This window comes from Cavia porcellus, unplaced genomic scaffold (assembly GCF_034190915.1).
Source record: "Cavia porcellus strain 051 isolate PalLab524CR breed Dunkin Hartley unplaced genomic scaffold, mCavPor4.1 scaffold_28, whole genome shotgun sequence".
NCBI classification, from domain to species: Eukaryota; Metazoa; Chordata; class Mammalia; order Rodentia; family Caviidae; genus Cavia; species Cavia porcellus.
The window spans coordinates 2,685,220-2,973,577 of record NW_026947511.1 but is presented as its reverse complement, the minus strand read 5'-3'; positions in this window follow the sequence as shown (position 1 = coordinate 2,973,577).

The window sequence follows — 288,358 nt, the reverse complement described above, 5'->3', positions numbered from 1 at the left end:
AGGAAGGAGAACACAGGCAATAAGATTGAGGAAACAGAACTCAGGAAGTAGAACACAGGAAGTAGGATTCAGGAAATAGAATTCCGAAAATAGAACACAGGGAGTAGGATTTACCAAATAGTACACAGGAAGGAGAGCAGGGGAGGAAAATTCTGGAAATAGAATTCCAGAAGTAGAGCACAGAAGTAGGTTCAGGAAATAGAATTCATCAAGGAGAACACAGGAAGTAAGATTGAGGAAATAGAACTCAGGAAGGAGAACACAGGAAGTAGGATTGAGGAAATAGAATTCAGGAAGGAGAACTCAGCAAGTAAGATTCAGATAATAGAATTTCTGAAGTAGAACACAGGATGTAGGATTCAGGAAATGGAACTCAGGAAGGAGAACAGAGGCAGTAAGTTTGAGGAAATAGAACTCAGGAAGGAGCACACAGGAAGCTGGATTCAGGAAATAGAATTCCAGTAGAGCACAGGGAGTAGGATTCAGGAAATAGCGTTCCTGAACTAGAACACAGAAAGTAGCCTTCAGAAAATAGAATTCAAGTAGGAGAACACAGGAAGTAGGATTCAGGAAATAGAACTCAGGAAGCATATCAAAGGAAGTAGGATTCAGATAATAGGCCGCATAAAGGAGAATACAGGAAGTTTGACTCAGGAAATAGAACTCAGGAAGGAGAACACAGGAAGTGGGATTCCGGAAATAAAACTCAGGAAGTAGAACACAGGAAGTAGGATTCAGGAAATAGAATTGCAGAAGTAGATCACAGGAATTAGGATTAAGGAAATAGAACTCAAGAAGGAGAACACAAGGATTAAGATTCAGTAAATAGAACTCAGGAAGGAGAATACAGGAAGTAGGATTCAGGAAATAGAATTTCGGAAGTAGAACACAGAAAGTAGGATTGAGGAAATAGAATTCGGGAACAAGTTGACAGGAAGTAGTATTCAGGAAATAGGCTTCATGAGTTGGAACACAGGAAGTAGGATTCAGGGAATAGAATTCTGGAACTAGAACACAGGAAGTAGGACTCAGGAAATAAAACTCAGAAAGGAGAACACAGGAAGTAGGATTCAAGAAATAGAAATCTGGAAGGAGAACACAAGAAGTAGGATTTAGGAAATAGAACTCAGGAAATAGAACACAGGAATTAGGATTCAGGAAATAGAACAGAGGAAGAAGAACACAGGAAGTAAAATTCTGGGAATACAATTCCGGAAGTAGAACACATGAAGTAGGATTCAGGAAATAGAACTCAAGAACAAAACACAGGAACTAAGATTGAGGAAATAGAACTCATTAAGGAGAACACAGGAAGTAGGATTCAGGAAATAGAAATCCGGAAGTAGAACACAGAAGTAGGATTTAGGAAACAGAGTTCCAGAAGTAGAACACAGGAAGGAAGATTCATGAAATGGAATTTTGGAAGTAGAAAACAGGAAGTAGGATTCAGGAAATAGAACTCAGGATGGAGAACACAAGAAGTAAGACTCAGGAAATAGAACTCAGGTAGTATAACCATGGAAGTAGTATTCAGTAAATAGGCCTCATGAAGGAGAGCACAGGAAGTAGGATGCAGGGAATAGAATTCCCGAAGTAGAACACAAGAAGTAGGATTCAGGAAATAGTATTCCAGAAGTACAACCCAGGAAGTAAGATTCAGCAAATAGAACTCAGGAAGAAAGATTCAAAGTAAGAAAGATTCAGGCAATGGAACTCAGGAAGGCGAACACAGGAAGTAGGATTCAAGAAAACCAATTCCAGAAATAGAACAAAGGAAGTAGGATTCACTAAATAGAATCAGGCAGGAGAACAAAGAAGTAAGATTCAGTAGATAGAGCTAAGGAAGGAGAACACAGGAAGTAAGATTCAGGATATGTAATTCCAGAAGTAGAAAACAGGACATAGGATATAGCAAATTTAATTCAGGAAGTAGAACACTAGAATTTGGATTCAAGATATAGAATTCAGGAATGAGAATGAAGGAATTAAGATTCAGGAAATAGCACTCAGAAAGGAGAACAAGGAAATAGGATTCAGGAAACAGACTTCCAGAAGTAGAACACAGGCAGTAGGATTCAGGAAATAGAATTGCAAAAGTAGAACACAGGAAGTAGTATTCAGGAAATAATCCTCATGAAGGAGATCACAGGAAGTAGGATTCAGGGAATAGAATTCCAGAAGTAGAACAGAGGAAGTAGAATTAAGAAAATAGAATTCCTGAAGTACATCACAGGAAGTAAAATTCCGGAAATAGAACTCAGGAAGGAGAACACAGGAAGTAAGATTCTAGAAATAGAACTCAGGAAGGAGAAAACAGGAAGCAGGATTCAGGAAATAGTATTCCGGAAGTAGAACAGAGGAAGTAGGATTTAGGAAATATAATTCAGTAAGTGGAACACAGGAAGTAAGATTCAGGAAATATAATTCCAGAAGTGAAACACAGGACATAGAAATCAGGGAATAGAATTCCTGAAGTAAAACAGAGGAAGCCGAATTCAGGAAATAGAGTTTCAGAATAGAACACAGGAAGTAGGATTCAGGAAATGGAAATCAGGAAGGAGAACACAGACAGTAAGTTTATAGAAATAGAACACAGGAAGTATCACACAGGAAGTAGAAGTCAGGAAATAGAATTCCGGAAGTGAAGACAGGAAGTAGGATTCAGGAAATAGAATTCTAGAAGTAGAACACAGAAAGTAGAATTCAGTAAATAGGACTCTGGAAGAAGAACACAGGAAGTAGGATTCATGAAATAGAACTCAGGAAGTAGATCACAGGAAGTAGGATTCTGAAAATAGATTTCTGGAAGTAGAACATAGTAATTAGGATTTAGGAAATAGAATACTGGAACTAGAACAAAGCCAGTAGGATTCAGGAAATAGAACACAAGAATTGAGATTCAGGAAATAGAACTCAGGAAAGAGAACACAGGAAGTAGGATTCAGGAAATAGAATTCTGGAAGTAGAACACAAGAAGTAGTATTTAGGAAATAGGTCTCATGAAAGAAAACACAGGAAGTAAGATTCATGAATAGATTTCAGGAAGTAGAACACAGGAAGTAGGATTCAGGAAATAGAATTCTGGAAGAACAACACTGGAAGTAAAATTCAGGGAATAGAACTCAGGAAGGAGAACACAGGAAGTAAAATTAAAGAAATAGAACTCAGGAAGGGGAGCACAGGAAGTAGGATTCAGGAAAAAGAATTCTGGCTGTAGAACACAGGAGGTAGGATTCAGGAAATAGAATTCCAGAAGTAGAACACAGGAAGTAGGATTCAGGAAATAGTACTCAGAAAGGAGAACACAGGAAGTCGTATTTAGTAACTAGAACTCAGAAAGTAGAACACAGGAAGTAGGATTCAGGAAATAGAATTCCAGATGTAGAAACAGGAAGTAGAATTTAGGAAATAGAATTCCGGAAGTAGAACACAGGAAGTAGTATTCAAGAAATAGTATTCCAGATGTAGAACACAGGAAGTAAGATTTAGGAAATAGAATTCTGGAGGTAGAAAACAGGAAGTAGGATTCAGGAAATAGAACACAGGAAGGAGAACACTGGAATTGGGATTCAGTTAATAGAACCCTGGAACAAGAACACAGGAAATAGGAATCAGGAAATAGAATTCTGGAAGTAGAACACAGGAAGTAGAATTCCAGAAATGAAATTCCGTAAGTAGGACATAGGAAGTAGGATTCAGGAAACAGAACCCATGAAAGAGAACACAAGAATTAAGATACAGGAAATAGAACTGAGGAAGGAGAACATAGGATGTAGGATTCAGGAAATAGAATTCCGGAGGTAGAACACAGAAAGTAGTGTTCAGGAAATAGGCCACATGTAGGAGAACACAGAAAGCAGGATTCAGCAAATAGAATTCCAGAAGTAGAACACAAGAAATAGGAATCAGGTAATAGCATTCCAGAAGTAGAACACAGGAAGTAGGATTCAGGAAATGAAACTCAGGAAAGAGAACACAGGCAGTAAGTTTGAGGAAATAGGCCTCATGATGGAGAACAAAGGAAGTTTGATTCAGGAAATAGAACCAATAAGTAGAACACTGGAAGTAGGATTCACAAAATAGAATTCTGGAAGTAGAACACAGAAAGTAGGATTTAAGAAATAGAATTCCAGAAGTAGAACACAGGAAGTAGGATTTAGGAAATAGAACTCAGGAAGAGGACACAAGAATTAAGATTCATAAAATACAACGGAGGAACGAGAACACAGGAAATAGGATTCATGAAATAGAATTCCTGAAGTAGAACACAGGCAGTAGGAGTCAGGAAATACAATTCCGGGCATAGAACACAGGAAGTAGGATTCAGGAAATAGAATTCCGGAAGTAGAACACAGGAAGTAGGATTTAAGAAATAGAATTCCAGAAGTAGAACACAGCAAGTAGGATTTAGGAAATAGAACTCAGGAAGAGTACACAAGAATTAAGATTCAGGAAATAGAACTCAGGAAGGAAAACATAGGAAGAAGGATTCAGGATATTGAATTATGGAAGTAGAACACAGGAAGTAGTATTTAAGAAATAGGCCTCAAGAAAGAGAAAACCGGAAGTAGGTTTCCCAAAGAAAATTCCGGAAGTAGAATTCAGGAAGTCGGATTCAGGAAATAGAATTCGTGAAGTACAACACAGGAAGTTAAATTCAGGAAATAGAACCCAGGAAGGAGATCACAGGATGTAAGATTCAGGAAATAGTACTCAGGAAGGAGAACACAGCAAGTAGGATTCAGGAAATAGCAATCCGGCAGTAGAACACAGGAAGTAGGATTCAGGATATAGATTTCCAGAAGTGGAACACAGGAAGTAGGATTCAGGTAATAGAATTCAGGAAGGAGAACACAAGAAGTAGTATTCAGGAACAGAACTCAGGAAATAGAACACAGGAAGTAGGATTCAGGAAATAGGCCTCATGAAGGAGAACATAGGATGTCGATGCAGGAAATAGAAATCACGAAGTAGAACACAGGAAGTAGGATTCAGGTAATAGAATTCCAGAAGTAGAGCACAGGAAGTAGGATTCAGGAAATAGAACTCTTGAAGGAAATCACATGAAGTAAGATTAAGGAAATAGAACAAGGGAAGGAGAACAGAGGATGTAAGATTCCGGAAATAGAACTCAGGAAGGAGATCACAGGAAGTAGTATTCAGGAAATAGAACTCAGGAAGGAGAACACTGGAAATAGGATTCAGAAAATAGAATTCTGGAAGTTGAACACAGGAAGTAGGATTCATAAATAGAATTCTGGAATTAGAACACAGGAAGTAGGATTCAAGGAATAGAATTCCTGAGGTAGAACACAGGAATTAGGATTCAGGAAATAGAATTCCGGAAGTAGAACACAGGAAGTAGGATTCAGGAAATGGAACTCAGGAAAGAAAACACAGGAAGTAGGATTCAGGACGTAGAATTCCACTAGGAGAATACACGAAATAGGATTCAGAAAATAGAATTCTGGACATAGAACACAGGAAGTAGGATTCAGGAAATACAATTCAGGAAGGAGAACACAGTAAGTAATAATCAGGAAATAGAATTCAGGAAGTACAACACAGGAAGTAGGATTCAGAAAATAGAATTCCTGAAGTAGAACACAGGAAGTAGGATTTAGGGTTAGAGCTCAAGAAATCGAACACTTGAATTAAGCTTCAGAAAATAAAATGCAGGAACAAGAACACAGGAAATAGTATTCAGGAAATAGAATTCCGGAAGCAGAACACAGGAAGTTGGATTAAGGATATACTATTCTGGAAGTAGAACACAGGAAGTAGGATTCAGAAAAGACAAATACGGAAGTTCAACACAATAAGCATGATTTAGGAAATAGAATTGTGGAAGTAGAATACAAGAAATAGGATTCAGGAAACAGAACTCAGAAAGGAGAACACAGGAAGTAGGATTCAGGAAATAGAATTTCGGAAGTAGATAACAGGAAAGAGTGTTCAGGAGTAGGCCTCATGAAGTAGAACACAGGAAGTAGGATTCAGGGAATAGAATTCTGGAAGTAAACACAGGAAGTAGGATTCAGGAAATAAAACTCAGGAAGGAGAACACAGGAAGTAGGATTGAGGAAATACAATACCGGAAGTTGAACAATGGAAGTAGGAATCAGGAAATTGTATTCCGAAAGTAGAACACAGGAGGTAGAATTCAGGAAATAGAATTCAGGAAGTAGGATTCTGATAATAGAATTCCTGAAGTGGAACACAGGATGTAGGATTCAGGAAATGGAACTCAAGAAGGAGAACACAGGCAGTAAGTTTGAGGAAATAGAACTCAGGAAGTAGATCAGAGGAAGTAGGATTCAGTAAATAGGCCTCATGAAGGAGAACACAGGAAGTTCCATTCAGGAAATAGAACCCAAGAAGTAGAAAACAGGAAGTAGGATTCAGGAAATACAATATTAGAAGTAGAACAAATGAAGTAGGAATCAGGAAATAGAGTTCTGGAAATAGAACACACGAAGTCAAATTCCAGAAATAGAATTCAGGAAGGAGAACACAGGAAGTAGGATTCAGGAAATAGAATTCCAGCAGTAGAACACAGGAAGTAGGATTCAGGAAATAGAATTCCGGAAGTAGAACACAGAAAGTAGAATACAGGAAATACAACTCAGGAAGGAGAACACAGGCAGAAAGATTGAGGAAATTGAACTCAGAAAGGAGAACAGAGGAAGTAGGATTCAGGAAATAGAATTACGGAAGTAGAACACTGGAAGTAGTATTTAGACATAGGTCTCATTAAAGAGAATTAAGGAAGTAGGTTTCCCAAAGAGAATTTGGGAAGTAGAACTCAGGATGTAGGATTCACGATATAGAATTCAGGAAGTACAACACAGGAAGTAAAATTCAGGAAATAGAACTCAAGAAGGAGATCACAGGATGTAAGATTAAGGACGCAGAACTCAGGAAGGAGAATGCACGAAGTAGGATACAGGAAATAGCAATCCGGCAGTAGAACACAAGCAGTAGGATTCAGGATATAGAATTCCGGAAGTAGAACACAGGAAGTAGGATTCAGGAAATAGAATTCTGGCAGAAGAACACAAGAAGTAGTGTTCAGGAAATGGAACTCAGGAAATAGAACACAGGAAGTAGGATTCAGGAAATAGGCCTCATGAAGGAGAACACAGGAAGGTGGAATCAAGAAATAGGACACAAAGGTAGAACACAGAATATAGTATTCAGGAAATAGAATTCCGAAAGTAGAGCACAGGAAAGTAGGATTTAGGAAATAGAATTCTGGAAGTAGAACACAGAAAGTAGGATTCAGGAAATAGAACGCATGAAGGAGAACACAAGAATTAAGATTCAGGAAATAGAACTAGGGAAGGAGAACAGAGTATGTAAGATTCAGGAAATAGAACTCAGGAAGGAGAACACAGGAAGTAGTATTTAGGAAGTACAACTCAGGAAGTAGAACACAGGAAGTAGGATTGAGGGAATAGAATTCCAGAAGTAGAACAAGTAAGTAGGATTCAGGTAATAGAATTCTGGAAATACAACACAGGAAGTAGGATTCAGGAAATAGAACACATGAAGGAGAACACAGGAAGTAAGAGTGAGGAAATAGAACTCAGGAAGGAGAACACAGGAAGTAGGATTGAGGAAATACAATACCGGAAGTAGAATAACGGAAGGAGCATTCAGCAAATAGAATTCCGGAAGTAGAACATAGGAAGTAAAATTCAGAAAATAGAACTCAGAAAGCAGAAAACAGGAAGTATGATTAAGGAAATAGAACTCAGGAATGAGAACACCGGATGTAGGATTCAGGAAATAGGCTTCATGAAGCAGAACACAGGAAGTGGGATTCAGGAAATATAACTCAGGATGTATAACACATGAAGGAGGATTCAGGAAATAGAATTCCGGAAGTCGAACACAGGAAGTCAGATTCAAGAGATAGAACTCAGAAAGGAGAACACAGTAAGTAGTAATCAGGAAATAGAAATCAGGAAGCAGAACACAGGAGGCACGGTTGTAAAGTAGGCCCGATGAAGGAGAACACACGAAGTGGCAGTCAGGAAATAGAACTCAGGAAGTACAAAACAGGAAGTAAGATTCAGGAAATAGAATTCCGGAAGTAGAACACAGGAAGCAGGATTTATGAAATAGAATTCCAGTGGTAGAACACAGGAAGTAGGATTTAGGAAATAGAACTTAGGAAGTAGAACACAGGAAGTAAGATTCAGAAAATAGAACACAGAAACAAGAACACAGGAAATAGGATTCAGTAAATAGAATTCCGGAAGTAGAACACAGGAAGTAGGATTCAGGAAATAGAATTCCGGAAGTAGAACACAGGAAATAGGAATCAGGAAATAGAATTCCGGAAGTAGAACACAGCAAGGAGGATTCAGGAAACAGAACTCAGGAAGAGAACACAAGAATTAACATTCAGGAAATAGAACTCAGAAAGTAGAACACAGGAAGTAGGATTCAGGAAATAGGCCTCATGAAGTAGAACACAGGAACTAGGATTCAGGGAATAGAATTCCGGAAGTAGAACACAGGAAGTAGGATTCAGGAAATAAAACTCAGGAAGGAGAACACTGGAATTAGGATTCAGGAAATTGAACTCAGGAAGGAGAACACAGGAAGTAGAATTCAGGAAATAGAACTCAGGGAGTAGAACACAGGAAGTAAGATTGAGGAAACACAATACCGGACATAGAACAAAGGAAGGAGGAATCAGGAAATAGAATTCCGGAAGTAGAACACAGGAAGTAGAATTCAAGAAATAGAACTCAGGAAGGAGAACACAGGAAGTAGGATGCAAATAATAAAATTTCTGAAGTAGAACACAGGAAGCAGCATTCAGGAAATAGAATTCCAGAAGTAGATAACAGGGAGTAGGATTCAGGCAATAGAATTCCAGAACTAGAACACAGAAAATAGGATTCAGGAAATAGAATTCAGGAAGGAGAACACAGGAAGTAGGATCCAGTAAATAGGCCTCATGAAGGAGAACACAGGAAGTTTGATTCAGGAAATAGAACCCAAGAAGTAGAACACAGGAAGTAGGATTCAGGAAATACAATTCCGGAATTAGAACAGAGGAAGTAGGATTTAGGAAATAAAAATCCGGAAGTAGAACACAGCAAATCGGATTCAGGAAATAAAACTCAGGAAGGTGTATGGAAGAATTAAGATTCAGTAAATAGAACTCAGGAATAAGAACACAGGAGTAGGATTCAGGAAATCAAATTCTGGAAGAACACAGGAAGTAGTATTTAGGAAATAGGCCACATTAAAGAGAGCACAGGAAGTAGGAATCACAAAAAGAATTCTGCAAGTAGAACCCAGGAATCAGGATTCAGGAAATAGAATTCTGGAAGTAAAACACAGGAAGTAAAATTAAGGAGCTAGAACTCAGGAAGGAGAACACAGGACATAGGATTCAAGATATAGAATACCGGCAGTAGAACACAGGAAGTAGGATTCAGGAAATAGAATGCCAGAACTAGAACTCAGAAAGTAGGATTCAGGAAATACAATTCAGGAAGGAGCACACAGCAAGTAGGATTCAGGAAATAGAACTCAGGAAGTAGATCACAGGAAGTAGGATTCAGTAAATAGGCCTCATTGAGAACACAGGAAGTAAAATTCTGGAAATAGAATTCCAGAAGTAGAACATAGGAAGTAGGATTCAGGAAATAGAACACATGAAGGAGAACACAGGAAGTAAGATTGAGAAAATAGAAATCAGGAAGGAATACACAGGAAGTAGGATTCAGGAAGTAGAACTCAGGAAGTAGAACACAGGAAGTAGGATTCAGGAAATAGAACTCAGAAAGGAGAACACATGAATTAAGGTGCAGCAAATAGAATTCAAGAAAGAGAATACAGGAAGTAGGATTCACGAAAAGAATTCCAAAAGTAAAACACAGGAAGTAGGATACAGGACATAGAACTCAGAGAGGAAAAGACAGGAAGTACTATTCAGGAAATGGAACTCAGGAAGCAGAATACAGAATGTAGGATTCTGGAAATAGGCCTCATGAAGGAGAACACAGGAAGTGGAATTCGGAAACAGAATTCAGAAAGTAGAACACAGGAAGAATTATTCAGGAAATAGAATTCTGGAAGTAGAACACAGGAAGTAGGATTTAGGAAATAGAATTCCCGAAGTTGAACACAGGAAATAGGATTCAGGAAATAGAATTCTGGAAGTGGAACATAGGAGGTAGGATTCAGAAAATAGAATTCCTGAAGTAGAACACAGGAAGTAGGATTCAGGGAATAGAATTCCTGAAATAGAACACAGGAAGTAGGATTGAGGAAACAGAATTCCGGAAGTAGTTCACAGTATGTAGGATTCAGGAAATGGAACTCAGTAAGAAGAAAACAGGCAATAAGATCAAGGAAACAGAACTCAGGACGGAGAACACAGTAAGTAAGATTCAGGAAATAGAATTCCATAAGTAGCACACAGAAAGCAGGATTCAGGAAATAGAATTCAGGAAGGGGAACAGAGGAAGTAGGATTCAAGAAATAGAACTCAGCAAGTGGATCACAGGAAGTTTGATTCAGTAAAAAGGCCTCATGAAGGAGAACACAGGAAGTTGGATTCAGGAAATAGAACCCAAGAAATAGAACACAGGAAGCAAGATTCAGGAAATAGAATTCCTGAAGTAGAATGCAGCAAGTAGGATTCAGGAAATAGAACTCAGGAAGATAACAAAAGAATTAAGATTCGTCAAATAGAACTCAGGAAGGAGAACACAGGAAGTAGGATTCAGGAAACAGAATTCTGGCAGTATAACACAGGAAGTAGCATTTAGGAAATAGGCCTTATGAAATAGAACACAGGAAGTAGGCTTCACAAACAGAATTCCAGATGTGGAACACATGAAGTAGGATTCAGGAAATAGAATTTCAGAAGTACAACACAGGAAATAAAATTCAGGAAATAGAACTCAGGAAGGAGAACACAGTAAGTAACATTAAAGAAATAGAACTCAGGAAGGAGAATACAGGAAGTAGGATTCAGGCAATAGAATTACGGCAGTAGAACACAGGAAGAAGGTATCAGGAAATAGAATTCCGGAAGTAGAACACAGGAAAAAGGCCTCAGAGAATAGAATTCCTAAAGGAGAACACAAAAACTAGGATTCAGGACATAGCATTCAGCAAGGAGAACACAGGAAGTAGGATTCACGAAATATAATTCTGGAAGTAGAACACAGGAAGTAGAATTCAGTAAATAGGCCTCATGAAGGAGAACACAGGAAGATGGATTCATGAAATAGAACCCAAGAAGTAGAACACAGGAAGTAGGATTCAGGAAATAGAATTCCGGAAGTACAACACAGGGATGTAGGATTTAGGAAATTAAATTCCCGAAGTAGAACACAGTATGTAGGATTCAGGAAATAGAACTCAGGAAGGAGAACACAAGAATTAAGATTCAGGAAATAGAACTCAGGAAGGCAAACACAGGAAGTAGGCTCAGGAAATAGAATTCCAGAAGAAGAACATAGGAAGTAGTATTCAGGAAATAAGCCTCATGAAGGAAAACACAGGAAGTAGGATTCAGGGAATAGAATTCCAGAAGTAAAGCACAGGAAGTAGGATTCAGGAAATAGAATTTCGGAAGTACAACACAGGAAGTAACTTTCAGGAAATGGAACTCAGGAATGAGAACACAGGGTGTAAGATTAAGGAAATAGAACTCAGGAAGTAGAACACAGGAAGTAGGATTCAGAAAAAAGAAGGCTGGCAGTAGAACACATTAAGTAGTATTCAGGAAATAGAATGCCGGAAAGAGAACACAGGAATTAGGATTCAGGAAATAGACCTCAAGAAGTAGAACACCAGATGTAGGATTCAGAAAATAGAACTCAGGAAGTAGAACACAAGAAATAGGATCCAGGAAATAGGCCTCATGAAGGAGAACATATGAAGTGGGATTCAGGAAATAGAACTCAGTAAGTAGAATAGAGGAATTAGGATAAAGAAGTAGAATTATGGAAATACAACAAAGGAAGTAGGATTTAGGAAATAGAATTCCGGAAGTAGAACACATAAAGTAGGATTCAGGAAATAGAATTATGGAAGTACAACACAAGAAGTAGGATTTAGGAAATAGAATTCTGGAAATAGCATGCAGGAAGTACGATTCAGGAAATAGAACTCAGGAAGGAGAACACAGGAATTAAGATTCAGGATATAGAACTCACGACATAGAACACAGGATGTAGGATTCAGGAAATAGAATCCAGAAGTAGATAACAGGAAGTAGGATTCAGGAAATAGGCCTCATGAAGTAGAACACAGGAACTAGGATTCAAGGAATAGAATTCTGGAAGTAGAACACAGGAAGTAGGATTCAGAAATAAAACTCAGGAAAGAGAACACTGGAATTAGGATTCAAGAAAATGAACTCAGGAAGGAGAACACAGGAAGTAGGATTCAGGAAATAGAATGCAAAAAGTAGAACACAGAAAGTAGGTTTCAGGAAATAGATCACAGGAAGGAGAGCACAGGAAGAATGATTGAGGAAACACAATACCGGCCATAGAACAAAGGAAGTAGGAATCAGGAAATAGAATTCTGGAAGTAGAACACAGGAAATAGATTTCAGGAAATTGAACTCAGGAAGGAGAACACAGGAAGTAAGTTTGAGGAAATAGAACTCAGGAAGGAGAACACAGGAAGCAGCATTCAGGAAATAGAATTCCAGAAGTAGAACACAGGGAGTAGGATTCAGGAAATAGAATTCCAGAACTAGAACACAGAAAGTAGGATTCAGAAAATCGAATTCCAGAAGGAGAACACAGGAAGTAGTATTTAGGAAATAGGCCACATTAACGAGAACACAGGAAGTAGGATTCAAGATATAGAATACCGGCTGTAGAACACAGGAAGTAGGATTCAGGAAATAGAATGCCAGAACTAGAACACAGAAAATAGGATTCAGGAAATACAATTCAGGAAGGAGAACACAGTAAGTAGGATTCAGGAAATAGAACGCAGGATGTAGATGACAGGAAGTAGGATTCAGTAAATTGGCCTCATGAAGGAGAACACATGAATTTCGATTCAGGAAGTAGAACCCAAGAAGTAGAACACAGGAAATAGGATACAGGAAATACAATTCCAGAAGTAGAACACAAGAAGTAGGATTTAGGAAATAAAACTCCAGTAGTAGAACGCAGCAAGCAGGATTCAGGAAATAGAACTCAGGAAGGAGAACACAAGAATTAAGATGCAGTAAATAGAACTCAAGAAGGAAAACACAGGAAGTAGGATTCACGAAAAGAATTCTGGAAGTAGAACACAGGAAGTAAGATTCAGGAAATGGAATTCCGGAAGTACAACACAGGAAGTAAAATTCAGGAAATAGTACTCAGGAAGGAGAGCACAGGAAGTAAGATTAAGGAAAAAGAACTCAGGATGGAGAACACAGCACATAGGATTCAGGATATAGAATACCATCAGTAGAACACAGGAAGTAGGAATCAGGAAATAGAACTCAGGAAGTAGAACACAATAAGCAGGATTCAGGAAATAGATATCGGGAAGTAGAACACAGAAATACAATTCAGAAAATAGAACTCTGTAAGTAGAACACAGGAAGTAGAATTTAGGAAATAGGAAGGAGAACACAGGAAGTAGGATTCAATAAAATGTATTCCAGAAGTTGAACACAGGAAGTAGGATTCAAGAAATAGAATTCTGGAAGTAGAACACAGGAAGTAGGATTCAGGAAATAGAACTCAAGAAGGAGAACACAGGAAGTAAAATTCTGGAAATAGAATTCCAAAAGTGGAATACAGGTAGTAGGATTTAGGAAATAGAATTTTGGAAGTAGAACACAAAATGTAGGAATCAGGAAATAGAACTCTGGAAGGAGAACACAGGAAGAAAGATTCGAGCAATAGAACTCAGGAAGGAGAACATGTGCATTAGGATTCAGGAAATAGAATTCTGGAAGTAGAACACAGGAAGTAAGATTCAGGAAATAGCATTCCTGAAGTAGAACACAGGAAGTAGATACAGGAAATAGGTATCGTGAAGGAGAACACAGGAAGTAGGATTCAGGGAATAGAAATCCGGAAGGAGAAAACAAGAAGTAGGATTCAGAATATAGAATTCTGGAAGTAGAACACAGGAATTAGGATTTATAAAATAGGCCTCATGTTGGAGAATGCAGGAAGTAGGATTCAGGAATAGAACTCAGGAAGTAGAACACCGGAAGTACGATTCAGGAAATAGGCCTCATAAAGGAGAAATCAGGACGTCAAAATCAGGAAATAGAACTCAGGGAAGAGAACACAAGAAGTAGGATTCAGGAAATAGAATTCTGGAAGAAGAACACAGGAAGTATGATTCAGGAAATAAACCTCATGAAGGAGAACACAGGAAGTAGGATTCAGGAAATAGAACTCAGAAAGTACAACACAGGAATTGATTCAGGAAATAGAACTTTGGAGGTAGAACACAGGAAGTAGGATACAGGAAATAGAACTCAGGAAGGAGAACACAGGAAGGATGATTTGGGAAATAGAACTCAGGAAGTAGAACAGAGAAATTAGGATTCAGTAAATAGTATTCCAGAAGTAGAACACAGCAAGTAGGATTTCCAGAAGTAGAACACAGGAAGTAGGATACAGGAAATAGAATTCAAAAATGAGAACACAGGAAGTAAAATTCTGGAAATAGAATTGGGGAAGTAGAACATAGAAAGTAGGATCAGGAAATAGATATGAGGAAGAACAACACAGGAAGTAAGATTTAGGGAATAGAACTCTGGAAGACGAACACAGGAAGTAGGATACTGGAAATAAAATTCCGGAAGTAGAACACCGGAAGTAGGATTCAGGAAATAGAATTCCGGAAGTAGAATACAGGAAGTAGGATACAGGAAATAGGTATCATGAAGGAGAACACAGGAAGTAGGATTCCGGAAATAGAACTCAGGAAGTAGAACACAGGATGTATGATTCAGGAAATAGGCCTCATGAAGGAGAACACAGGAAGTAGAATTCAGGTGATAGAACTCAGGGAGTATTCAAGAAATAGAATTCTGGAAGTAGAACACAGGATGTAGGATTTAGGAAATAGAGTTCCGGAAGTAGAACACAGGAAATGGTATACAGGAAATAGAATTCCCGAAGCAGAACACAGGAATTAGAATTCAGAAAGGAGAACACAGGAAGTAGGATTCAGGAAATAGAACTCATGTAGGAGAACAAAGAAAGTAAGATTCATGAAATAGAATTCAGGAAGGAGAACAAAGTTAGAAAGGTTCAGGAAATAGAAATCAGGAAGGAGAACGCAGGAAGTAGGCTTCAGGAAATGGAATTCTGGAAGTGGAACAGAGGAAGTAAGATTTAGGAAATAGAATTCCAGTAGTAGAACCCTGGAATTTCAATTCAGGAAATACAACTCAGGAAGGAGAACACAGGAATAAACATTCAGTAATTAGAATTCAAGAAGGAGAACACAGGAAGTAGGATTGATGAAACTGAATTCCGGAAGTAGAACACAGGAAGTAGGTTTCAGGAAATAGAATTCTGGACGTACAACACAGGAAGTTGTATTCAGCAAATAATCCTCATGAAAGAGAACACACAATGTAGGATTCAGCAAGTAGAATTCCGGAAATAGAACACAGGATGTAGGATTCAGGAAATACAACTCCATAAGTACAACACAGGAAGTCAAATTCAGGAAATAGAATTCAGGAAGGAGAAAACAAGAAGTAAGATTCAGGAAATAGAACTCAGGAAAGAGAACACACAATGTAGGATTTAGGAAATAATATTCCGGAAATAAACACAGGAATTAGGATTCCAGAAATAGAATTCTGGAAGTAGAACACAGGAATGAGTATTCAGAAAATAGAATTTTGACAGTAGAATACAGGAAGTAGGATTCAGACAATAGAATTCTGGAAGTAGAACACAGGAAGTAAGATTCAGGAAATAGAACTCAGGTAGGAGAACACAGGAAGTAGGATTCAGGAAATAGAACTCAGGAAGTAGAACACAGGAAGTAGGATTCAGGAAATAGGCCTCAAGCAGGAGAACACAGGAAGTAGGATTCAGGGAATAGAATTCCGGGAGTAGAACACAGGAAGTAGGATTCAGAAAATGGAATTCCAGAAGTAGAACACAGGATGTACGATTTAGGAAATAGAATTCCAGAAGTAGAACACAGCAAATAGGATCCAGGAAATAGAACTCAGGAAGGAGAATACAAGAATTAAGATTCAGGAAATAGAACTCAGGAAGGAGAACACAGGAAGTAAGATTCAGGGAATAGAATTCTGGAAGTAGAAAACAGGAAGTAGTATTTAGGAAATAGACCTGGAGAACACAAGACATAGCATTCGCCAATAGAATTGCGGAAGTAGAACACATGAAGTAGAATTCAGGAAATAGATTCCGGAAGTACAACACAGGAAGTAAAATTCAGGAAATAGAACTCAGGAAGGAGCACACAGGAAGTAGGATTCAGGAAATAGGCCTCATGAAGGAGAACACAGGAAGTGGGATTCATGATATAGAACTCAGGAAGTAGAACACAGGAAATAGGATTCAAGAAATAGAATTCCGGAAGCAGAACACATAAAGTAGCATTCAGAGAATAGAATTCCAGAAGTAGAACATAGGAAGTAGGATTCAGGAAATAGAATTCCACAAGTAGAACACTGGAAGTAGAAATCAGGAAATACAACTCAGGAAGGAGAACACAGGCAGTAAGTTTGAGGAAATAGAACTCAGGAAGGAGAACACAGGGAGTAGGATTAAGGAAATAGAATTCTGTAAGTAGAACACAGGAAGTAGGATTCAAGAAATAGATTTCCAGAAGTAGAACACAGAACGTAGGATTCAGGAAATAGAATTCAGAAAGAAGAAGAGAGGAAGTTAGGGTAGGATTCAGCAAATAGAACACAGGAAGTAGAACACAGGAAGTAGGATTCAGTAAATATACCTCATGAAGGAGAACACAGGAATTTGTATTCAGGAAATAGAACCCAAGTAGTAGAACACAGGAAGTAGGATTCAGGTAATAGAATTCCAGAAGTAGAACACAGGGAAGTAGGATTTAGGTAATATAATTTGGAAGGAGGACACAAGAAGTAGGATTCAGTAAATAGCCCTCATGAAGCAGACCATAGGAAGTTGTATTCATGTAATTGAACCCAAGAGGTACAATACAGGAAGTAGGTTTCAGGAAATAGAATTCCGGAAGTAGAACACAGGATGTAGGATTAAGGAAATAGAATTCCGGAAGTAGTACACAGGTAGTAGTATTCAGGAAATAGGCCTCATGAAGTACAACACAGGAAGTAGGATTCAGGGAATAGAATTCCGGAAGCAGAACACAGGAAGTAGGATTCAGGAAATAGAATTCCAGCAGTAGAATACTGGAAGTAATATTCAGGAAATAGAACTGAGGAAGGAGAAAACAGGCAGTAAGATTGAGGAAATAGAACTCAGGATGGAGAACATAGGAGGTAGGATTCAGGAAATAGAATTCTGGAAGTAGAACACAGTATGTAGGATTCAGGAAAGAGAACTCAGGAGCGAGAACACAAGAATGAAGACTCGCACATTTGAACTCAGGAACGAGAACACAGGAAGTAGGATTCAAAAATAGAATTCCAGAAGTAGAACACAGGAATTAGTATTCAGGAAATAGACCTCATGCAGGAGAACACAGGAAGTAGGATTCTGGGAATAGAATTCCAGAAGTAGAACACAGGAATTAGGATTCAGGAAATAGAATTCTGGGAGTACAACACTGGTAGTAAGATTAAGGAAATAGAACTCAGGAAGGAGAACACATGAAGTAGGATTCAAAAAATAGAATGTCAGGAGTAGAACACAGGAAGTAGGATTCAGGAAATAAGCCTCATGAAGAAGAACACAAGAAGTGGAATTCAGGAAATAGAACTCATTAAGTAGAACACAGAAAGCAGGATATAGGAAATAGAATAATGGAAGTACAATACAAGAAGTAGGATTTAGAAAATAGAATTACGGAAGTAGAACACAAGAGTAGGATTTAGGAAATAGACCTTAGTAATGAGAACAAAGGAAATAAGATTCAGGAAATAGCACTTGGGAAGCAGAACACAGGAAGTAGTATTCAGGAAATAGAATTTCGGAAGTAGAACACAGGAAGTAGGATTCCGGAAATAGAATTCCGGAACAAATCACAGGAAGTAGTATTCAGGAAATAGGCCTCATGAAGTAGAACATAGTAAGTAGGATTCAGGAAATAGAATTCTGGAAGTAGAACACAGGAAGTAGGATTCAGGAAATAACCCAGGATGGACAACACAGGAAGTGGATTCTGGAAATAGAACTCCGGATGGAAAACACAGGAACTAGGATTTAGGAAATAGAACTCAGGAAGTAGAACACAGGAAATAGTATTCAGGAAATAGAACTGAGGAAAGAGAACACAGGAAGTAAAACTGGAAATAGAATTCCGGAAGTAGAATGCAGGAACTGGCATTCAGGAAATAGAACTCATGCAGGAGAACACAGGAAGTAAGATTGAGGAAATAGAACTCAGGAAGAACACAGAAAGTAGGATTCAGGAAATAGAAATCCGGAAGTAGAACACAGAATGTAGAATTCAGGAAATCGAATTCAGGAAGGAGAACACAGGTAGTAGGATTCCGGAAATAGAATTCTGGAAGTAGAACACAGTAAGTAGGATTCAAGAATAGAATTCCTGAAGCAGAACACAGGAAGTAGGATTGAGGAAATAGAATTTCCAAAGTAGAACATAGGAACGAGGATTCAGCAAATGGAATTCAGGAAGGAGAACACAGGCTGTAAGATTGAGGAAATAAATATCAGGAAGGAGAATACAGGAAGTAGGATTCAGGAAATGGAATTCGGGAAGAAGAGCACAGGGAGTAGGATTCAGGAAATAGAATTCTAGAAGTAGAACAGATAAAGTAGGATTCAGGAAATAGTATTCAGGAAGCAGAACACAGTAAGTAGGACTCAGGAAATAGAACTCAGGAAGTAGATCACAGGAAGTAGGATTCAGTAAATAGGCCTCATGAAGGAGAACACAGGAAGTTGGATTCAGGAAATAGAACCCAAGAAGTAGAACACAGGAATTAGGAATTTAGGAAATAGAATTCCAGAAGTAGAACACAGGAAGTAGGATTTAGGAAATAGAGTTCTGGAAGTAGAACACAAGAAGTAGTATTCAGGAAATAGAACTTGGAAATAGAAGAACACAAGAAATAAGATTCGGAAAATAGACCTCAAGAAGGAGAACACAGGAAATAGGATTTAAGAAATAGAATTCCGGAAGTGGAAAACATGAGGTAGTATTTAGGAAATAGGCCTCATGAAAGAGAACATAGGAAGTAGGATTCACGAATATAATTCCAGAAGTAGAACACAGGAAGCAGGATTCAGGAAACAGAATTCCAGAAGTACAACACCGGAAGTAAAATTCAGGAAATGCAACTCAGAGAGGAGAAGACAGGAAGTAAGATTAAGCAAATAAAGCTCAAGAAGGAGGAAACAGGAAGTAGGATTCAGGAAATAGAACTCAGGAAACACAACACAGGAAGTAGGATTCAGGAAATAGGCTTCTTGAAGAAAAACACAGGAAGTGGGATTAAGGAAATAGAACTCAGGAAGTAGAACACAGGAAGTAGGATTCCGGAAATAGAATTCCGGAAGTAGAACACTGGAAGTAGGACTCAGGAAATAAAACTCAGAACGGAGAACACAGGCAGTAAGATTGAGGAAATAGAACTCAGGGTGGAGAACACAGAAAGTAGGATTCAGGAAATGGAATTCTGGAAGTAGAACACAGGAAGAAGTATTCAGGAAATCAAATTCCAGAAGTAGAACACAGAAAGTAGGATTCAGGAAATAGAATAGAAAAAAAAACACAGGAAGTAGGATTCAACAATTAGAACTCATGAAGGAGAACACAGGAAGTTGTATTCTGGAAATAGAACCCAAGTAGTAGAACACAGGAAGTAGGATACCGGAAATAGCATTGCGGAAGTAGAACACAGGGAATTAGGATTTAGGAAATACAATTCAAAAGGAGAACACAGGAAGTAGGACCTCCTAAATAGCCGTGATGGAGGAGAACACAGGAAATAGGCCACATGAAGTAGAACACAGAATGTAGGATTCAGGAAATAGAATACAGGAAGGAGAACACAGGAAGTAAGATTAAGAATATAGAACTCAGGAAGGAGAACACAGGAAGTAGGATTCAGGAAATAGAATTCTGGAAGTAGAGAACAGGAAGTAAGATTAAGGAAATAGAACTAAGGAAGGAGAACTCTGGAAATAGGATTTAGGAAATAGAACTCAGAAAGTAGAACACAAGAAGTAGGATGCAGGAAATAGGCCTCATGAAGGAGAACACAGGAAGTGGGATTCAGGAAACAGAACTCAGGAAGTAGAACATAGGAAGTTAGATTCAGTAAATAGACCTAATGAAGGAGAACACAGGAATTTGTGTTCAGGAAATAGAACCCAAGTAGTAGAACACAGGAAGTAGGATTCAGGAAATTAAATTCCAGAAGTACAACACAGGGAAGGTGGATTTAGGAAATAATTCAGAAGGAGAACACAGGAAGTAGGATTCAGTAATTAGCCCCCATGAAGGAGAACACAGGAAGTTGAATTCAGGAAATAGAACCCAAGAAGTAGAACACAGGAAGTAGGATTCAGGAAATAGAATTCCGGAAGTAGAACACAGGATGTAGGATTAAAGAAGTATAATTCCGGAAGTCGTATTCAGGAAATAGGCCTCATGAAATAGAACACACGAAGTAAGATTCAGGGAATAGAATTCCGGAAGCAGAACACAGGAAGTAGGATTCAGGAAATAGAATTCCAGCAGTAGAACACTGGAAATAGGATTCAGGAAATAGAACTCAAGAAGGAGAAACCAGGCAGTAAGATAGAGGAAATAGAAGTCAGGAAGGAGAACAAAGGAAGTAGATTTCAGGAAATAGAATTCCACAAGGAGAACACAGTATGTAGGTTCAGGAAATAGAACTCAGAGGGAGAACACAAGAATTAAATTCAGGCTATACAACTCAGGAATGAGAACACAGGAAGTAGGATTCAGGAAATAGAATTCCGGAAGTAGAACACAGGAATTAGTATTCAGGAAATAGGCCTCATGCAGGAGAACACAGGAAGTAGAATTCAGAGAATAGAATTCCAGAAAGAACACAGGAATTAGGATTCAGGAAATAGAATTCTGAAATTACAACACAGGAAGTAAATTAAGAAATTGAACTCAGGAAGGAGAACACAGGAAGTAGGATTCAGGAAATAGAACTCATGCAGGAGAACACAGGAAGCAAGATTCAGGAAATAGAACTCAGGAAGGAGAACACAGGAAGTGGGATTCAGTAAATAGAAATTCATGAAGTAGAACACAGGAAGTAGAATTCAGGAAATCGAATTCAGGAAGGAGAACACAGGAAGTAGGGTTCAGGAAATAGAAATGAGAAAGTAGAACATAGGACATAGGACTCAGGAAATAGGCCCCATGAAGGAGAACATAGGAAGTAGAATTCAGGAAATAGAACTCAGGAAGTAGAAAAAGGGAGGTAGGAATCCGGAAATAGAATTCTGGAAGTAGAACACAGGAAGTAGGATTCAGGGAATAGAATTCTTGAACCAGAACACAGGGAGTAGGATTGGGAAATAGAATACCCGAAGTAGAACACAAGAACTAGTGTTCAGCAAATGGAACTCTGGAAGGAGAACACAGGCTGTAAGATTGAGGAAATAGAACTCAGGGTGGAGAACACAGGAAGTAGAATTCAGGAAATCAAATTCCAGAAGTAGAACACAGAAAGTAGGATTCAGTAAATAGAATTCAGAAAGAACACAGAAAGTAGGATTCAGCAAATAGAACTCAGGAAGTAGAACACAGGAAGTAGGATTCAGTAAATAGACCTCATGTAGGAGAACACAGAAAGTTGTATTCTGGAAATAGAACCCAAGAAGTAGAACACAGGAAGTAGGATTCAGGAAGTAGAGTTCCGGAAGTAGATCACAGGATGTAGGATTAAAGAAATAGAATTCCGGAAGTAGTACACAGGAAGTAGCATTCAAGAAACAGGCCTCATGAAGTAGAACACAGGAAGTAGGATTCAGGGAATAGAATTCTTGAAGCAGAATACAGGAATTAGGATTCAGGAAATAGAATGAAAGCAGAACACTGGAAGTAGGATTCAGGAAATAGAACTCAGGAAGGAGAAAACAGGCAGTAAGATTGAGGAAATAGAAGTCAGGAAGGAGAACACAGAAAGTAGGGTTCAGGAAATAGGATTCTGGAAGTAAAACACAGGAAGTAGATTCATGAAATAGAATTCGAGACATAGAACACAGCAAGCAGGTTTCAGGACATAGAACTCAGGATGGAGAACCCAAGAATTAAGATTCAAGAAGTAGAACTCAGGAAGGAGAACACAGGAAGTAGGATTCAGGAAATAGAATTCTGGAAGTAGAACACTAGGAAGTAGTATTTAGGAAATATGCCTCATGAAAGAGAACACATGAAATAGGATTCACAAATAGAATTCTGGATATAGAACACAGGAAGTAGGATTCAGGATATAGAATTCCGGAAGTACAACACCGGAAGTAAAATTCAGGAAATAGAACTCAGGAAGGAGAACACAGGAAGTAAGATTAAAGAAACAGACCTCAGCAAGGAGAACACAGGAAATAGGATTCAGTAAATAGTATTCTGGAAGTGCAACACAGGAAGTAGGATACAGGAAATAGAATTCTGGAAGTAGAACACAGGAAGTAGGAATCAGGGAATAGAATTCCTGAAGAAGAACACAGGAAGTGGGATTCAGGAACTAGAATTCCGGAAGTAGAACACAGGAAGTAAGTTTCACAAAATGGAACTCAGGAAGGAGAACACAGGCAGTAAGACTGATGAAATAGAACTCAGGAAGGAGAACCCAGCAAGTAGGATTCAGGAAATAGAACTCTGGAAGTAGAACACAGGGAGTAGGATTCAGGAAATAGGATTCCAGCAGTAGAACCCTGAAAGGATTCAGGAAATAGAATTTATGAAAGAGAACACAGGAAGTAGGATTCAGGAACTAGAACACAGGAAGTAGATTTCAGGAGGTAGTATTCTGGAAGTAGAACACAGGAAGTAGGCTTTCGGAAATAGAATTCCGGAAGTAGAACACAGCAAGTAGGATTCAGGTAATAGAACTCAGGAAGGAGAACACAGGAATTAGGATTCAGGAAATAGAATTCCGGAAGTGAAACACAGGAAGGAGTATTTAAGAAATAGGCCTCATGAAAGAGAATACCAGAAGTAGAATTCATAAATATAATTCCACAAATAGAACACAGGAATTAGGATTCAGGAAAGAGAATTCCAGAAGTACAACCCTAGAAGTAAAATTCAGGAAATAGAACTCAGAAAGTAGAACACAGGAAATAAGACTAAGGAAATAGAACTCAGGAAGAAGAACACTGGAAGTAGGATTCAGGAAATAGAATTCTGGCAGTAGAACACAGGAAGTAGGATCCCGGAAATAGAATACTGGAAGTAGAACACAGGAAGTAGAGTTCAGAAAATAGTACTCAGGAAGGAGAACACAGGAAGTAGTATTCAGTAAATAGAACTCAGGAAGTAGAACACAGGGAGTAGGATTTAGGAAATAGGCTTCATGAAGGAGAACACAGGAAGTGGGATTCAGGAAATAAAACTCAGGAAGTAGAACACAGCAAGTAGGGTTCAGGAAATAGAATTCCGGAAGTAGAACATATTAAGTATTATTTAGGAAATAGAATTCCAGTAGTAGAACTCAAGCAGTAAGATTCAGGAAATAGAACTCAGGAAGGAGAACAGAGGAAGTAGGATTCAAGAAATAGAATTCTGGAGGAAGAACACAGTAAGTAGGATTCTGGAAATTGAATTGCAGAAGTGAAACCCTGAAAGTTGAATCCAGGAAATAGAATTAAGAAAGGAAAACACAGGAAATAGAATTCAGGAAATAGAACTCAGGAAGTAGAACAAAGGAAGTATGATTCAGTAAATAGGCCTTATGATGGAGAACACCGGAAGATGGAGTCAGGAAATAGGACCCAAGAAATAGAACACAGGAAGTAGTATTCCGGAAATAGGATTCCACAAGTAGAACACAGGGAAGTAGGATTTAGGAAATATAACTCAGGAAGGAGAGCACAAGAATTAAGATTCAGAAAATAGAACTGTGGAAGGAGAACATAGGAAGTAGGATTCAGGAAATAGAATTCTGGAAGTAGAACACAGAAAGTAGTATTCAGGTAATAGAATTCCGGAAGTACAATACAGGATGTAAAATTCTGGAAATAGAACTCAGGAAGGAGAACACAGGAAGTAAGATTAAGGAAATACAACTCAGGAAGGACAACATAGGAATTAGAATTCAAAAAATAGAATGCCTGTAGTACAACACAGCAAGGAGGACTCAGGAAATAAAATTCTGGAAGTAGAACACCGGAATTAGAATTCAGGAAGTAGAACTCAGGAAGGAAAACAGAGGAAGTAGGATTTAGAAAATAGAACTCAGGAATTAGTACACAGGAAGTCGGATTCAGGAAATATTATTACGGAAGTAAAACACTAGAAGTAGGATTTAGGAAACAGAATTCCAGAAGAAGAATACAGGAAGTAAGATTCAGGAAATAGAACTCAGGAAGGAGAATGCAGGAATTAAGATTCAGGAAATAGATATCAGGAAGGAGAACACAGGAAGTAGGATTCAGGAAATAGAATTACGGAAGTAGAACACAGGGAGTAGGATTCAGGAAATAGAATTCCAGAAGTAGAACACAGAAAGCAGGATTCAGGAAATAGAATTCTTGAGGGAGAACACAGGAAGTAGGATTCAAGCAATAGAACTGAGAAAGTAGATCACAGGAAGTAGGATTCAGTAAAACGGCCTCATGAAGGAGAACACAGGAATTTGGATTCAGGAAATAGAACCCAAGAAGTAGAACACAGGAAGCAGGATTCAGGAAATAGAATTCTGGAAGTAGAACACAGGAAGTAGAATATAGGAAATAGAATTCTGGAAGTCGATCACAGCAAGTAGGATTCAGGAAATATAATTCAGGAAATAGAACACAGGATGTAGTATTTCGGAAATAGGCCTTAGGAAAGAGAACACAGGAAGTAGGATTCACGAATAGAATTCCAGAAGTGGAACCCAGGAAGTAGGATTCAGGAAATAGAATTCCGGAAGTACAACACAGGAAGTAAAATTCAGGAAATAGAACTCAGGTAGGAGAACACAGGAATTAAGATTCAGGAAATGAAACTCAGGAAGGAGAACACATGAAGTAGGATTCAGGAAATAGAATTCCGGAAGTAGAATACTGAAAGTAGGATTCAGGAAATAGAATCCCAGAAGTAGAACACGGGAAGTAGTATTTAGGAAATAGGCATCATGAAAGAGAACACAGGAAGTAGTATTCACGAATAGAGTTCAGGAAGCAGAACACAGGAAGTAGGATTCAGTAAATAGAATTCCAGAAGTACAACACCAGAAGTAAAATTGAGGAAATAGATCTCAGGAAGAACAACACAGGAAGTAAGATTAAAGTAATAGAATTCAGGAAGGAGAACACAGGAAGTAGGATTCAAGAAATAGAATTCCACAAGAAGCACAAAGGACGTAGGATTCAGGAAATAGACTCAGGAAGGGGAACACAGGTAGTAGGATTCAGGAAATAGAACTCAGGTAGTAGACCACAGGATGTAGGATTCAGGAAATGGAACTCAGCAAGGAGAACACAGGCAGTAAGTTTGAGGAAATAGAACTCAGGAAGGAGAACAGACGAAGAAGGATTCAGGAAATAGAATTCCGGAAGTAGAGCACAGGGAGTAGGATTCAGGTAATAGAATTCTAGAATTAGAACACAGAAAGTAGCATTCAGCAAATAGAATTCAGGAAGGAGAACACAGGAAGTAGGATTCAGGAAATAGAACTCAAGAAGTAGAACAGAGGAAGTAGGATTCAGTAAATGGGCCTTATGAAGGAGAACAGAGAAAGTTCAATTCAGGAAATAGAACACAAGAAGTAGAATAGCAGAAGTAGGATTCAGGAAATAGAATTAGGGAAGTAGAATACAGGAAGTAGGATTTAGGAAATAAAATTCAGGAGGTAGAACACAGCAAGTAGGATTGAGGAAATAGAACTCAAAAAGAACACAAGAATTAAGATTCAGTAAGTAGAACTCAGGAAGAACACATGAAGTAGGATTCAGGAAATAGAACCCAAGAAGTAGAACAGAGGAAGTAGGATTCAGGAAATAGAATTTCGGAAGTAGAACAAAGGAAGTAGGATTGAGAAAATAGAATTCCTGAACTAGATCACAGGGAGTAGTATTCAGGAAATAGGCTTCATGAAGTATAACACAGGAAGTAGGATTCCAGGAATAGAATTCTGACAGTAGAACACAGGAAGTAGGATTCAGGAAATCAAACTCAGGAAGCCGAACACAGGGAGTAGGATTCAGGAAATAGAAATCTGGAAGGAGAATAAAGGAAGAAGCATTTAGGAAAAAGAACTCAGTAAGTAGAACACAGAAAGTAGGATTCAGGAAACAGAACTGAGCATGAAGAACACAGGAAGTAAAATTCTGGAAATAGTATTCTGGAAGTACAACACAGGAAGTAGAGTTCAGGAAATTGAATTCAGGAAGTTGAACACAGGAAGTAGTATTCAAGAAATGGAACTCAGGAAGTAGAACACAGGATGTAGGATTCAGGAAAAAGGCCTCATATAGGAGAACACAGGAAGTAGAATTCATGAAATAGAATTCCACAAGTAGAACACAGTATGTCATTTGTAGGAAACAGGCCTCATGGCATAGAACACAGGAAGTAGGATTCACGAGTAGAATTTTGGAAGTAGAACACAGGAAGTAGGATTAAGGAAATAGAACTCAGGAAGGAGAATACAGGATTAAGGATTCAGAAAATGGAACACAGGAACGAGAACACAGGAAATAGGATTCAGGAAATAGAATTCCAGAAGTAGAACACAGGAAGTAGGATTCAGGAAATAAAATTCTGGAAGTCAAACCCAGGAAGTAGGATTCAGGAAATAAAATTCCAGATGTACAACACAGGAAGTAAAATTCAGGTAATGGAACTCAGGAATGAGAACACAGGGTGTAAGATTAAGGAAAGAGAACTCAGGAAGGAAAACAGGAAGTAAGTTTCAGAAATTGAACTCAGTAAGTAGAACACAGAAAATAGGATTCAGTAAATAGGCCTCATGAAGGAGAACACAAGAAGTGGGATTCAGGAAATAGAACTCAGGAAGAAGAACACAGGAAGTATGATAAAGAAATAGAAATATGGAAGTACCACACAAGAAGTAGGATTTAGGAAATAGAATTCTGGAAGTAGAGCACAGGAAGTAGGATTTAGGAAATAAAATTCTGGAAGTAGAACACAGTAGGTAGTATTCAGGAAATAGAACTCAGAAAGGAGAACACAAGAATTAAGATTCACTATATAGAACTCAGGAAGGAGAACCCAGGAAGTAGGATTCAGGAAAGAGAACCCAAGAAGTAGAACACAGGAAGCAGAATTCAGGAAATAGAATTCCCAAAGTAGAACACAAGAAATAGAATATAGGAAATAGAATTCCCGAAGTAGAGCACAGCTAGTAGGATTCAGGAAATAGAACTCAGGAAGAGAACACAAGAATTAAGATTCATCAAATAGAACTCATGAAGGAGAACACAGGAAGTAGGATTCAGGAAATAGAATTATGGAAGTAGAACACAGGAAGTTGGATTCAGGAAATAGAATTCCGGCAGTACAACACAGGAAGTAAAATTCCGACAATAGAACCCAGGAAGGAGATTACAGAATGTAAGTTTAGGAAATAGAACTCAGGAATTAGAACACACGAAGTAGGATTCAGGAAATGGAAATCCGGCAATAGAACACAGGAAGTAGGATTCAGGATATAGAATTCTGGAAGTAGAACACAGGAAGTAGGATTCAGGAAATAGAACTCAGGAAGGAGAACACAGGAAGTAGTATTCAGGAAATAGAACTCTGCAAATAGAACACAGGTTGTAGGATTCAGGGAATAGTCCTCATGAAGGAGAATACAGGAAGTGGGATTCAGGAAATAGACTTCAGGAAGTAGAACACAGGAAGTAGGATTTAAGAAATAGAATTCTGGAAGTAGAACACAGGAAGTAGGATCCAGGAAATGGAACTCAGGAAGGAGAACACAGGCTGTAAGTTTGAGGAAATAGAACTCAGGAAGGAGAACAGAGGAAGTAGGATTCAGGAAATAGAATTCTGGAAGTAGAACACAGAAAGTAGGATTCAGGAATAGAATTCAGAAAGGAGAACACAGGAAGTAGGGTTCAGGAAATAGAATTCCGGAAGTAGAACACAGAAAGTAGGATTCAGGAATAGAATTCAGAAAGGAGAACAGAGGAAGTAGGATTCAGGAAATAGAATTCCGGAAGTAGAACACAGAAAGTAGGATTCAGGAATAGAATTCAGAAAGGAGAACACTGGAAATAGGATTCAGGAAATAGAACTAGGATGTTGAACACAGGAAGTAGGATTCAGTAAATAGGACCCATGAAGGAGAACACAGGAAGTGAGATTCAGGAAATAGAAGTCAGGAAGTACAACACAGGAAGTAGGATTCAGGAAATAGAATTCCAGAAGCAGAACACGGGAATTAGGATTCAGGAAATAGAATTCTGGAAGTAGAACACAGGAAGTAGGATTCAGGAAATAGAACTCAGGAAGTAGAACACACGAATTAAGATATCAGAAAATAGAATGCAGGAACGAGAACACAGGCAATAGGATTCAGGAAATAGAATTCTGGAAGTACAACACAGGAAGTAGGATTCAAGAAATACAATTCCGGAAGTAGAACACAGGAAGTAGGATTCAGGAAATAGAATTCTGAAAGTAGAACACATGAAGTAGGATTCAGTGAATAGAATTCTGAAGTAGAACACAGGAAGGAGTATTCAGAAAACAGAATTCAGGAAGTATAACACAGAAAGTAGGATTTAAGAAATGGAACTCAGGAAGCAGAACACAGGATGTATAATTCAGGAAATAGAACCCCAGTGGGGGAACACAGAAAGTAGATTAAGTAAAATACAACTCAGGAAGGAGAACACAGGACGCAGGATCCAGAATATAGAATGCCGGCAGTAGAACACAGGAAGTAGGATTCAGGAAATGGAATTCCGGAAGTAGCACACAGGAAAGAGGATTGAGGAAGGAGAACCCAGTAAGGAGAACACAGGAAGTATGATTCAGGAAATAGAACTCAGGAAGGAGAACACAGGAAGTACAATTGTGGAAATAGAACTCAGGAAGTAGAACACAGGAATTAGAATTAAGGAAATGGAATTCCGGAAGTAGAATACTGGGTGTAGGATATACGAAATAGAATTCCGGAAGTAGAACCCTGGAATTTGGATTCACGAAATAGAACTCAGGAAGGAGAACACAGGAATTAAGATTCAGGAAATAGAACTCAGGAAGGAGAACACACGAAGAAAGATTCCGGAAATAGAACTCAGGAAGGAGAACACAGAAAGTAGGATTCACAAAATAGAATTCTGGAAATGGAGCATGGGGAGTAGGATTCAGGAAATAGAATTTCAGAACTAGAACACAGAAAGTAGGATTCAGGAAATAGAATTCTGGAAGGAGAACACAGGAATGAAGATTCAGGAAGGAGAACTCAGTAAGGAGAACACAGGAAGTAGGGTTCAGAAAATAAAACTCAGGAAGTAGATAACAGGAAATAGTATTCAGGAAATGGGCCTCATGAAGTAGAACACAGGAAGTAGGATTCAGGGAACAGAATTCCGGAAGTAGAACACAGGAAGTAGGATTCAAGAAATAAAACTCAGGAAGGAGAACACAGGAAGTAGGATTCAGGAAATAGAACTCAGGAAGGAGAATACAGGAAGTAGGATTCTGGAAATAGAACTCAGGAAGTAGAACACAGGAACCTGGATTCAGGATATGGAGCTCAGGAAGCAGAACATGGGAAGTAAAATTCTGGAAATAGAATTCTGGAAGTAGAACACAGGAAGTAGGATTCAGGAAATAGATGTCATGAAAGAGAACACAGGAAATAAAATTGAGGAAATAGTACTCAGAAAAGAGAACACAGGATGTAGGATTGAGGAAATACAATATGGGAAGTAGAACAAAGGAAGTAGGAATCAGGAAATAGAATTCCGGAAGTAGAATATAGTAAGTAGGATACAGGATATAGAACTCAGGAAGGAGAACACAGGAAGTAAAATTCTGGAAATAGAATTCCAGAAGTAGAACACAGAAATAGGATTCAGGAAATAGCACTCATGAAGGAGAACACAGGAATTGGGATTCAGGAAACAGAACTCAGGAAGTAGTAAACAGGATGCAGGATCCAGAAAATAGAATGCCGGTAGTAGCACACAGGAAGTAGCATTTAGGAAATAGAATTCTGGAAGTGGAACACAGGAAGTAGGATTCAGGAAATAGAACTCAGGAAGGAGAACACAGCAATTAAGATTGAGGAAATAGAAAGCAGGAATGAGAACATAGGAAATAGGATTCAGGAAATAGAGTTCCAGAAGTAGAACAAAGGATGTAGGATTCAGGAAATGGAACTCAGGAAGAAGAACACAGGCAGTAATTTTGAGGAAATGGAACTCAGGAAGGAGAACACAGGAAGCAGAATTCAGGAAATAGAATTCCAGAAGTAGAACACAGGAAGTAGTATTTAGGAAAGAGGCCTCATGAAAGAGAACATAGGAAGTAGGATTCACAAATAGAATTCTGGAAGTAGAACACAGGAAATAGGATTCAGGAAATAGAACTCAGGAAGGAGAACACAGGAATTAAGATTCAGAAAATAGAACGCAGGAAGGAGAACATAGGAAATAGGATTCAGGAAATAGAATTCCGGAAGTAGAGCACAGGGAGTAGGATTCAGGAAATAGAATTCCAGAACTAGAACACAGAAAGTAGGATTCAGGAAATCGAATTCCGGAAGGAGAACACAGGAAGTAGTATTTAGGAAATAGGCCACATTAACTAGAACACAGGAAGTAGGATTTAAGATATAGAATACTAGCAGTAGAACACAGGAAGTAGGATTCAGGAAATAGAATGCCAGAACTAGAACACAGAAAGTAGGATTCAGGAAATACAATTCAGGAAGGAGAACACAGTAAGTAGGATTCAGGAAATAGAACTCAGGAAGTAGATGACAGGAAGTAGGATTCAGTAAATTGGCCTCATGAAGGAGAACACATGAATTTCGATTCAGGAAGTAGAACACAAGAAGTAGAACACAGGAAGTAGGATTCAGGAAATACAATTCCAGAAGTAGAACACAAGAAGTAGGATTTAGGAAATAAAACTCCAGTAGTAGAACACAGCAAGCAGGATTCAGGAAATAGAACTCAGGAAGGAGAACACAAGAATTAAGATGCAGTAAATAGAACTGAAGAAGGGCAACACAGGAAGTAGAATTCATGAAAAGAATTCTGGAAGTAGAACAGGAAGTAGGATTCAGGAAACAGAATTCCGGAAGTACAACACAGGAAGTAAAATTCAGGAGATAGTACTCAGGAAGGAGAACAAAGGAAGTAAGATTAAGGAAAAAGAACTCAGGACGGAGAACACAGGATGGAGGATTAAGGATATAGAATACCATCAATAGAACACATGAAGTAGGAATCAGGAAATAGAACTCAGGAAGTAGAACACAGTAAGCAGGATTCAGGAAATAGATCTCAGGAAGTAGAACACAGAAATAGGATTCAGAAAATAGAACTCTGTAAGTAGAACACAGGAAGTAGTTCTACTTCCTGTAGAACTGTAGGGTTAGTGTTAGGGTTAGAGTTGAGGGTTAGGGTTAGGGTTAGGGTTAGGGTTAGGTTTAGGTTTAGGGTTAGAGTTTAGGGTTAGGGTTAGAGTTAAGTTTAGGTTTAGGGTTAGAGTTCAGGGTTAGGGTTAGGTTTAGGTTTAGGTTGAGGGTTAGGTTTAGGGTTAGGATTAGAAGTTAGTGTTAGTGTTAGGGTTAGGGTTAGAGTTTTGGTTAGGGTTAGAGTTATGTTTAGGGTTAGGGTTAGGGTTAGGGTCAGGGTTAGTGTTACAGTTAGGGTTAGGGTTATGGTTAGGGTTAGGCTTAGGTTTAGGGTTAGGTTTAGGGCTTAGGTGTTAGGGATAGGATTAGGGTTAGGCTTCGTGTTTCAGTTAGGGTTTGGATTACAATTAGGTTAGGGTTAGGGTAAGGGTTAGGGTTAGGGTTAGGTTTAGGGTTAGTGTTAGGTTTAGTGTTAGAGTTAGGTTTAGGGTTAACGTTTAGGGTTAGGTTTAGGGTTAGTTGCTAGGTGTTAGGGATAGCTTTAGGGTTAGGGTTATGGTTAGGTTTAGGTTTAGGGTTAGCGTTAGTGTTAGGGTTTATGGTTAGGGTTAGGGTTAGGCTTAGAGGGTTAGGGTTACGGATAGGGTTAGGATTAGGGTTATGGTTAGGGTTATGGTTAGAGGTTAGAGTTAGGGTTAGGATGAGGGTTATGGGTAGAGTTAGAGATTTGTGTTAGGGTTAGTGTTAGAGTTTAGGGTTACAGTTAGTGTTACGTTTAGGGTTAGGGTTAGGGTTAGAGGTTATTGTTAGGGTTAGGGTTAGAGTTTAGGGTTAGGGTTAGGGTTAGGGTTAGGGTTATTGTTCGGGTTAGGTTTCCATTTAGGATTAGGGTTAGGGTTAGGTTTAGGGTTAGGATTCGGGTGAGGTTTAGGGTTAGGGTTAGGGTAAGAGGTTAGGGCTAGTGTTATTGTTAGGGTTAGGTTTAGGGTTAGACAGCGTTCAGGTGAGGGTTAGGGTTAGGGTTAGAATTGGGGTTTGGCATTAGGGGTTAGGATCAGTGTTAGGGTTGGGGTTAGGTTTACGGTTAGGGATAGAGGATTAGGGTTAGGGTTAGGGTTAGATGTTAGAGTTAGGGTTAGGGTTAGGGTTATGCTTAGGGTTCGGGTTCAGGTTCGAGTTAGGGTTAAAGGTTAGGCTTATGGTTAGGGTTAGGGTTAGGGTTAGAGTTTAGTGTTAGTGTTAGGGATAGGGTAAGTGTTAGGGTTAGCGTTAGGGTTAGAAGCATGGGTTAGTGTTAGGATTAGAGTTAGTGTTAGGCTTAGGTTTAGGGTTTATGGTTATTGTTAGGGTTAGGGTTAGGGTTATAGGGTTTGGTTTAGGGATAGGGTTAGGCTTAGGGTTAGGGTTAGGGTTAGGGCTAGAGGTTAGGGTTAGGGTTAGGGTTAGTGTGATGGTTAGAGTTAGAGCTTAGTGTTAGGGTTAGTGTTAGAGTTTAGGGTTCAGTTTAGGTTTAGGTTTAGGTTGATGGTTAGGGTTAGTGTTAGGATTAGAAGTTTAGTGTTAGGGTTAGGGTTAGAGGTTAGGGTTAGTGTTAGGGTTCGGGTTAGGGTAAGGGTTAGACAGGGTTCAGGTTCGGGTTAGGGTTAGGGTTAGAATTGGGGTTTGCATTAGGGGTTAGGAACAGTGTTAGGGTTAGGGTTAGGGTTAGGTTTAGGGTTAGGGTTAGGGTTAGAGTTAGAGGTTAGTGTTAGGGTTAGGGTTAGTGTTAGAGTTTAGGGTCAGGGTTAGGTTTAGGGTTAGGTTTAGGCTTAGGGTTAGGGTTTGGGTTATGTTTCGGGTTAGGGTTAGGGTTAGTGTTAGGTTTAGGTTTAGGGTTAGGGTTAGAGGTTAGGGTTAGTGTTAGGTTTAGGGTTAGGGTTGGGGTTAGACAGGGTTTGGGTTAGTTTTGGGTTAGGGTTAGAATTGAGGTTTGGCGTTAGGGGTTAGGATCAGTGTTAGGGTTGGGGTTAGGGTTAGGGTTAGGTTTAGGGTTAGAGGGTTAGGGTTAGTGTTAGAGGGTTAGGGTTAGGTTTAGGGTTAGAGGGTTAGGGCTAGGGTTAGAGAGTTAGGGTTAGTGGTTAGAGTTAGGGTTAGGGTTAGGGTTATGCTTAGGGTTCAGGTTCAGGTTTAGGTTAGGGTTAGAGGTTAGGCTTAAGGCTAGGGTTAGGGTTAGGGTTAGAGTTTAGTGTTAGGGTTAGGGTAAGGGTTAGGGTTATGGTAAGGGTTAGGGTTAGGGTTATGGTTAGAGTTAGAAATATGGGTTAGGGTTAGGATTAGGGTTAGGGTTAGGCTTACGTTTAGGGTTTATGGTTAGGGTTAGGGTTTGGATTAGGTTTAGGTTTAGGGTTAGGGTTAGAGGGTTAGGTTTAGGGATAGGGTTAGGCTTAGGGTTAGGGTTAGGGTTAGGGTTAGAGGTTAGGGATAGGGTTAGGGTTCAGGTTCGTGTTAGGGTTAGAATTAGAGGTTAGTGTTAGGGATAGGGTTAGTGTTAGGGTTAGAGTTTAGGGTTAGGGTTAGTTTTAGTGTTAGAGTTTAGGGTTAGGGTTAGATTTAGCTGTAGGTTGAGGGTTAGGGTTAGGGTTAGTGTTAGGGTTAGAGGTTAGGGTTAGGGTTAGGTTTAAGGTTAGGGTTAGTGTTAGGGTTAGGGTTAGAATTTAGGATTAGTGTTAGGTTTGGATAAGGGTTAGTAGTATGGTTAGGGTTATGGTTAGGGTTTGGTTTAGGGTTAGAGATATGGGTAAGGGTTAGGGTTAGGCATAGTGTTAGGGTTAGGTTTCGGGTTTATGGTTAGGGTTAGGGTTAGGTTTAGGGTTAGTGTTAGAGTTTTAGGGTTATGGATAGGGTTAGGGTTAGGGTTAGGACTGTGTTTAGGGTTAGGGATAGAGTTTAGCGTTAGGGCTAGTGTTAGGGTTAGACTTCGAGGTTAATGTTAAGGTTAGGATTTGTGTTAGGGTTAGAGTTTAGGGTTAGGGTTAGGGTTAGGGTTAGGGTTGGGATTAGGGTTAGGGTTAGGTTTAGACTTAGAGTTTAGGGTTATGTTTAGATTTAGGGTTATGGTTATGGTTATGGTTAAGGTTAGGGTTATGGTTAGGGTTAGAAGTTAGTATTAATGTTAGGGTTAGGATTGTGGTTATGGTTAGATGTTAGCATTAGATTTAGGGTTAGTGTTAGTGCTATGGTTAGGGTTAGGGTTAGGGTTGAAGCTTAGGTTTAGGGTTACGGTTAGGAGTAGGTTTAGTGTTAGGGTTAGGCTTAGGGTTAGAGTTAGGGTTAGTGTTAGGGTTAGGGTTACAGTTAGTGTGAGGGTTAGGGTTAGGTTTAGGTTTAGGTTTAGGGGTTAGGTGGTAGGGATAGTGTTAGGGTTAGGCTTCGCGTTACGGTTAGGGTTAGGGTTACGATTGGGTTAGGGTTAGGGTTAGGGTAACGGCTAAGGGTTAGGGTTAGACAGGGTTCGAGTTAGGGTTAGAGTTAGGTTTAGATTTGGGGTTTGGCGTTAGGCTTTAGGATCAGTGTTATGGTTAGGGTTAGGGTTACAGGGTTAGGGTTTGGGTTAGAGGTTAGAGTTAGGGTTAGGGTTAGGGTTATGCTTAGGGTTTGGGTTTGGGTTAGGGTTTTGGTTAGAGGTTAGGTTAAGGCTAAGGTAGGGTTAGGGTTATGGTTAGACTTTAGTGTTATGGTTAGGGTAAGGGTTAGGGTTATGGTTAGGGTTAGAAGTATGGGTTAGGGTTAGGATTAGGGTTAGAGTTAGGCTTAAGTTTAGGGTTTATGGTTAGGGTTATGGTTAGTTTTAGGGTTAGGGTTAGGATTAGATTCAGGTTTAGTGTTATGGTTAGGGTTAGTTTTATAGTTAGGGTTAGGCTTAGGTTTAGGTTTAGGTTTAGGGCTTAGGTGTTAGGGATAGGATCAGGTTTAGGCTTCGTGTTTCAGCTAGGGTTAGGATTACAATTAGGTTAGTGTTAGGGTAAGGGTTAGGGTTAAGCTTAGGGTTAGGTTTAGGGTTAGTTTTAGGGTTAGTGTTAGGTTTAGAGTTAGAGTTAGGTTTAGGTTTAAGGGTTATGTTTAGGGTTAGGTTTAGGTTTACTTGTTAGGTGTTAGGGATAGGTTTAGGGTTAGGTTTAGCTTTAGGGTTAGGGTTAGGGTTAGCGTTAGGGTTAGGGTTTATGGTTAGAGTTAGGGTTAGGGTTAGGCTTAGAGGGTTAGTGTTAGGGATAGTGTTACGATTAGGGTTATGGTTAGGGTTAGGGTTAGAGTTTAGCGTTAGGGTTAGGGTTATGGTTAGGGTTAGGGTTAGTGTTAGAGGTTAGTGTGAGGGTTAGGGTTACGGTTAGAGTTAGGGTTAGTGTTAGAGGTTAGTGTTAGGGTTAAGGCTAGGGTTAGAGTTTAGGGTTAGGGTTAGGGTTAGGGTTAGTGTTCTGGTTAGGTTTCCGTTTAGGATTTGGGTTAGGGTTAGGTTTAGGGTGAGGTTTATGGTTAGGGTTAGGGTTAGAGTTTAGTGTTAGAATTAGGTTTAGGGTTAGACAGGGTTTGGTTTAGGTTTAGGGTTACGGTTAGAATTGGGGTTTGGCATTAGGTGTTAGGATCAGTGTTAAGGTTAGGGTTAGGTTTAGGGTTAGAGGGTTATTGTTAGGATTAGGGTTAGGGTTAGAGGTTAGAGTTAGGGTTAGGGTTAGGGTTTTGCTTAGGTTTTGGGTTCAGGTTAGGGTTGGGGTTAGAGGTTAGGCTTATGGTTAGGGTTAGGGTTAGGGTTAGGACTAGAGTTTAGCGTTAGTGTTAGGGATAGGGTAAGTGTTAGGGTTAGCGTTAGTGTTAGTGTTAGGGTTAGGGTTAGAAGCATGTGTTAGGGTTACGATTAGGGTTAGTGTTAGGCTTAGGTTTAGGGTTTATGGTTATTGTTAGGGTTATGGTTATGGTTAGGGTTAGGGTTACAGGGTTTGGTTTAGGGATAGGGTTAGGGTTAGGGTTAGGGTTAGGGTTATAAGTTAGGGTTATGGTTATGGTTAGGGTTTGGGTTAGTGTGAGGGTTAGAGTTAGAGGTTAGTGTTAGTGTTAGTGTTAGGGTTAGGGTTAGAGTTTAGGGTTAGGATTAGCATTAAAGTTAGGTTTAGGGTTAGAGTTGAGGTTTAGGGTTAGGTTTAGGTTTAGGTTGAGCGTTAGGGTTAGGGTTAGGATTAGAAGTTAGGGTTAGGGTTAGTGTTAGGATTAGGGTTAGGGTTAGGGTTGTGGTTAGGTTTAGGGTTAAGGGTTAGGGTTTTGCTTAGGTTTCGGGTTCGGGTTAAGGTTGGGGTTAGAGGTTAGGCTTATGGTTAGGGTTAGGGTTAGGGTCGGGGTTAGTGTTACCGTTAGGGCTCGGTTTAGCGTTAGGGTTAGGTTTAGGTCTTAGGTTTAGGGTTAGCATTTATGATTAGGATTAGGGTAGGGCTAGGGTTCTGGTTATGGTTATCGTTAGGGTTAGTGTTAGGTTGAGGTTTAGGTTCAGGGTTAGGTTTAGGGTTAGGAGTTAGGTTTAGTGTTAGGGTTAGGGTTAGGCTTAGGCTTAGTTTTAGGTTTAGGGTTAGAGGTTAGGGTTAGCTTTAGGATTAGGGTTAGGGTTAATGTTCGGGTTAGGGTTCGGGTTCGGGTTAGGGTTCGTGTTAGACAGGGTTAGGATTAGGATTAAGGTTAGGGTTAGGGTTAGGACTGAGTTTAGTGTTAGTGTTATTGTTAGGGTTATGGTTAGGTTTAGGCTTTATGATATGGTTTGGTGTTATTGGTTAGGATTAGTTTTTGGTTAGAGTTAGAGCGTTAGGGATAGGGTTAGTGTTAGGGTTGGAGGTTAGGGTTAGGGTTAGGTTTAAAGTTAGGGTTAGTGTTATGGTTATGGTTAGAGTTTAGGGTTAGTGTTAGGGTTTGGGTAAGGGTTAGTGGTATGGTTTGGGTTATGATTAGGGTTTGGTTTAGGGTTAGAGATATGGGTATGGGTTAGGGTTAGGCATAGGGTTAGGGTTAGGTTAGGGTTAGGGTTAGGGTTAGGGTTAGAGTTTTAGGGTTATGGATAGGGTTAGGATTAGGGTTAGGGCTGTGGTTAGGGTTAGGGAGAGAGTTTAGTGTTAGGGTTAGTGTTAGGGTTAGACTTTGAGGTTAATGTTAGGGTTAGGATTTGTGTTAGGGTTAGAGTTTAGGGTTAGGGTTGGGATTAGGGTTAGGTTTAGGGTTAGGGTTATGGTTAGGCTTAGGGTTAGGGTTGGGGTTAGGGTTAGGGTTAGGTTTAGGGTTAGAGTTTAGGGTTATGGTTATGCTTAGGGTTAGGGTTAATGTTTAGGGTTAGGGTTAGGGTTATGGTTATGGTTAGGGTTATGTTTAGGGTTAGGGTTAGAGTTAGGATTAGGATTGGAAGTAAGGATTAGGGTTAGGGTTAGGGTTAGGGTTAGAGTTAGGGTTAGGGTTAGGGTTAGGGTTAGGGTTACAGGGTTAGGGTTAGGGTTACAGGGTTAGGCTTAGGGTTAGAGGTTAGAGTTAGTGTTAGGGTTAGGGTTATGCTTAGGGTTCGGGTTTGGGTTAGGGTTAGGGTTAGAGGTTATGTTAAGGCTAAGGTAGGGTTAGGGTTATGGTTAGACTTTAGTGTTATGGTTAGGGTAAGTGTTAGGGTTAGGGTTAGGGTTAGGGTTAGGGTTAGGGTTAGAAGTATGGTTTAGGGTTAGGAATAGGGTTAGGATTAGGGTTAGAGTAGGGCTTAAGTTTAGGGTTTATGGTTAATGTTAGGGTTAGGTTTAGGTTTAGGGTTAGGGTTAGGTTCAGGGTTAGTGTTATGATTAGGGTTAGTGTTATGGTTAGGGTTAGGCTTAGGTTTAGGTTTAGGTTTAGGGCTTAGTTGTTAGGGATAGGATCAGGTTTAGGCTTCGTGTTTCAGTTAGGGTTAGGATTACAATTAGGTTAGTGTTTGGGTAAGGGTTAGGGTTAAGGTTAGGGTTAGGTTTAGGGTTAGTTTTAGGGTTAGTGTTAGGTTTAGAGTTAGAGTTTAGTTTAGGTTTAAGGGTTAGTTTTAGGTTTAGGCTTATGGATAGTGTTAGGGTTATGGTTAGGGTTTAGGGTTAGGGTTATGGTTAGGGTTAGATTTTCTTTAGATTTAGGGTTAGTGTTAGGTTTGGGGTTAGAAGATAGGTTTAGGTTTAGGGTTAGGGTTAGGTTTAGGGTTAGGTTTAGGGTTAGAAGTTAGCGTTAGGGTTAGCGTTAGGGTTACATTTCGATTCTAGGGTTAGGGTTAGTGTTAGTGTTAGGGTCAGTGTTAGGGTTAGGGTTAGTTTTAGGATTGGGGTTAGAGTTAGCGTTAGGTTTAGGGTTAGGTTTAGGGTTAGTGTTAGTGTTAGGGGTTAGATTTTAGGAATAGGCTTAGGGTTAGGGTTATGGTTAGGATTAGATTAGGGTTAGGGTTAGGGTTAGGATTAGGGTTTGTCGTTAGCATTAGGGTTAAGGTTAGATTGAGGTTTAGGTTTAGTGTTAGGGTTAGGGTTAGAAGTTAAGATTAGTGTTAGGGTTAGTGTTAGGGTTACAGTTAGAGTTAGAGCTTAGCGTTAGCGTTAGGTTTACGGTTAGGGTTAGAGTTAGGTTAGTGTTAGGGTTAGGTTTAGGATTAGGGTTATAATTAAGTTTAGGGTTAGAGGTTAGTTTTAGGGTTAGGGTTAGGGTTAGGGTTAGCATTAGGGTTAGGGTTAGGGTTAGGGTTAGGGTTAGGGTTAGGGTTATCCTTATTGTTCGGGTTCGGATTAGTGTTAGGGTTAGAGGTTAGGCTTATGGTTAGGGTTAGGTTTAGGCTTTAGGGTTTGTGTTTGTGTTAGGGTTAGGTTAGGTTTAGGGTTAGGGTTAGAGTTAGGTTTGCATAAGGTTTAGGGTTAGGCTTAGGTTTAGGGTTAGATTTAGAGGTTAGTGTAAGGGTTAGGGTTAGGACTAGGGTTAGGGTTAGGTTGGAGCTTATGTTAGGGTTAGGGTTAGTGTTAGGGTTAAGTTTAGGGTTAGGTTTAGGGTTAGGCTTAGGATTATAAGGTTAGGGTTAGGGCTTAGGGTTAGTGTTAGGGTTAGGCTTAGGGTTAGCTTTAGGGCTTAGGCCTTAGGGTTAGGGTTAGGGTTAAGGTTAGGTTTAGGGGTTAGGCTTAGCGTTATGGTTAGGTTTAGGGTTATGGTTAGGTTTTAGTGTTAGGGTTAGGGTTATGGGTAGGGTTAGCATTAGGGTTAGAAGTTAGGTTTAGCGTTAGGGTTAGGATTAGTGTTAGGGTAGGGTTAGGGTTAGGTTTATGGTTAGATATTAGGGTTAGTTTTAGGGTTAGAGTTAGCATTAGGATTAGGATTAGGGTTAGGTTCGGGTTAGGGTTTGGCTTAGAGGTTACCATTAAGATTAGGGTTAAAGCTTAGTTTTAGTGTTAGGTTTAGAAGTTCGGGTTAGGGTTATGTTTAGGGTTAGGATTAGGGTATGGTTACGGTTAGAGTTTACTGTTAGGGTTAGGGTTAATGTTATGGTTAGGGTTAGGTTTAGTGTTAGTGTTAGGGCTAGAGTTAGGGATAGTGTTAGGTTTAGGATTAGGGTTAGAGAATAGGTTTAGTGTTAGGGTTACGGTTATTGTTAGGGTTAGTGTTAGGGTTAGAGGGTAGTGTTAGTGTTAGGTTTAGGGTTAGTTTTACTGTTAGGGTTAGCATTAGGTTTAGAGTTAGGTTTAGGGTTAGGGTTAGGGTCCGTGTTACGATTAGGGTTATTGTTAGGGTTCAGGTTAAGTTTAGGGTTTAGGTGTTGGGGATAGGGTTAGTGTTAGGCTCCTGGTTATGGTTAGGGTTGGGTTATGATTAGGTTAGGGTTAGGGTAACGGTTAATTTTAGGATAAGGGTTAGGGTTAGCGTCAGGTTTAGGGTTATGGTTAGGGTTAGTTTTAGGGGTTAGGTGTTAGGGATAGGGTTAGGGTTAGTGTTAGGTTAGGCTTAGGTTTAGGGTTAAGGTTAGGGTTAGGGTTAGGGCTAGGTTTAGGTTTGAAGTTAGGGTTAGGATTAAGGTTAGGGTTAGAGTTTAGTGTAAGGGTTAGTGTTAGGGTTAGGTTTAGTGTTAGGGTTAAACAGGGTTAGGGTTAGGGTTAGGGTTAGGGTTATGATTGGGGTTGGTGTTAGGGTTATTGTTAGGGTTAGGATTAGGGTTTGGCATTAGGGTTATGGTTAGGGTAAGGTTTAGCGTTAGTGTTACATTTCGGGTTAGGGGTAGTGTTAGGGTTAGGGTTAGGTTTTAGGGTTACCATTATGGTTAGGTTTAGGTTTAGGTTTAGGTTTAGGTTTAGGGTTAGGGTTAGTGTTAGGGTTAGGGAAAGGGTAAGGGTTAGGATTAGGGTTAGAAGGTAATTTAGTGTTAGGGTTATGATTTTGTTAGGGTTAGGTTTAGGGTTAGAGTTTAGTGTTAGTGTTAGTGTTAACATTAGTGTTGGGGTTAGGGTTAGGGTTAGAATTAGGGTTAGGTTAAGGGTTAGGGTTAGGGATAGGGTTAGAAGTGAAGTTTAGGCTTAAGGTTATGTTTAAGGTGAGGATTAGAGGTTAGTGTTAGGGTTAGGGTTATGGTTCATGTTTAGGGTTAGGGTTAGCGTTAGGGTTAGTGTTAGGGTTAGGGTTATTGTTAGGTTAGAAGTTAGCGTTTTGGGGTTAGGTTTAGGTTTAGGTTTAGGGTTAGTGTTAGGCTTAATGGTTAGGGTTAGTGTTAGGCTTAGGGTTGAAGGTTAGTTTTAGGGTTAGGATGAGGATTAGAAGTTACCTTTAGGGTTATGGTTAGTGTTAGGGTTTGGTTGAGGTTTAGGTTTAGGGTTAGGTTGAAGGTTAGATGTTAGTCTTGTGTTAGGGTTAGTGTTAGTCTTAGGGGTAGGGTCAGTGTTAGATGTTAGGGTTATTGTTAGAGTTAAGATTAGGGTTAGGGGTAGGGGAAGGGTTAGGTTTAGGGTTGGAGGATAGGTTTAGGGTTATGGTTACAGTTATTGATAGGATTAGGGTTAGGGTTAGAGTGTAGTGTTAGGGTTAGGGTTAGGGTTATGGTTAGAGTTAGGGATAGGGTTAGGGTTAGGGTTAGTGTTACTGTTAGAGTCAGGGTTAGGGTTAGGGTTAGGTTTAGGTTTAGGTTTAGAGTTTAGGTGTTAGTGAAATGGTAATGGTTAGGCTTCAGATTACAGTTATGGTTAGGGTTAGGAGTAATTTGGGTTATTGTAAGGGTTAGTGTTAGCATTAGTTTTAGGATTAGGGTTAGATTTAGCGTTAGGTTTAGGGATAGGGTTAGGGTTAGGGTTAGGGTTATGGCTAGGTGTTAGGAAAAGGTTTAGGCTTAGGTTTATGGTTAGGGTTAGGTTAGGGTTAGGATTAGGGTTAGGGTTAAATTTAGGGTTAGGATTAGTGTTTGTCCTTAGGGTTAGTGTTCGGGTAAGGATGAGGTTTAGGGTTAGGGTTAGGGTTACAAGTCAAGTTTAGTTTTTGGGTTAGGGATAGGGTTAGCGTTAGGGTTAGGGTTAGAGGTTAGTGTTAGTGTTAGGGTTAGGCTTAGGATTAGGGTTAGATTTAGGGTTAGGGTTAGAATCATGGTTAGGATTAGTGGTTAGTGTTAGGGTTAGTGTTAGTGTTAGTGTTAGGGTTAGGGTTAGACAGGTTTACGGTTAGGGTTTGGGTTAGGGTTAGGTTTAGGATTGGGGTTAGGGTTAGGATTAGAGTTTAGGGGTAGGGTTAGATTTAGGGTTAGGGTTAGAATCATGATTAGGATTAGAGGTTAGTGTTATTGTTAGGGTTAGGGTAGGGGTTAGGATTTGTGTAAGGGTTAGTATTAGGGTTAGGGTTAGTTTTAGAGGTATGGGTTAGGTTTAGTGGTAGGGTTAGTGTTAGTGTTATGTTTAGGGTTTATGGTTTGTGTTAGGGTTAGGGTTAGGTTTAGTGTTAGAAGATTAGTGTTAGCGATATGGTTATGGTTAGGGTTAGGGCTAGGGTTAGGGTTAGGGTTAGTTTAGGGTTATGGTTAGGGTTAGGGCGAGGGTTAGGTTTAGGTTTAGTGTTAGGTTTAGGTTTAGGGTTTGGCTTAGATGTTACCATTATGGTTAGCGTTAAACTTAGTGTTAGGTTTAGAGTTAGGGTTAGGGTTAGGCTTAGTGTTACAGTTAGTTTTAGGGTTAGGGTTAGGGTTAGGTTTAGAGGTTAGGTGTTAGTAACAGGGTTAGGGTTAGGCTTTGGATTACAATTATGGTTAGGGTTACCAGTAGGTTAGGGTCAGTGTAAGGGTTAGGATTAGGGTTAGTTTTAGGATTAGGTATAGAGTTAGCGTTAGGTTTAGGGTTAGGGTTAGAGTTAGGATTTGGCTTAGATGTTACCGTTAGTGTTAGGGTTAAACTTAGTGTTAGGGTTAGGGTTAGGTTTAGAGTAAGGGTTAGGGTTAGTGTTAGTGTTACAGTTAGGTTTAGGTTTAGGGTTAGGGTTAAGTTTAGAGGTTAGGTGCTAGTGACAGGGTTAGTGTTAGGCTTTGGATCACAATTATGGTTAGGGTTACGTGTAGTTTAGGGTTAGTGTAAGGGTTAGGATTAGGGATAGAGTTAGCGTTTTTTAGGGTTAGGGTTAGGGTTAGGTTAGGTGTTAGAGAAAGGGTTAGGTTTAGTGTTATGTTTAGGGTTAGGTTAGAGTTAGGGTTAGGGTTAGGCTTAGGCTTAGGCTTAGGCTTAGGGTTAGGTGTTAGGGAAAGGGTTAGGTTTAGTGTTATGTTTAGGGTTAGATTAGGGTTAGGGTTAGGGTTAGGCTTAGACTTAGGCTCAGGGTTAGGTTGAGGTTTAGGGTTAGGGTTAGAAGCTAAGTTTAGTGTTAGGGATAGGGTTAGGGTTAGGGTTATGCTTATAAGTTAGGGATAGGGTTACGGTTATGTTTAGGATTAGGGTTAGTGTTAGGATTGGGGTTAGGGGTTAGGTTTAGTGTTAGGGTTAGGGTTAGGATTTGCGTTTAGGTTTATTGTTAGGGTAAGGGGTAGGGTTAGTTTTAGGGTTAGGGTTAGGTTTAGGGTTAGAGGTATGGGTAAGGGTTAGGGTTAGGGTTAGGGTTAGGGTTAGGTTTAGGATTAGGTTTAGGTGTTATGGGTTGGATTAGGGTTAGGATTAGTGTTAGCGTTAGTGTTAGAGGTTTAGTGTTAGGGATAGGGTTCGGCTTAGGTTTAGGATTAGGGTTAAGTTTAGGGTTAGAGGTTAGGGTTATGGTTAGGGTTAGGGTCAGGGTTAGGGTTAGCGTTAAGGTTAGGCTTAGGGTTAGGGTTAAGGGTTAGCTGTTAGGGATAGTGTTAGGTTAGGGTTAGGGTTAGGCTTAGGTTTAGGGTTAGGGTTTGTTTTAGGGTTTGTTTTAGGGTTAGGGTTAGGTTTAGGGTTAGGTTTATGTTTAGGGTTAGGGTTAGGGTTAGGGATAGGGTAAGGCTTATGATTAGGGTTAGAGGATAGGTTTAGTGTTTGGGTTAGGGTTATTGTTAGGATTTGGTTTAGGGTTAGGGTTAGAGTTAGGGGTTAGGTGTTAGTAATAGGGTTAGGGTTAGGCATTGGGTTACGGTTAGTTTTAGGGTTACAATTAGGTTAGAGTTAGGGTAAGGGTTAGGATTAGGGTTAGGGTTAGTTTTAGCATAAGGGTTAGTTTTAGTGTTAGGTTAGGGTTAGGGTTAGGGTTAGCATTAGGGGTTAGGTGTTAGTGATAGGGTTAGGGTTAGGGTTAGGGTTAGGCTTAGTGTTAGCCTTAGTGTTAGGGTTTGTATTAGGGTTTGGCGATATGGGTTAGTGTTAGGGCTATGGTTAGGGTTAGGTTTATTGTTACAGTTAGGGTTAGTGATAGTGTTAGGTTTAGGGTTCAGATTTAGGGTTACGGTAAGTGTTAGGGTTAGGGTTAAGTTTCAATTTAGGGTTAGGTTTAGAGTTAGTGTTAGGCTTAGGGATAACGTAAGGGTTAGGATTAGTCTTAGAGGGTAGGTTTAGTGTTAGTGTTAGGGTTATTTTTAGATTTAGGGTTAGGGTTAGAGAATTGTGTTAGGGTTAGGGTTAGTGTTAAGGTTAGTTTTGGGGTTAGGGTTAGGTTAGAGTTAGGGTTAGGTTTAGGGTTAGGGTTAGTGTTATGGTTAGGCTTAGGCTTAGGGTTAGGGTCCATTAAGGTTTAGGTTTAGGGTTACGGTTAGATATTAAGTTTAGGATTAGGGTTAGGTTTACGGTTAGGGTTAGATTTTAGTGTTAGGGTAAGGGTTTGCGTTAGCATTACGGTTTGAGTTTAGATTAAGGTTAGCGTTAGGGTTATGCTTAGGTTTAGGGTTAGGGTTATGGTTAGAGGTTACCGTTAGATTTAGTGTTAGCATTTCAGTTAGGGTTAGAGTTTGGGTTAAGGTTAGGTTTAGGTTTAGGTTTAGTGTTACTGTTAGTGTTAGGGTTAGGTTAAGGGTTAGGTTTAGGATTTGTGTTAGATGTTAAGTTTAGGGTTAGGGTTAGTTTTAGGGTTAGGGTTAGGAGTTAGTGTTCAGGTTAGGATTAGGGTTAGGGTTATGGTTCGAGTTTAGGGTTAGCGTTAGCATTAGCATTAGGGATAGTGTTAGGGTTAGAGTTTTGTTTACAGGATAGCGTTATATTTAGGGTTAGCATTTGGTTAGTGTTAATGTTAGGCTTAGAGGCTAGGGTTTGGTTTAGGGTTAGGGTTGAAGCTTAGGTATAGGCTTAGGGTTAGGGTTAGAAGTTAGCTTTAGGGTTATGGTTAGGGTTCGGGTTAGGTTTAGGGTTAGCTTTAGGTTTAGGGTTAGGATGAGGGTTAGGGATAGTGTTAGGGTTAGAGTTAGTGTTAGGATGAGGGTTAGGTATAATGTTAGGGTTAGTGTTAAGGTTAGGGTTTAGGGTTTTGGTAGGGTTAGGGTTAGGTTTAGGTTTAGGGTTAGGGTTAGGGCTCGGTTTAGGTTTAGGTTTAGCATTCGGGTTCGGGTTAGGGTTAGGTTTAAGGATAGTGTAAGGGTTAGGATTAGGGTTAGAGGATAGGTTTAGGCTTATGGTTAGGGTTAGGGTTAGAGTTTAGTGTTAGGGTTAGGTTTAGGGGTAGGGTTAGTGTTAGTGTTAGGGTTAGGGTTAGAGGTTGGGTTAGGGTTTGGTTTAGGGTTAGGGATAGGATTACGGTTAGGGTTAGTGTTTGTGTTATGGTTAGGGTTATGTTTAGAGGTTAGGTGTGAGGGTTAGGGTTATGGTTAGGGTTAGTGGTTAGGTGTTAGGAATAGGGTTGGGTTAGGGTAAGGTTTAGGATTAGGGTGTGTTGTTATGGTTAGGGTTAAGATTAGGTTGAGGTTTAGGGTTAGGGTTAGGTTTAGGGTTATAAGTTAGGTTTGGGTTAGGGTTGGGGTTAGGGTTAGATGTTAGGGTTAGGGTTAGGGTTTAGGAGAACTGTTAGGGTTAGGGTTATGGTTAAGTTTAAGATTAGGGTTAGGGTTATGCCTAGGGTTTGGTTAGGGTTAGGGTTCGGGATAGGGTAAGCCTTAGGATTAGGGGTAGAGGATAGGTATAGGGTTAAGGTTAGGGTTAGATTTAGGGTTATAGTTTAATTTTAGGATTAGGGTTAGGGTTATTGTTAGTGTTAGGGTTGGGGTTAGGGTTAGAGTTAGTTTTAGGGTTAGGGTTAGGTTTAGGGTTAGGGTTAGTGTTAGGGTTAGGGTTGGGGATAGTTTTAGGGTTAGGCTTAGGGTTCGGGATAGTGTTAGGTTTAGGGTTAGGGTTTAGGGTTACGGTTAGGGTTAGAGTTAGGGTTAGGTTTATGTTTAGGGTTAGGTTTAGGGTTAGTATTAGCATTAGGTTTAGGGTTAGGGATAGGGTAAGGCTTAGGATTAGGGTTAGAGGATAGTTTTAGGTTTAGGTTTAGGGTTAGGTTTAGGATTAGGGTTAGCGTTAGTGTTAGGGTTAGGGTTATGTTACAGTTAGGTTAGGGTTAGGGTTAGGGTTAGTGTTATGGTTAGGGTTAGGTTTAGGGTTAGATGTTAGGGTTTGTGTTAGGGTTAGGGTTAGTGTTAGGGTTAGGGTTAGTGTTAGGGTTATGGTTATGGTTAGTGTTAGTGTTAGGGTTAGGGTTAGAGTCAGAGTTTGTGTTACAGTTAGGGTTAGTGTTATGGTTATGGTTAGGGTTAGGGTTAGATGTTAGGGTTAGGGTAAGGGTTAGGGTTAGGTTTAGGCTTAGGTGTAGGGTTAGGGTTGGGGATAGTGTTAGGGCTGTGGTTAAGGTTTAGGGCTACAGTTAGGGTTAGGGTTAGGGTTAGCTTTATGTTTAGAGTTAGGTTTAGGGATTGGGTTAGGTTTAGGGTTAGGGTTGGGGTTAGGGATAGGGTAAGGTTTAGGATTAGGGTTAGAGGATAGGTTTAGGGTGAGTATTAGGGTTATTGTTAGGGTTTGGGTTAAAGTTTAGTGTTAGGGTTACACTTAGAGTTAGGATTAGTGTTAGGGTTAGGGTTAGGTTTAGGGTTAGAGTTTAGGGTTAGGGTTAAGTTTAGGTTTAGGGTTAGGGTCAGGATTAGGGTTAGGATTAGAAGTTAGGGTTAGGTGTATGCTTAGGTTAGTGTTACGGTTATGGTTAGTCTCAGGGTTTAGGGTTAATGCTAGGGTTAGACAGTGTAGGGATTAGGGTTAGGTTTAGGGTTAGGATTGTGGTTAGGGTTAGGGTGAGTGTTAAGATTAGGGTTAGGGTTAGGGTTAGGGTTACAGTTACGGTTGGGGTTAGGGTTAGGGTAAGGCTTAGGATTAAGGTTAGAGGATAGGTTTAGGTTTAGGGTTAAAGTTTAGTGTTAGGGTTAGGTTTAGAGTTAGTGTTAGGGTTAGTGTTATGATTAGGGTTAGGGTTAGATTGTGTTTAGGGGTGAGGTTTTAGGGATAGGGTTAGCGTTAGGCTTAGGGTTATGGCTAGGGTTAGGGTTACGATTAGCTTAGAGTTACGGTAAGGGTTAGTGTTAGTGTCAGTTTTAGGTTTAGGTTTAAGGTTTAGCATTAGGTTTAGGGCTAGGGTTAGATTTAGGGTTAGAGTTAGGATTAAGGTTTGGCATTAGGGTTAGGTTTAGCTTTAGGGTTAGGTTAAGGTTTAGGTTTCGGATTAGGTTTAGGGTTAGCGTTAGGGTTAGAAGTTAGGTTTAGTGTTTGGGTTAGGGTTAGGTTTAAGGTTAGAGGTTAGGGTTAGGTTTACGATTAAGGTTAGTGTTAGATGTTAGTGTTAGGGTTAGGGTTAGGTTTAAGGTTAGGATTCGGGTTAGTGTTAGTGTTAGGGCTAGGATTAGAGTTTCGTTTAGGGTTTATGGTTAGTGATGGGGTTAGTGTTAGGTTTATGGTTAGGGTTAGAGGGTTAGGGTTAGGTTTAGGGTTAGTGTTAGTGTTAGGGTTAGGGTTAGGGATTAGGTTTATGGTTAGGTGGAGGGTTAGTGTTGGGTTAAGGTTAGGGTTAGGGTTAGGGTTAGTGTTAGTGTTAGGGTTAGGGTTAGAGGTATGGGTTAGGGTTAGCGTTAGGGTTAGGTTTAGAGTTACGTTTAAGGTTTATGGTTAGGTATATTTTTAGCTATAGGGTTAGGGTTAGGGTTAGAGAGTAGGGTTAGGATTAGAGGTTAGTGTTAGGGTGAGGTTTAGACAGGGTTAAGATTAGTGTTAGGGTTCGATTTAGGATTGGGGTTTGGGTTAGTGTTAGTGTTAGGGTTAGGGTTATGGTTAAGATTAGGGTTTGGCGTTATTGGTTTGGGTTAGGGTTAGTGTTAGTGTTAGGGTTAAGGTTAGAGTTTTAAGGTTAGGGTTACGGTTAGAGGTTAGGGTTAGTGTTAAGTTTAGGGTTATGGTTAGTGTTTGGGTTCTGATTAGTGTTAGGGTTAGAGGTTAGGCTTATGCTTAGGGTTAGGGATATGGGTTAGGTTTAGGGTTAGGGTTAGTTATACTGTAAGAGGTTGGATTTGTGTTAGACAATAGGTTTAGTGTTAGGTTTATGGTTATTGTTATGGTTAGGGTAATAAGCCTTACCCTATCCCTAACCCATTAGGGTTAGAGCATAGTTTAGGGTTAGGTTTAGGGTTATTGTTAGGGTTAGGTTTAGGTTTAGGGTTAGGGTTAGGGTTAGGCTTCGGATTAGTTTATGGTTAGGGTTTCAATCAGTTTATGGTTAGTGTAAGGGTTAGGGTTAGGGTTAGTTTTAGGATTAAGGTTAGAGTTAGCGTTAGGTACAGAGTTCGGGTTACGGTTAGGTTTAGGGGTTAGGTGTTAGGGAAATATTTAGGGTTAGGGTTAGGGTTAGGGTTAGGGTTATGGTTAGAGATTAGCGTTAAATTTAGGGTTAGAATTTTAGTTAGGATTAGGGTTAGGCTTAGAGGTTAGGGTAAGTGTTAGGATTAGGGTTGAAGATTAGGGTTAAGCTTAGGGTTAGTGTTAGAAGTTAGCTTTAGGGTTATGGTTATGGATAGGGTTAGATTGAGGTTTAGGGTTAGAGTTAGGGTTAGGGTTAGAAGTTAGGTTTGTGTTAGGGTTAAGGTTATGGTTACGGTTAGTTTTAGGGTTAGGGTTATGGATAGGTTTAAGTTTAGCATTAGGGTTAGGATGAGGCTTAGTGTTAGGGTTAGGTTTAGGTTTAGGGTTAGGGTTAGGCTTAGTGTTAGGGTTAGTATTTGGTTAGGATTAGAGTTTGGCGTTATGGGTTAGGGTTAGGGTTATGGTTAGGGTTAGGGTTCGGAACAGGGTTAGGGTTAGAGTGTTAGGTTTAGGCTTAGGGTTAGGGTTAGAGTTAGGTTTAGGGTTAGATTTAGGGTTACAGTTAGGGTTAGGGATACGGTAAAGGTTATGATTAGGGTTAGAGTGTATGTTTAGTGTTAGGCTTAGGTTTATTTTTAGGGTTAGAGTTTAGTGTTAGGGTTAGGGTTAGTGTTAAGGTTAGTGTTAGTGTTAGGGTTAGGGTTAGAGTTAGGGTTCAGGTTAGGTTTAGGGTTAGGGTTAGTGTTACGGTTAGTGTTAGGGTTAGGTTTAGGTTAAGGGTTAGGTTTGGGTTAGCGTTAGATGTTAAATTTAGGGTTAGGGTTAGAGGTTACTGTTAGAGTTAGGGTTAGGGTTAAGGTTTCGGTTCGAGTTTAGGGTTAGGGTTAGCATTAGGTTTAGGGTTAGGGTTAGGTTTAGGGTTAGGGTTAAGGTTAGAGTTTAGGGCTAGGGTTAGGGTTAGTGTTAGGTTTAGGATTAGGATTAGGATTAGGAATAGTGTTAGTGTTAGTGTTAGGGTTAGGGTTGTTTTGGGTTAGGGTTAGGGTTAGGGTTAGAGTTAGGGTTAGGCTTAGAAGTTGGGTACAGGTTAGGGTTAGGTTTGAAGCTTAGGTTTGCCTTAGGGTTAAGTTTGAAGTTAGCTTTCAGGTCATGGTTAATGTTAGAGTTAGATTGAGGTTTAGGGTTAGAGTTAGGGTTAGGGTTAGAAGATAGGTTTGTGTTAGGCTTAAGGTTATGGTTATGGTTAGGGTTAGGTTTCAGTTTAGGATTAGGTTTAGGGTTCGGGTTCCAGTTATTGTTAGGGTTAGTGTTAGGTATAGGGTAAGGGTTAGGATTAGGGTTAGAGGATAGGTTTAGCCTTAGCGTCAGGGTTATTGTTTGGGTTGGGGTTAGGGTTAGAGTTTAGTGTTAGGGTTATGGTTAGGGTTAGTGTAGGGTTAGGGTAGGGTTTGCTTTATGGTTATGGTTAGGGTTAGGGTTATGTTTAAGGGTTAGGAATTAGGGATTGGGTTAGAGTTAGGCTTCGGGTTACGATTAGGGTTAGGGTTACGATTCGGTTAGTGTTAGGTTCAGGGATAGGGTTAGGGTTAGTTTTAGGATTAGGGTTAGGATTAGGTTTAGGTTTAGGGTTAGGGTTAGGGTTAGCATTAGGGTTGGAATTAGGGTTAGAATTTATGTTTTCGTGTTAGGGTTAGGGTTAGGGTTAGCCTTAGGGTTAGAGGTTAGGATTAGGGTTAGAGTGAAGGTTAGGGTTAGGTTTAGGGTTAGCGTTAGGCTTAGGTTTGGGGATAGATTTAGGGTTAGCCTTAGGATTTAGGGTTACCATTAAGGTTAGGGTTATGCTTAGGTTTATGTTTAGGGTTAGGGTTAGGTTTAGGGATAGGGTAAGGCTTATGATTAGGGTTAGAGGATAGTTTAGGTTTAGGGTTGGGGTTATTGTTAGGGTTATGGTTAGGGTTAGAATTTAGTGTTAGGGTTCGGTTTAGGGTGAGGGTTAGGGTTAGGCTAAGGCTTAGGATTATAGGGTTAGGTTTAGGGTTAGGGTTATGGTTAGGGTTAAAGGTTAGGGTTAGTGTTATGGTTATGGTTAGGGCTTAGGATTAGGGTTAGGGTTAGGGTTAGCTTTAGGGCTTAGGGTTAGGACTAGAGTTACGGTTAGTGTTAGCGTTAGGTTTAGGGTTAGTGTTACGGTTAGGGTTAGTGATAGTGTTAGGTTTGGGTTAGGGTTTAGGGTTATGGTTAGCGTTAGGTTTAGGGTTAGATTTAGGTTTATTCTAAGGTTTAGGGTTAGGCTTAGGGTTAGGGATAGGGCAAGGTTTAGAATTAGAGTTAGAGTGTAGGTTTAGTGTTTTTGTTAGTGTTATGGTTAGGGTTAGGTTTAGAGTTTAGTGTTATGGTTAGGGTTAGGGTTAGACTTAGTGTTAGGGTTATGGTAATGGTTAGTGTTAGGGTTAGGTTAAGGGTTAGAGTTAGGGGTAGGGTTAGGGTTATGGTTAGGGTTAGTATTAGGGTTAGGTTTAGGTTTAGGGTTAGGGTTACGGATAGGGTAAGATTTAGGATTAGGTTTAGAGGATAGCTTTAGGGTTAGGTTTACGATTATTGTTAGGGTTTGGATTAGGGTTAGGGTTAGGGTTAAGGTTAGGGTTAGTGTTAGGGTGAGGGTTAGGGTTAGGGTTAGGGCTAGAGGTATTGGTTAGTGTTAGGGTTAGGATTAGTTTTAAGGATTAGCTTAGAGTAAGGTTGAGGTTTAGGGTTTGGTTAGGGTTAAGGTTAGGGTTAGGTTTAGGGTTAGGGTTGGAGGTATGGGTTAGGGTTAAGGTTAGAGTTACGTTTAGGTTTTATGCTTAGGGAAACGGTTAGCATTAGGGTTAGGGTTAGTGTTAGAGGGTTAGGGCTAGGGGTAGGGTTAGGCTTAGGGTTAGGGTTAGGGTTAGGGTTAGGGTTACGGTTAGAGTTTTGGGTTCGGGTTCGGCTTAGGGTTAGGGTTAGGGTTATTGAATGTTAGGTTTAGGTTTAGGGTTAGGGTTAGAGGTTAGTGTTAGTGTTAGGGTTAGGGTTAGTGTGAATGTTAGGTTTAGGTTTAGGGTTAGGGTTAGAATTAAGGTTAGGTTTAGAGGTTAGTGTTAGTGTTAGGGTTAGGGTTAGGGTTAGGGATGGGGTTGGACAGGGTTATGGTTAGGCTTAGGGTTAGGTTGGGGTTAGGGTTAGGGTTAGGGTTAGGATTAGAGTTTAGGGCTATTGTTAGGGTTAGGGTAAGGGTTAGGTTTATTGTTAGGGTCAGGGTTAAGGTAAGGGTTAGGATTAGTGTTAACCAATAGGTTTAGGGTTTGGTTTACGGTTATTGTTAGGGTTAGGGTTTGGGTTAGAGTTTAGTGTTAGGGTTAGGATTATGGTTAGTCTGAGTGTTAGGGTTAGGGTCAGAGTTAGAGTTAGGGTTAGGGTTAAGTTTAGTTTTAGTGTTACGGTTAGTGTTAGGGTTAGGGTTATGTTTAGGGGTTAGGTGTTAGGGATATGTTAGGGTTATGCTTCGTGTTGTGGTTAGTGTTATGGTTATGATTAGGTTAGGTTTAGTGTAACGGTTAGGATTAGGCTTAGTTTTAGGATAAGTTTTAGTGTTAGCGTTAGGATTAGTGTTAGGGTTAGGGGTTAGGTGTTAAGGATAGGGTTAGCATTAGGTCTAGGGTTAGGGTTAAGGTTAGTGTTAGGGTTAGTGTCACGGTTAGGAATAGGGTTTGGCGTTATGGGTGAGGGTTAGGGTTACAGTTAGGGTTAGTGTTATAGTGTTAGGTTTAGGTTAGTGTTAGGGTTAGTGTTAGGGTTTAGTGTTAGGGTTAGGGTTAGTGTTAAGGTTAGTGTTGGGGTTAGGGTTAGGGTTAGGGTTAAAGTTAGGGTTAGGGTTAGGTTTAGGTTTAGGGTTAGTGTTATGGTTAGTGTTAGGGTTAGGGTTAGGTTAAGGGTTAGGTTTAGGCTTAGGGTTAGATGTTAAGTTTAGGGTTAGGGCTAGAGCTTAGTGTTAGGGTTAGGATTAGCGTTAGGGTTAGTGTTAGGGTTAGGGTTAGGGTTATGGTTAGGCTTCGGATTATGTTTATGGTTAGGGTTTCAATCAGTTTAGGGTTAGTGTAAGGGTTAGGGTTAGGGTTAGTATTAGGATTAAGGTTAGAGTTAGCGTTCGGTACAGAGTTCGGGTTACGGTTAGGTTTAGGGTTTAGGTGTTAAGGAAAGGTTTAAGGTTAAGGTTAGTGTTAGAGTTAGGGTTATGGTTAGAAGTTAGTGTTAGATTTAGGGTTAGCATTTTAGTTAGGATTAGGGTTAGGCTTAGAGGTTAGGGTAAGGGTTAAAGTTTAGGTTTAGGCTTAGGGTTAGTGTTAGAAGTTAGCTTTAGGGTTATGGTTATGGATAGGGTTAGATTGAGGTTTAGGGTTAGAGTTAGGGTTAGGGTTAGAAGTTAGGTTTGTGTTAGGTTTAAGGTTATGGTTACGGTTAGTTTTAGGGTTAGGGTTATGAATAGGGTTAGGTTTAGCATTAGGGTTAGGATGAGGGTTAGGGTTACAGTTAGGCTTAGGTTTGGGTTTAGGGTTAGGGTTAGTGTTAGGGTTAGTGTTCGGTTAGGATTAGGGTTTGGCGTTATGGGTTAGGGTTAGGGTCACGGTTAGGGTTAGGGTCGGAACAGGTTTAGGGTTAGAGTGTTAGATTTAGGGTTAGGGTTAGGGTTAGGGTTAGGTTTAGGGTTAAATTTAGGGTTAGGGTTAGGGTTAGGGATAGGGTAAGGGTTAGCATTAGGTTTAGAGGGTAGGTTTATTGTTAGGCTTAGGGTTATTGTTAGGGTTAGAGTTTAGTGTTAGGGTTAGGGTTAGTGTTAAAGTTAGTGTTAGGGTTAGGATTAGAGTTAGGGTTAGTGTTAGGTTTAGGGTTAGCGTTAGTGTTACGGTCAGTGTTATGGTTATGGGTTAGGTGTATGGTTAGCGTTAGATGTTAAGTTTAGGATGTCCACCTTGTGTTCTTTGATACTGTGATTTGAGGAACTATTTTCAAGAAGATAGTGTGTAATCTACTAGCAGGTGATTTCTTACTGTTATGTTTTTTTGTTTTGTTTTGTTTTGTTTTGTTTTGTAGTTCTGTATTGCGTGTACCCTTACGCCGCTTTGGTTTGTTTTGTGTTTTTCTCTTTTTCCTCTTAAATAAAAAAAAAAAAGATGTTAAGTTTAGGGAAGGGTTAGAGGTTACTTTTAGAGTTAGGGTTAGGGTTAAGGTTATGGTTTGAGTTTAGGGTTAGGGTTAGCGTTAGGTTTAGGGTTAGGGTTAGGGTTAGAGTTTAGGGCTAGAGTTAGGGTTAGGGTTAAGGTTAGGGTTAGGATGAGGATTGGAATAGTGTTAGGGTTAGTGTTAGTGTTAGTGTTAGGGTTAGGGTTAGGGTTAGGGTTAGGATTAGGGTTAGGCTTAGAGTTTGAGTACGGGTTAGGTTTAGGTTTGAAGCTTACGTTTGGCTTAGGGTTAAGTTTGAAGTTAGCTTTAGGGTCATGGTTAGGGTTAGGTTTAGATTTGAGTTTTAGGGTTAGAGTTAGGGTTAGGGTTAGAAGATTGGTTTGTGGTAGGGTTAAGGTTATGGTTACGGTTAGGGTTAGGTTTCAGTTTAGGATTAGGGTTAGGGTTCGGGTTCCAGTTATTGTTAGTGTTAGGGTTAGGGATAGGGTAAGGGTTAGGATTCGGGTTAGAGGATAGGTTTATTCTTAGCATTAGGGATATTGTTTGGGATAGGGTTAGGGTTAGACTTTAGTGTTATGGTTACGGTTAGGGTTAGTGTAGGGTTAGGGTTAGGGTTAGAGTTAGGGTTAGGTTTTGCTTTACGGTTTGGGTTAGGGTTAGGGTTATGTTTAGGTGTTAGGTGTTAGGGATAGGGTTAGGGTTAGGCTTTGGGTTACGGTTAGGGTTATGATTCGGTTAGTGTTAGGGTCAGGGATAGGGTTAGTGTTAGTTTTAGGTTTAGAGTTAAGATTAGGTTTAGGTTTAGGGTTTGTGTTAGGGTTAGGGTTAGGGTTACGGTTAGGATTAGGATTAGGGTGAGAAGTTATGTTTGTTTTAGTGTTAGGTTTAGGGTTAGGGTTAGCCTTAGGGTTAGAGTTTAGGATTAGGGTTATAGTGAGGGTTAGGGTTAGGTTTAGGTTTAGGGTTAGGTTTAGGTTTGGGGATGGATTTAGGGTTAGGGTTAGGGTTTAGGGTTACCGTTAAGGTTAGGGTTATTGTTAGGTTTATGTTTAGGGTTAGGGTTAGTTTTAGGGATAGGGTAAGGCTTATGATTAGGGTTAGAGGATAGTTTAGGTTTAGGGTTAGGGTTATTGTTAGGGTTAGGATTTACGTTACAGTTTAGTGTTAGGGTTAGGTTTAGGGTGAGGGTTAGTGTTAGGCTAAGGCTTAGGATTATAGGGTTAGGTTTAGGGTTAGGGTTATGGTTAGGGTTAGAGGTTAGGGTTAGGGTTAGTGTTATGGTTAGGGTTAGTGCTTCGGGTTAGGGTTAGGGTTAGCGTTTGGGTTAGGGTTAGGGTTAGGTTTAGGGTTAGGGTTAGAGTTTAGGGTTAGGGTTAGTGTTCTGGTTAGGGTTAGTGCTTAGGGTTAGGGTTAGGTTAGGTTTAGGTTTAGGGCTTAGGGTTAGTATTAGAGTTATGGTTAGTGTTAGGGTTAGGTTTAGGCTTAGTGTTACGTTTAGGGTTAGTGATAGTGTTAGGTTTGGGTTAGGGTTTAGGGTTACGTTTAGCATTAGGTTTAGGGTTAGATTTAGGTTTAGGCTTAGTTTTAGGGTTAGCCTTAGGGTTAGGAATAGGGCAAGGTCAGGACTAGGGTTAGAGTGTAGGTTTAGTGTTATTGTTAGTGTTATGGTCAGGGTTAGGTTTAGAGTTTAGTGTTATGGTTAAGGTTAGGGTTAGAGTTAGTGTTAGTGTTAGGGTTAGGGTTAGTGTTAGGGTTAGGTTTAGGATTAGAGTAGGCTTAGGGTTAGGGTTAGTGTTAATGTTAGGGTTAGGGTTAGGTTTTTAGGGTTAGTGTTATGTCTAGGGATAGGGTAAGGGTTAGGATTCGGGTTAGAGGGTAGGTTTACTTTTATGGTTAGGGTTATTGTTAGGGTTAGGGTTAGGTTTAGTGTTTATTTTTAGGGTTAGGGTTAGTGTTAATGTTAGTGTTGGGGTTAGGGCTAGGGTTAGAGTTAGGGTTAGGGTTAGGTTTAAGGTTAGGGTTAGTGTTTCTGTTAGGGGTCGGGTTAGGGTTAGGTTAAGGTTTAGTTTCAGGGTTAGGGTTAGATGTTAAGTTTAGGGTTAGTGTTAGGGTTACAGTTCGAGTTTAGGGTTAGGGTTAGTGTTAGGGTTAGGGTTAGTGTTAGGGTTATGGTTATAGATTAGCATTAGATTTAGGGTTAGCATTTGGGGTAGGGTTAGAGTTAGGGTTAAGTTTAGGTTTAGGGTTAGGTTTACTATTACGGTTAGTGTTAGGGTTAGGTTAAGGGTTATGTTTAGGGTTAAGCTGAGATGTTAAGTTTAGGGTTATTGTTAGGTTTAGGGTTAGGGTTAGAGGTTAGTGTTAGGGTTAGATTTAGGGTTAGGGGTACGATTCGAGTTTAGGGTTAGGGTTATCATTAGGGTTATGGTTATGGTTAGGGTTAAAGGTATGGGTTAGGGTTAGTGTTAGTTTTAGTGTTAGGGTTAGAGATACGTTTAGGGTTTATGCTTAGGGATAGGGTTGGCGTTAGTTTTAGGTTTAGGTTTAGAGAGTTAGGGTTAGGGATAGGGTTAGGCTTATGGTTAGGGTTATGGTCAGAGGTTAGGGTTAGGTTTAGTGTTAGGGTTAGGGTTAGAGTTAGAGGTTAGTATTAGGGTTAGTATTTAAGGTTAGAATTAGGGTTAGTGTTAGGTTTAGAGTTTGAGTTTAGTGTTAGGGTTAGGATTAAGTTGAGGGTTAGAGTTAGGGTTGGATTAGGATTAGATGTTAGGGTTAGTTTAGGGTTAGGGTTAGGGTTAGCTTTATGGTTAGGGCTAGGGTTAGGCTTAGGTTTAGGGTTAGGATTAGGTTTAGGGTTAGGATTGGGTTTAGGCTTAGGGTTAGTGTTAGAGTTAGGTTTAGGGATATTGTTAGGGTCTGGCGTTAAGGGTTAGGGTTAGGGTTAGTGTAAGGTTTAGGGTTAGAGGGTTAGGGTTAGGGTTAGGGTTAGGTTTAGAGTTTAAGGTTAGGGTTAGGGTTAGGGTTATGTTTAGGGTTTGGGTTTGGGTTCGGGTTAGGGTTAGAGGTTACGCTTATGGTTAGGGTTAGGGTTGGGGTTTGGTTTAGGTTAAGGTTAGGGTTAGGGTTAGAGTGTTAGGGTTAGGATTAGGGTTTGTGTTAAGGTTAGAGGTTAGGGTTAGGTTAGGTTTATGGTTAGTGTTCGGATTCTGATTAGTGTTAAGGTTAGATGTTCGTCTTATGGTTAGGGTTAGGGATATCGGTTAGGTTTAGTGTTAGGGGTAGGGTTATGATTAGGGTTCGGATTAAGGTTTTGGTTAGGATTATGTTTAGGTTAGGGTTAGTGTAAGGGTTAGGATTAGATTTATTTTAGGATTAGGTCAAGAGTTAGCATTAGGTATAGGGTTAGGGTTAAGGGTAGGGTTAGTTTTAGGGTTAAGGGTTAGGTGTTAGGGAAAGGTTTAATGTTAAGGTTACAGTTAGGATTAGGATAGAGTTGGGGTTAGGGCTAGGGTTAGTGTTAGGATTAGGGTTTGCGTTAGGGTTAGTGTTAGGGTTAGGGTTAGGGTGAGGGTTAGGGTTAGGGTTAGGGTTAGGGTTAGGGTTAGGGGTTAGGGTTAGGGTTAGGGTTAGGGTTAGGGGTTAGGTGTTAGGGAGAGGTTTAGGGTTAGGCTTCACGTTATGCTTAGGGTTATGGTTACGATTATGTTTAGGGATAGGGTTAGAGGTAGAGTTCATGTTAGGGTTAGTTTTAGGGTTAGGGTTAGGGTTAAGTTTAGGAGTTAGTTCTTAGGGATAGAGTTAGGTTTTGGGTTAGTGTTAGGTTTAGGCTTAGGGATCAGTTCAGGGCTAGGTTTTCGGTTATCGATAGTGTTAGGGTAATGGTTAGTTTTTAAGGGTTAGTGTTAGGTTTCAGGTTAGGGTTAGCTTTATGCTTAGGGTTAGTGTTGGGGTTAGGGTTAGAAGATTGGTTTAGGGTTAGGGTTAGTGTTACGGTTAGTGTTAGGGTTAGGGTTAGGTTTAGGGTTAGCGTTAGATGTTAAGTTTAGGGTTAGGGTTAGAGGTTACTGTTAAAGTTAGCGTTAGGGTTAAGGTTACGGTTCAAGTTTAGGGTTAGGGTTAGCGTTAGGTTTAGGGTTAGTCTTAGGGTTAGGGTTAGGGTTAGGGTTAGGGTTAGGGTTGCTTAGGGTTAGGGTTAGGGTTAGAGTTAGGGTTAGGGTTAGGGTTAGGCTTAGAGGATGGGTAAGGGTTAGGGTTAGGTTTGAAGCTTCGGTTTGGCTTAGCGTTAGGTTTGAAGTTAACTTTAGGTTCATGGTTAGGGTTAAGGTTAGATTGAGGGAGTTAGGGTTAGGGTTAGAGGATAGGTTTGTGTTAGGGTTAAGGTTATGGTTATGGTTAGTTTTAGGTTTCAGTTTAGGATTACGTTTAGGTTTCGGTTTCCAGTTATTGTTAGGGTTAGGGTTAGCGATAGGGTAAGGGTTAGGATTAGGGTTAGAGAACAGGTTTAGTCTTAGCTTTAGGGTTATTGTTTGGGTTAGGGTTAGGGTTAGAGTTTAGTGTTAGTGTTAGGGTTAGGGTTAGTGTAGGGTTAGGGTATAGTTAGAGTTAGGGTTAGGGTTTGCTTTAGGGTTAGGGTTAGGGTTAGGGTTATGTTTAGCATTAGGGTTAGGGTTAGGGTTATGTTTAGGGGTTAGGTGTTAGGGATAGGGTTAGGGTTAGGCTTCGGGTTACAGTTAGGGTTAGCTATAGAGTTTATGGTAAGGGCTAGGGTTATGGTTCAGGTTCGGGTTCGGGTTAGGGTTATTTTTAGGATTAAGGTTAGTGTTAGAGGTTAGTTTTATGGTTATGGTTATGGTTATGGTTAGGGTCACGGTTAGGGTTAGTATTAGGATTGGGGTTAGGTTTAGGGCTAGTGTTAGGTTTAGGGTTAGGTTTAGGGTTATGGTTAGGGTTTGTGTTCGGGTTAGGGTTAGGGTTAGAGGTTAGGCTTAAGGTTAGGGTTAGGCTTAGGGGTATGGTTAGGTTAGGGTTAGGTTAGGTTTAGGGTTAGGGTAAGGGTTAGATTTAGGGTTGGGTTTAGGTTTAGGTTTAGGGTTAGGGTTAGAGTTTAGGGTTAGTGTTAGGGTTAGGGTTAGGTTTAGGGTTAGGGTTAGAGGTATGAGTTAGGGTTAGGTTTAGGGTTAGGTTAGGGTTAGTGATTAGGGTTAGGCTTAGGTTTAGGGTTAGGGTTGTTTTTAGGGAAAGCATTAGGGTTTGGGATAGTGTTAGGGTTAGGGTTTAGTGTTAGGGTTAGGATTAGGATTAGGCTTAGGGTTACGGTTAGGGTTAGGGTTAGGGTAAGGGTTAGGTTTAGATTTAGTGTTAGGGTTAGGGGTTAGGGTTAGGTTTAGGGTTAGTGTTAGTTTTAGGGTTTGGGTTAGGTTTAGGTTTAGGGTTAGAGGTATGAGATAGGATTTGGGTTAGGGTTAGGATTAGGGTTAGGGATTTGGGTTAGGCTTAGGTTGAGGGTTAGGGTTCTTTTTAGGGATAGGATTAGGGTTAAGGATAGTGTTAGGGCTAGGGTTAGGGTTTAGTGTTAGGTTAGGAATAGGATTAGGGTTAGGGTTAGGGTTAGGGTTAGGGTTAGGGTTAAGGTTAGGGTTAGGTTTAGGGTTAGGGTAAGGGATAGGATAAGGATTAGGATTAGGGTTAGAGGATAGGTTTAAGGTTAATGTTACAATTATTTTTAGAGTTGGGGTTAGGGTTAGAGTTTAGTGTTAGGGTTAGTGTTAGGGTTAGGGTTAGTGTTTTGGTTAGGGTTAGGTTTAGGCTTAGGGTTAGGGTTATGGTTATTGTTAGGTTTAGGTTTAGGGTTAGGGTTATGTTTAGAGGTTAGATGTTAGAGATAGGGTTAGAGTTAGGCTTCGGGTTACTTTTAGTGTTAGAGTTACGATTAGGTTAGTGTTAGGTTAAGTGTTATGGTTAGGGCTACTTTTAGGATTAGGGTTAGCGTTAGTTTTAGGATTATGGTTAAGTTTAGGGTTACAGTTAGGGTTAGTAGTTAGGTGTTTGGGATAGGGTTAGGGTTAGGGTTAAGGTTAGGATTAGGTTAGGTTTGGGGTTAGGTTTAGGGTTAGGGTAAGGATTAGGGTTTGGCGTTACGGTTAGTGTTAGGGTTAGGTTGAGATTTAGGGTTAGGTTTAGGGTTAGCGTAAGAGGTTAGGGTAAGGGTTAGGGTTAGTTTTAGTGTTAGGGTTAGGGTTAGTATTAGGTTTAGAGTTACGTTTAGGGTTAGGGATAGGGTTAGAGTTAGGCTTATGGTTTAGGGTTTCATTTAGTGTTAGGGTTAGGGTTAGCGTTAGGATTAGGTTTAGGTTTAGGTTTAGGGTTATGTTTAAGGGTTAGGTGTTAGGGATAGGATCAGGGTTAGGCTTCGGGTTACGGTTAGGGTTATGGATACGTTTAGGTTAGGGTTAGGGTAATGGTTAGTGTTAGGTTTATTTTTAGGTTTAGGGTTAGCGTTAGGTTTAGCATAGGGTTAGGGTTAGGTTCATGGTTTGTGGTTAGTTGTTAGGGATAGGGTTAGGGTTAGGGTTAGGGTTAGAGTTTAGGGTTAGGGCTAGGGTTAGTGTTAGGTTTAGGTTTATGGTTAGGTTTAGGGTTAGGGTTAGGTTTTGGTTTAAGTTTAGGGTTAGAGTTAGTGTTCAGGTTAGGGATAGGGTATGGCTTAGGATTAGGTTTAGAGGATAGCTTTAGGGTGAGGTTTAGGGTTATTGTTAGGGTTAGGGTTAAGGTTAGAATTTAGTGTTAGGGTTAGGGTTATAGTTAGAGTTAGGGTTAGATTTAGGGTTAGGGTTAGGTTTAGGTTTAGGGTTAGGGTTAGTGTTAGGGTTAGAGGTATGGGTTAGATTTAGGTTTAGTCTTAGGGTTAGGGTTAGGGTTTGGGTTAAGTTTAGGGTTAGAGTTAGTGTTAGGGTTAGGGATAGAGTAAGGCTTAGGAGTAGGTTTAGAGGATAGGTTTAGGGTTAGGTTTAGGGTTATTGTTAGGGTTAAGGTTAGGGTTAGAATTTAGTGTTAGCATTAGGGTTATGGTTAGGGTTAGGGTTATGGTTAGAGTTAGGGTTAGAGTTAGGGTTAGCTTTAGGTTTAGGGTTAGCTTTAGAGTTAGGGTTAGATGTAAGGGTTAGATTTAGTTTTAGGTTTAGGGTTAGGGTTAGGGTTAGGGTTAGGTTTAGATTTATGGGTTAGTGTTAGGGTTAGGGATAGGATTAGGGTAATGGATTATGGTTAGGTTTAGGTTTAGGGTTAGGGTTGGGTTAGGTTTAGGGTTATGTTTAGGATTAGGGTTAGGGTTATTGTTAAGGTTAGGTTAGGGTTAGAGTTTAGTGTTAGATTTAGGGTTAGGATTAGGGTTAGGGTTAGAGTTAGGGTTAGATTTAGGTTTAGAGTCATGGTTTAGAGTTAGGTTTAGGGTTAGGGTTGGGTTAGAGTTAGCTGTAGAGGTATGGTTTAGGATTAGTTTTAGGGTTAGGATTAGGGTTATGGATCATGTTTAGTGTTAGGGTTGGGTTAGGTTTAGGGTTATGTTTAGGCTTAGGTTTAGTGTTAGGGTTAGGTTTAGGCGTAGAAGGTTGGGTTAGGGATCACGTTAGGCTTATTGTTAGGGTAAGGGTAAGGGTTAGGGTTAGGGTTAGGGTTAGGTTTAGATATTAGGTTTGGGCTTAGGGTTGGTGTTATGTTTAGGGTTAGAGTTTGAGGTTAGTGTTACTGTTAGGGTTAGGGTTAGGGTTAGAGTTTAGGGGTAGCATTAGGGTTAGGGTTAGGGTTAGGGTTAGTGTTAGAGTTTAGGGTTATGGTTAAGTTTAGGGTTAGGGTTAGGGTTAAGGTTATGATTAGAAGTCAGTTTTAGGGGTAGGCTTAGGTTTAGGGTTATGGTTTGGGTTAGGGTTAGGGTTAGAGTTAGGGTTAGAGTTAGGTGTTAAGTTTTAGGGAAAGGGTTAGGTTTAGGCTTAGGGTTATGGTTAGGGTTAGTGTTGAGATTAGGTTTAGGGTTAGTGTTAGGGTTAGAGTTAGTGTTAAGATTAGTTTTAGCTTTAGGGTTTAGGGTTAGGGTTAGGGTTAAGGTTAGGGTTAGGTTTTGGATTAGGGTTAGGATTATATTTAGGTTTAGAGTTACGTTTAGGGTTAGGGTTATGGATTGTATTAGGGTTAGGCTTAGGGTTTAGGGTTACGTTTAGGGTTAGGATTAGGGTTATGTTAGGGGTTAGGTGTTAGGGATAGGGTTATTGAAAGGCTTCGGGTTATGGTTAGTGTTATGTTAGGGTTAGGATTATGGTTTGGCATTATGGTTAGTGTTAGTTTTAGTTTGAGGTTTAGGGTTAGGTTTAAGTTTAGGGTTAGGCTTAGTTTTAGGTTTTGGTTGAAGTTTAGTGTTAGGCTTAGGGTTAGGGTTAGAGATTAGGGTTAGGCCTAGGGTTAGTGTTAGGGTTAGCATTAGGTTTAGAGTTAGGGTTAGGTGTAGGGGTTAGGTGTTAGGGAGAGAGTTATGTTTAGGTTTAGGGTTACAGTTAGGGTTATAGTTATGATTAGGTTTAGGGTTTGTGTTAGGGTTAGAGTTAGTGTTAGGGTTAGTTTTAGGGTTAGTGTTTAGGGTTAGGGTTAGAGTGAGGGTTAGTTTTAGGTTTAGGGTTAGGGTTAGGGTTAGCGTTAGCGTTAGGATTAGGGTTAGGGTTAGGGTTAGGGTTATGTTTAGGGGTTAGGTGTTAGGGATAGTGTTAAGGTTAGGCTTCTGGTTACCTTTAGGGTTATGGTTACGATTAGGTTAGGGTTAGTGTAATGGTTAGTGTTAGGGTTAGTTTTAGGATTAGGGTTAGCGTTCGGTTTAGTGTTAGAGTTAGGGTTAGGGTTAGGATTAGGGTTAGGTTTAGTGGGTAGGTGTTAGTGATAGGGTGAGGGTTAGGGTTAGTGTTAGGGTTAGTGTTAGGTTAGGGTTAGGGTTAGGGTTAGTGTTAGTGTTATGGTTAGGATTACGTTTAGGCATTAGGGTTAGTGTTAGGGTTAGGTTGAGTTTTAGGGTTAGGTTTAAGTTAAGATTAGGGTTAGTGTTAGGGTTAGGTTGAGGTTTAGCGTTAGGGTTAGTGTTAGTGTTAGAGGTTAGGGTTATTGCTAGGGTTAGTGTTAGGGTTAGTTTTAGGGTTTGGTTTAGGGTTAGGGTTAAGTTTAGGGTTAGATTTAGTGGTAGGGTTAGGGAAAGTGTAAGGCTTAGGAATAGGGTTAGAGGATACGTTTAGGGTTAGTGTTAGAGTTTAGTGTTAGTGTTAGGGTTAGGGTTAGGGTTAAGGTTAGGGTTGGGATTAAGGTTAGGTTTAGAGTTAGGGTTAGGGTTAGGGTTAGGGTTAGTGTTAGGGTTAGGGTTAGGTTTAGGTTTAGTGTTAGAGTTTAGGGTTAGATTTAAGTTTACGATTAGAGTTAGGGTTAGGTTTAAGTTTAAGATTAGAAGTTAGGCTTAGGTGTAGGCTTAGGTTTAGGGTTACCGTTAGGGTTAGTGTTAGGGTTAGAGTTAGGGTTAGGGTTAGGTGTTAGGTGTTAGGGAGAGAGTTAGGGTTAGACTTCAGGTTACTGTTAGTGTTATGGTTATGATTAGGTTAGGGTTAGGGTAATGGTTATTGTTAGGTTAATTTTTAGGATTAGGGTTAGCATTAGATTTAGGGTTAGGGTTAGGATTAGGGTTAGGGTTAGTGGTTAGCTGTTAGGGATAGAGTTAGGGTTATGGTTATGGTTAGGGTTAGAGTTAGGGTTAGGGTTAAGGTTAGGGTTAGTGTTAGGGTTAGGATTACATTTTGGCATTAGTGTTAGGTTTAGTGTTATTTTGAGATTTAGTGTTAGATTAAAGTTTAGGTTTAGGGTTAGTTTTAGGCTTAGGTTGAAGTGTAGGTTTAAGGTTAGTGTTAGGGATAGAAGATAGGTTTGTGTTAGAGTTAGGGTTGGGGTTAGGATTAGGGTTAGTGTTAGAGGTTAGGGTTAGGGTTAGGGTTAGTTTTAGGGTTAGGTTTAGAGTTAGGTTTAGGGTTAGTGTTAGAGTTGGGGTTTGGGTTGTGGAGTGTAGCAGTTGGGATAGTGTTAGGTTTAGGGTTAGGGTTTAGGGTATGGTTAGGGTTAGTGTTAGGGCTAGGGTTTGGTTAGTTTTAGGTTTAGTGTTAGGTTTAAGGTTAGGGTTAGGGTTAGGGTTGGGGACAGTGTTAGGTTTAGGGTGACAGTTAGGGTTAGGGTTACATTTATGTTTAGTGTTAGGGTTAGTGTTAGAGTTAGTGTTAGGGTAAGGGATACTGTAAGGCTTAGGATTAAGGTTAGAGGATAGTTTTAGGGTTAGGTTTTGGGTTATTGTTAGGGTTAGAGTTAGGGTTAGTGTTAGGTTTAGGGTGAGGGTTATTGTTACGGTTAGGGTTAGGGTTATCATTAGGTTTAGTGTTAGGTTTAGGGGTTAGCTGGTAGAGATAGGGTTAAGGTTAGGCTTCCGGTTACGGTTAGGGTTAGGGTTATGTTTAGGTTAGGGTTACAGTAAGAGTTAAGGTTAGTGTTAGTTTTAGGATTAAGCTTAGGGTTAGCATTAGGTTTAGGGGTAGGGTTAGGATTAGGGTTAGGGGGATTAGGGTTTGGTGTTGATAGGGTTAGGGTTAAGTTTAGGATTAGGTTTAGGTTTAGGATTAGTGTTAGAAGCTAGGTTTAGGGTTAGGGATATGCTTAAGGTTACATTTAGTGTTAGGGTTATGGTTATGTGTTAGGGTTAGTTTTAGGGTTAGGGTGAGGTTTAGGGTTAGGTTTAGAGGTTAGGGGTAGGGTTAGGGTTAGAGTTAGTGTTAGTGTTAGGGTTAGGGTTTAGGTTTATGGTTAGCGTTAGGTTTAGGGTTAGTTTTATGTTTAGGGTTAGGTTTAGGGTTAGGCTTAGTGTTAGGGATAGGGTAAGGGTTCGGATAAGGGTTCGAGGGTAGGTTTAGTGTTAGGCTTAGTGTTATTGTTAGGGTTAGGTTTAGGGTTAGAATTTAGTGTTACAGTTAGGGTTATGGTTAGGGTTAGGCTTAGAGGTTAGGGTTAGTGTAGGGTTAGGGGTAAAGCTTAGGTGTAGTGTTAGGATTAGGATTATGGATAGGGTTAGGGTTAGCATTAGGGTTAGAGGGTAGCTTTAGTGTTAGGGTCAGGGTTATGGTTAAGGACATCACGGGGTGGTGCGAACTGGGAGTGTCTCTAACAGGCCATTAACATGTAGGAGTGAGAGAAACATCACAGGGTGGTGTGAAGTGGGAGGGTCTGAATTAGGCAGTGGAAATGTAGGATTGAGAAAAGCACCACAGGGTGGTTCGAACGTGGAGGTCCGGACACATGCAGTGGAAATGTAGGTTTCTAAAAAACATCACAGTGTGATGCGCATAGTGAAGTCTGATTCAGATTGAGAGGAGTAAGGAGTTAGAGGAGTGAGGAGTGTAGCAGTCAGAAAAATACCACTGTGTGGTGCGCATCTGGATGTTGTGAACCAGGCAGAGAAAATGTACGAGTGAAATAAACACCACAGGGTGGTGCAATATGTGACCTGTGACATATGTTACACATGTTACATGTCACACACGTTACATGTGTGACACATGACACAGGCCCCATGTCACACATGTATGACACGTAATAGAAGGGGCTGAAAGCAGGCAGTGGAAATGTAGGATTGTGCAAAGTATCAGGGGTGGTGCGCATTGGGAGGGTCTCTAAAAGGCCATTAACATGTACAAGTGAGAGAAACATCACAGGGTGGTGTGAATTGGGAGGGTCTGAATTAGGTAGTGGAAATGTAGGATTGAGAAAAGCACCACAGGGTGGTTCGCATGAGGAGGTTCCAAAACATGCAGTGGAAATGTAGGTTTCTAAAAAACATCACGGGGTGGTGCACATAGTGATATTTGAACCAGATTGGGAGGATTGAGGAGTGAGAGGGGTGAGGAGTAAAGCAATGAGAAAAGTACCGCTGGGTGGTGCACATCTGGATGTTGTGAACCAGACAGAGAATATGTACGAGTGAGATAAACACCATGGGGTCGTGCAATATGTGACCTGTGACATGTGTGACACATGTCACATGTCACACACACGTGTTACATGTTTCACACACGACCCAGGTCCCATGTCACACATCTGTGAAACGTATAAGAAGGTGCTGAAAGCAGAAAGTGGAAATGTAGAATTGTGCAAACATCACAGGGTGGTGCACATTGAGAGGGTCTCTAACAGGCCATTCACATGTAGGAGTGAGAGAAACATCACGGGGTGGTGTGAATCGGGAGGGTCTGAATTAGGCAGTGGAAATGTAGGATTCAGAAAAGCACCATGGGTTGGTTCACATGGGGAGGTTCCGAAACATGCAGTGGAAATGTAGGTTTCTAAAAAACATCATGGGTGGTGTGCACAGCGAAGTCTGAACCAGATTGGGAGGAGTGAGGAGTGAGAAGAGTGAGAAGTGTAGCAGTGAGAAAAATGCCACGGGATGGTATGCATCTGAATGCTGTGAACCAGTCAGAGAAAACGTATGAGTGAGATAAACACCATAGGGTGGTGCAATATGTGACCTGTGACATGTGTGACACATGTCACATATCACACACACGTGTTACATGTGTCACACATGACACAGGTACCATGTCACACATGTGTGACACATATAAGAAGGGGCTGAAAGCAGGCAGTGGAAATGTAGGATTGTGCAAAACATCACGGGATGGTTTGCATTGGGAGGGTCTCTAACAGGCCATTCACATGTAGTAGTGAGAGAAACATCACAGGGTGCTGTGAATCGGGAGGGTCTGAATTAGGCAGGGGACATGTAGGATTGAGAAAAGCACTACGGGGAGGTTCACATGGGGAGTTCCTGAAACATGCAGTGGAAACGTAGGATTCTAAAAAACATCACAGGCTAGTGTGCACAGTGAAGTCTGAACCAGATTGGGAGGAGTGAGGAGTGCAAGGAGTGAAGAGTGTAGCGAGAAAAATACCACTGGGTGGTGTGCATCTGGATGTTGTGAACCAGGCAGAGAAAACGTACCAGTGAGAGAAACAACACGGGGTGGTGCAATATGTGACATGTGACACACAGGTGTTACACGTGTCACACATGACACAGGTCCCATGTCACTCATGTGTGACAAGTATAAAAAGGGGCTGAAAGCTGGCAGTGGAAACGTAGGATTGTGCAAAACATCACAGGGTGCTGCACATTGGGAGGGTCTCTAACAGGCCATTCACATGTAGGAATGAGAGAAAAATCACGGGATGGTGTGAATCGAGAGGGTCTGAATTAGACAGTGGAAATGTAGGATTGAGAAAAGCACCATGAGGTGGTGAGCATGGGGAGGTCTCGAAACATGCAGTGGCAATGTAGGATAGGTTTCTAAAAAAACATCACGGAGAGGTGCGCATAGCGAAGTCTGAACCAGATTGGGAGAAGTGAGGAGTGCGAGGAATGAGGAGTATAACAGTCAGAAAAATACCACTGGGTGGTGCGCATCTGGATGTTGTGAACCAGGCAGAGAAAATGTACGAGTGACATAAACACCACGTGGTGGTGCAATACGTGACCTATGACATGTGTGACACATGTCACAAGTCACATATCACACACACGTGTTACATTTGTCACACATGGTACAGGTCCAATGTCACAAATGTGTGATATGTATAAGAAGGTGCTGAAACCAGGCAGTGGAAATGTAGCATTGTGCAAAACATCATGGGGTGGTGTGCATTTGGAGGGTCTAATACAGGCCATTCACATGTAGGAGTGAGAGAAATATAATGGGCTGGCGTGAATAGGGAGGGTCTGCATTAGGTAGCAGAAATGTAGGATTGAGAAAAGCACCAAGGGGTGGTGAGCATGGGGAGGTCCTGAAACATGCAGTGGCAATGTAGGCTAGGTTTGTAAAAAACATCCCGGGGTGGGGCGCATTTGGAGGGTCTATAACAGGCCATTAACATGTAGGACTGAGAGAAACATGGGGTGGTGTGATTTGGGAGGGTCTACGTTAGGGCCTGAAAATGTAGGATTGATATAAGCACCACTGGGTGTTTCACATGGGGAGGTCCCGACACATGCGGGGGAAATGTAGATTTCTAAAAAATGTCACAGGGTGGTGCGCAGAGCGAAGTCTGAACCAGATTGGGAGGAGTGAGGAGTGAGAGAAGTGAGGAGTGTAGCACTGAGAAAAATACCACTGGGTGATGTGCATCTGGATGTTTTGAACTAGGCAGAGAACACGTATGAGTGAGATAAACACCATAGGGTGGTGCAATATGTGAACTGTGACATGTGTGACACATGTCACATGTCACACACACGTGTTACATGTGTCACACATGACACAGGTCCCATGTCACACATGTGTGACATGTACAAGAAAGGGCTGAAAGCAGGCAGTGGAAAGGTAGGATTGTGCAAAACATTACGGGGTGGTGCGCATTGGGAGGGTCTCTAACAGGCCATTAACATATAGGAGTGAGAGAAACATCATGGGGTGGTGTGAATCGGGAGGGTCTGAAATAGCATACGCAATGAGTGGCAATGTACGATGGAAAAAAGCACCACGGAGTGGTGAGCATGGGGAGGTCCCGAAACATGCAGGGGCAATGTAGGAGAGGTTTCTGAAAAAATCACAGGGTGGTACGCATGGGAATGGTCTCTAACAGGCCATTCAAATGTAGGAGTGAGAGAAACATCACAGGGTGGTGTGAATCGGAAAGGTCTGAATTAGGATAGGCAGAGGCAATGTAGGATGGAGAAAAGCATGAGGGGATGATGCACATGGGGAGATCCCAAAACATGCAGTGGCAATGTAGGATAGGTTTCTAAAAAAAATCATGGGGTGGTGCGCATTGGGATGGTCTCTAACAGGCCATTCACATGTAGGAATGAGAGAAACAACACGGGGTGGTATGAATCAGGAGGGTCTGAATTATGATAGGCAGTGACAATATAGGATGGAGAAAATCACCACAGGGTGGTGAGCACGGGAAGGCACAGAAACATGCAGTGGCAATGTAGGGTAGGTTTCTAAAAAACATCACGGAGTGGTGTGCATTTCAAGGGTCTCTAACAGGCCATTCACATGTAGGACTGAGAGAAACATCACGGGATGGTGTGAATGGAGAGGGTCTGAATTAGGATAGGCAGTGAGTGGCAATGTAGGATGGCGAAAAGCACCAGGGGGTGGTGGCATGGGGAGGTACCGAAACATGCAGTGGCAATGTAGGATAGGTTTGTCAAAAACATCACTGGGTGGTGTGCATTGGGAGGGTCTCTAACAGGCCATTCACATGTAAGAGTGAGAGAAACTTCACGGGGTGGTATGAATCGGCAGGGTCTGAATAAGGATAGGCAGTGAGTGGCAATGTAGGAAGGAGAAAAGCACCATGGGGTGGTGAGCATGGGGAGGTCCCGAAACGTGCAGTGGCAATGTAGGATAGGTTTCTGAAAAACATCACTGGGTGGTGTGCTTTGGGAGGGTCTCTAACAGGCCATTCACATGTAGGAGGGAGAGAAACATCATGTTGTGGTATGAATCGGGAGAGTCTGAATTAGGATAGGCAGTGGCAATGAAGGATGGAGAAATTCACCACGGGGTGGTGAGCATGGGAAGGCACAGAAACATGTAGTGGCAATGTAGGATAGGTTTCTAAAAAACATCACAGAGAAGTGCGCATTTCGAGGGTCTCTAACAGGCCATTCACATGTAGGAGTGAGAGAAACATCACGGGGTGGTGTGAATCGGCAGGGTCTGAATTAGGATAGGCAGTGAGTGGCAATGTAGGATGGAGAAAAGCACCACGGGTTGGTGAGTATGGGGAGGTCCCGAAACATGCAGTGGCAATGTAGGATAGGTTTCTCAAAAACATCACGGGGTGGTGTGAATTGGGAGGGTCTGAATTAGGATAGGCAGTGAGTGGCAATGTAGGATGGAGAAAAGCACCACGCGGTGGTGAGCATGGGGAGGTACTGAAAAATGCAGTGGCAATGTAGGATAGCCTTCTGAAAAACATCACGGGCTGGTGCGCATTTGAAGGCATCTAACAGGCCATTCACATGGAGGAGTGAGAGAAACATCATGGGGTGGTGTGAATGGGGATGGTCTGAATTAAGATACGCAGTGAGTGGCAAGGTAGGATGGAGAAAATAACCAAAGGGCGGGGAGCATGGGAAGGCACAGAAACATGTAGTGGAAATGTAGGATGGGTTTCTAAAAAACATCACAGAGTGGTGCGCATTTCGAGGGTCTCTAACAGGCCATTCACGTGTAAGCATGAGAGAAACATCCCGGGGTGGTGTGAATGGGGGGGTCTGAATTAGGATGGGCAGTGAGTGGCAATGTAGGATAGAGAAAAGCACCACGGGGTGCTGTGCATGGGAAGGTCCCGAAACATGCAGTGGCAAGGTCGGATAGGTTTCTGAAAAACATCATGGGGTGGTGCCCATTGGGAGGGTCTCTAACGGGCCATTCACATGTAGAAGTGAGAGAATCATCACGGGTTGGTGTGATTCGGGAGGGTCTGAATTAGGATAGGCTGTGAGTGGAAATGTAGGATGGAGAAAAGCACCTCGAGCTTTTGAGCATGGGGAGGTCCGGAAACATGCAGTGGCAATGAAGGATACGTTTCTGAAGAATATCACGGGGTGGTGCGCATTGGGAGGTTCTCTAACAGGCCATTCACATGTAGGAGTGAGAGAAACATAACATAAGTGTGGTGTGAATCTGGAGGGTATGAATTAGGATAAGCAGTGAGTGGCAATGTAGGATGGAGAAAAGCCTCACGGGGTTGTGAGTATCTGGTGGTCCCAAAACCTGCAGTGGCAATGTAGGATAGGTTTCTGAAAAACATCACGGGGTGATTCGCATTGAGAGGGTGTCTAACAGGCCATTCACATGAAGGAGTGAGAGAAACATCATGGGGTGGTGTGAATCGGGTGAGTCTGAATTAGGATAGGCAGCTAGTGGCCATGTAGGATGGAAAAAAGCACCATGGGATGGTGAGCATGGGTACGTCCCAAAACATGCCGTGCCAATGTAGGATAGGTTTCTGAAAACATCACGGGTTTGTGCGCATTGGGAGGGTCTCTCACAGGCCATTCACATGTAGGAATGAGAGAAACATAACGGGGTGGTATGAATCGGAAGGGTCTGAATTAGAATAGGCAGGGAGTGGCAGTGAAGATGGAGAAAAGCACCAAGGGTTGGTGAGCATCGGGAGTTCAGGAAACAAGCAGTGGCAATGTAGGATAAGTTTCTGAAAAACATCACGGGGTGGTACGCGTTCAGAGCGTCTCTAACAGGCCATTCACATGTAGAAGTGAGAGAAACATCTCGGGGTGGTGTGAATCGGGAGGGTCTGAATAAGGATAGGCAGTGAATGGCAATGTAGGATGGAAAAAAGCACCACGGGGTGGTGAGCATGGGGAAGTCCCGAAACATGCAGTGGCAATGTAGGATAGGTGTGTGAAAAACATCATGGGTTGGTGCATGTTCGAGGGTCTCTAACAGGGCATTCACATGTAGCAGTGAGAGAAACATCACTGGGTCGTATGAATCTGGTAGGTCTGAATTAGGATAGGCAGTGAGTGGCAATAAAGGATGGAGAAAAGCACCACGGGTGGTGAGCATGCGGAGGTGACGAAACATGCAGTGGCAATGTTGGATAGGTTTCTGAAAAACATCACGGGTTGGTGCGCCTTGGGAGGGTCTCTAAGAGGCTATTCAAATGTAGGAGTGAGAGAAACATCATGGGGTGGTGTGAATCGGGAGGGTGTGAGTTAGGATAGGCAGTGAGTTGAAATGTAGGCTGGAGAAAAGCACCATGGGGTGGTGAACATTGGGAGGTCCCGAAACATGCTGTGCAATGTAGGATAGGTTTCTGAAAAATGTCACGGGGTGATTCGCATTGGGATGGTCTCTAAGAGGCCATTCACATGTAGCAGTGAGAGAAACATCACGGGGTTGTTTGAATCAGGAGGATCTGAATTAGGATAGGCAGTGAGTGGCTATGTAGGATGGAGAAAAGCACCACGGGGTGGTGAGCATGGGCGGTGCCAAAACATGGAGGGGCAATGTAGGATAGGTTTGTGAAAAACATCAAGGGTGGTGCGCATTGGAAAGGTCTCTAACAGGCCATTCACATATAGGAGTTAGAGAAAGTTCACAGGGTGGTGTGAATAGGGATCGTGTGAATTAGCATAGGCAGTGAATGGCAATGTATGATGGAAAAAAGCACCACAGTGTGGTTAGCATGGCGAGGTCCGGAAACATGCAGTGCCAATGTACGATAGGTTTCTGAAAAACATCACGGGGTGGTGCGCATTGGGAGAGTCTCTAACAGGACATTCACATGTAGGACTGAGAGAAACATCACGGGGTGGTGTGAATCGGAAGCGTCTGAATCGGGATAGGCAGTGAGGGGCAATGTAGAATGGAGAACAGCACCAGGGGGTGCTGAGCATGGGGAGGTCCCGAAACATGCAGTTGCAATCTAGGATAGATTTCTGAAAATCATCACGGGTTGGTGCACATTGGGAGGGTCTCTAACAGGCCATTCACATGCAGGAGGGAGAGAAACATCACGGGGTGGTGTGTATCGGGAGGGTCTGAATTAGGATATGTAGTGAGTGGCAATATAGGTTGGAGAAAAGCACCATGGGGTTGTGAGCATGGGGAGGTCGCTAAACATGCAGTGACAATGTAGGATAAGTTTCTGAAAAACATCACGGGGTGGTGCATATTGGGAGGGTCTCTAAGAGGCTTTTCAAATGTGTTAGTGAGAGAAACTTCACGGGGTCCTGTGAATCGGGAGGGCCTAGATTAGGATAGGCAGTGAGTGGCAATGTAGGATGGAGAAAAGAACCATGGGGTGGTGAGCATGAGGAGGTCCCTAAACATGCAGTGGCAATGTAGGATAAGTTTCTGAAAAACAAAACGGGATGGTGCATATTGGGAGGGTATCTAAGAGGCTATTCAAATGTAGGAGTGAGAGCATCTTCACGGGGGCCTGTGAATCGGGAAGGTCTGGATTAGGATATGCATCGAGTGGCAATGTAGGATGGAGAAAAGAACCATGGGATGGTGAGCATGGGGAGGTCCCGAAACATGCAGTGGCAATGTTGGATAGTTTTCTGAAAAACATCCCGGAGTGATTCGCATTGGGAGGGTGTCTAACAGGCCATTCACATGTAGGAGTGAGAGAAACATCACAGGGTGGTGTGAATCGGGAGGGTCTAAATTAGGATAGGTAGTGATTGGCAATGTAGAATGGAAAAAAGCACCATGGGGTCATGAGCATTGGGACGTCATGAAACATGCAGTGGCAAAGTACGATACGTTTCTGAAAAACATCACGGTGTGGTGCGTATTCGGAGGGTCTCTAACAGGACATTCACATGTAGGAGTGAGAGTCACATCGTAGGGTGGTGTGAATCGGGAGCATCTGAATCAGGATAGGCAGTGAGGGGCAATGTAGAATGGAGAACAGCACCAGGGGGTGCTGAGCATGGGGAGGTCCCGAAACATGCAGTTGCAATCTAGGATAGATTTCTGAAAATCATCACGGGTTGGTGCACATTGGGAGGGTCTCTAACAGGCCATTCACATGTAGGAGTGAGAGAAACATCACGGGGTCGTGTGAATCAGGTGGGTCTGAAGTAGGATAGGCAGTGAGTGGCAATAAAGGATGGAGAAAAGCACCACGGGGTGGTGAGCATGTGGAGGTCCCGAAACATGCAGTGGCAATGTTGGATAGGTTTCTGAAAAGCATCACGGGTTGGTGCGCCTTGGGAGGCTCTCTAAGAGGCTATTCAAATGTAGTGAGAGAAACCTCACCGGGTCATGTGAATCGGGAGGGTCTGAATTAGGATAGGCATTGCGTGGAAATTTAGGCTCGAGAAAGGCACCACGGGGTGGTGAACATGGGGAGGTCCCAAAATATGCAGGGCAATGTCGGATAGGTTTCTGAAAAACGTCACGGTGTGATTCGCATTGGGACGGTCTCTAAGAGGCCATTCACATGTAGGTGTGAGAGAAACATCACAGGGTGGTGTGAATAGGGATTCTGTGAATTAGTATAGGCAGTGAGTGGCAATGTAGGATGGAGAAAAGCACCATGGGGTTGTGAGCATGGGGATGTCCCGAAACTTGCAGTGGCAATGTTGGATAGGTTTCTGAAAAAATTCACGGGGTGATTCGCATTGGGAGGGTCTCTAAGAGGCCATTCACATGTAAGAGTGAGAGAAACATCACGGGGTGGTGTGAATTGGGAGGGTCTGAATTAGGATAGGTAGTGAGTGCAATGTAGGATGGAAAAAAGCACCATGGTGTAGTGAACATGGGGAAATACTGAAACATGCAGTGGCAATGTAGGATAGGTTTCTGAAAAACAGCAGTGGGTGTTGCGCATTGGGAGGGTTTCTAATAGGCCATTCACATGTAGGAGTGAGAGAAACAAACGGGATGGTGTGAATCGGAGGGTCTGAATTAGTATAGGCAGTTAGTGGCAATGTAGGATGGAGAAAAGCACCTCAGGTGGTGAACATGGGGAGGTCCCGAAACATGTCTAGCAATGTAGGAACGGTTTCTGAAAAACGTCATGGGGTGATTCGCATCAGGAGGTTCTCTAAGAGGCCATTCACATCTAGGAGTGAGAGAAACATCACGGGGTGGTGTGAATCGGGAGGGTCTGATTAGGATAGGCAGTGAGTGTCTATGTAGGATGGAGAAAAGCACCACGGGGTGGTGAGCATGGGGAGGTGCCAAAACATGCAGGGGCAATGTAGGATAGGTTTGTGAAAAACATCACGGGGTGGTGCGCATTGGGAGGGACTCTAACAGGCCATTAACCTGTACGAGTGAGAGAAACATCACAGGGTGGTGTGAATAGGGATCGTGTGAATTAGGATACGCAGTGAATGGCAATGTAGGATGGAAAAAAGCACCACGGTGTGGTGAGCATGGGGAGGTCCCAAAACATGCAGTGCTAATGTACGATAGGTTTCGGAAATACATCATGGGGTGGTGCCCATTGGGAGGGTCTCTAACAGGACATTCACATGTAGGAGTGAAAGAAACATCACAGGGTGGTGTGAATCGAAAGTGTCTGAATTAGGATAGGCAGTGAGTGGCAATGTAGCATAGAGAAAAGCACCACGGGGTGGTGAGCATGGGGAGGGCCTGATACATGCCTTGGCAATGTAGGATAGGTTTCTGAAAAACATTACTGGGTGGTGCGCATTGGGAGGGTCTCTAACAGGCCATTCACATGGAATAATGAGAGAAACATCAAAGGATGGTGTGCATTGGGAGGGTCTGAATTAGGATAGGCAGTGAGTGGCATCGTAGGATGGAGAAAAGCACTATGGGGTGGTGAGCATTGGGAGGTCCCGAGACATGCAGTTGCAATCTAGGATAGATTTCTGAAATCACCACGGGGTGGTGCACATTGGGAGAGTCTCTCACAGGCCATTCACATGTAGGAGTGAGAGAAACGTCTTGGGGTGGTGTGTATCGGGAGGGTCTGAATTAGGATAGATAGTGAGTGGCAATGTAGGATGGAGAAAAGCCCCAGGTGGTTGTGAGTATCTGGTGGTCCCAAAACCTGCAGTGGCAATGTAGGATAGGTTTCTGAAAAACATCACGGGGTGGTGGGCATTGGGAGGGTCTCTAACAGGCAATTCACATGTAGGAGCGAGAGAAACATCACAAGGTGGTGTGAATCAGGAGGGTCAGAATTAGTATAGGCAGGGAGTGCCAATGTAGAATAGAGAAAAACGCCATGGGGTGTTGAGCATGGGGAAGCCCCAAAACACGCAGTGCCAATGTAGGATAGGTTTTTGAAAAATATCACGGGGTGGTGTGCATTGGGAAGGTCTCTAATACGTCACTCACATGTCGGAGTAAGAGACACAACATGGGGTTGTGTGAATCAGGAGGGTCTGAATTAGGATAGGCAGTGAGTGGCAATGTAGGATGTAAAAAAGCACCACGGGGTGGTGAGCAAGGGGAGGTCCCGAAACATGCAGTGGCAATGTAGGATAGGTTTCTGAAAAACATCACGGGTTTGTGCGCATTGGGCAGGTCTCTCACAGGTTATTCTCATGTAGGAATGAGAGAAACATAACAGGGTGGTGTAAATTGGAAGGGTCTGAATTAGGATAGGCAGGGAGTGGCAATGAAGATGGAGAAAAGCACCACGGGGTGGTGAGCATCAGGAGGTCAGGAAACAAGCAGTGGCAATGTAGGATAAGTTTCTGAAAACATCACGGGGTGGTACGCGTTCAGAGGGTCTCTAACAGGCCATTCACATGTAGAAGTGAGAGAAATATCTCGGGGGGGGGTGTGAATCGGGAGGGTCTGAATTAGGATAGGCAGTGAGTGGCAATGTAGGATGGAAAAAAGCACTACGGGGTGGTGAGCATGGGGACATCCCGAAACATGCAGTGGCAATGTAGGATAGGTGAGTGAAAAACATCATGGGTTGGTGCGTGTTGGGAGGGTCTCTAACAGGCCATTCACAGGTAGGAGTGAGAGCAACATCAAGGGGTCATGTGAATCGGGTGCGTCTGAATTCAGATAGGCAGTGAGTGGCAATAAAGGATGGAGAAAAGCACCACAGGGTGGTGAGCATGCGGAGGTGACAAAACATGCAGTGGCAATGTTGGATAGGTTTCTGAAAAACATCACGGGTTGGTGCGCCTTGGGAGGGTCTCTAACAGGCCATTCACAGGTAGGAGTGAGAGAAACCTCACCGGGTCATGTGAATCAGGAGGGTCTGAATTATAATAGGCAGTGAGTGGAAATGTAGGCTGGAGAAAAGCACCACGGGGTGGTGAACAAGGGAGGTCACGAAACATGCCGTGCAATGTAGGATAGGTTTCGGAAAAACGTCACGGGGTGATTCGCATTGGGACGGTCTGTAAGAGGCTATTCAAATACAGGAGTGAGAGAAACATCACGGGGTTGTTTGAATTGGGAGGTTCTGAATTAGGATAGGCAGTGAGTGGCTATGTAGGATGGAGAAAAGCACCATGGGGTGGTGAGCATGGGCGGTGCCAAAACATGGAGGGGCAATGTAGGATAGGTTTTTGAAAAACATCAACGGTGGTGCACATTGGAAAGGTCTCTAACAGGCCATTCACATATAGGAGTGAGAGAAACTTCACAGGGTGGTGCGAATAGGGATCGTGTAAATTAGCATAGGCAGTGAATGGCAATGTAGGATGGAGAAAAGCACCATGGGGTAGTGAGCATGGGGATGTCCTGAAACATGCAGTGACAATGTAGGATTGGTTTCTGAAAAACATCACGGGTTGGTGTGCATTGGAAGGGTCTCAAACAGGCCATTCACATGTATGAGTGAGAGAAACATCACGGGGTGGTGTGAATCGGGATGGTCTGAATTAGCATAGGCAGTGGGTGGAAATGCAGGATGGAGAAAAGCACCACGGGGTGGTGAGCATTTGGAGGGGCCGAAACATGCAGTGTCAACATAGGATAGCTTTGTGAAAAACATCAAGTGTGGTGCACATTGGGAGGGTATCTAACAGGCCGTTCACATGTAGGAGTGAGAGAAACATCACAGGGTGGTGTGAATCGGGAGGCTCTGAATTAGGATAGGCAGTGAGTGGCAATGTAGGATGGAGAAAAGCACCACAAGGTGGTGAGCATTGGGAGGTCCCGAAACATGCAGTGGCAATGTAGCATAGCTTTCTGAAAAACATCACGGGGTGGTGCATATTGGGAGCGTCTCTAAGAGGATATTCAAATGTAGGAGTGAGAGAAACTTGACAGGGTCCTGTGAATCGGGAGGGTCTGAATTAGGATAGGCATTTAGTGGCAATGTAGGATGGAGAAAAGCACCACGGGGTGGTGAGCATTGGGAGGTCCCGAAACATGCAGTTGCAATGTGGGATAGGTTTCTGAAAAACATCACGGGGTGGTGGGCATTGGGAGAGTCTCTAAGAGGCCATTCACATGTAGGAGTGAGAGAAACATCACGGGATGGTGTGAATCGGGAGGGTCTGAATTATGATAGGCAGTAATTGCAAGGTAGGATGGAGAAAAGCACCACGGGGTGGTGAGCATGGAGAGGTCCGAAAACATGCAGTGGCAAGGTAGGATAGGTTTCTGAAATACATCAGGGGGGTGATGCGCATTGGGAAGGTCTCTAACAGGCCATTCACATGTAGGAGTGAGAGAAACATCACAGGGTGGTGTGAATCGGGAGGGTCTGAATTAGGATAGGCATTGAATGAAAATGTAGAATGGAGAAAAGCACCAAGGGGTGGTGAGCATAGGGAGGGCCTGATACATGCCTTGGCAATGTAGGATAGGTTTCTGAAAAACATCACGGGGTGATTCGCAATGGGAGCATCTCTAAGAGGCCATTCACATGTAGGAATGAGAGAAACATCACGGGGTGGTGTGAATCGGGAGGCTCTGAATTAGGATAGGCAGTGAGTGGCAATGTAGGATGGAGAAACCCACCACAGGGTGGTGAGCATGGGGCGGTCCCAAAACATGCAGTGGCAATGTAGGATAGGTTTCTGAAAAACCTCATGGGTTGTTGCGCGTTGGGAGGGTCTCTAACAGGCTATTCACATGTAGAATTGAGAGAAACATCCAGGGTTCTGTGAATCGGGAGGGTCTGAGTTAGTATAGGCAGTGAGTGGCAAGGTAGAATTTAGAAAAACACCACTGGGTGATGAGCATTGGGAGGTCCTGAAACATGCAGTGGCAATGTAGGATAGGTTTCTGAAGAGCATCACATGGTGGTGCATATTGGGAGGGTCTCTAAGAGCCTATTAAAATGGAGAAGTGAGAGAAAATTCTCGGGGTCCTGTGAATCGGGACGGTCTGAATTAGGATAGGCAGTGAGTGGCAATGTAGGATGGAGAAAAGCACCACGGGGTCGTCAGCATGTGAAGGTCAGGAAACATGCTGTGGCAATGTAGGATAGGTGTCTGAAAAACATCGCGGGGTTGTGCGCATTGTAAGGATTTCTAACAGGCCATTCACTAGTAGGAGTGAGAAAAACATCACGCGGTGGTGTGATTACGAGAGTCTGAAATAGGATAGGCAGGGAGTGGCCATGTAGGATGGAGAAAAGCCCAATGGTGTGGTCAGCATGGGGAGGTCAGGAAACATGCAGTGGCAATGTAGGATAGGTTTCTGAAAAGGATCGCGGGTTGCTGCACATTGTAAGGGTTTCTAACGGGCCATTCACTAGTAGGAGTGAGAAAAGCATCACAGGGTCGTGTGATCCGAGGGTCTAAATTAGGACAGGCAGTGAGTGGCAATGTGGGATGGAGAAAAGCCACACGGGGTCCTCAGCATGGGGAGGTCAGGAAACATGCAGTGGCAATGCAGGATAAGTTTCTGAAAAACATTGCAGGGTGGTGCGCATTGTAAGGGTTTCTAACAAGCTATTCACTAGTAGGAGTGAGAAAAGTATCACGGGTTGGTGTGAATCGGAGGGTCTAAAGTAGGATAGGCAGCGAGTGGCAATGTAGGATGGAGAAAAGCACCACGGGTTGGTCAGCATGGTGAGGTCAAGAAACATTCAGTGGCAATGTAGGATAGGTTTCTGAAAAGCAATCCGGGTGGTGGGCATTGTAAAGGTTTTTAACAGGCCATTCACTAGTAAGAGTGAGAAAAACATCACGGGGTGGTATGATTCGGAGAGTCTGAAATAGGATAGGCAGTGAGTGGCAATGTAGTATGGAGAAAAGCCCCATGGGGTGGTCAGCATGGGGAGGTCAGGAAAGATGCAGTGGCAATGCAGTATACGTTTCTGAAAACTATCGCGGGGTTGTGCGCATTTCTAACAGGCCATTGCCTAGTAGGAGTGAGAAAAACATCACGGGGTGGTCTGTTTCGGAGAGTATGAAATAGGATAGGCAGTGAGTCACAAAGTAGGATGGAGAAAAGCCCCACGGGGTGCTAGGCATGGGGAGGTCAGGAAACATGCAATGGCAATGCAGGGTACTTTCTTAAAAACATCCTGGGTTGGTGAACATTTCTAACAGGCCATTCACTAGCAGGAGTGAGAAAAACATAACGGGTTCGTGCGCATTTCTAATAGGCCAATCACGAGTAGGAGTGAGAAAAACATCACAAGGTCCTGTGATTCGGAGGGTCTGAATTAGGATAGGCAGTGAGAGGCAATGTAGGATGGAGAAAAGCACCATGGTGTGATCAGCATGGGGAGGTCAGGAAACCTGCAGTGGTAATTCAGGATAGGTTTCTGCAAAAACATCCCGGGTAGTGCAACTTGTAAGTGTTTCTAACAGGCCATTCAAGTAGGAGTGAGAAAAACATCACGGGGTGATGTGATTCGGAGAGTCTGAAATAGGATAGCCAGTGAGAGGCAATGTAGCATGGAGAAAAGCCCCACGGGGTGGTCAGCATGGGGAGGTCAGGAAACATGCAGTGGCAATGTAGGATAGGTTTCTGAAAAGGATCGCGGGTTGCTGCACATTGCAAGGGTTTCTAACGGGAAATTCACTAGTAGGAGTGAGAAAAGCATCACAGGGTCGTGTGATCCGAGGGTCTAAATTAGGACAGGCAGTGAGTGGCAATGTGGGATGGAGAAAAGCCACACGGGGTCCTCAGCATGGGGAGGTCAGGAAACATGCAGTGGCAATGCAGGATAAGTTTCTGAAAAACATTGCGGGGTGGTGCGCATTGTAAGGGTTTCTAACAAGCTATTCACTAGTAGGAGTGAGAAAAGTATCACGGGTTGGTGTGAATCGGAGGGTCTAAAGTAGGATAGGCAGTGAGTGGCAATGTAGGATGGAGAAAAGCACCACGGGTTGGTCAGCATGGTGAGGTCAAGAAACATTCAGTGGCAATGTAGGATACGTTTCTGAAGAGCAATCCGGGTGGTGCGCATTGTAAGGGTTTTTAACAGGCCATTCACTAGTAAGAGTGAGAAAAACATCACGGGGTGGTATGATTCGGAGAGTCTGAAATAGGATAGGCAGTGAGTGGCAATGTAGTATGGAGAAAAGCCCCATGGGGTGGTCAGCATGGGGAGGTCAGGAAAGATGCAGTGGCAATGCAGGATACGTTTCTGAAAAACATCGCGGGGTTGTGCGCATTTCTAACAGGCCATTGCCTAGTAGGAGTGAGAAAAACATCACGGAGTGGTCTGATTCGGAGAGTATGAAATAGGATAGGCAGTGAGTCACAATGTAGGATGGAGAAAAGCCCCACGGGGTGCTAGGCATGGGGAGGTCAGGAAACATTCAATGACAATGCAGGATACTTTCTTAAAAACATCCTGGGTTGGTGCACATTTCTAACAGGCCATTCACTAGCAGGAGTGAGAAAAACATAACGGGTTCGTGCGCATTTCTAATAGGCCAATCACGAGTAGGAGTGAGAAAAACATCACGAGGTCCTGTGATTCGGAGGGTCTGAATTAGGATAGGCAGTGAGCGGCAATGTAGGATGGAGAAAAGCACCATGGTGTGATCAGCATGGGGAGGTCAGGAAACCTGCAGTGGTAATTCAGGATAGGTTTCTGCAAACACACCCCGGGTAGTGCAACTTGTAAGTGTTTCTAACTGGCCATTCAAGTAGGAGTGAGAAAAACATCACGGGGTGATGTGATTCGGAGAGTCTGAAATAGGATAGCCAGTGAGTGGCAATGTAGCATGGAGAAAAGCCCCACGGGGAGGTCAGCATGTTGAGGTCAGGAAACATGCATTCGCAATGAAGGATGCATTTCTGAAAAGCATCGCGGGGTGGTACGCTTTTCTAACAGGCCATTCACTAGTAGGAGTGAGAATAACATCACATGGTGGTGTGATTTGGAGAGTATGAAATAGGATAGGCAGTGAGTCACAATGTAGGATAGAGAACAGACCCATGGGGTGGTAGGCATGGGGAGGTCAGGAAACATGCAATAACAATGCAGGATACGTTTCTGAAAAACATTGCGGGGTGGTGCGCATTTTTAACAGGCCATTCAGTAGTACGAATGAGAAAAACATCACGGGGTGGTTTGATTCGGAGGGTCTAAATTAGGTTAGGCAGTGAGTGGCAATGTAGCATGGAGAAAAGCACCATGGGGTGGTTAGCATGGGGAGGTCAGGAAACGTGCAGTGGCAATGTAGGATAGGTTTCTGAAAAACATCGCGGGGTGGTGCGCATTGTATGGGTGTGTAACATTACATTCACTAGTAGGAGTGAGGAAAACATCACAGGGTGGTGTGAATCATAGGGTCTGAATTAGGATAGGCAGTGAGTGGCAAAGTAGAATGGAGAAAAGCACCCTGGGGTGGTTAGCATGGGAAGTTCAGGAAACATGCAATGGCAATGCAGGATACGTTTCTGAAAAACATCGCGGGGTGCTGCCCATTTCTAACAGGCCATTCACTAGCAGGAGTGAGAAAAACATAACGGGCTTGTGCGCATTTCTAATAGGCCATTCACGAGTAGGAGCGAGAAAATTATCACGAGGTCCTGTGATTTGAATGGTCTGAATTAGGATAGGCAGTGAGTGGCAATGTAGGATGCAGAAAAGCCCCACGGGGTGGTCAGCATGGTGAGGTCAGGAAACATGCAATGGCAATGCAGGCTAAGTTTCTGGAAAACAACGCAGGGTGGTGCGCATTTCTAACAGGCCATTCAATAGTGGGAGTAAGAAAAACATCACGGGATGGTGTGATTCGGAGGTTCTGAATTAGGATAGGCAGTGAGTGGCAATGTAGGATGCAGAAAAGCCCCACGGGGTGTTCAGCATGTTGAGGTCAGGAAACATGCAGTCGCAATGCAGGATGCGTTTCCGAAAAACATCACGGGTTGGTGTGCATTTCTAAAAGGCCATTCACTAGTATGAGTGAGAAAAACATCAAGTGGTGGTTTGATTCTGAGGGACTAAATTAGGTTAGGCAGTGAGTGGCAATGTAGGATGGAGAAAAGACCCACGGGGTGGTCAGCATGGGGAGGTCAGGAAACGTGCAGTGGCAATGTAGGATAGGTTTCTGAAAAGCGTCGCCAGGTGGAGTGCATTGTAAGGATTTCTAGCAGGCCATTCACTAGTAGGAGTGAGAAATACATCACGGGGTGGTGTGATTCGGAGAGTCTGAAATAGTATAGGCAGGGCGTGGGAATGTAGGATGGAGAAAAGCCCCACGGGGTCATCAGCGTGGGGAAGTCAGGAAACATGCAGTGGAAATGTAGGATACCTTTTTGAAAAACATCGCGGGTTGGTGCGCATTTCTAACAGGCCATTCACTAGTAGGTGTGAGCTAAACATCACGGGGTGGTGTGATTCGGAGAGTCTGAAATAGGATAGGCAATGAGTGGAAATGTAGGATGGAGAAAAGCACCATGGGGTGGTCAGCATGGGGAGGTCAGGAAACATGCAGTGGCAATGTAGGATATGTTTCCGAAAAGTATTGCGGGGTGGTGCACATTGTAAGTGTTTCTAACAGGCCATTCACTAGTAGGAGTGAGAAAAACGTCACAGGGTGGTGTGATTCGGAGAGTCTGAAATAGGATAGGCAGTGAGTGGCAATGTAGGATGGAGAAAAGCCCCACGGGGTCGTCAGCATGGGGAGGTTAGGAAACATGCAGTGGCAATGCAGCATACTTTTCTGTAAACCATGGCAGGGTGCTGGGCCTTGTATGGGTTTCTATTAGGCCTTTCACTAGTAGGAAGGAGAAAAACATCACTGGGTGGTGTGAATTGGTGGGTACAAATTAGGATAGGCAGTGAGTGGCAATGTAGGATGGAGAAAAGCCCCACGGGGTGGTCCGCATGGGGAGGTCAGGAAACATTCAGTGGTAATGTATGATAGGTTTCTGTAAAGCCTCGCGGGGTGGTGCGCATTGGAAGTGTTTCTCACAGGCTCTTCACTAGTAGGAATGAGTAAAACATCACATGGTTGTGAAATTGGAGGTTGTAAATTAAGATAGACAATGAGTGGCAATGTAAGATGCAGAAAATCCCTACGGGGTGGTCAGCATGGGGAGGTCAGGAAACATGCTGTGGCAATGTAGGATAGGTTTCTGAAAAACAACGCGGGGTGGTGCGCATTGTTAGGGTTTCTAACAGGCCATTCACTAGTAGGAGTGAGAAAAACATCACGGGTTGTGTGATTCGGAGAGTCTGAAATATTATAGGCAGCGAGTCGCAATGTAGGATGAAGAAAAGCCCCACGGGGTGGTCAGCATGGGGAGGTAAGGAAACATGCACTGGCAATGCAAGATACGTTTCTGAAAAGCATCGCGGGGTGGTGTGATTCGGAGAGTCTGAAATATGATAGGCAGTGAGTGGCAATGCAGGATGGAGAAAAGCCCCATCGGGTGGTCAGCATGGGGAGGTAAGGAAACATGCAGTGGCAATGCAGGATACGTTTCTGAAAAGCATCGCGGGGTGGTGCGCATTGTAAGGGTTTCTAACAAGCTATTTACTAGTAGGAGTGAGAAAAATATCACGGGTTGGTGTGAATTGGAGGGTCTAAAGTAGGATAGGCAGTGAGTGCATCGTAGGATGGAGAAACGCACCACGGGGTTGTCAGCATGGGGAGGTCAGGAAACATGCTGGGCAATGTAGGATAGGTTTCTGAAAAGCATCGTGGGGTGGTGCGCATTGTAAGGGTTTCTAACAGGCCATTCACTACTAGGAGTGAGAAAAACATCACGGGGTTGTGTGAATCGGAGAGTCTCAATTAGGATAGGCAGTGAGTGGCAATGTAGGATGGAGAAATGCCCCAAGGGGTGGTCAGCATGGCGAGGTCAGGAAAAATGCAATGGCAATGCAGGCTACGTTTCTGGAAAACATCGCAGGGTGGTGCGCATTTCTAACAGGGCATTCACTAGTTGGAGTGAGAAAAACATCACGGGGTGGTGTGATTCAGAGGGTCTGAATTAGGATAGGCAGTGAGTGGCAATGTAGGATGGAGAAAAGCCCCACGGGGTGGTCAGCATGTTGAGGTCAGGAAACATGCAGTCGCAATGCAGGATGCGTTTCCAAAAACCATTGCGGGTTGGTGCGCATTTTTAACAGGCCATTCAGTAGTAGGAGTGAGAAAAACATCACGGGGTCGTTTGATTTGGAGGGACTAAATTAGGTGAGGCAGTGAGTGGCAATGTAGGATGGAGAAAAGCACCACGGGGTGGTCAGCATGGGGAGGTCATCAAACAAGGAGTTGCAATCTAGGAAAAGTTTCTGAAAAGCATCGCGTGGTGATGCACATTGTAAGGGTTTCTAAAAAGCTATTCACTAGTAGGAGTGAGAAAAATATCACGGGTTGGTGTGAATCGGAGGGTCTAAAGTAGGATAGGCAGTGAGTGGCAATGTAGGATGGAGAAAAGCACCACGGGGTGGTCAGCATGGGGAGGTCAGGAAACATGCAGTGGCAATGTAGGATAGGTTTCTGAAAAGGATCGCAGGTTGGTGGGCATTGTAAGGGTTTCTAACAGCCCATTCACTAGTAGGAATGAGAAAAACATCACAGGGTCGTGTGATCTGAGGCTCTAAATTAGGATAGGCAGTGAGTGGCAATGTAGTATGGAGAAAAGCCCCATGGGGAGGTCAGCATGGGGAGGTCAGGAAAGATGCAGTGGCAATGCAGGATACGTTTCTGAAAAACATCGCGGGGTTGTGCGCATTTCTAACAGGCCATTGCCTAGTAGGAGTGAGAAAAACATCACGGGGTTGTCTGTTTCGGAGAGTATGAAATAGGATAGTCAGTGAGTCACAATGTAGGATGGAGAAAAGCCCCACGGGGTGCTAGGCAAGCGGAGGTCAGGAAACATTCAATGGCAATGCAGGATACTTTCTTAAAAACATCCTGGGGTGCTGCACATTTCTAACAGGCCATTCACTAGCAGGAGTGAGAAAAACATAACGGGTTCGTGTGCATTTCTAATAGGCCAATCACGAGTAGCAGTGAGAAAAACATCACGAGTTCCTGTGATTCAGAGGGTCTGAATTAGGATAGGCAGTGAGTGGCAATGTAGGATGGAGAAAAGCACCATGGTGTGATCAGCATGGGGAGGTCAGGAAACCTGCAGTGGTAATTCAGGATAGGTTTCTGCCAAAACATCCCGGGTAGTGCAACTTGTAAGGGTTTCTAACAGGCCATTCAAGTAGGAGTGAGAAAAACATCACGGGGTGATGTGATTCGGAGAGTCTGAAATAGGATAGCCAGTGAGTGGCAATGTAGCATGGAGAAAAGCCCCACGGGGTGGTCAGCATGTTGAGGTCAGGAAACATGCATTCGCAATGAAGGATGCATTTCTGAAAAGCATTGCGGGGTGGTACGCTTTTCTAACAGGCCATTTACTAGTAGGAGTGAGAATAACATCACATGGTGGTGTGATTTGGAGAGTCTGAAATAGGATAGGCAGTGAGTCACAACGTAGGATAGAGAACAGACCCATGGGGTGGTAGGCATGGGGAGGTCAGGAAACATGCAATAACAATGCAGGATACGTTTCTGAAAAACATTGCGGGGTGGTGCGCATTTTTAACAGGCCATTCACTAGTACGAATGAGAAAAACATCACGGGGTGGTTTGATTCGGAGGGTCTAAATTAGGTTAGGCAGTGAGTGGCAATGTAGCATGGAGAAAAGCACCATGGGGTGGTCAGCATGGGGAGGTCAGGAAACGTGCAGTGGCAATGTAGTATAGGTTTCTGAAAAACATCGCGGGGTGGTGCGCATTGTATGGGTGTGTAACATTACATTCACTAGTAGGAGTGAGGAAAACATCACGGGGTGGTGTGAATCATAGGGTCTGAATTAGGATAGGCAGTGAGTGGCAAAGTTGGATGGAGAAAAGCACCATGGGGTGGTTAGCATGGAAAGGTCAGGAAACATGCAATGGCAATGCAGGATACGTTTGTGAAAAACATCGCGGGGTGCTGCCCATTTCTAACAGGCCATTCACTAGCAGGAGTGAGAAAAACATAACGGGCTCGTGCGCATTTCTAATAGGCCATTCACTAGCAGGAGTGAGAAAAACATAACGGGCTCGTGCGCATTTCTAATAGGCCATTCACGAGTAGGAGTGAGAAAAACATCATGAAGTCCTGTGATTCGAATGGTCTGAATTAGGATAGGCAGTGAGTGGCAATGTAGGATGCAGAAAAGCCCCACGGGGTGGTCAGCATGGTGAGGTCAGGAAACATGCAATGGCAATGCAGGCTACATTTCTGGAAAGCATCGCAGGGTGGTGCACATTTCTAACAGGCCATTCAATAGTGGGAGTAAGAAAAACATCACGGGGTTGTGTGATTCGAATGGTCTGAATTAGGATAGGCAGTGAGTGGCAATGTAGGATGCAGAAAAGCCCCACGGGGTGGTCAGCATGGTGAGGTCAGGAAACATGCAATGGCAATACCGGCTACGTTTCCGCAAAACATCACGGGTTGGTGCGCATTTCTAACAGGCCATTCACTAGTATGAGTGAGAAAAACATCACGTGGTGGTTTGATTCGGAGGGACTAAATTAGGTTAGGCAGTGAGTGGCAATGTAGGATGAAGAAAAGCACCACGGGGTGGTCAGCATGGGGAGGTCAGGAAACATGCTGTGGCAATGTAGGATAGGTTTCTGAAAAACATCGCGGGGTTGTGTGCATCGTAAGGGTTTCTAACAGGCATTCAATAGTAGGAGTGAGAAAAACATCACGGGGTGGTGTGCTTCGGAGGGACTCAATGAGGATAGGCAGTGAGTGGCAATGTAGGATGGAGAAAAGCCCCACAGGGTGGTCAGCATGGGGAGCTCAGGAAACATGCAGTGGCAATGTAGGATAGGTTACTGGAAAGGATCGCGGGTCAGTGGGCATTGTAAGGGTTTCTAACAGGCCATTCACTAGTAGGAGTGAAAAACCATCACAGGATCGTGTGATCCGAGGCTCTAAATTAGGACAGGCAGTGAGTGGCAATGTAGGATGGAGAAAAGCCCCACAGGGTGGTCAGCATGGGGAGGTCAGAAAACATGCAGTGGTAATGCAGGATACGTTCCTGAAAAACATTGTGGGCGGGTGGGCATTTTTAACAGGCCATTCACTAGTAGGAGTGAGAATAACATCACATGGTAGTGTGATTTGGATAGTCTGAAATAGGATAGGCAGTGAGTCACAATGTAGGATAGAAAACAGACCCACAGGGTGGTAGGCATGGGGAGGTCAGGAAACATGCAATAACAATGCAGGATACATTTCTGAAAAACATTGCGGGGTGGTGCGCATTTTTACCAGGCCATTCACTAGTAGGAGTGAGAAATGCATCACGGGGTGGTGTGATTCGGAGAGTCTGAAATAGTATAGGCAGTGCGTGGCAATGTAGGATGGAGAAAAGCACCACCGGGTGGTCAGCATGTTGACGTTAGAAATCATGCATTCGCAATGCAGGATGTGTTTCTGAAAACCATCGCGGGGTGGTGCACATTGTAAGGGTTTCTAACAGGCCATTCACTAGTAGGAGTGAGAAAAATATCACAGGGTGGTTTGCTTCAGATGGTCTCAATTAGGAGAGGCAGTGATTGGCAATGTAGGATGGAGAAAAGCACCACACGGTGGTCAGCATGGGGAGGTCAGGAAACATGCAGTGGCAATGTAGGATAGGTTTCTGAAAAGCATCACGGGATGGTGCACATTGTAAGGATTTCTAACAGGCTATTCTCTAGTAGGAGTGAGAAACACATCACGGGGTGGGGTGATTCGGAGATTCTGAAATAGGATAGGCAGTGAATGGCAATGTAGGATGGAGAAAAGCCCCACTGGGTGGTCAGCATATGGGAGGTCAGGAAACATGCAGTGGTAATGCAGGATACGTTTCTGAAAAACATTGGGGGCGGGTGGGCATTTTTAACAGGCCATTCACTAGTAGGAGTGAGAAAAACGTTACGGGGTGGTGTGATTCAGAGTGTCTGAATTAGGATAGGCTGTGAGTGGCAATGTAGGATGGAGAAAAGCACAACGGGGTAAAGCAGGATGGGGATTTCAGGAAACATGCAGTGGTAATTCAGGATAGGTTTCTGCAAAAACATCGCGGGGTGGTGCGCCTTGTAAGGGATTCTTACAGGCCATTCACTAGTAAGAGTGAGAAAAACATCACGGGGTGGTGTGAATCGGAGGGTCTAAATTAGGATAGGCAGTGAGTGGCAATGTAGGATGTATTAAAGCCCCCCGGGGTGGTCAGCCTGGGGAGGTAGGGAAACATGCAGTGACAATATCGGATAGGTTTCTGAAAAACATCGCAGGGGTGGTGCGCTTTATAAGGGTATCTAACTGGCCATTCATTAGTAGGAGTGAGAAAAACATCAGGGGGTTTTGTGATTCGGGAGTCTGAAATAGTATAGGCAGTGAGTGGCAATGTAGGATGGAGAAAAGCCCCACAGGGTCCTCAGCATGGGGAGGTCAGGAAACATGCAGTGGCAATGTAGGCTAGGTTTCTGAAAAGCATCGCGGGGTGGTGGGCATTGCAAGGGTTTCTAACAGGCCATTCACTAGTAGGAGTGCGAAAAACATCACAGGGTGGTGTGAATCGGAGAGTCTGAAATAGCATAGACAGTGAGTGGCAATGTAGGATGGAGAAAAGGCCCACGGGGTCGTCAGCGTGGGGAAGTCAGGAAACATGCAGTGGAAATGTAGGATACCTTTTTGAAAAACATCGCGGGTTGGTGCGCATTTCTAACAGGCCATTCACTAGTAGGTGTGAGCTAAACATCACGGGGTGGTGTGATTCGGAGAGTCCGAAATAGGATAGGCAATGAGTGGAAATGTAGGATGGAGAAAAGCACCACGGGGTGGTCAGCATGGGGAGGTCAGGAAACATGCAGTGGCAATGTAGGATATGTTCCGAAAAGTATTGCGGGGTGGTGCAAATTGTAAGTGTTTCTAACAGGCCATTCACAAGTAGGAGTGAGAAAAACGTCACGGGGTGGTGTGATTCAGAGAGTCTGAAATAGGATAGGCAGTGAGTGGCAATGTAGGATGGAGAAAAGCCCCACGGGGTCGTCAGCATGGGGAGGTTAGGAAACATGCAGTGGCAATGCAGGATACTTTTCTGAAAACCATGGCAGGGTGCTGGGCCTTGTAAGGGTTTCTATTAGGCCTTTCACTAATAGGAAGGAGAAAAACATCACTGGGTGATGTGAATTGGTGGGTACAAATTAGGATAGGCAGTGAGTGGCAATGTAGGATGGAGAAAAGCCTCATGGGGTGGTCAGGATGGGGAGGTCAGGAAACATTCAGTGGTAATGTATGATAGGTTTCTGAAAAGCATCGCGGGGTGGTGCGCATTGGAAGTGTTTCTCACAGGCTCTTCACTAGTAGGAATGAGTAAAACATCACAGGGTTGTGAAATTGGAGGTTGTAAATAAAGATAGACAATGAGTGGCAATGTAGGATGCAGAAAATCCCCACAGGGTGGTCAGCATGGGGAGGTCAGGAAACATGCTGTGGCAATGTAGGATAGGTTTCTGAAAAACAACGCGGGGTGGTGCGCATTGTTAGGGTTTCTAACAGGCCATTCACTAGTAGGAGTGAGAAAAACATCACGGGTTGTGTGATTCGGAGAGTCTGAAATATTATAGGCAGTGAGTCGCAATGTAGGATGAAGAAAAGCCCCATGGGGTGGTCAGCATGGGGAGGTAAGGAAACATGCACTGGCAATGCAAGATACGTTTCTGAAAAGCATCGCGGGGTGGTGTGATTCGGAGAGTCTGAAATATGATAGGCAGTGAGTGGCAATGTAGGATGGAGAAAAGCCCCATCGGGTGGTCAGCATGGGGAGGTCAGGAAACATGCAGTGGCAATGCAGGATACGTTTCTGAAAAGCATCGCGGGGTGGTGCGCATTGTAAGGCTTTCTAACAAGCTATTTACTAGTAGGAGTGAGAAAAATATCACGGGTTGGTGTGAATCGGAGGGTCTAAAGTAGGATAGGCAGTGAGTGACAACGTAGGATGGAGAAACGCACCACGGGGTTGTCAGCATGGGGAGGTCAGGAAACATGCTGTGGCAATGTAGGATAGGTTTCTGAAAAGCATCGCGGGGTGGTGCGCATTGTAAGGGTTTCTAACAGGCCATTCACTACTAGGAGTGAGAAAAACATCACGGGGTTGTGTGAATCGGAGAGTCTCAATTAGGATAGGCAGTGAGTGGCAATGTAGGATGGAGAAATGCCCCAAGGGGTGGTCAGCATGCCGAGGTCAGGAAAAATGTAATGCCAATGCAGGCTACGTTTCTGGATAACATCGCAGGGTGGTGCGCATTTCTAACAGGGCATTCACTAGTTGGAGTGAGAAAAACATCACGGGGTGGTGTGATTCAGAGGGTCTGAATTAGGATAGGCAGTGAGTGGCAATGTAGGATGGAGAGAAGCTCCACGGGGTGGTCAGCATGTTGAGGTCAGGAAACATACAGTCGCAATGCAGGATGCGTTTCCAAAAACCATCGCGGGTTGGTGCGCATTTTTAACAGGCCATTCAGTAGTAGGAGTGAGAAAAACATCACGGGGTCGTTTGATTCGAAAGGGACTAAATTAGGTGAGGCAGTGAGTGGCAATGTAGGATGGAGAAAAGCACCACGGGATGGTCAGCATGGAGAGGTCATCAAACAAGCAGTTGCAATCTAGGAAAGGTTTCTGAAAAGCATCGCGTGGTGATGCACATTGTAAGGGTTTCTAACAAGCTATTCACTAGTAGGAGTGAGAAAAATATCACGGGTTGGTGTGAATCGGAGGGTCTAAAGTAGGATAGGCAGTGAGTGGCAATGTAGGATGGAGAAAAGGCCCACAGGATGGTCAACATGTTGAGGTTAGGAAACATGCAGTCGCATTGCATGATGCGTTTCTGAAAAACATTGCGGGGTGGTGCGCCTTTCTAACAGGCCATTGACTAGTAGGAGTGAGAAAAACAACACGGGGTGTTGTTATTCGGAGAGTCTGAAATAGGATAGGCAGTGAGTCGCAATGTAGGATGGAGAAAAGCCCCACGGGGTGGTAGGCATGGGGAGGTCAGGAAACATGCAATGGCAATGCAGGATACGTTTGTGAAAAACATCGCGGGGTGGTGGGCATTTCTAACAGGCCATTCACTAGTAGGAGTCAGAAAAACATCACGTGGTGTTGTGATTTGGAGGGTATAAATTAGGTTAGGCAGTGAGTGGCAATGTAGAATGGAGAAAAGCACCACACCGTGGTCAGCATGGGGAGGTCAGGAATCCTGCTGTTTCAATGTAGGATATGTTTCTGAAAAGCATCACGGGCTGCTGCGCATTGTAAGGGTTTCTAACAAGCTATTCACTAGTAGGAGTGAGAAAAATATCACGGGTTGGTGTGAATCGGAGGGTCTAAAGTAGGATAGGCAGTGAGTGGCAATGTAGGATGGAGAAAAGGCCCACAGGATGGTCAACATGTTGAGGTTAGGAAACATGCAGTCGCATTGCATGATGCGTTTCTGAAAAACATTGCGGGGTGGTGCGCCTTTCTAACAGGCCATTGACTAGTAGGAGTGAGAAAAACAACACGGGGTGGTGTTATTCGGAGAGTCTGAAATAGGATAGGCAGTGAGTCGCAATGTAGGATGGAGAAAAGCCCCACGGGGTGGTAGGCATGGGGAGGTCAGGAAACATGCAATGGCAATGCAGGATATGTTTGTGAAAAACATCGCGGGGTGGTGGGCATTTCTAACAGGCCATTCACTAGTAGGAGTCAGAAAAACATCACGTGGTGTTGTGATTTGGAGGGTCTAAATTAGGTTAGGCAGTGAGTGGCAATGTAGAATGGAGAAAAGCACCACACCGTGGTCAGCATGGGGAGGTCAGGAATCCTGCTGTGGCAATGTAGGATATGTTTCTGAAAAGCATCACGGGCTGCTGTGCATTGTAAGGGTTTCTAACAAGCCATTCACTAGTAGGAGTGAGAAAAACATCACGGGGTGGTGTGTTTCGGAGTTTCTGAATTAGGATAGGCAATGAGTGGCAATTTAGGATGGAGAAAAGCACAACGGGTTAAAGCAGCATGGGGAGGTCAGGAAACATGCAGTGGCAATGTAGGATAGGTTTCTGAAAAGCGACGCTGCGTGGTGCGCATTGTAAGTGTTTCTAGCAGGCCATTCACTAGTAGGAGTGAGAAACCCATCACGGGGTAGTGTGATTCGGAGAGTCTGAAATAGGTTAGGCAGTGAGTGGCAATGTAGCATGGAGAAAAGTACCACAGCGTGGTCAGCATGGGGAGGTCAGGAAACATGCAGTTGTAATTCAGGATAGGTTTCTGCAAAAACATCGCAAGGTGTTGCGCCTTGTAAGGGTTTCTAACAGGCCATTCAAATAAGAGTGAGAAAAACATCACGGGGTGGTGTGATTCGGAGAGTCTGAAATAGGATAAGCAGTGAGTGGCAATGTAGCATGGAGAAAAGCCCCACGGGGTGGTCAGCATGGGAGGTCAGGAAACATCAGTGGCAATGCAGGATACATTTCTGAAAATCCTCGTGGGGTGCTGTGCATTTCTTACAGGCCATTCACTAGTAGGAGTGAGAAAAACATCATGGAGTGGTGCGATTCGGAGAGTTGAATTAGGATAGGCAGTGAGTGGCAATGTAGGATGGAGAAAAGCACCACAAGGTGGTCAGCATGGGGAGGTCAGGAAACATGCAGTGGCAATGTAGGATAGGTTTCTGAAAAGCATCGCCAGGTGGTGCGCATTGTAAGGATTTCTAGCAGGCCATTCAGTAGTAGGAGCGAGAAAAACATCACGGGGTGGTGTGATTAGGAGATTCTGAAATAGTATAGGCAGTAAGTGGCAATGTAGGATGGAGAAAAGCCCCACGGGGTGGTCAACATGGGGAGATCAGGAAACATGCAGTGGCAATGCAGGATACGTTTCTGAAAACATCGCGGGTAGGTGGGCATTTCTAACAGGCCATTCACTAGTAGGAGTGAGAAAAACGTCATGGGGTGGTGTGATTCCAAAGGTCTGAATTTTGATAGGCAGTGAGTGGCAATGTAGGATAGAGAAAAGCACCACGGGGTTGTCAGCATGGGGAGGTCAGGAAACAAGCAGTGGCAATGTAGGACAGGTTTCTGAAACGCATCGCGGGGTGGTGAGCATTGTAGGGGTTTCTAACACGCCATTGACTAGTAGGAGTGAGAAAAACATCACAGGGTGGTGTGATTGGGAGAGTCTGAAATAGTATAGGCATGAGTGGCAATGTAAGACGGAGAAAAGACCCACGGGGTCCTCAGCATAGGGAGGTCAGGAAACATGCAGGGGCAATTCAGGATACGTTTCTGAAAAACATCGCGGGGAGGTCCGCATTTCTAACAGACCATTCACTAGTAGGAGTGAGAAAAATGCCACGGGGCGGTGTGATTCAGAGGGTCTGAATAAGGATAAGCAGTAAGTGGCAATGTAGGGTGGAGAAAAGCACCACGGGTAGGGCAGCATGGTGAGGTCAAGAAACATGCAGTGGCAATGTAGGATAGGTTTCTGAAAAGCGTTGCAGGGTGGTGCGCATTGTAAGGGTTTCTAACAGGCCATTCCTAGTAATATTGAGAAAAACATCAGGGGGTGGTGTGAATCGGAGGGTCTAAATAGGGATAGGCTGTGAGTGGCAATGTAGGATGGACAAAAGCACCACAGGGTGGTCAGCATGGGGAGGTCAGGAAACATGCAGGGCAATGTAGGATAGGTTTCTGAAAAGCGTCGCTGGGTGGTGCATATTGTAAGGGTTTCTAACAGGCCATTCACTAGTAGGAGAGAGAAAAACATAATGGGGTGGTGTGAATCAGAGGGTCTAAATTAGGATAGGCAGTGAGTGGCAATGTAGGATGGAGAAAAGCACCACAAGTTGGTCAGCATGGGGAGGTCAGGAAACATGCAGTGGCAATGTAGGATAGGTTTCTGAAAAGCATTGCAGGGTGGTGCGCATCGTAAGGGTTTCTAACAGGCCATTCACTAGTAATATTGAGAAAAACATCAGGGGGTGGTGTGAATCGGAGGGTCTAAATAGGGATAGGCAGTGAGTGGCAATGTAGGATGGACAAAAGCACCACAGGGTGGTCAGCATGGGGAGGTCAGGAAACATGCAGTGGCAATGTAGGATGGGTTTCTGAAAAGCGTCGCTGGGTGGTGCACATTGTAAGGGTTTCTAACAGGCCATTGACTAGTAGGAGTGAGAAAAACATCCCGGGGTGGTGTGAATGATAGGGTCTGAATTAGGATAGGCAGTGAGTGGCAATGTAGGATGGAGAAAAGCACCACGAGGTGGTCAGCATGGGGAGGTCAGGAAACATGCAGTGGCAATGTAGGATAGGTTTCTAAAAAACATCGCGGGGTGGTGCGCTCTGTAAGGGTTTCTAACAGGCCATTCACTAGTAGGAGTGAGAAAAACATCACAGGGTGGTGTGATTCGGAGGGTCTGAAATAGGATAGGCAGTGAGTGGCAATGTAGAGTGGAGAAAAGACCCATGGGGTGGTCAGCATGGGGAGGTCAGGAAACATGCAGGGCAATGCAGGATACGTTTCTGAAAAACATTGGGGGGTTGTGCGCATTTCTAACAGGTCATTCCCTAGTAGGAGTGAGAAAAACATCACGGGTTGGTGTGTTTCGGAGAGTATGAAATACGATAGGCAGTGAGTGGCAATATATGATGGAGAAAAGCCCCACGGGGTGGTCAGCATGGGGAGGTCAGGAAACATGCTGTTGTAATTCAGGATAGGTTTCTGCAAAAACATCGCGGGGTAGTGCGCCTAGTAATGGTTTCTAACAGGCCATTCAAATAAGAGTGAGAAAAACATCTCGGGGTGGTGTGATTCGGAAGGTCTGAGTTTTGATAGGCAGTGAGTGGCAATGTAGGATAGAGAAAAGCACCACGGGGTTGTCAGCATGGGGAGGTCAGGAAACAAGCAGTGGCAATGTAGGATAGGTTTCTGAAAAGCATCGCGGGGTGGTGCGCATTGTAGGGGTGTCTAACAGGCCATTCACTTGTAGGAGTGAGAAAAACATCACGGGGTGGTGTGAATCGGAAGGTCTAAAGTAGGATAGGCAGTGAGTGGCAATGTAGGCTGGAGAAAAGCCCCACGTGGTTGTGAGTATCTGGTGGTCCCAAAACCTGCAGTGGCAATGTAGGAAAGTTTTCTGAAAAACATCACAGGCTGGTGAGCATTGGGAGGGTCTCTAACAGGCAATTCACATGTAGGAGTGAGAGAAACATCACAAGGTGGTGTGAATTAGGAGCGTCAGAATTAGGATAGGCAGGGAGTGGCAAGGTAGGATGTAGAAAAGCTCCATGGGGTGGTGAGCATGGGGAGGTCCTCAAACATGCAGTGGCAATGTAGGATAGGTTTCTGAAGAACATCACTGGCTGGTGCGCATTGGGAGGGTCTCTAACAGGCCATTCACATGTAGGATTGAGAGAAATATCATGGGGTGGTGTGAAGTGGGATAGTTTGAATTAGCATAGGCAGTGAGTGCCAATGTAGAATGGAGGAAAGCAACACAGGTTGGTGATCATGGGGAGGTCACGTAACATGCAGTGGTAATCTAGGATAGGTGTCTGAAAAACATTACGGGGTGTTGCAAATATGGAGGTTCTCTGACAGGCCATTTACATGTATGAGTGAGAGAAACATCACGGGGTGGTGTGAATCAGGAGGGTCTGAATTAGGATAGGCAGTGAGTGGCAATGTAGGATGGAAAAAAGCACCATGGTGTAGTGAACATGGGGACATCCTAAAACATCAGTGGCAATGTAGGATAGCTTTCTGAAAAACAGCACAGTGGTGTGCATTGGGAGGTTCTCTAACAGGCCATTCACATGTAGGAGTGAAAGAAACATCACAGGGTGGTGTGAATAGGGATCCTGTGAATTAGTATAGGCAGTGTGTGGCAATGTACGATGAAGAAACGCACCACGGTGTGGTGAGCATGGGGAGGTCCTGAAACATGCAGTGTCAATGTACGATACATTTCTGAAAAACATCATGGGGTGGTGCACATTGGGAGGGTCTCTAACAGGACATTCACATGTAGGAGTGAGAGTCACATCATAGGGTTTTTGTGAATCGGGAGTGTCTGAATCAGGATAGGCAGTGAGTGGCAATGTAGAATGGAGAAGAGCACCACGGGGTGGTGAGCATGGGGAGGTCCGGAAACATGCAGTTGCAGTCTAGGATAGATTTCTGAAAAACATCACGGGTTGGTTCTCATTGGGAGGGTCTCTAACAGGCCATTCACCTGTAGGAGTGAGAGAAACATCACGGTGTGGTGTGAATCTGGAGGGTCTGAATTAGGATAGGCAGGGAGTGGAAATGTAGGCTGGAGAAAAGCACCACGGGGTGGTGAACATGGAGAGGTCCCGAAACATGCCATGCAATGTAGGAGAGGTTTCTGAAAAACGTCACGGGGTGATTCGCATTGGGATAGTCTCTAAGAGGCCATTCACATGTAGGAGTGAGAGAAACATCACGGGGTTGTGTGAATCGGGAGGTTCTGAATTAGCATAGGCAGTGAGTGGCTATGTAGCATGGAGCAAATCATCACGGGGTGGTGAGCATGGGGCGGTGCCAAAACATGCAGGGGCTATGTAAGATAGATTTGTGAAAAAACATCACGGGGTGGTGTGCATTGGAAAGGTCTCTAACAGGCCATTCACATGTAGGAGTGAGAGAAACATCAAGGGGTGGTGTGAATCGGGAGCGACTGAGTCACGTTAGGCAGTGATTGGCAATGTAGAATGGAGAACAGCACCATGGGGTGGTGGGCATGGGGAGGTCCCGAAACAAGCAGCAGCAATCTAGGATAGATTTCTGAAAAACATCATGGGTTGGTGAACATTGTGAGGGTCTCTCACAGGCCATTCACATGTAGGAGTGAGAGAAACATGACGGGGTGCTGTGAATCAGGAGGGTCTGAATTAGGATAGGCAGTGAGTGGCAATGTAGAATAGAGGAAAGAAACACAGGGTGGTGAGCATGGGAAGGTCACGAAACATGCAGTGGTAATGTAGGATAGGCTTCTGAAAAACATCACGGGGTGTTGCAAATATGGAGGGTGTCAAACAGGCCATTCAAATGTAGGAGTGAGAGAAAAATCATGGAGTGGTGTGAATCAGGAGGCTGTGAATTAGGATAGGCAGTGAGTGGCAATGTAGGATGGAGATAAACACCATGGGGTTGTGATCATGGGGGGGTGCCGAACATGCAGTGGCAATGTAGGATAGGTTTCTGGCAAACGGTACCATGTGGTGCGCATTGGGAAGGTCTCTAAGAGGCCATTCCCATGTAGGAGTGAGAGAAACATCACGGGGTGGTGTGAATCGGGAGGCTCTGAATTAGGATAGACAGTGAGTGGCAATGTAGAATGGAGAAAAGCACCATGGGGTAGTGAGCATGGGGATGTCCTGAAACATACAGTGACAATGTAGGATTGGTTTCTGAAAAACATCACGGGTTGCTGCGCATTGGGAGGGTCTCAAACAGGCCATTCACATGTATGAGTGAGAGAAACATCACGGGGTGGTGTGAATCGGGATGGTCTGAATTAGCATAGGCAGTGGGTGGAAATGCAGGAAGGAGAAAAGCACCACAGGGTGGTGAGCATTTGGAGGGGCTGAAACATGCAGTGTCAACGTAGGATAGGTTTGTGAAAAACATCAAGGGTGGTGCACATTGGGAGGGTATCTAACAGGCCGTTCACATGTAGGAGTGAGAGAAACATCACGGGGTGGTGTGATTCGGGAGGGTCTGAGTTAGGATAGGCAGTGAGTGGCAATGTAGGATGGAGAAAAGCACCACGGGGTGGTGAACATGTGGAGGTCCAAAAACATGCAGTGGCAATGTTGGATAGGTTTCTGAAAAACATCACGGGGTGGTGCGCTTTGGGAGGGTCTCTAACAGGCCATTCACATGTAGGAGTGAAAGAAACATCACGGGGCGGTGTAAATCGGAAGTGTCTGAATTAGGATAGGCAGTGAGTGACAATGTAGGATGGAGAAAAGCACTACGGGATGGTGAGCATGGGGAGGTGCTGAAACATATAGCGGCAATCTAGGATAGATTTCTAAAAAACATCATGGGGTGGTGCATATTGGGAGGGTCTCTCACAGGCCTTTCACATGTAGGAGTGAGAGAAACATCACGGGGTGGTGTGAATTTGGAGGCTCTGAATAAGGATGAGCAGTGAGTGGCAATGTAGGATGGAGAAAAGCACCACGGGGTGGTGAGAATGGGTAGGTCCTGAAACAAGCAGTGGGAATTTAGGATAGGTTTCTGAAAAACATCACAGGGTGGTGCGCATTGGGAGATTCTCTAACAGGCCATTCACATGTGGAAGTGAGAGAAACATCACGGGGTGGTGTGAATCGGGAGGGTCTGAATTAGGATAGGCAGTGAGTGGCAACATAGGATTGACAAAAGAACCACGGGGTGGTGAGCATGGGAAGGTCCCCAAACAGGAAGTGCCAGTGTAGGACAGGTTTCTGAAAAACATGATGGGGTGGTGCGCGTTGGATGGGTCTCTAAAAGGCCATTCACATGTAGGAGTCAGAGAATCATCACAGGAGAGTGTGAATCAGGAGCATCTGAATTAGCATAGGCAGTGAGTGTCAATGTAGGATGGAGAAAAGCACCACGGGGTGGTGACCATGGGGAAGTCCCGAAACATGCAGTGGCATGTAGGATAGGTTTCTGAAAAACATCATAGGGTCGTGCGCATTGGGAGGGTCTCTAACAGGCCATTCACATGTAGAAGTTAGAGAAACATCACGGGTGGTGTGAATAGGGAGGGTCTGAGTTAGGATAGGCAGTGAGTGGCAATGTAGAATTGAGAAAAGCACCACAGGGTGGTGAGCATGTGGAGGTCCCGAAACATGCAGTGGCAATGTAGGATAGGTTTCTGAAAAACATCTCGGGGTGATTCGCATTGGAAGGTTGTCTAAGAGGCTATTCAAATGTAGGAGTGAGAGAAACATCTCTGGATCATGTGAATTGGGAGGGTCTGAATTAGGATAGACAGTGAGTGGAAATGTAGGATGGAGAAAAGCACCACAGGGTGGTGAGTATTGGGAGGTCCCGAAACATGCAGTGGCAGTGTAGGATATGTTTCTGAAAAACATAACGGGGTTGAGCATATTGGGAAGGTCTCTAGGAGGCTATTCAAATGTAGGAGTGAGAGAAACATCACTGGGCCATGTGAATCGGGAGGGTCTGAATTAGGATAGGCAGTGAGCGGAAATGTAGGATGGAGAAAAGCACCACAGTGTGGTGAACATGGCGAGGTCCCGACACATGCCGTGCAATGTAGGATAGGTTTCTGAAAAACGTCACAGGCTGATTCGCATTGGGAGTGTCTCTAAGAGGCCTTTGACATGTAGGAGTGAGAGAAACATCATGGGGTGGTGTGAATCGGGAGTGTTTGAATTAGGATAGGCAGTGAGTGGCAATGTAGGATGGAGAAAAGCACCACGCGGTGGTAAGCATGGGGAGGTCCGAAACATGCAGTGGTAATGTAGGATAGATTTCTGAAAAACGTCACGTGGTGGTTCGAATATGGAGGGTCTTTAATTGGCCATTCACATGTAGGAGTGAGAGAAACATCATGGGTGATGTGAATCGGCAGGGTCTGAGTTAGGATAGGCAGTGAGTGGCAATGTAGAATTGAGAAAAGCACGACAGGGTGGTGAGCATGTGGAGGTCCCGAAACATGCAGTGGCAATGTAGCATAGCTTTCTGAAAAACATCACGGGGTGGTGCATATTGGGAGCGTCTCTAAGGGGCTATTCAAATGTAGGAGTGAGAGAAACTTGACAGGGTCCTGTGAATCGGGAGGGTCTGAATTAGGATAGTCATTTAGTGGCAATGTAGGATGGAGAAAAGCACCACGGGGTGGTGAGCATTGGGAGGTCCCAAAACATGCAGTTGCAATGTAGAATAGGTTTCTGAAAAACATCACGGGGTGGTGCGCATTGGGAAGGTCTCTAAGAGGCCATTCACATGTAGGAGTGAGAGAAACATCACGGGATGGTGTGAATCGGGAGGGTCTGAATTAGGATAGGCAGTGAGTGGCAATGTACGATGGAGAAAAGCACCACGGGGTGGTGAGCATGGAGAGGTCCGAAAACATGCAGTGGCAAGGTAGGATAGGTTTCTGAAATACATCAGGGGCTTGATGCGCATTGGGAATGTCTCTAACAGGCCATTCACATGGAGGAGTGAGAGAAACATCACAGGGTGGTGTGAATCGGGAGGGTCTGAATTAGTATAGGCATTGAATGAAAATGTAGAATGGAGAAAAGCACCAAGGGGTGGTGAACATGGGGATGTCCCGAAACATGCAGTGGCAATGTAGGATAGGTTTGTGAAAAACATCACGGGGTGGGCTGCATTGGGAGGGTCTCTAACAGGCCAGTCACATGCAGGAGTGAGAGAAACATCAAGGGGTGGTGTGAATCAGGAGGGTCTGAATAAGGGTAGGCATGAGTAGCAATGTATTATTGGGAAAAGCACCATGGGCTGGTGAACATGGAGAGGACCCGAAACATGCAGTGGCAATGTAGGATAGGTTTCTGAAAAGCATCACAGGGTGCTGCAAATTGCGAGGGACTCTAAAAGGCCATTCTCAGGTAGGAGTCAGAAGAACATCACGGGGTGGTGTGAATCGGGAGGGTCTGAATTAGGATAGGCAGTGAGTTGCAATGTAGGTTGGAGAAAAGCACCAATGGGTGGTGAGCATGGGGAGGGCCAGAAACATGCAGTGTCAATGTTGGACAGGTTTGTTAAAAACATCACAAGGTGGTGCACATTGGGAGGGTATCTAACAGGCGGTTCACATGTAGGAGTGAGAGAATCATCACAGGGTGGTGTGAATCCGGAGCGTGTGAATTAGGATAGGCAGTGAGTCGCAATGTAGCCTAGAGAAAAGCAACATGGGGTGGTGATCATGGGGAGGGCCTGATACATGCCTTGGCAATGTAGGATAGGTTTCTGAAAAACATCATGGGGTGATTCGCATTGGGAGCATCTCTAAGAGGCCATTCACATGTAGGAATGAGAGAAATATCACGGGGTGGTGTGAATCGGGAGGCTCTGAATTAGGATAGGCAGTGAGTGGCAATGTAGGATGGAGAAAAGCCCCACGGGTTGGTCAGCATAGGGAGGTCAGGAAAGATGTAGAGGCAAAGTAGGACAGGTTTCTGAAAAACATCGCGGGGTTGTGCGCATTGTAAGGGTTTCTAAAAGGCCATTCACAAGCAGGAGTGAGACAAACATCACCGGGTGGTGTGCATCAGAGGGTCTGAACTAGGTTAGGCAGTGATTGGCAATATAGGATGGGGAAAAGCACCACGGGGTGGTCAGCATGGAGAGGTCAGGAACCATGCAGTGGCAATGTAGGATAGGTTTCTTAAAAAATAACCCACGGTGGTGCGCATTGTAAGGGTTTCTAAAAGGCCATTCACAAGTAGGAGTGAGAAAAACATCACGGGGTGTTGTGAACTGGAGGGTTTGAATTAGGATAGGCAGTGAGGAGCAATGTAGAATGGAGAAAAGCCCCACGGTTGGTCAGCATAGGGAGGTCAGGAAACATGTAGAGGCAATGTAGGATAGGTTTCTGAAAAACATCGTGGGGTTGTGCGCATTGTAAGGATTTCTAACAGGCCATTCACTAATAGGAGTGAGAATAACAACACGGGGTACTGTGATTCGGAGAGTCTGAAATAGGTTAGGCAGTGAGTGGCAAAGTAGGATGGAGAAAAGCCCCACGGGGTGGTCAGCATGGGGAGGTCAGGAAACATGCAGTGGCAATGCAGGATCCATTTCTGAAAAACATCGCGGTGTGGTGCGCACTTCTAATAGGACATTCACTAGTAGGAGTGAGAAAATCATCACAGGGTGGTGTGATTCAGAGAGTCTGAATTAGGATAGGCAGTGAGTGGCAATGTAGGATGGAGAAAAGCCCCACGGGGTCGTCAGCATGGGAAGGTAAGGAAACATGCAGTGGCAATGCAGGATACATTTCTGAAAAACATCGCGGGGTGGTGCGCATTGCTAACACGCCAATCACTAGTAGGAGTGAGAAAAACATCAAGGGTGGTGTGATTCGGAGGGTCTGAATTAGGATAGGCAGTGAGTGGCAATGTAGGATGGAGACATGGCCCATGGGGTGGTCATATGGGGAGGTCAGGAAACATGCAGTGGTAATTAAGGATAGGTTTTGAAAAGCATCGCAGGGTGGTGCGCATTGTAAGGGTTTCTAACAGGCCATTCACTAGGAGGAGTGAGAAAAACAACACGGGGTAGTGTGATTCAGAGAGTCTGAAATAGGATAGGCAGCGAGTGCCACTATAGCATGTAGAAAAGCCCCACAGGGTGTTCAGCATGGGGAGGTCAGGAAACATGCAGTGGCAATGTAGGGTAGGTTTGTGAAAAGCATCGCGGGGTGGTGCGCATTGCAACGGTTTCTAACACGCCATTAACTAGTAGGAGTTGGAAAGAAATCACGGGGTGCTGTGATTCGCAGGGTGTGAATTAGGATAGGCAGTGAGTGGCAATGTAGGATGGAGCAAAGCACCACGAGGTGGTCAGCATGGGGATGTCAGGAAACATGCAGTGGCAATGTTGGATAGGTTTCTGAAAAACATCGAGGGGTGGTGCGCATTGAAAGGTTTTCTAACAGGCTATTACTAGTAGGAGTGAGAAAAACATCACGGGGTTGTGTGAATCAGAGAGTCTGAAATAGCATGCACAGTGAGCGGCAATGTACGATGGAGAAAAGCCCCACGGGGTGGTCAGCCTGGGGAGGTCAGGAAACATGCAGTGGCAATGCAGGATATATTTCTGTAAAACATCACAGGGTGGTGCGCATTTCTAACAGGCCATTCACTAGTAGGAGTGAGAAAAACATCACGGGGTGGTGTGATTCGGAGAGTCTGAATTAGGATATGCAGTGAGTGGCAATGTAGGATTGAGAAAAGCAGTACTTGTTGGTCAGCATGGTGAGATCAAGAAACATGCAGTGGCAATGTAGGATAGGTTTCTGAATAGCATTGCGGGGTGGTGCGAATTCTAATGGTTTCTAACAGGCCATTCACTAGTAAGCGTGAGATAAACATCACGGGGTGGTCTGAATTGGAGGATCTAAATTAGGATAGGCACTGAGTGGCAATGTAGGATGGAGAAAGGCACCACGTGGTTGTCAGCATGGGGAGGTCAGGAAACATGCAGTGGCAATGTAGGATAGGTTTCTGAAAAGCATCGCGGGGTGGTGCGCATGTCACGTGTTACTAACAGGTCATTCAAGTAGGAGTGAGATAAACATTACAGGGTGGTGTGATTCGGAGAGTCTGAAATAGGATAGGCAGTGAGGGGCAATGTAGCATGGAGAAAAGCCCCACAGGGTGGTCAGCATGGGGAAGTGAGGAAACATGCAGTGGCAATGCAGGACAGATTTCTGAAAAACATCGCGGGGTGGTGTGCATTGTGAGGGTTTCTAACAGGCCATTCACTAGTAGGAGTGAGTAAAACATCATGGGGTGGTGTGAATCTGAGGTTCTCATTTAGGAGAGTCAGTGCGTGGCAATGTAGGATGGATAAAAGCGCCTCGGGGTGGTCAGCATGTTTAGGTCAGGAAACATGCAGTCGCAATGCAGGATGCGTTTCTGAAAAACATCACGGGTTCGTGCACATTTCTAACAGGCTATTCATTAGTAGGAGTGAGCAAAACATCACGGGGTGGTGTGATTCGGAGAGTCTGAAATAGTATAGACAGTGAGTCGCAATGTAGGATGGAGAAAAGCACTACGGGTTGGTCAGCATGGTGAGGTCAAGAAACATGCAGTGGCAATTCAGGATACGTTTCTGAAAAACATCCCTGTGTAGTGCGCATTTCTAACAGGCCATTCATGAGTAGGAGTGAGAAAAACATCATGAGGTGCTGTGATTCGGAGGGTGTGAATTAGGATAGACAGTGAGTGCAATGTAGGATGGAGAAAAGCACCATGGGGTGGTCAGCATGGGGAGGTCAGGAAACATCAGTGTCCATGTAGGATAGGTTACTGAAAAACATCGCGCGGTCGTTTCCATTGTAAGGGTTTTTAACAGGCCTTTCACTAGTAGGAGTGAGAAAAACATCACGGGGTGGTGTGATTCGGAGAGTCTCAATTAGGATAGGCAGTGAATGGCAATGTAGGATATAGAAAAGCACCACACGGTGGTCAGCATGGGAAAGTCAGGAAACATGCAGTGGCAATGCAGGATACGTTTCTAAAAAACATCGCGGGGTGGGGGGTATATCTAACAGGCCATTCACTAGTAGGACTGAGATAAACATCACGGGCTGGTGTGATTCGGAGGGCCTAAATTAGGATAGGCAGTGAGTGGCAATGTAGAATGGAGAAAAGCCCCACTGGGTGGTCAGCATGGGGAGGTCAGGAAACATGCAGTGGCAAAGTAGGATAGGTTTCTGAAAAGCTTCTCGGTCTGGTGCGCAATTTAAGGGTTTCTAACAGGCCATTCACTAGTAGGAGTGAGAAAAACATCACGGGGTGGGGTGAACCAGAGGGCCTAAGTTAGGATAGGCAGTGAGTGGCAATGTAGGATGGAGAAAAGAACGATGGGGTGGTCAGCATCGGGAGGTCAGGAAACATGCAGTGGCAATGCAGCATACGTTTCTCAAAAACATCGCGGGGTGGTGCTCATTGTACTGGTTTCTAACAGGGCATTCACTAGAAGCAGTGAGAAAAACATCACGGGGTGGTGTGAATCTGAGGGTCTATTTTAGGATAGGCAGTGATTGGCATTGTAGGATGGAGAAAAGCCCCACGGGGTGGTCTGCATGGGGAGGTCAGGAAACATGCAGTGGCAGTACAGGATAGGTTTCTGAAAATCATCGCGTGTTGGTGCGCATTGTGAGGGTTTCTAACAGGCCACTCACTAGTAGGAGTTAGAAAAACATCACGTGGTGCTGTGAATCTGAGGGTCTCAACTGGGATAGGCAGTGAGTGGCAATGTAAGATTGAGATAAGTCCCACGGAGTGGTCAGCATGGGGAGGTCAGGAAACATGTAGTAACAATACAGGATAGGTTTCTGAAAAACATTGCGGGGTGGTGCACATTGTACGGGTTTCTAAGAGGCCATTCACTAGTAGGAGTGAGAAAAACATCCCGGGGTGGTGTGAATCATAGGGTCTGAATTAGGATAGGCAGTGAGTTGCAATGTATGACGGAGAAAAGCACCACAGGATGGTCAGCATGGGGAGGTCAGGAAACATGCAGTGGCAATAAATGATAGGTTTCTGAAAAACATCAGTGGGTGGTGCGCATTGTAAGGGTTTCTAACAGGCCATTCACTAGTAGGAGTGAGAAAAACATCACGTGGTGGTGTGAATCGGAGGGCCTGAATTAGTATAGGCAGTGAGTGGCAATGTAATATGGAGAAACGCACCATGGGGTGGTCAGCATGGGGAGGACAGGAAACATGCAGTGGCAATATAGGATTGGTTTCTGAAAAACATCGCGCGGTGGTGCGCATTGTAAGGGTTTCTAACAGGCCATTCACTAGTAGAAGTGAAAAAACATCATGGGGTGGTGTGTATGTGAGTGCCTGAATTAGGATAGGCAGTGAGTGGCAATGTAGGATGGAGAAAAGCACCACGCGTTGGTCAGCATGCGAGGTCAGGAAACATGGAGTGGCAAAGTAGGAGAGGTTTCTGAAAAACATTGCACGGTGGTGGGCATTGTAAGGGTTTCTAATAGGCCTTTCACTGCTAGGAGTGAGAAAAGCATCACGGGGTGGTGTGAATCTGAGGGCCTGAATTAGAATAGGCAGTGAGGGGCAATGTAGGATGGAGAAAAGCACCACGGGATGGTCAGCATCGGGAGGTCAGGAAACATGCAGTGGCAATGTAGTATAGGTTTCTGAAAAACATCGTGGGGTGGTGCACCTTGTAAGGGTTTCTAACAGTCCATTCACTTGTAGGAGTGAGAAAAACATCATGGGGTGGAGTGAATCAGAGTGTCTGAAATAGTATAGGCAGTGAGTGGCCATGTAGGATGGAGAAAAGCCCAACGGTGTGGTCAGCATTCGGAGGTCAAGAAACATGCAGTGGCAAGGCAGGATATGTTTCTGAAAAACATTGCGGGGTAGTGTGCTTTTCTAACAGGCCATTCAGGAGTAGGAGTGAGAAAAACATCATGTGGTGGTGTGATTCGGAAGGTCTGAATCAGGATTGGCAGTGAGTGTCAATGTAGGTTGGAGAAAAGCACCACGAGGTGGTCAGCATGGGAAGGTCAGGAAACATGCAGTGGCACTGTGGGATAGGTTTCTGAAAAAAATCGCTGTGTGGTGCCCATTGTAAGGGTTTCTAACAGGGCATTCACTAGTAGGAGTGAGAAAAACATCACGGGGTGGTGTGATTCTGAGAGTCTGAAATAGGATAGGCAGTGATTGGCAATGTACGATGGAGAAAAGCCCCACGGGATGGTCAGCATGTTGAGGTCGGGAAACATGCAATGGCAATGCAGGATTCATTTCTGAAAAACATCGCGGTGTGATGCGCATTTCTAACAGGCCATTCACTAGTAGGAGTGAGAAAAACATCAAGGGGTGGTGTCATTCGGAGAGTCTGAAATAGGATAGGCAGTGAGTTGCAATGTAGGATGGCGAAAAGCCCCACGGGGTGGTAGTCATGGTGAGGTCAGGAAACATGGAATGACAATGCAGGATATGTTTCTGAAAAACACCGTGGGGTGGTGTGCAACTCTAACAGGCCATTCACTAGTAGGAGTGAGAAAAACATCATGGGGTGGTTTGATTCGGAGGGTCAAAATTAGGTTATGCAGTGAGTGGCAATGTAGGATGTAGAAAAGCACCACGGGATGGTCAGCATGGGCAGGTCAGGAAAATTGCTGTGGCAATGTAGGATAGTTTTCCTAAAAGTATCGTGGGGTGTTGCGCATTGTAAGGGTTTCTAACAGGCCATGCACTAGGAGGAGTGAGGAAAACATCACAGGGTGGTGTGATTCGGAGGGTCTCAATTAGGAGAGGCAGTGAGTGGCAATGTAGGATGGAGAAAAGCACTACACTGTGGTCAGCATGGTGAGGTCAGGAAACATGCATTGGCATTGTAGGATAGGTTTCTGAAAAGCATCGCAGGGTGGTGCGCATTGCCAGGGTTTCTAACAGACCATTCAATAGTAGGAGTGATAAAAACATCACGGTGTGGTGTGATTTCGAGAGTCTGAAATAGGTTAGGCAGTGAATGTTAATGTAGGATGGAGAAAAGCCCCAAGGGGTGGTCAGCATGGGGAGGTCAGGAAACATCCAGTGGCAATGCAGCATACATTTCTGAAAAACATCAAGGGGTGGTGCACATTTCAAACAGGCCATTCACTAGTAGGAGTGAGAAAAACATCACGGGGTGGTGTGATTCTGAGGGTCTAATTAGCATAAGCTTTGAGTGGCAATGTAGGATGGTGAAAAGCACCCCGGGGTGGTCAGCATGGGGAGGTCAGGAAACATGCAGTGACAATGTAGGATAGGTTTCTGAAAAGCATCGCGGGGTGGTGCGCATTGTAAGTTTTTCTAAAAGGCCATTCACTAGTAGGAGTGTGAAATACATCACGGGGTGGTGTGAATCTGAGGGTATATTGTAGGACAGCAGTGAGTGGCAATGTAGGATGGAGAAATGAACGATGGGGTGGTCAGCATGGGGAGATCAGGAAACATGCAGTGGCAATGTAGGATAGGTTTCTGAAAAACATGGTGGGGTGGTGCTCATTGTACTGGTTTCTAACAGGCCATTCACTAGTAGGAGTGAGAAAAACATCACGTGGTGGTGTGATTCGGAGAGTCTGAAATAGGATAGGCAGCGAGCGGCAATGTAGCATGGACAAAAGCCCCACGGGGTGGTCAGCATTGGGAGGTCAGGAAACATGCAGTGGCAATGCAGGATACGATTCTGAACAAATATAGCGGCGGGGTGTGCATTTCTAACAGGCCATTCACTAGTAGGACTGAGAAAAACATTATGGGGTGGTGTGATTCGGAGGGTCTGAATTAGTATAGGAAGTGAGTGGCAATGTAGGATGGAGATAATGCCCACGGCATGGTCAGCATGGTTAGGACAGGATACATTGAGTGGCAATGTAAGATAGGTTTCGGAAAAGCATCACGGGCTGTTGCGCGTTGTAAGGGTTTGTAACAGGCCATTCACTAGTAGGAGTGAGATAAACATCATGGGGTGGTGTGAATCGGAGGGTCTGAATTAGGATAGGCAGTGATTGGCAATGTAAGATGGAGAAAAGTCCCACGGGGTGGTCAGCCTGCGGAGGTCAGGAAACATGCAGTGGCAATGTAGGATAGGTTTCTGAAAAGCATAGCGGGCTGGTGCGCATTGTAAGGGTTTGTAACAGGCCATTCACTAGTAGGAGTGAGATAAACATCACGGGGTGGTGAGAATCAGAGGGTCTGAATTAAGACAGGCAGTGAGTGCCAATGTAGGATGGATAAAAGCTCCACGGGGTGGTCAGCATGGGGAGGTCAGGAAACATGCAGTGGCAATGTGGGATAGTTTTCTGAAAAAGATCACAGGGTGGTGCGCATTGAAATGGTTTCTAAGAGGCCATTCACTAGTAGGAGTGAGAAAATCATCACGCGGTGGTGTGAATCAGAGTGTCTGAATAAGGATAGGCAGTGAGTGGCAATGTAGGATGGAGAAAAGCACCACATGGTGGTCAGAATCGGGAGGTTAAGAAACATGCAGTGGCAATGTAGGATAGGTTTCTGCAAAGCATCCCAGGTTTGTGCGTATTGAAATGGTTTCTAAGAGGCCATTCCCTAGTAGGAGTGAGAAAAATATCAGGGGGGGGTTGTGACTCGGAGAGTGTGACATAGAATTGACAGTGAGTGGCAATATAGGATGGAGAAAAGCCTCTCGGGGTGGTCAGCATGGGGAGGTCAGGAAACATGCACTGGCAAAGCAGGATGCATTTCTAAAAAACATCGCGGGGTGTTGCGCATTTCTAACAGGACATTCACTAGTAGGGGTGAGGAAAATATCACGGGGTGGTGTGATTCATAGGGTCTGAATTAGGTTAGGCAGTGAGTGGCAATGTAGGATGGAGAAAAGCCCCACGGGGTGTTCAGCATGGCGAGGTCAGGAAACATGCAGTGGCAACGTAGGATAGTTTTCTGAAAAATATCACAGGGTGGTGCGCCTTGAAATGGTTTCTAAGAGGCCATTCACTAGTAGGAGTGAGAAAAACACTATGGGGTGGTGTGAATCGGAGGGTCAGAAAGAGGATAGGCAGTGAGTGGCAATGTAGGATGCAGATAAGCACCTCGGGGTGGTCAGCCTGGGGAGGTCAGGAAATATGCAGGGGTAATGCAGGATAGGTTTCTGAAAATCATCGTGGGGTGGTGCGCATTTCTAACAGGCCATTCACTAGTAGCAGTGAGAAAAACATCATGGGGTGGTGTGATTCAAAGGGTCTGAATTAGGATAGGCAGTGAGTGAGAATGCAGGATGGAGAAAAGCACCACGGGATGGTCAGCATGGGGAGGTCAGGAAACATGCAGTGGCAGTGTAGGATAGGTTTCTGAAAAGCATTGCGGGGTGGTGTGCATTGTAAGGGTTTCTAAGAGGCGATTCACTAGTAAGAGTGAGAAAAACATCAGGGGGTGGTGTGATTCAGAGAGTCTGAAATAGGATAGGCAGCGAGTGGCAAAGTAGCATGGAGAAAAGCCCAACGGCGTGGTCAGCATGGGGAGGTCAGGACACATGCAGTGGCAATGCAGAATAGGTTTCTGAAAAACATTGCGGGTTGGTGCTCATTGTACAATTTCTAACAGGCCATTCACTAGTACGAGTGAGAAAAACATCACGGGGTGGTGTGATTCAGAGAGCCTGAAATAGGATAGGCCGCGAGTGGCAAAGTAGCATGAAGAAAAGCCCAACGGCATGGTCAGCATGGGGAGGTCAGGACACATGCAGTGGCAATGCAGGATACTTTCTGAAATACATTGCGGCTAGTGCGCATTTCTAACAGGCCATTCACTAGTAGGACTGAGAAAAACATCAGGGGGTGGTCTGATTCAGAGGGTCTGAATTAGGATAGGAAGTGAGTGGCAATGTAGGATGGAGATAAGGACCACGGCGTGGTCAGCATGATTAGGTCAGGAAACATGCAGTGGCAATGTAGGATAGGTTTCTGAAAAGCATCTCGGGCTGGTGCACATTGTAAGGGTTTCTAACAGGCCATTCACTAGTAGGAGTGAGAGAAACATCGCGGGGTGGTGCGAATCGGAGGGTCTGAATTAGGATAGGCAGTGAGTGCCAATGTAGGATGGAGAAAAGCTCCACGGGGTGGTCAGCATGGGGAGGTCAGGAAACATACAGTGGCAATGTAGGATAGTTTTCAGAAAAACATCACAGGGTGGTGCGCATTGAAATGGTTTCTTTTTGGAGCCATTCACTAGTAGGAGTGAGAAAATCATCACGGGGTGGTGTGAATCAGAGTGACTGAATAAGGATAGGCAGTGAGTGGCAATGTAGGATGGAGAAAAGCACCACATGGTGGTCAGAATCGGGACGTTAAGAAACATGCAGTGGCAAGGTAGGATAGGTTTCTGCAAAGCATCCCAGGTTGGTGCATATTGAAATGGTTTCTAAGAGGCCATTCCCTAGTAGGAGTGAGAAAAATATCAGGGGGGGGGTGTGACTCAGAGAGTGTCACATAGGATTGACAGTGAGTTGCAATATAGGATGGAGAAAAGTCCCTCGGGGTGGTCAGCATGGGGAGGTCAGGAAACATGCAGGGGCAATGCAGGATACGTTTCTGAAAATCATTGTGGGGTGGTGCGCATTTTTAACAGGCTATTCACTAGTGGCAGTGAGAAAAACATAAAGGGGTGGTGTGATTCGGAGGGTCTGAATTAGGATAGGCAGTGAGTGGCAATGTAGGATGGAGATAAGCCCCACGGGGTGGTCAGCATGGGGAGGTTAGGAAACATGCAGTGATAATATAGCATAGGTTTTTGAAAAACATCGTGGGGTGGTGTGCATTGTAAGGGTTTGTAACAGGCCACTCACTAGTAGGAGTGAGAAAAACATCATGGGTTGGTGTGAATTGGAGAATCTAAATTAGGATAGGCATTGAGTGGCAATGCAGGATGGAGAAAACCACCACGGGGTGGTCAGCAAGGGAAGGTCAGGAAACATGGAGTGGCAATGCAGGATGCGTTTCTGAAAAACATTGCGGGGTGTTGCGCATTTCTAACAGGACATTCACTAGTAGGAGTGAGAAAAACATCACGGGGGGGGTGTAAATGGGTGGGGCTAAATTAGGATAGGCAGTGAGTGGCAGTGTAGGATGGAGAAAAGCCCCACGGAGTGGTCAGCATGGGGAGGTCAGGAAACATGCAGTGGCAATGTAGGATAGGTTTCTGAAAAACATTGCGGTGTGGTGGGCATGGTACGGGTTTCTAACAGGCCATTCACCAGTAGGAGTGAGAAGAACATCAGAGGGTGGTGTGATTCTGAGTGTCTGAAATAGGATAAGCAGGCAGTGGCAATGTAGCATGGGGAAAAGCCCCACGGGGTGGTCAGCATGGGAGGTCAGGAAACATCAGTGGCAATGCAGGATACATTTCTGAAAATCCTCGTGGGGTGCTGTGCATTTCTTACAGGCCATTCACTAGTAGGAGTGAGAAAAACATCATGGAGTGGTGCGATTCGGAGAGTTGAATTAGGATAGGCAGTGAGTGGCAATGTAGGATGGAGAAAAGCACCACAAGGTGGTCAGCATGGGGAGGTCAGGAAACATGCAGTGGCAATGTAGGATAGGTTTCTGAAAAGCATCGCCAGGTGGTGCGCATTGTAAGGATTTCTAGCAGGCCATTCAGTAGTAGGAGCGAGAAAAACATCACGGGGTGGTGTGATTAGGAGATTCTGAAATAGTATAGGCAGTAAGTGGCAATGTAGGATGGAGAAAAGCCCCACGGGGTGGTCAACATGGGGAGATCAGGAAACATGCAGTGGCAATGCAGGATACGTTTCTGAAAACATCGCGGGTTGGTGTGCATTTCTAACAGGCCATTCACTAGTGGGAGTGAGAAAAACGTCATGGGGTGGTGTGATTCCGAAGGTCTGAATTTTGATAGGCAGTGAGTGGCAATGTAGGATAGAGAAAAGCACCACGGGGTTGTCAGCATGGGGAGGTCAGGAAACAAGCAGTGGCAATGTAGGACAGGTTTCTGAAACGCATCGCGGGGTGGTGAGCATTGTAGGGGTTTCTAACACGCCATTGACTAGTAGGAGTGAGAAAAACATCACAGGGTGGTGTGATTGGGAGAGTCTGAAATAGTATAGGCATGAGTGGCAATGTAAGACGGAGAAAAGACCCACGGGGTCCTCAGCATAGGGAGGTCAGGAAACATGCAGGGGCAATTCAGGATACGTTTCTGAAAAACATCGCGGGGAGGTCCGCATTTCTAACAGACCATTCACTAGTAGGAGTGAGAAAAACATCACGGGGTCGTTTGATTCGAAAGGGACTAAATTAGGTGAGGCAGTGAGTGGCAATGTAGGATGGAGAAAAGCACCACGGGATGGTCAGCATGGGGAGGTCATCAAACAAGCAGTTGCAATCTAGGAAAGGTTTCTGAAAAGCATCGCGGGGTGATGCACATTGTAAGGGTTTCTAACAAGCTATTCACTAGTAGGAGTGAGAAAAATATCACGGGTTGGTGTGAATCGGAGGGTCTAAAGTAGGATAGGCAGTGAGTGGCAATGTAGGATGGAGAAAAGGCCCACAGGATGGTCAACATGTTGAGGTTAGGAAACATGCAGTCGCATTGCATGATGCGTTTCTGAAAAACATTGCGGGGTGGTGCGCCTTTCTAACAGGCCATTGACTAGTAGGAGTGAGAAAAACAACACGGGGTGGTGTTATTCGGAGAGTCTGAAATAGGATAGGCAGTGAGTCGCAATGTAGGATGGAGAAAAGCCCAACGGGGTGGTAGGCATGGGGAGGTCAGGAAACATGCAATGGCAATGCAGGATATGTTTGTGAAAAACATCGCGGGGTGGTGGGCATTTCTAACAGGCCATTCACTAGTAGGAGTCAGAAAAACATCACGTGGTGTTGTGATTTGGAGGGTCTAAATTAGGTTAGGCAGTGAGTGGCAATGTAGAATGGAGAAAAGCACCACACCGTGGTCAGCATGGGGAGGTCAGGAATCCTGCTGTGGCAATGTAGGATATGTTTCTGAAAAGCATCGCGGGCTGCTGTGCATTGTAAGGGTTTCTAACAAGCCATTCACTAGTAGGAGTGAGAAAAACATCACGGGGTGGTGTGTTTCGGAGTTTCTGAATTAGGATAGGCAATGAGTGGCAATTTAGGATGGAGAAAAGCACAACGGGTTAAAGCAGCATGGGGAGGTCAGGAAACATGCAGTGGCAATGTAGGATAGGTTTCTGAAAAGCGACGCTGCGTGGTGCGCATTGTAAGTGTTTCTAGCAGGCCATTCACTAGTAGGAGTGAGAAACCCATCACGGGGTAGTGTGATTCGGAGAGTCTGAAATAGGTTAGGCAGTGAGTGGCAATGTAGCATGGAGAAAAGTACCACAGCGTGGTCAGCATGGGGAGGTCAGGAAACATGCAGTTGTAATTCAGGATAGGTTTCTGCAAAAACATCGCAAGGTGTTGCGCCTTGTAAGGGTTTCTAACAGGCCATTCAAATAAGAGTGAGAAAAACATCACGGGGTGGTGTGATTCGGAGAGTCTGAAATAGGATAAGCAGTGAGTGGCAATGTAGCATGGAGAAAAGCCCCACGGGGTGGTCAGCATGGGAGGTCAGGAAACATCAGTGGCAATGCAGGATACATTTCTGAAAATCCTCGTGGGGTGCTGTGCATTTCTTACAGGCCATTCACTAGTAGGAGTGAGAAAAACATCATGGAGTGGTGCGATTCGGAGAGTTGAATTAGGATAGGCAGTGAGTGGCAATGTAGGATGGAGAAAAGCACCACAAGGTGGTCAGCATGGGGAGGTCAGGAAACATGCAGTGGCAATGTAGGATAGGTTTCTGAAAAGCATCGCCAGGTGGTGCGCATTGTAAGGATTTCTAGCAGGCCATTCAGTAGTAGGAGCGAGAAAAACATCACGGGGTGGTGTGATTAGGAGATTCTGAAATAGTATAGGCAGTAAGTGGCAATGTAGGATGGAGAAAAGCCCCACGGGGTGGTCAACATGGGGAGATCAGGAAACATGCAGTGGCAATGCAGGATACGTTTCTGAAAACATCGCGGGTTGGTGTGCATTTCTAACAGGCCATTCACTAGTAGGAGTGAGAAAAACGTCATGGGGTGGTGTGATTCCGAAGGTCTGAATTTTGATAGGCAGTGAGTGGCAATGTAGGATAGAGAAAAGCACCACGGGGTTGTCAGCATGGGGAGGTCAGGAAACAAGCAGTGGCAATGTAGGACAGGTTTCTGAAACGCATCGCGGGGTGGTGAGCATTGTAGGGGTTTCTAACACGCCATTGACTAGTAGGAGTGAGAAAAACATCACAGGGTGGTGTGATTGGGAGAGTCTGAAATAGTATAGGCATGAGTGGCAATGTAAGACGGAGAAAAGACCCACGGGGTCCTCAGCATAGGGAGGTCAGGAAACATGCAGGGGCAATTCAGGATACGTTTCTGAAAAACATCGCGGGGAGGTCCGCATTTCTAACAGACCATTCACTAGTAGGAGTGAGAAAAATGCCACGGGGCGGTGTGATTCAGAGGGTCTGAATAAGGATAAGCAGTAAGTGGCAATGTAGGGTGGAGAAAAGCACCACGGGTAGGGCAGCATGGTGAGGTCAAGAAACATGCAGTGGCAATGTAGGATAGGTTTCTGAAAAGCGTTGCAGGGTGGTGCGCATTGTAAGGGTTTCTAACAGGCCATTCCTAGTAATATTGAGAAAAACATCAGGGGGTGGTGTGAATCGGAGGGTCTAAATAGGGATAGGCTGTGAGTGGCAATGTAGGATGGACAAAAGCACCACAGGGTGGTCAGCATGGGGAGGTCAGGAAACATGCAGGGCAATGTAGGATAGGTTTCTGAAAAGCGTCGCTGGGTGGTGCATATTGTAAGGGTTTCTAACAGGCCATTCACTAGTAGGAGAGAGAAAAACATAATGGGGTGGTGTGAATCAGAGGGTCTAAATTAGGATAGGCAGTGAGTGGCAATGTAGGATGGAGAAAAGCACCACAAGTCGGTCAGCATGGGGAGGTCAGGAAACATGCAGTGGCAATGTAGGATAGGTTTCTGAAAAGCATTGCAGGGTGGTGCGCATCGTAAGGGTTTCTAACAGGCCATTCACTAGTAATATTGAGAAAAACATCAGGGGGTGGTGTGAATCGGAGGGTCTAAATAGGGATAGGCAGTGAGTGGCAATGTAGGATGGACAAAAGCACCACAGGGTGGTCAGCATGGGGAGGTCAGGAAACATGCAGTGGCAATGTAGGATAGGTTTCTAAAAAACATCGCGGGGTGGTGCGCTCTGTAAGGGTTTCTAACAGGCCATTCACTAGTAGGAGTGAGAAAAACATCACAGGCTGGTGTGATTCGGAGAGTCTGAAATAGAACAGGCAGTGAGTGGCAATGTAGGATGAGAAAAGCACCACGGGGTGGTCAGCATGGGGAGGTCAGGAAACATGCAGTGGCAATGTAGGATAGGTTTCTGAAAAGCATCGTGGTTTGGTGCGCATTTCTAACAGGACATTCACTAGGAGGAGTGAGAAAAACATCATAGGGTGGTGTGAATTTTAAGGTGTAAATTACGATAGGCAGTGAGTGACAATGTAGGTTGGAGAAAATCACCACGGAGTGGTCAGCATGGGGAGGTCAAGAAACATGCAGTGGCAATGTAGGATACATTTCCGAAAAATGTTGCGGTGTGGTGCGCATTTCTAACAGGCCATTCACTAGTAGGAGTGAGAAAAATATCATGAAGTGGTGTGATTTGGAGGGTGTGAATTAGGATAGGCAGTGAGTGGCAATGCAGGATGGATAAAAGCACCATGGGTGGTCAGCATGGCAGGTCAAGAAACATGCAGTGGCAATGTTGTATAGGTTTCTGAAAAACATTGCGGGGTGGTGAGCATTAAAAGGGTTTCTAACAGGCCATTCTTGAGTAGGAGTGAGAAAAACATAACCGGGTGGTGTGATTCGGAGAGTCTGAAATAGGATAGGCAGTGAGTGGCAATGTAGGATGGAGAAAAGCCACACGCGGTGTTCAGCATGGAGAGGTCAGGAAACATGCAGTGGCAATGCAAGATACGTTTCTGAAAACCATCGCGGGGTGGTGCGCATTTCTAACATGCCATTCACAAGTAGGAGTGAGAAAAACATCACAGGGTGGTGTGATTCGGAGAGTCTGAAATAGGATAGGCAGTGAGTGGCAATGTAGAGTGGAGAAAAGACCCATGGGGTGGTCAGCATGGGGAGGTCAGGAAACATGCAGGGCAATGCAGGATACGTTTCTGAAAAACATTGGGGGGTTGTGCGCATTTCTAACAGGTCATTCCCTAGTAGGAGTGAGAAAAACATCACGGGTTGGTGTGTTTCGGAGAGTATGAAATACGATAGGCAGTGAGTGGCAATGTATGATGGAGAAAAGCCCCACGGGGTGGTCAGCATGGGGAGGTCAGGAAACATGCTGTTGTAATTCAGGATAGGTTTCTGCAAAAACATCGCGGGGTAGTGCGCCTAATAATGGTTTCTAACAGGCCATTCAAATAAGAGTGAGAAAAACATCTCGGGGTGGTGTGATTCGGAAGGTCTGAGTTTTGATAGGCAGTGAGTGGCAATGTAGGATAGAGAAAAGCACCACGGGGTTGTCAGCATGGGGAGGTCAGGAAACAAGCAGTGGCAATGTAGGATAGGTTTCTGAAAAGCATCGCGGGGTGGTGCGCATTGTAGGGGTGTCTAACAGGCCATTCACTTGTAGGAGTGAGAAAAACATCACGGGGTGGTGTGAATCGGAAGGTCTAAAGTAGGATAGGCAGTGAGTGGCAATGTAGGCTGGAGAAAAGCCCCACGTGGTTGTGAGTATCTGGTGGTCCCAAAACCTGCAGTGGCAATGTAGGAAAGTTTTCTGAAAAACATCACGGGCTGGTGAGCATTGGGAGGGTCTCTAACAGGCAATTCACATGTAGGAGTGAGAGAAACATCACAAGGTGGTGTGAATTAGGAGCGTCAGAATTAGGATAGGCAGGGAGTGGCAAGGTAGGATGTAGAAAAGCTCCATGGGGTGGTGAGCATGGGGAGGTCCTCAAACATGCAGTGGCAATGTAGGATAGGTTTCTGAAGAACATCACTGGCTGGTGCGCATTGGGAGGGTCTCTAACAGGCCATTCACATGTAGGATTGAGAGAAATATCACGGGGTGGTGTGAAGTGGGATAGTTTGAATTAGCATAGGCAGTGAGTGCCAATGTAGAATGGAGGAAAGCAACACAGGTTGGTGATCATGGGGAGGTCACGTAACATGCAGTGGTAATCTAGGATAGGTGTCTGAAAAACATTACGGGGTGTTGCAAATATGGAGGTTCTCTGACAGGCCATTTACATGTATGAGTGAGAGAAACATCACGGGGTGGTGTGATTCGGAGGGTCTGAATTAGGCTAGGCAGTGAGTGGCAATGTAGGATGCAGAAAAGCACCACGGGGTGGTCAGCATGGGGAGGTCAGGAAACATGCAGTGGCAATGTAGGATAGGTTTCTGTAAAGCATCTTGGGGTGGTGCACATTGTAAGGGTTTCTCACATGCAATTCACTAGTAAGAGTGAGAAAAACATCACGGGGCCGTGTGAATTGGAGGGTCTTAATAAGGATAGGCAGTGAGTGGCAATGTAGGTTGGAGAAAAGCAACATGGTGTGGTCAGCATTGGAAGGTCAGGAAACATGCAGTGACAATGTAGGATAGGTTTATGAAAAACATTGTGGTGTGCTGCGCATTGTTTGGGTTTCTACAGGCCATTCACTAGTTGGAGTGAGAAAAACATCACAGGGTGGTGTGATTCGGAGAGTTTGAAATAGGATAGGCAGTGAGTGGCAATGTAGGATGGAGAAAAGCCCCACGGGGGGGTCAGCATGGAGAGGTCAGGAAACATGCAGTGGCAATGCAGGATACGTTTGTGAAAAGCCTCGCGGGGTGGTGCGCATTTCTAACAGGCCATTCTCTAGTAGGAGTGAGAAAAATGTCACGGGGTGGTGTGAACCGTAGGGTCTAAATTAAGATACGCAGAGAGTGGGAATGTAGGTTGGAGAAAAGCAGCACACGGTGGTCAGCATGGGGAGGTCAGGAAACATGCAGTGGAAAGGGAGGATAGGTTTCTTAAAAACATCGCTCCGTGGTGCGCCTTTTAAGGGTATCTAACAGGCCATTCACTAGTAGGAGTGAGAAAAACACCACGGGGTGTTGTGAGTGGGAAGGTCTAAATTAGGATAGGCAGTGAGTGGCAATGTAGAATGGAGAAACGCCCCACGGAGTGGTCAGCATGGTGAGGTCAGGAAACATCCAATGGCAATGTAGGATAGGTTTCTGAAAAACATCGCGGGGTGGTGGGCATGATACGGGTATCTAACAGGCCCTTCACTAGTAGGAGTGAGAAAAACATCACGGGGTGGTGTGATTCTGAGTGTCTGAAATAAGATAAGCAGCGAGTGGCAATGTAGCATGGAGAAAAGCCTCACGGGGTGGTCAGCATGGGGAGGTTAGGAAACATGCAGTGGCAATGCAGGATACGTTTCTGAAAAACATCGTGGGGTGGTGCGCATTTCTAACAGGCCATTCACTCGTAGAACTGAGAAAAACATCACGGCTTGGTGTGATTCAGAGGGTCTGAATTAGGACAGGCAGTGAGTGGCAATGTAGGATGGAGATAAGCCCCACAGCGTGGTCAGTATGGGGAGGTCATGAAACATGCAATGACAATATAGGATAGGTTTCTGAAAAACATTGTGGGGTGGTTCGCATTGTAAGGGTATCTAACAGGCAATTCACTATTAGGAGTGAAAAAAATATCACAGGGTGGTGTGAACCGGAGTGTCTGAATTAGGATACGCAGTGAGTGTCCATGTAGGATGGAGAAAAGCACCACAGGGTGGTCAGCATGGGGAGGTCAGGAAACATGCAGTCGCAATGTAGGATAGGTTACTGAAAAGCATCGCGGGGTGGTCTGCATTGTAAGGGTTTCTAAAAGGCCATTGACTAGTAGGAGTGAGAAACACATCACGGAGTGGTGTGACTCGGAGAGTCTATTTTAGGATAGGCAGTGAGTGACAATGTAGGATGGCGAAGAGCCCCACGGGGTGGTCAGCATGGGGAGGTCAGGAAACATGCAGTGGAATTGCAGGATACGTTTCTGAAAAACATCGCAGGGTGGTGGGCATATCTGACAGGCCATTCACTAATAGGAGGGAGAAAAACATCAAGGGGTGGTGTGATTCGGAGGGTCTAAATTAGGATAGGCAGTGAGAGGCAATGTAGAATGGAGAAAAGCCCCATGGCGTGGTCAGCATGGGGAGGTCAAGAAACATGCAGTGGCAATGCACGATACGTTTCTGAAAAAATATTGCGGGGTGGTACTCATTGTACTGGTTTCTAACAGGCCATTCACGCATAGGAGTTTGAAAAACATCATGGGGTGGTGTGATTCGGAGAGTCTGAAATAGGATAGGCAGCGAGCGCAATGTAGCATGGAGAAATTCCCCAAGGCGTGGTGAGCATGGGGAGGTGAAGAAACATGCAGTGGCAATGCAGGATACGTTTCTGAAAAAATATTGTGGGGTGGTGTGAATTTATAACAGGCCATTCACTAGTAGGACTGAGAAAAAGAGTTCGGGGTGGTGTGATTTGGAGGGTCTGAATTAGGATAAGCAGTGAGTGGCAATGTAGGATGGAGATAAGGCCCACGGCAGTGTCAGCATGGTTAGGTCAGGAAACATGCAGTGGCAATGTAGGATAGGTTTCTGAAAAGCATCGTGGGCTGGTGCGCATTGTAAGGGTTTCTAAGAGGCCATTCACTAGTAGGAGTGAGAGAAACATCAAGAGGTGGTGTAAATCAGAGGGTCTGAATTAGGATAGGCAGTGAGAAGCAATGTAAGATGGACAAAAGCACCACGGGGTGGTCAGCATGGGGAGGTCAGGAAACAAACAGTGGCAATGTAGGATAGTTTTCTGAAAAACATCACAGGGTGGTGCACATTGAAATGGTTTCTAAGAGGCCATTCACTAGTAGGAGTGAGAAAAACATTACAGGGTGGTGTGAGTCAGAGAATCTCAATTAGCATAGGCAGTGAGTGGCAATGTAGGATGGAGAAAAGCACCACAGGGTGGTCAGCATCGGGACGTTAAGAAACATGCAGTGGCAACGTAGGATAGGTTTCTGAAAAGCATCGCGGGTTGGTGAATATTGAAATGGTTTCTAAGAGGCCGTTCACTAGTAGGAGTGAAAAAAACATCACGGGGTGGTGTGAATTGGAGAGTCTGAAATAGAATAGGCAGCGAGTGGCAATATAGGATGGAGAAAAACCCCAATGGGGGGTCAGCATGCGGAGGTCAGGAAACATGCAGTGGGAATGCAGGATAAGTTTGTGAAAAGCCTCGCGGGGTGGTGCGCATTTCTAACAGGCCATTCACTAGTAGCAGTGAGAAAAACATCACGGGGTGGTGTGATTCGGAGAGTCTGAATTAGGATAGGCAGTGAGTGGCAATGTAGGATGCAAAAAAGCACCACGGGGTGGTCAGCATGGGGAGGTCAGGAAACATGCAGTGGCAATGTAGGATACGTTTCTGAAACACATGGCGGGGTGATGCGCATTGTAAAGGTTTCTAACAGGCCATTCACTAGTAGGAGTGAGAAAAACATCACGGGGTGGTGTGAATTTGAGGCCCTGAATTAGGATAGGCAGTGAGTGGCAATGTAGGATGGAGAAAAGCACCACGGGGTGGTCAGCATGGGGAGGTCAGGAAACATGCAGTGGCAATGTAGGATAGGTTTCTGAAAAACATTGCGGGGTGGTGCACATTGTAAGGTTTTCTATCACGTAATTCACTAGTTGAAGTGAGGAAAACATCATGGGGTGTTTTGTATTTAAGTGCCTGAATTAGGATAGGCAATGAGTGGCAATGTAATATGGAGAAAAGCACCATGGGGTGGTCAGCATGGGGAGGTCAGGAAACATGAACTGGCAATGTCCTTTTGGTTTCTGAAAAACATCGCGGGGTGGTGCACATTGTAAGGGTTTCTAACAGGCCATTCACTTGTAGGAGTGAGAAAAACATCACGGGGTGGTGTGAATCTGAGGGCCTGAATTAGGATAGGCAGTGAGTGGTAATGTAGGATGGAGAAAAGCCCCACGGTGTGGTCAGCATGGGGAGGTCAGGAAACATGCAGTGGCAATGTAGGATAGGTTTCTGAAAAACATCGCGGGGTGGTGCGCATTGTAAGGGTTTCTAACTAGCCATTCACTAGTAGAAGTGAGAAAAAGATCATGGGGTGGTGTGAATCGGAGGGCCTGAATTAGGATAGGCTGTGAGTGGCAATGTAGGATGGGGAAAACCACCTCCGGGTGGTCAGCATGTGGAGGGAAGGAAACATGCACTGGCAATGTAGGATAAGTTTCTGAAAAACATTGCGGGATGTTGCGCATTGTCAGTGTTTTTAACAGGCCTTTCACTAGTAGGAGTGAGAAAAACATCACAGGGTGGTTTGAATCGGAAGGCCTGAAATAGGATGGCAGTGAGTGGCAATGTAGGATGGAGAAAAGCAACATGGGGTGTTCAGCATGGGGAGGTCAGGAAACATGCACTGTCAATGTAGGATAGGTTTCTGAAAAACATTGCGGGGCGGTGCGCATTGTAAGGGTTTCTAACAGGCCATTCACTAGTAGAAGTGAGAATAACATCACGGCGTGGTGTGAATCTGAGGGCCTGAATTAGGATAGACAGTGAGTGGCAATGTAGGATGGAGAAAAGCACCTCGGGGTGGTCAGCATGGGGAGGGCAGGCAACATGCAGCGGCAAAGTAGGATAGGTTTCTGAAAAACGTCGTGGGGTGTTCCACAGTGTAAGGGTTTCTAGCAGGCCTTTCACTAGTAGGAGTGAGAAAAACATCATGGGGTGGTGTGTATTGGAGGCCCTGAATTAGGATAGGCAGTGAGTGGCAATGTAGGATGGAGAAAAGCACCACGGGCTGGTCAGCATGGGGAGGTCAGGAAACATGACGTGGCAATGTACGATAGGTTTCAGAAAAAATCGCGGGGTGGTGCGCATTGTAAGGGTTTCTAACAGGCCTTTCACTAGTAGGAGTGATAAAAACATCATGGGGTGGTGTGAATCGGGGGGCCTGAATTAGGATAGGCAGTGAGTGGCAATGTAGGATGGAGAAAAGCATCACGGGGTGGTCAGCGTGGGGACGCCAGGAAACATGCCGTGGCAATGTAGGATTGGTTTCTGAAAAACATCGCATGGTGGTGTGCATTGTAAGGATTTTAAGGCCTTTCATTGTAAGGCCTTTCAGTAGTAGGAGTGAGAAAAACATCATGGGGTGGTGTGAATCAGAGGGCCTGAATTAGGATAGGCAGTGAGTGGCAGTGTAGAATGGAGAAAAGCATCACGGGGTGGTCAGCATGGGAAAGTCAGGAAACATGCAGTGGCAATGTAGATTAAGTTGATGAAAAAAATCGAAGGGTGGTGCGCATTATAAGGTTTTCTAACACGCCATTCACTAGTAGGATTGAGAAAAACATCACGTGGTGGTGTGAATCGGAGGGCCTGAAATAGGATAGGCAGTGAGTGGCAATGTAGGATGGATGAAAGCACCATGGGGTGGTCAGCATGGGGAGGTCAGAAAACATGCTGTGGCAAGGTAGGATAGGTTTCTGAAAAACATCGCGTAGGTGGTGCGCATTGTAAGGGTTTCTAACACGCCATTCACTAGTAGAGTTGAGAAAATCATCACGGGGTATGTGAATCTGAGGGCCTGAATTAGGATAGGCAGTGAGGGGCAATGTAGGATGGAGAAAAGCACAACGGGGTGGTCAGCATGGGGAGGTCAGAAGACATGCAGTTTCAATGTAGGATAGGTTTCTGAAAAACATTGCGGGGTGGTGCGCACTGTAAGGGTTTCTAACAGTCCATTTACTAGTAGGAGTGAGAAAAATATCACGGGGTGGTGTGAATCGGAGGGCCTGAATTAGGAAAGGCAGTGAGTAGCAATGTAGGATCAGAAAAGCTACAGGAGTGGTCAGCATGGGAAAGTCATGAAACATGCACTGGCAATGTAGATTTGGTTGATGAAAAACATCGCCGGGTGGTGCACATTGTAAGGTTTTCTAACACGCCATTCACTAGTAGGAGTGAGAAAAACATCACGTGGTGGTGTGATTCTGAGAATTTGAATTAGGATAGGCAGTGAGTAGCAATGTAGGATGGAGAAAAGCACCAAGGGGTGGTCAGCATCGGGAGGTCAGGAAACATGCAGTGGCAATGTAGGATAGGTTTCTGAAAAATATCGCAGGGTGGTGCACCTTGTAAGGGTTTCTAACAGTCCATTTACTAGTAGGAGTGAGAAAAATATCATGGGGTGGTGTGAATCGGAGGGTCTGAATTAGGATAGGCAGTGAGTGGTAATGTAGGATGGAGAAAAGCACCACGGGGTGGTCAGCATGGGGAGCTCAGGAAACATGCAGTGGCCATGTAGGATAGGTTTCTGAAAAACATCGCGGTTTGGTGCGCATCGTAAGGGTTTCTAATAGGCCTTTCACTGGTAGGAGTGAGAAAAAGAACACGGGGTGGTGTGAATCAGAGGGCCTGAATCAGGATAGGCAGTGAGTGGCAATGTAGGATGGAGAAAAGCATCACGGGGTGGTCAGCATGGGGAGCTCAGGAAACATGCAGTGGCAATGAAGGATAGGTTTCTCAAAAACATCGCGGGATGGTGCGCATTGTAAGGGTTTCTAATAGGCACTTCACTGGTAGGAGTGAGAAAAACATCACGGGGTGTTGTGAATCTGAGGGCCTGAATTAGGATAGGCAGTGAGTGGCAATGTAGGATGGAGAAAAGCACCACGGGGTTGTCAGCATGGGGAGGTCAGGAAACATGCAGTGGCAATGAATGATAGGTTTCTGAAAAACAGCAGTGGGTGGTGCGCATTGTAAGGGTTTCTAACAGGCCATTCACTAGTAGGAGTGAGAAAAACATCACGTGGTGGTGTGAATCGGAGGGCCTGAATTAGGATAGGCAGTGAGTGGCAATGTAATATGGAGAAACGCACCACGGGGTGGTCAGCATGGGGAGGACAGGAAACATGCAGTGGCAATACAGGATTGGTTTCTGAAAAACATCGCACGGTGGTGCGCATTGTAAGGGTTTCTAACAGGCCATTCACTAGTAGGAGTGAGAAAAATATCATGGAGTGGTGTGATTTGGAGGGTGTGAATTAGGATAGGCAGTGAGTGGCAATGCAGGATGGATAAAAGCACCATGGGTGGTCAGCATGGCAGGTCAAGAAACATGCGTGGCAATGTTGTATAGGTTTCTGAAAAACATTGCGGGGTGGTGAGCATTAAAAGGGTTTCTAACAGGCCATTCTTGAGTAGGAGTGAGAAAAACATAACCGGGTGGTGTGATTCGGAGAGTCTGAAATAGGATAGGCAGTGAGTGGCAATGTAGGATGGAGAAAAGCCACACGCGGTGTTCAGCATGGAGAGGTCAGGAAACATGCAGTGGCAATGCAAGATACGTTTCTGAAAACCATCGCGGGGTGGTGCGCATTTCTAACATGCCATTCACAAGTAGGAGTGAGAAAAACATCACAGGGTGGTGTGATTCGGAGAGTCTGAAATAGGATAGGCAGTGAGTGGCAATGTAGAGTGGAGAAAAGACCCATGGGGTGGTCAGCATGGGGAGGTCAGGAAACATGCAGGGCAATGCAGGATACGTTTCTGAAAAACATTGGGGGGTTGTGCGCATTTCTAACAGGTCATTCCCTAGTAGGAGTGAGAAAAACATCACGGGTTGGTGTGTTTCGGAGAGTATGAAATACGATAGGCAGTGAGTGGCAATGTATGATGGAGAAAAGCCCCACGGGGTGGTCAGCATGGGGAGGTCAGGAAACATGCTGTTGTAATTCAGGATAGGTTTCTGCAAAAACATCGCGGGGTAGTGCGCCTAGTAATGGTTTCTAACAGGCCATTCAAATAAGAGTGAGAAAAACATCTCGGGGTGGTGTGATTCGGAAGGTCTGAGTTTTGATAGGCAGTGAGTGGCAATGTAGGATAGAGAAAAGCACCACGGGGTTGTCAGCATGGGGAGGTCAGGAAACAAGCAGTGGCAATGTAGGATAGGTTTCTGAAAAGCATCGCGGGGTGGTGCGCATTGTAGGGGTGTCTAACAGGCCATTCACTTGTAGGAGTGAGAAAAACATCACGGGGTGGTGTGAATCGGAAGGTCTAAAGTAGGATAGGCAGTGAGTGGCAATGTAGGATGGAGAAAAGCCCCACGTGGTTGTGAGTATCTGGTGGTCCCAAAACCTGCAGTGGCAATGTAGGAAAGTTTTCTGAAAAACATCACGGGCTGGTGAGCATTGGGAGGGTCTCTAACAGGCAATTCACATGTAGGAGTGAGAGAAACATCACAAGGTGGTGTGAATTAGGAGCGTCAGAATTAGGATAGGCAGGGAGTGGCAAGGTAGGATGTAGAAAAGCTCCATGGGGTGGTGAGCATGGGGAGGTCCTCAAACATGCAGTGGCAATGTAGGATAGGTTTCTGAAGAACATCACTGGCTGGTGCGCATTGGGAGGGTCTCTAACAGGCCATTCACATGTAGGATTGAGAGAAATATCACGGGGTGGTGTGAAGTGGGATAGTTTGAATTAGCATAGGCAGTGAGTGCCAATGTAGAATGGAGGAAAGCAACACAGGTTGGTGATCATGGGGAGGTCACGTAACATGCAGTGGTAATCTAGGATAGGTGTCTGAAAAACATTACGGGGTGTTGCAAATATGGAGGTTCTCTGACAGGCCATTTACATGTATGAGTGAGAGAAACATCACGGGGTGGTGTGATTCGGAGGGTCTGAATTAGGCTAGGCAGTGAGTGGCAATGTAGGATGCAGAAAAGCACCACGGGGTGGTCAGCATGGGGAGGTCAGGAAACATGCAGTGGCAATGTAGGATAGGTTTCTGTAAAGCATCTTGGGGTGGTGCACATTGTAAGGGTTTCTCACATGCAATTCACTAGTAAGAGTGAGAAAAACATCACGGGGCCGTGTGAATTGGAGGGTCTTAATAAGGATAGGCAGTGAGTGGCAATGTAGGTTGGAGAAAAGCAACATGGTGTGGTCAGCATTGGAAGGTCAGGAAACATGCAGTGACAATGTAGGATAGGTTTATGAAAAACATTGTGGTGTGCTGCGCATTGTTTGGGTTTCTACAGGCCATTCACTAGTTGGAGTGAGAAAAACATCACAGGGTGGTGTGATTCGGAGAGTTTGAAATAGGATAGGCAGTGAGTGGCAATGTAGGATGGAGAAAAGCCCCACGGGGGGGTCAGCATGGAGAGGTCAGGAAACATGCAGTGGCAATGCAGGATACGTTTGTGAAAAGCCTCGCGGGGTGGTGCGCATTTCTAACAGGCCATTCTCTAGTAGGAGTGAGAAAAATGTCACGGGGTGGTGTGAACCGTAGGGTCTAAATTAGGATACGCAGAGAGTGGGAATGTAGGTTGGAGAAAAGCAGCACACGGTGGTCAGCATGGGGAGGTCAGGAAACATGCAGTGGAAAGGGAGGATAGGTTTCTTAAAAACATCGCTCCGTGGTGCGCCTTTTAAGGGTATCTAACAGGCCATTCACTAGTAGGAGTGAGAAAAACACCACGGGGTGTTGTGAGTGGGAAGGTCTAAATTAGGATAGGCAGTGAGTGGCAATGTAGAATGGAGAAACGCCCCACGGAGTGGTCAGCATGGTGAGGTCAGGAAACATCCAATGGCAATGTAGGATAGGTTTCTGAAAAACATCGCGGGGTGGTGGGCATGATACGGGTATCTAACAGGCCCTTCACTAGTAGGAGTGAGAAAAACATCACGGGGTGGTGTGATTCTGAGTGTCTGAAATAAGATAAGCAGCGAGTGGCAATGTAGCATGGAGAAAAGCCTCACGGGGTGGTCAGCATGGGGAGGTTAGGAAACATGCAGTGGCAATGCAGGATACGTTTCTGAAAAACATCGCGGGGTGGTGCGCATTTCTAACAGGCCATTCACTCGTAGAACTGAGAAAAACATCACGGCTTGGTGTGATTCAGAGGGTCTGAATTAGGACAGGCAGTGAGTGGCAATGTAGGATGGAGATAAGCCCCACAGCGTGGTCAGTATGGGGAGGTCATGAAACATGCAATGACAATATAGGATAGGTTTCTGAAAAACATTGTGGGGTGGTTCGCATTGTAAGGGTATCTAACAGGCAATTCACTATTAGGAGTGAAAAAAATATCACAGGGTGGTGTGAACCGGAGTGTCTGAATTAGGATACGCAGTGAGTGTCCATGTAGGATGGAGAAAAGCACCACAGGGTGGTCAGCATGGGGAGGTCAGGAAACATGCAGTCGCAATGTAGGATAGGTTACTGAAAAGCATCGCGGGGTGGTCTGCATTGTAAGGGTTTCTAAAAGGCCATTGACTAGTAGGAGTGAGAAACACATCACGGAGTGGTGTGACTCGGAGAGTCTATTTTAGGATAGGCAGTGAGTGACAATGTAGGATGGCGAAGAGCCCCACGGGGTGGTCAGCATGGGGAGGTCAGGAAACATGCAGTGGAATTGCAGGATACGTTTCTGAAAAACATCGCAGGGTGGTGGGCATATCTGACAGGCCATTCACTAATAGGAGGGAGAAAAACATCAAGGGGTGGTGTGATTCGGAGGGTCTAAATTAGGATAGGCAGTGAGAGGCAATGTAGAATGGAGAAAAGCCCCATGGCGTGGTCAGCATGGGGAGGTCAAGAAACATGCAGTGGCAATGCACGATACGTTTCTGAAAAAATATTGCGGGGTGGTACTCATTGTACTGGTTTCTAACAGGCCATTCACGCATAGGAGTTTGAAAAACATCATGGGGTGGTGTGATTCGGAGAGTCTGAAATAGGATAGGCAGCGAGCGCAATGTAGCATGGAGAAATTCCCCAAGGCGTGGTGAGCATGGGGAGGTGAAGAAACATGCAGTGGCAATGCAGGATACGTTTCTGAAAAAATATTGTGGGGTGGTGTGAATTTATAACAGGCCATTCACTAGTAGGACTGAGAAAAAGAGTTCGGGGTGGTGTGATTTGGAGGGTCTGAATTAGGATAAGCAGTGAGTGGCAATGTAGGATGGAGATAAGGCCCACGGCAGTGTCAGCATGGTTAGGTCAGGAAACATGCAGTGGCAATGTAGGATAGGTTTCTGAAAAGCATCGTGGGCTGGTGCGCATTGTAAGGGTTTCTAAGAGGCCATTCACTAGTAGGAGTGAGAGAAACATCAAGAGGTGGTGTAAATCAGAGGGTCTGAATTAGGATAGGCAGTGAGAAGCAATGTAAGATGGACAAAAGCACCACGGGGTGGTCAGCATGGGGAGGTCAGGAAACAAACAGTGGCAATGTAGGATAGTTTTCTGAAAAACATCACAGGGTGGTGCACATTGAAATGGTTTCTAAGAGGCCATTCACTAGTAGGAGTGAGAAAAACATTACAGGGTGGTGTGAGTCAGAGAATCTCAATTAGCATAGGCAGTGAGTGGCAATGTAGGATGGAGAAAAGCACCACAGGGTGGTCAGCATCGGGACGTTAAGAAACATGCAGTGGCAACGTAGGATAGGTTTCTGAAAAGCATCGCGGGTTGGTGAATATTGAAATGGTTTCTAAGAGGCCGTTCACTAGTAGGAGTGAAAAAAACATCACGGGGTGGTGTGAATTGGAGAGTCTGAAATAGAATAGGCAGCGAGTGGCAATATAGGATGGAGAAAAACCCCAATGGGGGGTCAGCATGCGGAGGTCAGGAAACATGCAGTGGGAATGCAGGATAAGTTTGTGAAAAGCCTCGCGGGGTGGTGCGCATTTCTAACAGGCCATTCACTAGTAGCAGTGAGAAAAACATCACGGGGTGGTGTGATTCGGAGAGTCTGAATTAGGATAGGCAGTGAGTGGCAATGTAGGATGCAAAAAAGCACCACGGGGTGGTCAGCATGGGGAGGTCAGGAAACATGCAGTGGCAATGTAGGATACGTTTCTGAAACACATGGCGGGGTGATGCGCATTGTAAAGGTTTCTAACAGGCCATTCACTAGTAGGAGTGAGAAAAACATCACGGGGTGGTGTGAATTTGAGGCCCTGAATTAGGATAGGCAGTGAGTGGCAATGTAGGATGGAGAAAAGCACCACGGGGTGGTCAGCATGGGGAGGTCAGGAAACATGCAGTGGCAATGTAGGATAGGTTTCTGAAAAACATTGCGGGGTGGTGCACATTGTAAGGTTTTCTATCACGTAATTCACTAGTTGAAGTGAGGAAAACATCATGGGGTGTTTTGTATTTAAGTGCCTGAATTAGGATAGGCAATGAGTGGCAATGTAATATGGAGAAAAGCACCATGGGGTGGTCAGCATGGGGAGGTCAGGAAACATGAACTGGCAATGTCCTTTTGGTTTCTGAAAAACATCGCGGGGTGGTGCACATTGTAAGGGTTTCTAACAGGCCATTCACTTGTAGGAGTGAGAAAAACATCACGGGGTGGTGTGAATCTGAGGGCCTGAATTAGGATAGGCAGTGAGTGGTAATGTAGGATGGAGAAAAGCCCCACGGTGTGGTCAGCATGGGGAGGTCAGGAAACATGCAGTGGCAATGTAGGATAGGTTTCTGAAAAACATCGCGGGGTGGTGCGCATTGTAAGGGTTTCTAACTAGCCATTCACTAGTAGAAGTGAGAAAAAGATCATGGGGTGGTGTGAATCGGAGGGCCTGAATTAGGATAGGCTGTGAGTGGCAATGTAGGATGGGGAAAACCACCTCCGGGTGGTCAGCATGTGGAGGGAAGGAAACATGCACTGGCAATGTAGGATAAGTTTCTGAAAAACATTGCGGGATGTTGCGCATTGTCAGTGTTTTTAACAGGCCTTTCACTAGTAGGAGTGAGAAAAACATCACAGGGTGGTTTGAATCGGAAGGCCTGAAATAGGATGGCAGTGAGTGGCAATGTAGGATGGAGAAAAGCAACACGGGGTGTTCAGCATGGGGAGGTCAGGAAACATGCACTGTCAATGTAGGATAGGTTTCTGAAAAACATTGCGGGGCGGTGCGCATTGTAAGGGTTTCTAACAGGCCATTCACTAGTAGAAGTGAGAATAACATCACGGCGTGGTGTGAATCTGAGGGCCTGAATTAGGATAGACAGTGAGTGGCAATGTAGGATGGAGAAAAGCACCTCGGGGTGGTCAGCATGGGGAGGGCAGGCAACATGCAGGGGCAAAGTAGGATAGGTTTCTGAAAAACGTCGTGGGGTGTTCCACAGTGTAAGGGTTTCTAGCAGGCCTTTCACTAGTAGGAGTGAGAAAAACATCATGGGGTGGTGTGTATTGGAGGCCCTGAATTAGGATAGGCAGTGAGTGGCAATGTAGGATGGAGAAAAGCACCACGGGCTGGTCAGCATGGGGAGGTCAGGAAACATGCCGTGACAATGTACAATAGGTTTCAGAAAAAATCGCGGGGTGGTGCGCATTGTAAGGGTTTCTAACAGGCCTTTCACTAGTAGGAGTGATAAAAACATCATGGGGTGGTGTGAATCGGGGGGCCTGAATTAGGATAGGCAGTGAGTGGCAATGTAGGATGGAGAAAAGCATCACGGGGTGGTCAGCGTGGGGACGCCAGGAAACATGCCGTGGCAATGTAGGATTGGTTTCTGAAAAACATCGCATGGTGGTGTGCATTGTAAGGATTTTAAGGCCTTTCATTGTAAGGCCTTTCAGTAGTAGGAGTGAAAAAAACATCACGGGGTGGTGTGAATCAGAGGGCCTGAATTAGGATAGGCAGTGAGTGGCAGTGTAGAATGGAGAAAAGCATCACGGGGTGGTCAGCATGGGAAAGTCAGGAAACATGCAGTGGCAATGTAGATTAAGTTGATGAAAAAAATCGAAGGGTGGTGCGCATTATAAGGTTTTCTAACACGCCATTCACTAGTAGGATTGAGAAAAACATCACGTGGTGGTGTGAATCGGAGGGCCTGAAATAGGATAGGCAGTGAGTGGCAATGTAGGATGGATGAAAGCACCATGGGGTGGTCAGCATGGGGAGGTCAGAAAACATGCTGTGGCAAGGTAGGATAGGTTTCTGAAAAACATCGCGTAGGTGGTGCGCATTGTAAGGGTTTCTAACACGCCATTCACTAGTAGAGTTGAGAAAATCATCACGGGGTATGTGAATCTGAGGGCCTGAATTAGGATAGGCAGTGAGGGGCAATGTAGGATGGAGAAAAGCACAACGGGGTGGTCAGCATGGGGAGGTCAGAAGACATGCAGTTTCAATGTAGGATAGGTTTCTGAAAAACATTGCGGGGTGGTGCGCACTGTAAGGGTTTCTAACAGTCCATTTACTAGTAGGAGTGAGAAAAATATCACGGGGTGGTGTGAATCGGAGGGCCTGAATTAGGAAAGGCAGTGAGTAGCAATGTAGGATCAGAAAAGCTACAGGAGTGGTCAGCATGGGAAAGTCATGAAACATGCACTGGCAATGTAGATTTGGTTGATGAAAAACATCGCCGGGTGGTGCACATTGTAAGGTTTTCTAACACGCCATTCACTAGTAGGAGTGAGAAAAACATCACGTGGTGGTGTGATTCTGAGAATTTGAATTAGGATAGGCAGTGAGTAGCAATGTAGGATGGAGAAAAGCACCAAGGGGTGGTCAGCATCGGGAGGTCAGGAAACATGCAGTGGCAATGTAGGATAGGTTTCTGAAAAATATCGCAGGGTGGTGCACCTTGTAAGGGTTTCTAACAGTCCATTTACTAGTAGGAGTGAGAAAAATATCATGGGGTGGTGTGAATCGGAGGGTCTGAATTAGGATAGGCAGTGAGTGGTAATGTAGGATGGAGAAAAGCACCACGGGGTGGTCAGCATGGGGAGCTCAGGAAACATGCAGTGGCAATGAAGGATAGGTTTCTGAAAAACATCGCGGGATGGTGCGCATTGTAAGGGTTTCTAATAGGCATTTCACTGGTAGGAGTGAGAAAAACATCACGGGGTGTTGTGAATCTGAGGGCCTGAATTAGGATAGGCAGTGAGTGGCAATGTAGGATGGAGAAAAGCACCACGGGGTTGTCAGCATGGGGAGGTCAGGAAACATGCAGTGGCAATGAATGATAGGTTTCTGAAAAACAGCAGTGGGTGGTGCGCATTGTAAGGGTTTCTAACAGGCCATTCACTAGTAGGAGTGAGAAAAACATCACGTGGTGGTGTGAATCGGAGGGCCTGAATTAGGATAGGCAGTGAGTGGCAATGTAATATGGAGAAACGCACCACGGGGTGGTCAGCATGGGGAGGACAGGAAACATGCAGTGGCAATACAGGATTGGTTTCTGAAAAACATCGCACGGTGGTGCGCATTGTAAGGGTTTCTAACAGGCCATTCACTAGTAGGAGTGAGAAAAATATCATGGAGTGGTGTGATTTGGAGGGTGTGAATTAGGATAGGCAGTGAGTGGCAATGCAGGATGGATAAAAGCACCATGGGTGGTCAGCATGGCAGGTCAAGAAACATGCGTGGCAATGTTGTATAGGTTTCTGAAAAACATTGCGGGGTGGTGAGCATTAAAAGGGTTTCTAACAGGCCATTCTTGAGTAGAAGTGAGAAAAACATAACCGGGTGGTGTGATTCGGAGAGTCTGAAATAGGATAGGCAGTGAGTGGCAATGTAGGATGGAGAAAAGCCACACGCGGTGTTCAGCATGGAGAGGTCAGGAAACATGCAGTGGCAATGCAAGATACGTTTCTGAAAACCATCGCGGGGTGGTGCGCATTTCTAACATGCCATTCACAAGTAGGAGTGAGAAAAACATCACAGGGTGGTGTGATTCGGAGAGTCTGAAATAGGATAGGCAGTGAGTGGCAATGTAGAGTGGAGAAAAGACCCATGGGGTGGTCAGCATGGGGAGGTCAGGAAACATGCAGGGCAATGCAGGATACGTTTCTGAAAAACATTGGGGGGTTGTGCGCATTTCTAACAGGTCATTCCCTAGTAGGAGTGAGAAAAACATCACGGGTTGGTGTGTTTCGGAGAGTATGAAATACGATAGGCAGTGAGTGGCAATGTATGATGGAGAAAAGCCCCACGGGGTGGTCAGCATGGGGAGGTCAGGAAACATGCTGTTGTAATTCAGGATAGGTTTCTGCAAAAACATCGCGGGGTAGTGCGCCTAGTAATGGTTTCTAACAGGCCATTCAAATAAGAGTGAGAAAAACATCTCGGGGTGGTGTGATTCGGAAGGTCTGAGTTTTGATAGGCAGTGAGTGGCAATGTAGGATGGAGAAAAGCATCACGGGGTGGTCAGCATGGGGAGCTCAGGAAACATGCAGTGGCAATGAAGGATAGGTTTCTGAAAAACATCGCGGGATGGTGCGCATTGTAAGGGTTTCTAATAGGCATTTCACTGGTAGGAGTGAGAAAAACATCACGGGGTGTTGTGAATCTGAGGGCCTGAATTAGGATAGGCAGTGAGTGGCAATGTAGGACGGAGAAAAGCGCCGCAGGGTGGTCAGCATGGGGAGGTCAGTAAACATGTAGTGGCAATGAATGATAGGTTTCTGAAAAACATCAGTGGGTGGTGCGCATTGTAAGGGTTTCTCACAGGCCATTCACTAGTAGGAGTGAGAAAAACATCACGTGGTGGTGTGAATTGGAGGGCCTGAATTAGTATAGGCAGTGAGCGGCAATGTAATATGGAGAAACGCACCATGGGGTGGTCAGCATAGGGAGGACAGGAAACATGCAGTGGCAATATAGGATTTTTTTTCTGAAAAACATCGCGCGGTGTTGCACATTGTAAGGGTTTCTAACAGGCCATTCACTAGTAGGAGTGAAAAATCATCATGGGGTGGTGTGTATGTGAGTGCCTGAATTAGGATAGGTAGTGAGTTATCCTACATTGGATACATTGGATACATTGGATGCATAGGATACCTGGTCAGCATGCGAGGTCAGGAAACATGGAGTGGCAAAGTAGGATAGGTTTCTGAAAAACATTGCACGGTGGTGCGCATTGTAAGGGTTTCTAATAGGCCTTTCAATGCTAGGAGTGAGAAAAGCTTCACGGGGTGGTGTGAATCTGAGGGCCTGAATTAGAATAGGCAGTGAGGGGCAATGTAGGATCGAGAAAAGCACCAAGGGGTGGTCAGCATCGGGAGGTCAGGAAACATGCAGGGGCAATGTAGGATAGGTTTCTGAAAAACATCGTGGGGTGGTGTACCTTGTAAGGGTTTCTAACAGTCCATTCACTAGTAGGAGTGAGAAAAACATCATGGGGTGGTGTGAATCGGAGGGTCTGAATTAGGATAGGCAGTGAGTGGTAATGTAGGATGGAGAAAAGCACCACGGGGTGGTCAGCATGGGGAAGTCATGAAACATGCAGAGGCAATGTCATTTAGGTTTCTGAAAAACATCACGGGGTGGTGGGCATTATAAGGGTTTCTAACAAGCCATTCAGTAGTAGGAGTGACAAAAACATCATGGGGTGGTGTGAATCGGAGGGCCTGGTTTAGGATAGGCAGTGAGTGGCAATGTAGGATGGAGAAGAGCACCACGGGGTGGTCAGCATGGGGAGGTCAAGAAACATGCAGTGGCAATGTAGGATAGGTTTCGGAAAAACATCGCAGGGTTGTGCACATTGTAAGGGTTTCTAAGAGGCCTTTCACTAGTAGGAGTGAGAAAAACATCATGTGGTGGTGTGAGCCTGAGGGCCGGAATTAGGATAGGCAGTGAGTGGCAATGTAGGATGGAGAAATGCTCCAAGGGTTGGTCAGCATGCGAAAGTCAGGAAACATGCCGTGGCAATGTAGATTAGGTTGATGAAAAATATCGAGGGGTGGTGAGCATTGTAAGGTTTTCTAACATGCCATTCACTAGAAGGAGTGAGAAAAACATCATGAGGTGGTGTGAATCTGAGGGCCTGAATTAGGATAGGCAGTGAGTGGCATTGTAGAATGGAGAAAAGCACCACCGGTTGATCAGCTTGGGGAGGTCAGGAAACATGCAGAGGCAATGTCGTTTAGGTTTCTGAAAAACATCACAGGGTGGTGGGCATTATAAGGGTTTCTAACAGGCCATTCAGTAGTAGGAGTGAGAAAAACATCATGGGGTGGTGTGAATCGGAGGGCCTGGATTAGGATAGGCAGTGAGTGGCAATGTATGGTGGAGAAAAGCACCACGGGGTGGTCAGCATGGGGAGGTCAAGAAACATGCAGTGGCAATGTAGGATACTTTTGTGAAAAATATCTAGGGGTGGTGTGCATTGTCAGTGTTTCTAACAGGCCTTTCACTAGTAGGAGTGAGAAAAACATCATGGGGTGGTGTGAATCGGAAGGCCTGAATTAGGATAGGCAGTGAGTGGCAATGTAGGATGGAGAAAAGCATCTCGGGGTGCTCAGCATGGGGAGGGAAGGAAACATGCACTGGCAATGTAGGATAAGTTTCTGAAAAACATCGCGGGCTGTTGCGCATTGTCAGGTTTCTAACAGTCCTTTCACTAGTAGGAGTGAGAAAATCATCACAGGGTGGTTTGAATCAGAGCGGGGTGTTGCACATTGTAAGGTTTCTAACAGGCCTTTCACTAATAGGAGTGAGCAAAACATCATGGCGTGGTGTGAATCAGAAGGACTGAATTAGGATAGGCAGTGAGTGGCAATGTAGGATGTAGAAATGCAACACTGGGTGGTCAGCATGTGGAGGTCAGGAAACATGCAGTGGCAATGTAGGATAGGTCTCTTAAAAACATCGCGGGATGGTGCGCATTGTAAGGGTTTCTAACATGCCATTCACTAGTAGGAGTGAGAAAAACATCACGGGGTGGTGTGAATCTGAGGGCCTGAATTAGTATAGACAGTGAGTGGCAATGTAGGATGGAGAAAAGCACCACGTGGTGGTCAGCATGGGGAGGTCAGGAAACATGCCATGGCAATATAGGATAGGTTTCAGAAAAAATCGCGGGGTGGTGCGCATTATAAGCGTTTCTAACAGGCCTTTCACTAATAGGAGTGAGAAAAACATCATGGCGTGGTGTGAATCAGAGCACCTGAATTAGGATAGACCGTGAGTGGCAATGTAGGTTGGAGAAAAGCACCAAGGTGTTGTCAGCATGGGCAGGGCAGGCAACATACAGTGGCAATGTAGGAGAGGTTTCTGAAAAACATTGCGGGGTGTTGACATTATAAGTGTTTCTAACAGGCCTTTTACTAGTAGGAGTGAGAAAAACATCATGGGGTGGTGTGAATCTGAGGGCCTGAATTAGGATAGGCAGTGAGTGGCAATGTAGGATGAAGAAAAGCTCCACGGGTTGGTCAGCATGGGAAAGTCAGGAAACATGCCGTGGCAATGTAGATTAAGTTGATGAAAAACATCGATGGGTGGTACACATTATAAACTTTTCTAATACGCCATTCACGAGTAGGAGTGAGAAAAATATCACGGGGTGGTGTGAATCTGAAGGCCTGAATTAGGATAGGCAGTGAGTGGCAATGTAGGATGGAGAAAAGCACCAGGGGGTGGTCCGCATGGGGAGTTCCGCAAAAAGGCAGTCGCAATGTAGTATAAGTTTCTGAAAAACATCGCGTTGGTGGTGCGCATTGTAAGGGTTTCTAACACGCCATTCACTAGTAGAGTTGAGAAAAACATCACGGGGTAGTGTGAATCTGAAGGCCTGAATTAGAATAGGCAGTGAGTGGCAATGTAGGAAGGAGAAAAGCACCACCGGGTGGTGAGCATGGGGAGGTCAGAATACATGCAGTGGCAATGTAGGATAGGTTTCTGAAAAACATCGCGGGGTTGTGCGCATTGTAAGTGTTTCTAACATGGCATTCACTAGTAGAGTTGAGAAAAATATCACGGGGTAGTGTGAATCTGAGGGCCTGAATTAGTATAGGCTATGAGTGGCAATGTAGGATGGAGAAAAGCACCACGGGGTGATGAGCATGGGGAGGTCAGAAAACATGCAGTGGCAATGTAGGGTAGGTTTCTGAAAAACATCGCGGGGTAGTGTGCATTGTAAGGGTTTCTAACATGCCATTCACTAGTAGAAATGAGAAAAACAACACGGGGTTGTGTGAATCTGAGGGACTGAATTAGGATAGGCAGTGAGTGGCAATGTAGAATGGAGAAAAGCTTCACGGGTGGTCAGCATGGGAAAGCCATGAAACATGCAGTGGCAATGTAGATTAGGTTCATGAAAATCATCGCTGGGTGGTGCACATTGTAAGGTTTTCTAACACGCCATTCACTAGTAGGAGTGAGAAAAACATCACGGGGTTGTGTGAATCTGAGGCCTTGCATTAGGATAGGCAGTGAGTGGCAATGTAGGATGGAGAAAAGCAACGCGGGGTGGTCAGCATGGGGAGATCAGGAAACATGCAGTGGCAATGTAGGATAGGTTTCTTAAAAACATGGCGGGGTGGTGCGCATTGTAAGGGTTTCTAATAGGCCTTTCACTAGTAGGAGTGAGGAAAACATCACGGGGTGGTGTGAATCTGAGGGACTGTATTAGGATAGGCAGTGAGTGGCAATGTAGGATGGAGAAAAGCACCATGGGGTGGTCAGCATCGGGAGGTGAGGAAACATGCAGTGGCAATGTAGGATAGGTTTCTGAAAAACTTCGCGGGGTGGTGAACATTGTAAGGGTTTCTAATAGGCCATTCACTAGTAGGAGTGAGAAAAACTTCACGGGGTGGTCTGAATCTGAGGCCCTGAATTAGGTTAGGCCGTGAGTGGCAATGTAGGATGGAGAAAAGCAACATGGGGTGGTCAGCATAGGGAGGTCAGGAAACATGCAGTGGCAATGTAGGATAGGTTTCTTTAAAACATTGTGGGGGGGTGCTCATTGTAAGGGTTTCTAATAGGCCGTTCACTAGTAGGAGTGAGAAAAACATCACGGGGTGGTGTGAATCTGAGGGCCTGAATTAGGATAGGCAGTGAGTGGCAATGTAGGAAGGAGCAAAGCAACAGGGAGTGGTCAGTATGTGGAGATCAGGAAAAATGCCCTGGCAATGTAGGATAGGTTTCTGAAAAACATCCCAGGATGGTGCGCAATGTAAGGGTTTCTAACAGGCTTTTCACTAGTAGGAGTGAGAAAAACATCATGGGGTGGAGTGAATCAGAGGCCTGAGTTAGGATAGGCAGTGTGTGGCAATGTAGGATGGAGAAAAGCACAAAGGGGTGGTCAGCATGGGGAGGTCAGGAAACATGCAGTGGCAATGTAGGATAGGTTTCTGAAAAACATTGCGGGGTGGTGCGCATTTTAAGTGTTTCTAACAGGCCACTCACTTGTAGAAGTGAGAAAAACATCACGGGGTGGTGTGAATCTGTGGGCCTGAATTAGGATAGGAAGTGAGTGGCAATGAAGGATGGAGAAAAGCACCATGGGGTTGTCAGGATGGGGAGGTCAAAAAATATGCCGTGGCAATGTAGGATAGGTTTCTGAAAAACATTGCGGGGTGGTGCGCATGGTAATGGTTTCTAATAGGCCTTTCACTGGTAGGAGTGAGAAAAACATCACGGGGTGGTGTGAATCTGAGGGCCTGAAATAGGGTAGGCAGTGAGTTTCAATGTAGGATGGAGAAAAGCATCACTGGGTGGTCAGCATGTGGAGCTCTGGAAACATGCAGTGGCAATGTAGGATAGGTTTCTGAAAACATCACGGGGTGGTGCACATTGTAAAGTTTTCTAACATGTCATTCACTAGTAGAAGTGAGAAAAACATCATGGCGTCATGTGAATCTGAGGGCCTGAATTAGGAAAGGCAGTGAGTGGCAATGTAGGATGGAGAATAGCTGCAGGGGTGGTCAGCATGGGAAAGTCATGAAACATGCAGTGGCAATGTAGATTAGGTTGATGAAAAACATCGCCGGGTTGTGCACATTGTAAGGTTTTCTAAAATGCCATTCACTAGTAGTAGTGAGACAAACATCACGGGGTGGTGTGAATCTGAGGGACTGAATTAGGATAGGCAGTGAGTGGCAATGTAGGATGGAGAAAAGCACCACGGGGTGGTCAGCATCGGGAGGTCATTAAACATGCAGTGGCAATGTAGGAAAGGTTTCTGAAAAACATCATGGGGTGGTGTACATTGTAAGGGCTTGTAACAGGCCATTCACTAGTAGGAGTTAGAAAAACATCACGGGGTGGTGTGAATCTGAGGCCCTGAATTAGGATAGGCAGTGATTGGCAATGTAGGATGGAGAAAAGCAACACGGGGTGGTCAGCATGGGGAGGTCAAGAAACATGCAGTGGCAATGTAGGATAGGTTTCGGAAAAACATCGCGGGGTCGTGCACATTGTAAGGGTTTCTAACAGGCCATTCACTAGTAGGAGTGAGAACAACATCACGGCGGGGTGTGAATCAGAGGGCCAAAATTAGGATAGGCAGTGAGTGGCAATGTAGGATGGAGAAAAGCACCACGGGGTGGTCAGCATGGGGAGTTCAGGAAACATGCAGTGGCAATGTAGGATAGGTTTCTAAAAAACATCGCGGAGTGGTGCACATTGTATGGGTGAGTAACATTACATTTACTAGTAGGAGTGAGAAAAACATCACGGGCTGGTGTGAATCATAGGATCTGAATTAGGATAGGCAGTGTGTGGCAATGTAGGATGTAGAAAAGCACCACGGTGTGGTCAGCATGGGGAAGTCAGGAAACATGCAGTGGAAATGTAGGATAGGTTTCTGAAAAACATAGCGGGGTGTTGCGCCTTGTAAGGGTTTCTAACAGGCCATTCATGAGTAGGAGTGCGAAAAACATCACCGGGTGGTGTGAATCGGAGGGCCTGAATTAGGATAGGCAGTGAGTGGCATTGTAGAATGGAGCAAAGCACCACCGGGTGGTCAGCTTGGGGAGGTCAGGAAACATGCAGAGGCAATGTCGTTTAGGTTTCTGAAAAACATCACGGGGTGGTGGGCATTATAAGGGTTTCTAACAGGCCATTCAGTAGTAGGAGTGAGAAAAACATCATGGGGTGATGTGAATCGGAGGGCCTGGATTAGGATAGGCAGTGAGTGGCAATGTAGGATGGAGAAAAGCACCACGGGGTGGTCAGCATGGGGAGGTCAAGAAACATGCAGTGGCAATGTAGGATAGGTTTCTGAAAAACATCGCGGGGTGGTGTGCATTGTCAGTGTTTCTAACAGGCCTTTCACTAGTAGGAGTGAGAAAAACATCATGGGGTGGTGTGAATCGGAAGGCCTGAATTAGGATAGGCAGTGAGTGGCAATGTAGGATGGAGAAAAGCACCTCGGGGTGGTCAGCATGGGGAGGGCAGGAAACATGCACTGGCAATGTAGGATAAGTTTCTGAAAAACATCGCGGGATCTTGCGCATTGTCAGGTTTCTAATAGTCATTTCACTAGTAAGAGTGAGAAAAACATCACAGGGTGGTTTGAATCAGAGGGCCTGAATTAGGATAGGTTGTGAGTGGCAGGGTAGGATGGAGAAAAGCTAAACAGGGTAGTCAGCATGTGGAGGGCAGGCATCATGCAGAGGCTATGTAGGATAGGTTTATGAAAAACATCGCGGGGTGTTGCACATTGTAAGGTTTCTAACAGGCCTTTCACTAATAGGAGTGAGAAAAGCATCATGGCGTGGTGTGAATCAGAGGGCCTGAAATAGGATAGGCAGTGAGTGGCAATGTAGGATGGAGAAAAGCAACACTGGGTGGTCAGCATGGGGAAGTCAGGAAACATGCAGTGGCAATGTAGGGTAGGTTTCTGAAAAACATGACGGGGTGGTGCGCATTGTAAGGGTTTCTTACAGGCCATTCACTAGTAGAAGTGAGAATAACATCACGGCGTGGTGTGAATCTGAGGGCCTGAATTAGGATAGACAGTGAGTGGCAATGTAGGATGGAGAAAAGCACCATGGGGTGGTCAGCATGGGGAGGTCAGGAAACATGCCATGGCAATGTAGGATAGGTTTCAAGAAAAATCGCTGAGTGGTGCGCATTATAAGCGTTTCTAACAGGCCTTTCACTAATAGGAGTGAGAAAAACATCATGGCATGGTGTGAATCAGAGGGCCTGAATTAGGAAAGACAGTGAGTGGCAATGTAGGCTGGAGAAAAGCACCAAGGCGTTGTCAGCATGGGCAGGGCAGGCAACATACAGTGGCAATGTAAGAGAGGTTTCTGAAAAACATTGCGGGGTGTTGAACATTGTAAGTGTTTCTAACAGGCCTTTTACTAGTAGGAGTGAGAAAAACATCATGGGGTGGTGTGAATCTGAAGGCCTCAATTAAGATAGGCAGTGAGTGGCAATGTAGGATGGAGAAATGCTCCATGGGTTGGTCAGCATGGGAAAGTCAGGAAACATGCCGTGGCAATGTAGATTAAGTTGATGAAAAATATCGATGGGTGGTACGCATTATAAAGTTTTCTAACACGCCATTCACGAGTAGGAGTGAGAAAAATATCACGGGGTGGTGTGAATCTGAAGGCCTGAATTAGGATAGGCAGTGAGTGGCAATGTAGGATGGAGAAAAGCACCATGGGGTGGTCAGCATGGGGAGTTCCGCAAAAAGGCAGTGGCAATGTATGATAGGTTTCTGAAAAACATCGCGTTGGTGGTGCGCATTGTAAGGGTTTCTAACACGCCATTCACTAGTAGAGTTGAGAAAAACATCACGGGGTAGTGTGAATCTGAAGGCCTGAATTAGGATAGGCAGTGAGTGGCAATGTAGAATGGAGAAAAGCACCACCGGGTTGTGAGCATGGGGAGGTCAGAAAACATGCAGTGGCAATGTAGGATAGGTTTCTGAAAAACATCGCGGGGTGGTGCGCATTGTAAGGGTTTCTAACATGTCATTCACTAGTAGAGTTGAGAAAAACATCACGGGGTAGTGTGAATCTGAGGGCCTGAATTAGGATAGGCAGTGAGTGGCAATGTAGGATGGAGAAAAGCACCACGGGGTGGTGAGCATGGGGAGGTCAGAAAACATGCAGTGGCAATGTAGGATAGGTTTCTGAAAAACATCGTGGGGTGGTGAGCATTGTAAGGGTTTCTACCATGCCATTCACAAGAAGAAATGAGAAAAACAACACGGGGAGGTGTGAATCTGAGGGCCTGAATTAGAAAAGGCAGTGAGTGGCAATGTAGAATGGAGAAAAGCTTCACGGGTGGTCAGCATGGGAAAGCCATGAAACATGCAGTGGCAATGTAGATTAGGTTGATGAAAAACATCGAGGGGTGGTGCACAATGTAAGGTTTTCTAACACGCCATTCACTAGTAGGAGTGAGAAAAACATCACGGGGTGGTGTGAATTTGAGGGCCTGAATTAGGATAGGCAGTGAGTGGCAATGTAGGATGGAGAAAAGCACCACGGGGTGGTCAGCATCAGGAGGTCAGGAAACATGCAGTGGCAAGGTAGGATAGGTTTCTGAAAAACATCGCACGGTGGTGCGCATTGTAAGGGTTTCTAACACGCCACTCACTAGTAGAAGTGAGAAAAACATCACGGGTTGGTGTGAATCTGAAGGCCTCAATTAGGATATGCAGTGAGTGGCAATGTAAAATGGAGTATGCACCACGTGGTGGTCAGCATGGGGAGGTCAGGAAACATGCAGTGGCAATGTAGGATAGGTTGCGGAAAAACATCGCGGTTTGGTGCACATTGTAAGGGTTTATAACAGGCCATTCACTAGTAGGAGTGAGAACAAGATCACGGCGGGGTGGGAATCAGAGGGCCTCAATTAGGATAGGCAGTGAGTGGCAATGTAGGATGGAGAAAAGCACCACGGGGTGGTCAGCATTGGGAGGTCAGGAAACATGCAGTGGCAATGTAGGATAGGTTTCTGAAAAATATCGCCGGGTGGTGCACATTGTATGGGTGTGTAACATTACATTCACTAGTAGGAGTGAGAAAAACATCACGGGCTGGTGTGAATCATATTATCTGAATTAGGATAGGCAGTGCGTGGCAATGTAGGATGTAGAAAAGCACCACGGTGTGGTCAGCATGGGGAAGTCAGGAAACATGCAGTGGAAATGTAGGATAGGTTTCTGAAAAACATAGCGGGGTGTTGCGCCTTGTAAGGGTTTCTAACAGGCCATTCATGAGTAGGAGTGCGAAAAACATCACCGGGTGGTGTGAATCGGAGGGCCTGAATTAGGATAGGCAGTGAGTGGCATTGTAGAATGGAGCAAAGCACCACCGGGTGGTCAGCTTGGGGAGGTCAGGAAACATGCAGAGGCAATGTCGTTTAGGTTTCTGAAAAACATCACGGGGTGGTGGGCATTATAAGGGTTTCTAACAGGCCATTCAGTAGTAGGAGTGAGAAAAACATCATGGGGTGATGTGAATCGGAGGGCCTGGATTAGGATAGGCAGTGAGTGGCAATGTAGGATGGAGAAAAGCACCACGGGGTGGTCAGCATGGGGAGGTCAAGAAACATGCAGTGGCAATGTAGGATAGGTTTCTGAAAAACATCGCGGGGTGGTGTGCATTGTCAGTGTTTCCAACAGGCCTTTCACTAGTAGGAGTGAGAAAAACATCAAGGAGTGGTGTGAATCGGAAGGCCTGAATTAGGATAGGCAGTGAGTGGCAATGTAGGATGGAGAAAAGCACCTCGGGGTGGTCAGCATGGGGAGGGCAGGAAACATGCACTGGCAAGGTAGGATAAGTTTCTGAAAAACATCGCGGTATCTTGCGCATTGTCAGGTTTCTAATAGTCCTTTCACTAGTAAGAGTGAGAAAAACATCACAGGGTGGTTTGAATCAGAGGGCCTGAATTAGGATAGGCTGTGCCTGGCAGGGTAGGATGGAGAAAAGATAAACAGGGTAGTCAGCATGTGGAGGGCAGGCATCATGCAGTAGCAATGTAGGATAGGTTTCTGAAAAACATCGCGTGGTATTGCACATTGTAAGGTTTCTAACAGGCGTTTCACTAATAGGAGTGAGAAAAACATCATGGCGTGGTGCGCATTTTAAGGGTTTCAAACAGGCCATTCACTTATAGGAGTGAGAAAAACATCATAGGGTAGTGTGAATCGGAGGGCCTGAATTAGAATAGGCAGTGAGTGGCAATGTGGGATGGAGAAAAACACCACGGGGTGGTCAGCATGGGGAGGTCAAGAAAAATGCAGTGGTAATGTAGGATAGGTTTCTGAAAAACATCGCGGGGTGGTGCACATTGTAAGGGTTTCTAACAGGCCATTCACTAGTAGAAGTGAGAAAAACATCACGGGGTGGTGTGAATCTGAGGCCCTGAATTAGGATAGGCAGTGAGTGGCAATGTAGGATAGAGAAAAGCACCACGGCGTGGTCAGCATGGGGAGGTCAGGAAACATGCAGTGGCAATGTAGGATAGGTTTCTTAAAAACATCGCGAGGTGCTGTGCATTGTAAGGGTTTCTAATAGTCCTTTCAGTAGTAGGAGTGAGAAAAACATCACCCAGTGGTGTGAATCGGAGGGACTGATTTAGGATAGGCAGTGAGTGGCATTGTAGAATAGAGCAAAGCACCACAGGGTGGTCAGCTTGGGGAGGTCAGGAAACATGCAGAGGCAATGTCGTTTAGGTTTCTGAAAAACATCAAGGGGTGGTGGGCATTATAAGGTTTTCTAACAGGCCATTCAGTAGTAGGAGTGAGAAAAACATCATGGGGTGGTGTGAATCGGAGGGCCTGGATTAGGATAGGCAGTGAGTTTCAATATAGGATGGAGAAAAGCACCACGGGGTGGTCAGCATGGGGAGGTCAAGAAACATGCAGTGGCAATGTAGGATAGGTTTCTGAAAAACATCGCGGGGTGGTGTGCATTGTCAGTGTTTCCAACAGGCATATCACTAGTAGGAGTGAGAAAAACATCAAGGAGTGGTGTGAATCGGAAGGCCTGAATTAGGATAGGCAGTGAGTGGCAATGTAGGATGGAGAAAAGCACCTCGGGGTGGTCAGCATGGGGAGGGCAGGAAACATGCACTGGCAATGTAGGATAAGTTTCTGAAAAACATCGCGGGATCTTGCGCATTGTCAGGTTTCTAATAGTCCTTTCACTAGTAAGAGTGAGAAAAACATCACAGGGTGGTTTGAATCAGAGGGCCTGAATTAGGATAGGCTGTGACTGGCAGGGTAGGATGGAGAAAAGATAAACAGGGTAGTCAGCATGTGGAGGGCAGGCATCATGCAGTAGCAATGTAGGATAGGTTTCTGAAAAACATCGCGTGGTGTTGCACATTGTAAGGTATCTAACAGGCCTTTCACTAATAGGAGTGAGAAAAACATCATGGCGTGGTGCGCATTTTAAGGGTTTCAAACAGGCCATTCACTTATAGGAGTGAGAAAAACATCATAGGGTAGTGTGAATCGGAGGGCCTGAATTAGAATAGGCAGTGAGTGGCAATGTAGGATGGAGAAAAACACCACGGGGTGGTCAGCATGGGGAGTTCAAGAAAAATGCAGTGGTAATGTAGGATAGGTTTCTGAAAAACATCGCGGGGTGCTGTGCATTGTAAGGGTTTCTAATAGTCCTTTCAGTAGTAGGAGTGAGAAAAACATCACGGGGTCGGGTGAATCTTAGGGCCTAAATTAGGATAGGCAGTGAGTGGCAATGTAGGATGGAGAAAAGCACCACAGGGTGGTCAGCATGTGGAGGTCAGGAAACATGCAGTGGCAATGTAGATTAGGTTGATGAAAAACATCGAAGGGTGGTGCGCATTGTAAGGTTTTCTAACATGCCATTCACTAGAAGGAGTGAGAAAAACATCACAGGGTGGTGTGAATCTGAGAGCCTGAATTAGGATAGGCAGTGAGTGGCAATGTAAGATGGAGGAAAGCACCACGGGGTGGTCAGCATGGGGAGGTCAGGAAACATGCAGTGGCAAGGTAGGATAGGTTTCTGAAAAACATCGCGGGGTGGTGCGCAGTGTAAGGTTTTCTTACACGCCATTCACTAGTAGAAGTGAGAAAAACATCACAGGGTGGTGTGAATCTCAGGGCCCGAATTAGGATAGGCAGTGAGTGGCAATGTAGGATGGAGAAAAGCAGCAAGGGGTGGTCAGCTTGGGGAGGTCAGGAAACATGCAGTGGCAATGTAGGATAGAATTCTAAAAAACATCGCGGGGTGGTGGGCATTTTCAGGGTTTCAAACAAGCCTTTCACTAGTAGGAGTGAGAAAAACATCATGGGGTGGTGTGAATGGGAGGGCCTGAATTTTGATAGGCAGTGAGTGGCAATATAGGATGGAAAAAAGCACCACGGTATGCTCAGCATGGGGAAGCCAGGAAACATGCAGTGGCAATGAAGGAGAGGTTTCTGAAAAACATCGCAGGGTGGTGCGTATTGTAAGGGTTTCTAACATGCCGTTCACTAGTAGAAGTGAGAAAAACATCACGGGGTGGTGTGAATCAGAGGGCCTGAATTAGGATAGGCAGTGAGTGGCAATGTAGGATGGAGAGAAGCTCCACAGCGTGGTCAGCATGGGAAAGTCAGGAAACATGCAATGGCATTGTACATTAAGTTGTTGAAAAACATCGCCTAGTCGTGTGCATTGTAAGGTTTTCTAACACGCCATTCACTAGTAGGAGTGAGAAAAACATCACGGGGTGTTGTGAATCTGAGGGCCTGAATTAGGATAGGCAGTGAGCTGCAATATAGGATGGAGAAAAGCACCACGCGGTGGTCAGCATGGGGAAGTCAAGAAACATGCAATGGCAATGTAGGATAGGTTTCTGAAAAACATCGCGGGGTGGTGCGCATTGTAAGGGTTTCTAACAGACCATTCACTAGTAGGAGTGAGAAAAACATCATGGGGTGGTGTGAATCAGAGGGCCTGAATTAGGATAGGCAGTGAGAGGCAATGTAGGATGGAGAAAAGCACCACGGGGTGGTCAGCACGGGGAGGTCAGGAAACATGCTTTGGCAATGTAGGATAGGTTTCTGAAAAACATGGCGGGGTGGGGTGCATTGTAAGGGTTTCTAAAAGGCCGTTCACTAGTAGGAGTGAGAAAAAGATCAAGGGGTGGTGTGAATCTGAGGGCCGTAAATAGAATAGCTAGTGAGTGGCAATGTATAATGGAGAAAAGCACCACGGGGTGGTCAGCATGGGGAGGTCAGGAAACATGCAGTGGTAATGTAGGATAGGGTATTAAAAATTTCGCGGGGTGGTGCGCATTTTAAGGGTTTCTAATAGGCCATTTACTAGTAGGAGTGACAAAAACATCACGGGGTGGAGTGAATCAGGGGCCTGAATTAGGATAGGCAGTGAGTGGCAATGTAGGATGGAGAAAAGCACCACGGGGTGGTCAGCATGGGGAGGTCAGGAAACATGCAGTGAAAATGTCCTTTACGTTTCTGTAAAACATCGTGGTTTGGTGCGCATTGTAATGGTTTCTCACCCGCCATTCACTAGTAGGAGTGAGAAAAACATCACGGGTTGGTGTGTATCTGAGTGCCTGAATTAGGACAGGCAGTGAGTGGCAATGTAACATGGACAAAAGCACCACGGGGTGGACAGCATGGGGAGGTAGGAAAAATGCCTTGGCAATGTAGGGTAGGTTTCTGATATACATCTCGAGGTGGTGCGCATTGTAAGGGTATCTAACAGGACTTTCACTAGTAGGAGTGAGAAAAACATCACGGAGTGGTGTGTATCTGAGTGCCTAAATTAAGATAGGCAGTGAGTGGCAATGTAATATGGACAAAAGCACCACAGGGTGGTCAGCATGGGGAGGACAGGAAACATGCAGTGGCAATGAATGATAGGTTTCTGAAAAACATTGCTGGGTGGTGTGCATTGTAAGGGTTTCTAACAGGCCATAGACTAGTAGGAGTGAGAAAAACATCACGGGATGGTGTGAATCGGAGGGCCTGAATTAGGATAGGCAGTAATTGGCAATGTAACATGGAGAAACGCACCACGGGGTGGTCAGCATGGGGAGGACAGGAAATATGCAGTGGCAATATAGGATAGGTTTCTGAAAAACATCGCTCGGTGGTCCGCTTTGTAAGGGTTTCTAACAGGCCATTCACTAGTAGGAGTGAAAAAACATCATGGGGTGGTGTGTATCTGAGTGCCTGAATGAGGATAGGCAGTGAGTGGCAATGTAGGATGGAGAAAAGCACCACGCGTTGGTCAGCATGCGAGGTCCGGAAACATGGAGTGGCAAAGTAGGATAGGTTTCTGAAAAACATTGTGCGGTTGTGCGCATTGGAAGGGATTCTAATAGGCCTTTCACTGATAGGAGTGAGAAAAGCATCACGGGGTGGTGTGAATCTGAGGACCTGAATTAGTATAGGGAGAGAGTGGCAATGTAGGATGGACAAAAGCACCACGGGGTGGTCAGCATGGGGAGTTCAGAAAACATGCAGTGACAATGTAGGATTGGTTTATAAAAAACATCGCGGGGTTGTGCACATTGTAAGGTTTTCTAACACGCAATTCACTGGTAGGAGTGGGGAAAACATCACGGGCTGGTGTGTATCTGAGGTGCTGAATTAGGATAGGCAGTGAGTTTCATTGTAATATGGAGAAAAGCACCACGGAGTGGTAAGCATGGCGAGGTCAGGAAACATGCAGTGGCAATGTAGGATAAGTTTCTGAAAAGCATCGCGGAGTGCTGCGCATTGTAAGGGTTTCTAACAGGCCTTTCACTAGTAGGAGTGAGAAAAACATCACGGGGTTGTGTGAATCTGAAGGCCTGAATTAGGATAGGCAGTGAGTGGCAATGTAGGATGGAGAAAAGCACCATGGGGTGGTCAGCATGGGGAGTTCTGCAAAAAGGCAGTGGCAATGTAGGATAGGTTTCTGAAAAACATCGCGTTGGTGGTGCGCATTGTAAGGGTTTCTAACACGCCATTCACTAGTAGAGTTGAGAAAAACATCACGGGGTAGTGTGAATCTGAAGGCCTGAATTAGGATAGGCAGTGAGTGGCAATGTAGGATGGAGAAATGCACCATGGGGTGGTCAGCATGGGGAGTTCCGCAAAAAGGCAGTAGCAATGTAGGATAGGTTTCTGAAAAACATCGCGGGGTGGTGCGCATTGTAAGGGTTTCTAACCGGCCATTCACTAGTAGAGTTGAGAAAAACATCACGGGGTAGTGTGAATCTGAGGGCCTGAATTCGGATAGGCAGTGAGTGGCAATGTAGGATGGAGAAAAGCACCACGGGGTGGTGAGCATGGGGAGGTCAGAAAACATGCAGTGGCAATGTAGGATAGGTTTCTGAAAAACATCGCGGGGTGGTGCGCATTGTAAGGGTTTCTAACATGCCATTCACTAGTAGAAATGAGAAAAACAACACGGGGTGGTGTGAATCTGAGGGCCTGAATTAAGAAAGGCTGTGAGTGGCAATGGAGAATGGAGAAAAGTTTCACGGGTGGTCAGCATGGGAAAGCCATGAAACATGCAGTGGCAATGTAGATTAGGTTGATGAAAAACATTACCAGGTGGTGCACATTGTAAGGTTTTCTAACACGCCATTCACTAGTAGGATTGAGAAAAACATCACGGGGTTGTGTGAATCTGAGGCCCTGCATTAGGACAGGCAGTGAGTGGCAATGTAGGATGGAGAAAAGCAACACGGGGTGGTCAGCATGGGGAGATCAGGAAACATGCAGTGGCAATGTAGGATAGGTTTCTTAAAAACATCGCGGGGTGGTGCGCATTGTAAGGGTTTCTAATAGGCCTTTCACTAGTAGGAGTGAGAAAAACATCACGTGGGGGGTGTGAATCTGAGGGCCTGAATTAGGATAGGCAGTGAGTGGCAATGTAGGATGGAGAAAAGCACCTCGGGGTGGTCAGCATGGGGAGGTCAGGAAACATGCAGTGAAAATGTCCTTTAAGTTTCTGTAAAACATCGCGGTTTGGTGCGCATTGTAAGGGTTTCTCACCCGCCATTCACTAGTAGGAGTGAGAAAAACATCACGGGTTGGTGTATATCTCAGTGCCTGAATTAGGACACGCAGTGAGTGGCCATGTAACATGGACAAAAGCACCATGGGGTGGACAGCATGGGGAGGTAGGAAAAATGCCTTGGAACTGTAGGGTAGGTTTCTGATATACATCGCGAGGTGGTGCGCATTGTAAGGGTATCTAACAGGACTTTCACTACTAGGAGTGAGAAAAACATCACGGAGTGGTGTGTATCTGAGTGCCTGAATTAAGATAGGCAGTGAGTGGCAATGTAATATGGACAAAAGCACCACAGGGTGATCAGCATGGGGAGGACAGGAAACATGCAGTGGTAATGAATGATAGGTTTCTGAAAAACATCGCTGGGTGGTGCGCATTGTAAGGGTTTCTAACAGGCCATAGACTAGTAGGAGTGGGAAAAACATCACGGGGTGGTGTGAATCAGAGGGCCTGAATTAGGATAGGCAGTGAGTGGCAATGTAGGATGGAGAAAAGCACCACGGGGTGGTCAGCACAGGGGGGTCAGGAAACATGCAGCGGCAATGCAGGATACGTTTCTGAAAAACATCGCGGGGTGGTACACATTTCTAACAGGCCATTCACTAGTAGGAGTGAGAAAAACATCACGGGGTGGTGTGATTCGGAGGGTCTGAATTAGTATAGGCAGTGAGTGGAAATGGAGAATGGAGAAAAGCACGACGGGGTTGTAGCATGGGGAGGTCAGGAAACATGCAGTGCCAATGTACCATAGGTTTCTGAAAAGCATCGCGGGATGGTGCGCATATTAAGGGTTTCTGACAGGCGATTCACTGTAGCAGTGAGAAAAACATCACCGGGGGTGTGATTCGGAGAGTCTGAAATAGTATGGGCAGTGAGTGGCAATGAAGGATGGAGAAAAGCCCCACGGGGAGGTCAGCATGGGGAGGTCAGAAAACATGCAGTGGCAATGCAGGATAGGGTTCTGAAAAATATCGCGGGGGGGGTGCGCATTTCTAACAGGCCATAGACTAGTAGAAGTGAGGAAAACATCACGGGGTGGTGTGTATCTGAGTGCATGAATTAGGATACGCAGTGAGTGGCAATGTAGTATGGAGAAAAGCATCACGGGGTGGTCAGCATGGGGAGGTCAGGAAACATGAAGTGGCAATGTAGCATAGCTTTCTGTAAAACATCGCGGGGTGGTGCGCATAGTAAGGGTTTCTAACAGGCCATTCACTAGTAGGAGTGAGAAAAGCATTATGGGGTGGTGTGAATCTGAGGGCCAGAATTAGGATAGGCAGTGAGTGGCAATGTAGAATGGAGAAAAGCAACACGGGGTGGTCAGCATGGTGAGGTCAGGAAACATGCAGTGGCAATGTCCTTTAGGTTTCTGAAAAACATCGCGGTGTGGTGCGCATTGTAAGGGTTTCTAACAGGCCATTCACCAGTAGGAGTTAGAGAAACATCATGGGATAGTGTGAATCAGAGGGCCTGAAGTAGGATAGCAGTGAGTGGCAATGTAGGATGGAGAAAAGCACCACGGGGAGGTCAGATGGGGAAGTCAGGAATCATGCAGTGGCAATGTAAGATAGGTTTCTGAAAAACATGGAGGGGGTTGCGCATGGTAAAGGTTTCTAACAGGCCATTCACTAGTAGGTGTGAGAAAAAGATCGTGGGGTGGTGTGAATTGGAGGACCTGAATTAGGATAGGCAGTGAGAGGCAATGTAGGATGGAGAAAAGCACCACGGGGTGGTCAGCATGGGGAACTCAGGAAACATGCAGTTGCAATGTAGGGTAGGTTTCTGAAAAACATAGCCGGTTTCTGCGCATTGTAATGTTTTCTAACAGGCCATTCACTATTAAGAGTGAGAAACATATCGCGGGGTGGTGTGAATCATAGGGTCTGAATTAGGATAGGCAGTGAGTGGCAATGTAGGACGGAGAAAAGCAGCACGGGGTGGTCAGCATGGGGAGGTCAGGAAACATGCAGTGGCAATGTAGGATAGGTTTCTGAAAAACATCCCCTGGTGGTGCGCATTGTATGAGTGTGTAACATTACATTCACTAGTAGGAGTGAGAAAAACATCCCGGGGTGTTGTGAATCGTAGGGTCTGAATTAGTATAGGCAGTGAGTGGCAATGTAGGATGGAGAACAGCACCATGGGGTGCTCAGCATGGAGAGGTCAGGAAACATGCTGTGGCAATGTAGGATAGGTTTCTGAAAAGCATTGCGGGGTGGTGCGCATTGTATGGGTTTTTAACATTACATTGACTAGTAGGAGTGAGAAAAACATCACGGGGTGGTGTGAATCATAGGGTCTGAATTAGGATATTCAGTGAGTGGCAAAGTAGGATGGAGAAAACCACCACGGGGTGGTCAGCATTGGGAGGTCAGGAAAAATGCAGTGGCAATATAGGATAGGATTCTGAAAAATATCGCGGGTTGGTGCGCATTGTATGGGTGTGAAACATTACATTCACTACTAGGAGTGAGAAAAACATCCCGGGGTGGTGTGAATGATAGGGTCTGAATTAGGATAGGCAGTGAGTGGCAATGTAGGATGGAGAAAAGCACCACGGGGTGGTGAGCATGGGGAGGTCAGGAAACATACAGTGGCAATGTAGGATAGTTTTCTCAAAAACATCGCTGGGTGGTGTGCATTGTATGGGTGTGTAACATTATATTCCCTAGTAGGAGTGAGAAAACCATCTCGGGGTGGTGTGAATCGTAGGGTCTGAATGAGGATAGGCAGTGAGTGGCAATGTAGGATGGAGAAAAGCACCACGGGGTGGTCAGCATGGGGAGGTCAGGGAATATGCAGTGGCAATGTAGGATAGGTTTCTGAAAAACATCGTGGGGTGGTGTACATTGTAGGGGTGTGTAACATTACATTTACTAGTAGGAGTGAAAAAAACATCACGGGGTGATGTGAATCATAGGGTCTGAATTAGGAAATTCAGTGAGTGGCTATGTAGGGTGGAGAAAAGCACAACGGGGTGGTCAGCATTGGGAGGTCAGGAAACATGCAGTGGCAATGTAGGATAGGTTTCTGAAAAACATCGCGGGGTGGTGCGCATTGTATGGGTGTGTAACATTACATTCACTAGTAGGAGTGAGAAAAACATCCCAGGGTGGTGTGAATGATAGGGTCTGAATTAGGATAGGCAGTGAGTGGCAATGTAGGATGGAGAAAAGCACCACGGGGTGGTGAGCATGGGGAGGTCAGGAAACATGCAGTGGCCATGTAGGATAGGTTTCTGAACAACATCACGGGGTGGTGCCCATTGTATAGGTGTGTAACATTACATTCACTAGTAGGTGTGAGAAAAACATCACGGGGTGGTGTGAATCGTAGGGTTTGAATTAGGATAGGCAGTGATTGGCAATATAGGATGAAGAAAAGCACCACGCGGTGGTCAGCATGGGGAAGTCAAGAAACATGAAATGGCAATGTAGGATAGGTTTCTGAAAAACATCGCGGGGTGGTGCACATTGGAAGGGTTTCTAACAGACCATTCACTAGTAGGAGTGAGAAAAACATCATGGGGTGGTGTGAATCAGAGGGCCTGAATTAGGATAGGCAGTGAGAGGCAATGTAGAATGGAGAAAAGCACCACGGGCTGGTCAGCACGGGGAGGTCAGGAAACATGCTGTGGCAATGTAGGATAGGTTTCTGAAAAACATGGCGGGGTGGGGTGCATTTTAAGGGTTTCTAACAGGCCATTCAGTAGTAGGAGTGAAAAAACATCATGGGGTGGTGTGTATCTGAGTGCCTGAATGAGGATAGGCAGTGAGTGGCAATGTAGGATGGAGAAAAGCACCACGCGTGGTCAGCATGCGAGGTCAGGAAACATGGAGTGGCAAAGTAGGATAGGTTTCTGAAAAACATTGCGCGGTTGTGCGCATTGAAAGGGATTCTAATAGGCCTTTCACTGATAGGAGTGAGAAAAGCATCACGGGGTGGTGTGAATCTGAGGACCTGAATTAGTATAGGGAGAGAGTGGCAATGTAGGATGGACAAAAGCACCACGTGGTGGTCAGCATGGGGAGTTCAGAAAACATGCAGTGACAATGTAGGATTGGTTTATAAAAAACATCGTGGGGTAGTGCACATTGTAAGGTTTTCTAACACGCAATTCACTGGTAGGAGTGGGGAAAACATCACGGGCTGGTGTGTATCTGAGGTGCTGAATTAGGATAGGCAGTGAGTTTCATTGTAATATGGAGAAAAGCACCACGGAGTGGTAAGCATGGCGAGGTCAGGAAACATGCAGTGGCAATGTAGGATAAGTTTCTGAAAAGCATCACGGAGTGGTGCGCATTGTAAGGGTTTCTAACAGGCCTTTCATTAGTAGGAGTGAGAAAAACATCACGGGGTGTTGTGAATCTGAAGGCCTGAATTAGGATAGTCAGTGAGTGGCAATGTAGGATGGAGAAAAGCACCATGGGGTGGTCAGCATGGGGAGTTCCGCAAAAAGGAAGTGGCAATGTAGGATAGGTTTCTGAAAAACATCGCGTTGGTGGTGCGCATTGTAAGGGTTTCTAACACGCCATTCACTAGTAGAGTTGAGAAAAACATCACGGGGTTGTGTGAATCTAAAGGCCTGAATTAGGATAGGCAGTGAGTGGCAATGGAGGATGGAGAAATGCACCACCGGGTGGTGAGCATGGGGAGGTCAGAAAACATGCAGTGGCAATGTAGGATAGGTTTCTGAAAAACATCGCGGGGTGGTGCGCATTTTAAGGGTTTCTAACATGCCATTCACTAGTAGAGTTTAGAAAAACATCACGGGGTAGTGTGAATCTGAGGGCCTGAATTCGGATAGGCAGTGAGTGGCAATGTAGGATGGAGAAAAGCACCACGGGGTGGTGAGCATGGGGAGGTCAGAAAATATGCACTGGCAATTTAGGATATGGTCTGAAAAACATCGCGGGTGGTGCGCATTGTAAGGGTTTCTAACATGCCATTCACTAGTAGAAATGAGAAAAACAACACGGGGAGGTGTGAATCTGAGGGCCTGAATTAGGAAAGGCAGTGAGTGGCAATGGAGAATGGAGAAAAGCTTCACGGGTGGTCAGCATGGGAAAGCCATGAAACATGCAGTGGCAATGTAGATTAGGTTGATGAAAAACATCACCAGGTGGTGCACATTGTAAGGTTTTCTAACACGCCATTCAGTAGTAGGAGTGAGAAAAACATCACGGGGTTGTGTGAATCAGAGGCCCTGCATTAGGACAGGCAGTGAGTGGCAATGTAGGATGGAGAAAAGCAACATGGGGTGGTCAGCATGGGGAGATCAGGAAACATGAAGTGGCAATGTAGGATAGGTTTCTTAAAAACATAGCGGGGTGGTGCGCCTTGTAAGGGTTTCTAATAGGCCTTTCACTAGTAGGAGTGAGAAAAACATCACGGGGTGGTGTGAATCTGAGGGCCTGAATTAGGATAGGCAGTGAGTGGCAATGCAGGATGGAGAAAAGCACCACGGGGTGGTCAGCATGGGGAGGTCAGGAAACATGCAGTGAAAATGTCCTTTAAGTTTCTGTAAAACATCGCGGTTTGGTGAGCATTGTAAGAGTTTCTCACACGCCATTCACTAGTAGGAGTGAGAAAAACATCACGGGTTGGTGTGTATCTGAGTGCCTGAATTAGGACAGGCAGTGAGTGGCAATGTAACATGGACAAAAGCACCATGTGGTGGTCAGCATGGGGAGGTCACGGAACATGAAGTGGCAATATACGATAGGGTTCTAAAAAACATCGCGGGGTGGTGCGCATTGTATGGGTGTGTAACATTAGATTCACTAGTAGGAGTGTGAAAAACATCACGGGGGCTGTGAATCATAGGGTCTGAATTAGGATAGGCAGTGAGGGCAATGTAGGATGGAGACAAGCACCACGGAGTGGTCAGCGTGGGGAGGTCAGGGAACATGCAGTGGCAAAGTAGGGTAGGTTTCTGAAAAACATCGCGGGGTGGTGCGCATTGTATGGGTGTGTAACATTACATTCAGTAGTAGGAGTGAGAAAAACATCACGGGGTGGTGTGAATCATAGGGTCTGATTTAGGATAGGCAGTGAGTGGCAATGTAGGATGGACAAAAGCACCACGGGGTGGTCAGCATGGGGAGGTCAGGGAACATGCAGTGGCAATGTAGGATAGGTTTCTGGAAAACATTGCGGGGTGGTGCGCATTGTATGGGATGTAACATTACATTCACTAGTAGGAGTGAGAAAAACATCACGGGGTGGTGTGAAACATAGGGTGTGAATTAGGATAGGCAGTGAGTGGCAATGTAGGATGGAGAAAAGCACCACGGGGTGGTCAGCATGGGGAAGTCAGGAACATGCAGTGGCAATGTAGGATAGGTTTCTGAAATACATTGCGGGGTGGTGCGCATTGTATGGTTGTGTAACATTACGTTCACTAGTAGGAGTGAGAAAAACATCACGGGGTGGGGTGAATCGTAGGGTGTGAATTAGGATAGGCAGTGAGTGGCAATATAGGATGAAGAAAAGCACCAAGGGGTGATCAGCATGGGGAGGTCAGGGTACATGCTGTGGCAATGTAGGATAGCTTTCTGAAAAGCATCGTGGGGTGGTGCGCATTGTATGGGTGTGTAATATAACATTCGCTAGTAGGAGTGAGAAAAACATCACAGGGTGGTGTGAATCATAGGGTCTGAATTAGGATAGGCAGTGAGTGGCAATGTAGGATGGAGAAAAGCACCACGGGGTGGTCAGCATGGGGAGGTCAGGGAACATGCAGTTGCAAAGTAGGGTAGGTTTCAGAAAAACATCGCGGGGTGGTGCGCATTGTATGGGTGTGTACCATTACATTCACAAGTAGGAGTGAGAAAAACATCACGTGGTGGTGTGAATCATAGGGTGTGAATTAGGATAGCCAGTGAGTGGCAATGTAGGATGGAGAAAAGCACCACGGGTGGTCAGCATGGGGAGGTCAGGGAACATGCAGTGGCAATGTAGGATAGGTTTCTGAAAAACATCGCGGGGTGGTTCGCATTGTATGGGTGTGTAACATTACATTCACTAGTAGGAGTGAGAAAAACATCACGTGGTGGTGTGAATCAGAGGGTCTGAATTAGGATAGGCAGTGAGTGGCAATATAGGATGGAGAAAAGCACCATGGAGTGGTCAGCATGGGGAGGTCAGGAAACATGCAGTGGCAATGTAGGATAGGTTTCTGAAAAACATCATGGGGTGGTGCGCATTGTATGGGTGTGTAACATTACGTTCACTAGTAGGAGTGAGAAAAACATCACGGGGTGGTGTGAATAATAGGGTGTGAATTAGGATAGGCAGTGAGTGGCAATGTAGCATGGAGAAAAGCACCACGGGGTGGTCAGCATCAAGGAAGTCAGGAAACATGCAGTGGCAATGTAGGATAGGTTTATGAAATACATCGCGGGGTGGTGCGCATTGTATGGGTGTGTAACATTATATTCACTAGTAGGAGTGAGAAAAACATCACGGGGTGGTGTGAATCGTAGGGTCTGAATTAGGATACGCAGTGAGTGGCAATGTAGGATGAAGAAAAGCACCACGGGGTGGTCAGCATGGGGAGGTCAGGGAACATGCAGTGGCAATGTAGGATAGGTTTCTGAAAAACATCGCGGGGTGGTTCGCATTGTATGGGTGTGTAACATTACATTCACTAGTAGGAGTGAGAAAAACATCACGGGGTGGTGTGAATCATAGGGTCTGAATTAGGATAGGAAGTGAGTGGCAATGTAGGATGGAGAAAAGCACCACGGGGTGGTCAGCATGGGGAGGGCTGGGAAAATGCAGTGGCAATGTAGGATAGGCTTCTGAAAAACATCGCGGGGTGGTGCGCATTGTATGGGTGTGTAACATTACATTCACTAGTAGGAGTGAGAAAAACATCACGGGTTGGTGTGAATCATAGGGTCTGAATTAGGATAGGCAATGAGTGGCAATATTGGATGGAGAAAAGGACCACGGGGTGGTCAGCATGGGGAGGACAGGGAACATGCAGTGGCAATGTACGGTAGGTTTCTGAAAAGCATCAACGGGTGGTGCGCATTGTATGGGTGTGTAACATTACATTCACTAGTAAGAGTGAGAAAAACATCATGGGTGGTGTGAATCATAGGGTTTGAATTAGGATAGGCAGTGACTGGCAATGTAGGATCGAGAAAAGCAACACGGGGTGGTCAGCATGGGGAGGTCAGGGAACATGCAGTGGCAATGTAGCATAGCTTTCTGAAAAACATCGTGGGGTGGTGCCCATTGTATGGGTGTGTAATATTACATTCGCTAGGAGTGAGAAAAACATCACGGGGTGGTGTGAATCATATGGTCTGAATTAGGATAGGCAGTGAGTGGCAATGTAGGATGGAGAAAAGCACCACGGGGTGGTGAGCATGGGGAGGTCAGTGAACATGCAGTGGCAATGTAGGATATGTTTCTGAAAAACATCGCGGGGTGGTGCGCATTGTATGGGTGTGTAACATTACATTCACTAGTAGGACTGAGAAAAACATCACGGGGTGGTGTGAATCATAGGGTCTGAATTAGGATAGGCAGTGAGTGTCAAGGTAGGATCGAGAAAATCACCACGGGGTGGTCAGCATGGGGAGGTCAGGGAACATGCAGTGGCAATGTAGGATAGGTTTCTGGAAAACATCGCGGGGTGGTGCGCATTGTATGGGATGTAACATTACATTCACTAGTAGGAGTGAGAAAAACATCACGGGGTGGTGTGAATCATAGGGTGTGAATTAGGATAGGCAGTGAGTGGCAATGTAGGATGGAGAAAAGCACCACGGGGTGGTCAGCATGGGGAAGTCAGGAACATGCAGTGGCAATGTAGGATAGGTTTCTGAAATACATTGCGGGGTGGTGCGCATTGTATGGTTGTGTAACATTACGTTCACTAGTAGGAGTGAGAAAAACATCACGGGGTGGGGTGAATCGTAGGGTGTGAATTAGGATAGGCAGTGAGTGGCAATATAGGATGAAGAAAAGCACCAAGGGGTGATCAGCATGGGGAGGTCAGGGTACATGCTGTGGCAATGTAGGATAGCTTTCTGAAAAGCATCGTGGGGTGGTGTGCATTGTATGGGTGTGTAATATAACATTCGTTAGTAGGAGTGAGAAAAACATCACAGGGTGGTGTGAATCATAGGGTCTGAATTAGGATAGGCAGTGAGTGGCAATGTAGGATGGAGAAAAGCACCACGGGGTGGTCAGCATGGGGTGGTCAGGGAACATGCAGTTGCAAAGTAGGGTAGGTTTCAGAAAAACATCGCGGGGTGGTGCGCATTGTATGGGTGTGTACCATTACATTCACAAGTAGGAGTGAGAAAAACATCACGTGGTGGTGTGAATCATAGGGTGTGAATTAGGATAGCCAGTGAGTGGCAATGTAGGATGGAGAAAAGCACCACGGGTGGTCAGCATGGGGAGGTCAGGGAACATGCAGTGGCAATGTAGGATAGGTTTCTGAAAAACATCGCGGGGTGGTTCGCATTGTATGGGTGTGTAACATTACATTCACTAGTAGGAGTGAGAAAAACATCACGTGGTGGTGTGAATCAGAGGGTCTGAATTAGGATAGGCAGTGAGTGGCAATATAGGATGGAGAAAAGCACCATGGAGTGGTCAGCATGGGGAGGTCAGGAAACATGCAGTGGCAATGTAGGATAGGTTTCTGAAAAACATCATGGGGTGGTGCGCATTGTATGGGTGTGTAACATTACGTTCACTAGTAGGAGTGAGAAAAACATCACGGGGTGGTGTGAATAATAGGGTGTGAATTAGGATAGGCAGTGAGTGGCAATGTAGCATGGAGAAAAGCACCACGGGGTGGTCAGCATCAATTAAGTCAGGAAACATGCAGTGGCAATGTAGGATAGGTTTATGAAATACATCGCGGGGTGGTGCGCATTGTATGGGTGTGTAACATTATATTCACTAGTAGGAGTGAGAAAAACATCACGGGGTGGTGTGAATCGTAGGGTCTGAATTAGGATACGCAGTGAGTGGCAATGTAGGATGAAGAAAAGCACCACGGGGTGGTCAGCATGGGGAGGTCAGGGAACATGCAGTGGCAATGTAGGATAGGTTTCTGAAAAACATCGCGGGGTGGTTCGCATTGTATGGGTGTGTAACATTACATTCACTAGTAGGAGTGAGAAAAACATCACGGGGTGGTGTGAATCATAGGGTCTGAATTAGGATAGGAAGTGAGTGGCAATGTAGGATGGAGAAAAGCACCACGGGGTGGTCAGCATGGGGAGGGCTGGGAAAATGCAGTGGCAATGTAGGATAGGCTTCTGAAAAACATCGCGGGGTGGTGCGCATTGTATGGGTGTGTAACATTACATTCACTAGTAGGAGTGAGAAAAACATCACGGGTTGGTGTGAATCATAGGGTCTGAATTAGGATAGGCAATGAGTGGCAATATTGGATGGAGAAAAGGACCACGGGGTGGTCAGCATGGGGAGGACAGGGAACATGCAGTGGCAATGTACGGTAGGTTTCTGAAAAGCATCAACGGGTGGTGCGCATTGTATGGGTGTGTAACATTACATTCACTAGTAAGAGTGAGAAAAACATCATGGGTGGTGTGAATCATAGGGTTTGAATTAGGATAGGCAGTGACTGGCAATGTAGGATCGAGAAAAGCAACACGGGGTGGTCAGCATGGGGAGGTCAGGGAACATGCAGTGGCAATGTAGCATAGCTTTCTGAAAAACATCGTGGGGTGGTGCCCATTGTATGGGTGTGTAATATTACATTCGCTAGGAGTGAGAAAAACATCACGGGGTGGTGTGAATCATATGGTCTGAATTAGGATAGGCAGTGAGTGGCAATGTAGGATGGAGAAAAGCACCACGGGGTGGTGAGCATGGGGAGGTCAGTGAACATGCAGTGGCAATGTAGGATATGTTTCTGAAAAACATCGCGGGGTGGTGCGCATTGTATGGGTGTGTAACATTACATTCACTAGTAGGACTGAGAAAAACATCACGGGGTGGTGTGAATCATAGGGTCTGAATTAGGATAGGCAGTGAGTGTCAAGGTAGGATCGAGAAAATCACCACGGGGTGGTCAGCATGGGGAGGTCAGGGAACATGCAGTGGCAATGTAGGATAGGTTTCTGGAAAACATCGCGGGGTGGTGCGCATTGTATGGGATGTAACATTACATTCACTAGTAGGAGTGAGAAAAACATCACGGGGTGGTGTGAATCATAGGGTGTGAATTAGGATAGGCAGTGAGTGGCAATGTAGGATGGAGAAAAGCACCACGGGGTGGTCAGCATGGGGAAGTCAGGAACATGCAGTGGCAATGTAGGATAGGTTTCTGAAATACATTGCGGGGTGGTGCGCATTGTATGGTTGTGTAACATTACGTTCACTAGTAGGAGTGAGAAAAACATCACGGGGTGGGGTGAATCGTAGGGTGTGAATTAGGATAGGCAGTGAGTGGCAATATAGGATGAAGAAAAGCACCAAGGGGTGATCAGCATGGGGAGGTCAGGGTACATGCTGTGGCAATGTAGGATAGCTTTCTGAAAAGCATCGTGGGGTGGTGTGCATTGTATGGGTGTGTAATATAACATTCGTTAGTAGGAGTGAGAAAAACATCACAGGGTGGTGTGAATCATAGGGTCTGAATTAGGATAGGCAGTGAGTGGCAATGTAGGATGGAGAAAAGCACCACGGGGTGGTCAGCATGGGGTGGTCAGGGAACATGCAGTTGCAAAGTAGGGTAGGTTTCAGAAAAACATCGCGGGGTGGTGCGCATTGTATGGGTGTGTACCATTACATTCACAAGTAGGAGTGAGAAAAACATCACGTGGTGGTGTGAATCATAGGGTGTGAATTAGGATAGCCAGTGAGTGGCAATGTAGGATGGAGAAAAGCACCACGGGTGGTCAGCATGGGGAGGTCAGGGAACATGCAGTGGCAATGTAGGATAGGTTTCTGAAAAACATCGCGGGGTGGTTCGCATTGTATGGGTGTGTAACATTACATTCACTAGTAGGAGTGAGAAAAACATCACGTGGTGGTGTGAATCAGAGGGTCTGAATTAGGATAGGCAGTGAGTGGCAATATAGGATGGAGAAAAGCACCATGGAGTGGTCAGCATGGGGAGGTCAGGAAACATGCAGTGGCAATGTAGGATAGGTTTCTGAAAAACATCATGGGGTGGTGCGCATTGTATGGGTGTGTAACATTACGTTCACTAGTAGGAGTGAGAAAAACATCACGGGGTGGTGTGAATAATAGGGTGTGAATTAGGATAGGCAGTGAGTGGCAATGTAGCATGGAGAAAAGCACCACGGGGTGGTCAGCATCAATTAAGTCAGGAAACATGCAGTGGCAATGTAGGATAGGTTTATGAAATACATCGCGGGGTGGTGCGCATTGTATGGGTGTGTAACATTATATTCACTAGTAGGAGTGAGAAAAACATCACGGGGTGGTGTGAATCGTAGGGTCTGAATTAGGATACGCAGTGAGTGGCAATGTAGGATGAAGAAAAGCACCACGGGGTGGTCAGCATGGGGAGGTCAGGGAACATGCAGTGGCAATGTAGGATAGGTTTCTGAAAAACATCGCGGGGTGGTTCGCATTGTATGGGTGTGTAACATTACATTCACTAGTAGGAGTGAGAAAAACATCACGGGGTGGTGTGAATCATAGGGTCTGAATTAGGATAGGAAGTGAGTGGCAATGTAGGATGGAGAAAAGCACCACGGGGTGGTCAGCATGGGGAGGGCTGGGAAAATGCAGTGGCAATGTAGGATAGGCTTCTGAAAAACATCGCGGGGTGGTGCGCATTGTATGGGTGTGTAACATTACATTCACTAGTAGGAGTGAGAAAAACATCACGGGTTGGTGTGAATCATAGGGTCTGAATTAGGATAGGCAATGAGTGGCAATATTGGATGGAGAAAAGGACCACGGGGTGGTCAGCATGGGGAGGACAGGGAACATGCAGTGGCAATGTACGGTAGGTTTCTGAAAAGCATCAACGGGTGGTGCGCATTGTATGGGTGTGTAACATTACATTCACTAGTAAGAGTGAGAAAAACATCATGGGTGGTGTGAATCATAGGGTTTGAATTAGGATAGGCAGTGACTGGCAATGTAGGATCGAGAAAAGCAACACGGGGTGGTCAGCATGGGGAGGTCAGGGAACATGCAGTGGCAATGTAGCATAGCTTTCTGAAAAACATCGTGGGGTGGTGCCCATTGTATGGGTGTGTAATATTACATTCGCTAGGAGTGAGAAAAACATCACGGGGTGGTGTGAATCATATGGTCTGAATTAGGATAGGCAGTGAGTGGCAATGTAGGATGGAGAAAAGCACCACGGGGTGGTGAGCATGGGGAGGTCAGTGAACATGCAGTGGCAATGTAGGATATGTTTCTGAAAAACATCGCGGGGTGGTGCGCATTGTATGGGTGTGTAACATTACATTCAGTAGTAGGACTGAGAAAAACATCACGGGGTGGTGTGAATCATAGGGTCTGAATTAGGATAGGCAGTGAGTGGCAAGGTAGGATCGAGAAAATCACCACGGGGTGGTCAGCATGGGGAGGTCAGGGAACATGCAGTGGCAATGTAGGATACGTTTCTGAAAAGCATCGCCGGGTGGTGCGCATTGCATGGGTGTGTAACATTACATTCACTAGTAGGAGTGAGAAATACATCACGGGTGGAGTGAATCATAGGGTCTGAATTAGTATAGGCAGTGAGTGGCAATGTAGAATGGAGAAAGCCACCACGGGGTGGTCAGCATGGGGAGGTCAGGGAACATGCAGTGGCAATGTAGAATAGGTTTCTGAAAAACATCGCGGGGTGGTGCGCATTGTATGGGTGTGTAGCATTACATTTACTAGTAGGAGTGAGAAAAACATCAAGGGGTGGTGTGAATCATAGGGTCTGAATTAGTATAGGCAGTGAGTGGTAATGTAGGATGGAGAAAAGCACCATGTGGTGGTCAGCATGGGGAGGTCAGTTAACATGCAGTGGCAATGTACGATAGGGTTCTGAAAAACATCGCGGGGTGGTGCGCGTTGTATGGGTGTGTAACATTACATTCACTAGTAGGAGTGAGAAAACCATCACGAGGTGGTGTGAATCATAGGGTCCGAATTAGGATAGGCAGTGACTGGCAATGTAGGATGGAGAAAAGCACCACGGGGTGGTCAGCATGGGGAGGTCAGGGAACATGCAGTGGCAATGTAGGATAGGTTTCTGAAAAACATCGCGGGGTGGTGCGCATTGTATGGGTGTGTAACATTACGTTCACTAGTAGGAGTGAGAAAACCATCACGGGGTGGTGTGAATCATAGGGTCTGAATTAGGATAGGCAGTGAGTCGAAATGTATGATGGAGAAAAGCACCACGGGGTGGTCAGCATGGGGAGGTCAGGGAACATGCAGTGACAATGTAGGATAGGTTTCTGAAAAACATCGCGGGGTGGTGCGCATTGTATGGGTGTGTAACATTACATTCACTAGTAGGAGTGAGAAAAACATCATGGGGTGGTGTGAATCGTAGTGTCTGAATTAGGATAGGCAGTGAGTAGCAATGTAGGATGAAGAAAAGCACCACGGGGTGGTCAGCATGGGGAGGTCAGGGAACATGCAGTGGCAATGTAGGATAGGTTTCTGAAATACATCGCGGGGTGGTGCGCATTGCATGGGTGTGTAATATTACATTCACTAATAGGAGTGAGGAAAACATCATGGGGTGGTGTGAACCATAGGGTGTGAAGTAGGATAGGCAGTGAGTGGCAATGTAAGATGGAGAAAAGCACCACGGGGTGGTCACCATGGGGAGGTCAGGGAACATGCAGTGGCAATGTAGGATAGGCTTCTGAAAAACATCGTGGTGTGGTGCACATTGTATGGGTGTGTAAGATTACATTCACTAGTAGGAGTGAGAAATTCATCACGGGGTGGTGTGAATCATAGGGTCTGAATTAGGATAGGCAGTGAGGGGCAATGTAGGATGGAAAAAAGCACCACGGGGTGGTCAGCATGGGGAGGTCAGGGAACATGCAGTGGCAATGTAGGATAGGTTTCTGAAAAGCATCGCCGGGTAGTGCGCATTGTATGGGTGTGTAACATTACATTCACTAGTAGGAGTGAGAAAAACATCACGGGTGGAGTGAATCATAGGGTCTGAATTAGTATAGGCAGTGAGTGGCAATGTAGAATGGAGAAAGGCACCACGGGGTGGTCAGCATGTGGAGGTCAGGGAACATGCAGTGGCAATGTAGGATAGGTTTCTGAAAAACATCGCAGGGTGGTGCGCATTGTATGGGTGTGTAACATTATATTCACTAGTAGGAGTGAGAAAAACATCAAGGGGTGGTGTGAATCATCGGGGCAGAATTAGGATAGGCAGTGAGTGGTAATGTAGGATGGAGAAAAGCAACATGTGGTGATCAGCATGGGGAGGTCAGGGAACATGCAGTGGCAATGTACGATAGGGTTCTGAAAAACATCGCGGGGTGGTGCGCATTGTATGGGTGTGTAACATTACATTCACTAGTAGGAGTGTGAAAAACATCATGGGTGGTGTGAATCATAGGGTCTGAATTAGGATAGGCAGTGAGGGCAATGTAGGATGGAGACAAGCACCACGGAGTGGTCAGCATGGGGAGGTCAGGGAACATGCAGTGGCAAAGTAGGGTAGGTTTCTGATAACCATCGGGGGGTGGTGCGCATTGTATGGGTGTGTAACCTTACGTTCACTAGTAGGAGTGAGAAAAACATCACGGGGTGGTGTTAATCATAGGGCCTGAATAAGGATAGGCAGTGAGTGGCAATGTAGGATGGAGAAAAGCACCATGGGGTGGTCAGCATGCGGAGGTCAGGGAACATGCAGTGGCAATGTAGGATAGGTTTCTGAAAAACATCGCGGGGTGGTGCGCATTGTATGGGATGTAACATTACATTCACTAGTAGGTGTGAGAAAAACATCACGGGGTGGTGTGAATCATAGGGTCTGAATTAGGATAGGCAGTGAGTCGAAATGTAGGATGGAGAAAAGCACCACGGGGTGGTCAGCATGGGGAGGTCAGGGAACATGCAGTGACAATGTAGGATAGGTTTCTGAAAAACATCAAGGGGTGGTGCGCATTGTATGGGTGTGTAACATTACATTCACTAGTAGGAGTAAGAAAAACATCACGGGGTGGTGTGAATCGTAGGGTCTGAATTAGGATAGGCAGTGAGTGGCAATGTAGGATGAGGAAAAGCACCACGGGGTGGTCAGCATGGGGAGGTCAGGGAACATGCAGTGGCAATGTAGGATAGGTTTCTGAAAAACATCGCGGGGTGGTGCGCATTGCATGGGTGTGTAACATTACATTCACTAGTAGGAGTGAGGAAAACATCATGGGGTGGTGTGAATCATAGAGTGTGAATTAGGATAGGCAGTGAGTGGCAATGTAAGATGGAGAAAAGCACCACGGGGTGGTCACCATGGGGAGGTCAGGGAACATGCAGTGGCAATGTAGGATAGGCTTCTGAAAAACATCGCGGTGTGGTGCACATTGTATGGGTGTGTAAGATTACATTCTCTAGTAGGAGTGAGAAAAACATCACGGGGTGGTGTGAATCATAGGGTCTGAATTAGGATAGGCAGTGAGTGGCAATGTAGAATGGAGAAAGGCACCACGGGGTGGTCAGCATGGGGAGGTCAGGGAACATACAGTGGCAATGTAGGATAGGTTTCTGAAAAGCATCGCCGGGTAGTGCGCATTGTATGGGTGTGTAACATTACATTCACTAGTAGGAGTGAGAAAAACATCACGGGTGGAGTGAATCATAGGGTCTTAATTAGTATAGGCAGTGAGTGGCAATGTAGAATGGAAAAGGCACCACGGGGTGGTCAGCATGTGGAGGTCAGGGAACATGCAGTGGCAATGTAGGATAGGTTTCTGTAAAACATCGCGGGGTGGTGCGCATTGTATGGGTGTGTAACATTACATTCACTAGTATGAGTGAGAAAAACATCAAGGGGTGGTGTGAATCATAGGGTCAGAATTAGGATAGGCAGTGAGTGGTAATGTAGGATGGAGAAAAGCAACATGTGGTGGTCAGCATGGGGAGGTCAGGGAACATGCAGTGGCAATGTACGATAGGGTTCTGAAAAACATCACGGGGTGGTGCGCATTGTATGGGTGTGTAACATTACATTCACTAGTAGGAGTGAGAAAAACATCACGGGGTTTTGTGAATCATAGGGTCTGAATTAGGATAGGCAGTGAGTGGCAATGTAGGATGGAGAAAAGCACCACGGGGTGGTCAGCATGGCGAGGTCAGGGAACATGCAGTGGCAATGTAGGATAGGTGTCTGAAAAGCATCGCCGGGTGATCCGCATTGCATGGGTGTGTAACATTACATTCACTAGTAGGAGTGAGAAAAACATCACGGGTGGTGTGAATCATAGGGTCTGAATTAGGATAGGCAGTGAGTGGCAATGTAGGATGGAGAAAAACAACACGGGGTGGTCAGCATGGGGAGGACAGGGAACATGCAGTGGCAATGTAGGATAGCTTTCTGAAAAACATCGTGGGGTGGTGCGCATTGTATGGGTGTGTAATATTACATTCGCTAGTAGGAGTGAGAAAAACATCACGCGGTGGTGTAAATCATAGGGTATGAATTAGGATAGGCAGTGAATGGCAATGTAGGATAGAGAAAATCACCACGGGGTAGTCAGCATGGGGAGGTCAGGGAACATGCAGTGGCAAAGTAGGGTAGGTTTCTGAAAAAACATCGCGGGGTGGTGCGCATTGTAAGGATGTGTACCATTACATTCACAAGTAGGAGTGAGAAAAACATCACGTGGTGCTGTGAATCATAGGGTGTTAATTAGGATAGGCAGTGAGTGGCAATGTAGGATGGAGAAAATCACCACGGGGTGGTCAGCATGGGGAGGTCAGGGAACATGCAGTGGCAATGTAGGATAGGTTTCTGAAAAACATCGCGGGGTGGTGCGCATTGTATGGGATGTAACATTACATTCACTAGTAGGAGTGAGAAAAACATCACGTGGTGGTGTGAATCATAGGGTGTGAATTAGGATAGGCAGTGAGTGGCAATGTAGGATGGAGAAAAGCACCACGGGGTGGTCACCATGCGGAGGTCAGGGAACATGCAGTGGCAATGTAGGATAGGCTTCTGAAAAACATCGCGGTGTGGTGCACATTGTATGGGTGTGTAAGATTACATTCTCTAGTAGGAGTGAGAAAAACATCACGGGGTGGTGTGAATCATAGGGTCTGAATTAGGATAGGCAGTGAGTGGCAATGTGGGATGGAGACAAGCACCACGGAGTGGTCAGCATGGGGAGGTCAGGGAACATGCAGTGGCAAAGTAGGGTAGGTTTCTGATAAACATCGCGGGGTGGTGCGCATTGTATGGGTGTGTAACATTACGTTCACTAGTAGGAGTGAGAAAAACATCACGGGGTGGTGTTAATCATAGGGCCTGAATAAGGATAGGCAGTGAGTGGCAATGTAGGATGGAGAAAAGCACCATGGGGTGGTCAGCATGCGGAGGTCAGGGAACATGCAGTGGCAATGTAGGATAGGTTTCTGAAAAACATCGCGGGGTGCTGCGCCTTGTATGGGATGTACCATTACATTCACTAGTAGGAGTGAGAAAAACATCACGTGGTGGTGTGAATCATAGGGTCTGAATTACGATAGGCAGTGAGTGGCAATGTAGGATGGAGAAAAGCACCACGGGGTGGTCAGCATGGGGAGGTATTGAAACATGCAGTGACAATGTAGGATAGGTTTCTGAAAAACACCGCGGGGTGGTGCGCATTGTATGGGTGTGTAACATTACGTTCACTAGTAGGAGGGAGAAAAACATCACGGGGTGGTGTGAATCATAGGGTCTGAATTAGGATAGGCAGTGAGTGGTAATGTAGGATGGAGAAATGCACCATGGGGTGGTCAGCATGGGGAGGTCAGGGAACATGCAGTGGCAATGTAGGATAGGTTTCTGAAAAATATCGCGGGGTGGTGCGCATTGTATGGGTGTGTAACATTACATTCACTAGTTGGAGGTAGAAAAACATCACGGGGTGGTGTGAATCATAGGGTCTGAATTAGGATAGGCAGTGAGTGGCAATGTAGGATGGAGAAAAGCACCACGGGGTGGTCAGCATGGGGAAGTCAGGAACATGCAGTGGCAATGTAGGATAGGTTTCTGAAATACATTGCGGGGTGGTGCGCATTGTATGAGTGTGTAACATTACGTTCACTAGTAGGAGTGAGAAAAACATCACGGGGTGGTCAGCATGGGGAGGTCAGGGAACATGCAGTGGCAATGTAGGATAGGTTTCTGGAAAACATCGCGGGGTGGTGCGCATTGTATGGGATGTAACATTACATTCCCTAGTAGGAGTGAGAAAAACATCACGGGGTGGTGTGAATCATAGGGGTTGAATTAGGATAGGCAGTGAGTGGCAATGTAGGATGGAGAAAAGCACCATGGGGTAGTCAGCATGGGGAGGTCAGGGAACATGCAGTGGCAATGTAGGATAGGTTTCTGAAAAACATCGCGGGGTGGTGCGCATTGTATGGGTGTGTAACATTACGTTCACTAGTAGGAGTGAGAAAAACATCACGGGGTGGTGTGAATCATAGGGTCTGAATTAGGATAGGCAGTGAGTGGCAATGTAGGATGGAGAAAAGCACCACGGGGTGGTCAGCATGGGGAAGTCAGGAACATGCAGTGGCAATGTAGGATAAGTTTCTGAAATACATTTCGGGGTGGTGCGCATTGTATGAGTGTGTAACCTTACGTTCACTAGTAGGAGTGAGAAAAACATCACGGGGTGGGGTGAATCGTAGGGTGTGAATTAGGATAGGCAGTGAGTGGCAATGTAGGATGAAGAAAAGGACCAAGGGGTGGTCAGCATGGGGAGGTCAGGGTACATGCAGTGGCAATGTAGGATAGGTATCTGAAAAACATCGCGGGGTGGTGCGCATTGTATGTGTGTGTAACATTACATTCACTAGTAGGAGTGAGAAAAACATCACGGGGTTGTGTGAATCATAGGGTCTGAATTAGGATAGGCAGTGAGTGGCAATGTAGGATGGAGAAAAGCACCACAGGGTAGTCACCATATGGAGGTCAGGGAACATGCAGTGGCAATGTAGGATAGGTTTCTGAAAAGCATCGTCGGGTGATGCGCATTGCATGGGTGTGTAACATTACATTCACTAGTAGGAGTGAGAAAAACATCACGGATGGTGTGAATCAGAGGGTCTGAATTAGGATAGGCAGTGAGTGGCAATGTAGGATGGAGAAAAGCAACACGGGGTGGTCAGCCTGGGGCGGACAGGGAACATGCAGTGGCAATGTAGGATAGCTTTCTGAAAAACATCGTGGGGTGGTGCGCATTGTATGGGTGTGTAACATTACATTCACTAGTAGGAGTGAGAAAAACATCACGGGGTTTTGTAAATCATAGGGTCTGAATTAGGATAGGCAGTGAGTGGCAATGTAGGATGGAGAAAAGCACCACGGGGTGGTCAGCATGGGGAGGTCAGGGAACATGTAGTGGCAATGTAGGATAGCTTTCTGAAAAACATCGTGGGGTGGTGCGCATTGTATGGGTGTGTAATATTACATTCGCTAGTAGGAGTGAGAAAAGCATCACGGGGTGGTGTGAATCATAGGGTCTGAATTAGGATAGGCAGTGAATGGCAATGTAGGATAGAGTAAAGCACCACGGGGTGGTCAGCATGGGGAGGTCAGGGAACATGCAGTGGCAAAGTAGGGTAGGTTTCTGAAAAAACATCGCGGAGTGGTGCGCATTGTAAGGATGTGTACCATTACATTCACAAGTAGGAGTGAGAAAAACATCACGTGGTGGTGTGAATCATAGGGTGTGAATTAGTATAGGCAGTGAGTGGCAATGTAGGATGGAGAAAAGCACCACGGGGTGGTCAGCATGGGGAGGTCAGGGAACATGCAGTGGCAATGTAGGATAGGTTTCTGAAAAATATCGCGGGGTGGTGCGCATTGTATGGGATGTAACATTACATTCACTAGTAGGAGTGAGAAAAACATCACGTGGTGGTGTGAATCATAGGGTGTGAATTAGGATAGGCAGTGAGTGGCAATGTAGGATGGAGAAAAGCACCACGGGGTGGTCACCATGGGGAGGTCAGGGAACATGCAGTGGCAATGTAGGATAGGCTTCTGAAAAACATCGCGGTGTGGTGCACATTGTATGGGTGTGTAAGATTACATTCTCTAGTAGGAGTGAGAAAAACATCACGGGGTGGTGTGAATCATAGGGTCTGAATTAGGATAGGCAGTGAGTGGCAATGTAGGATGGAGAAAAGCACCACGGGGAGGTCAGCATGGGGAGGTCAGGGAACATACAGTGGCAATGTAGGATAGGTTTCTGAAATGCATCGCCGGGTAGTGCGCATTGTATGGGTGTGTAACATTACATTCACTAGTAGGAGTGAGAAAAACAAAACGGGTGGAGTGAATCATAGGGTCTTAATTAGTATAGGCAGTGAGTGGCAATGTAGAATGGAGAAAGGCACCACGGGGTGGTCAGCATGTGGAGGTCAGGGAAAATGCAGTGGCAAAGTAGGGTAGGTTTCTGATAAACATCGCGGGGTGGTGCGCATTGTATGGGTGTGTAACATTACGTTCACTAGTAGGAGTGAGAAAAACATCACGGGGTGGTGTTAATCATAGGGCCTGAATAAGGATAGGCAGTGAGTGGCAATGTAGGATGGAGAAAAGCACCATGGGGTGGTCAGCATGCGGAGGTCAGGGAACATGCAGTGGCAATGTAGGATAGGTTTCTGAAAAACATCGCGGGGTGCTGCGCCTTGTATGAGATGTACCATTACATTCACTAGTAGGAGTGAGAAAAACATCACGTGGTGGTGTGAATCATAGCGTATGAATTACGATAGGCAGTGAGTGGCAATGTAGGATGGAGAAAAGCACCACGGGGTGGTCAGCATGGGGAGGTATTGAAACATGCAGTGACAATGTAGGATAGGTTTCTGAAAAACACCGCGGGGTGGTGCACATTGTATGGGTGTGTAACATTACGTTCACTAGTAGGAGTGAGAAAAACATCACGGGGTGGTGTGAAACATAGGGGTTGAATTAGTATAGGCAGTGAGTGGCAATGTAGGATGGAGAAAAGCACCATGGGGTGGTCAGGATGGGGAGGTCAGGGAACATGCAGTGGCAATGTAGGATAGGTTTCTGAAAAACATCGCGGGGTGGTGCGCATTGTATGGGTGTGTAACATTACGTTCACTAGTAGGAGTGAGAAAAACATCACGGGGTGGTGTGAATCATAGGCCTGAATTAGGATAGGCAGTGAGTGGCAATGTAGGATGGAGAAAAGCACCAAGGGGTGGTCAGCATGGGGAAGTCAGGAACATGCAGTGGCAATGTAGGATAGGTTTCTGAAATACATTGCGGGGTGGTGCGCATTGTATGAGTGTGTAACATTACGTTCACTAGTAGGAGTGAGAAAAACATCACGGGGTGGGGTGAATCGTAGGGTGTGAATTAGGATAGGCAGTGAGTGGCAATGTAGGATGAAGAAAAGCACCAAGGGGTGGTCAGCATGGGGAGGTCAGGGTACATGCAGTGGCAATGTAGGATAGGTATCTGAAAAACATCGCGGGGTGGTGCGCATTGTATGTGTGTGTAACATTACATTCACTAGTAGGAGTGAGAAAAACATCACGGGGTGGTGTGAATCATAGGGTCTGAATTAGGATAGGCAGTGAGTGGCAATGTAGGATGGAGAAAAGCACCACAGGGTAGTCACAATATGGAGGTCAGGGAACATGCAGGGGCAATGTAGGATAGGTTTCTGAAAAGCATCGCCGGGTGATGCGCATTGCATGGGTGTGTAACATTACATTCACTAGTAGGAGTGAGAAAAACATCACGGATGGTGTGAATCATAGGGTCTGAATTAGGATAGGCAGTGTGTGGCAATGTAGGATGGAGAAAAGCAACACGGGGTGGTCAGCATGGGGAGGACAGGGAACATGCAGTGGCAATGTAGGATAGCTTTCTGAAAAACATCGTGGGGTGGTGCGCATTGTATGGGTGTGTAACATTACATTCACTAGTAGGAGTGAGAAAAACATCACGGGGTTTTGTGAATCATAGGGTCTGAATTAGGATAGGCAGTGAGTGGCAATCTAGGATGGAGAAAAGCACCACGGGGTGGTCAGCATGGGGAGGTCAGGGAACATGCAGTGGCAATGTAGGATAGGTTTCTGAAAAGCATCGCCGGGTGATGCGCATTGCATGGGTGTGTAACATTACATTCACTAGTAGGAGTGAGAAAAACATCACGGGTGGTGTGAATCATAGGGTCTGAATTAGGATAGGCAGTGAGTGGCAACGTAGGATGGAGAAAAACAACACGGGGTGGTCAGCATGGGGAGGACAGGGAACATGCAGTGGCAATGTAGGATAGCTTTCTGAAAAACATCGTGGGGTGGTGCGCATTGTATGGGTGTGTAATATTACATTCGCTAGTAGGAGTGAGAAAAACATCACGGGGTGGTGTGAATCATAGGGTCTGAATTAGGATAGGCAGTGAATGGCAATGTAGGATAGAGAAAAGCACCACGGGGTGGTCAGCATAGGGAGGTCAGGGAACATGCAGTGACAAAGTAGGGTAGGATTCTGAAAAAACATCGCGGGGTGGTGCGCATTGTAAGGATGTGTACCATTACATTCACAAGTAGGAGTGAGAAAAACATCACGTGGTGGTGTGAATCATAGGGTGTGAATTAGGATAGGCAGTGAGTGGCAATGTAGGATGGAGAAAAGCACCACGGGGTGGTCACCATGGGGAGGTCAGGGAACCTGCAGGGGCAATGTAGGATAGGCTTCTGAAAAACATCGCGGTGTGGTGCACATTGTATGGGTGTGTAAGATTACATTCTCTAGTAGGAGTGAGAAAAACATCACGGGGTGGTGTGAATCATAGGGTCTGAATTAGGATAGGCAGTGAGTGGCAATGTAGGATGGAGAAAAGCACCACGGGGTGGTCAGCATGGGGAGGTCAGGGAACATGCAGTGGCAATGTAGGATAGGTTTCTGAAAAATATCGCGGGGTGGTGCGCATTGTATGGGATGTAACCTTTCATTCACTAGCAGGAGTGAGAAAAACATCACGTGGTGGTGTGAATCATAGGGTGTGAATTAGGATAGGCAGTGAGTGGCAATGTAGGATGGAGAAAAGCACCACGGGGTGGTCACCATGGGGAGGTCAGGGAACATGCAGTGGCAATGTAGGATAGGCTTCTGAAAAACATCGCGGTGTGGTGCACATTGTATGGGTGTGTAAGATTACATTCTCTAGTAGGAGTGAGAAAAACATCACGGGGTGGTGTGAATCATAGGGTCTGAATTAGTATAGGCAGTGAGTGGCAATGTAGGATGGAGAAAAGCACCACGGGGTGGTCAGCATGGGGAAGTCAGGGAACATACAGTGGCAATGTAGGATAGGTTTCTGAAATGCATCGCCGGGTAGTGCGCATTGTATGGGTGTGTAACATTACATTCACTAGTAGGAGTGAGAAAAACATCACAGGTGGAGTGAATCATAGGGTCTTAATTAGTATAGGCAGTGAGTGGCAATGTAGAATGGAGAAAGGCACCACGGGGTGGTCAGCATGTGGAGGTCAGGGAAAATGCAGTGGCAAAGTAGGGTAGGTTTCTGAAAAACATCGCGGGGTGGTGCGCATTGTATGGGTGTGTAACATTACGTTCACTAGTAGGAGGGAGAAAAACATCACGGGGTGGTGTTAATCATAGGGCCTGAATAAGGATAGGCAGTGAGTGGCAATGTAGGATGGAGAAAAGCACCATGGGGTGGTCAGCATGCGGAGGTCAGGGAACATGCAGTGGCAATGTAGGATAGGTTTCTGAAAAACATCGCGGGGTGCTGCGCCTTGTATGGGATGTACCATTGCATTCACTAGTAGGAGTGAGAAAAACATCACGTGGTGGTGTGAATCATAGCGTATGAATTACGATAGGCAGTGAGTGGCAATGTAGGCTGGAGAAAAGCACCACGGGGTGGTCAGCATGGGGAGGTATTGAAACATGCAGTGACAATGTAGGATAGGTTTCTGAAAAACACCGCGGGGTGGTGTACATTGTATGGGTGTGTAACATTACGTTCACTAGTAGGAGTGAGAAAAACATCACGGGGTGGTGTGAAACATAGGGGTTGAATTAGTATAGGCAGTGAGTGGCAATGTAGGATGGAGAAAAGCACCATGGGGTGGTCAGCATGGGGAGGTCAGGGAACATGCAGTGGCAATGTAGGATAGGTTTCTGAAAAACATCGCGGGGTGGTGCGCATTGTATGGGTGTGTAACATTACGTTCACTAGTAGGAGTGAGAAAAACATCACGGGGTGGTGTGAATCATAGGGTCTGAATTAGGATAGGCAGTGAGTGGCAATGTAGGATGGAGAAAAGCACCACGGGGTGGTCAGCATGGGGAAGTCAGGAACATGCAGTGGCAATGTAGGATAGGTTTCTGAAATACATTGCGGGGTGGTGCGCATTGTATGAGTGTGTAACATTACGTTCACTAGTAGGAGTGAGAAAAACATCACGGGGTGGGGTGAATCGTAGGGTGTGAATTAGGATAGGCAGTGAGTGGCAATGTAGGATGAAGAAAAGCACCAAGGGGTGGTCAGCATGGGGAGGTCAGGGTACATGCAGTGGCAATGTAGGATAGGTATCTGAAAAACATCGCGGGGTGGTGCGCATTGTATGTGTGTGTAACATTACATTCACTAGTAGGAGTGAGAAAAACATCACGGGGTGGTGTGAATCATAGGGTCTGAATTAGGATAGCCAGTGAGTGGCAATGTAGGATGGAGAAAAGCACCACACGGTAGTCACCATATGGAGGTCAGGGAACATGCAGTGGCAATGTAGGATAGGTTTCTGAAAAGCATCGCCGGGTGATGCGCATTGCATGGGTGTGTAACATTACATTCACTAGTAGGAGTGAGAAAAACACCACGGATGGTGTGAATCATAGGGTGTGAATTAGGATAGGCAGTGAGTGGCAATGTAGGATGGAGAAAAGCCACACGGGGTGGTCAGCATGGGGAGGACAGGGAACATGCAGTGGCAATGGAGGATAGCTTTCTGAAAAACATCGTGGGGTGGTGCGCATTGTATGGGTGTGTAACATTACATTCACTAGTAGGAGTGAGAAAAACATCACGGGGTTTTGTGAATCATAGGGTGTGAATTAGGATAGGCAGTGAGTGGCAATGTAGGATGGAGAAAAGCACCACGGGGTAGTCACCATGGGGAGGTCAGGGAACCTGCAGTGGCAATGTAGGATAGGCTTCTGAAAAACATCGCGGTGTGGTGCACATTGTATGGGTGTGTAAGATTACATTCTCTAGTAGGAGTGAGTAAAACATCACGGGGTGGTGTGAATCATAGGGTCTGAATTATGATAGGCAGTGAGTGGCAATGTAGGATGGAGAAAAGCACCACGGGGTGGTCAGCATGGGGAGGTCAGGGAACATACAGTGGCAATGTAGGATAGGTTTCTGAAAAGCATCGCCGGGTAGTGCGTATTGTATAGGTGTGTAACATTACATTCACTAGTAGGAGTGAGAAAAACATCACGGGTGGAGTGAATCATAGGGTCTTAATTAGTATAGGCAGTGAGTGGCAATGTAGAATGGAGAAAGGCACCAAGGGGTGGTCAGCATGTGGAGGTCAGGGAACATGCAGTGGCAAAGTAGGGTAGGTTTCTGATAAACATCGCGGGGTGGTGCGCATTGTATGGGTGTGTAACATTACGTTCACTAGTAGGAGTGAGAAAAACATCACGGGGTGGTGTTAATCATAGGGCCAGAATAAGGATAGGCAGTGAGTGGCAATGTAGGATGGAGAAAAGCACCATGGGGTGGTGAGCATGCGGAGGTCAGGGAACATGCAGTGGCAATGTAGGATAGGTTTCTGAAAAACATCGCGGGGTGCTGCGCCTTGTATGGGATGTACCATTACATTCACTAGTAGGAGTGAGAAAAACATCACGGGTGGAGTGAATCATAGGGTCTTAATTAGTATAGGCAGTGAGTGGCAATGTAGAATGGAGAAAGGCACCAAGGGGTGGTCAGCATGTGGAGGTCAGGGAACATGCAGTGGCAAAGTAGGGTAGGTTTCTGATAAACATCGCGGGGTGGTGCGCATTGTATGGGTGTGTAACATTACGTTCACTAGTAGGAGTGAGAAAAACATCACGGGGTGGTGTTAATCATAGGGCCAGAATAAGGATAGGCAGTGAGTGGCAATGTAGGATGGAGAAAAGCACCACGGGGTGGTCAGCATGGGGAGGTATTGAAACATGCAGTGACAATGTAGGATAGGTTTCTGAAAAACACCGCGGGGTGGTGCGCATTGTATGGGTGTGTAACATTACGTTCACTAGTAGGAGCGAGAAAAACATCACGGGGTGGTGTGAATCATAGGGTCTGAATTAGGATAGGCAGTGAGTGGCAATGTAGGATGGAGAAATGCACCATGGGGTGGTCTGCATGGGGAGGTCAGGGAACATGCAGTGGCAATGTAGGATAGGTTTCTGAAAAATATCGCGGGGTGGTGCGCATTGTATGGGTGTGTAACATTACATTCACTAGTTGGAGGTAGAAAAACATCACGGGGTGGTGTGAATCATAGGGTCTGAATTAGGATAGGCAGTGAGTGGCAATGTAGGATGGAGAAAAGCACCACGGGGTGGTCAGCATGGGGAAGTCAGGAACATGAAGTGGCAATGTAGGATAGGTTTCTGAAATACATTGCGGGGTGGTGCGCATTGTATGAGTGTGTAACATTACGTTCACTAGTAGGAGTGAGAAAAACATCACGGGGTGGTCAGCATGGGGAGGTCAGGGAACATGCAGTGGCATGTAGGATAGGTTGCTGAAAAACATCGCGGGGTGGTGCGCATTGTATGAGTGTGTAACATTACGTTCACTAGTAGGAGTGAGAAAAACATCACGGGGTGGGGTGAATCGTAGGGTGTGAATTAGGATAGGCAGTGAGTGGCAATGTAGGATGAAGAAAAGCACCAAGGGGTGGTCAGCATGGGGAGGTCAGGGTACATGCAGTGGCAATGTAGGATAGGTATCTGAAAAACATCGCGGGGTGGTGCGCATTGTATGGGTGTGTAACATTACATTCACTAGTAGGAGTGAGAAAAACATCACGGGGTGGTGTGAATCATAGGGTCTGAATTAGGATAGGCAGTGAGTGGCAATGTAGGATGGAGAAATGCACCACAGGGTAGTCACCATATGGAGGTCAGGGAACATGCAGTGGCAATGTAGGATAGGTTTCTGAAAAGCATCGCCGGGTGGTGCGCATTGTATGGGTGTGTAACATTACATTCACTAGTAGGAGTGAGAAAAACATCACGGGTGGAGTGAATCATAGGGTCTGAATTAGTATAGGCAGTGAGTGGCAACGTAGAATGGAGAAAGGCACCACGGGGTGGTCAGCATGGGGAGGTCAGGGAACATGCAGTGGCAATGTAGGATAGGTTTCTGAAAATCATCGCGGGGTGGTGCGCATTGTATGGGTGTGTAACATTATATTCACTAGTAGGAGTGAGAAAAACATCACGGGGTGGTGTGATTCATAGGGTCTGAATTAGGATAGGCAGTGAGTGGCAATGTAGAATGGAGAAAGGCACCACGGGGTGGTCAGCATGTGGAGGTCAGGGAACATGCAGTGGCAATGTAGGATAGGTTTCTGAAAAACATCGCGGGGTGGTGCGCATTGTATGGGTGTGTATCATTACATTCACTAGTAGGAGTGAGAAAAACATCAAGGGGTGGTGTGAATCATAGGGTCAGAATTAGGATAGGCAGTGAGTGGTAATGTAGGATGGAGAAAAGCAACATGTGGTGGTCAGCATGGGGAGGTCAGGGAACATGCAGTGGCAATATACGATAGGGTTCTGAAAAACATCGCGGGGTGGTGCGCATTGTATGGGTGTGTAACATTACATTCACTAGTAGGAGTGTGAAAAACATCACGGGGGGTGTGAATCATAGGGTCTGAATTAGGATAGGCAGTGAGGGCAATGTAGGATGGAGACAAGCACCACGGAGTGGTCAGCATGGGGAGGTCAGGGAACATGCAGTGGCAAAGTAGGGTAGGTTTCTGATAAACATCGCGGGGTGGTGCGCATTGTATGGGTGTGTAACATTACGTTCACTAGTAGGAGTGAGAAAAACATCACGGGGTGGTGTTAATCATAGGGCCTGAATAAGGATAGGCAGTGAGTGGCAATGTAGGATGGAGAAAAGCACCATGGGGTGGTCAGCATGCGGAGGTCAGGGAACATGCAGTGGCAATGTAGGATAGGTTTCTGAAAAGCATCGCGGGGTGGTGCGCATTGTATGGGATGTAACATTACATTCACTAGTAGGAGTGAGAAAAACATCACGGGGTGGTGTGAATCATAGGGTCTGAATTAGGATAGGCAGTGAGTCGAACTGTAGGATGGAGAAAAGCACCACGGGGTGGTAAGCATGGGGAGGTCAGGGAACATGCAGTGACAATGTAGGATAGGTTTCTGAAAAACATCGCGGGGTGGTGCGCATTGTATGGGTGTGTAACATTACATTCACTAGGAGGAGTAAGAAAAACATCACGGGGTGGGGTGAATCGTAGGGTCTCAATTAGGATAGGCAGTGAGTGGCAATGTAGGATGAAGAAAAGCACCACGGGGTGGTCAGCATGGGGAGGTAAGGGAACATGCAGTGGCAATGTAGGATAGGTTTCTGAAAAACATCGCGGGGTGTTGCGCCTTGTATGGGATGTACCATTACATTCACTAGTAGGAGTGAGAAAAACATCACGTGGTGGTGTGAATCATAGCGTATGAATTACGATAGGCAGTGAGTGGCAATGTAGGATGGAGAAAAGCACCACGGGGTGGTCAGCATGGGGAGGTATTGAAACATGCAGTGACAATGTAGGATAGGTTTCTGAAAAACACCGCGGGGTGGTGCGCATTGTATGGGTGTGTAACATTACGTTCACTAGTAGGAGTGAGAAAAACATCACGGGGTGGTGTGAATCATAGGGTCTGAATTAGGATAGGCAGTGAGTGGCAATGTAGGATGGAGAAATGCACCATGGGGTGGTCAGCATGCAGAGGTCAGGGAACATGCAGTGGCAATGTAGGATAGGTTTCTGAAAAATATCGCGGGGTGGTGCGCATTGTATGGGTGTGTAACATTACATTCACTAGTTGGAGGTAGAAAAACATCACGGGGTGGTGTGAATCATAGGGTCTGAATTACGATAGGCAGTGAGTGGCAATGTAGGATGGAGAAAAGCACCACGGAGTGGTCACTATGGGGAGGTCAGGGAACATGCAGTGGCAATGTAGGATAGGTTTCTGGAAAACATCGCGGGGTGGTGCGCATTGTATGGCATGTAACATTACATTCACTAGTAGGAGTGAGAAAAACATCACGGGGTGGTGTGAATCATAGGGTGTGAATTAGGATAGGCAGTGAGTGGCAATGTAGGATGGAGAAAAGCACCATGGGGTGGTCAGCATGGGGAGGTCAGGGAACATGCAGTGGCAATGTAGGATAGGTTTCTGAAAAACATCGCGGGGTGGTGCGCATTGTATGGGTGTGTAACATTTCGTTCACTAGTAGGAGTGAGAAAAACATCACGGGGTGGTGTGAATCATAGGTTCTGAATTAGGATAGGCAGTGAGTGGCAATGCAGGATGGAGAAAAACAACACGGGGTGGTCAGCATGGGGAGGACAGGGAACATGCAGTGGCAATGTAGGATAGCTTTCTGAAAAACATCGTGGGGTGGTTCGCATTGAATGGGTGTGTAATATTACATTCGCTAGTAGGAGTGAGAAAAACATCACGTGGTGGTGTGAATCATAGGGTCTGAATTAGGATAGGCAGTGAGTGGCAATGTAGGATGGAGAAAAGCACCACGGGGTGGTCAGCATGGGGAGGTCTGGGAACATGCAGTGGCAATGTAGGATAGGCTTCTGAAAAACATCGCGGGGTGGTGCGCATTGTATGGGTGTGTAACATTACATTCACTAGTAGGAGTGAGAAAAACATCACGGGTTGGTGTGAATCATAGGGTTTGAATTAGGATAGGCAGTGAGTGGCAATGTAGGATCGAGAAAAGCAACATGGGGTGGTAGCATGAGGAGGTCCGGGAACATGCAGTGGCAATGTAGGATAGCTTTCTGAAATACATCGTGGGGTGGTGCGCATTCTATGGGTGTGTAACATTGCATTCACTAGTAGCAGTGAGAAAAACATCACGGAGTGGTGTGAATCATAGGGTCTGAATTAGGATAGGCAGTGAGTGGCAATGTAGGATCGAGAAAAGCAACATGGGGTGGTAGCATGAGGAGGTCCGGGAACATGCAGTGGCAATGTAGGATAGCTTTCTGAAATACATCGTGGGGTGGTGCGCATTGTACGGGTGTGTAACATTGCATTCACTAGTAGCAGTGAGAAAAACATCACGGGGTGGTGTGAATCATAGGGTCTGAATTAGGATAGGCAGTAAGTGGCAATGTAGGATGGAGAAAAGCACCACGGGGTGGTGAGCATGGGGAGGTCAGTGAACATGCAGGGGCAATGTGGGATAGGTTTCTGAAAAACATCGTGGGGTGCTGCGCATTGTATTGGTGTGTAACATTACATTCACTAGTAGGAGTGAGAAAAACATCACGGGGTGGTGTGAATCATAGGGTCTGAATTAGGATAGGCAGTGAGTGGCAATGTAGGATGGAGAAAATCACCACGGGGTGGTCAGCATGGGGAGGTCAGGGAACATGCAGTGGCAACGTAGGATAGGTTTCTGAAAAGCATCGCCGGGTGGTGCGCATTGTATGGGTGTGTAACATTACATTCACTAGTAGGAGTGAGAAAAACATCACGGGTGGAGTGAATCATAGGGTCTGAATTAGTATAGGTAGTGAGAGGCAACGTAGAATTGAGAAAGGCACCACGGGGTCGTCAGCATGGGGAGGTCAGGGAACATGCAGTGGCAATGTAGGATAGGTTTCTGAAAATCATCGCAGGGTGGTGCGCATTGTATGGGTGTGTAACATTCCATTCACTAGTAGGAGTGAGAAAAACATCAAGGGGTGGTGTGAATCATAGGGTCTGAATTAGGATAGGCAGTGAGTGGCAATGTAGGATGGAGAAAAGCACCATGTGGTGGTCAGCATGCGGAGGTCAGGGAACATGCAGTGGCAATGTAGGATAGGTTTCTGAAAAACATCGCGGGGTGCTGCGCATTGTATGGGATGTAACATTACATTCACTAGTAGGAGTGAGAAAAACATCACGTGGTGGTGTGAATCATAGGTTATGAATTACGATAGGCAGTGAGTGGCAATGTAGGATGGAGCAAAGAACCACGGTGTGGTCAGCATGGGGAGGTCAGGAAACATGCCGTGACAATGTAGGATAGGTTTCTGTAATACACCGCGGGGTGGTGCGCATTGTATGGGTGTGTAACATTACGTTCACTAGTAGGAGTGAGAAAAACCTCACGGGGTGGTGTGAATCATATGGTCTGAATTAGGATAGGCAGTGAGTGGCAATGTAGGATGGAGAAATGCACCATGGGGTGGTCAGCATGGGGAGGTCAGGGAACATGCAGTGGCAATGTAGGATAGGTTTCTGAAAAACATCACGGGGTGGTGCGCATTGTATGGGTGTGTAACATTACATTCACTAGTAGGAGTGAGAAAAACATCACGGGGTGGTGTGAATCATAGGGTCTGAATTAGGATAGGAAGTGAGTGGCAATGTAGGATGGAGAAAAGCACCACGGGGTGGTCAGCATGGGGAGGTCAGGGAACATGCAGTGGCAAAGTAGGATAGGTTTCTGGAAAACATCGCGGGGTGGTGCGCATTGCATGGGATATAACATTACATTCACTAGTAGGAGTGAGAAAAGCATCACGTGGTGGTGTGAATCATAGGGTCTGAATTAGGATAGGCAGTGAGTGGCAATGTAGGATGGAGAAAAGCACCACGGGGTGGTCAGCATGCGGAGGTCAGGGAACATGCAGTGGCAATGTAGGATAGGTTTCTGAAAAATATCGCGGGGTGGTGCGCATTGTATGGGTGTGTAACATTACGTTCAGTAGTAGGAGTGAGAAAAACATCACGGGGTGGGGTGAATCGTAGGGTGTGAATTAGGATAGGCATTGAGTGGCAATGTAGGATGGAGAAAAGCACCACGGGGTCGTCAGCATGGGGAGGTCAGGGAACATGCAGTTGCAATGTAGGATATGTTTCTGAAAAACATCGCGGGGTGGTGCGCATTGTATGGGATGTAACATTACATTCACTAGTAGGAGTGAGAAAAACATCACGGGTGGTGTGAATCATAGGGTCTGAATTAGGATAGGCAGTGAGTGGCAATGTAGGATGGAGAAAAGCAACACAGGGTGGTCAGCATGGGGAGGTCTGGGAACATGCAGTGGCAATGTAGGATAGCTTTCTGAAAAACATCGTGGGGTGGTGCGCATTGTATGGGTGTGTCATATTACATTCGCTAGTAGGAGTGAGAAAAACATCACGGGGTGGTGTGAATCATAGGGTCTGAATTAGGATAGGCAGTGAGTGGCAATGTAGGGTGGAGAAAAGCACCACGGGGTGATCAGCATGCGGAGGTCAGGGAACATGCAGTGGCAAAGTAGGGTAGGTTTCTGAAAAACATCGCGGGGTGGTGTGCATTGTATGGGTGTGTAACATTACATTCACTAGTAGGAGTGAGAAAAACATCACGTGGTGGTGTGAATCATAGGGTGTGAATTAGGATAGGCATTGAGTGGCAATGTAGGATGGAGAAAAGCACCACGGGGTCGTCAGCATGGGGAGGTCAGGGAACATGCAGTTGCAATGTAGGATAGGTTTCTGAAAAACATCGCGGGGTGGTGCGCATTGTATGGGATGTAACATTACATTCACTAGTAGGAGTGAGAAAAACATCACGTGGTGGTGTGAATCATAGGGTCTGAATTAGGATAGGCAGTGATTGGCAATGTAGGATGGAGAAAAGCACCAAGGGGTGGTCAGCATGGGGAGGTCAGGAAACACGCAGTGGCAATGTAGGATAGGTTTCTGAAAAACATCGCGGGGTGGTGCGCATTTATGGGTGTGTAAGATTACGTTCACTAGTAGGAGTGAGAAAAACATCACGGGGTGGTGTGAATAATAGGGTGTGAATTAGGATAGGCAGTGAGTGGCAATGTAGGATGGAGAAAAGCACCATGGGGTGGTCAGCATGGGGAGGTCAGGGAACATGCAGTGGCAATGTAGGATAGGTTTCTGAAAAACATCGCGGGGTGGTGCGCATTGTATGGGTGTGTAACATTTCGTTCACTAGTAGGAGTGAGAAAAACATCACAGGGTGGTGTGAATCATAGGTTCTGAATTAGGATAGGCAGTGAGTGGCAATGCAGGATGGAGAAAAACAACACGGGGTGGTCAGCATGGGGAGGACAGGGAACATGCAGTGGCAATGTAGGATAGCTTTGTGAAAAACATCGTGGGGTGGTTCGCATTGAATGGGTGTGTAATATTACATTCGCTAGTAGGAGTGAGAAAAACATCACGTGGTGGTGTGAATCATAGGGTCTGAATTAGGATAGGCAGTGAGTGGCAATGTAGGATGGAGAAAAGCACCACGGGGTGGTCAGCATGGGGAGGTCTGGGAACATGCAGTGGCAATGTAGGATAGGCTTCTGAAAAACATCGCGGGGTGGTGCGCATTGTATGGGTGTGTAACATTACATTCACTAGTAGGAGTGAGAAAAACATCACGGGTTGGTGTGAATCATAGGGTGTGAATTAGGATAGGCAATGAGTGGCAATGTAGGATGGAGAAAAGCACCACGGGGTGGTCAGCATGGGGAGGACAGGGAACATGCAGTGGCAATGTACGATAGGTTTCTGAAAAGTATCGCCGGGTGGTGCGCATTGTATGGGATGTAACATTACATTCACAAGTAGGAGTGAGAAAAGCATCATGGGGTGGTGTGAATCATAGGTTCTGAATTAGGATAGGCAGTGAGTGGCAATGTAGGATCGAGAAAAACAACACGGGGTGGTCAGCATGGGGAGGACAGGGAACATGCAGTGGCAATGTAGGATAGCTTTCTGAAAAACATCGTGGGGTGGTTCGCATTGAATGGTTGTGTAATATTACATTCGCTAGTAGGAGTGAGAAAAACATCACGTGGTGGTGTGAATCATAGGGTCTGAATTAGGATAGGCAGTGAGTGGCAATGTAGGATGGAGAAAAGCACCACGGGGTGGTCAGCATGGGGAGGTCTGGGAACATGCAGTGGCAATGTAGGATAGGCTTCTGAAAAACATCGCGGGGTGGTGCGCATTGTATGGGTGTGTAACATTACATTCACTAGTAGGAGTGAGAAAAACATCACGGGTTGGTGTGAATCATAGGGTGTGAATTAGGATAGGCAATGAGTGGCAATGTAGGATGGAGAAAAGCACCACGGGGTGGTCAGCATGGGGAGGACAGGGAGCATGCAGTGGCAATGTACGATAGGTTTCTGAAAAGTATCGCCGGGTGGTGCGCATTGTATGGGTGTGTAACATTACATTCACTAGTAGGAGTGAGAAAAACATCATGGGTGGTGTTAATCATAGGGTTTGAATTAGGATAGGCAGTGAGTGGCAATGTAGGATCGAGAAAAGCAACATGGGGTGGTAGCATGAGGAGGTCCGGGAACATGCAGTGGCAATGTAGGATAGCTTTCTGAAATACATCGTGGGGTGGTGCGCATTCTATGGGTGTGTAACATTGCATTCACTAGTAGCAGTGAGAAAAACATCACGGAGTGGTGTGAATCATAGGGTCTGAATTAGGATAGGCAGTGAGTGGCAATGTAGGATCGAGAAAAGCAACATGGGGTGGTAGCATGAGGAGGTCCGGGAACATGCAGTGGCAATGTAGGATAGCTTTCTGAAATACATCGTGGGGTGGTGCGCATTGTACGGGTGTGTAACATTGCATTCACTAGTAGCAGTGAGAAAAACATCACGGGGTGGTGTGAATCATAGGGTCTGAATTAGGATAGGCAGTAAGTGGCAATGTAGGATGGAGAAAAGCACCACGGGGTGGTGAGCATGGGGAGGTCAGTGAACATGCAGGGGCAATGTAGGATAGGTTTCTGAAAAACATCGTGGGGTGCTGCGCATTGTATTGGTGTGTAACATTACATTCACTAGTAGGAGTGAGAAAAACATCACGGGGTGGTGTGAATCATAGGGTCTGAATTAGGATAGGCAGTGAGTGGCAATGTAGGATGGAGAAAATCACCACGGGGTGGTCAGCATGGGGAGGTCAGGGAACATGCAGTGGCAACGTAGGATAGGTTTCTGAAAAGCATCGCCGGGTGGTGCGCATTGTATGGGTGTGTAACATTACATTCACTAGTAGGAGTGAGAAAAACATCACGGGTGGAGTGAATCATAGGGTCTGAATTAGTATAGGCAGTGAGAGGCAACGTAGAATTGAGAAAGGCACCACGGGGTCGTCAGCATGGGGAGGTCAGGGAACATGCAGTGGCAATGTAGGATAGGTTTCTGAAAATCATCGCAGGGTGGTGCGCATTGTATGGGTGTGTAACATTCCATTCACTAGTAGGAGTGAGAAAAACATCAAGGGGTGGTGTGAATCATAGGGTCTGAATTAGGATAGGCAGTGAGTGGCAATGTAGGATGGAGAAAAGCACCATGTGGTGGTCAGCATGCGGAGGTCAGGGAACATGCAGTGGCAATGTAGGATAGGTTTCTGAAAAACATCGCGGGGTGCTGCGCATTGTATGGGATGTAACATTACATTCACTAGTAGGAGTGAGAAAAACATCACGTGGTGGTGTGAATCATAGGTTATGAATTACGATAGGCAGTGAGTGGCAATGTAGGATGGAGCAAAGAACCACGGCGTGGTCAGCATGGGGAGGTCAGGAAACATGCCGTGACAATGTAGGATAGGTTTCTGTAATACACCGCGGGGTGGTGCGCATTGTATGGGTGTGTAACATTACGTTCACTAGTAGGAGTGAGAAAAACATCACGGGGTGGTGTGAATCATAGGGTCTGAATTAGGATAGGAAGTGAGTGGCAATGTAGGATGGAGAAAAGCACCACGGGGTGGTCAGCATGGGGAGGTCAGGGAACATGCAGTGGCAAAGTAGGATAGGTTTCTGGAAAACATCGCGGGGTGGTGCGCATTGTATGGGATATAACATTACATTCACTAGTAGGAGTGAGAAAAGCATCACGTGGTGGTGTGAATCATAGGGTCTGAATTAGGATAGGCAGTGAGTGGCAATGTAGGATGGAGAAAAGCACCACGGGGTGGTCAGCATGCGGAGGTCAGGGAACATGCAGTGGCAATGTAGGATAGGTTTCTGAAAAATATCGCGGGGTGGTGCGCATTGTATGGGTGTGTAACATTACGTTCAGTAGTAGGAGTGAGAAAAACATTACGGGGTGGGGTGAATCGTAGGGTGTGAATTAGGATAGGCAGTGAGTGGCAATGTAGGATGAAGAAAAGCACCAAGGGGTGGTCAGCATGGGGAGGTCAGGGTACATGCAGTGGCAATGTAGGATAGGTTTCTGAAAAACATCGCGGGGTGGTGCGCACTGTATGGGTGTGTAACATTACATTCACTAGTAGGAGTGAGAAAAACATCACGGGGTGGTGTGAATCATAGGGTCTGAATTAGGATAGGCAGTGAGTGGCAATGTAGGATGGAGAAAAGCACCACGGGGCGGTCAGCATGTGGAGGTCAGGGAACATGCAGTGGCAATGTAGGATAGGTTTCGGAAAAGCATCGCCGGGTGATGCGCATTGTATGGGTGTGTAACATTACATTCACTAGTAGGAGTGAGAAAAACATCACGGGTGGTGTGAATCATAGGGTCTGAATTAGGATAGGCAGTGAGTGGCAATGTAGGATGGAGAAAAGCAACACAGGGTGGTCAGCATGGGGAGGTCTGGGAACATGCAGTGGCAATGTAGGATAGCTTTCTAAAAAACATCGTGGGGTGGTGCGCATTGTATGGGTGTGTCATATTACATTCGCTAGTAGGAGTGAGAAAAACATCACGGGGTGGTGTGAATCATAGGGTCTGAATTAGGATAGGCAGTGAGTGGCAATGTAGGGTGGAGAAAAGCACCACGGGGTGATCAGCATGGGGAGGTCAGGGAATATGCAGTGGCAAAGTAGGGTAGGTTTCTGAAAAACATCGCGGGGTGGTGTGCATTGTATGGGTGTGTAACATTACATTCACTAGTAGGAGTGAGAAAAACATCACGTGGTGGTGTGAATCATAGGGTGTGAATTAGGATAGGCATTGAGTGGCAATGTAGGATGGAGAAAAGCACCACGGGGTCGTCAGCATGGGGAGGTCAGGGAACATGCAGTTGCAATGTAGGATAGGTTTCTGAAAAACATCGCGGGGTGGTGCGCATTGTATGGGATGTAACATTACATTCACTAGTAGGAGTGAGAAAAACATCACGTGGTGGTGTGAATCATAGGGTCTGAATTAGGATAGGCAGTGATTGGCAATGTAGGATGGAGAAAAGCACCAAGGGGTGGTCAGCATGGGGAGGTCAGGAAACACGCAGTGGCAATGTAGGATAGGTTTCTGAAAAACATCGCGGGGTGGTGCGCATTTATGGGTGTGTAAGATTACATTCACTAGTAGGAGTGAGAAAAACATCACGGGGTGGTGTGAATAACAGGGTGTGAATTAGGATAGGCAGTGAGTGGCAATGTAGCATGGAGGAAAGCACCACGGGGTGGTCAGCATCAAGGAAGTCAGGAAACATGCAGTGGCAATGTAGGATAGGTTTCTGAAATTCATCGCGGGTGGTGCGCAAGGTATGGGTGTGTAACATTACATTCACTAGTAGGAGTGAGAAAAACATCACGGGGTGGTGTGAATAATAGGGTGTGAATTAGGATAGGCAGTGAGTGGCAATGTAGGATGGAGAAAAGCACCATGGGGTGGTCAGCATGGGGAGGTCAGGGAACATGCAGTGGCAATGTAGGATAGGTTTCTGAAAAACATCGCGGGGTGGTGCGCATTGTATGGGTGTGTAACATTTCGTTCACTAGTAGGAGTGAGAAAAACATCACGGGGTGGTGTGAATCATAGGTTCTGAATTAGGATAGGCAGGGAGTGGCAATGCAGGATGGAGAAAAACAACACGGGGTGGTCAGCATGGGGAGGACAGGGAACATGCAGTGGCAATGTAGGATAGCTTTCTGAAAAACATCGTGGGGTGGTTCGCATTGAATGGGTGTGTAATATTACATTCGCTAGTAGGAGTGAGAAAAACATCACGTGGTGGTGTGAATCATAGGGTCTGAATTAGGATAGGCAGTGAGTGGCAATGTAGGATGGAGAAAAGCACCACGGGGTGGTCAGCATGGGGAGGTCTGGGAACATGCAGTGGCAATGTAGGATAGGCTTCTGAAAAACATCGCGGGGTGGTGCGCATTGTATGGGTGTGTAACATTACATTCACTAGTAGGAGTGAGAAAAACATCACGGGTTGGTGTGAATCATAGGGTGTGAATTAGGATAGGCAATGAGTGGCAATGTAGGATGGAGAAAAGCACCACGGGGTGGTCAGCATGGGGAGGACAGGGAACATGCAGTGGCAATGTACGATAGGTTTCTGAAAAGTATCGACGGGTGGTGCGCATTGTATGGGATGTAACATTACATTCACTAGTAGGAGTGAGAAAAGCATCATGGCGTGGTGTGAATCATAGGTTCTGAATTAGGATAGGCAGTGAGTGGCAATGTAGGATCGAGAAAAACAACACGGGGTGGTCAGCATGGGGAGGACAGGGAACATGCAGTGGCAATGTAGGATAGCTTTCTGAAAAACATCGTGGGGTGGTTCGCATTGAATGGGTGTGTAATATTACATTCGCTAGTAGGAGTGAGAAAAACATCACGTGGTGGTGTGAATCATAGGGTCTGAATTAGGATAGGCAGTGAGTGGCAATGTAGGATGGAGAAAAGCACCACGGGGTGGTCAGCATGGGGAGGTCTGGGAACATGCAGTGGCAATGTAGGATAGGCTTCTGAAAAACATCGCTGGGTGGTGCGCATTGTATGGGTGTGTAACATTACATTCACTAGTAGGAGTGAGAAAAACATCACGGGTTGGTGTGAATCATAGGGTGTGAATTAGGATAGGCAATGAGTGGCAATGTAGGATGGAGAAAAGCACCACGGGGTGGTCAGCATGGGGAGGACAGGGAGCATGCAGTGGCAATGTACGATAGGTTTCTGAAAAGTATCGCCGGGTGGTGCGCATTGTATGGGTGTGTAACATTACATTCACTAGTAGGAGTGAGAAAAACATCATGGGTGGTGTTAATCATAGGGTTTGAATTAGGATAGGCAGTGAGTGGCAATGTAGGATCGAGAAAAGCAACATGGGGTGGTAGCATGAGGAGGTCCGGGAACATGCAGTGGCAATGTAGGATAGCTTTCTGAAATACATCGTGGGGTGGTGCGCATTCTATGGGTGTGTAACATTGCATTCACTAGTAGCAGTGAGAAAAACATCACGGAGTGGTGTGAATCATAGGGTCTGAATTAGGATAGGCAGTGAGTGGCAATGTAGGATCGAGAAAAGCAACATGGGGTGGTAGCATGAGGAGGTCCGGGAACATGCAGTGGCAATGTAGGATAGCTTTCTGAAATACATCGTGGGGTGGTGCGCATTGTACGGGTGTGTAACATTGCATTCACTAGTAGCAGTGAGAAAAACATCACGGGGTGGTGTGAATCATAGGGTCTGAATTAGGATAGGCAGTAAGTGGCAATGTAGGATGGAGAAAAGCACCACGGGGTGGTGAGCATGGGGAGGTCAGTGAACATGCAGGGGCAATGTAGGATAGGTTTCTGAAAAACATCGTGGGGTGCTGCGCATTGTATTGGTGTGTAACATTACATTCACTAGTAGGAGTGAGAAAAACATCACGGGGTGGTGTGAATCATAGGGTCTGAATTAGGATAGGCAGTGAGTGGCAATGTAGGATGGAGAAAATCACCACGGGGTGGTCAGCATGGGGAGGTCAGGGAACATGCAGTGGCAACGTAGGATAGGTTTCTGAAAAGCATCGCCGGGTGGTGCGCATTGTATGGGTGTGTAACATTACATTCACTAGTAGGAGTGAGAAAAACATCACGGGTGGAGTGAATCATAGGGTCTGAATTAGTATAGGCAGTGAGAGGCAACGTAGAATTGAGAAAGGCACCACGGGGTCGTCAGCATGGGGAGGTCAGGGAACATGCAGTGGCAATGTAGGATAGGTTTCTGAAAATCATCGCAGGGTGGTGCGCATTGTATGGGTGTGTAACATTCCATTCACTAGTAGGAGTGAGAAAAACATCAAGGGGTGGTGTGAATCATAGGGTCTGAATTAGGATAGGCAGTGAGTGGCAATGTAGGATGGAGAAAAGCACCATGTGGTGGTCAGCATGCGGAGGTCAGGGAACATGCAGTGGCAATGTAGGATAGGTTTCTGAAAAACATCGCGGGGTGCTGCGCATTGTATGGGATGTAACATTACATTCACTAGTAGGAGTGAGAAAAACATCACGTGGTGGTGTGAATCATAGGTTATGAATTACGATAGGCAGTGAGTGGCAATGTAGGATGGAGCAAAGAACCACGGCGTGGTCAGCATGGGGAGGTCAGGAAACATGCCGTGACAATGTAGGATAGGTTTCTGTAATACACCGCGGGGTGGTGCGCATTGTATGGGTGTGTAACATTACGTTCACTAGTAGGAGTGAGAAAAACCTCACGGGGTGGTGTGAATCATATGGTCTGAATTAGGATAGGCAGTGAGTGGCAATGTAGGATGGAGAAATGCACCATGGGGTGGTCAGCATGGGGAGGTCAGGGAACATGCAGTGGCAATGTAGGATAGGTTTCTGAAAAACATCACGGGGTGGTGCGCATTGTATGGGTGTGTAACATTACATTCACTAGTAGGAGTGAGAAAAACATCACGGGGTGGTGTGAATCATAGGGTCTGAATAAGGATAGGAAGTGAGTGGCAATGTAGGATGGAGAAAAGCACCACGGGGTGGTCAGCATGGGGAGGTCAGGGAACATGCAGTGGCAAAGTAGGATAGGTTTCTGGAAAACATCGCGGGGTGGTGCGCATTGTATGGGATATAATATTACATTCACTAGTAGGAGTGAGAAAAGCATCACGTGGTGGTGTGAATCATAGGGTCTGAATTAGGATAGGCAGTGAGTGGCAATGTAGGATGGAGAAAAGCACCACGGGGTGGTCAGCATGCGGAGGTCAGGGAACATGCTGTGGCAATGTAGGATAGGTTTCTGAAAAATATCGCGGGGTGGTGCGCATTGTATGGGTGTGTAACATTACGTTCAGTAGTAGGAGTGAGAAAAACATCACGGGGTGGGGTGAATCGTAGGGTGTGAATTAGGATAGGCAGTGAGTGGCAATGTAGGATGAAGAAAAGCACCAAGGGGTGGTCAGCATGGGGAAGTCAGGGTACATGCAGTGGCAATGTAGGATAGGTTTCTGAAAAACATCGCGGGGTGGTGCGCACTGTATGGGTGTGTAACCTTACATTCACTAGTAGGAGTGAGAAAAACATCACGGGGTGGGGTGAATCGTAGGGTGTGAATTAGGATAGGCAGTGAGTGGCAATGTAGGATGGAGAAAAGCAACACAGGGTGGTCAGCATGGGGAGGTCTGGGAACATGCAGTGGCAATGTAGGATAGTTTTCTGAAAAACATCGTGGGGTGGTGCGCATTGTATGGGTGTGTCATATTACATTCGCTAGTAGGAGTGAGAAAAACATCACGGGGTGGTGTGAATCATAGGGTCTGAATTAGGATAGGCAGTGAGTGGCAATGTAGGGTGGAGAAAAGCACCACGGGGTGATCAGCATGGGGAGGTCAGGGAACATGCAGTGGCAAAGTAGGGTAGGTTTCTGAAAAACATCGCGGGGTGGTGTGCATTGTATGGGTGTGTAACATTACATTCACTAGTAGGAGTGAGAAAAACATCACGTGGTGGTGTGAATCATAGGGTGTGAATTAGGATAGGCATTGAGTGGCAATGTAGGATGGAGAAAAGCACCACGGGGTCGTCAGCATGGGGAGGTCAGGGAACATGCAGTTGCAATGTAGGATAGGTTTCTGAAAAACATCGCGGGGTGGTGCGCATTGTATGGGATGTAACATTACATTCACTAGTAGGAGTGAGAAAAACATCACGTGGTGGTGTGAATCATAGGGTCTGAATTAGGATAGGCAGTGATTGGCAATGTAGGATGGAGAAAAGCACCAAGGGGTGGTCAGCATGGGGAGGTCAGGAAACACGCAGTGGCAATGTAGGATAGGTTTCTGAAAAACATCGCGGGGTGGTGCGCATTTATGGGTGTGTAAGATTACGTTCACTAGTAGGAGTGAGAAAAACATCACGGGGTGGTGTGAATAATAGGGTGTGAATTAGGATAGGCAGTGAGTGGCAATGTAGCATGGAGGAAAGCACCACGGGGTGGTCAGCATCAAGGAAGTCAGGAAACATGCAGTGGCAATGTAGGATAGGTTTCTGAAATTCATCGCGGGTGGTGCGCACTGTATGGGTGTGTAACATTACATTCACTAGTAGGAGTGAGAAAAACATCACGGGTGGAGTGAATCATAGGGTCTGAATTAGTATAGGCAGTGAGTGGCAATATAGAATGGAGAAAGGCACCACGGTGTGGTCAGCATGGGGAGGTCAGGGAACATGCAGTGGCAATGTAGGATACGTTTCTGAAAAGCATCGCCGGGTGGTGCGCATTGTATGGGTGTGTAACATTACATTCACTAGTAGGAGTGTAAAAAACATCATGGGGAGTGTGAATCATAGGGTCTGAATTAGGATAGGCAGTGAGTGGCAATGTAGGATGGATACAAGCACCACGGAGTGGTCAGCATGGGGAGGTCAGTGAACATGCAGTGGCAAAGTAGGGTAGGTTTCTGAAAAACATCGCGGGGTGGTGCGCATTGTATGGGTGTGTAACATTACATTCACTAGTAGGAGTGAGAAAAACATCACGTGGTGGTGTGAATCATAGGGTGTGAATTAGGATAGGCAGTGAGTGGCAATGTAGGATGGAGAAAAGCACCATGGGGTGGTCAGCATGCGGAGGTCAGGGAACATGCAGTGGCAATGTAGGATAGGTTTTTGAAAAACATCGCGGCGTGCTGCGCATTGTATGGGATGTAACAATACATTTACTAATAGGAGTGAGAAAAACATCACGTGGTGGTGTGAATCATAGGGTATGAATTACGATAGGCAGTGAGTGGCAATGTAGGATGGAGAAAATCACCACGGGGTGGTCAGCATGGGGAAGTCAGGGAACATGCAGTGGCAATGTAGGATAGGTTTCTGAAATACATTGCGGGGTGGTGCGCATTGTATGGGTGTGTAACATTTCATTCACTAGTAGGAGTGAGAAAAACATCACGGGGTGGAGTGAATCGTAGGGTGTGAATTAGGATAGGCAGTGAGTGGCAATGTAGGATGAAGAAAAGCACCAAGGGGTGGTCAGCATGGGGAGGTCAGGGTACATGCAGTGGCAATGTAGGATAGGTTTCTGAATGACATCGAGTGTGGTGTGCGTTGTATGGGTGTGTAACATTACATTGGCTAGTAGGAGTGAGAAAAACATCATGGGGTGGTGTGAATCATAGGGTCTGAATTAGGATAGGCAGTGAGTGGCAATGTAGGATGGAGAAAATCACCATAGCGTAGTTACCATGGGGACGTCAGGGAACATGCAGTGGCAATGTAGGATAGGCTTCTGAAAAACATCGCGGGGTGGTGCGCATTGTATGGGTGTGTAACATTACATTCACTAGTAGGAGTGAGAAAAACATCACGGGGTGGTGTGAATCATAGGGTCTGAATTAGGATAGGCAGTGACTGGCAATATAGGATGGAGAAAAGCACCACGGGGTGGTCAGCATGGGGAGGTCAGGGAACATGCAATGGCAATGTAGGATAGGTTTCTGAAAAGCATCGCCGGGTGATGCGTATTGTATGGGTGTGTAACATTACATTCACTAGTAGCAGTGAGAAAAACATCACGGGTGGTGTGAATCATAGGGTCTGAATTAGGATAGGCAGTGAGTTGCAATGTAGGATGGAGAAAAGCAACATCGGGTGGTCAGCATGGGGAGGTCAGGGAACATGCAGTGGCAATGTAGGATAGCTTTCTGAAAAACATCGTGGGGTGGTGCGCATTGTATGGGTGTGTAATACTACATTCACTAGTAGGAGTTAGAAAAACATCACGGGGTGGTGTGAATCATAGGGTCTGAATTAGGATAGGCAGTGAGTGGCAATATAGGATGGAGAAAAGCACCACGGGGTGGTCAGCATGGGGAGGTCAGGGAACATGAAGTGGCAATGTCGGATAGGTTTCTGAAAAACATCGCGGGGTGGTGCGCATTGTATGGGATGTAACATTACATTCACTAGTAGGAGTGAGAAAAACATCACGTGGTGGTCTGAATCATAGGGTCTGAATTATTAGAGGCAGTGAGTGGCAATGTAGGATGGAGAAAAGCACCAAGGGGTGGTCAGCATGGGGAGGTCAGGAAACATGCAGTGGCAATGTAGGATAGGTCTCTGCAAAACATCGCGGCGTGGTGCGCATTGTATGGGTGTGTAACATTACGTTCACTAGTAGGAGTGAGAAAAATATCACGGGTTGGTGTGAATAATAGGGTGTGAATTAGGATAGGCAGTGAGTGGCAATGTAGGATGGAGAAAAGCACCACGGGGTGGTCAGCATCAAGGAAGTCAGGAAACATGCAGTGGCAATGTAGGATAGGTTTCTGAAATACATCGCGGGGTGTTGCGCATTGTATGGGTGTGTAACATTATATTCACTAGTAGGAGTGAGAAAAACATCGCGGGGTGGTGCGCACTGTATGGGTGTGTAACATTACATTCACTAGTAGGAGTGAGAAAAACATCACGGGTGGAGTGAATCATAGGGTCTGAATTAGTATAGGCAGTGAGTGGCAATATAGAATGGAGAAAGGCACCACGGTGTCGTCAGCATGGGGAGGTCAGGGAACATGCAGTGGCAATGTAGGATACGTTTCTGAAAAGCATCGCCGGGTGGTGCGCATTGTATGGGTGTGTAACATTACATTCACTAGTAGGAGTGTAAAAAACATCATGGGGAGTGTGAATCATAGGGTCTGAATTAGGATAAGCAGTGAGTGGCAATGTAGGATGGATACAAGCACCACGGAGTGGTCAGCATGGGGAGGTCAGTGAACATGCAGTGGCAAAGTAGGGTAGGTTTCTGTAAAACATCGCGGGGTGGTGCGCATTGTATGGGTGTGTAACATTACATTCACTAGTAGGAGTGAGAAAAACATCACGTGGTGGTGTGAATCATAGGGTGTGAATTAGGATAGGCAGTGAGTGGCAATGTAGGATGGAGAAAAGCACCATGGGGTGGTCAGCATGCGGAGGTCAGGGAACATGCAGTGGCAATGTAGGATAGGTTTCTGAAAAACATCGCGGGGTGCTGCGCATTGTATGGGATGTAACAATACATTTACTAGTAGGAGTGAAAAAAACATCACGTGGTGGTGTGAATCATAGGGTATGAATTACGATAGGCAGTGAGTGGCAATGTAGGATGGACAAAAGCACCACGGGGTGGTCAGCATGGGGAAGTCAGGGAACATGCAGTGGCAATGTAGGATAGGTTTCTGAAATACATTGCGGGGTGGTGCGCATTGTATGGGTGTGTAACATTTCATTCACTAGTAGGAGTGAGAAAAACATCACGGGGTGGAGTGAATCGTAGGGTGTGAATTAGGATAGGCAGTGAGTTGCAATGTAGGTTGGAGAAAAGCAACATCGGGTGGTCAGCATGGGGAGGTCAGGGAACATGCAGTGGGAATGTAGGATAGCTTTCTGAAAAACATCGTGGGGTGGTGCGCATTGTATGGGTGTGTAATACTACATTCACTAGTAGGAGTTAGAAAAACATCACGGGGTGGTGTGAATCATAGGGTCTGAATTAGGATAGGCAGTGAGTGGCAATGTAATATGGAGAAAAGCACCACGGGGTGGTCAGCATGGGGAGGTCAGGGAACATGCAGTGGCAAAGTAGGGTAGGTTTCTGAAAAACATCGCGGGGTGGTGCGCATTGTATGGGTGTGTAACATTAAATTCACTAGTAGGAGTGAGAAAAACATCACGTGGTGGTGTGAATCATAGGGTGTGAATTAAGATAGGCAGTGAGTGGCAATGTAGGATGGAGAAAAGCACCACGGGGTGGTCAGCATGGGGAGGTCAGGGAACATGAAGTGGCAATGTAGGATAGGTTTCTGAAAAACATCGCGGGGTGGTGCGCATTGTATGGGATGTAACATTACATTCACTAGTAGGAGTGAGAAAAACATCACGTGGTGGTCTGAATCATAGGGTCTGAATTATTAGAGGCAGTGAGTGGCAATGTAGGATGGAGAAAAGCACCAAGGGGTGGTCAGCATGGGGAGGTCAGGAAACATGCAGTGGCAATGTAGGATAGGTCTCTGCAAAACATCGCGGCGTGGTGCGCATTGTATGGGTGTGTAACATTACGTTCACTAGTAGGAGTGAGAAAAATATCACGGGTTGGTGTGAATAATAGGGTGTGAATTAGGATAGGCAGTGAGTGGCAATGTAGGATGGAGAAAAGCACCACGGGGTGGTCAGCATCAAGGAAGTCAGGAAACATGCAGTGGCAATGTAGGATAGGTTTCTGAAATACATCGATGGGTGTTGCGCATTGTATGGGTGTGTAACATTATATTCACTAGTAGGAGTGAGAAAAACATCGCGGGGTGGTGTGCATTGTATGGGTGTGTAACATTACGTTCACTAGTAGGAGTGAGAAAAACATCACGGGGTGGTGTGAATCATAGTGTCTGAATTAGGATAGGCAGTGAGTGGCAATGTAGGATGGAGAAAAGCACCACGGGGTGGTCAGCATGGGGAAGTCAGGGAACATGCAGTCGCAATGTAGGATAGGCTTCTGAAATACATTGCGGGGTGGTGCGCATTGTACGGGTGTGTAACATTTCATTCACTAGTAGGAGTGAGAAAAACATCACGGGGTGGGGTGAATCGTAGGCTGTGAATTAGGATAGGCAGTGAGTGGCAATGTAGGATGAAGAAAAGCACCAAGGGGTGGTCAGCATGGGGAGGTCAGGGTACATGCATTGGCAATGTAGGATAGGTTTCTGAAAAACATCACGGGGTGTTGCGCATTGTATGGGTGTGTAACATTACATTCACTAGCAGGAGTGAGAAAAACATCACGGGGTCGTGTGAATCATAGGGTCTGAATTAGGATAGGCAGTGAGGGGCAATGTAGGATGGAGAAAAGCACCACAGGGTAGTCACCATGGGGAGGTCAGGGAACATGCAGTGGCAATGTAGGATAGGCTTCTGAAAAAAATCGCGGGGTGGTGCGCATTGTATGGGTGTGTAAGATTAAATTCTCTAGTAGGAGGGAGAAAAACATCACGGGGTGGTGTGAATCATAGGGTCTGAATTAGGATAGGCAGTGAGTGGCAATGTAGGATGGAGAATAGCACCACAGGGTAGTCACCATGGGGAGGTCAGGGAACATGCAGTGGCAATGTAGGATAGGCTTCTGAAAAACATCACGGGGTGGTGCGCATTGTATGGGTGTGTAACATTACATTCACTAGTAGGAGTGAGAAAAACATCACGGGTGGTGTGAATCATAGGGTCTGAATTAGGATAGGCAGTGAGTGGCAACGTAGGATCGAGAAAAGCAACACGGGGTGGTCAGCATGGGGAGGTCAGGGAACATGCAGTGGCAATGTAGGATAGGTTTCTGAAAAGCATCGCCGGGTGATGCGCATTGTATGGGTGTGTAACATTACATTCACTAGTAGGAGTGAGAAAAACATCACGGGTGGTGTGAATCATAGGGTCTGAATTAGGATAGGCAGTGAGTGGTAATGTAGGATCGAGAAAAGCAACACGGGGTGGTCAGCATGGGGAGGGCAGGGAACATGCAGTGGCAATGTAGGATAGCTTTCTGAAAAACATCGTGGGGTGGTGCGCATTGTATGGGTGTGTAATATTATATTCGCTAGTAGGAGTGAGAAAAACATCACGGGGTGGTGTGAATCATAGGGTCTGAATTAGGCTAGGCAGTGAGTGGCAATGTAGGATGGAGAAAAGCACCATGGGGTGGTGAGCATGGGGAGGTCAGTGAACATGCGGTGGCAATGTAGGATAGGTTTCTGAAAAACATCGCGGGGTGGTGCGCATTGTATGGGTGTTAAACATTACATTCACTAGTAGGAGTGAGAAAAACATCACGGGGTGGTGTGAATCATAGGGTCTGAATTAGGATAGGCAGTGAGTGGCAATGTAGGACGGAGAAAATCACCACGGTGTGGTCAGCATGGGGATGTCAGGGAACATGCAGTGGCAATGTAGGATACGTTTCTGAAAAGCATCGCCGGGTGGTGCGCATTGTATGGGTGTGTAACATTACATTCACTAGTAGGAGTGTAAAAAACATCATGGGGAGTGTGAATCATAGGGTCTGAATTAGGATAGGCAGTGAGTGGCAATGTAGGATGGATACAAGCACCACGGAGTGGTCAGCATGGGGAGGTCAGTGAACATGCAGTGGCAAAGTAGGGTAGGTTTCTGAAAAACATCGCGGGGTGGTGCGCATTGTATGGGTGTGTAACATTACATTCACTAGTAGGAGTGAGAAAAACATCACGTGGTGGTGTGAATCATAGGGTGTGAATTAGGATAGGCAGTGAGTGGCAATGTAGGATGGAGAAAAGCACCATGGGGTGGGCAGCATGCGGAGGTCAGGGAACATGCAGTGGCCATGTAGGATAGGTTTCTGAAATACATTGCGGGGTGGTGCGCATTGTATGGGTGTGTAACATTTCATTCACTAGTAGGAGTGAGAAAAACATCACGGGGTGGAGTGAATCGTAGGGTGTGAATTAGGATAGGCAGTGAGTGGCAATGTGGGATGAAGAAAAGCACCAAGGGGTGGTCAGCATGGGGAGGTCAGGGTACATGCAGTGGCAATGTAGGATAGGTTTCTGAAAAACAACGCGGCATGGTGCGCATTGTATTGGTGTGTAACAATACATTCAATCCTAGGAGTTAGAAAAACATCACTTGGTGGTGTGAATCATAGGGTCTGAATTAGGATAGGCAGTGAGTGGCAATGTAGGATGGAGAAAAGCACCACGGGTTGGTCAGCATGTGGAGGTCAGGGAATATGCAGTCGCAATGTAGGATAGGTTTCTGAAAAACATCGTGGGGTGGTGCGCATTGTGTGGGTGTGTAACATTACATTTAGTAGTAGGAGTGAGAAAAACATCACGGGTTGGTGTGAATCATAGGTTCTCAATTAGGATAGGCAGTGAGTGGCAATGTAGGTGGAGAAAAGCACCACGGGGTGGTCAGCATGGGGAGGTCAGGGAACATGCAGTGGCAATGTAGGATAGGTTTCTGAAAAACATCGCGGGGTGGTGCGCATTGTATGTGTGTGTAACATTACATTCACTAGTAGGAGTGAGAAAAACATCACGGGGTGGTGTGAATCATAGGGTCTGAATTAGGATCGGCAGTGAGTGGCAATGTATTAAGGAGAAAAGCACGACGGGGTGGTCAGCATGGGGAGGTCAGGGAATATGCAGTAGCAATGTAGGATAGGTTTTTGAAAAACATCGCGGGGTGGTGCGCATTGTATGGGTGTGTAACATTACATTCACTAGTAGGAGTGAGAAAAACATCACGGGGTATGTGAATCATAGGGTCTGAATTAGGATAGGCTGTGAGTGGCAATGTAGGATGGAGAAAAGCACCACGGGGTGGTCAGCATGGAGAGGTCAGGGAACATGCAGTGGCAATGTAGGATAGGTTTCTGAAAAACATCGCGGGGTCGTGCGCATTGTATTGGTGTGTAACATTAGGTTCACTAGTAGGAGTGAGAAAAACTTCACGGGGTGGTGTGAATCATAGGGTCTGAATTAGGATAGGCAGTGAGTGGCAATGTAGGATGGAGAAAAGCACCACGGGGTGGTCAGCATGGGGAGGTCAGGAAACATGCAGTGGCAATGTAGGATAGGTTTCTGAAAAACATCGCGGGGTGCTGCCCATTGTATTGGTGTGTAACATTTCATTCACTAGTAGGAGTGAGAAAAACATCACGGGGTAGTGTGAATCATAGGGTCTGAATTAGGATAGGCAGTGAGTGGCAATGTAGGATGGAGAAAAGCAGCACGCGGTTGTCAGCTTGGGGAGGTTAGGGAACATGCAGTGGCAATGTAGCATAGGGTACTGAAAAACATCGCGGGGTGGTGTGCATTGTATGGGTGTGTAACATTACATTCACTAGTAGGAGTGAGAAAAACATCACGGGGTGGTGTGAATCATAGGGTCTGAATTAGGATAGGCAGTGATTGGCAATGTAGGATGGAGAAAAGCACCACGGGGTGGTCAGCATGGGGAGGTCAGGGAACATGCTGTGGCAATGTAGGATACGTTTCTGAAAAACATCGCGGGGTGCTGCGCATTGTATTGGTGTGTAACATTTCATTCACTAGTAGGAGTGAGAAAAACATCACTTGGTGGTGTGATTCATAGGGTCTGAATTAGGATAGGCAGTGAGTGGCAATGTAGGATGGAGAAAAGCACCACGGGTTGTTCAACATGGGGAGGTCAGGGAAAATGCAGTGGCAATGTAGGATAGTTTTCTGAAAAACATCGCGGGGTGGTGCGCATTGTATGGGTGTGTAACATTACATTCACTACTAGGAGTGAGAAAAACATCACGGGGTGGTGTGAATCATAGGGTCTGAATTAGCATAGGCAGTGAGTGGCAATGTAGGGTGGAGAAAAGCACCACGGGTTGGTCAGCATGGGGAGGTCAGGGAACATGCAGTGGCAATGTAGGATAGGTTTCTGAAAAACATCGCGGGGTGGTGCGCATTGTATGGGTGTGTAACATTACATTCACTAGTAGGAGTGAGAAAAACATCACGGGGTGGTGTGAAGCATAGGGCCTGAATTAGGATAGGCAGTGAGTGGCAATGTAGGATGGAGAAAAGCACAACGGTGTGGTCAGCAAGGGGAGGTCAGGAAAAAAGGAGTCGCAATGTAGGATAGTTTTCTGAAAAAATCGCGGGGTGGTGCGCATTGTATGGGGTGTAACATTACATTCACTAGTAGGAGTGAGAAAAACATCACAGGGTGGTGTGAATCATAGGGTCTGAATTAGGATAGGCAGTGAGTGGCAATGTAGGATGGAGAAAAGCACCACTGGGTGGTCAGCATGGGGAGGTCAGGAAACATTCAGTGCAATGTAGGATAGGTTTCTGAAAAACATCCCGGGGTGGTGCGCTTTGTATGGGTGTGTAACATTACATTCACTAGTAGGAGTGAGAAAAACATCACGGGGTAGTGTGAATCATAGGGTCTGAATTAGGATAGGCAGTGAGTGGCAATGTAGGATGGAGAAAAGCACCACGTGGTGGGCAACATGGGGAGGTCAGGGAACATGCAGTGGCAATGTAGGATAGGGTACTGAAAAACATCGCGGGGTGGTGCGCACTGTATGGGTGTGTAACATTACATTCACTAGTAGGAGTGAGAAAAACATCACGGGGTGGTGTGAATCATAGTGTCTGAATTAGGATAGGCAGTGATTGGCAAGGTAGGATGGAGAAAAGCACCACGGGGTGGTCAGCATGGAGAGTTCAGGGAACATGCAGTGGCAAAGTAAGATAGGTTTCTGAAAAACATCACAGGGTGGTGCGCATTGTATCGGTGTGTAACATTACATTCACTAGTAGGAGTGAGAAAAACATCACGGGGTGGTGTGAATCATAGGGTGTGAATTATTATAGGCAGTGAGTGACAATGTAGGATGGAGAAAAGCACCACGGGGTGGTCAGCATGGGGAGTCCAGGGAACATGCAGTGGCAATGTAGGATAGGTTTCTGAAAAACATCGCGGGGTGGTGCGCATTGTATTGGTGTGTAACATTACTTTCACTAGTAGGAGTGAGAAAAACATCACTTGGTGGTGTGAATCATATGGTCTGAATTAGGATAGGCAGTGAGTGGCAATGTAGGATGGGTAAAAGCACTACGGGTTGTTCACCATGGGGAGGTCAGGGAACATGCAGTGGCAATGTAGGATAGGTTTCTGAAAAACATCGTGGGGTGGTGCGCATTGTATGGGTGTGTAACATTAACATCACTAGTAGGAGTGAGAAAAACATCACGGGGTGGTGTGAAGCACGGGTGTGAATTAGGATAGGCAGTGGTTGACAATGCAGGATGGAGAAAAGCACCACGGGGTGGTCAGCATGGAGAGGTCAGGGAACATGCAGTGGCAAAGTAGGATAGGTTTCTGAAAAACATCGCGGGGTGGTGCGCATTGTATGGGTGTGTAACATTACATTCACTAGTAGGAGTGAGAAAAACATCACGGGGTGGTGTGAATCATAGGGTGTGAATTAGAATAGGCAGTGAGTGGCAATGTAGGATGGAGAAAAGCACCACGGGGTGGTCATCATGGGGAGGTCAGGGAACATGCAGTGGCAATGTAGGATACGTTTCTTAAAAACATCGCGGGTTGGTGCGCATTGTATTGGTGTGTAACATTACATTCACTAGTAGGAGTGAGAAAAACATCACTTGGTGGTGTGAATCATAAGGTCTGAATTAGGATAGGCAGTGAGTGGCAATGTAGGATGGAGAAAAGCACCACGGGTTGTTCAGCATGGGGAGGTCAGGGAACATGCAGTGGCAATGTAGGATAGGTTTCTCAAAAACATCGTGGGGTGTTGCGCATTGTATGGGTGTGTAACATTAAATTCACTAGTAGGAGTGAGAAAAACGTCACGGGGTGGTGTGAATCATAGGGTCTGAATTAGGATAGGCAGTGATTGGCAATGTAGGATGGAGAAAAGCAGCACGGGGTGGTCAGCATGGGGAGGTCAGGGAACATGCAGTGGCAAAGTAGGATAGGTTTCTGGAAAACATCTTAGTGTGGTGCGCATTGTATGGGTGTGTAACATTACATTCACTAGTAGGAGTGAGAAAAACATCACGGGGTGGTGTGAATCATAGGCTGTGAATTAGAATAGGCAGTGAGTGCCAATGTAGGATGGAGAAAAGCACCACGGGGTGGTCAGCATGGGGAGGTCAGGAAACATGCAGTGGCAATGTAGGATAGGATTCTGAAATACATCGCGGGGTGGTGCGCATTGTATGGGTGTGTAATATTACATTCACTAGTAGGAGTGAGAAAAACATCACGGGGTGGTGTGTATCATAGGGTCTGAATTAGGATAGGCAGTGGGTGGCAATGTAGGATGGAGAAAAGCACCACGGGGTGGTCAGCATGGGGAGGTCCCGGAACATCCAGGTGCAATGTAGGATAGGTTTCTGAAAAACATCGCGGGGTCGTGCGCATTGTATTCGTGTGTAAAATTACATTCACTAGTAAGAGTGAGAAAAACATCACGGGGTGGTGTGATTCATAGGGTCTGAATTAGCATAGGCAGTGAGTGGCAATGTAGGATGGAGAAAAGCACCACGGGGTGGTCAGCATGGGGAGGTCAGGGAACACGCAGTGGCAATGTATAATAGGGTTCTGAAAAACATCGCGGGGTGGTGCGCATTGTATGGGTGTGTAACATTACATTCACTAGTAGGAGTGAGAAAAACATCACCGGGTGGTGTGAATCATAGGGTCTGAATTAGGATAGGCAGTGAGTGGCAATGTAGGATGGAGAAAAGCACCACGGGGTGGTCAGCATGGGGAGGTCAGGGAACATTTACTTGCGATGTAGGATAGGTTTCTGAAAAACATCGCGGGGTGGTTCGCATTGTATTGGTGTGTAACATTAAGTTCACTAGTAGGAGTGAGAAAAACATCACGGGGTGGTGTGAATCATAATGTCTGAATTAGGATAGGCAGTTAGTGGCAATGTAGGATGGAGAAAAGCACCACGGGGTGGTCAGCATGGGGAGGTCCGGAAACATTCAGTGGCAATGTAGAATAGGTTTCTGAAAAAATCGACGGGTGGTGCGCATTGTATGGGTGTGTAACATTACATTCACTAGTAGGAGTGAGAAAAACATCGCAGGGTGGTGTAAATCATAGGGTCTGAATTAGGATAGGCAGTGAGTGGCAATGTAGGATGGAGAAAAGCACCACGGTGTGGTCAGCATGGGGAGGTCAGGAAATATGCAGTTGCAATGTAGGATAGGTTTCTGAAAAAATCGCGGGGTGGTGCGCATTGTGTGGGGTGTAACATTACATTCACTAGTAGGAGTGAGAAAAACATCACAGGGTGGTGTGAATCATAGGGTCTGAATTAGGATAGGCAGTGAGTGGCAATGTAGGATGGAGAAAAGCACCACGCGGTGGGCAACATGGGGAGGTCAGGGAACATGCAGTGGCAATGTAGGATAGGGTACTGAAAAACATCGCGGGGTGGTGCACACTGTATGGGTGTGTAACATTACATTCACTTGTAGGAGTGAGAAAAACATCACGGGGTGGTGTGAATCATGGGGTCTGAATTAGGATATGCAGTGATTGGTAATGTAGGATGGAGAAAAGCACCACGGGGTGGTCAGCATGGGGAGGTCAGGGAACATGCAGTGGCAAAGTAAGATAGGTTTCTGAAAAACATCGCAGGGTGTTGCGCATTGTATGGGTGTGTAACATTACATTCACTAGTAGGAGTGAGAAAAACATCACGGGGTGGTGTGAATCATACGGTGTAAATTAGAATAGGCAGTGAGTGGCAATGTAGGATGGAGAAAAGCACCACGGGGTGGTGAGCATGGGGAGTTCAGGGGACATGCAGTGGCAATGTAGGATAGGTTTCTGAAAAACATTGCGGTGTGGTGCGCATTGTATTGGTGTGTAACGTTACATTCACTAGTAGGAGTGAGAAAAACATCACTTGGTAGTGTGAATCATAGGGTCTGAATTAGGATAGACAGTGAGTGGCAATGTAGGATGGAGAAAAGCACCACGGGTTGTTCAGCATGGGGAGGTCAGTGAACATGCAGTGGCAATGTAGGATAGGTTTCTGAAAAACATCGTGGGGTGTTGCGCATTGTATGGGTGTGTAACATTACATTCACTAGTAGGAGTGACAAAAACATCACGGGGTGGTGTGAATCATAGGGTCTGAATTAGGATAGGCAGTGATTGGCAATGTAGGATGGAGAAAAGCAGCACGGGGTGGTCAGCATGGGGAGGTCAGGGAACATGCAGTGGCAAAGTAGGATAGGTTTCTGAAAAACATCTTAGTGTGGTGCGCATTGTATGGGTGTGTAACATTACATTCACTAGTAGGAGTGAGAAAAACATCACGGGGTGGTGTGAATCATAGGGTGTGAATTAGAATAGGCAGTGAGTGCCAATGTAGGATGGAGAAAAGCACCACGGGGTGGTCAGCATGGGGAGGTCAGGAAACATGCATTGGCAATGTAGGATAGGTTTCTGAAAAACATCGCGGGGTGGTGCGCATTCTATGGGTGTGTAATATTACATTCACTAGTAGGAGTGAGAAAAACATCACGGGGTGGTGTGTATCATAGGGTCTGAATTAGGATAGGCAGTGGGTGGCAATGTAGGATGGAGAAAAGCACCACGGGGTGGTCAGCATGGGGAGGTCCCGGAACATCCAGGTGCAATGTAGGATAGGTTTCTGAAAAACATCGCGGGGTGGTGCGCATTGTATGCGTGTGTAAAATTACATTCACTAGTAAGAGTGAGAAAAACATCACGGGGTGGTGTGATTCATAGGGTCTGAATTAGGATAGGCAGTGAGTGGCAATGTAGGATGGAGAAAAGCACCACGGGGTGGTCAGCATGGGGAGGTCAGGGAACACGCAGTGGCAATGTATAATAGGGTTCTGAAAAACATCGCGGGGTTGTGCGCATTGTATGGGTGTGTAACATTACATTCACTAGTAGGAGTGAGAAAAACATCACCGGGTGGTGTGAATCATAGGGTCTGAATTAGGATAGGCAGTGAGTGGCAATGTAGGATGGAGAAAAGCACCACTGGGTGTCAGCATGGGGAGGTCAGGAAACATGCAGTACCAATGTAGCCTATGGTTCTGAAAAACATCGCGGGGTGGTGCGCATTGTATGGGTGTGTAACATTACATTCACTAGTAAGAGTGAGAAAAACATCACGGGGTGGTGTGAATCATAGGGTCTGAATTAGGATAGGCAGTGAGTGGCAATATAGGATGGAGAAAAGCACCCCGGAGTGGTCAGCATGGGGAGGTCAGGGAACATGCAGTGGCAATGTAGGATAGGTTTCTGAAAAACATCGCGGGGTGGTGTGCATTGTATGGGTGTGTAACGTTACATTCACTAGTAGGAGTGAGAAAAACATCACGGGGTATGTGAATCATGGGGTCTGAATTAGGATAGGCAGTGAGTGGCAATGTAGCATGGAGAAAAGCACCACGGGGTGGTCAGCATGGGGAGGTCAGGGAACATTTACTGCTGATGTAGGATAGGTTTCTGAAAAACATCGCGGGGTGGTGCGCATTGTATTGGTGTGTAACATTAAGTTCACTAGTAGGAGTGAGAAAAACATCACGGGGTGGTGTGAATCATAATGTCTGAATTAGGATAGGCAGTTAGTGGGAATGTAGGATGGAGAAAAGCACCACGGGGTGGTCAGCATGGGGAGGTCCGGAAACATGCAGTGGCAATGTAGAATAGGTTTCTGAAAAAATCGCGGGGTGGTGCGCATTGTATGGGTGTGTAACATTACATTCACTAATAGGAGTGAGAAAAACATCACAGGGTGGTGTAATTCATAGGGTCTGAATTAGGATAGGCAGGGAGTGGCAATGTAGGATGGAGAAAAGCACCACGGGGTGGTCAGCATGGGGAGGTCAGGAAACATGCAGTGGCAATGTAGGATAGGTTTCTGAAAAACATCGCGGTGTGGTGCGCATTGTATGGGTGTGTAACATTATATTCACTAGTAGGAGTGAGAAAAACATCACGGGGTGGTGTGAATCATAGGGTCTGAATTAGGATAGGCAGTGAGTGGCAATGTAGGATGGAGAAAAGCACCACGCGGTTGTCAGCATGGGGAAGTCAGGGAACATGCAATGGCAATGTAGGATAGGGTACTGAAAACATGGCGGGTGGTGCGCATTGTATGGGTGTGTAACATTATATTCACTAGTAGGAGTGAGAAAAATATCACGGGGTGGTGTGAATCATAGGGCGTGAATTAGAATAGGCAGTGAGTGGCAATGTAGGATGGAGAAAAGCACCACGGGGTGGTCAGCATGGGGAGTTCAGGGGACATGCAGTGGCAATGTAGGATAGGTTTCTGAAAAACATTGCGTTGTGGTGCGCATTGTATTTGTGTGTAACATTACATTCACTAGTAGGAGTGAGAAAAACATCACTTGGTCGTGTGAATCATATGGTCTGAATTAGGATAGGCAGTGAGTGGCAATGTAGGATGGAGAAAAGCACCATGGGTTGTTCAGCATGGGGAGGTCAGGGAACATGCAGTGGCAATGTAGGATAGGTTTCTGAAAAACATCGCGGGGTGGTGCGCATTGTATCGGTGTGTAACATTACATTCACTAGTAGGAGTGAGAAAAACATCACCGGGTGCTGTGAACCATAGGGTCTGAATTAGGATAGGCAGTGAGTGGCAATGTAGGATGGAGAAAAGCACCACTGGGTGGTCAGCATGGGGAGGTCAGGAAACATGCAGTAGCAATGTAGCCTAGGGTTCTGAAAAACATCGCGGGGTGTTGCGCATTGTATGGGTGTGTAACATTACATTCACTAGTAAGAGTGAGAAAAACATCACGGGGTGGTGTGAATCATAGGGTCTGAATTAGGATAGGCAGTGAGTGGCAATATAGGATGGAGAAAAGCACCCCGGAGTGGTCAGCATGGGGATGTCAGGGAACATGCAGTGGCAATGTAGGATAGGTTTCTGAAAAACATCGCGGGGTGGTGTGCATTGTATGGGTGTGTAACGTTACATTCACTAGTAGGAGTGAGAAAAACATCACGGGGTATGTGAATCATGGCGTCTGAATTAGGATAGGCAATGAGTGGCAATGTAGGATGGAGAAAAGCACCAAGGGGTGGTCAGCATGGGGAGGTCAGGGAACATTTACTGGCGATGTAGGATAGGTTTCTGAAAAACATCGCGGGGTGGTGCGCATTGTATTGGTGTGTAACATTACGTTCACTAGTAGGAGTGAGAAAAACATCACGGGGTGGTGTGAATCATAATGTCTGAATTAGGATAGGCAGTTAGTGGCAATGTAGGATGGAGAAAAGCACCACGGTGTGGTCAGCATGGGGAGGTCAGGAAACATGCAGTGGCAATGTAGGATAGGTTTCTGAAAAAATCGCGGGGTGGTGCGCATTGTTTGGGTGTGTAACATTACATTCACTAGTAGGAGTGAGAAAAACATCACAGGGTGGTGTAAATCATAGGGTCTGAATTAGGATAGGCAGTGAGTGGCAATGTAGGATGGAGAAAAGCACCACGGGGTTGTCAGCATGGGGAGGTCAGGGAACATGCAGCGGCAATGTAGGATAGGGTACTGAAAACATGGCGGGGTGGTGCGCATTGTATGGGTGTGTAACATCACATTGAATAGTAGGAGTGAGAAAAACATCACGGGGTGGTGTGAATCATAGGGTCTGAATTAGGATAGGCAGTGATTGGCAATGTAGGATGGAGAAAAGCACCACGGGATGGTCAGCATGGGGAGGTCAGGGAACATGCAGTGGCAATGTAGGATCGGTTTCTGAAAAACATCGCAGGGTGGTGCGCATCGTATGGGTGTGTAACATTACATTCACTAGTAGGAGTGAGAAAAACATCACGGGGTGGTGTGAATCATAGGGTGTGAATTAGAATAGGCAGTGAGTGGCATCGTAGGATGGAGAAAAGCACCACGGGGTGGTCAGCATGGGGAGGTCAGGGAACATGCTGTGGCAATGTAGGATACGTTTCTGAAAAACATCGCGGGGTGCTGCGCACTGTATTGGTGTGTAACATTTCATTCACTACTAGGAGTGAGAAAAACATCAAGGGGTGGTGTGAATCATAGGGTCTGAATTAGGATAGGCAGTGAGTGGCAATGTAGGATGGAGAAAAGCACCACGGGTTGTTCAGCATGGGGAGGTCAGGGAATATGCAGTGGCAATGTAGGATAGGTTTCTGAAAAACATCGTGGGGTGGTGCGCATTGTATGGGTGAGTAACATTACATTGACTAGTAGGAGTGAGAAAAACATCACGGGGTGGTGTGAATCATAGGGTCTGAATTAGGATAGGCAGTGAGTGGCAATATAGGATGGAGAAAAGCACCAAGGGGTGGTCAGCATGGGGAGGTCAGGGAACATGCAGTGGCAATGTAGGATAGGTTTTTGAAAAACATCGCGGGGTGGTGCGCATTGCATGGGTGTGTAACCTTACATTCACTAGTAGGAGTGACAAAAACATCACGGGGTGGTGTGAAGCATAGGGTCTGAATTAGGATAGGCAGTGAGTGGCAATGTAGGATGGAGAAAAGCACCACGGTGTGGTCAGCATGGGGAGGTCAGGAAATATGCAGTTGCAATGTAGGATAGGTTTCTGAAAAAATCGCGGGGTGGTGCGCATTGTGTGGGGTGTAACATTACATTCACTAGTAGGAGTGAGAAAAACATCACAGGGTGGTGTGAATCATAGGGTCTGAATTAGGATAGGCAGTGAGTGGCAATGTAGGATGGAGAAAAGCACCACGCGGTGGGCAACATGGGGAGGTCAGGGAACATGCAGTGGCAATGTAGGATAGGGTACTGAAAAACATCGCGGGGTGGTGCACACTGTATGGGTGTGTAACATTACATTCACTTGTAGGAGTGAGAAAAACATCACGGGGTGGTGTGAATCATGGGGTCTGAATTAGGATATGCAGTGATTGGTAATGTAGGATGGAGAAAAGCACCACGGGGTGGTCAGCATGGGGAGGTCAGGGAACATGCAGTGGCAAAGTAAGATAGGTTTCTGAAAAACATCGCAGGGTGTTGCGCATTGTATCGGTGTGTAACATTACATTCACTAGTTGGAGTGAGAAAAACATCACGGGGTGGTGTGAATCATACGGTGTAAATTAGAATAGGCAGTGAGTGGCAATGTAGGATGGAGAAAAGCACCACGGGGTGGTGAGCATGGGGAGTTCAGGGGACATGCAGTGGCAATGTAGGATAGGTTTCTGAAAAACATTGCGGTGTGGTGCGCATTGTATTGGTGTGTAACGTTACATTCACTAGTAGGAGTGAGAAAAACATCACTTGGTCGTGTGAATCATATGGACTGAATTAGTATAGGCAGTGAGTGGCAATGTAGGATGGAGAAAAGCACCACGGGTTGTTCAGCATGGGGAGGTCAGGGAACATGCAGTGGCAATATAGGATAGGTTTCTGAAAAACATCGTGGGGTGGTGCGCATTGTATGGGTATGTAACATTACTTTCACTAGTACGAGTGAGAAAAACATCATGGGGTGGTGTGAATCATAGTGTCTGTATTAGGATAGGCAGTAAGTGGCAATGTAGGATGGAGAAAAGCACCACGGGGTGGTCAGCATGGGGAGGCCAGGGAACATGCAGTGGCAATGTAGGATAGGTTTCTGAAAAACATCGCCGGGTGGTGCGCATTGTATGGGTGTGTAACATTACATTCACTAGTAGGAGTGAGAAAAACATCACGGGGTGGTGTGAATCATAGGGTCTGAATTAGGATAGGCAGTGAGTGGCAATGTAGGATGGAGAAAAGCACCACGGGGTGGTCAGCATGGGGAGGTCAGGAAACATGCAGTGGCAATGTAGGATAAATTTGTAAAAAACATCGCGGGGTGGTGCGCATTGTATGGGTGTGTAACATTAACTTCACTAGTAGGAGTGAGAAAAACATCACGGGGTGGTGTGAATCATAGGGTCTGAATTAGGATAGGCAGTGAGTGGCAATGTAGGATGGAGAAAAGCACCACGCGGTTGTCAGCATGGGGAGGTCAGGGAACATGCAGTGGCAATGTAGGATAGGGTACTGAAAAACATGACGGGGTGGTGCGCATTGTATGGGTGTGTAACATTACATTCATTAGTAGGAGTGAGAAAAACATCACGGGGTAGTGTGAAGCATAGGCCCTGAATTAGGGTAGGCAGTGAGTGGCAATGTAGGATGGAGAAAAGCACCACGGTGTGGTCAGCATGGGGAGGTCAGGAAACATGCAGTCGCAATGTAGGATAGGTTTCTGAAAAAAACGCGGGGTGGTGCGCATTGTATGGGTGTGTAACATTACATTCACTAGTAGGAGTGAGAAAAACATCACAGGGTGGTGTGAATCATAGGGTCTGAATTAGGATAGGCAGTGAGCGGCAATGTAGGATGGAAAAAAGCACCACTGGGTGGTCAGCATGGGGAGGTCAGGAAACATGCAGTGGCAATGTAGGATAGTTTTCTGAAAAACATCGCGGGGTGGTGCGCATTGTATGGGTGTGTAACATTACATTCACTATTAGGAGTGAGAAAAACATCACGGGGTAGTGTGAATCATAGGGTCTGAATTAGGTTAGGCAGTGAGTGGCAATGTAGGATGGAGAAAAGCACCACGGGGTTGTCAGCATGGGGAGTTCAGGGAACATTTACTGGCAATGTAGGATAGGTTTCTGAAAAACATCGCGGGGTGGTGCGCATTGTATTGGTGTGTAACATTACGTTCACTAGTAGGAGTGAGAAAAACATCACGGGGTGGTGTGAATCATAGTGTCTGAATTAGGATAGGCAGTTAGTGGCAATGTAGGATGGAGAAAAGCACCACGGTGTGGTCAGCATGGGGAGGTCAGGAAACATGCAGTGGCAATGTAGGATAGGTTTCTGAAAAAATCGCGGGGTGGTGCGCATTGTATGGGTGTGTAACATAACATTCACTAGTAGGAGTGAGAAAAACATCACAGGGTGGTGTAAATCATAGGGTCTGAATTAGGATAGGCAGTGAGTGGCAATGTAGGATGGAGAAAAGCACCACGGGCTGGTCAGCATGGGGAGGTCAGGAAACATGCAGTGCCAATGTAGGATAGGTTTCTGAAAAACATCGCGGGGTGGTGCGCATTGTATGGGTGTGTAACATTACATTCACTAGTAGGAGTGAGAAAAACATCACGTGGTAGAGTGAATCATAGGGTCTGAATTAGGATAGGCAGTGAGTGGCAATGTAGGATGGAGAAGAGCACCACGGGGTTGTCAGCATGGGGAGTTCAGGGGACATGCAGTGGCAGTGTAGGATAGCTTTCTGAAAAACATCGCGGTGTGGTGCGCATTGTATTGGTGTGTAACATTACATTCACTAGTAGGAGTGAGAAAAACATCACTTGGTGGTGTGAATCATATGGTCTGAATTAGGATAGACAGTGAGTGGCAATGTAGGATGGAGAAAAGCACCACGGGTTGTTCAGCATGTGTAGGTCAGGGAACATGCAGTGGCAATGTAGGATAGTTTTCTGAAAAACATCGTGGGGTGGTGCGCATTGTATGGGTGTGTAACATTACTTTCACTAGTAGGAGAGAGAAAAACATCACGGGGCGGTGTGAATCATAGTGTCTGTATTAGGATAGGCAGTGAGTGGCAATGTAGGATGGAGAAAAGCACCACGGGGAGGTCCGCATGGGGAGGTCAGAAAAATGCAGTGGCAATGTAGGATAGGTTTCTGAAAAAATCGCGGGGTGGTGCGCATTGTCTGGGTGTGTAACATTACATTCACTAGTAACAGTGAGGAAAACATCACAGGGTGGTGTGAATCATAAGGTCTGAATTAGGATAGGCAGTAAGTGGCAATGTAGGATGGACAAAAGCACCACTGGCTGGTCAGCATGGGGAGGTCAGGAAACATGCAGTGGTAATGTAGGATAGGTTTCTGAGAAACATCGCGGGGTGGTGCGCATTGTTGGGTGTGTAACATTACATTCACTAGTAGGAGTGAGAAAAACATCACGGGGTGGTGTGAATCATAGGGTCTGAATTAGGATAGGCAGTGATTGGCAATGTAGGATGGAGAAAAGCACCACGGGGTGGTCAGCATGGGGAGGTCAGGGAACATGCAGTGGCAAAGTAGGATAGGTTTCTGAAAAACATCGCAGGGTGGTGCGCATTGTATGGGTGTGTAACATTACATTCACTAGTAGGAGTGAGAAAAACATCACGGGGTGGTGTGAATCATAGGCTGTGAATTAGAATAGGCAGTGAGTGGCAATGTAGGATGGAGAAAAGCACCACGGGGTGGTCAGCATGGGGAGGTCAGGAAACATGCAGTGGCAATGTAGGATAGGTTTCTGAAATACATCGCGGGGTGGTGCGCATTGTATGGGTGTGTAATATTACATTCACTAGTAGGAGTGAGAAAAACATCACGGGGTGGTGTGTATCATAGGGTCTGAATTAGGATAGGCAGTGGGTGGCAATGTAGGATGGAGAAAAGCACCACAGGGTGGTGAGCATGGGGAGGTCAGGGAACATGCAGTGGCAAAGTAGGATAGGTTTCTGAAAAACATCTTAGTGTGGTGCGCATTGTATGGGTGTGTAACATTACATTCACTAGTAGGAGTGAGAAAAACATCACGGGGTGGTGTGAATCATAGGCTGTGAATTAGAATAGGCAGTGAGTGCCAATGTAGGATGGAGAAAAGCACCACGGGGTGGTCAGCATGGGGAGGTCAGGAAACATGCAGTGGCAATGTAGGATAGGTTTCTGAAATACATCGCGGGGTGGTGCGCATTGTATGGGTGTGTAATATTACATTCACTAGTAGGAGTGAGAAAAACATCACGGGGTGGTGTGTATCATAGGGTCTGAATTAGGATAGGCAGTGGGTGGCAATGTAGGATGGAGAAAAGCACCACGGGGTGGTCAGCATGGGGAGGTCCCGGAACATCCAGGTGCAATGTAGGATAGGTTTCTGAAAAACATCGCGGGGTGGTGCGCATTGTATTCGTGTGTAAAATTACATTCACTAGTAAGAGTGAGAAAAACATCACGGGGTGGTGTGATTCATAGGGTCTGAATTAGGATAGGCAGTGAGTGGCAATGTAGGATGGAGAAAAGCACCACGGGGTGGTCAGCATGGGGAGGTCAGGGAACACGCAGTGGCAATGTATAATAGGGTTCTGAAAAACATCGCGGGGTGGTGCGCATTGTATGGGTGTGTAACATTACATTCACTAGTAGGAGTGAGAAAAACATCACCGGGTGGTGTGAATCATAGGGTCTGAATTAGGATAGGCAGTGAGTGGCAATGTAGGATGGAGAAAAGCACCACTGGGTGTCAGCATGGGGAGGTCAGGAAACATGCAGTAGCAATGTAGCCTATGGTTCTGAAAAACATCGCGGGGTGGTGCGCATTGTATGGGTGTGTAACATTACATTCACTAGTAAGAGTGAGAAAAACATCACGGGGTGCTGTGAATCATAGGGTCTGAATTAGGATAGGCAGTGAGTGGCAATATAGGATGGAGAAAAGCACCCCGGAGTGGTCAGCATGGGGAGGTCAGGGAACATGCAGTGGCAATGTAGGATAGGTTTCTGAAAAACATCGCGGGGTGGTGTGCATTGTATGGGTGTGTAACGTTACATTCACTAGTAGGAGTGAGAAAAACATCACGGGGTATGTGAATCATGGGGTCTGAATTAGGATAGGCAGTGAGTGGCAATGTAGGATGGAGAAAAGCACCACGGGGTGGTCAGCATGGGGAGGTCAGGGAACATTTACTTGCGATGTAGGATAGGTTTCTGAAAAACATCGCGGGGTGGTTCGCATTGTATTGGTGTGTAACATTAAGTTCACTAGTAGGAGTGAGAAAAACATCACGGGGTGGTGTGAATCATAATGTCTGAATTAGGATAGGCAGTTAGTGGCAATGTAGGATGGAGAAAAGCACCTCGGGGTGGTCAGCATGGGGAGGTCCGGAAACATGCAGTGGCAATGTAGAATAGGTTTCTGAAAAAATCGACGGGTTGTGCGCATTGTATGGGTGTGTAACATTACATTCACTAGTAGGAGTGAGAAAAACATCACAGGGTGGTGTAAATCATAGGGTCTGAATTAGGATAGGCAGTGAGTGGCAATGTAGGATGGAGAAAAGCACCACGGGGTGGTCAGCATGGGGAGGTCAGGAAACATGCAGTGGCAATGTAGGATAGGTTTCTGAAAAACATCGCGGGGTGGTGCGCATTGTATGGGTGTGTAACATTACATTCACTAGTAGGAGTGAGAAAAACATCACGGGGTAGTGTGAATCATAGGGTCTGAATTAGGATAGGCAGTGAGTGGCAATGTAGGATGGAGAAAAGCACCACGCGGTTGTCAGCATGGGGAAGTCAGGGAACATGCAGTGGCAATGTAGGATAGGGTACTGAAAACATGGCGGGGTGGTGCGCATTGTATGGGTGTGTAACATTACATTGACTAGTAGGAGTGAGAAAAACATCACGGGGTGGTGTGAATCATAGGGTCTGAATTAGGATAGGCAGTGATTGGCAATGTAGGATGGAGAAAAGCACCACGGGGTGGTCAGCATGGGGAGGTCAGGGAACATGCAGTGGCAATGTAGGATAGGTTTCTGAAAAACATCGCTGGGTGGTGTGCATTGTATGGGTGTGTAACATTACATTCACTAGTAGGAGTGAGAAAAACATCACGGGGTGGTGTGAATCATAGGGTGTGAATTAGAATAGGCAGTGAGTGGCAATGTAGGATGGAGAAAAGCACCACGGGTGGTCATCATGGGGAGGTCAGGGAACATGCAGTGGCAATGTAGGATACGTTTCTGAAAAACATCGCTGGTTGGTGCACATTGTATTGGTGTGTAACATTACATTCACTAGTAGGAGTGAGAAAAACATCACTTGGTAGTGTGAATCATAGGGTCTGAATTAGGATAGGCAGTGAGTGGCAATGTAGGATGGAGAAAAGCACCACGGGTTGTTCAGCATGGGGAGGTCAGTGAACATGCAGTGGCAATGTAGGATAGGTTTCTGAAAAACATCGTGGGGTGTTGCGCATTGTATGGGTGTGTAACATTACATTCACTAGTAGGAGTGACAAAAACATCACGGGGTGGTGTGAGTCATAGGGTCTGAATTAGGATAGGCAGTGATTGGCAATGTAGGATGGAGAAAAGCAGCACGGGGTGGTCAGCATGAGGAGGTCAGGGAACATGCAGTGGCAAAGTAGGATAGGTTTCTGAAAAACATCTTAGTGTGGTGCGCATTGTATGGGTGTGTAACATTACATTCACTAGTAGGAGTGAGAAAAACATCACGGGGTGGTGTGAATCATAGGGTGTGAATTAGAATAGGCAGTGAGTGCCAATGTAGGATGGAGAAAAGCACCACGGGGTGGTCAGCATGGGGAGGTCAGGAAACATGCAGTGGCAATGTAGGATAGGTTTCTGAAAAACATCGCGGGGTGGTGCGCATTCTATGGGTGTGTAATATTACATTCACTAGTAGGAGTGAGAAAAACATCACGGGGTGGTGTGTATCATAGGGTCTGAATTAGGATAGGCAGTGGGTGGCAATGTAGGATGGAGAAAAGCACCACGGGGTGGTCAGCATGGGGAGGTCCCGGAACATCCAGGTGCAATGTAGGATAGGTTTCTGAAAAACATCGCGGGGTGGTGCGCATTGTATGCGTGTGTAAAATTACATTCACTAGTAAGAGTGAGAAAAACATCACGGGGTGGTGTGATTCATAGGGTCTGAATTAGGATAGGCAGTGAGTGGCAATGTAGGATGGAGAAAAGCACCACGGGGTGGTCAGCATGGGGAGGTCAGGGAACACGCAGTGGCAATGTATAATAGGGTTCTGAAAAACATCGCGGGGTTGTGCGCATTGTATGGGTGTGTAACATTACATTCACTAGTAGGAGTGAAAAAAACATCACCGGGTGGTGTGAATCATAGGGTCTGAATTAGGATAGGCAGTGAGTGGCAATGTAGGATGGAGAAAAGCACCACTGGGTGTCAGCATGGGGAGGTCAGGAAACATGCAGTACCAATGTAGCCTATGGTTCTGAAAAACATCGCGGGGTGGTGCGCATTGTATGGGTGTGTAACATTACATTCACTAGTAAGAGTGAGAAAAACATCACGGGGTGGTGTGAATCATAGGGTCTGAATTAGGATAGGCAGTGAGTGGCAATATAGGATGGAGAAAAGCACCCCGGAGTGGTCAGCATGGGGAGGTCAGGGAACATGCAGTGGCAATGTAGGATAGGTTTCTGAAAAACATCGCGGGGTGGTGTGCATTGTATGGGTGTGTAACGTTACATTCACTAGTAGGAGTGAGAAAAACATCACGGGGTATGTGAATCATGGGGTCTGAATTAGGATAGGCAGTGAGTGGCAATGTAGAATGGAGAAAAGCACCACGGGGTGGTCAGCATGGGGAGGTCAGGGAACATTTACTGCTGATGTAGGATAGGTTTCTGAAAAACATCGCGGGGTGGTGCGCATTGTATTGGTGTGTAACATTAAGTTCACTAGTAGGAGTGAGAAAAACATCACGGGGTGGTGTGAATCATAATGTCTGAATTAGGATAGGCAGTTAGTGGGAATGTAGGATGGAGAAAAGCACCACTGGGTGGTCAGCATGGGGAGGTCCTGAAACATGCAGTGGCAATGTAGAATAGGTTTCTGAAAAAATCGCGGGGTGGTGCGCATTGTATGGGTGTGTAACATTACATTCACTAATAGGAGTGAGAAAAACATCACAGGGTGGTGTAATTCATAGGGTCTGAATTAGGATAGGCAGGGAGTGGCAATGTAGGATGGAGAAAAGCACCACGGGGTGGTCAGCATGGGGAGGTCAGGAAACATGCAGTGGCAATGTAGGATAGGTTTCTGAAAAACATCGCGGTGTGGTGCGCATTGTATGGGTGTGTAACATTATATTCACTAGTAGGAGTGAGAAAAACATCACGGGGTGGTGTGAATCATAGGGTCTGAATTAGGATAGGCAGTGAGTGGCAATGTAGGATGGAGAAAAGCACCACGCGGTTGTCAGCATGGGGAAGTCAGGGAACATGCAGTGGCAATGTAGGATAGGGTACTGAAAACATGGTGGGTGGTGCGCATTGTATGGGTGTGTAACATTATATTCACTAGTAGGAGTGAGAAAAATATCACGGGGTGGTGTGAATCATAGGGTGTGAATTAGAATAGGCAGTGAGTGGCAATGTAGGATGGAGAAAAGCACCACGGGGTGGTCAGCATGGGGAGTTCAGGGGACATGCAGTGGCAATGTAGGATAGGTTTCTGAAAAACATTGCGTTGTGGTGCGCATTGTATTTGTGTGTAACATTACATTCACTAGTAGGAGTGAGAAAAACATCACTTGGTCGTGTGAATCATATGGTCTGAATTAGGATAGGCAGTGAGTGGCAATGTAGGATGGAGAAAAGCACCATGGGTTGTTCAGCATGGGGAGGTCAGGGAACATGCAGTGGCAATGTAGGATAGGTTTCTGAAAAACATCGCGGGGTGGTGCGCATTGTATGGGTGTGTGTTACATTACATTCACTAGTAACAGTGAGGAAAACATCACAGGGTGGTGTGAATCATAAGGTCTGAATTAGGATAGGCAGTAAGTGGCAATGTAGGATGGACAAAAGCACCACTGGCTGGTCAGCATGGGGAGGTCAGGAAACATGCAGTGGTAATGTAGGATAGGTTTCTGAGAAACATCGCGGGGTGGTGCGCATTGTTGGGTGTGTAACATTACATTCACTAGTAGGAGTGAGAAAAACATCACGGGGTGGTGTGAATCATAGGGTCTGAATTAGGATAGGCAGTGATTGGCAATGTAGGATGGAGAAAAGCACCACGGGGTGGTCAGCATGGGGAGGTCAGGGAACATGCAGTGGCAAAGTAGGATAGGTTTCTGAAAAACATCGCAGGGTGGTGCGCATTGTATGGGTGTGTAACATTACATTCACTAGTAGGAGTGAGAAAAACATCACGGGGTGGTGTGAATCATAGGCTGTGAATTAGAATAGGCAGTGAGTGCCAATGTAGGATGGAGAAAAGCACCACGGGGTGGTCAGCATGGGGAGGTCAGGAAACATGCAGTGGCAATGTAGGATAGGTTTCTGAAATACATCGCGGGGTGGTGCGCATTGTATGGGTGTGTAATATTACATTCACTAGTAGGAGTGAGAAAAACATCACGGGGTGGTGTGTATCATAGGGTCTGAATTAGGATAGGCAGTGGGTGGCAATGTAGGATGGAGAAAAGCACCACGGGGTGGTGAGCATGGGGAGGTCAGGGAACATGCAGTGGCAAAGTAGGATAGGTTTCTGAAAAACATCTTAGTGTGGTGCGCATTGTATGGGTGTGTAACATTACATTCACTAGTAGGAGTGAGAAAAACATCACGGGGTGGTGTGAATCATAGGCTGTGAATTAGAATAGGCAGTGAGTGCCAATGTAGGATGGAGAAAAGCACCACGGGGTGGTCAGCATGGGGAGGTCAGGAAACATGCAGTGGCAATGTAGGATAGGTTTCTGAAATACATCGCGGGGTGGTGCGCATTGTATGGGTGTGTAATATTACATTCACTAGTAGGAGTGAGAAAAACATCACGGGGTGGTGTGTATCATAGGGTCTGAATTAGGATAGGCAGTGGGTGGCAATGTAGGATGGAGAAAAGCACCACGGGGTGGTCAGCATGGGGAGGTCCCGGAACATCCAGGTTCAATGTAGGATAGGTTTCTGAAAAACATCGCGGGGTGGTGCGCATTGTATTCGTGTGTAAAATTACATTCACTAGTAAGAGTGAGAAAAACATCACGGGGTGGTGTGATTCATAGGGTCTGAATTAGGATAGGCAGTGAGTGGCAATGTAGGATGGAGAAAAGCACCACGGGGTGGTCAGCATGGGGAGGTCAGGGAACACGCAGTGGCAATGTATAATAGGGTTCTGAAAAACATCGCGGGGTTGTGCGCATTGTATGGGTGTGTAACATTACATTCACTAGTAGGAGTGAGAAAAACATCACCGGGTGGTGTGAATCATAGGGTCTGAATTAGGATAGGCAGTGAGTGGCAATGTAGGATGGAGAAAAGCACCACTGGGTGTCAGCATGGGGAGGTCAGGAAACATGCAGTAGCAATGTAGCCTATGGTTCTGAAAAACATCGCGGGGTGGTGCGCATTGTATGGGTGTGTAACATTACATTCACTAGTAAGAGTGAGAAAAACATCACGGGGTGCTGTGAATCATAGGGTCTGAATTAGGATAGGCAGTGAGTGGCAATATAGGATGGAGAAAAGCACCCCGGAGTGGTCAGCATGGGGAGGTCAGGGAACATGCAGTGGCAATGTAGGATAGGTTTCTGAAAAACATCGCGGGGTGGTGTGCATTGTATGGGTGTGTAACGTTACATTCACTAGTAGGAGTGAGAAAAACATCACGGGGTATGTGAATCATGGGGTCTGAATTAGGATAGGCAGTGAGTGGCAATGTAGCATGGAGAAAAGCACCACGGGGTGGTCAGCATGGGGAGGTCAGGGAACATTTACTTGCGATGTAGGATAGGTTTCTGAAAAACATCGCGGGGTGGTTCGCATTGTATTGGTGTGTAACATTAAGTTCACTAGTAGGAGTGAGAAAAACATCACGGGGTGGTGTGAATCATAATGTCTGAATTAGGATAGGCAGTTAGTGGCAATGTAGGATGGAGAAAAGCACCACGGGGTGGTCAGCATGGGGAGGTCCGGAAACATGCAGTGGCAATGTAGAATAGGTTTCTGAAAAAATCGACGGGTGGTGCGCATTGTATGGGTGTGTAACATTACATTCACTAGTAGGAGTGAGAAAAACATCACAGGGTGGTGTAAATCATAGGGTCTGAATTAGGATAGGCAGTGAGTGGCAATGTAGGATGGAGAAAAGCACCACGGGGTGGTCAGCATGGGGAGGTCAGGAAACATGCAGTGGCAATGTAGGATAGGTTTCTGAAAAACATCGCGGGGTGGTGCGCATTGTATGGGTGTGTAACATTACATTCACTAGTAGGAGTGAGAAAAACATCACGGGGTAGTGTGAATCATAGGGTCTGAATTAGGATAGGCAGTGAGTGGCAATGTAGGATGGAGAAAAGCACCACGCGGTTGTCAGCATGGGGAAGTCAGGGAACATGCAGTGGCAATGTAGGATAGGGTACTGAAAACATGGCGGGGTGGTGCGCATTGTATGGGTGTGTAACATTACATTGACTAGTAGGAGTGAGAAAAACATCACGGGGTGGTGTGAATCATAGGGTCTGAATTAGGATAGGCAGTGATTGGCAATGTAGGATGGAGAAAAGCACCACGGGGTGGTCAGCATGGGGAGGTCAGGGAACATGCAGTGGCAATGTAGGATAGGTTTCTGAAAAACATCGCTGGGTGGTGTGCATTGTATGGGTGTGTAACATTACATTCACTAGTAGGAGTGAGAAAAACATCACGGGGTGGTGTGAATCATAGGGTGTGAATTAGAATAGGCAGTGAGTGGCAATGTAGGATGGAGAAAAGCACCACGGGTGGTCATCATGGGGAGGTCAGGGAACATGCAGTGGCAATGTAGGATACGTTTCTGAAAAACATCGCTGGTTGGTGCACATTGTATTGGTGTGTAACATTACATTCACTAGTAGGAGTGAGAAAAACATCACTTGGTAGTGTGAATCATAGGGTCTGAATTAGGATAGGCAGTGAGTGGCAATGTAGGATGGAGAAAAGCACCACGGGTTGTTCAGCATGGGGAGGTCAGTGAACATGCAGTGGCAATGTAGGATAGGTTTCTGAAAGACATCGTGGGGTGTTGCGCATTGTATGGGTGTGTAACATTACATTCACTAGTAGGAGTGACAAAAACATCACGGGGTGGTGTGAATCATAGGGTCTGAATTAGGATAGGCAGTGATTGGCAATGTAGGATGGAGAAAAGCAGCACGGGGTGGTCAGCATGGGGAGGTCAGGAAACATGCAGTGGCAAAGTAGGATAGGTTTCTGAAAAACATCTTAGTGTGGTGCGCATTGTATGGGTGTGTAACATTACATTCACTAGTAGGAGTGAGAAAAACATCACGGGGTGGTGTGAATCATAGGGTGTGAATTAGAATAGGAAGTGAGTGCCAATGTAGGATGGAGAAAAGCACCACGGGGTGGTCAGCATGGGGAGGTCAGGAAACAATCAGTGGCAATGTAGGATAGGTTTCTGAAAAACATCGCGGGGTGGTGCGCATTCTATGGGTGTGTAATATTACATTCACTAGTAGGAGTGAGAAAAACATCACGGGGTGGTGTGTATCATAGGGTCTGAATTAGGATAGGCAGTGGGTGGCAATGTAGGATGGAGAAAAGCACCACGGGGTGGTCAGCATGGGGAGGTCCCGGAACATCCAGGTGCAATGTAGGATAGGTTTCTGAAAAACATCGCGGGGTGGTGCGCATTGTATGCGTGTGTAAAATTACATTCACTAGTAAGAGTGAGAAAAACATCACGGGGTGGTGTGATTCATAGGGTCTGAATTAGGATAGGCAGTGAGTGGCAATGTAGGATGGAGAAAAGCACCACGGGGTGGTCAGCATGGGGAGGTCAGGGAACACGCAGTGGCAATGTATAATAGGGTTCTGAAAAACATCGCGGGGTTGTGCGCATTGTATGGGTGGGTAACATTACATTCACTAGTAGGAGTGAGAAAAACATCACCGGGTGGTGTGAATCATAGGGTCTGAATTAGGATAGGCAGTGAGTGGCAATGTAGGATGGAGAAAAGCACCACTGGGTGTCAGCATGGGGAGGTCAGGAAACATGCAGTACCAATGTAGCCTATGGTTCTGAAAAACATCGCGGGGTGGTGCGCATTGTATGGGTGTGTAACATTACATTCACTAGTAAGAGTGAGAAAAACATCACGGGGTGGTGTGAATCATAGGGTCTGAATTAGGATAGGCAGTGAGTGGCAATATAGGATGGAGAAAAGCACCCCGGAGTGGTCAGCATGGGGAGGTCAGGGAACATGCAGTGGCAATGTAGGATAGGTTTCTGAAAAACATCGCGGGGTGGTGTGCATTGTATGGGTGTGTAACGTTACATTCACTAGTAGGAGTGAGAAAAACATCACGGGGTATGTGAATCATGGGGTCTGAATTAGGATAGGCAGTGAGTGGCAATGTAGAATGGAGAAAAGCACCACGGGGTGGTCAGCATGGGGAGGTCAGGGAACATTTACTGCTGATGTAGGATAGGTTTCTGAAAAACATCGCGGGGTGGTGCGCATTGTATTGGTGTGTAACATTAAGTTCACTAGTAGGAGTGAGAAAAACATCACGGGGTGGTGTGAATCATAATGTCTGAATTAGGATAGGCAGTTAGTGGGAATGTAGGATGGAGAAAAGCACCACGGGGTGGTCAGCATGGGGAGGTCCTGAAACATGCAGTGGCAATGTAGAATAGGTTTCTGAAAAAATCGCGGGGTGGTGCGCATTGTATGGGTGTGTAACATTACATTCACTAATAGGAGTGAGAAAAACATCACAGGGTGGTGTAATTCATAGGGTCTGAATTAGGATAGGCAGGGAGTGGCAATGTAGGATGGAGAAAAGCACCACGGGGTGGTCAGCATGGGGAGGTCAGGAAACATGCAGAGGCAATGTAGGATAGGTTTCTGAAAAACATCGCGGTGTGGTGCGCATTGTATGGGTGTGTAACATTATATTCACTAGTAGGAGTGAGAAAAACATCACGGGGTGGTGTGAATCATAGGGTCTGAATTAGGATAGGCAGTGAGTGGCAATGTAGGATGGAGAAAAGCACCACGCGGTTGTCAGCATGGGGAAGTCAGGGAACATGCAGTGGCAATGTAGGATAGGGTACTGAAAACATGGTGGGTGGTGCGCATTGTATGGGTGTGTAACATTATATTCACTAGTAGGAGTGAGAAAAATATCACGGGGTGGTGTGAATCATAGGGTGTGAATTAGAATAGGCAGTGAGTGGCAATGTAGGATGGAGAAAAGCACCACGGGGTGGTCAGCATGGGGAGTTCAGGGGACATGCAGTGGCAATGTAGGATAGGTTTCTGAAAAACATTGCGTTGTGGTGCGCATTGTATTTGTGTGTAACATTACATTCACTAGTAGGAGTGAGAAAAACATCACTTGGTCGTGTGAATCATATGGTCTGAATTAGGATAGGCAGTGAGTGGCAATGTAGGATGGAGAAAAGCACCATGGGTTGTTCAGCATGGGGAGGTCAGGGAACATGCAGTGGCAATGTAGGATAGGTTTCTGAAAAACATCGCGGGGTGGTGCGCATTGTATCGGTGTGTAACATTACATTCACTAGTAGGAGTGAGAAAAACATCACCGGGTGCTGTGAACCATAGGGTCTGAATTAGGATAGGCAGTGAGTGGCAATGTAGGATGGAGAAAAGCACCACTGGGTGGTCAGCATGGGGAGGTCAGGAAACATGCAGTAGCAATGTAGCCTAGGGTTCTGAAAAACATCGCGGGGTGTTGCGCATTGTATGGGTGTGTAACATTACATTCACTAGTAAGAGTGAGAAAAACATCACGGGGTGGTGTGAATCATAGGGTCTGAATTAGGATAGGCAGTGAGTGGCAATATAGGATGGAGAAAAGCACCCCGGAGTGGTCAGCATGGGGATGTCAGGGAACATGCAGTGGCAATGTAGGATAGGTTTCTGAAAAACATCGCGGGGTGGTGTGCATTGTATGGGTGTGTAACGTTACATTCACTAGTAGGAGTGAGAAAAACATCACGGGGTATGTGAATCATGGCGTCTGAATTAGGATAGGCAATGAGTGGCAATGTAGGATGGAGAAAAGCACCAAGGGGTGGTCAGCATGGGGAGGTCAGGGAACATTTACTGGCGATGTAGGATAGGTTTCTGAAAAACATCGCGGGGTGGTGCGCATTGTATTGGTGTGTAACATTACGTTCACTAGTAGGAGTGAGAAAAACATCACGGGGTGGTGTGAATCATAATGTCTGAATTAGGATAGGCAGTTAGTGGCAATGTAGGATGGAGAAAAGCACCACGGTGTGGTCAGCATGGGGAGGTCAGGAAACATGCAGTGGCAATGTAGGATAGGTTTCTGAAAAAATCGCGGGGTGGTGCGCATTGTTTGGGTGTGTAACATTACATTCACTAGTAGGAGTGAGAAAAACATCACAGGGTGGTGTAAATCATAGGGTCTGAATTAGGATAGGCAGTGAGTGGCAATGTAGGATGGAGAAAAGCACCACGGGGTTGTCAGCATGGGGAGGTCAGGGAACATGCAGCGGCAATGTAGGATAGGGTACTGAAAACATGGCGGGGTGGTGCGCATTGTATGGGTGTGTAACATCACATTGAATAGTAGGAGTGAGAAAAACATCACGGGGTGGTGTGAATCATAGGGTCTGAATTAGGATAGGCAGTGATTGGCAATGTAGGATGGAGAAAAGCACCACGGGATGGTCAGCATGGGGAGGTCAGGGAACATGCAGTGGCAATGTAGGATCGGTTTCTGAAAAACATCGCAGGGTGGTGCGCATCGTATGGGTGTGTAACATTACATTCACTAGTAGGAGTGAGAAAAACATCACGGGGTGGTGTGAATCATAGGGTGTGAATTAGAATAGGCAGTGAGTGGCATCGTAGGATGGAGAAAAGCACCACGGGGTGGTCAGCATGGGGAGGTCAGGGAACATGCTGTGGCAATGTAGGATACGTTTCTGAAAAACATCGCGGGGTGCTGCGCACTGTATTGGTGTGTAACATTTCATTCACTACTAGGTGTGAGAAAAACATCAAGGGGTGGTGTGAATCATAGGGTCTGAATTAGGATAGGCAGTGAGTGGCAATGTAGGATGGAGAAAAGCACCACGGGTTGTTCAGCATGGGGAGGTCAGGGAATATGCAGTGGCAATGTAGGATAGGTTTCTGAAAAACATCGTGGGGTGGTGCGCATTGTATGGGTTTGTAACATTACATTGACTAGTAGGAGTGAGAAAAACATCACGGGGTGGTGTGAATCATAGGGTCTGAATTAGGATAGGCAGTGAGTGGCAATGTAGGATGGAGAAAAGCACCAAGGGGTGGTCAGCATGGGGAGGTCAGGGAACATGCAGTGGCAATGTAGGATAGGTTTTTGAAAAACATCGCGGGGTGGTGCGCATTGCATGGGTGTGTAACCTTACATTCACTAGTAGGAGTGACAAAAACATCACGGGGTGGTGTGAAGCATAGGGCCTGAATTAGGATAGGCAGTGAGTGGCAATGTAGGATGGAGAAAAGCACCACGGTGTGGTCAGCATGGGGAGGTCAGGAAATATGCAGTTGCAATGTAGGATAGGTTTCTGAAAAAATCGCGGGGTGGTGCGCATTGTGTGGGGTGTAACATTACATTCACTAGTAGGAGTGAGAAAAACATCACAGGGTGGTGTGAATCATAGGGTCTGAATTAGGATAGGCAGTGAGTGGCAATGTAGGATGGAGAAAAGCACCACGCGGTGGGCAACATGGGGAGGTCAGGGAACATGCAGTGGCAATGTAGGATAGGGTACTGAAAAACATCGCGGGGTGGTGCACACTGTATGGGTGTGTAACATTACATTCACTTGTAGGAGTGAGAAAAACATCACGGGGTGGTGTGAATCATGGGGTCTGAATTAGGATATGCAGTGATTGGTAATGTAGGATGGAGAAAAGCACCACGGGGTGGTCAGCATGGGGAGGTCAGGGAACATGCAGTGGCAAAGTAAGATAGGTTTCTGAAAAACATCGCAGGGTGTTGCGCATTGTATCGGTGTGTAACATTACATTCACTAGTAGGAGTGAGAAAAACATCACGGGGTGGTGTGAATCATACGGTGTAAATTAGAATAGGCAGTGAGTGGCAATGTAGGATGGAGAAAAGCACCACGGGGTGGTGAGCATGGGGAGTTCAGGGGACATGCAGTGGCAATGTAGGATAGGTTTCTGAAAAACATTGCGGTGTGGTGCGCATTGTATTGGTGTGTAACGTTACATTCACTAGTAGGAGTGAGAAAAACATCACTTGGTCGTGTGAATCATATGGACTGAATTAGGATAGGCAGTGAGTGGCAATGTAGGATGGAGAAAAGCACCACGGGTTGTTCAGCATGGGGAGGTCAGGGAACATGCAGTGGCAATATAGGATAGGTTTCTGAAAAACATCGTGGGGTGGTGCGCATTGTATAGGTATGTAACATTACTTTCACTAGTACGAGTGAGAAAAACATCATGGGGTGGTGTGAATCATAGTGTCTGTATTAGGATAGGCAGTGAGTGGTAATGTAGGATGGAGAAAAGCACCACGGGGTGGTCAGCATGGGGAGGCCAGGGAACATGCAGTGGCAATGTAGGATAGGTTTCTGAAAAACATCGCCGGGTGGTGCGCATTGTATGGGTGTGTAACATTACATTCACTAGTAGGAGTGAGAAAAACATCACGGGGTGGTGTGAATCATAGGGTCTGAATTAGGATAGGCAGTGAGTGGCAATGTAGGATGGAGAAAAGCACCACGGGGTGGTCAGCATGGGGAGGTCAGGAAACATGCAGTGGCAATGTAGGATAAGTTTGTAAAAAACATCGCGGGGTGGTGCGCATTGTATGGGTGTGTAACATTAACTTCACTAGTAGGAGTGAGAAAAACATCACGGGGTGGTGTGAATCATAGGGTCTGAATTAGGATAGGCAGTGAGTGGCAATGTAGGATGGAGAAAAGCACCACGCGGTTGTCAGCATGGGGAGGTCAGGGAACATGCAGTGGCAATGTAGGATAGGGTACTGAAAAACATGTCGGGGTGGTGCGCATTGTATGGGTGTGTAACATTACATTCATTAGTAGGAGTGAGAAAAACATCACGGGGTGATGTGAAGCATAGGCCCTGAATTAGGGTAGGCAGTGAGTGGCAATGTAGGATGGAGAAAAGCACCACGGTGTGGTCAGCATGGGGAGGTCAGGAAACATGCAGTCGCAATGTAGGATAGGTTTCTGAAAAAAACGCGGGGTGGTGCGCATTGTATGGGTGTGTAACATTACATTCACTAGTAGGAGTGAGAAAAACATCACAGGGTGGTGTGAATCATAGGGTCTGAATTAGGATAGGCAGTGAGCGGCAATGTAGGATGGAAAAAAGCACCACTGGGTGGTCAGCATGGGGAGGTCAGGAAACATGCAGTGGCAATGTAGGATAGTTTTCTGAAAAACATCGCGGGGTGGTGCGCATTGTATGGGTGTGTAACATTACATTCACTAGTAGGAGTGAGAAAAACATCACGGGGTAGTGTGAATCATAGGGTCTGAATTAGGTTAGGCAGTGAGTGGCAATGTAGGATGGAGAACAGCACCACGCGGTGGTCAGCATGGGGAGGTCAGGGAACATGCAGTGGCAATGTAGGATAGGGTACTGAAAAATATCGCGGGGTGGTGCGCATTGTATGGGTGTGTAACATTACATTCACTAGTAGGAGTGAGAAAAACATCACGGGGTGGTGTGAATCATAGGGTCTGAACTAGGATAGGCAGTGATTGGCAATGTAGGATGGAGAAAAGCACCACGGGGTGGTCAGCATGGGGAGGTCAGGGAACATTTACTGGCAATGTAGGATAGGTTTCTGAAAAACATCGCGGGGTGGTGCGCATTGTATTGGTGTGTAACATTACGTTCACTAGTAGGAGTGAGAAAAACATCACGGGGTGGTGTGAATCATAGTGTCTGAATTAGGATAGGCAGTTAGAGGCAATGTAGGATGGAGAAAAGCACCACGGTGTGGTCAGCATGGGGAGGTCAGGAAACATGCAGTGGCAATGTAGGATAGGTTTCTGAAAAAATCGCGGGGTGGTGCGCATTGTATGGGTGTGTAACATAACATTCACTAGTAGGAGTGAGAAAAACATCACAGGGTGGTGTAAATCATAGGGTCTGAATTAGGATAGGCAGTGAGTGGCAATGTAGGATGGAGAAAAGCACCACGGGCTGGTCAGCATGGGGAGGTCAGGAAACATGCAGTGCCAATGTAGGATAGGTTTCTGAAAAACATCGCGGGGTGGTGCGCATTGTATGGGTGTGTAACATTACATTCACTAGTAGGAGTGAGAAAAACATCACGTGGTAGAGTGAATCATAGGGTCTGAATTAGGATAGGCAGTGAGTGGCAATGTAGGATGGAGAAAAGCACCACGGGGTTGTCAGCATGGGGAGTTCAGGGGACATGCAGTGGCAGTGTAGGATAGCTTTCTGAAAAACATCGCGGTGTGGTGCGCATTGTATTGGTGTGTAACATTACATTCACTAGTAGGAGTGAGAAAAACATCACTTGGTGGTGTGAATCATATGGTCTGAATTAGGATAGACAGTGAGTGGCAATGTAGGATGGAGAAAAGCACCACGGGTTGTTCAGCATGTGTAGGTCAGGGAACATGCAGTGGCAATGTAGGATAGTTTTCTGAAAAACATCGTGGGGTGGTGCGCATTGTATGGGTGTGTAACATTACTTTCACTAGTAGGAGAGAGAAAAACATCACGGGGCGGTGTGAATCATAGTGTCTGTATTAGGATAGGCAGTGAGTGGCAATGTAGGATGGAGAAAAGCACCACGGGGAGGTCCGCATGGGGAGGTCAGAAAAATGCAGTGGCAATGTAGGATAGGTTTCTGAAAAAATCGCGGGGTGGTGCGCATTGTCTGGGTGTGTAACATTACATTCACTAGTAACAGTGAGGAAAACATCACAGGGTGGTGTGAATCATAAGGTCTGAATTAGGATAGGCAGTAAGTGGCAATGTAGGATGGACAAAAGCACCACTGGCTGGTCAGCATGGGGAGGTCAGGAAACATGCAGTGGTAATGTAGGATAGGTTTCTGAGAAACATCGCGGGGTGGTGCGCATTGTTGGGTGTGTAACATTACATTCACTAGTAGGAGTGAGAAAAACATCACGGGGTGGTGTGAATCATAGGGTCTGAATTAGGATAGGCAGTGATTGGCAATGTAGGATGGAGAAAAGCACCACGGGGTGGTCAGCATGGGGAGGTCAGGGAACATGCAGTGGCAAAGTAGGATAGGTTTCTGAAAAACATCGCAGGGTGGTGCGCATTGTATGGGTGTGTAACATTACATTCACTAGTAGGAGTGAGAAAAACATCACGGGGTGGTGTGAATCATAGGGTGTGAATTAGAATAGGCAGTGAGTGGCAATGTAGGATGGAGAAAAGCACGACGGGGTTGTCATCATGGGTAGGTCAGGGAACATGCAGTGGCAATGTAGGATACGTTTCTGAAAAACATCGCGGGGTGCTGCGCATTGTACTGGTGTGTAACATTACATTCACTAGTAGGAGTGAGAAAAATATCACTTGGTGGTGTGAATCATAGGGTCTGAATTAGGATCGGCAGTGAGTGGCAATGTAGAATGGAGAGAAGCACCAAGGGCTGGTCAGCATGGGGAGGTCAGGAAACATGCAGTGGCAATGTAGGATAGGTTTCTAAAAAGCATCGCGGGGTGGTGCGCATTGTATGGGTGTGTAACATTACATTCACTAGTAGGAGTGAGAAAAACATCATGGGGTGGTGTGAATCGTAGGGTCTGAATCAGGATAGGCAGTGAGTGGCAATGTAGATGGAGAAAAGCACCACGGTGTGGTCAGCATGGGGAGGTCAGGGAACATGCAGTGGCAATGTAGGATAGGGTACTGAAAAACATGGCAGGGTGGTGCGCATTGTATGGGTGTGTAACATTACATTGACTAGTAGGAGTGAGAAAAACATCACGGGTGGTGTGAATCATAGGGTCTGAATTAGGATGGCCAGTGATTGGCAATGTAGGATGGAGAAAAGCACCACGGGGTGGTCAGCATGGGGAGGTCAGGGAACATGCAGTGGCAATGTAGGATAGGTTTCTGAAAAACATCGCAGGGTAGTGCGCATTGTATGGGTGTGTAACATTACATTCACTAGTAGGAGTGAGAAAAACATCACGGGGTAGTGTGAATCATAGGGTCTGAATTAGGATAGGCAGTGAGTGGCAATGTAGGATGGAGAAAAGCACCACGGGGTGGTCAGCATGGGGAGGTCAGGAAACATGCAGTGGCAATGTAGGATAGGTTTCTGAAAAACATCGCGGGGTGGTGCGCATTGTATGGGTGTTTAACATTACATTCACTAGTAGGAGTGACAAAAACATCACGTGGTGGTGTGAAGCATAGTGTCTGAATTTAGATAGGCAGTGAGTGGCAATGTAGGATGGAGAAAAGCACCACGGGGTGGTCAGCATGGGGAGGTCAGGAAACATGCAGTGGCAATGTAGGATAGGTTTCTGAAAAACATCGCGGGGTGGGGCAAATTGTATGGGTGTGTAACATTACATTCACTAGTAGGAGTGAGAAAAACATCACAGGGTGGTGTGAATCATAGGGTCTGAATTAGGATAGGCAGTGAGTGGCAATGTAGGATGGAGAAAAGCACCACGCGGTGGGCAACATGGGGAGGTCAGGGAACATGCAGTGGCAATGTAGGATAGGGTACTGAAAAACATCGCGGGGTGGTGCACACTGTATGGGTGTGTAACATTACATTCACTAGTAGGAGTGAGAAAAACATCACGGGGTGGTGTGAATCATAGGGTCTGAATTAGGATAGGCAGTGATTGGCAATGAAGGATGGAGAAAAGCACCACGGAGTGGTCAGCGTGGGGAGGTCAGGGAACATGCAGTGGCAAAGTAAGATATGTTTCTGAAAAACATCGCAGGGTGGTGCGCATTGTATCGGTGTGTAACATTACATTCACTAGTAGGAGTGAGAAAAACATCACGGGGTGGTGTGAATCATAGGGTGTGAATTAGAATAGGCAGTGAGTGGCAATGTAGGATGGAGAAAAGCACCACGGGGTTGTCAGCATGGGGAGTGCAGGGGACATGCAATGGCAATGTAGGATAGGTTTCTGAAAAACATCGCGGTGTGGTGCGCATTGTATTGGTGTGTAACATTACTTTCACTAGTAGCAGTGAGAAAAACATCACTTGGTGGTGTGAATCATAGGGTCTGAATTAGGATAGGCAGTGAGTGGCAATGTAGGATGGAGAAAAGCACCACGGGTTGTTCAGCATGGGTAGGTTAGGGAACATGCAGTGGCAATGTAGGATAGGTTTCTGAAAAACATCGTGGGGTGGTGCGCATTGTATGGGTGTGTAACATTACTTTCACTAGTAGGAGAGAGAAAAACATCACGGGGTGGTGTGAATCATAGTGTCTGTATTAGGATAGGCAGTGAGTGGCAATGTAGGATGGAGAAAAGCACCACGGGGTGGTCAGCATGGGGAGGTCAGGGAACATGCAGTGGCAATGTAGGATAGGTTTCTGAAAAACATCGCCGGGTGGTGCGCATTGTATGGCTGTGTAACATTACATTCACTAGTAGGAGTGAGAAAAACATCACGGGGTGGTGTGAATCATAGGTTCTGAATTAGGATAGGCAGTGAGTGGCAATGTAGGATGGAGAAAAGCACCACGGGGTGGTCAGAATGGGGAGGTCAGGAAACATGCAGTGGCAATGTAGTTTAAGTTTCTAAAAAACATCGCGGGGTGGTGCGCATTGTATGGGTGTGTAACATTAACATCACTAGTAGGAGTGAGAAAAACATCACGGGGTGGTGTGAATCATAAGGTCTGAATTAGGATAGGCAGTGAGTGGCAATGTACGATGGAGAAAAGCACCACGGGGTGGTCAGCATGGGGAGGTTAGGAAACATGCAGTGGCAATGTAGGATAGGTTTCTGAAAAACATCGCGGGGTGGTGCGCATTGTATGGGCGTATAATATTACATTCACTAGTAGGAGTGAGAAAAACATCACGGGGTGGTGTGAAGCATAGGGTCTGAAGTAGTGTAGGCAGTGAGTGGCAATGTAGGATGGAGAAAAGCACCACGGGGTGGTCAGCATGGTGAGGTAAGGAATCATGTAGTGGCAATGAAGGACAGGTTTCTGAAAAACATCTCGTGGTGGTGCGCATTGTATCGGTGTGTAACATTACATTCCCTAGTAGGAGTGAGAAAAACATCACGGGGTGGTGTGAATCATATGGTCTGAATAAGGATAGGTAGATAGTGGCAATGTAGATGGAGAAAAGCACCACGGTGTGGTCAGCATGGGGAGGTCAGGAACATGCAGTGGCAATGAAGATTAGGTTTCTGAAAAAATCGCGGGATGGTGCGCATTGTATGGGTGTGTAACATTACATTCAGTAGTAGGAGTGAGAAAAACATCACAGGGTGGTGTGAAGCATAGGGTCTGAATTAGAATAGGCAGTGAGTGGCAATGTAGGATGGAGAAAAGCACCACGGGGTGGTCAGCATGGGGAGGTCAGGGAACATGCAGTGGCAAAGTAGGATAGGTTTCGGAAAAACATCGCAGGATGGTACGCATTGTATGGGTGTGTAACATTACATTCACTAGTAGGAGTGAGAAAAACATCACGGGGTGGTGTGAATCATAGAGTTTGAATTAGAATAGTCAGTGAGTGGCAATGTAGGATGGAGAAAAGCACCACGGGGTGGTCAGCATGGGGAGGTCAGGAAACATGCAGTGGCAAAGTAGGATAGGTTTCTGAAAAACATCGCAGGATGGTGCGCATTGTATGGGTGTGTAACATTACATTCACTAGTAGGCGTGAGAAAAACATCACGGGGTGGTGTGAATCATAGGGTGTGAATTAGAATAGTCAGTGAGTGGCAATGTAGGATGGAGAAAATCACCACGGTGTGGTCAGCATGGGGAGGTCAGGAAACATGCAGTGGCAATGTAGGATAGGTTTCTGAAAATCATCGCGGGGTGGTCCGCATTGTATGGGTGTGTAACATTACATTCAGTAGTAGGAGTGAGAAAAACATCACGTGGTGGTGTGAATCATAGGGTCTGAATTAGGATAGGCAGTGAGTGGCAATATAGATTGGAGAAAAGCACCACGGGGTGGTCAGCATGGGGAGGTCAGGAAACATGCAGTGGCAACGTAGGATAGGTTTCTGAAAAACAACGTGGGGTGGTTCGCATTTTATGGGTGTGTAACATTACGTTCACTAGTAGGAGTGAGAAAAACATCACGGGGTGTTGTGAATCATAGGGTCTGAATTAGGTTAGGCAGTGAGTGGCAATGTAGGATGGAGAAAAGCACCACGGGGTGGTCAGCATGGGGAGGTCAGGGAACATGCAGTGGCAATGTAGGATAGGATTCTGAAAAACATCTTGGGGTGGTGCGCATTGTATGGGTGTGTAACATTACATTCACTAGTAGTAGTGAGAAAAACATCACGGGATATGTGAATCATAGGGTCTGAATTAAGATAGGGAGTGAGTGGCAATGTAGGATGGAGAAAAGCACCACGGGGTGGTCAGCATGGGGAGGTCAGTGAACATGCAAAGGCAATGTAGGATAGGTTTCTGAAAAACATCGCCGGGTGGTGCGCATTGTATGGGTTTGTAACATTACATTCACTAGTAGGAGTGAGAAAAACATCACGGGGTGGCGTGAAGCATAGGGTCTGAGTTAGGTTAGGCATTGAGTGGCAATGTAGGATGGAGAAAAGCACCACGGGGTGTTCAGCATGGGGATGTCAGGAAACATGCAATGGCAATGTAGGATAGGTTTCTGAAAAACTTCGCGGTATGGTGTGCATTGTATGGGTGTGTAACATTACATTCACTAGTAGGAGTGAGAAAAACATCACGGGATGGTGTGAATCATAGGGTCTGAATTAGGATAGGCAGTGAGTGGCAATGTAGGATGGAGAAAAGCACCACGGGGTGGTCAGCATGGGGAGGTCAGGGAACATGCAGTAGCAACGTAGGATAGGTTTCTGAAAAACATCGCAGGCTGGTGCGCATTATATTGGTGTGTAACATTACGTTCAATAGTAGGAGTGAGAAACACATCACGGGGTGGTTTGAATTATAGGGTCTGAATTAGGATAGGCAGTGAGTGGCAATGTAGGATGGACAAAAGCACCACGGGGTGGTCAGCATGGGGATGTCAGGGAACATGCAGTGGCAATGTAGGATAGGTTTCTGAAAAACATCGCGGGGTGGTGCGCATTGTATGGGTGTGTAACATTACATTCACTAGTAGGAGTGAGAAAAACATCACGGGGTGGTGTGAATCATAGGGTCTGAATTAGGATAGGCAGTGAGTGGCAATGTAGGATGGAGAAAAGCACCACGGGGTGGTCAGCATTGAGAGGTCAGGGAACATGCAGTGTCAACGTAGGATAGGTTTCTGAAAAACATCTTGGGGTGGTGGGCATTGTATCGGTGTGTAACATTACATTCACTAGTAGGAGTGAGAAAAACATCACGGGGTGGTGTGAATCATAGGGTCTGAATTAGGATAGGCAGTGAGTGGCAATGTAGGATGGAGAAAAGCACCACGGGGTGGTCAGCATGGGGAGGTCAGGAAACATGCAGTGGCAATGTAGGATAGGTTTCTGAAAAACATCGCGGGGTGGTGCGAATTGTATGGGTGTGTAACATTACATTCACTAGTAGGAGTGAGAAAAACATCACGGGGTGGTGTGAATCATAGGGTGTGAATTAGAATAGTCAGTGAGTGGCAATGTAGGATGGAGAAAAGCACCACGGGGTGGTCAGCATGGGGAGGTCAGGAAACATGCAGTGGCAATGTAGGATAGGTTTCTGAAAAACATCGCGGGGTCGTTCGCATTGTATGGGTGTGTAACATTACATTCAGTAGTAGGAGTGAGAAAAACATCACTTGGTGGTGTGAATCATAGGGTCTGAATTAGGATAGGCAGTGAGTGGCAATGTAGGATGGAGAAAAGCACCACGGGGTGTTCAGCATGGGGAGGTCAGGAAACCTGCAGTGGCAATGTAGGATAGGTTTCTGAAAAACAACGCGGGGTGGTTCGCATTTTATGGGTGTGTTACATTACGTTCACTAGTAGGAGTGAGAAAAACATCACGGGGTGGTGTGAATCATAGGGTCAGAATTAGGATAGGCAGTGAGTGGCAATGTAGGATGGAGAAAGCACCACGGAGTGTTCAGCATGGGGAGTTCAGGGAACATGCAGTGGCAATGTAGGATAGGTTTCTGAAAAACATCGCGGGGTGGTGCGCATTGTATGGGTGTGTAACATTACATTCACTAGTAGGAGTGAGAAAAACATCACGGGGTGGTGTGAATCATTGGGTCTGAATTAGGATAGGCAGTGAGTGGCAATGTAGGATGGAGAAAAGCACCACGGGGTGGTCAGCATGGGGAGGTCAGGGAACATGCAGTGGCAATGTAGGATAGGTTTGTGAAAAACATCGCGGGGTGGTGCGCATTGTATGGGTGTGTAACATTACATTCACTAGTAGTAGTGAGAAAAACATCACGGGATATGTGAATCATAGGGTCTGAATTAAGGTTGGGAGTGAGTGGCAATGTAGGATGGAGAAAAGCACCACGGTGTGGTCAGCATGGGGAGGTCAGCGAACATGCAAAGGCAATGTAGGATAGGGTACTGAAAAACATCGCAGGCTGGTGCGCATTGTATGGGTTTGTAAAATTACATTCTCTAGTAGGAGTGAGAAAAACATCACGGGGTGGCGTGAAGCATAGGGTCTGAGTTAGGTTAGGCAGTGATTGGCAATGTAGGATGGAGAAAAGCACCACGGGGTGTTCAGCATGGGGATGTCAGGAAACATGCACTGGCAATGTAGGATAGGTTTCTGAAAAACTTCGCGGGGTGGTGCGCATTGTATGGGGGTGTAACATTACATTCACTAGTAGGAGTGAGAAAAACATCACGGGGTGGTGTGAATCATAGGATCTGAATTAGGATAGGCAGTGAGTGGCAATGTAGGATGGAGAAAAGCACCACGGGGTGGTCAGCATGTGGAGGTCAGGGAACATGCAGTGGCAACGTAGGATAGGTTTCTGAAAAACATCGCAGGCTGGTGCGCATTATATTGGTGTGTAACATTACGTTCACTAGTAGGAGTGAGAAAAACATCACGGGGTGGTTTGAATTATAGGGTCTGAATTAGGATAGGCAGTGAGTGGCAATGTAGGATGGAGAAAAGCACCACGGGGTGGTCAGCATGGGGAGGTCAGGGAACATGCAGTGGCAATGTAGGATAGGTTTCTGAAAAACATCGCGGGGTGGTGCGAATTGTATGGGTGTGTAACATTACATTCACTAGGAGGAGTGAGAAAAACATCACGGGGTAGTGTGAATCATAGGGTCTGAATTAGGATAGGCAGTGAGTAGCAATGTAGGATGGAGAAAAGCACCACGGGGTGGTCAGCATGGGGAGGTCAGGGAACATGCAGTGGCAATGTAGGATAGGTTTCTGAAAAACATCGCGGGGTGGTGCGCATTGTATGGGTGTGTAACATTACATTCACTAGTAGGAGTGAGAAAAACATCACGTGGTGGTGTGAAGCATAGTGTCTGAATTTAGATAGGCAGTGAGTGGCAATGTAGGATGGAGAAAAGCACCACGGGGTGGTCAGCATGGGGAGGTCAGGAAACATGCAGTGGCAATGTAGGATAGGTTTCTGAAAAACAACGCGGGGTGGTTCGCATTTTATGGGTGTGTAACATTACGTTCACTAGTAGGAGTGAGAAAAACATCACGGGGTGGTGTGAATCATAGGGTCTGAATTAGGATAGGCAGTGAGTGGCAATGTAGGATGGAGAAAGCACCACGGAGTGGTCAGCATGGGGAGTTCAGGGAACATGCAGGGGCAATGTAGGATAGGTTTCTGAAAAACATCGCGGGGTGGTGCACATTGTATGGGTGTGTAACATTACATTCACTAGTAGGAGTGAGAAAAACATCACGGGGTGGTGTGAATCATTGGGTCTGAATTAGGATAGGCAGTTAGTGGCAATGTAGGATGGAGAAAAGCACCACGGGGTGGTCAGCATGGGGAGGTCAGGGAACATGCAGTGGCAATGTAGGATAGGTTTGTGAAAAACATCGCGGGGTGGTGCGCATTGTATGGGTGTGTAACATTACGTTCACTAGTAGGAGTGAGAAAAACATCACGGGGTGGTGTGAATCATAGTGTCTGAATTAGGATAGGCAGTGAGTGGCAATGTAGGATGGACAAAAGCACCACGGGGTGGTCAGCATGGGGATGTCAGGGAACATGCAGTGGCAATGTAGGATAGGTTTCTGAAAAACATCGCGGGGTGGTGCGCATTGTTTGGGTGTGTAACATTACATTCACTAGTAGGAGTGAGAAAAACATCACGGGGTGGTGTGAATCATAGGGTCTGAATTAGGATAGGCAGTGAGTGGCAATGTAGGATGGAGAAAAGCACCACGGGGTGGTCAGCATTGAGAGGTCAGGGAACATGCAGTGTCAACGTAGGATAGGTTTCTGAAAAACATCTTGGGGTGGTGGGCATTGTATCGGTGTGTAACATTACATTCACTAGTAGGAGTGAGAAAAACATCACGGGGTGGTGTGAATCATAGGGTCTGAATTAGGATAGGCAGTGAGTGGCAATGTAGGATGGAGAAAAGCACCACGGGGTGGTCAGCATGGGGAGGTCAGGAAACATGCAGTGGCAATGTAGGATAGGTTTCTGAAAAACATCGCGGGGTGGTGCGAATTGTATGGGTGTGTAACATTACATTCACTAGTAGGAGTGAGAAAAACATCACGGGGTGGTGTGAATCATAGGGTGTGAATTAGAATAGTCAGTGAGTGGCAATGTAGGATGGAGAAAAGCACCACGGGGTGGTCAGCATGGGGAGGTCAGGAAACATGCAGTGGCAATGTAGGATAGGTTTCTGAAAAACATCGCGGGGTCGTTCGCATTGTATGGGTGTGTAACATTACATTCAGTAGTAGGAGTGAGAAAAACATCACTTGGTGGTGTGAATCATAGGGTCTGAATTAGGATAGGCAGTGAGTGGCAATGTAGGATGGAGAAAAGCACCACGGGGTGTTCAGCATGGGGAGGTCAGGAAACCTGCAGTGGCAATGTAGGATAGGTTTCTGAAAAACAACGCGGGGTGGTTCGCATTTTATGGGTGTGTTACATTACGTTCACTAGTAGGAGTGAGAAAAACATCACGGGGTGGTGTGAATCATAGGGTCAGAATTAGGATAGGCAGTGAGTGGCAATGTAGGATGGAGAAAGCACCACGGAGTGTTCAGCATGGGGAGTTCAGGGAACATGCAGTGGCAATGTAGGATAGGTTTCTGAAAAACATCGCGGGGTGGTGCGCATTGTATGGGTGTGTAACATTACATTCACTAGTAGGAGTGAGAAAAACATCACGGGGTGGTGTGAATCATTGGGTCTGAATTAGGATAGGCAGTGAGTGGCAATGTAGGATGGAGAAAAGCACCACGGGGTGGTCAGCATGGGGAGGTCAGGGAACATGCAGTGGCAATGTAGGATAGGTTTGTGAAAAACATCGCGGGGTGGTGCGCATTGTATGGGTGTGTAACATTACATTCACTAGTAGTAGTGAGAAAAACATCACGGGATATGTGAATCATAGGGTCTGAATTAAGGTTGGGAGTGAGTGGCAATGTAGGATGGAGAAAAGCACCACGGTGTGGTCAGCATGGGGAGGTCAGCGAACATGCAAAGGCAATGTAGGATAGGGTACTGAAAAACATCGCAGGCTGGTGCGCATTGTATGGGTTTGTAAAATTACATTCTCTAGTAGGAGTGAGAAAAACATCACGGGGTGGCGTGAAGCATAGGGTCTGAGTTAGGTTAGGCAGTGATTGGCAATGTAGGATGGAGAAAAGCACCACGGGGTGTTCAGCATGGGGATGTCAGGAAACATGCACTGGCAATGTAGGATAGGTTTCTGAAAAACTTCGCGGGGTGGTGCGCATTGTATGGGGGTGTAACATTACATTCACTAGTAGGAGTGAGAAAAACATCACGGGGTGGTGTGAATCATAGGATCTGAATTAGGATAGGCAGTGAGTGGCAATGTAGGATGGAGAAAAGCACCACGGGGTGGTCAGCATGTGGAGGTCAGGGAACATGCAGTGGCAACGTAGGATAGGTTTCTGAAAAACATCGCAGGCTGGTGCGCATTATATTGGTGTGTAACATTACGTTCACTAGTAGGAGTGAGAAAAACATCACGGGGTGGTTTGAATTATAGGGTCTGAATTAGGATAGGCAGTGAGTGGCAATGTAGGATGGAGAAAAGCACCACGGGGTGGTCAGCATGGGGAGGTCAGGGAACATGCAGTGGCAATGTAGGATAGGTTTCTGAAAAACATCGCGGGGTGGTGCGAATTGTATGGGTGTGTAACATTACATTCACTAGGAGGAGTGAGAAAAACATCACGGGGTAGTGTGAATCATAGGGTCTGAATTAGGATAGGCAGTGAGTAGCAATGTAGGATGGAGAAAAGCACCACGGGGTGGTCAGCATGGGGAGGTCAGGGAACATGCAGTGGCAATGTAGGATAGGTTTCTGAAAAACATCGCGGGGTGGTGCGCATTGTATGGGTGTGTAACATTACATTCACTAGTAGGAGTGAGAAAAACATCACGTGGTGGTGTGAAGCATAGTGTCTGAATTTAGATAGGCAGTGAGTGGCAATGTAGGATGGAGAAAAGCACCACGGGGTGGTCAGCATGGGGAGGTCAGGAAACATGCAGTGGCAATGTAGGATAGGTTTCTGAAAAACAACGCGGGGTGGTTCGCATTTTATGGGTGTGTAACATTACGTTCACTAGTAGGAGTGAGAAAAACATCACGGGGTGGTGTGAATCATAGGGTCTGAATTAGGATAGGCAGTGAGTGGCAATGTAGGATGGAGAAAGCACCACGGAGTGGTCAGCATGGGGAGTTCAGGGAACATGCAGGGGCAATGTAGGATAGGTTTCTGAAAAACATCGCGGGGTGGTGCACATTGTATGGGTGTGTAACATTACATTCACTAGTAGGAGTGAGAAAAACATCACGGGGTGGTGTGAATCATTGGGTCTGAATTAGGATAGGCAGTTAGTGGCAATGTAGGATGGAGAAAAGCACCACGGGGTGGTCAGCATGGGGAGGTCAGGGAACATGCAGTGGCAATGTAGGATAGGTTTGTGAAAAACATCGCGGGGTGGTGCGCATTGTATGGGTTTGTAAAATTACATTCTCTAGTAGGAGTGAGAAAAACATCACGGGGTGGCGTGAAGCATAGGGTCTGAGTTAGGTTAGCCAGTGAGTGGCAATGTAGGATGGAGAAAAGCACCACGGGATGTTCACATGGGGATGTCAGGAAACATGCACTGGCAATGTAGGATAGGTTTCTGAAAAACTTCGCGGGGTGGTGCGCATTGTATGGGGGTGTAACATTACATTCACTAGTAGGAGTGAGAAAAACATCACGGGGTGGTGTGAATCATAGGATCTGAATTAGGATAGGCAGTGAGTGGCAATGTAGGATGGAGAAAAGCACCACGGGGTGGTCAGCATGTGGAGGTCAGGGAATATGCAGTGGCAACGTAGGATAGGTTTCTGAAAAACATCGCAGGCTGGTGCGCATTATATTGGTGTGTAACATTACGTTCACTAGTAGGAATGAGAAAAACATCACGGGGTGGTTTGAATTATAGGGTCTGAATTAGGATAGGCAGTGAGTGGCAATGTAGGATGGAGAAAAGCACCACGGGGTGGTCAGCATGGGGAGGTCAGGGAACATGCAGTGGCAATGTAGGATAGGTTTCTGAAAAACATCGCGGGGTGGTGCGCATTGTATGGGTGTGTAACATTACATTCACTAGGAGGAGTGAGAAAAACATCACTGGGTAGTGTGAATCATAGGGTCTGAATTAGGATAGGCAGTGAGTAGCAATGTAGGATGGAGAAAAGCACCACGGGGTGGTCAGCATGGGGAGGTCAGGAAGATGCAGTGGCAATGTAGGATAGGTTTCTGAAAAACATCGCGGGGTGGTGCGCATTGTATGGGTGTGTAACATTACATTCACTAGTAGGAGTGAGAAAAACATCACGTGGTGGTGTGAAGCATAGTGTCTGAATTTAGATAGGCAGTGAGTGGCAATGTAGGATGGAGAAAAGCACCACGGGGTGGTCAGCATGGGGAGGTCAGGGAACATGCAGTGGCAATGTAGGATAGGTTTCTGAAAAACATCGCCGGGTGGTGCGCATTGTATCGGTGTGTAACATTACATTCACTAGTAGGAGTGAGAAAAACATCACGGGGTGGTGTGAATCATAGGGTGTGAATTAGAATAGGCAGTGAGTGGCAATGTAGGATGGAGAAAAGCACCACGGGGTTGTCAGCATGGGGAGTGCAGGGGACATGCAGTGGCAATGTAGGATAGGTTTCTGAAAAACATCGCGGTGTGGTGCGCATTGTATTGGTGTGTAACATTACTTTCACTAGTAGCAGTGAGAAAAACATCACTTGGTGGTGTGAATCATATGGTCTGAATTAGGATAGGCAGTGAGTGGCAATGTAGGATGGAGAAAAGCACCACGGGTTGTTCAGCATGGGTAGGTTAGGGAACATGCAGTGGCAATGTAGGATAGGTTTCTGAAAAACATCGTGGGGTGGTGCGCATTGTATGGGTGTGTAACATTATTTTCACTAGTAGGAGAGAGAAAAACATCACGGGGTGGTGTGAATCATAGTGTCTGTATTAGGATAGGCAGTGAGTGGCAATGTAGGATGGAGAAAAGCACCACGGGGTGGTCAGCATGGGGAGGTCAGGGAACATGCAGTGGCAATGTAGGATAGGTTTCTGAAAAAAATCGCCGGGTGGTGCGCATTGTGTGGGTGTGTAACATTAACATCACTAGTAGGAGTGAGAAAAACATCACGGGGTGGTGTGAATCATAGGGTCTGAATTAGGATAGGCAGTGAGTGGCAATGTACGATGGAGAAAAGCACCACGGGGTGGTCAGCATGGGGAGGTTAGGAAACATGCAGTGGCAATGTAGGATAGGTTTGTGAAAAACATCGCGGGGTGGTGCGCATTGTATGGGCGTATAACATTACATTCACTAGTAGGAGTGAGAAAAACATCACGGGGTGGTGTGAAGCATAGGGTCTGAAGTAGTGTAGGCAGTGAGTGGCAATGCAGGATGGAGAAAAGCACCACGGGGTGGTCAGCATGGTGAGGTAAGGAATCATGTAGTGGCAATGAAGGACAGGTTTCTGAAAAACATCGCGTGGTGGTGCGCATTGTATGGGTTTGTAAAATTACATTCTCTAGTAGGAGTGAGAAAAACATCACGGGGTGGCGTGAAGCATAGGGTCTGAATAAGGATAGGTAGATAGTGGCAATGTAGATGGAGAGAAGCACCACGGTGTGGTCAGCATGGGGAGGTCAGGAAACATGCAGTGGCAATATAGATTAGGTTTCTGAAAAAATCGCGGGGTGGTGCGCATTGTATGGGTGTGTAACATTACATTCAGTAGTAGGAGTGAGAAAAACATCACGGGATATGTGAATCATAGGGTCTGAATTAGGATAGGCAGTGAGTGTCAATGTAGGATGGAGAAAAGCACCACGGGGTGGTCAGCATGGGGAGGTCAGGAAACATGCAGTGGCAAAGTAGGATAGGTTTCTGAAAAACATCGCAGGATGGTGCGCATTGTATGGGTGTGTAACATTACATTCACTAGTAGGCGTGAGAAAAACATCATGGGGTGGTGTGAATCATAGGGTCTGAATTAGGATAGGCAGTGAGTGGCAATGTAGGATGGAGAAAAGCACCACGGGGTGGTCAGCATGGGGAGGTCAGGGAACATGCAGTGGCAATGTAGGATAGGTTTCTGAAAAACATCGCGGGGTGGTGCGCATTGTATGGGTGTGTAACATTACATTCACTAGTAGTAGTGAGAAAAACATCATGGGATATGTGAATCATAGGGTCTGAATTAAGATAGGGAGTGAGTGGCAATGTAGGATGGAGAAAAGCACCACAGGGTGGTCAGCATGGGGAGGTCAGTGAACATGCAAAGGCAATGTAGGATAGGTTTCTGAAAAACATCGCCGGGTGGTGCGCATTGTATGGGTTTGTAACATTACATTCACTAGTAGGAGTGAGAAAAACATCACGGGGTGGCGTGAAGCATAGGGTCTGAGTTAGGTTAGGCAGTGAGTGGCAATGTAGGATGGAGAAAAGCACCACGGGGTGTTCAGCATGGGGATGTCAGGAAACATGCACTGGCAATGTAGGATAGGTTTCTGAAAAACTTCGCGGTATGGTGCGCATTGTATGGGTGTGTAACATTACATTCACTAGTAGGAGTGAGAAAAACATCACGGGGTGGTGTGAATCACAGGGTCTGAATTAGGATAGGCAGTGAGTGGCAATGTAGGATGGAGAAAAGCACCACGGGGTGGTCATCATGGGGAGGTCAGGGAACATGCAGTAGCAACGTAGGATAGGTTTCTGAAAAACATCGCAGGCTGGTGCGCATTATATTGGTGTGTAACATTACGTTCAATAGTAGGAGTGAGAAACACATCACGGGGTGGTTTGAATTATAGGGTCTGAATTAGGATAGGCAGTGAGTGGCAATGTAGGATGGAGAAAAGCACCACGGGGTGGTCAGCATGGGGAGGTCAGGGAACATGCAGTGGCAATGTAGGATAGGTTTGTGAAAAACATCGCGGGGTGGTGCGCATTGTATGGGTGTGTAACATTACGTTCACTAGTAGGAGTGAGAAAAACATCACGGGGTGGTGTGAATCATAGTGTCTGAATTAGGATAGGCAGTGAGTGGCAATGTAGGATGGAGAAAAGCACCACGGGGTGGTCAGCATGGGGAGGTCAGGGAACATGCAGTGGCAATGTAGGATAGGTTTGTGAAAAACATCGCGGGGTGGTGCGCATTGTATGGGTGTGTAACATTACATTCACTAGTAGTAGTGAGAAAAACATCACGGGATATGTGAATCATAGGGTCTGAATTAAGGTAGGGAGTGAGTGGCAATGTAGGATGGAGAAAAGCACCACGGTGTGGTCAGCATGGGGAGGTCAGCGAACATGCAAAGGCAATGTAGGATAGGTTTCTGAAAAACATCGCCGGGTGGTGCGCATTGTATGGGTTTGTAAAATTACATTCTCTAGTAGGAGTGAGAAAAACATCACGGGGTGGCGTGAAGCATAGGGTCTGAGTTAGGTTAGGCAGTGAGTGGCAATGTAGGATGGAGAAAAGCACCACGGGGTGTTCAGCATGGGGATGTCAGGAAACATGCACTGGCAATGTAGGATAGGTTTCTGAAAAACTTCGCGGGGTGGTGCGCATTGTATGGGGGTGTAACATTACATTCACTAGTAGGAGTGAGAAAAACATCACGGGGTGGTGTGAATCATAGGATCTGAATTAGTATAGGCAGTGAGTGGCAATGTAGGATGGAGAAAAGCACCACGGGGTGGTCAGCATGTGGAGGTCAGGGAACATGCAGTGGCAACGTAGGATAGGTTTCTGAAAAACATCGCAGGCTGGTGCGCATTATATTGGTGTGTAACATTATGTTCACTAGTAGGAGTGAGAAAAACATCACGGGGTGGTTTGAATTATAGGGTCTGAATTAGGATAGGCAGTGAGTGGCAATGTAGGATGGAGAAAAGCACCACGGGGTGGTCAGCATGGGGAGGTCAGGGAACATGCAGTGGCAATGTAGGATAGGTTTCTGAAAAACATCGCCGGGTGGTGCGCATTGTATGGGTGTGTAATATTACATTCACTAGGAGGAGTGAGAAAAACATCACGGGGTAGTGTGAATCATAGGGTCTGAATTAGGATAGGCAGTGAGTAGCAATGTAGGATGGAGAAAAGCACCACGGGGTGGTCAGCATGGGGAGGTCAGGGAACATGCAGTGGCAATGTAGGATAGGTTTCTGAAAAACATCGCGGGGTGGTGCGCATTGTATGGGTGTGTAACATTACATTCACTAGTAGGAGTGAGAAAAACATCACGTGGTGGTGTGAAGCATAGTGTCTGAATTTAGATAGGCAGTGAGTGGCAATGTAGGATGGAGAAAAGCACCACGGGGTGGTCAGCATGTGGAGGTCAGGAAACATGCAGTGGCAATGTAGGATAGGTTTCTGAAAAACATCGCGGGGTGGTTCGCATTGTATGGGTGTGTAACATTACATTCAGTAGTAGGAGTGAGAAAAACATCACTTGGTGGTGTGAATCATAGGGTCTGAATTAGGATAGGCAGTGAGTGGCAATGTAGGATGGAGAAAAGCACCACGGGGTGTTCAGCATGGGGAGGTCAGGAAACATGCAGTGGCAATGTAGGATAGGTTTCTGAAAAACAACGCGGGGTGGTTCGCATTTTATGGGTGTGTAACATTACGTTCACTAGTAGGAGTGAGAAAAACATCACGGGGTGGTGTGAATCATTGGGTCTGAATTAGGATAGGCAGTGAGTGGCAATGTAGGATGGAGAAAAGCACCACGGGGTGGTCAGCATGGGGAGGTCAGGGAACATGCAGTGGCAATGTCGGATAGGTTTGTGAAAAACATCGCGGGGTGGTGCGCATTGTATGGGTGTGTAACATTACATTCACTAGTAGTAGTGAGAAAAACATCACAGGATATGTGAATCATAGCGTCTGAATTAAGGTAGGGAGTGAGTGGCAATGTAGGATGGAGAAAAGCACCACGGTGTGGTCAGCATGGGGAGGTCAGCGAACATGCAAAGGCAATGTAGGATAGGTTTCTGAAAAACATCGCCGGGTGGTGCGCATTGTATGGGTTTGTAAAATTACATTCTCTAGTAGGAGTGAGAAAAACATCACGGGGTGGCGTGAAGCATAGGGTCTGAGTTAGGTTAGGCAGTGAGTGGCAATGTAGGATGGAGAAAAGCACCACGGGGTGTTCAGCATGGGGATGTCAGGAAACATGCACTGGCAATGTAGGATAGGTTTCTGAAAAACTTCGCGGGGTGGTGCGCATTGTATGGGGGTGTAACATTACATTCACTAGTAGGAGTGAGAAAAACATCACGGGGTGGTGTGAATCATAGGATCTGAATTAGGATAGGCAGTGAGTGGCAATGTAGGATGGAGAAAAGCACCACGGGGTGGTCAGCATGTGGAGGTCAGGGAACATGCAGTGGCAACGTAGGATAGGTTTCTGAAAAACATCGCAGGCTGGTGCGCATTATATTGGTGTGTAACATTACGTTCACTAGTAGGAGTGAGAAAAACATCACGGGGTGGTTTGAATTATAGGGTCTGAATTAGGATAGGCAGTGAGTGGCAATGTAGGATGGAGAAAAGCACCACGGGGTGGTCAGCATGGGGAGGTCAGGGAACATGCAGTGGCAATGTAGGATAGGTTTCTGAAAAACATCGCGGGGTGGTGCGCATTGTATGGGTGTGTAACATTACATTCACTAGGAGGAGTGAGAAAAACATCACGGGGTAGTGTGAATCATAGGGTCTGAATTAGGATAGGCAGTGAGTAGCAATGTAGGATGGAGAAAAGCACCACGGGGTGGTCAGCATGGGGAGGTCAGGGAACATGCAGTGGCAATGTAGGATAGGTTTCTGAAAAACATCGCGGGGTGGTGCGCATTGTATGGGTGTGTAACATTACATTCACTAGTAGGAGTGAGAAAAACATCACGGGGTGGTGTGAATCATACGGTGTAAATTAGAATAGGCAGTGAGTGGCAATGTAGGATGGAGAAAAGCACAACGGGGTGGTGAGCATGGGGAGTTCAGGGGACATGCAGTGGCAATGTAGGATAGGTTTCTGAAAAACATTGCGGTGTGGTGCGCATTGTATTGGTGTGTAACGTTACATTCACTAGTAGGAGTGAGAAAAACATCACTTGGTCGTGTGAATCATATGGACTGAATTAGGATAGGCAGTGAGTGGCAATGTAGGATGGAGAAAAGCACCACGGGTTGTTCAGCATGGGGAGGTCAGGGAACATGCAGTGGCAATATAGGATAGGTTTCTGAAAAACATCGTGGGGTGGTGCGCATTGTATGGGTATGTAACATTACTTTCACTAGTACGAGTGAGAAAAACATCATGGGGTGGTGTGAATCATAGTGTCTGTATTAGGATAGGCAGTGAGTGGTAATGTAGGATGGAGAAAAGCACCACGGGGTGGTCAGCATGGGGAGGCCAGGGAACATGCAGTGGCAATGTAGGATAGGTTTCTGAAAAACATCGCCGGGTGGTGCGCATTGTATGGGTGTGTAACATTACATTCACTAGTAGGAGTGAGAAAAACATCACGGGGTGGTGTGAATCATAGGGTCTGAATTAGGATAGGCAGTGAGTGGCAATGTAGGATGGAGAAAAGCACCACGGGGTGGTCAGCATGGGGAGGTCAGGAAACATGCAGTGGCAATGTAGGATAAGTTTGTAAAAAACATCGCGGGGTGGTGCGCATTGTATGGGTGTGTAACATTAACTTCACTAGTAGGAGTGAGAAAAACATCACGGGGTGGTGTGAATCATAGGGTCTGAATTAGGATAGGCAGTGAGTGGCAATGTAGGATGGAGAAAAGCACCACGCGGTTGTCAGCATGGGGAGGTCAGGGAACATGCAGTGGCAATGTAGGATAGGGTACTGAAAAACATGTCGGGGTGGTGCGCATTGTATGGGTGTGTAACATTACATTCATTAGTAGGAGTGAGAAAAACATCACGGGGTGGTGTGAAGCATAGGCCCTGAATTAGGGTAGGCAGTGAGTGGCAATGTAGGATGGAGAAAAGCACCACGGTGTGGTCAGCATGGGGAGGTCAGGAAACATGCAGTCGCAATGTAGGATAGGTTTCTGAAAAAAACGCGGGGTGGTGCGCATTGTATGGGTGTGTAACATTACATTCACTAGTAGGAGTGAGAAAAACATCACAGGGTGGTGTGAATCATAGGGTCTGAATTAGGATAGGCAGTGAGCGGCAATGTAGGATGGAAAAAAGCACCACTGGGTGGTCAGCATGGGGAGGTCAGGAAACATGCAGTGGCAATGTAGGATAGTTTTCTGAAAAACATCGCGGGGTGGTGCGCATTGTATGGGTGTGTAACATTACATTCACTAGTAGGAGTGAGAAAAACATCACGGGGTAGTGTGAATCATAGGGTCTGAATTAGGTTAGGCAGTGAGTGGCAATGTAGGATGGAGAACAGCACCACGCGGTGGTCAGCATGGGGAGGTCAGGGAACATGCAGTGGCAATGTAGGATAGGGTACTGAAAAATATTGCGGGGTGGTGCGCATTGTATGGGTGTGTAACATTACATTCACTAGTAGGAGTGAGAAAAACATCACGGGGTGGTGTGAATCATAGGGTCTGAACTAGGATAGGCAGTGATTGGCAATGTAGGATGGAGAAAAGCACCACGGGGTGGTCAGCATGGGGAGGTCAGGGAACATTTACTGGCAATGTAGGATAGGTTTCTGAAAAACATCGCGGGGTGGTGCGCATTGTATTGGTGTGTAACATTACGTTCACTAGTAGGAGTGAGAAAAACATCACGGGGTGGTGTGAATCATAGTGTCTGAATTAGGATAGGCAGTTAGAGGCAATGTAGGATGGAGAAAAGCACCACGGTGTGGTCAGCATGGGGAGGTCAGGAAACATGCAGTGGCAATGTAGGATAGGTTTCTGAAAAAATCGCGGGGTGGTGCGCATTGTATGGGTGTGTAACATAACATTCACTAGTAGGAGTGAGAAAAACATCACAGGGTGGTGTAAATCATAGGGTCTGAATTAGGATAGGCAGTGAGTGGCAATGTAGGATGGAGAAAAGCACCACGGGCTGGTCAGCATGGGGAGGTCAGGAAACATGCAGTGCCAATGTAGGATAGGTTTCTGAAAAACATCGCGGGGTGGTGCGCATTGTATGGGTGTGTAACATTACATTCACTAGTAGGAGTGAGAAAAACATCACGTGGTAGAGTGAATCATAGGGTCTGAATTAGGATAGGCAGTGAGTGGCAATGTAGGATGGAGAAAAGCACCACGGGGTTGTCAGCATGGGGAGTTCAGGGGACATGCAGTGGCAGTGTAGGATAGCTTTCTGAAAAACATCGCGGTGTGGTGCGCATTGTATTGGTGTGTAACATTACATTCACTAGTAGGAGTGAGAAAAACATCACTTGGTGGTGTGAATCATATGGTCTGAATTAGGATAGACAGTGAGTGGCAATGTAGGATGGAGAAAAGCACCACGGGTTGTTCAGCATGTGTAGGTCAGGGAACATGCAGTGGCAATGTAGGATAGTTTTCTGAAAAACATCGTGGGGTGGTGCGCATTGTATGGGTGTGTAACATTACTTTCACTAGTAGGAGAGAGAAAAACATCACGGGGCGGTGTGAATCATAGTGTCTGTATTAGGATAGGCAGTAAGTGGAAATGTAGGATGGAGAAAAGCACCACGGGGAGGTCCGCATGGGGAGGTCAGAAAAATGCAGTGGCAATGTAGGATAGGTTTCTGAAAAAATCGCGGGGTGGTGCGCATTGTCTGGGTGTGTAACATTACATTCACTAGTAACAGTGAGGAAAACATCACAGGGTGGTGTGAATCATAAGGTCTGAATTAGGATAGGCAGTAAGTGGCAATGTAGGATGGACAAAAGCACCACTGGCTGGTCAGCATGGGGAGGTCAGGAAACATGCAGTGGTAATGTAGGATAGGTTTCTGAGAAACATCGCGGGGTGGTGCGCATTGTTGGGTGTGTAACATTACATTCACTAGTAGGAGTGAGAAAAACATCACGGGGTGGTGTGAATCATAGGGTCTGAATTAGGATAGGCAGTGATTGGCAATGTAGGATGGAGAAAAGCACCACGGGGTGGTCAGCATGGGGAGGTCAGGGAACATGCAGTGGCAAAGTAGGATAGGTTTCTGAAAAACATCGCAGGGTGGTGCGCATTGTATGGGTGTGTAACATTACATTCACTAGTAGGAGTGAGAAAAACATCACGGGGTGGTGTGAATCATAGGGTGTGAATTAGAATAGGCAGTGAGTGGCAATGTAGGATGGAGAAAAGCACGACGGGGTTGTCATCATGGGTAGGTCAGGGAACATGCAGTGGCAATGTAGGATACGTTTCTGAAAAACATCGCGGGGTGCTGCGCATTGTACTGGTGTGTAACATTACATTCACTAGTAGGAGTGAGAAAAATATCACTTGGTGGTGTGAATCATAGGGTCTGAATTAGGATCGGCAGTGAGTGGCAATGTAGAATGGAGAGAAGCACCAAGGGCTGGTCAGCATGGGGAGGTCAGGAAACATGCAGTGGCAATGTAGGATAGGTTTCTAAAAAGCATCGCGGGGTGGTGCGCATTGTATGGGTGTGTAACATTACATTCACTAGTAGGAGTGAGAAAAACATCATGGGGTGGTGTGAATCGTAGGGTCTGAATCAGGATAGGCAGTGAGTGGCAATGTAGATGGAGAAAAGCACCACGGTGTGGTCAGCATGGGGAGGTCAGGGAATATGCAGTGGCAATGTAGGATAGGGTACTGAAAAACATGGCAGGGTGGTGCGCATTGTATGGGTGTGTAACATTACATTGACTAGTAGGAGTGAGAAAAACATCACGGGTGGTGTGAATCATAGGGTCTGAATTAGGATGGCCAGTGATTGGCAATGTAGGATGGAGAAAAGCACCACGGGGTGGTCAGCATGGGGAGGTCAGGGAACATGCAGTGGCAATGTAGGATAGGTTTCTGAAAAACATCGCAGGGTAGTGCGCATTGTATGGGTGTGTAACATTACATTCACTAGTAGGAGTGAGAAAAACATCACGGGGTAGTGTGAATCATAGGGTCTGAATTAGGATAGGCAGTGAGTGGCAATGTAGGATGGAGAAAAGCACCACGGGGTGGTCAGCATGGGGAGGTCAGGAAACATGCAGTGGCAATGTAGGATAGGTTTCTGAAAAACATCGCGGGGTGGTGCGCATTGTATGGGTGTTTAACATTACATTCACTAGTAGGAGTGACAAAAACATCACCTGGTGGTGTGAAGCATAGTGTCTGAATTTAGATAGGCAGTGAGTGGCAATGTAGGATGGAGAAAAGCACCACGGGGTGGTCAGCATGGGGAGGTCAGGAAACATGCAGTGGCAATGTAGGATAGGTTTCTGAAAAACATCGCGGGGTGGGGCAAATTGTATGGGTGTGTAACATTACATTCACTAGTAGGAGTGAGAAAAACATCACAGGGTGGTGTGAATCATAGGGTCTGAATTAGGATAGGCAGTGAGTGGCAATGTAGGATGGAGAAAAGCACCACGCGGTGGGCAACATGGGGAGGTCAGGGAACATGCAGTGGCAATGTAGGATAGGGTACTGAAAAACATCGCGGGGTGGTGCACACTGTATGGGTGTGTAACATTACATTCACTAGTAGGAGTGAGAAAAACATCACGGGGTGGTGTGAATCATAGGGTCTGAATTAGGATAGGCAGTGATTGGCAATGAAGGATGGAGAAAAGCACCACGGGGTGGTCAGCGTGGGGAGGTCAGGGAACATGCAGTGGCAAAGTAAGATATGTTTCTGAAAAACATCGCAGGGTGGTGCGCATTGTATCGGTGTGTAACATTACATTCACTAGTAGGAGTGAGAAAAACATCACGGGGTGGTGTGAATCATAGGGTGTGAATTAGAATAGGCAGTGAGTGGCAATGTAGGATGGAGAAAAGCACCACGGGGTTGTCAGCATGGGGAGTGCAGGGGACATGCAGTGGCAATGTAGGATAGGTTTCTGAAAAACATCGCGGTGTGGTGCACATTGTATTGGTGTGTAACATTACTTTCACTAGTAGCAGTGAGAAAAACATCACTTGGTGGTGTGAATCATAGGGTCTGAATTAGGATAGGCAGTGAGTGGCAATGTAGGATGGAGAAAAGCACCACGGGTTGTTCAGCATGGGTAGGTTAGGGAACATGCAGTGGCAATGTAGGATAGGTTTCTGAAAAACATCGTGGGGTGGTGCGCATTGTATGGGTGTGTAACATTACTTTCACTAGTAGGAGAGAGAAAAACATCACGGGGTGGTGTGAATCATAGTGTCTGTATTAGGATAGGCAGTGAGTGGCAATGTAGGATGGAGAAAAGCACCACGGGGTGGTCAGCATGGGGAGGTCAGGGAACATGCAGTGGCAATGTAGGATAGGTTTCTGAAAAACATCGCCGGGTGGTGCGCATTGTATGGCTGTGTAACATTACATTCACTAGTAGGAGTGAGAAAAACATCACGGGGTGGTGTGAATCATAGGTTCTGAATTAGGATAGGCAGTGAGTGGCAATGTAGGATGGAGAAAAGCACCACGGGGTGGTCAGAATGGGGAGGTCAGGAAACATGCAGTGGCAATGTAGTTTAAGTTTCTAAAAAACATCGCGGGGTGGTGCGCATTGTATGGGTGTGTAACATTAACATCACTAGTAGGAGTGAGAAAAACATCACGGGGTGGTGTGAATCATAAGGTCTGAATTAGGATAGGCAGTGAGTGGCAATGTACGATGGAGAAAAGCACCACGGGGTGGTCAGCATGGGGAGGTTAGGAAACATGCAGTGGCAATGTAGGATAGGTTTCTGAAAAACATCGCGGGGTGGTGCGCATTGTATGGGCGTATAACATTACATTCACTAGTAGGAGTGAGAAAAACATCACGGGGTGGTGTGAAGCATAGGGTCTGAAGTAGTGTAGGCAGTGAGTGGCAATGTAGGATGGAGAAAAGCACCACGGGGTGGTCAGCATGGTGAGGTAAGGAATCATGTAGTGGCAATGAAGGACAGGTTTCTGAAAAACATCTCGTGGTGGTGCGCATTGTATCGGTGTGTAACATTACATTCCCTAGTAGGAGTGAGAAAAACATCACGGGGTGGTGTGAATCATATGGTCTGAATAAGGATAGGTAGATAGTGGCAATGTAGATGGAGAGAAGCACCACGGTGTGGTCAGCATGGGGAGGTCAGGAACATGCAGTGGCAATGAAGATTAGGTTTCTGAAAAAATCGCGGGATGGTGCGCATTGTATGGGTGTGTAACATTACATTCAGTAGTAGGAGTGAGAAAAACATCACAGGGTGGTGTGAAGCATAGGGTCTGAATTAGAATAGGCAGTGAGTGGCAATGTAGGATGGAGAAAAGCACCACGGGGTGGTCAGCATGGGGAGGTCAGGGAACATGCAGTGGCAAAGTAGGATAGGTTTCGGAAAAACATCGCAGGATGGTACGCATTGTATGGGTGTGTAACATTACATTCACTAGTAGGAGTGAGAAAAACATCACGGGGTGGTGTGAATCATAGAGTTTGAATTAGAATAGTCAGTGAGTGGCAATGTAGGATGGAGAAAAGCACCACGGGGTGGTCAGCATGGGGAGGTCAGGAAACATGCAGTGGCAAAGTAGGATAGGTTTCTGAAAAACATCGCAGGATGGTGCGCATTGTATGGGTGTGTAACATTACATTCACTAGTAGGCGTGAGAAAAACATCACGGGGTGGTGTGAATCATAGGGTGTGAATTAGAATAGTCAGTGAGTGGCAATGTAGGATGGAGAAAATCACCACGGTGTGGTCAGCATGGGGAGGTCAGGAAACATGCAGTGGCAATGTAGGATAGGTTTCTGAAAATCATCGCGGGGTGGTCCGCATTGTATGGGTGTGTAACATTACATTCAGTAGTAGGAGTGAGAAAAACATCACGTGGTGGTGTGAATCATAGGGTCTGAATTAGGATAGGCAGTGAGTGGCAATATAGATTGGAGAAAAGCACCACGGGGTGGTCAGCATGGGGAGGTCAGGAAACATGCAGTGGCAACGTAGGATAGGTTTCTGAAAAACAACGTGGGGTCGTTCGCATTTTATGGGTGTGTAACATTACGTTCACTAGTAGGAGTGAGAAAAACATCACGGGGTGGTGTGAATCATAGGATCTGAATTAGGTTAGGCAGTGAGTGGCAATGTAGGATGGAGAAAAGCACCACGGGGTGGTCAGCATGGGGAGGTCAGGGAACATGCAGTGGCAATGTAGGATAGGTTTGTGAAAAACATCGCGGGGTGGTGCGCATTGTATGGGTGTGTAACATTACATTCACTAGTAGTAGTGAGAAAAACATCACGGGATATGTGAATCATAGGGTCTGAATTAAGGTTGGGAGTGAGTGGCAATGTAGGATGGAGAAAAGCACCACGGTGTGGTCAGCATGGGGAGGTCAGCGAACATGCAAAGGCAATGTAGGATAGGGTACTGAAAAACATCGCAGGCTGGTGCGCATTGTATGGGTTTGTAAAATTACATTCTCTAGTAGGAGTGAGAAAAACATCACGGGGTGGCGTGAAGCATAGGGTCTGAGTTAGGTTAGGCAGTGATTGGCAATGTAGGATGGAGAAAAGCACCACGGGGTGTTCAGCATGGGGATGTCAGGAAACATGCACTGGCAATGTAGGATAGGTTTCTGAAAAACTTCGCGGGGTGGTGCGCATTGTATGGGGGTGTAACATTACATTCACTAGTAGGAGTGAGAAAAACATCACGGGGTGGTGTGAATCATAGGATCTGAATTAGGATTGGCAGTGAGTGGCAATGTAGGATGGAGAAAAGCACCACGGGGTGGTCAGCATGTGGAGGTCAGGGAACATGCAGTGGCAACGTAGGATAGGTTTCTGAAAAACATCGCAGGCTGGTGCGCATTATATTGGTGTGTAACATTACGTTCACTAGTAGGAGTGAGAAAAACATCACGGGGTGGTTTGAATTATAGGGTCTGAATTAGGATAGGCAGTGAGTGGCAATGTAGGATGGAGAAAAGCACCACGGGGTGGTCAGCATGGGGAGGTCAGGGAACATGCAGTGGCAATGTAGGATAGGTTTCTGAAAAACATCGCGGGGTGGTGCGAATTGTATGGGTGTGTAACATTACATTCACTAGGAGGAGTGAGAAAAACATCACGGGGTAGTGTGAATCATAGGGTCTGAATTAGGATAGGCAGTAAGTAGCAATGTAGGATGGAGAAAAGCACCACGGGGTGGTCAGCATGGGGAGGTCAGGGAACATGCAGTGGCAATGTAGGATAGGTTTCTGAAAAACATCGCGGGGTGGTGCGCATTGTATGGGTGTGTAACATTACATTCACTAGTAGGAGTGAGAAAAACATCACGTGGTGGTGTGAAGCATAGTGTCTGAATTTAGATAGGCAGTGAGTGGCAATGTAGGATGGAGAAAAGCACCACGGGGTGGTCAGCATGGGGAGGTCAGGAAACATGCAGTGGCAATGTAGGATAGGTTTCTGAAAAACAACGCGGGGTGGTTCGCATTTTATGGGTGTGTAACATTACGTTCACTAGTAGGAGTGAGAAAAACATCACGGGGTGGTGTGAATCATAGGGTCTGAATTAGGATAGGCAGTGAGTGGCAATGTAGGATGGAGAAAGCACCACGGAGTGGTCAGCATGGGGAGTTCAGGGAACATGCAGGGGCAATGTAGGATAGGTTTCTGAAAAACATCGCGGGGTGGTGCACATTGTATGGGTGTGTAACATTACATTCACTAGTAGGATTGAGAAAAACATCACGGGGTGGTGTGAATCATTGGGTCTGAATTAGGATAGGCAGTTAGTGGCAATGTAGGATGGAGAAAAGCACCACGGGGTGGTCAGCATGGGGAGGTCAGGGAACATGCAGTGGCAATGTAGGATAGGTTTGTGAAAAACATCGCGGGGTGGTGCGCATTGTATGGGTTTGTAAAATTACATTCTCTAGTAGGAGTGAGAAAAACATCACGGGGTGGCGTGAAGCATAGGGTCTGAGTTAGGTTAGCCAGTGAGTGGCAATGTAGGATGGAGAAAAGCACCACGGGATGTTCACATGGGGATGTCAGGAAACATGCACTGGCAATGTAGGATAGGTTTCTGAAAAACTTCGCGGGGTGGTGCGCATTGTATGGGGGTGTAACATTACATTCACTAGTAGGAGTGAGAAAAACATCACGGGGTGGTGTGAATCATAGGATCTGAATTAGGATAGGCAGTGAGTGGCAATGTAGGATGGAGAAAAGCACCACGGGGTGGTCAGCATGTGGAGGTCAGGGAATATGCAGTGGCAACGTAGGATAGGTTTCTGAAAAACATCGCAGGCTGGTGCGCATTATATTGGTGTGTAACATTACGTTCACTAGTAGGAGTGAGAAAAACATCACGGGGTGGTTTGAATTATAGGGTCTGAATTAGGATAGGCAGTGAGTGGCAATGTAGGATGGAGAAAAGCACCACGGGGTGTTCAGCATGGGGAGGTCAGGGAACATGCAGTGGCAATGTAGGATAGGTTTCTGAAAAACATCGCGGGGTGGTGTGCATTGTATGGGTGTGTAACATTACATTCACTAGGAGGAGTGAGAAAAACATCACGGGGTAGTGTGAATCATAGGGTCTGAATTAGGATAGGCAGTGAGTAGCAATGTAGGATGGAGAAAAGCACCACGGGGTGGTCAGCATGGGGAGGTCAGGAACATGCAGTGGCAATGTAGGATAGGTTTCTGAAAAACATCGCGGGGTGGTGCGCATTGTATGGGTGTGTAACATTACATTCACTAGTAGGAGTGAGAAAAACATCACGTGGTGGTGTGAAGCATAGTGTCTGAATTTAGATAGGCAGTGAGTGGCAATGTAGGATGGAGAAAAGCACCACGGGGTGGTCAGCATGGGGAGGTCAGGGAACATGCAGTGGCAATGTAGGATAGGTTTCTGAAAAACATCGCCGGGTGGTGCGCATTGTATCGGTGTGTAACATTACATTCACTAGTAGGAGTGAGAAAAACATCACGGGGTGGTGTGAATCATAGGGTGTGAATTAGAATAGGCAGTGAGTGGCAATGTAGGATGGAGAAAAGCACCACGGGGTTGTCAGCATGGGGAGTGCAGGGGACATGCAGTGGCAATGTAGGATAGGTTTCTGAAAAACATCGCGGTGTGGTGCGCATTGTATTGGTGTGTAACATTACTTTCACTAGTAGCAGTGAGAAAAACATCACTTGGTGGTGTGAATCATATGGTCTGAATTAGGATAGGCAGTGAGTGGCAATGTAGGATGGAGAAAAGCACCACGGGTTGTTCAGCATGGGTAGGTTAGGGAACATGCAGTGGCAATGTAGGATAGGTTTCTGAAAAACATCGTGGGGTGGTGCGCATTGTATGGGTGTGTAACATTATTTTCACTAGTAGGAGAGAGAAAAACATCACGGGGTGGTGTGAATCATAGTGTCTGTATTAGGATAGGCAGTGAGTGGCAATGTAGGATGGAGAAAAGCACCACGGGGTGGTCAGCATGGGGAGGTCAGGGAACATGCAGTGGCAATGTAGGATAGGTTTCTGAAAAACATCGCCGGGTGGTGCGCATTGTGTGGGTGTGTAACATTAACATCACTAGTAGGAGTGAGAAAAACATCACGGGGTGGTGTGAATCATAGGGTCTGAATTAGGATAGGCAGTGAGTGGCAATGTACGATGGAGAAAAGCACCACGGGGTGGTCAGCATGGGGAGGTTAGGAAACATGCAGTGGCAATGTAGGATAGGTTTGTGAAAAACATCGCGGGGTGGTGCGCATTGTATGGGCGTATAACATTACATTCACTAGTAGGAGTGAGAAAAACATCACGGGGTGGTGTGAAGCATAGTGTCTGAAGTAGTGTAGGCAGTGAGTGGCAATGCAGGATGGAGAAAAGCACCACGGGGTGGTCAGCATGGTGAGGTAAGGAATCATGTAGTGGCAATGAAGGACAGTTTTCTGAAAAACATCGCGTGGTGGTGCGCATTGTATGGGTTTGTAAAATTACATTCTCTAGTAGGAGTGAGAAAAACATCACGGGGTGGCGTGAAGCATAGGGTCTGAATAAGGATAGGTAGATAGTGGCAATGTAGATGGAGAGAAGCACCACGGTGTGGTCAGCATGGGGAGGTCAGGAAACATGCAGTGGCAATGTAGATTAGGTTTCTGAAAAAATCGCGGGGTGGTGCGCATTGTATGGGTGTGTAACATTACATTCAGTAGTAGGAGTGAGAAAAACATCACGGGATATGTGAGTCATAGGGTCTGAATTAGGATAGGCAGTGAGTGTCAATGTAGGATGGAGAAAAGCACCACGGGGTGGTCAGCATGGGGAGGTCAGGAAACATGCAGTGGCAAAGTAGGATAGGTTTCTGAAAAACATCGCAGGATGGTGCGCATTGTATGGGTGTGTAACATTACATTCACTAGTAGGCGTGAGAAAAACATCATGGGGTGGTGTGAATCATAGGGTCTGAATTAGGATAGGTAGTGAGTGGCAATGTAGGATGGAGAAAAGCACCACGGGGTGGTCAGCATGGGGAGGTCAGGGAACATGCAGTGGCAATGTAGGATAGGTTTCTGAAAAACATCGCGGGGTGGTGCGCATTGTATGGGTGTGTAACATTACATTCACTAGTAGTAGTGAGAAAAACATCATGGGATATGTGAATCATAGGGTCTGAATTAAGATAGGGAGTGAGTGGCAATGTAGGATGGAGAAAAGCACCACAGGGTGGTCAGCATGGGGAGGTCAGTGAACATGCAAAGGCAATGTAGGATAGGTTTCTGAAAAACATCGCCGGGTGGTGCGCATTGTATGGGTTTGTAACATTACATTCACTAGTAGGAGTGAGAAAAACATCACGGGGTGGCGTGAAGCATAGGGTCTGAGTTAGGTTAGGCAGTGAGTGGCAATGTAGGATGGAGAAAAGCACCACGGGGTGTTCAGCATGGGGATGTCAGGAAACATGCACTGGCAATGTAGGATAGGTTTCTGAAAAACTTCGCGGTATGGTGCGCATTGTATGGGTGTGTAACATTACATTCACTAGTAGGAGTGAGAAAAACATCACGGGGTGGTGTGAATCACAGGGTCTGAATTAGGATAGGCAGTGAGTGGCAATGTAGGATGGAGAAAAGCACCACGGGGTGGTCATCATGGGGAGGTCAGGGAACATGCAGTAGCAACGTAGGATAGGTTTCTGAAAAACATCGCAGGCTGGTGCGCATTATATTGGTGTGTAACATTACGTTCAATAGTAGGAGTGAGAAACACATCACGGGGTGGTTTGAATTATAGGGTCTGAATTAGGATAGGCAGTGAGTGGCAATGTAGGATGGACAAAAGCACCACGGGGTGGTCAGCATGGGGAGGTCAGGGAACATGCAGTGGCAATGTAGGATAGGTTTCTGAAAAACATCGCGGGGTGTTGCGCATTGTATGGGTGTGTAACATTACATTCACGAGGAGGAGTGAGAAAAACATCACGGGGTAGTGTGAATCATAGGGTCTGAATTAGGATAGGCAGTGAGTGGCAATGTAGGATGGAGAAAAGCACCACGGGTTGGTCAGCATGGGCAGGTCAGGGAACATGCAGTGGCAATGTAGGATCGGTTTCTGAAAAACATCGGGGGGTGGTGCGCATTGTATGGGTGTGTAACATTACATTCACTAGTAGGAGTGAGAAAAACATCACGGGGTGGTTTGAATCATAGGGTCTGAATTAGGATAGGCAGTGAGTGGCAATGTAGGATGGAGAAAAGCACCACGGGGTGGTCAGCATTGAGAGGTCAGGGAACATGCAGTGTCAACGTAGGATAGGTTTCTGAAAAACATCTTGGGGTGGTGGGCATTGTATCGGTGTGTAACATTACATTCACTAGTAGGAGTGAGAAAAACATCACGGGGTGGTGTGAATCATAGGGTCTGAATTAGGATAGGCAGTGAGTGGCAATGTAGGATGGAGAAAAGCACCACGGGGTGGTCAGCATGGGGAGGTCAGGAAACATGCAGTGGCAATGTAGGATAGGTTTCTGAAAAACATCGCGGGGTGGTGCGAATTGTATGGGTGTGTAACATTACATTCACTAGTAGGAGTGAGAAAAACATCACGGGGTGGTGTGAATCATAGGGTGTGAATTAGAATAGTCAGTGAGTGGCAATGTAGGATGGAGAAAAGCACCACGGGGTGGTCAGCATGGGGAGGTCAGGAAACATGCAGTGGCAATGTAGGATAGGTTTCTGAAAAACATCGCGGGGTGGTTCACATTTTATGGGTGTGTAACATTACGTTCACTAGTAGGAGTGAGAAAAACATCACGGGGTGGTGTGAATCATAGGGTCTGAATTAGGATAGGCAGTGAGTGGCAATGTAGGATGGAGAAAGCACCACGGAGTGGTCAGCATGGGGAGTTCAGGGAACATGCAGTGGCAATGTAGGATAGGTTTCTGAAAAACATCGCGGGGTGGTGCGCATTGTATGGGTGTGTAACATTACATTCACTAGTATTAGTGAGAAAAACATCACGGGGTGGTGTGAATCATTGGGTCTGAATTAGGATAGGCAGTGAGTGGCAATGTAGGATGGAGAAAAGCACCACGGGGTGGTCAGCATGGGGAGGTCAGGGAACATGCAGTGGCAATGTAGGATAGGTTTGTGAAAAACATCGCGGGGTGGTGTGCATTGTATGGGTGTGTAACATTACATTCACTAGTAGTAGTGAGAAAAACATCACGGGATATGTGAATCATAGGGTCTGAATTAAGGTAGGGAGTGAGTGGCAATGTAGGATGGAGAAAAGCACCACGGTGTGGTCAGCATGGGGAGGTCAGCGAACATGCAAAGGCAATGTAGGATAGGTTTCTGAAAAACATCGCCGGGTGGTGCGCATTGTATGGGTTTGTAAAATTACATTCTCTAGTAGGAGTGAGAAAAACATCACGGGGTGGCGTGAAGCATAGGGTCTGAGTTAGGTTAGGCAGTGAGTGGCAATGTAGGATGGAGAAAAGCACCACGGGGTGTTCAGCATGGGGATGTCAGGAAACATGCACTGGCAATGTAGGATAGGTTTCTGAAAAACTTCGCGGGGTGGTGCGCATTGTATGGGGGTGTAACATTACATTCACTAGTAGGAGTGAGAAAAACATCACGGGGTGGTGTGAATCATAGGATCTGAATTAGGATAGGCAGTGAGTGGCAATGTAGGATGGAGAAAAGCACCACGGGGTGGTCAGCATGTGGAGGTCAGGGAACATGCAGTGGCAACGTAGGATAGGTTTCTGAAAAACATCGCAGGCTGGTGCGCATTATATTGGTGTGTAACATTATGTTCACTAGTAGGAGTGAGAAAAACATCACGGGGTGGTTTGAATTATAGGGTCTGAATTAGGATAGGCAGTGAGTGGCAATGTAGGATGGAGAAAAGCACCACGGGGTGGTCAGCATGGGGAGGTCAGGGAACATGCAGTGGCAATGTAGGATAGGTTTCTGAAAAACATCGCCGGGTGGTGCGCATTGTATGGGTGTGTAATATTACATTCACTAGGAGGAGTGAGAAAAACATCACGGGGTAGTGTGAATCATAGGGTCTGAATTAGGATAGGCAGTGAGTAGCAATGTAGGATGGAGAAAAGCACCACGGGGTGGTCAGCATGGGGAGGTCAGGGAACATGCAGTGGCAATGTAGGATAGGTTTCTGAAAAACATCGCGAGGTGGTGCGCATTGTATGGGTGTGTAACATTACATTCACTAGTAGGAGTGAGAAAAACATCACGTGGTGGTGTGAAGCATAGTGTCTGAATTTAGATAGGCAGTGAGTGGCAATGTAGGATGGAGAAAAGCACCACGGGGTGGTCAGCATGTGGAGGTCAGGAAACATGCAGTGGCAATGTAGGATAGGTTTCTGAAAAACATCGCGGGGTGGTTCGCATTGTATGGGTGTGTAACATTACATTCAGTAGTAGGAGTGAGAAAAACATCACTTGGTGGTGTGAATCATAGGGTCTGAATTAGGATAGGCAGTGAGTGGCAATGTAGGATGGAGAAAAGCACCACGGGGTGTTCAGCATGGGGAGGTCAGGAAACATGCAGTGGCAATGTAGGATAGGTTTCTGAAAAACAACGCGGGGTGGTTCGCATTTTATGGGTGTGTAACATTACGTTCACTAGTAGGAGTGAGAAAAACATCACGGGGTGGTGTGAATCATTGGGTCTGAATTAGGATAGGCAGTGAGTGGCAATGTAGGATGGAGAAAAGCACCACGGGGTGGTCAGCATGGGGAGGTCAGGGAACATGCAGTGGCAATGTCGGATAGGTTTGTGAAAAACATCGCGGGGTGGTGCGCATTGTATGGGTGTGTAACATTACATTCACTAGTAGTAGTGAGAAAAACATCACAGGATATGTGAATCATAGCGTCTGAATTAAGGTAGGGAGTGAGTGGCAATGTAGGATGGAGAAAAGCACCACGGTGTGGTCAGCATGGGGAGGTCAGCGAACATGCAAAGGCAATGTAGGATAGGTTTCTGAAAAACATCGCCGGGTGGTGCGCATTGTATGGGTTTGTAAAATTACATTCTCTAGTAGGAGTGAGAAAAACATCACGGGGTGGCGTGAAGCATAGGGTCTGAGTTAGGTTAGGCAGTGAGTGGCAATGTAGGATGGAGAAAAGCACCACGGGGTGTTCAGCATGGGGATGTCAGGAAACATGCACTGGCAATGTAGGATAGGTTTCTGAAAAACTTCGCGGGGTGGTGCGCATTGTATGGGGGTGTAACATTACATTCACTAGTAGGAGTGAGAAAAACATCACGGGGTGGTGTGAATCATAGGATCTGAATTAGGATAGGCAGTGAGTGGCAATGTAGGATGGAGAAAAGCACCACGGGGTGGTCAGCATGTGGAGGTCAGGGAAAATGCAGTGGCAACGTAGGATAGGTTTCTGAAAAACATCGCAGGCTGGTGCGCATTATATTGGTGTGTAACATTACGTTCACTAGTAGGAGTGAGAAAAACATCACGGGGTGGTTTGAATTATAGGGTCTGAATTAGGATAGGCAGTGAGTGGCAATGTAGGATGGAGAAAAGCACCACGGGGTGGTCAGCATGGGGAGGTCAGGGAACATGCAGTGGCAATGTAGGATAGGTTTCTGAAAAACATCGCGGGGTGGTGCGCATTGTATGGGTGTGTAACATTACATTCACTAGGAGGAGTGAGAAAAACATCACGGGGTAGTGTGAATCATAGGGTCTGAATTAGGATAGGCAGTGAGTAGCAATGTAGGATGGAGAAAAGCACCACGGGGTGGTCAGCATGGGGAGGTCAGGGAACATGCAGTGGCAATGTAGGATAGGTTTCTGAAAAACATCGCGGGGTGGTGCGCATTGTATGGGTGTGTAACATTACATTCACTAGTAGGAGTGAGAAAAACATCACGTGGTGGTGTGAAGCATAGTGTCTGAATTTAGATATGCAGTGAGTGGCAATGTAGGATGGAGAAAAGCACCACGGGGTGGTCAGCATGGGGAGGTCAGGGAACATGCAGTGGCAATGTAGGATAGGTTTCTGAAAAGCATCGCCGGGTGGTGCGCATTGTATGGCTGTGTAACATTACATTCACTAGTAGGAGTGAGAAAAACATCACGGGGTGGTGTGAATCATAGGTTCTGAATTAGGATAGGCAGTGAGTGGCAATGTAGGATGGAGAAAAGCACCACGGGGTGGTCAGAATGGGGAGGTCAGGAAACATGCAGTGGCAATGTAGTTTAAGTTTCTAAAAAACATCGCGGGGTGGTGCGCATTGTATGGGTGTGTAACATTAACATCACTAGTAGGAGTGAGAAAAACATCACGGGGTGGTGTGAATCATAGGGTCTGAATTAGGATAGGCAGTAAGTGGCAATGTACGATGGAGAAAAGCACCACTGGGTGGTCAGCATGGGGAGGTTAGGAAACATGCAGTGGCAATGTAGGATAGGTTTCTGAAAAGCATCGCGGGGTGGTGCGCATTGTATGGGCGTGTAACATTACATTCACTAGTAGGAGTGAGAAAAACATCACGGGGTGGTGTGAAGCATAGGGACTGAAGTAGTGTAGGAAGTGAGTGTCAATGTAGGATGGAGAAAAGCACCACGGGGTGGTCAGCATGGTGAGGTAAGGAATCATGTAGTGGCAATGAAGGACAGGTTTCTGAAAAACATCGCGTGGTGGTGCGCTTTGTATCGGTGTGTAACATTACATTCACTAGTAGGAGTGAGAAAAACATCACGGGGTGGTGTGAATCATATGGTCTGAATAAGGATAGGTAGATAGTGGCAATGTAGATGGAGAGAAGCACCACGGTGTGGTCAGCATGGGGAGGTCAGGAAACATGCAGTGGCAATGTAGATTAGGTTTCTGAAAAAATCGCGGGGTGGTGCGCATTGTATGGGTGTGTAACATTACATTCAGTAGTAGGAGTGACAAAAATATCACAGGGTGGTGTGAAGCATAGGGTCTGAATTAGAATAGGCAGTGAGTGGCAATGTAGGATGGAGAAAAGCACCACGGGGTGGTCAGCATGGGGAGGTCAGGGAACATGCAGTGGCAAAGTAGGATAGGTTTCGGAAAAACATCGCAGTGTGGTACGCATTGTATGGGTGTGTAACATTACATTCACTAGTAGGAGTGAGAAAAACATCACGGGGTGGTGTGAATCATAGAGTTTGAATTAGAATAGTCAGTGAGAGGCAATGTAGGATGGAGAAAAGCACCACGGGGTGGTCAGCATGTGGAGGTCAGGAAACATGCAGTGGCAAAGTAGGATAGGTTTCTGAAAAACATCGCAGGATGGTGCGCATTGTATGGGTGTGTAACATTACATTCACTAGTAGGCGTGAGAAAAACATCACGGGGTGGTGTGAATCATAGGGTGTGAATTAGAATAGTCAGTGAGTGGCAATGTAGGATGGAGAAAATCACCACGGTGTGGTCAGCATGGGGAGGTCAGGAAACATGCAGTGGCAATGTAGGATAGGTTTCTGAAAATCATCGCGGGGTGGTCCGCATTGTATGGGTGTGTAACATTACATTCAGTAGTAGGAGTGAGAAAAACATCACGTGGTGGTGTGAATCATAGGGTCTGAATTAGGATAGGCAGTGAGTGGCAATGTAGATTGGAGACAAGCACCACGGGGTGGTCAGCATGGGGAGGTCAGGAAACATGCAGTGGCAACGTAGGATAGGTTTCTGAAAAACAACGCGGGGTGGTTCGCATTGTATGGGTGTGTAACATTACATTCACTAGTAGTAGTGAGAAAAACATCACGGGATATGTGAATCATAGGGTCTGAATTAAGGTAGGGAGTGAGTGGCAATGTAGGATGGAGAAAAGCACCACGGTGTGGTCAGCATGGGGAGGTCAGCGAACATGCAAAGGCAATGTAGGATAGGTTTCTGAAAAACATCGCGGGGTGGTGCGCATTGTATGGGTGTGTAACATTACATTCACTAGTAGGAGTGAGAAAAACATCACGTGGTGGTGTGAAGCATAGTGTCTGAATTTAGATAGGCAGTGAGTGGCAATGTAGGATGGAGAAACGCACCACGGGGTGGTCAGCATGTGGAGGTCAGGAAACATGCAGTGGCAATGTAGGATAGGTTTCTGAAAAACATCGCGGGGTGATTCGCATTGTATGGGTGTGTAACATTACATTCAGTAGTAGGAGTGAGAAAAACTTCACTTGGTGGTGTGAATCATAGGGTGTGAATTAGTATAGGCAGTGAGTGGCAATGTAGGATGGAGAAAAGCACCACGGGGTGTTCAGCATGGGGAGGTCAGGAAACATGCAGTGGCAATGTAGGATAGGTTTCTGAAAAACAACGCGGGGTGGTGCGCATTGTATGGGTGTGTAACATTATGTTCACTAGTAGGAGTGAGAAAAACATCACGGGGTGGTTTGAATTATAGGGTCTGAATTAGGATAGGCAGTGAGTGGCAATGTAGGATGGAGAAAAGCACCACGGGGTGGTCAGCATGGGGAGGTCAGGGAACATGCAGTGGCAATGTAGGATAGGTTTCTGAAAAACATCGCGGGGTGGTGCGCATTGTATGGGTGTGCAACATTACATTCACTAGGAGGAGTGAGAAAAACATCACGGGGTAGTGTGAATCATAGGGTCTGAATTAGGATAGGCAGTGAGTAGCAATGTAGGATGGAGAAAAGCACCACGGGGTGGTCAGCATGGGGAGGTCAGGGAACATGCAGTGGCAATGTAGGATAGGTTTCTGAAAAACATCGCGGGGTGGTGCGCATTGTATGGGTGTGTAACATTACATTCACTAGTAGGAGTGAGAAAAACATCACGTGGTGGTGTGAAGCATAGTGTCTGAATTTAGATATGCAGTGAGTGGCAATGTAGGATGGAGAAAAGCACTACGGGTTGTTCACCATGGGGAGGTCAGGGAAAATGCAGTGGCAATGTAGGATAGGTTTCTGAAAAACATCGCCGGGTGGTGCGCATTGTATGGCTGTGTAACATTACATTCACTAGTAGGAGTGAGAAAAACATCACGGGGTGGTGTGAATCATAGGTTCTGAATTAGGATAGGCAGTGAGTGGCAATGTAGGATGGAGAAAAGCACCACGGGGTGGTCAGAATGGGGAGGTCAGGAAACATGCAGTGGCAATGTAGTTTAAGTTTCTAAAAAACATCGCGGGGTGGTGCGCATTGTATGGGTGTGTAACATTAACATCACTAGTAGGAGTGAGAAAAACATCACGGGGTGGTGTGAATCATAGGGTCTGAATTAGGATAGGCAGTGAGTGGCAATGTACGATGGAGAAAAGCACCACGGGGTGGTCAGCATGGGGAGGTTAGGAAACATGCAGTGGCAATGTAGGATAGGTTTCTGAAAAGCATCGCGGGGTGGTGCGCATTGTATGGGCGTGTAACATTACATTCACTAGTAGGAGTGAGAAAAACATCACGGGGTGGTGTGAAGCATAGGGTCTGAAGTAGTGTAGGAAGTGAGTGGCAATGTAGGATGGAGAAAAGCACCACGGGGTGGTCAGCATGGTGAGGTAAGGAATCATGTAGTGGCAATGAAGGACAGGTTTCTGAAAAACATCGCGTGGTGGTGCACATTGTATCGGTGTGTAACATTACATTCACTAGTAGGAGTGAGAAAAACATCACGGGGTGGTGTGAATCATATGGTCTGAATAAGGATAGGTAGATAGTGGCAATGTAGATGGAGAGAAGCACCACGGTGTGGTCAGCATGGGGAGGTCAGGAAACATGCAGTGGCAATGTAGATTAGGTTTCTGAAAAAATCGCGGGGTGGTGCGCATTGTATGGGTGTGTAACATTACATTCAGTAGTAGGAGTGAGAAAAACATCACAGGGTGGTGTGAAGCATAGGGTCTGAATTAGAATAGGCAGTGAGTGGCAATGTAGGATGGAGAAAAGCACCACGGGGTGGTCAGCATGGGGAGGTCAGGGAACATGCAGTGGCAAAGTAGGATAGGTTTCGGAAAAACATCGCAGTGTGGTACGCATTGTATGGGTGTGTAACATTACATTCACTAGTAGGAGTGAGAAAAACATCACGGGGTGGTGTGAATCATAGAGTTTGAATTAGAATAGTCAGTGAGTGGCAATGTAGGATGGAGAAAAGCACCACGGGGTGGTCAGCATGGGGAGGTCAGGAAACATGCAGTGGCAAAGTAGGATAGGTTTCTGAAAAACATCGCAGGATGGTGCGCATTGTATGGGTGTGTAACATTACATTCACTAGTAGGCGTGAGAAAAACATCACGGGGTGGTGTGAATCATAGGGTGTGAATTAGAATAGTCAGTGAGTGGCAATGTAGGATGGAGAAAATCACCACGGTGTGGTCAGCATGGGGAGGTCAGGAAACATGCAGTGGCAATGTAGGATAGGTTTCTGAAAATCATCGCGGGGTGATCCGCATTGTATGGGTGTGTAACATTACATTCAGTAGTAGGAGTGAGAAAAACATCACGTGGTGGTGTGAATCATAGGGTCTGAATTAGGATAGGCAGTGAGTGGCAATGTAGATTGGGGAAAAGCACCACGGGGTGGTCAGCATGGGGAGGTCAGGAAACATGCAGTGGCAACGTAGGATAGGTTTCTGAAAAACAACGCGGGGTGGTTCGCATTTTATGGGTGTGTAACATTACGTTCACTAGTAGGAGTGAGAAAAACATCACGGGGTGGTGTGAATCATAGGGTCTGAATTAGGATAGGCAGTGAGTGGCAATGTAGGATGGAGAAAAGCACCACGGGGTGGTCAGCATGGGGAGGTCAGGGAACATGCAGTGGCAATGTAGGATAGGTTTCTGAAAAACATCGCGGGGTGGTGCGCATTGTATGGGTGTGTAACATTACATTCACTAGTAGTAGTGAGAAAAACATCACGGGATATGTGAATCATAGGGTCTGAATTAAGATAGGGAGTGAGTGGCAATGTAGGATGGAGAAAAGCACCAGGGGGTGGTCAGCATGGGGAGGTCAGTGAACATGCAAAGGCAATGTAGGATAGGTTTCTGAAAAACATCGCCGGGTGGTGCGCATTGTATGGGTGTGTAACATTACATTCACTAGTAGGAGTGAGAAAAACATCACGGGGTGGTGTGAATCATAGGGTCTGAATTAGGATAGGCAGTGAGTGGCAATGTAGGATGGAGAAAAGCACCACGGGGTGGTCAGCATGGGGAGGTCAGGGAACATGCAGTAGCAACGTAGGATAGGTTTTTGAAAAACATCGCAGGCTGGTGCGCATTATATTGGTGTGTAACATTACGTTCAATAGTAGGAGTGAGAAACACATCACGGGGTGGTTTGAATTATAGGGTCTGAATTCGGATAGGCAGTGAGTGGCAATGTAGGATGGACAAAAGCAGCACGGGGTGGTCAGCATGGGGAGGTCAGGGAACATGCAGTGGCAATGTAGGATAGGTTTCTGAAAAACATCGGGGGGTCGTGCGCATTGTATGGGTGTGTAACATTACATTCACTAGTAGGAGTGAGAAAAACATCACGGGGTGGTGTGAATCATAGGGTCTGAATTAGGATAGGCAGTGAGTGGCAATGTAGGATGGAGAAAAGCACCACGGGGTGGTCAGCATTGAGAGGTCAGGGAACACGCAGTGTCAACGTAGGATAGGTTTCTGAAAAACATCTTGGGGTGGTGGGCATTGTATCGGTGTGTAACATTACATTCACTAGTAGGAGTGAGAAAAACATCACGGGATATGTGAATCATAGGGTCTGAATTAAGGTAGGGAGTGAGTGGCAATGTAGGATGGAGAAAAGCACCACGGTGTGGTCAGCATGGGGAGGTCAGCGAACATGCAAAGGCAATGTAGGATAGGTTTCTGAAAAACATCGCCGGGTGGTGCGCATTGTATGGGTTTGTAAAATTACATTCTCTAGTAGGAGTGAGAAAAACATAACGGGGTGGCGTGAAGCATAGGGTCTGAATTAGGATAGGCAGTGAGTGGCAATGTAGGATGGAGAAAGCACCACGGAGTGGTCAGCATGGGGAGTTCAGGGAACATGCAGTGGCAATGTAGGATAGGTTTCTGAAAAACATCGCGGGGTGGTGCGCATTGTATGGGTGTGTAACATTACATTCACTAGTAGGAGTGAGAAAAACATCACGGGGTGGTTTGAATTATAGGGTCTGAATTAGGATAGGCAGTGAGTGGCAATGTAGGATGGAGAAAAGCACCACGGGGTGGTCAGCATGGGGAGGTCAGGGAACATGCAGTGGCAATGTAGGATAGGTTTCTGAAAAACATCACGGGGTGGTGCGCATTGTATGGGTGTGTAACATTACATTCACTAGGAGGAGTGAGAAAAACATCACGGGGTAGTGTGAATCATAGGGTCTGAATTAGGATAGGCAGTGAGTAGCAATGTAGGATGGAGAAAAGCACCACGGGGTGGTCAGCATGGGGAGGTCAGGGAACATGCAGTGGCAATGTAGGATAGGTTTCTGAAAAACATCCCGGGGTGGTGCGCATTGTATGGGTGTGTAACATTGCATTCACTAGTAGGAGTGAGAAAAACATCACGTGGTGGTGTGAAGCATAGTGTCTGAATTTAGATAGGCAGTGAGTGGCAATGTAGGATGGAGAAAAGCACCACGGGGTGGTCAGCATGGGTAGGTCAGGAAACATGCAGAGGCAATGTAGGATAGGTTTCTGAAAAACATCGCGGGGTGGTGCGCATTGTATGGGTGTGTAACATTACATTCACTAGTAGGAGTGAGAAAAACATTACGGGGTGGTGTGAAGCATAGGGTCTGAATTAAGATAGGCAGTGAGTGGCAATGTAGGATGGAGAAAAGCACCACGCGGTGGTCAGCATGGGTAGGTCAGGGAACATGCAGTGGCAATGTAGGATAGGTTTCTGAAAAACATCGCGGGGTGGTGCGCATTGTATATGTGTGTAACATTACATTCACTAGTAGGAGTGAGAAAAACATCACGGGGTGGTGTGAATCATAGGGTCTGAATTAGGATAGGCAGTGAGTGGCAATATAGGATGGAGAAAAGCACCACGGGGTGGTCAGCATGGGGAGGTCAGGGAACATGCAGTGGCAATGTAGGATAGGTTTCTCTAAAACGTCACGTGGTGGTGCGCATTGCATGGGTGTGTAACATTACATTCACTAGTAGGAGTGAGAAAAACATCACGGGGTATGTGAAGCATAGGGTCTGAATTAGGATCGGCAGTGAGTAGCAATGTAGGATGGAGAAAAGCACCACGGGGTGGTCAGCATGGGGAGGTCAGGAAACCTGCAGTGGCAATGTACGATAGGTTTCTGCAAAATATCGCGGCGTGGTGCCCATTGTATTGGTGTGTAACATTACATTCACTAGTAGGAGTGAGAAAAACATTACGGGGTGGGGTGAATCATAGGGTGTGAATTAGGATAGGCAGTGATTGGCAATGTAGGATGGAGAAAAGCACCACGGGTTGGTCAGCATGGGCAGGTCAGGGAACATGCAGTGGCAATGTAGGATCGGTTTCTGAAAAACATCGGGTGGTGGTGCGCATTGTATGGGTGTGTAACATTACATTCACTAGTAGGAGTGAGAAAAACATCACGGGGTGGTGTGAATCATAGGGTCTGAATTAGGATAGGCAGTGAGTGGCAATGTAGGATGGAGAAAAGCACCACGGGGTGGTCAGCATGGGGAGGTCAGGGAACATCCAGTGTCAACGTAGGATAGGTTTCTGAAAAACATCTCGGGGTGGTGTTCATTGTATCGGTGTGTAACATTACATTCACTAGTAGGGGTGAGAAAAACATCACGGGGTGGTGTGAATCATAGGGTCTGAATTAGGATAGGCAGTGAGTGGCAATGTAGGATGGAGAAAAGCACCATGGGGTGGTCAGCATGGGGAGGTCAGGAAACATGCAGTGGCAATGTAGGATAGGTTTCTGAAAAACATCGCGGGGTATTGCGAATTGTATGGATGTGTAACATTACATTCACTAGTAGGAGTGAGAAAAACATCACGGGGTGGTGTGAAGCATAGGGTCTGAATTAAGATAGGCAGTGAGTGGCAATGTAGGATGGAGAAAAGCACCACGGGGTGGTCAGCATGGGGAGGTCAGGAAACATGCACTGGCAATGTAGTATAGGATTCTGTAAAACATTGCGGGATGGTGCGCATTGTATCGGTGTGTAACATTACATTCACTAGTAGGAGTGAGAAAAACATCACGGGGTGGTGTGAATCATAGAGTGTGAATTAGTATAGGCAGTGAGTGGCAATGTAGGATGGAGAAAAGCACCACTGGGTGGTCACCATGGGGAGGTCAGGAAACATGCAGTGGCAATGTAGGATAGGTATCTGAAAAACATCGCGGGGTGGTGCGCATTGTATGGGTGTGTAATATTACATTCACTAGTAGGAGTGAGAAAAACATCACGGGGTGGTGTGAATCATAGGGTCTGAATTAGGATAGGCAGTGAGTGGCAATGTAGGATGGAGAAAAGCACCACGGGGTGGTCAGCATGGGGAGGTCAGGGAACATGCAGTGGCAATGTAGGATAGGTTTCTGAAAAACATCACGGGGTGGTGTGCATTGTATATGTGTGTAACATTACATTCACTAGTAGGAGTGAGAAAAACATCACGGGGTGGTGTGAATCATAGGGTCTGAATTAGGATAGGCAGTGAGTGGCAATGTAGGATGGAGAAAAGCACCACGGTGTGGTCAGCATGGGGAGGTCAGGAAACATGCAATGGCAATGCAGGATAGGTTTCTGAAAAACATCACGGTGTGGTGCGCATTGTATGGGTGTGTAACATTACATTCATCAGTAGGTGTGAGAAAAACATCACGGGGTCGTGTGAATCATAGGGTCTCAATTAGGATAGGCAGTGAGAGGCAATGTAGGATGGAGAAAAGCACCACGGTGTGGTCAGCATGGGGAGGTCAGGGAACATGCAGTGGCAACGTAGGATAGGTTTCTGAAAAACATCGCAGGCTGGTGCGCATTATATTGGTGTGTAACATTACGTACAATAGTAGGAGTGAGAAACACATCACGGGGTGGTTTGAATTATAGGGTTTGAATTAGGATAGTCAGTGAGTGGCAATGTAGGATGGACAAAAGCACCACGAGGTGGTCAACATGGGGAGGTCAGGGAACATGCAGTGGCAATGTAGGATAGGTTTCTGAAAAACATCGCGGGGTGGTGCGCATTGCATGGGTGTGTAACATTACATTCAGTAGTAGGAGTGAGAAAAACATCACAGGGTGGTGTGAAGCATAGGGTCTGAATTAGAATAGGCAGTGAGTGGCAATGTAGGATGGAGAAAAGCACCACGGGGTGGTCAGCATGGGGAGGTCAGGGAACATCCAGTGGCAAAGTAGGATAGGTTTCGGAAAAACATCGCAGGGTGGTGCGCATTGTATGGGTGTGTAACATTACATTCACTAGTAGGAGTGAGAAAAACATCTCGGGGTGGTGTGAATCATAGAGTTTGAATTAGAATAGTCAGTGAGTGGCAATGTAGGATGGAGAAAAGCACCACGGGGTGGTCAGCATGGGGAGGTCAGGAAACATGCAGTGGCAAAGTAGGATAGGTTTCTGAAAAACATCGCAGGATGGTGCGCATTGTATGGGTGTGTAACATTACATTCACTAGTAGGCGTGAGAAAAACATCACGGGGTGGTGTGAATCATAGGGTGTGAATTAGAATAGTCAGTGAGTGGCAATGTAGGATGGAGAAAATCACCACGGTGTGGTCAGCATGGGGAGGTCAGGAAACATGCAGTGGCAATGTAGGATAGGTTTCTGAAAAACATCGCGGGGTGGTCCGCATTGTATGGGTGTGTAACATTACATTCAGTAGTAGGAGTGAGAAAAACATCACGTGGTGGTGTGAATCATAGGGTCTGAATAGGATAGGCAGTGAGTGGCAATGTAGATTGGAGAAAAGCACAACGGGGTGGTCAGCATGGGGAGGTCAGGAAACATGCAGTGGCAATGTAGGATAGGTTTCTGAAAAACAACGCGGGGTGGTTCGCATTTTATGGGTGTGTAACATTACGTTCACTAGTAGGAGTGAGAAAAACATCACGGGGTGGTGTGAATCATAGGGTTTGAATTAGGATAGGCAGTGAGTGACAATGTAGGATGGAGAAAAGCACCACGGGGTGGTCAGCATGGGGAGGTCAGGGAACATGCAGTGGCAATGTAGGATAGGTTTCTGAAAAACATCGCGGGGTGGTGCGCATTGTATGGGTGTGTAACATTACATTCACTAGTAGTAGTGAGAAAAACATCACGGGATATGTGAATCATAGGGTCTGCATTAAGATAGGGAGTGAGTGGCAATGTAGGATGGAGAAAAGCACCACGGGGTGGTCAGCATGGGGAGGTCAGTGAACATGCAAAGGCAATGTAGGATAGGTTTCTGAAAAACATCGCCGGGTGGTGCGCATTGTATGGGTTTGTAACATTACATTCACTAGTAGGAGTGAGAAAAACATCACGGGGTGGCGTGAAGCATAGGGTCTGAGTTAGGTTAGGCAGTGAATGGCAATGTAGGATGGAGAAAAGCACCACGGGGTGTTCAGCATGGGGATGTCAGGAAACATGCACTGGCAATGTAGGATAGGTTTCTGAAAAACTTCGCGGTATGGTGCGCATTGTATGGGTGTGTAACATTGCATTCACTAGTAGGAGTGAGAAAAACATCACGGGGTGGTGTGAATCATAGGGTCTGAATTAGGATAGGCAGTGAGTGGCAATGTAGGATGGAGAAAAGCACCACGGGGTGGTCAGCATGGGGAGGTCATGGAACATGCAGTAGCAACGTAGGATAGGTTTCTGAAAAACATCGCAGGCTGGTGCGCATTATATTGGTGTGTAACATTACGTTCAATAGTAGGAGTGAGAAACACATCACGGGGTGGTTTAAATTATAGGGTCTGAATTAGGATAGGCAGTGAGTGGCAATGTAGGATGGACAAAAGCACCACGGGGTGGTCAGCATTGAGAGGTCAGGGAACATGCAGTGTCAACGTAGGATAGGTTTCTGAAAAACATCTTGGGGTGGTGGGCATTGTATCGGTGTGTAACATTACATTCACTAGTAGGAGTGAGAAAAACATCACGGGGTGGTGTGAATCATAGGGTCTGAATTAGGATAGACAGTGAGTGGCAATGTAGGATGGAGAAAAGCACCACGGGGTGGTCAGCATGGGGAGGTCAGGAAACATGCAGTGGCAATGTAGGATAGGTTTCTGAAAAACATCGCGGGGTGGTGCGCATTGTATGGGTGTGTAATATTACATTCACTAGTAGGAGTGAGAAAAACATCACGGGGTGGTGTGAATCATAGGGTCTGAATTAGGATAGGCAGTGAGTGGCAATGTAGGATCGAGAAAAGCACCACGGGGTGGTCAGCATGGGGAGGTCAGGGAACATGCAGTGGCAATGTAGGATAGGTTTCTGAAAAACATCACGGGGTGGTGTGCATTGTATATGTGTGTAACATTACATTCACTAGTAGGAGTGAGAAAAACATCACGGGGTGGTGTGAATCATAGGGTCTGAATTAGGATAGGCAGCGAGTGGCAATGTAGGATGGAGAAAAACACCACGCGGTGGTCAGCATGGGGAGGTCAGGAAACATGCAATGGCAATGTAGGATAGGTTTCTGAAAAACATCACGGTGTGGTGCGCATTGTATGGGTGTGTAACATTACATTCATTAGTAGGTGTGAGAAAAACATCACGGGGTCGTGTGAATCATAGGGTCTCAATTAGGATAGGCAGTGAGAGGCAATGTAGGATGGAGAAAAGCACCACGGGGTGGTCAGCATGGGGAGGTCAGGGAACATGCAGTGGCAACGTAGGATAGGTTTCTGAAAAACATCGCAGGCTGGTGCGCATTATATTGGTGTGTAACATTACGTTCAATAGTAGGAGTGAGAAACACATCACGGGGTGGTTTGAATTATAGGGTTTGAATTAGGATAGGCAGTGAGTGGCAATGTAGGATGGACAAAAGCACCACGAGGTGGTCAGCATGGGGAGGTCAGGGAACATGCAGTGGCAATGTAGGATAGGTTTCTGAAAAACATCGCGGGGTGGTGCGCATTGTATGGGTGTGTAACATTACATTCAGTAGTAGGAGTGAGAAAAACATCACAGGGTGGTGTGAAGCATAGGGTCTGAATTAGAATAGGTAGTGAGTGGCAATGTAGGATGGAGAAAAGCACCACGGGGTGGTCAGCATGGGGAGGTCAGGGAACATGCAGTGGCAAAGTAGGATAGGTTTCGGAAAAACATCGCAGGGTGGTGCGCATTGTATGGGTGTGTAACATTACATTCACTAGTAGGAGTGAGAAAAACATCACGGGGTGGTGTGAATCATAGGGTGTGAATTAGAATAGTCAGTGAGTGGCAATGTAGGATGGAGAAAATCACCACGGTTTGGTCAGCATGGGGAGGTCAGGAAACATGCAGTGGCAATGTAGGATAGGTTTCTGAAAAACATCGCGGGGTGGTCCGCATTGTATGGGTGTGTAACATTACATTCATTAGTAGGAGTGAGAAAAACATCACGTGGTGGTGTGAATCATAGGGTCTGAATTAGGATAGGCAGTGAGTGGCAATGTAGATTGGAGAAAAGCACCACGGGGTGGTCAGCATGGGGAGGTCAGGAAACATGCAGTGGCAATGTAGGATAGGTTTCTGAAAAACAACGCGGGGTGGTTCGCATTTTATGGGTGTGTAACATTACGTTCACTACTAGGAGTGAGAAAAACATCACGGGTTGGTGTGAATCATAGGGTCTGAATTAGGATAGGCAGTGAGTGGCAATGTAGGATGGAGAAAAGCACCACGGGGTGGTCAGCATGGGGAGGTCAGGAAACATGCAGAGGCAATGTAGGATAGGTTTCTGAAAAACATCGCGGGGTGGTGCGCATTGTATGGGTGTGTAACATTACATTCACTAGTAGGAGTGAGAAAAACATTACGGGGTGGTGTGAAGCATAGGGTCTGAATTAAGATAGGCAGTGAGTGGCAATGTAGGATGGAGAAAAGCACCACGCGGTGGTCAGCATGGGTAGGTCAGGGAACATGCAGTGGCAATGTAGGATAGGTTTCTGAAAAACATCGCGGGGTGGTGCGCATTGTATATGTGTGTAACATTACATTCACTAGTAGGAGTGAGAAAAACATCACGGGGTGGTGTGAATCATAGGGTCTGAATTAGGATAGGCAGTGAGTGGCAATATAGGATGGAGAAAAGCACCACGGGGTGGTCAGCATGGGGAGGTCAGGGAACATGCAGTGGCAATGTAGGATAGGTTTCTCTAAAACGTCACGTGGTGGTGCGCATTGCATGGGTGTGTAACATTACATTCACTAGTAGGAGTGAGAAAAACATCACGGGGTATGTGAAGCATAGGGTCTGAATTAGGATCGGCAGTGAGTAGCAATGTAGGATGGAGAAAAGCACCACGGGGTGGTCAGCATGGGGAGGTCAGGAAACCTGCAGTGGCAATGTACGATAGGTTTCTGCAAAATATCGCGGCGTGGTGCCCATTGTATTGGTGTGTAACATTACATTCACTAGTAGGAGTGAGAAAAACATTACGGGGTGGGGTGAATCATAGGGTGTGAATTAGGATAGGCAGTGATTGGCAATGTAGGATGGAGAAAAGCACCACGGGTTGGTCAGCATGGGCAGGTCAGGGAACATGCAGTGGCAATGTAGGATCGGTTTCTGAAAAACATCGGGTGGTGGTGCGCATTGTATGGGTGTGTAACATTACATTCACTAGTAGGAGTGAGAAAAACATCACGGGGTGGTGTGAATCATAGGGTCTGAATTAGGATAGGCAGTGAGTGGCAATGTAGGATGGAGAAAAGCACCACGGGGTGGTCAGCATGGGGAGGTCAGGGAACATCCAGTGTCAACGTAGGATAGGTTTCTGAAAAACATCTCGGGGTGGTGTTCATTGTATCGGTGTGTAACATTACATTCACTAGTAGGGGTGAGAAAAACATCACGGGGTGGTGTGAATCATAGGGTCTGAATTAGGATAGGCAGTGAGTGGCAATGTAGGATGGAGAAAAGCACCATGGGGTGGTCAGCATGGGGAGGTCAGGAAACATGCAGTGGCAATGTAGGATAGGTTTCTGAAAAACATCGCGGGGTATTGCGAATTGTATGGATGTGTAACATTACATTCACTAGTAGGAGTGAGAAAAACATCACGGGGTGGTGTGAAGCATAGGGTCTGAATTAAGATAGGCAGTGAGTGGCAATGTAGGATGGAGAAAAGCACCACGGGGTGGTCAGCATGGGGAGGTCAGGAAACATGCACTGGCAATGTAGTATAGGATTCTGTAAAACATTGCGGGATGGTGCGCATTGTATCGGTGTGTAACATTACATTCACTAGTAGGAGTGAGAAAAACATCACGGGGTGGTGTGAATCATAGAGTGTGAATTAGTATAGGCAGTGAGTGGCAATGTAGGATGGAGAAAAGCACCACTGGGTGGTCACCATGGGGAGGTCAGGAAACATGCAGTGGCAATGTAGGATAGGTATCTGAAAAACATCGCGGGGTGGTGCGCATTGTATGGGTGTGTAATATTACATTCACTAGTAGGAGTGAGAAAAACATCACGGGGTGGTGTGAATCATAGGGTCTGAATTAGGATAGGCAGTGAGTGGCAATGTAGGATGGAGAAAAGCACCACGGGGTGGTCAGCATGGGGAGGTCAGGGAACATGCAGTGGCAATGTAGGATAGGTTTCTGAAAAACATCACGGGGTGGTGTGCATTGTATATGTGTGTAACATTACATTCACTAGTAGGAGTGAGAAAAACATCACGGGGTGGTGTGAATCATAGGGTCTGAATTAGGATAGGCAGTGAGTGGCAATGTAGGATGGAGAAAAGCACCACGGTGTGGTCAGCATGGGGAGGTCAGGAAACATGCAATGGCAATGCAGGATAGGTTTCTGAAAAACATCACGGTGTGGTGCGCATTGTATGGGTGTGTAACATTACATTCATCAGTAGGTGTGAGAAAAACATCACGGGGTCGTGTGAATCATAGGGTCTCAATTAGGATAGGCAGTGAGAGGCAATGTAGGATGGAGAAAAGCACCACGGTGTGGTCAGCATGGGGAGGTCAGGGAACATGCAGTGGCAACGTAGGATAGGTTTCTGAAAAACATCGCAGGCTGGTGCGCATTATATTGGTGTGTAACATTACGTACAATAGTAGGAGTGAGAAACACATCACGGGGTGGTTTGAATTATAGGGTTTGAATTAGGATAGTCAGTGAGTGGCAATGTAGGATGGACAAAAGCACCACGAGGTGGTCAACATGGGGAGGTCAGGGAACATGCAGTGGCAATGTAGGATAGGTTTCTGAAAAACATCGCGGGGTGGTGCGCATTGCATGGGTGTGTAACATTACATTCAGTAGTAGGAGTGAGAAAAACATCACAGGGTGGTGTGAAGCATAGGGTCTGAATTAGAATAGGCAGTGAGTGGCAATGTAGGATGGAGAAAAGCACCACGGGGTGGTCAGCATGGGGAGGTCAGGGAACATCCAGTGGCAAAGTAGGATAGGTTTCGGAAAAACATCGCAGGGTGGTGCGCATTGTATGGGTGTGTAACATTACATTCACTAGTAGGAGTGAGAAAAACATCTCGGGGTGGTGTGAATCATAGAGTTTGAATTAGAATAGTCAGTGAGTGGCAATGTAGGATGGAGAAAAGCACCACGGGGTGGTCAGCATGGGGAGGTCAGGAAACATGCAGTGGCAAAGTAGGATAGGTTTCTGAAAAACATCGCAGGATGGTGCGCATTGTATGGGTGTGTAACATTACATTCACTAGTAGGCGTGAGAAAAACATCACGGGGTGGTGTGAATCATAGGGTGTGAATTAGAATAGTCAGTGAGTGGCAATGTAGGATGGAGAAAATCACCACGGTGTGGTCAGCATGGGGAGGTCAGGAAACATGCAGTGGCAATGTAGGATAGGTTTCTGAAAAACATCGCGGGGTGGTCCGCATTGTATGGGTGTGTAACATTACATTCAGTAGTAGGAGTGAGAAAAACATCACGTGGTGGTGTGAATCATAGGGTCTGAATAGGATAGGCAGTGAGTGGCAATGTAGATTGGAGAAAAGCACAACGGGGTGGTCAGCATGGGGAGGTCAGGAAACATGCAGTGGCAATGTAGGATAGGTTTCTGAAAAACAACGCGGGGTGGTTCGCATTTTATGGGTGTGTAACATTACGTTCACTAGTAGGAGTGAGAAAAACATCACGGGGTGGTGTGAATCATAGGGTTTGAATTAGGATAGGCAGTGAGTGACAATGTAGGATGGAGAAAAGCACCACGGGGTGGTCAGCATGGGGAGGTCAGGGAACATGCAGTGGCAATGTAGGATAGGTTTCTGAAAAACATCGCGGGGTGGTGCGCATTGTATGGGTGTGTAACATTACATTCACTAGTAGTAGTGAGAAAAACATCACGGGATATGTGAATCATAGGGTCTGCATTAAGATAGGGAGTGAGTGGCAATGTAGGATGGAGAAAAGCACCACGGGGTGGTCAGCATGGGGAGGTCAGTGAACATGCAAAGGCAATGTAGGATAGGTTTCTGAAAAACATCGCCGGGTGGTGCGCATTGTATGGGTTTGTAACATTACATTCACTAGTAGGAGTGAGAAAAACATCACGGGGTGGCGTGAAGCATAGGGTCTGAGTTAGGTTAGGCAGTGAATGGCAATGTAGGATGGAGAAAAGCACCACGGGGTGTTCAGCATGGGGATGTCAGGAAACATGCACTGGCAATGTAGGATAGGTTTCTGAAAAACTTCGCGGTATGGTGCGCATTGTATGGGTGTGTAACATTGCATTCACTAGTAGGAGTGAGAAAAACATCACGGGGTGGTGTGAATCATAGGGTCTGAATTAGGATAGGCAGTGAGTGGCAATGTAGGATGGAGAAAAGCACCACGGGGTGGTCAGCATGGGGAGGTCATGGAACATGCAGTAGCAACGTAGGATAGGTTTCTGAAAAACATCGCAGGCTGGTGCGCATTATATTGGTGTGTAACATTACGTTCAATAGTAGGAGTGAGAAACACATCACGGGGTGGTTTAAATTATAGGGTCTGAATTAGGATAGGCAGTGAGTGGCAATGTAGGATGGACAAAAGCACCACGGGGTGGTCAGCATTGAGAGGTCAGGGAACATGCAGTGTCAACGTAGGATAGGTTTCTGAAAAACATCTTGGGGTGGTGGGCATTGTATCGGTGTGTAACATTACATTCACTAGTAGGAGTGAGAAAAACATCACGGGGTGGTGTGAATCATAGGGTCTGAATTAGGATAGACAGTGAGTGGCAATGTAGGATGGAGAAAAGCACCACGGGGTGGTCAGCATGGGGAGGTCAGGAAACATGCAGTGGCAATGTAGGATAGGTTTCTGAAAAACATCGCGGGGTGGTGCGCATTGTATGGGTGTGTAATATTACATTCACTAGTAGGAGTGAGAAAAACATCACGGGGTGGTGTGAATCATAGGGTCTGAATTAGGATAGGCAGTGAGTGGCAATGTAGGATCGAGAAAAGCACCACGGGGTGGTCAGCATGGGGAGGTCAGGGAACATGCAGTGGCAATGTAGGATAGGTTTCTGAAAAACATCACGGGGTGGTGTGCATTGTATATGTGTGTAACATTACATTCACTAGTAGGAGTGAGAAAAACATCACGGGGTGGTGTGAATCATAGGGTCTGAATTAGGATAGGCAGCGAGTGGCAATGTAGGATGGAGAAAAACACCACGCGGTGGTCAGCATGGGGAGGTCAGGAAACATGCAATGGCAATGTAGGATAGGTTTCTGAAAAACATCACGGTGTGGTGCGCATTGTATGGGTGTGTAACATTACATTCATTAGTAGGTGTGAGAAAAACATCACGGGGTCGTGTGAATCATAGGGTCTCAATTAGGATAGGCAGTGAGAGGCAATGTAGGATGGAGAAAAGCACCACGGGGTGGTCAGCATGGGGAGGTCAGGGAACATGCAGTGGCAACGTAGGATAGGTTTCTGAAAAACATCGCAGGCTGGTGCGCATTATATTGGTGTGTAACATTACGTTCAATAGTAGGAGTGAGAAACACATCACGGGGTGGTTTGAATTATAGGGTTTGAATTAGGATAGGCAGTGAGTGGCAATGTAGGATGGACAAAAGCACCACGAGGTGGTCAGCATGGGGAGGTCAGGGAACATGCAGTGGCAATGTAGGATAGGTTTCTGAAAAACATCGCGGGGTGGTGCGCATTGTATGGGTGTGTAACATTACATTCAGTAGTAGGAGTGAGAAAAACATCACAGGGTGGTGTGAAGCATAGGGTCTGAATTAGAATAGGTAGTGAGTGGCAATGTAGGATGGAGAAAAGCACCACGGGGTGGTCAGCATGGGGAGGTCAGGGAACATGCAGTGGCAAAGTAGGATAGGTTTCGGAAAAACATCGCAGGGTGGTGCGCATTGTATGGGTGTGTAACATTACATTCACTAGTAGGAGTGAGAAAAACATCACGGGGTGGTGTGAATCATAGGGTGTGAATTAGAATAGTCAGTGAGTGGCAATGTAGGATGGAGAAAATCACCACGGTTTGGTCAGCATGGGGAGGTCAGGAAACATGCAGTGGCAATGTAGGATAGGTTTCTGAAAAACATCGCGGGGTGGTCCGCATTGTATGGGTGTGTAACATTACATTCATTAGTAGGAGTGAGAAAAACATCACGTGGTGGTGTGAATCATAGGGTCTGAATTAGGATAGGCAGTGAGTGGCAATGTAGATTGGAGAAAAGCACCACGGGGTGGTCAGCATGGGGAGGTCAGGAAACATGCAGTGGCAATGTAGGATAGGTTTCTGAAAAACAACGCGGGGTGGTTCGCATTTTATGGGTGTGTAACATTACGTTCACTACTAGGAGTGAGAAAAACATCACGGGTTGGTGTGAATCATAGGGTCTGAATTAGGATAGGCAGTGAGTGGCAATGTAGGATGGAGAAAAGCACCACGGGGTGGTCAGCATGGGGAGGTCAGGGAACATGCAGTGGCAATGTAGGATAGGTTTCTGAAAAACATCGCGGGGTGGTGCGCATGGTATGGGTGTGTAACATTACATTCACTAGTAGTAGTGAGAAAAACATCACGGGATATGTGAATCATAGGGTCTGAATTAAGATAGGGAGTGAGTGGCAATGTAGGATGGAGAAAAGCACCATGGGGTGGTCAGCATGGGGAGGTCAGTGAACATGCAAAGGCAATGTAGGATAGGTTTCTGAAAAACATCGCCGGGTGGTGCGCATTGTATGGGTTTGTAACATTACATTCACTAGTAGGAGTGAGAAAAACATCACGGGGTGGCGTGAAGCATAGGGTCTGAGTTAGGTTAGGCAGTGAGTGGCAATGTAGGATGGAGAAAAGCACCACGGGGTGTTCAGCATGGGGATGTCAGGAAACATGCACTGGCAATGTAGGATAGGTTTCTGAAAAACTTCGCGGTATGGTGCGCATTGTATGGGTGTGTAACATTACATTCACTAGTAGGAGTGAGAAAAACATCACGCGGTGGTGTGAATCATAGGGTCTGAATTAGGATAGGCAGTGAGTGGCAATGTAGGATGGAGAAAAGCACCACGGGGTGGTCAGCATGGGGAGGTCAGGGAACATGCAGTAGCAACGTAGGATAGGTTTCTGAAAAACATCGCAGACTGGTGCGCATTATATTGGTGTGTAACATTACGTTCAATAGTAGGAGTGAGAAACACATCACGGGGTGGTTTGAATTATAGGGTCTGAATTAGGATAGGCAGTGAGTGGCAATGTAGGATGGACAAAAGCACCACGGGGTGGTCAGCATGGGGAGGTCAGGGAACATGCAGTGGCAATGTAGGATAGGTTTCTGAAAAACATCGCGGGGTGGTGCGCATTGTATGGGTGTGTAACATTACATTCACTAGGAGGAGTGAGAAAAACATCACGGGGTAGTGTGAATCATAGGGTCTGAATTAGGATAGGCAGTGAGTGGCAATGTAGGATGGAGAAAAGCACCACGGGTTGGTCAGCATGGGCAGGTCAGGGAACATGCAGTGGCAATGTATGATCGGTTTCTGAAAAACATCGGGGGGTGGTGCGCATTGTATGGGTGTGTAACATTACATTCACTAGTAGGAGTGAGAAAAACATCACGGGGTGGTGTGAATCATAGGGTCTGAATTAGGATAGGCAGTGAGTGGCAATGTAGGATGGAGAAAAGCACCACGGTGTGGTCAGCATTGAGAGGTCAGGGAACATGCAGTGTCAACGTAGGATAGGTTTCTGAAAAACATCTTGGGGTGGTGGGCATTGTATCGGTGTGTAACATTACATTCACTAGTAGGAGTGAGAAAAACATCACGGGGTGGTGTGAATCATAGGGTCTGAATTAGGATAGGCAGTGAGTGGCAATGTAGGATGGAGAAAAGCACCAAGGGGTGGTCAGCATGGGGAGGACAGGAAACATGCAGTGGCAATGTAGGATAGGTTTCTGAAAAACATCGCGGGGTGGTGCGAATTGTATGGGTGTGTAACATTACATTCACTAGTAGGAGTGAGAAAAACATCACGGGGTGGTGTGAATCATAGGGTGTGAATTAGAATAGTCAGTGAGTGGCAATGTAGGATGGAGAAAAGCACCACGGGGTGGTCAGCATGGGGAGGTCAGGAAACATGCAGTGGCAATGTAGGATAGGTTTCTGAAAAACATCGCGGGGTGGTTCGCATTGTATGGGTGTGTAACATTACATTCAGTAGTAGGAGTGAGAAAAACATCACGTGGTGGTGTGAATCATAGGGTCTGAATTAGGATAGGCAGTGAGTGGCAATGTAGGATGGAGAAAAGCACCACGGGGTGGTCAGCATGGGGAGGTCAGGAAACATGCAGTGGCAATGTAGGATAGGTTTCTGAAAAACAACGCGGGGTGGTTCGCATTTTATGGGTGTGTAACATTACGTTCACTAGTAGGAGTGAGAAAAACATCACGGGGTGGTGTGAATCATAGGGTCTGAAT